This window comes from Acanthochromis polyacanthus, chromosome 2, assembly GCF_021347895.1.
Source record: "Acanthochromis polyacanthus isolate Apoly-LR-REF ecotype Palm Island chromosome 2, KAUST_Apoly_ChrSc, whole genome shotgun sequence".
NCBI lineage: Eukaryota > Metazoa > Chordata > Actinopteri > Pomacentridae > Acanthochromis > Acanthochromis polyacanthus.
In genome coordinates this window covers 35042789-35331146 of record NC_067114.1, presented here as the reverse complement: position 1 = coordinate 35331146, position 288358 = coordinate 35042789, and the positions used below count along the sequence as shown (strand labels likewise).

The following is a 288358-nucleotide window of genomic DNA, read 5'->3' as shown; positions in this document are numbered from 1 at the left end:
AGCATGCATTCTTTATTATACCCAAGGACAGAAGTCTGTCTGAACTCAGGGTCAGCCAGAAGGCCACTTAGAGAATCAAACCCAAGTAGAGAATTGACCTCATCTATTGAAATATTGTGTTAGGTATTCTGAACACCAGCATTATTTAATGGCTCAGAAGTATTTGTAACCTGATGTGGTGTTTTTTGCAGACAGCCAGGCAGAGCTACAAAATTTGAGGCGACATGCTCAGGAGCTGGTGGATGAAAATGATGCCCTGAAATTGACAGTTCACCGACTGAATGTGGAGCTGAGCCACTACCAAACCCGCTTTAGACCACTGTCCAAAGAGGAGGTATGAAAAGCTTCATGACGGTACATCATCTACTGAATGGGGAGCTTTTTAGCTGTTGTCTCACAATCTGTGTGGCTGAGGTTTTTACAGAATTTTATGTCTTTTATTGTTCAACAAACTCATCAAACTCAACCAAAGTCCCAACCTGTTCATGAATAAGGTCCCATTCAACTTGATCATAATCCCCATGAAAGACTTAAAGGCTCATGGCTTGGGAAAAGAACACTGTCTCCTTTATGTAACCAATTCACCTCAGAACAATACCTCCTGTTGAGAAACTGTGTTGGGAACCTTTTACTTACCGATCAGCTTCTCACTCTAGTCTAAGCTGCTAGAATTAATGTAAACAAGGTGTCAGTGTTCAACTGTGTTCTCCCCAGCTCTGCACATCAACAGCAGGAGTTAGACTTTGTTTTATTTTGTTGTAGTAATGGTCTTCCTTTAGTCTAATAAGCTCAGCTTTCAGTACATCACCTTATTTTCAAAGCTTCATATCTAAGCTTTCAAAATAGATGTCTAACTTTGATCTCTGGATCAAAGTTAGACATCTATCTACCCTGCTTTTTGAAATAAGGTTTCCTTTGTGTCCTTACTCTTGATTTTTTTGAGCTAAAGGCATTTTTTGTTTCTATCCGTGTCTTTCCATTCCAGTCTACCCATATTGTTGTACGTTTTACCCCACAGGAAAATGTCAGCCTTGGGTTTTAATCATGGCTACCTCATGCTGTGTCCTGCAGCAGGGGATCGCCTTCACTCATCACAAACAGTTTGCCTCCTCTGTAGCTGCTTGTCTCCGTCAGACCTCATTACTGACAGCCAAAGTGTGGCTCGAGAAAGAAAAAGATATGATAAAAAGATTTTCCAAATAATGCAGTAATTTAAAAAGGATGAGTCATAATTTATTCAGTTACTTAAAATGATCTGCTTCTTTTTTGTTATACGATGTAATTCCTCTGCTGTTCGAAAACCAATTTTCTTTGCTATGTAATACATTGGAATATCTGATGTAGTCATCTGTACTGCACATTTGTATACATTTATCTTGTCTAATCTGTGTAAAGTGTGAGATTTAAAGCTGTCATTCTAACAATGGCTATCGTAATTCATAATGGATTGATGACTAACTTTATTTTCTTTCTCCCTTTCATTGTATCCCATCCAGCACTCCAAAATCAGTGGCTTACCAAAGACAGGCTCTCCTCCTCCTTGGCTGGTCAGTATCTGTCTTTAATACATTTTGACAGCAGGCTGACATTTTGACTGGTTAATAGGTATATTTAGCTTATCAATATGTTTAATGTGACTAGCTAGTTTAATTGGTAAGTCATTTCATAAGTTTGACTGAATGTTAATCTAAGATAGTGCCTATTAATTTAAAGCCATTTGACATGGCTGACCTTTTGCATCTCTTACTCAGGACATGGAATGAACATGTGAAGTCACTAGTATTCAGTCTGCTGACACAAAAGTGATCTAATAGCTGGAAAGATGAGGCCTAGAACTAACTGAAAATATGCACAAGGAAGAATGATAGTCTCTCAGGCTGTCCACAATGACTGGAAACTGCTGAACAGATTTAAAAAAAAAAAAAAGCAGAGAACCTGGTATTACCAACCTGCTTGATTTGTGAGAGGATTTTCCTTTGTGGAATAAGCCCTGTATAGGAATAGATACATGCCATCCATCCACCCACACACACTGCTTAATCCTAATTAGGGTTAGCTGACTTAGGGTGAATGCAGGGGTTACTCTGGACTTGCCTGGAAAATCCAGACTGACTTTAGTTATGTATTAATATCAATACAAATAAAGGCAGTCTGGCATTGTGATGACAGGAGACGATTTCAAAAAGGAGGGGCTAACAAATACAGCTTGAACGAGAAAGAACCAATCAGCGTAACACGGATGTGACGCACAAACAAATCGACCTTGTAGTCCATGTAGTCCAAACAACAATGGCATGCAGCCGAGAAAGCGTCGCGGTGAATGATTACTGCCGTTTTTGTCACAAAAATCTGCGAATACATGGGGTACTCTCAAGTACAACACTTATTTTTGAAAAGGCTACGCAACAAAAGACTCCTTCCGAACGATTAGCGGTGTTAGGAATAACTTTAAATCTGAGCCAAACCAAGTCGGTGCGTATGTGTAAAAGTTGCTTAAATTTACTCACGTTTGGAACGGGATTTTCCTCTGTACAAACAATGGCAAGAAGGTGAAAGTAACGAGCCATCCACTGCCTCATCGTCGGGAACGTCAAGTGAAAAGAGGCAACGACTAACGCCATCCAAAACGCCAAGAGACCACAAAAAGATTCGCTTTGGCCCCCCTCCTCCTCCTCCTCCTCTGGCATCATCTTTATGGGTAATCCAGGCGCTGAAGATGACGCAGCATTAACTCCCGCCTCCCGTGCTATGATTGGTCGTACCAAACTGGACCGGGAGGGAAACGCGATTCAATTCGCACAATGCCAAACTGACTCTCCTGTATCTCCTAACACGGAGATAGGAGATTACATGGAGATTCAGTTTGGATTTTCCAAGCTAACTCTGGACAGGTCGCCAGTTTATCATGTGGCTACATATACAGACAGACACGCTCACATTCACACATATGGATAATTTAGAATCATCAATTAACCTCACATGCACAGGGAGAACATACAAACTCCATGCAGAAAGATCCCAGACCCAGGCCGGGATGCCTCTTCTAGCTGCAAGGCGGTGGTGCTAACCACTGAAGCCCTGCATTCCACCAATTATTGTAGCAAACTTTTACAAATTCTCTCCTTTTTCACAGCTTGACACAAAGTATTTATCTCCTCTGCTGCTGGCTTATGAAGACAGGATGAATGAGAAGGATGCACTCTTGCAAACCACTGAGGTAAAGTGTATGTGAGAGATTGTGTGCGTTTGTGTGAGCTTTGATCGCAACCGTTTCTCATCTCTTTTGTCATGAGAATGTTGGCTGACTTGTCAGAGATGAGAGCACTTTACCAACATTTCATGTGCTGTCTAGGTTATATGCAAGTCAGTGGACAAAAACTGCAATATACTTGGTGGTGAACAAGACGGAGCAGCAGTAGCAAAATCAAATTCATATGTTCTGTTTTTTAATGGTAAAGATTTTGCTGTTGAGGAATATCACAAATACTTTGCATTTTGTGGTAAAATGTAACCTTAAGTATGTTGAGGATGATGCATTTATGACTCTGACATGATCGTGTGTATTTCAGCCATTGTAAATAAATTAGACTACTGTTTTTGAGAAAAACAATGGCTGTTTGTTGTTGTATGTGTTATAAATCTGTTATTGTAGCTAGTGTACTGGAACACATAGTACACATAGGAATCATAAAAGCATTCAGTTCAACACACTGCATAATTAAGTTGCCAGCCATGAGGCCTCTCTCAGCCATTTCTTGTGCACTGAGGCAATCCAGTTTCACATTAATGGGAATTGTAATAGTTCCACTTGAGGAGGCAAAACCAGATTTAGTGAGAACAATACCAACAAGATAACAAGTGTGTCCAGTCATGTCTGCCTTGGGGCAACTTTAATCCTTGGCACAGGGTTTGTAAAGGAGCAGAAGAATTATTTTTGCTTTGCTGTCTCCAATTTGAAACGTCTCATGCTGTGTCCTTGAAATCAGAGGTTTGCTGTGTCTTTGTTTGGTACAGGAAGAGGTGAAGAAATTGCGTGTTCATGTAGAGGAAGTGATCAAAGAAAATGAGAGACTGCATGGTGAAATTGCCAAGGTTGGGGTGGTCAGCCAGAAGGACTGGTAAGACAGAAAGTACTGTCTGTGTGTGTCTGTGTTGGTGCAGCACTGTCAGCACTTGCTGGGCTGTCACTGCTCTTTCTCCTGATGTAGTGAAAATTAAATGCCTGTTTTATTCTCTTCTGCTTTACTACTGGCCTGACTCTGGCTCTGTTGCTAAAGCTTTTGTTGAATGAAAATACACAAAAGAAATGCAGTAAATAAAACCTTTATTATTGTGTTCTGTCCTCCTATGTTCCCCCAACAGCACTATTTTGTCTTTCATGATCGTTTAACTCGTCATGTTGCTGACAGTCATTGTAAGTGGCTCTGATTATACTGATCATGTGAAACACAAGAGCCTGAGACATTTTGTCCACTTCTGAAGCATTATTCTGATACAGTTGCATCAACTCAAGAACAATGTGATTTCTTGACTGGTAGTCGTGCATTGATGCTCAATACATTTGCATACATTTACATTTAATCCATTTTGCAAGTGCTCTTGCCAGGAATACATCACAGAATACTGAACAGTAACTTACTAGCCAGAATTCATGATTAAGACCGCAACACTAATTCAATTAAAGGCAGACATTTGGTAGAAATCCTAAGATTATAAAAACAAAGAGAGCCGCAGGTTGAAAACTCCAGGACAGATTTCAGATTAAACGCTACTGCTGTTTAAAGTAATAAGAGGTGTTCACACTACAGCAGTTTGTAACAAGGCAATCAGTTTAGAGGCTCTAACTCCAGCACATAAAAAATGTTGCAAGAAGCAATGTCGTTAATATAAGTTAGCAGCACACTTTATCTTTAAAGGCTGACCTGGAAGAGGGATTTAAAAGAGAGATCAAGATATAATCTTATCTAGTGTTTAGTTTAAACAGAACATGTAAATTTAATTTATGGCCTTTAAGTAAAAGTGATTCCCTTTTTAAAACCATATAACCTTTTCCTTACTAGTTAAAATTTCTAATAAAATCAGGAAAAATTGTGATTTTATCTTCATGTTTTACCTTTGCTGTATTCATATTGTAGGAAATAGCAGCTTTGCATTCTACTAACTACTAACTTCTCCCTCTCTTTCTCTTTTCAGTCAACAACTTCAACAACAAGCTATTCTGGTTTTGCAGGAGAACCAGGTTCTGATTGATCAGCTTGAAGCTCAGCATGTTAAGGCCAAGACCAATCACAGCAAACACCACACTGAAGGTATTGGATGTGGTGAAAGACTGAAAGCAAGTGGACGAGGGTGAAATTAAATAAATTCAATGGGAGAAAATCAAAAGCAAATCTTGTAAAAGTCCAGAGGAATTTTGAACTTTTAGCATAACTCTTGTTCACTGTGGCACTGCTTTGCTTCCTTGGTTCAGTTCTGCTTTTATTTAAACTGAGTATTATGCTGTATTTTCCTTGTTCTTTTTTTTATTCTGTCTGTAGTAACAAAGGTGTCTAAGCAGCTCATGCTCTTAGAGGTGGAGAAACAGCGTTTGCAGGAGGAACTGGAAGAAAGCAGCAGGGTGATGCATAAAAATGCAAAGGAGGTTCAAGTTCTGCAGGCCCGCCTGAAGGATGCTGTCACCTGGGACGAACACTGCAACATCGCTGGGAAACTCAGAAGGTACTGCAACTCTCCTATTTTCTCTTATTTTATTAATTATTGGTGCCTCTGAAAGATGAATTAATCAATTTTAAAATAGTTTTTCCCTTGAATATGAAAGAGATAACTATGCATTGAACACTTTATATTAGCCACACACATTTTCAGGTTCAGTATATTAGGAAGGGCAGTAAAGTTACCTTTGTTTACCATTGTTACAGTTCACGATTGATTTGTATCAGATAAATCAAGAGCAAGACAAGAAGAACAACAACAGCAGCCCCTGAACATTTGGGACTGGGACATACACCCCCTGTCAAAAGTTTTGAGACGGGTTCTAATTTATTTGAATGAGAAAGTGTCTCAAAACTTTTGACAGGGGGTGTATATATTTCCATGCTAGAGCAGAATCAAAGGTTGCAGGATGTAACAGAAAAGTCATGTTTTTGCAAATTATTAAAAATAAGTTGTATTGGCACCCAAATTAGCAGGATTGTTTAAAGATTCCCTATAGGTAAAAATTATGTTTTTTTTTTTTACCTCATTCCTGGCCTGTATTAGCCTAGCCGCGCTAGACAACCCACGGCAACGAATTTAATTCTCTGCCAGGGAGGGTCTAGTTACCCTCCATAAGGCTCGAGGCTGGATTCTCCTAAAACTGGCCGGACCAATCACCATGAAGTGTAGAGTCAGAAGGCGGGCGTAACGAAGTGACGACAGAGGCGTAACGATTCTGATAGAAACAACCATAGATATATACAAACACTAGATGTCTCAAGACGGAGTCAGCGGCGTCGTCACTTGGCGGCCATCTTAGGACAGGGGACTGCTCTGGCGCACTGTACAGTAGTCAACGGTAAGGTGGATGATTTCCTCACTTTAACACTCACAACTCGCTCAATTCTTGATTGATTTACAAACAGTTTAGTTTATTACAAACCTTATTAACGTGGCTATGATTCGGGCTCAATTCCGAAATCGCAGCTTTTCGTTTTGAAAAATGCGGCATAGTTGTGTGTCTTTTCTGCCTGACTACTCACATTGAAGATGGTGTTACTCACAATCTGATTTTCAATTATTAGGTTTTCCTGAGACCAGCGTTTTTTGAGAACCGAATCTTTAGGCGAAATTACATTCTTTGTGGTTGTGGTTGTATTTATTTGCTTGTTAAGAGACTTTGATTGAGACCTTAGACTTATTGTTTGTATACATCTATGCCTGGATTAGTTAGCCTGCAGCCGAAATGCATTGTGGGTAATGTAGGCACCAGGTTCATGAAAAGAAAAGACAACATCTCTGTTTGTTGTGCATTGATTTTGGTTGAGCTTTGTTTTTATCTGTGCATTAGAAAGCTGATAGTAATAAAGAAGTGCAATGCTAAATAATAAAATTACATTTACATCCATTTATGCTGAAAAAAGATGATATCTGTGTTCATTATTATATGAATTCAATGGTTTTAATTATTCTTATGTAAGCAGTAAAAGAAGTACATCTCCGACGTTTATAACAAACCAAGCTGTTCTAAAATCGGTTGAAAATTGAGCAATCTACAGTGATTTTAAAATCCATGCTCCATTGACTTTAATGTTATGAGTGATCGAGCAGCCCTGTCCCAAGATGGCCGCCATGTGGCGACGTCGCTCCCCATAGGCTGACAGCGCTCATGAGCCATCTGGTGTTTGTATATATCTATGGAAACAACCAGCGCACTAGCCTAGCCATGCTACACCCATGTTTCTGACGGCACAAGGGTCTAGGGAAGCTCGACAGGGAGGGAGGCGGGCTAAAAGGTTGTCTATCAAATCCCTCTGCAGCAATTGGGTAGGTATACAACCAATCAACGCAACGAATAGGCTGACGTAGTTCCGAGAGCACCGGCGGATTGTGGCTAAGTCCCATTAGCTTCCCAACCAGCGGAGCTGCGGAGCCAACTGGTATATTAAGGATTTGCCATATCCCGTCGGCATAAGTCCAAATACGTCTTTCTTCTCAATGAAACACTTAAGTGCCGTCCTTTGTTTATCTTTCAAGTTGAATTTTAGCTTCAAATCTTTAAGGGCTGTGGCCAAAGCCGAGTCGAAAGATAACTGTTTATTGTGCGCCGGTTGTTTGTCAGAATCGTCACGCCTCTGTCGTCACTTCGTTACGCCCGCCTTCTGACTCTACACTTCATGGTGATTGGTCCGGCCAGTTTTAGGAGAATCCAGCCTCGAGCCTTATGGAGGGTAACTAGACCCTCCCTGGCAGAGAATTAAATTCGTTGCCGTGGGTTGTCCAGCGCGGCTAGGCTACCAGTGCACAATAAACAGTTATCTTTCGACTTGGCTTTGGCCACAGCCCTTAAAGATTTGAAGCTAAAATTCAACTTGAAAGATAAACAAAGGACGGCACTTAAGTGTTTCATTGAGAAGAAAGACGTATTTGGACCTATGCCGACGGGATATGGCAAATCCTTAATATACCAGTTGGCTCCGCGGCTCCGCTGGTTGGGAAGCTAATGGGACTTAGCCACAATCCGCCGGTGCTCTCGGAACTACGTCAGCCTATTCGTTGCGTTGATTGGTTGTATACCTACCCAATTGCTGCAGAGGGATTTGATAGACAACCTTTTAGCCCGCCTCCCTCCCTGTCGAGCTTCCCTAGACCCTTGTGCCGTCAGAACATGGGTGTAGCATGGCTAGGCTAGGCCTGTATTACTTTACAATTACAATTTTATTGCTGAACCGCTCCAATATTACTACTTCTGTCTGTAGTGTAAAATTGTTTTACAGTGTTTGAGCAGAGTTTAAGGTGAGCCGGTTGGGTTCAAGCTGCTATGAGTGGAGAGGGATGGATGTGAGAAAAGTGGGGATTTTTTAGGTTTGCAGATTGTAGAAGAAGCACTGGTATAGCATTTTATTTGAGACATGTTTAAGGAGAAAGAGATTATTTAAATGGAAAAATACATCTACAGTGCTATGAAAAAATATTTGTCCTGATGTCTTCTATTGTTTCAATTTCTTACACTTAAATGTTCCAGATCAGAAACACCTGTATCGCCCTTGGGAAAGAAAAGCGACATTTCACAGTGTGGTAATGTATTTGTGGCAAATAAAGGCAAATTATTATTACATTTAAACTTGTTTGATGATCTGAAACATTTACGTGTGACAAATATGCAACAATTGAAGATTTCTGTAGGGGGCAACTACTTTTTCATGGCATTGTAACAAAGAGATTGGTTTTTATGGCTCAAATCCATGACTGGAGAGGAAGTTTAAGCTTAGATAATATCTTTAGGTTGTATGTTGGAATATTGTTGTGTGGTTTACCTCTTAGAGTCTACGATCAAACAGAAATGAAGGTAACACATATTCTATAAATCCCAAATTGTATACATCAAGTAGATAATTGGACATATTTTGTTGAAAAGTGTTCAACAAGTTCTAGCTGTTGTGTTCTGGTATTCTGTAAACTGTGTTCTTGACCCTCAGACAGTTGGAGCAGCAGGAGAGCAGGAATAAGAGGGAAATGGATGAATTGCTTCTTAAAGTGTCCAGTCTGCAGGAGGAGAATCGGAGTCTGGCTCTGGACAAAGCCAACCTGACTGCTGATAGAAAGACAAAGGAGGCTGAGCTGGAGCTCTGCAGACAGGCTAACAGGTAGTCTATAGTGTCTTTGTCTGCTGTCATGTTCACACATAAAATCTGTTGCCTCCCAACGGGACACAGATACTTGATGGATTTATTATTTCATTTTATTGGTTTTTTTTTTAAATCTTCAGTAATGTTTAGGATAAAATTTTCGTATTTGCAATATTGTACCAGATGAGTCTCACTTTCATTTGTTATATTTTTAGAATATTAAAAGGGTTTTGCTGAAGATTTTTTTTGTACAAAAGACAGAGTTTGTGTATATTTGGTATTGATGTATTCTATGAAGTAAAATCAATGAGAACTGTTTTTTTGTATTTGATTATAATAGAGTAATATAATAAATGCAAACGTAATTGCATTAGAATGTGGTTATGTAAAACTCCTATACAACAACTCACCAACTGTCCACCAAACAGGTGTTTTCACATATTTAGCTCTATTATGGCAGTGTTCATCTTTCCTCATATGTCCTGTCAGCTTTGTTGCACATTGAGATAATTGTTTAGTGACCCCACCCAGTTACCAGCACAACTCTGCCCAACTTGATTTTAGCCAACCAGGATAGTAAAACATAACGTTTGGTTTGACAGGGCCATTCATCCTTTTTCAATAAAGCATCATGCGGCGCTATGTCAAATTGCTGGCTGTTTTAGAAACTCACTTTATCTAGAGGGGCGATTTAAGTTAGTACCTTGTCATGACACCCTTGATTCGAAACTAGAGATAACCAGCCCTTTTCAGAGTTTACCCCTTCTTTGAAAATATGGTATGCCAACCCATAAAATACATTCAATTTTATTTTGATAGATATTTTGCTTGGTGGGCGACATTACAGTCTGGGCAGATATAAAGTGAAATTAGTTTTGAGTTCTTTTGTTCAGACATAAGGTGAAGAGATAGATGTTAATTACCTTTCTTGACAGTTTCGGCGAAAGCTCTCGCCTTCATCAGAAGCGTCTCACTGACAGCGTGTGACGTGTCAGCTGGCAGATTTTGACGGCTGGCATTTGTGGCACGCCCATTAGACAAAATCTGCCGGCTGACACGTCACACGCTGTCAGTGAGACGCTTCTGATGAAGGCGAGAGCTTTCGCCGAAACTGTCAAGAAAGGTGATTAACATCTATCTCTTCACCTTATGTCTGAACACAAGAACTCAACACTAATGTATTAACAAGAAGACATGATGAACGTTTTTGAGCTATAAAGTGACGTTGACTTTTGAACAGCATTAAACATCTTACAGTATTTCAGCCCACATTATTTTTCGTACAGTACTGATTAAATTTTGTCAGGGATAAAAGGTGTCTAAAATCTGCCCTGGTCCAGAATATCCCTCTGCTCCCCGTAGACTCGAGCTGAGATTGAAGTGGACTTTCTCAATTTGAAGTGTGAAGACTGTCAGAAGGTGTTTGATTAATCAACAGTGGTTTCACCCGCCTTGTGAAGATGTAACTCCTTGTCTCCCTTCTGTTCTTTGTTTTCCACCTCTCCATCTACCCCATTCTGTTCCCTTAACCCACTTTGTATTTCCTCACTGCTGTCTTCCCACCAATCAGGAAGGTTGAAAGACGGATGAGTGTACTGAAGCGACAAAAGGACGAGTGCGTGTTGAAGGAGGAAAAGACTCGGCATTACTTGGGAGCCGTCATTTCTGTGGCAGAGCACATTTCCCAGGAAAGAGACCAACTGTTGCACATGGTACTACTGATGCTGCTGATATTGTAGAATGATTTTGCTATAGTGTTTACATGCACAGACAAAACACAGATCAGACCTATTCTACAAATGCTAAGTATTCTTATCATAAACTTAGTTAGAAATTGGAGCTTTTTACTGAAGAAAAAGTGATCCATATTCACTAGTATAAACATTTTTAATTGGATATAAATTGAGCAAACATAACAAAAATATTGGTTTTTGTAACTATAGAGTTTGTGTATTTAGCTGTTAGACTGTTGCTAGGAATTCCAGCTTAGGCACGATAAGGGAGTATAGCAGGTGCAGTCGCTTATGCGTAGATGATTGAAGTGATTCCAAAATTCAGCAAATAATACTTTACGGTAATTTACTTGGTCATTTGCTAAGCTTATAACAATTGTGCAGGAAGGTAAAATTTAAAAGCAATCACAAAATGCCAATATTCAAAACACAAACTGACAGGCAGTATTCAGTGAAATGCTGCAACAAACCAGGTACCAACAGAACCGCTGTGTGGCTGAAGATGGTTCATTTATCAAGGCAGTAGAACCCGAGGGCAGATTCTCGGAACCTTTTGTGCCTTGTTTTTTTGCTTGGTTTGGCACATGTCAAGCAAGAACGAATGTGCAAGTGTGAATAATTAAGCATTCCACTGTATTTACTAACGTCCCTGCAATAGAGCTTCTCACAGCAGAGATTTCTTAAGTCATTGCATGAAAAGGACAGTTATAGTGCAACTGACAGTTCCAAGGTCCTGGTAGTATATTGTGTATGGTGGTTGACTGTTATGGTTTCCTGCAACATTGAATGGAACTGAATCATTGTTAACATAAGACATTTCACATGTTTTTCACCACATCTGAAGAGCAGGTGTCAATGAATAGTGCAGGTGTTGTAACAAAAGCTGCATAATAGAAAAGTTAATCATAGCATTGTGTGAAAATCTCAAGGATAGCGTACAAAAAGTGAAGTTAAGTAAAACTTAATAACACAAAATACAGACAATTGAAAGAAATGGTGACCAATAATTACAAATGCATAAAATATGTGAGTGTTTAGCACACAGATGATGGGTAGGTTTGTTTCCGCAGTCTAACGGAATTTAAACTTGATATTTTACAACACTGCAAAATGACTAAAGCTTAGCAGTTACACTGTTTTGGGTGGAGATTAATGCTTTACATCTGACTGCATTTCAGTGAGAGATCGGTATCTGTTGGGCCGACTGCTTTGCCTCTCTGATCTCTCTCTTTGATAAGACAGTATTTCACCCGTTTGTCTCGAATAAGCAGCTAGAAGAAAGATGTATCAATGAATAACATTATTTTTTATAACTCCTATAGCATTACTGTTCTCCAGTAATAGCCTAAAGATGGCGCTAAGTTATAATTTTTTGAATAATAAACATTTTATGCAGTTGTGAATTGCAGGTGGAGTACGTGTTTAGAATGACATCTAATTCATTTTCTTAGATGTCTTTGAGATTCCCAGTGCTGTGAAGCTGGTCATTAGTTGTGTAGGTGTGGAAAGGCTGGATTTTAAACATATACTGTGTGCCCACTCAGTGTATTTAATGCCTTTGAGAAAGCAGTGCACCAGAAATGTGCCATCAAGTATACTCCTAGATGTCAGTTACAAAATTACATTGATTTTTGTATAGGCTATTCACCAACGCTCTTTTCCACAGAACAATGCACAAGATAAGCAGGAACTATTTACAGCTACAAGAAAAGAAAACACACACACACATACACACCTAACAAAAACAAGGTGACTAACAGAATGAGGAAAATACCTTCATTTCATAGGAAGCAATCAGTTTTATGAACAAAGGTTTAGATGATAGCTAATAACTATTACTGTTTTTTTTATATTCAAGTCTCATTTGGTTACCAAAAATATTTTGTTATTATAGAACACAAAACAGCCTGAATCTACACTGCCCGGCCAAAAAAAGGTCACACACTCTAATATTTTGTTGGACTGCCTTTAGCTTTGAGCATGGCTCTCATTTGCTGTGGCATCATTTCGATGAACTTCTGCAATGTCACAGCATTTATTTCTGTCCAGAGATGCAGAAATTTTCTACCAAGATCTTATGTTGATGATGGGCGAGTCGGACCACTACACAAAGTCTTCTCCAGAACTTCCCAAAGATTCTCCGTGGAGCTGAGGTCTGGAGTCTATCCATGTGTGGAAATAATGTCTCATTCTCCCCGATTCACTCTTTCACAGTGTGAGCCCCATAAATCCTGGCATCATCATCTTGGAATATGTCCATGCCATCCAGAAAAAACTCCATTATTGGGAAGAGTTGGTCATTCAGTATATTCAGGTAGTCAGCTGACCTCATTCTTTGGGAACATAACATTGCTGAACCTGACCAACCCCAGATCATAACCCTAACCCCCACAGACATGGAGGCACTAGGCATGATGAGTGCATCACTTCATCCGCCTCTCTTCTTACCCTGATGTGCCCATCACTTTGGAACATCTGGACTCATCAGATGGTGGTTCACCACTATCCTTCCAGGTTTTAATAATGCGTTGAACTGTTCTTAACCTGATTTTAGTCATTCCAGAAATCTCCTTAGTTGTTTTCTTTGCTAGATGCAGATCAATAATTTGACCCTTCTGAGACGGGTAAACATCCTTTCCATAACCATAGACTATGTCTTCCACCATGGTTGTTCAAGAAATGAGAAGCTCCTGACTGCATCTGCTTGGGTTAAAAAAGTTGTTGCCTGCTGAAACATATTCATCACTGCACTAATTATCCAATGGAGAAGGTTCTTACGTATTTACTGAGTTCAATCCAGGAGGCGACTTTTTTTTGGCCAGACAGTGTAGCAGTGTATATGCTTCGTCCATTCCACTGAACATGACGACTGTAAATTGGCTACACTTTCAAGTCTTTCCTTTTTTTCCTTCATCCAACTCTCCCATAATCCCTCACATCTTTTACCAAGCATGTTTTCTGCTCTCCCTCTGTGTCTTAGATCAGTAACCCCCCGTCTTCCCTGTCTACCTCCCCAGGCTTCGGCTCTTCAGCAGGAAAAGCAGGGATTCGTCAACAGAGTTCTGAACGGCACAGTTCGATTCGGAAAGCTACAGGAAGACGTCAAAGTAAGTTCAAATATCAGTTTCACACTGCAATCAGCTCTTTCAAAAGGTCTGTTTTACTGCGGAAGAGTTTTGTGACTCAAGTACCATGCTTGGGTTTGGTCTTGCACAGATGATGTAAATAGAGCTATTAAAATTTGAGGAAGTTCCACATATTATGTTCCAAATTGGGCTGCACAGTGGCTTGGTGGTTAGCACTTTTGCCTTGCAGCTAGAAGATTCCCGGTTCACGTCTCTGCCTTCCTGGGATCTTTCTACATGGAGTTTGCATGTTCTCACTGCATGCATGGGTTTTCTCTGGGTTCTCCAGGTTCCAATTCAATTCCAATTTCAATTTTATTTATATAGCGTCAATTACAGTCAACTCGTCTCAAGACGCTTTACAGAACCCAAATGCCTGACCCCCAGAGCAAGCCCAAAGGCGACAGTGGCAAGGAAAAACACCCTTTTAACAGGGAAGAAACCTCGAGCAGAACCCGGCTCTATATAGGGGGGACCCATCTGCCTGCTGGCCGGGCGGGTTGAGAAGGACAGAAGAGGGCAAGGGGGAGGGATGGGAGAAGAGGGAGGGGTGGGAAAGCAAGGAAAACACAACACACATTTGGATACATGCATGACAGGATATGTGACACAGACAAAGTATAAGCTAACATTGAAAACTGACTCATAATTTACTCTTATGATGTACGGCTCTTTCCACAGGTTCTTTCCACAGTCCAAAAATTCAGTTCAGTTTAATTCAATTCAATTCAGTCTTTGTCGTTGTCAATGAACAACGAAATTTCGTTCAGAACATTTCACACACTGCATAGCAATGATATAAAAAAAAGTGCAAAAATGGTGCAAGACCCATCTCCCAGTCCCATAAACACCCATTGTATAAGATTAACACACATTAACACACTATTTGGTTATTCAGTGCAGGCACAAATGTAATAAGCAATAACAGTAACAGTGGAACATACAGACAGTTGTTTGAGTAATGTTTGATTAATGCGACAATGCAAAGTCCAGTTCACAGCTATTGTAATAGTGGGATATGATGACTGTCTCTGGATGGGGCAGAGAGAGGAAGGGGGTAATAGTTTAGCATGGTCACTGCCTGAGGATACAGGCTGTGGGCCAGTCTGGTGGTTCGGGCTCTTATGGACCTGTACCTTCAACCTGAAGGAAGCAGGTGGAACAGGTGATGCGCCGGGTGGTGTTGATCACGCATAATGTTGCGCACTCCCCTCAGACAGCGGGTGACGTAGATGGTACTGATCTCTGGGAGAGTAATCCCAATGATCTTTCCCGCTGTTTGGTACATGCTGAGGTTATTTGGAAACTCTAAATTGTCTGTAGGTGTGAATGTGAGTGTGATTGTTTGTCTCTATATGTAGCCCTGTGATAGACTGTCAAACTGTCCAGGGTGTCCCCTACCGTCATGCTAAGTCAGGTCTGACATGCGACACCAGTGAGGATGAAGCAGTGTATAGATAATGGATGGATGGATGGGTGTTCCAAACTTGTCTACCAGCTACTCTGCTGTATGACAGGCAGGTCAGTTGGAGCTTCACCCATGTTGCCAAACAAGCTTGAAAGCTACGCATTTGGCTCAACTGTCGCCTCAACTGATCAGACTGAAACTCTTCATGTTTTTTTGTTATTATTATTATTATTATTATTATCATTTTTGCTTAAAGTGATTACGTTTAGATTACTCAAATGTAGTTGCAATTGATCAGCTAATCTCGTTGATAAACCATCGACTATCAGCCTCCACCTCTCAGAAAGCACAAATTGATGAACACTTGTGTGTGTCAGATTGCAATTCTTCATTCTGAGTTCACTCTGACTCTGGTCAACAGATTTTTGAGTGTTCGTCCATTGCTGCTATTTTATTTATTTATTTATTTGACCTTTATTTTACCAGGTAAAAAATATTTTAGAACCAGTTCTCATTTGCAAGCATGAGCTGGACAAGAGGCGGCAGCAGGACCAAATGCACATGTAAACTTCAGACACACACGGTCATATAAACATATATGCTAGTTGTATTTGTGGTACTTATTACTTGCTGTTGTTATGCTCTATTACTCCCACTAATACCACTGGTGCTATATCAGTTACTAACAAGTGTCGCGATTTTGTCATTTAATACACATTTATACAGGCATGTTTTAAACATAGTGAAGCAGGCTGCATTTGTCAGACGGAATGTAGCAACTCAAACAACGCTGTACATTTCAGGCAGACAGTCAGGTAAGCTGTGAAGACAGTGCTAAGAACTGTAGCAAATGAGCACATAATTGAATTAAGCATTGCAGAGTAAAGAGGACGTTGTAATTGCTTAATTTCACAGTAAATGCAACACTTTATCTAGCTGCACCCTCATTAATTTTGCTACAACTTACCTTGGTTGGTAGCGTTTTTATTCAGTGCAGCTCTCAGATGACGCGGGAGAGAGCCCAACTGCAAATTTGTAAAGAGAAGGATGGGAAGAAATAGACGTACCAAGTTTTATATGAAAAAAGAAATTATAGAGCAGGATTTGATGCATTTGTTTATTCTGACATCTGGTGTATGTAATTGTACTTGGGTGCTTTACTGAAGTATAGATGATTGTAGTAGGTGCACAGATGTTCATAGCTAATTGTAGACTGCAAAACATAGCTTGTTTTTTGTGGTTTTCATTCTTTGGCAATAACTGCACTCATCACATCAGTTTTAATAGAAATAAGAGCCTATTCATTGAATCACCATGGGAACCTTTTCTGCATTTACCTACAGTGCCATTTTGGTTTGAATCTTACCACTGTGGTTGGCAGTTGTCCCACAATACCTGATACATATTTCCTTCTTTTTGTTTGTTTGTTTGGTACGCCACACACTAAAATGACACGGGCTTGGCAGTATTAGTGCTGTGCTCCAGAGCCAGTGGTCTGTTTTTTCCAGCTGTCAGCAGCCATTGTCACTCAAGCCATAGCAGAGAAAATATCTTAGTGGTTCTGACAATTTTTTTAGTGTCTCTATAGCAACAGTTCAGAAAGAGTGTGTGTGTGTGTGTGTGTGTGTGTGTGTGTGTGTGTACTTGTTTCTGCTATTCCGGTGGGGACTTTGACCTGACTATTTGCTATAAAGGTGGGGATTTGTCTTACGGTGGGGACCTAAAATGAGGTCCCCACGGGTGGCAACACCGTTTTCTTGGCCATGTTGTTGTTAATAAAAAATGTAAAAGTGCAAAAACGTTTGTTTAGGGTTAGGCATTGATTTGGTGTTGGTTAAGGTTAGGGTAAGGGTTAGGAGTTAGATATGAATGGGAGTCAATGGTAAGTCCCCACCGGTATAGAAAAACAAACGTGTGTGTGTGTGTGTGTGTGTGTGTGTGTGTGTGTGTGTGTGTTCTTGTACTTGCTACATTGTGAGAACCATTTTCTGCATTTAACTATCAAAGTGAGGACATTTTTACAAAGTGAGGACATTTTGGCCGGTCCTCACTTTGAAACAGCCATGTTTGAGGGTGAAGACTTGTTTTTAGAGAACAGGTATGAATTGAGGTTTGGTTAGGGTAAGGGTTAGGGTTAGGCGATCAGTTGTGATGGTTAAGGTTAGGGTAAGGCTCTAGGAAATGCATTACGCCTATGGATGTCCTCACTAAGATAGAAGTACAAACGTGTGTGTGTGTGTGTGTGTGTGTGTGTGTGTGTGTGTGTGTGTGTGTGTGTGTGTGTGTGTGTGTGTGTGTGTGTGTGTGTGTGTGTGTTCCATAGGCAGAGAGACCATTGTAAAAGGAGAGCTATACCTCATTAGTCATCTACCTAGTTCCTTGTTATCCTTCTAAAGTACCACTATACCTGGCGTCTTTCTAGGTGCTATCTTGGATGTTTTATACATATAATGCAAATTTTAAACCACTGACTGTCACAGACCTGCCACAATAAAATAAATTTGACCAGCATCGGTGCGGAGGGGCATTACATATCAAAACAGGGCTGCCCGTGGTATTTTTCAATTGTTATCATATTGCTAGTAATTTGTTTTTTACACGAGTTAGTTAAAGGAGTAATTGAGTGGCAGCTGTGACATGTACAGAGAACTCCTTTCTTTGCCCCCTACACACTGAGTTCACTATTAAACACTGCAGAAACCAGAAACAAAAAGCAAAAATACAGAAATTCAATTAAAATTAGCCAATCCCAGTTCAGATTGTTAAGGAAGGTCACAGTAGCCAGAGCTGGACCCTTTCCACATAGAATATTTTTTACACACACACTCCTGTCCAAAAGTGCTGGAACAGTGAGGCCAATTCCTTTATTTTTGCTATACGCTGAAAGCATTTGCTATCAAACAATAAATATGAGACAAGAGATCAACATTTCATCTCTTATTTCCAGGTATTTGCATCTAGATCTGATACACAATTTAGAATATAGCACCTTTTGCTTGAACCCACCTATTTTTCATGTGAGCAAAAGATTCAGATGTAAATACCTGGAAATAAAAGCTGAAATGTTGATCTCTTGTCTCATATTCATCGTTTGATGTAAAACCCAAATGTTTTCAGTCTACAGCAAAAATAAAGGACTCGGTGTCACTGTTCCAATACTTTTGGAGGGGAGTGTATATTGCTCTACTGTCTTATTATATCAGACCCAGCCCAGCCAAGAGCAATGAGATGCAATGATTACCAGAACGTGTGATTTCTGTTTTTGTTTGTTTTAGGTTACGCTGTACGCTAACAAGGTTGATACGCATTACAAGGTTGTGACTTTTCAGAAATGGAAAAAATAAAAAATAAAAAGATGTGCATGTGTAGCGGTGCAAAAAATATCAATGAGGAATGTTAACAGACTTCTCACTGGAAATGAATTTGATGTACTCCAGGATGATTCTGTGTACAGAATTGATCAAAATAAGGTTTTACTCGTTGCCATATGTAGCATCTTCCCACCATCTGAAACCTCGGCTGCATCCCGTTCTTGTTTCATGACATTTGGTAAAATCTCACTTTTTTTTAAAATGACAGAAGTCCACAATAGGATCATTCAACTTCGCTGAGCCTTGTCACAGAGGCCCTGGGAAACTGTAATTGTTACTCTTTTTTTCCTTACCTTTTCACATACTTGAAGTCCAGCATTTCACTGCAGCTCGTAGGGAGTGCTAAACCTGCTAAGACACTGATCCTCGAAGCACATTCATGTGAGCATGTTATTGATGAAGGGGGGACTGTTAATTCAAAGTTAATCCGTCTCTGGTTCTCACTTTGCATGTGAAATTAATTGCATTCTGAAATACACTATCAAAGTCCTGCAGTCTTTTTAGTTATTTTGGTGATCTTTTAAATGCTAATAAAGGCTACAAGTAGACCTGTGACCTGGTGATATTTAAACATGCAATCACTAAAACATTTAACATTTTCAGGGCTTTCCGGGAGATGCAGGGGTATGAATTTTAATTACATATAAATAATATACTCACAGTCAGCTTTCTCTTTACAGCACACACATGGTGGCAATATACATTACAGTCATCATTGTGACATTACTGAGCTGGACTCCTAACCTCATTGTATTTTGTGCTTACTAGTGAAGAGCTTATTCTTCTACTTGGCACGACATCTGTTGGGTTAATCGTGTTTGAAAGCTGGAAGCTATAATGTGAGCTGTACAAATTAGTAAGAATACTAATTAGTATCAAAGAAATGAAAATTGCTATGAAATCTACTGACAGTGCAGTGAGTGGATTACCCTGAGTAACCTGGACTGTGCTCTCTTATTCAAGTTAAGCAAATTTAGAACAAATTAATAATTTTTCTTCAGATGTAGGGGACAAGAGTTTTTTTTAATAGAACCTGCCACTCAGCTCAGAAAGATGAAAAGCAGGTCCTGTAGTTGACAGATGGTACAACCAGCAGGACAAAGGCTCCACTGACAAGCACAGTATCTAACAAATCTGGCCAACTCAGGCAGAAAATGAAATCTCTTTCTCTGGTCTGACCTGCTGCTGGAGCCTGTCGCCGCTCATGTCTTTGTTTCTTTTTTCTTTAACTTCTTATGATGTCTGTCTCCAGCTGGTTCTACTGTAGAAATCAGTCTCATTACTCTGTATGTTTGGCCATGATAGAACTATAAAAAAGGTGGAGGCGCTGATTGATCTTTGTCAGATTAGAAATCTGTCGTCCTAAGTTAACATCATTAACAGTAAAATAAAGGGTTCTTTTGCTGTGTTTCTCTTCAGCAGATTGCCATCTTGTTCACCTGACAGTAGTCTGGTGTAGCCAGTCCTTTGTCTCGTCACACTAGTGCTGGTTTGGAAAAAAATCTTGTTAAAAGTTGGGATAAGAGTGGACAGAAATCCTATTAATTGAATATTGAAAGGGTTAATTCTCGAAATGACACAGCTGTTATCTCTTTTGTGATTTTTTTTTTTGTAGGTTTGAGGTGTGACAACAACTCCGTGTCTCCCTGAGCTTGGTGAGACCAATTATGCAAGACAGTAATTTTGATTGTGTCACTTGTTGACATTTAATAATCCCAGCGAATCAGAAGGTGCAAAAATGAGCACATAAGCATTGCATAGAAAATTACTTTCCATTTATTTCATTGTCTAGTAACATCTGTAGTCAGTAGTGTAGTACTAAGCTGAGCACAACAGTCAGTGTATCATTGACAGAAAAACAGGAAAACAAAAGGAATTGGTACAGACACTTGTAAAGAAATGGAGAATGAAAGAAGCTGACAACAGAAACATAAGGCAACATAAGAAAAGAAAATATTGAGCCCAAACCGAAAAGAACTAATAGGACTTACATTGTACAGAAATGGTTAATCACATATTGATTTTTTTCAATAATGTTACATATTCAGCTTGATAAAAAAATATTATTACCTGGATTTTGTTGTTGAATAGATGGAAAAAAAATATTATTCCAGGTCCCTCAGTTATCAACATTGTGCAGAAAAGGCTCTAAACTGACTCCCATTAGTAAAACAGACAATGCTTGTAAGTACGAGAAAGGCGGTATTTGTCGAATTTGCGTATTTGGTCCAAACAAACTTATTAGTATGAACTGATAAAACCCACAAATTTTAATCCACCATGCTCATGAACTGCAAGTCATAGTCTAGACCTTTATTTTATGTACTGCTGGAAATGTCAGCTATTTCTGGGTAAAACTGCAGCAATTTCCAGTGTCTCAAAAGACTCATTTCTGGCACAACAAAATGGGCAGACAGCTGTATGGAAAACTACAATTTGGAACCGCGAATAGAGAGTTAAATCTTCAGTAGTCTTTCTCATAAATAGCAGTTTTCTGTGATATTACTGTGCAAAGCATTTTAAATTACATAAAAATGTAAGCAATTGTTAAAACACATAATAGTTTAAATATGTGGAATTTCGTTTCTGTGGAATTCGTCTACAGTCATAAGTCATAAGTATTCACCCCCTTTGATGTTTTACCCTTTTATTGCTTTCATAAATCCATCATGGTCAATAAAATTTAGCTTTTTTTTAACAAAAAAAAAATTGGAAAAACTCTTTAATGTCAAAGTGAAAACAGATTTCTATAAAGTAATGTTAATGAAAGAAAATTATATAAATGAAAATAATTGTTTGCATAATTATTCACCTCCTTCAAGTCAGTATTTAGTAGATGCACCTTTGGCTCCAATCACAGCAGTGAGTCTGTGTGGATAGGTCTCAATCAGTCTTGCACATCTGCCCACTGCAATTTTGCTTCATTCTTCTTTGCAAAACTGCTCAAGCTCTGTCAGGTTGCGCGGGTATTGGGCATGAACAGCTCTTTTCAAGTCCAGCCACAAATTCTCTATAGGATTGAGGTCTGGGCTTTGACTCGGCCGCTCCAGAACATTTACCTGGTTCTTTTTTAACCATTCCTGTGTAGCTTTCGCAGTATGTTTTGGATCATTGTCTTGCTGGAAAAGAAATCTTCTCCCAAGACGTAGTTCTCTTGCAGACTGAGAAAGATTGTCCCCCAGGATTTCAGTGTATTTTGCAGCATTCATTCTGCCCTCTATCTTTACAAGCCTTCCAGGTCCAGTTGCTGAGAAACATCCCCACAGCATGATGCTGCCACCGCCATGCTTCACAGTGGGGATGGTGTGTTTTTGGTGATGTGCAGTGTTTGGTTTCGGCCAAACATGACGTCCTGTCTGATGGCCAAAAAGCTCAATTTTGGTCTCATCAGACCAAAGAATCTTCTTCCACTTGACGGTCACTCAGTTTATGAGGGCGGCCTGATCTAGGCAGATTCACACAAGTGCCATATTCCTTCCATTTCTTGATAATTGATTTCACTAAACTCCGGGGGATGTTCAGTGCCTTGGAAATTTTTTTGTAACCATCCCCTGAATTGTACTTCTCAATAACCCTTTCCCTGAGTTGCTTAGAGTGTTCTTCTGTCTTCATGGTGTAATGGTAGCCAGGAATACTGATCAACCACTCTCTGGACCCTTCAGACACAGGTGTTTTACAACTCAATCACTTGAAACACACCCACACCACTCAGGTAATCTTCATTTCACTAATTGTGAGACTATTGGCAACAATTTGATGGACCTCTATTGAATTAGACCATTAAATTAAAAAGGGGGGTGAATAATTATGCAAACAATTATTTTTATTTATATAATTTTCTTTCATTAACATTACTTTATAGAAATCTGTTGTCACTTTGACATTAAAGAGGTTTTTCCAATAATTTTTTTGTTAAAAAAGCTAAATTTTATTGACCATGATTGATTTATGAAAGCAATAAAAGGGTAAAACATCAAAGGGGTGAATACTTATGATAGGCACTGTATATCTTTGAGCAGAATAAGCTTTTTATCTGTACCATACAATCAAACACAACAGAATTGCTGAAACTGAATGGAATGTGTGTTACTGAAAGACCAAAAAACCTGAGATATGATTCTGCTTTATGCCTCACTGGCCCGACATCTTTTCACCCCAACAGCCTAAATGGTTTGTATCTGTATTTGAGGCAGAAAAGGAGAAAGTGAAAAAAAGAGAAATGCGCATTCAATAAATGATTATAACATCCTCATCACACCTCTGCTTAAAGCTACTACTCTACCAGCTACAGTATTATGGTCAGTTTACATTTCTCAGTTGCTCTTCTGTATTTAAACGTGGCACAAATGTGCATCGAGTGAAAATGTGTTTTTTCCAAATGTATGGATTGTTTGGAATTTTACGTCTGAAAAATCTAGTCAAATAGACAGTTGTTTTCTGAAGTATCCATTACTCTGTTCAACAATACACATATGTTGTCAAGTCACTTCGCTTGCAGTTGAAGCAATATGGCCTGCCAGTCACACAAGCCTTGAGAGCAGTGTTTCAGCCATTAAGTGAAAATATGACAACAGACTAGTTACATCAACAGGCTTATCAACAGACTAATACTACTGAAGCCATAGATGTCAGTCTAAGAGGTGCCTTTGCTTTTAACTATTTGCCTAAATCACAGACAGTATTAGTTTCCCTCCCTTTTGGTTATTGGCAGCTGGTGGTTATCTAAACATGCACAAATGCAATTCTTCCTAGACACATTTGTATCCTGACACAGACTACTACAATACTTGGTGTGTTTCTTTACAATCTCAATTATCTAAATACCATTCCCTTTTGATTTGCAGTGTTTCATTTGTGGCACTCTTTTTGACCAGAAAGTACTCTACATACCATCCTCAAGCTCCAAATGATTAAATCCTACCTTTGACTTAAAAAAACGATCAATGATACTTGCTGGTTGACCGTGTTGATAAATGAGGGCCCAGGACTCTTCTCTGTGCTATTGTTATGTAAGTCAATGATTAAAAGTCTGTTTTCGAATGTTATGTTTGACTAGGTCATACACACAACACAGAACAAAGAAAGGTCACAGAAGTACGTACATCACAGAAATGTAGGTTTCAGCTCTCCTCCCATTGACACAGGTCATCGGTGGTTCTGTTCCTCTTGACCCAGCTGGTATCTGAGTTGCAACAGCGGGCCTAAGAAACGAACAGCACACCACAGAAGGTGGTCTTCTTATTTTTCCTCACTGGCCCTTTATTCATATAACGATAACTGACTGCTGGGCTTATTAAACCTTTGGGCATTTTATTACCCATTTCTGCAGCTGACTTCATCCCTGTCCCAGGACCACCAATCTTCAGCTACCATCCTGTCAGCCTCTTGAGGAGCAGTCACACATACCCTGACACAGGCACTGGCAGAATCCATAGACCAGGCACACTGTCAGGCTTGATGGCACTAAGCTAACACATACAATGCCCAGAGTCACTCTCTGAACCACCAACAAGTAGATTCCTAGAGGCAATGAGCCAAAGTATAAGAAACCCAGCAGCCAGACCAGAATGCGCGGGACATGATTACAGAACTTGGACAGGGCGTCTTGATCTGCCGGACCATTGGAGCCTATCGATACTGAATCCAGGCTTGGCTCAGCATAGACATCAGAGCTGCCATTTTGGCTCGGGGAGTGCTGTGAGTCCCTCTGCACCTCCATAATAGTGATGACCAGGCAGTTGGAGGAGTCATGAGATGAGCTGGACGAGGAGAAACTCTTTGGAGTCAGGACCACCTCTCTGTTCTGGTCGGAGCTCCAGGATTTATCCCGCATTGCCAAGCGGGACATGATGTTAACATCATCAGGCAGGGCTGAAACCTCAAACTCTGTAATCTCACTTTGGTGTCGGCAAAAGGGGCAGGAGATGCACCCTGCACTGTCTGCAATGTCCAGGATCTTAATGAGGCAGCGGGCGCAGACCCGGTGTAGGCAGTCCAGGATCTTAGGCTTCCGGTTGTGGACATTGTAGCGCTGGTAACAGATTTTACACTCTAATTCCTCTGGAGGAGGACAGTCCTTCTCTTCTAACTCAGTCTGAGGACAGCTCATCTTCAAGTCATGTTCTGGAGAGACAAATATACAGAGATTGGGGAAAAAAGAATTAGATATATAGTTAAGTTTCACATGTGACTTAACTCAGAGGTAAGAAAAATGAGGACGTTTCAGACTACAGTCTCTTGTGTATCTACAGTATTCCCAGCAGGAAAATGTCAGGGCTCTGTCTTCTTATCTGGCAGCTTTGCCTGTGTAACTGCTGGTCATGAATGATTTATGGTTTGGGAGTTGGATCAGGGTGTCATCCCAGTGCCCTTTGTGGCAAAGCAAGGACCAGTAATGCGATTGATCTTTAGAGTGCATCAGTCAGGTGAGCTGCTCCTTTAACATTTTTGTTGACTCAATGTTTTCGTATTGAATACTCTGTTGTTGCAGTTCTCAAATTAAATCCCCAGACCTTGAACTGAAGGTCTCACATTGTTGCTTTTACTTATTCTTTTATTTATTCAATTTTCGTTGAATTGTATAACACCCTTGTTTAGCTTGTTGATTGACCTGTTAGGACACAGAACAACAGAGCAATGTAATTTGTTGAATGACAAAATGATTGTTTGTTGACATTGATTTGTGGCTGCTGAATTATTCAAGAGGTCAAGTGCAGAAAAATGAAAATCATTATTGCAAAATTATTTAAAAAAAAAAACAGGTAGGTGACGGGTGACATCTGTTAAGTGACTCTAATTCATTCATGAATAAAAATGACTTAGTAGGGCACCCATGGGCAGCAGCTATATTGCAATCATTTATTTTTGTTTTACATTTTTAAGATTTTTGCAATTAATCAAAGGAAGTGTTATTTTTTTAAGAATATTACAAATTATATCTCAGCTACAATCTGAATATACAGTGAGTCGTTGTCAAATAAAGTGTGTGCTTTGCATCAACACCTTACTCACCCATCACATGTGAAGACAAGCATAAGTTACTATCTGGTGAAAAGACTGATATCAAGCAAAAAGTTAAGCCATCTCAGAAGTGCCAGAACCTGTAGTTCCTCAAATGTCCACTTGAGGCCGGCTCCAAAAGCTAGTCAGTCCTAACAAATTAAAATATAATAGTCAATTTTACAGAAGAAATAGACATGTGTTTTCAGTAATCCCAGTGTAGAAAACTAGGAGTTGTAGAGGTCACTGGAAACTCAAGACTGCATGATCTTCGCAAGTCGATTTAAAATTTTGTTTTGCCAAGACGGCAACCTGAGTTTTGGTTTGCCAGAATATATCGGGAGACAAAAATACTTGAATGCAACTGAACCAGTTGCGCTTTGAAAAATTTAATGTGCAACAATGCAACTGTAAAAGATATTATATGAAGCACAATGCATGTGTCGTTCTATAAACATTCAATTGTAAAATAATAACTACTACAGATCACTTGCCAGTACCATATTTTTTGCTACATGCATTTCAGAATACATTTTACCATAATTGGGGTCTCTGAGAACTAATCTCCAGAGGCCTGACCTGAAAGTAATTTTATTCTTTATTAATGCAAAACTAACACTCTTTGTCTTTTCTAGAATGTCCCGAAGGGTTGTGACATATGTGTGATCACACGAAAATGACTGAATATTTGTCAGCAGATGTGTAATTCTCAGAACACCGTTTTATATTCCATTTAACCATGGAACATATTGACCTGGGACCTGGATGAGAAGTATTCTCAGCAACTGTTGCAGTAGCATTAAGCTGGTTGTGCTGTGCCACAGATGTATCCCAATGTTAATCAACTTGGTGATAAAAGATTGTTCCTTCACACTATGCCACTGCACTTTATATTTAATTACCTTTTTTTAAAGGTCCCTTTTTGTGCCTCTGAATAAAAGTCTTGCAAGTCCCCAATATGTCCCTTTCAGTGTTCAGCTCAAAATACTGCAAAAATGGGTTAGCCCTCTTCTGAACAGATTGTTTCACCATCTGGAGGTGTAAATACAGTTGAGCTGCTGCTGTACACACTTCCTTTCTGAAGACTTTCTCTACACAGTTAACATCAAAACAGCGAGCACAGATGAAAATTAGTATGAGACCAAGACACCCTGTTCAGGTTTTTTTTTTTTTGAAAAGAACTGTATTTGCATCCTGGGAGAAATTCAATTCTATGCTTCTAAGTTGCTCTCTAAGTGATCATTTTACATGGAAATACCACTAAATTCTCAGCACAACTTTTAAATTTATGTGTATGGTGGTTTTGTCAGACGATAGCTTTAAAGTGAATCCTAGTTAATATGTAGTCTGTGCTTTAATTACTATTTCATACACAGTTTGTTCTCTAACATTGCTTTACTGGGAATTCAACTGCATTAAAATACAGTATATATGTTGTTGTGTAATATTTTTGGGTGTGGTATACTAAAAGTAAAAGATGATATAATTATGGCAAATGCTATTAACCTGAAGAATACAGTTATGACGTGTATGAACTACATAATAATGGAGGTTCTAGTAGTCACTGATGTTTTGATGAATTTGTGTGTGTGTGTCTGAAGAGGACACATACCGACACACACACACACAGCTGCAAAATCATAAAGTAAAACATCTATTTTGGTGTAAAGACAGATCACATGCTTTTTAGAAAATTATATATGGAGTAATCAAAACATAATGATGTAACCTTAAGGCAATATAACTTTTAAAAGAGGTGTATAAGAAACTTAAAAATACATAAAAGTATAGTATACATGAAATCTGTTACAAAATAATAGAGATAAAATATGCAGGGAGGCTGAGGCAATGTCTGAACATGTCTGGGTATCTTCTCTGTAAAACATGACCCTGTGACAACCTAATGTGCATGTCATCTGTAGGGTGTGACCGAGTGGGGAAATATGATAACCTGATGTCAAGATCTGACCAATAGATTTATAAAAGTATAATGGTGTCAAAACTGTCTCTCTAAAATATGCCCTTTAGGCGTGGAAAAATAACCAACTCTCACAACACAAAAGACGATGTACAGCTTAGTATCTCTGGTTTTTCTTGGGGTTACAAATCACTTCTAAGAACTGCTCCTGGGTTCAGTAAATCCTGCTGCCCTTAAATGCTGACTTCTCCTGGTGTTTTTGAAAATCTTTCAAGAGGAGACATTTGAACACGGTCATGACTCCGGCCCATGATTTGAGACTTAGTTTCCGTATCAGCGTGAGCATAGAGAGCAGGTAAGAAGCAAACTGATATACACAGCACTGAGTTTAGGTGGCATGGAAGCACATCAGGGAAGAATTAACACAGTAACCCACTCAGTCCTTACTGATTGGTTTCAAACCGCTTCTGAATGTCCTTTAGCTTTTCAGTGCCTATTGAGCTGTGACCTGTGGGCATGTGATCAAGCAGTAAAGTTAGTAACATTAGCTGTGTCATGCGCTAGCACTAAGGATTTTTCCATAAGCGTCTTTATATTTTCACTCCCTCTATCTTACAGGAGAAAATGAATTCTCTTGTCAAACAAGAATTGTGGAGACAGTTTTGTATGTCAATGAGTCACTACAGATTTTGGAACCTCTTATTATTTTTTATCATGTCGGTATATGTAGTTTAAAAAGCCCTCTTCTATATTCTCGGTCTAGTAAAACTGAATGAAATATTGCTTACACGAAAGTATGAAATGTGTATTATAATTTCATACAGGTAAGACATGTACTTTTGCACTTTTAAGTGAATAATTGCCAGTTGTTCTTGTCATGAATTATGTCAGTAGGCAGCTCTGGGTGTGCTCCAGAACCTTGTCTGTGAAAAAGCTCATGGCTTAGGTGGATTGCACTGTCAACTGTGCCAAGAGCAATTGACAGCATGGCGCTAATGACCAGATACTGTGTCTGTGGCTGAGTTACCAGATGCATTACCAGCAGCAGTGACTCAACTCCTGTTTATGACGGTATGTCTAAAACTACATGAATATGTTGCAATCGGTGCGCGTTAACCTCCTTGAACTCTTTGTGCTTCATGGGGTTCTGGGATTTGTGCCACAGCCTCTCCAGAATTCCCCCCTGGGGATTAATAAAGTCTGTCTAAGTCTAAGTCTAAGCCATGCACCTTGCATGTCATGTTGAGGTTAGACACCACGATGGCTATATTCTACCTGCAATAGCACAATGACATTTTTTCGCCTGGAAAACTGCTTGAGATTCTACTCTTGAGCAATCATCACCTCTGGTCTGTGAGGTTAGGGATTTGCCCTGGAGGAGCACTTCAGAGCAAGTGGTGGTAGCACCTGGAAATAGCCAATCAGGTCAGGGAGTGGTTCGGTGGCTTTTAACTGACCTTTTTACAGCCAAGGAGGAATATTGCCCCAGTATTCCATGTGTGCTAGCAATAGCCCTTAATGGATGCGGACATGTTTACTAACACAGTGTCTTCTTAGAGTGTGCTTTATATGTACATTTTCCAAAGCCAGGAACGTAATGTCTTCATAGGATAGGAACTCTATGCCTTGGGATGGCCTGAAACATAAAAGCAGCCTGACACTACCAACACAAAAATATGTGAATAGACTGAGTCTTTTAAATCTTGTAGATAATAATACCACTATATCATCTATGCATTCCTATCTTAGCTTTTTCTTCACAGTAGCAATTACTATAATATCTAACATGTTTGACTCATATGATGCATTGTAATACAGGCATTATTAGCTTAGCATTTCAGAGATACGTGAACATATAATCAAAGCTAGTTATTTGAGACAGTCAACCTTAGGTGCTTGCCCTGGTTCATCAGGTCTGACAGTGGTTTATTCTGGACAGAGTGTTGACATTATCAATTTGCCTCCATCCATGCCTGAAGTAATGCCTAAATTGGCTATAATGTTGTTTAAGGCTCCACCAAACTGGTTCTGGTCCCAACTCACAAGCTGAAATTTCCACATATTTGGTTTTGGTTTTGGATAAGTGAAGAGAGTTCAGGACCTGAGGTTTTCATCTCCAGTGTAGGTGACAACTACTCAGTGACATCCTCCCCATGCACTTTTAAAACATTTCAGGCTTGTTTGAACCTATTTCTACTGTAAGGATACATTTAACAGCCACGAGAAAGTGTTCACACTGACATCCTGCATCTTCTTCTTCTTTTCCTTTCGGCTTTTGCCTTCAGGAGTCGCCACAGCGAATCAATTGCTTTCATCTAACCCTGTCCTCTGCATCCTCCTCTCCCACACCAACCACCTTCATGTCCTCCCTAACTACATCCTTAAACCTCCTCTTTGGTCTTCCTCTAGGCCTCCTGCCTGGCAGTGGGAAACTCAGCATCCTTCTACCAATATACTCACTCTGTCTCCTCTGGACATGTCCGAACCATCTCAGTCTGGCCTCTCTGACTTTATCTCCAAAGGCTCTAACATGTGCTGTCCCTCTGATGTACTCATTCCTGATCCTATCCATCCTAGTCACTCCCAAAGAGAACCTCAGCATCTTCAGTTCTGCTACCTCCAGCTCTGCCTCCTGTCTTTTCCTCAGGGACACTGTCTCCAGACCAAACAACATGCCTGGTCTCACCACAGTTTTGTAAACCTTTCCTTTCATTTTAGCTGAAACTCTTCTATCACACATCACACGTGACACTTTTCTCCAGCCGTTCCAGCCTGCCTGTACACGCTTCTTCACCTCTTTTCCACACTCTCCATTGCTCTGGACTGTTGACCCTAAGTACTTAAAATCCTCCACCCTCTTGATCTCTTCTCCCTGTAACCTCACTCTTCCACTTGGGTTCCTCTCATTCACACACAGATACTCCGTCTTGCTGCGACTAACCTTCATTCTTCTCCTTTCCAGGGCAAACCTCCACGCCTCTAGATTCTCCTCCACCTGTTCCCTGCTCTCACTACAGATCACAATGTCATCTGCAAACATCATAGTCAATGGAGACTCCTGGCTAACCTCGTCTGTCATCCTGTCCATCACCATAGCAAACAAGAAGGGGCTCAGAGCTGATCCCTGATGTAGTCCCACCTCCACCTTGAACTCCTCTGTCACATCTACAGCACACCTCACCACTGTCTTACAGTCCTCATACACACGTGGACAAAATTGTTGGTACCCCTCAGTTAAAGAAGGAAAAACCCACAATTCTCACTGAAATCACTTGAAACTCACAAAAGTAACAATAAATAAAAATTTATTGAAAATTAAATAATCAAAATCAGCCATCACTTTTGAATTGTTGATTAACATAATTATTTAAAAAAACAAACTAATGAAATAGGGCTGGACAAAAATGATGGTACCCATAACTTAATATTTTGTTGCACAACCTTTTGAGGCAATCACTGCAATTAAACGATTTCTGTATTTGTCAATGAGCGTTCTGCAGCTGTCAACAGGTATTTTGGCCCACTCCTCATGAGCAAACAGCTCCAGTTGTCTCAGGTTTGATGGGTGTCTTCTCCAAATGGCATGTTTCAGCTCCTTCCACATATGTTCAATGGGATTCAGATCTGGGCTCATAGAAGGCCACTTTAGAATAGTCCAACGCTTTTCTCTCAGCCATTCTTGGGTGTTTTTGGCTGTGTGTTTTGGATCGTTGTCCTGTTGGAAGACCCATGACCTGCGACTGAGACCAAGCTTTCTGACACTTGGCAGCACATTTCTCTCCAGAATGCCTTGATAGTCTTCAGATTTCATCGTACCTTGCACACTTTCAAGACACCCTGTGCCAGATGCAGCAAAGCAGCCCCAAAACATTACTGAGCCTCCTCCATGTTTCACCGTAGGGACAGTGTTCTTTTCTTCGTATGCTTGGTTTTTGAGTCTATGAACATAGAGTTGATGTGCCTTACCAAAAAGCTCCAGTTTGGTCTCATCTGTCCAAAGGACATTCTCCCAGAAGCTTTGTGGCTTGTCAACATGCATTTTTGCAAATTCCAGTCTGGCTTTTTTATGAGTTTTTTTTCAGCAGTGGTGTCCTCCTTGGTCGTCTCCCATGAAGTCCACTTTGGCTCAAACAACGACGAATGGTGCGATCTGACACTGATGTACCTTGGCCTTGGAGTTCACCTTTAATTTCTTTGGAGGTTGCTCTGGGCTCTTTGGATACAATTCCAACGATCCGTCTCTTCAATTTGTCATCAATTTTCCTCTTGCGGCCACGTCCAGGGAGGTTGGCTACTGTCCCGTGGGTCTTGAACTTCTGAATAATATGAGCCACTGTTGTCACAGGAACTTCAAGCTGTTTAGAGATGGTCTTATAGCCTTTACCTTTAAGATGTTTGTCTATCATTTTTTTCGGATGTCCTGGGACAATTCTCTCCTTCGCTTTCTGTTGTCCATGTTCAGTGTGGTACACACCTTTTCACCAAACAGCAGGGTGACTACTTGTCTCCCTTTAAATAGGCAGACTGACTGATTATGAGTTTGGAAACACCTGTGATGTCAATTAAATGACACACCTGAGTTAATCATGTCACTCTGGTCAAATAGTTTTCAATCTTTTATAGAGGTACCATCATTTTTGTCCAGGCCTGTTTCATTAGTTTGTTTTTTTAAATAATTATGTTAATCAACAATTCAAAAGTAATGGCTGTTTTCGATTATTTAATTTTCAATAAATTTTTATTTATTGTTACTTTTGTGAGTTTCAAGTGATTTCAGTGAGAATTGTGGGTTTTTCCTTCATTAACTGAGGGGTACCAACAATTTTGTTCACGTGTGTACATGTCCTGCACCACTCTAACATACTTCTTTGCCACCCCAGACTTCCTCCTACAAGACCACAGTTCCTCTCTGGGCACCCTGTCATAAACTTTCTCCAGATCTACAAAGACACAATGCAGCTCCTTCTGACCTTCTCTGTACTTCTCTATCAACATCCTCAAAGCAAATATTGCATCTGTTGTACTCTTTATTGGCATGAAACCATACTGCTGCTCACAGATGTTCACCTCTGCCCTTAGCCTAGCTTCAACTACTCTTTCCCATAGCTTCATCGTGTGACTCATCAGCTTTATTCCTCTGTAGTTGCCACAACTCTGCACATCTCCCTTGTTCTTAAAGATGGGCACCAGCACACTTCTCCTCCATTCCTCGGGCATCTTCTCACTATCTAAGATCCTGTTGAACAACCCAGTCAGAAACTCTACTGCTACCTCTCCGAGACACTTCCATACCTCCACAGGTATATCATCAGGACCAAGTGCCTTTCCACTCTTCATCCTCTTCAATGCCCTCCTCACTTCATCCTTACTAATCTTTGCTACTTCCTGGTCCACAACAGTCACCTCTTCTACTCTTCGTTCTCTCTCATTTTCCTCATTCATCAACTCTTCAAAGTACTCTTTCCATCTTCCCATCACACTATTGGCATCTGTCAACACACTTCCATCCTTATCCTTATCACCCTAACCTGCTGCACGTCCTTCCCATCTCTGTCTCTCTGCCTTGCCAACCTGTACAGATCAGTCTCTCCCTCCTTACTGTCCAACCTAGCATACAAGTCATCATAAGCCCCTTGTTTGGCCTTTGCCACCTCTACTTTCACCTTACGCTGCATCTCCCTGTACTCCTGTCTACTCTCTTCAGTCCTCTCAGTGTCCCACTTCTTCTTAGCTAAGCTCTTTCTCTGGATCCACTCCTGTACCTCCTCATTCCACCACCAAGTCTCCTTATCTCCTTTCCTACCAGATGACACACCAAGTACTCTCCGACCTGTCTCCCTGATCACATTTGCTGTAGTTGTCCAGTCATCTGGAAGCACCTCCTGACCATCCAATGCCTGTCTCAACTCTTTCCTGAAAGTCATACAACACTCTTCCTTTTTCAGCTTCCACCATTTGGTCCTCTGCTCTGGCTTTGCCCTCTTCATCTTCTTCACCACCAGGGTCATCTTACACACCACCATCCTATGTTGTCTGGCTACACTCTCACCTGCCACTACTTTGCAGTCACTGATCTCCTTCAGATTACACCGTCTACACAAGATGTAGTCTACCTGTGTGCTCCTAACTCCACTGCTATAGGTCACACTATGTTCCTGCCTCTTCTGGAAGAAAGTATTCACTACAGCCATTTCCATCCTTTTTGCAAAATCAACCACCATCTGTCCTTCTGCGTTTCTCTCCTGGATACCAAACCTGCCCATGACCTCCTCATCATCTCTGTTTCCTGCACCAACATGTCCACTGAAGTCTGCACCAATGACAACTCTCTCACTTCTTAGGATGCTCTGCATCACTTCATCAAGGTCCAACCAGAATTTCTGCTTCTCCTCCACCTCACATCCTACCTGTGGAGCATACCCACTAACAACATTGAACATCACACCTTTGATTTCTAGCTTCATGCTCATCACTCGATCTGACACTCTTTTTACCTCCAGGACATTCCTAACAAACTCCTCCTTCAAGATAACTCCTACTCCATTTCTCTTCCTATCTACACCATGATAGAACAACTTGAACCCTGCTCCTAAACTTCTAGCTTTACTACCTTTCCACCTGGTCTCCTGGACACACAGTATATCCACCTTCCTTCTCTGCATCATGTCAACCAGCTCGCCACCTTTTCCTGTCATAGTTCCAACATTCAAAGTCCCTACTCTCAGTCCTAGACTCTTGGTGTTCCTCTTCTCTCTCTTCCTACGAACACACCTCCTCCCCTCCTTCTTCGACCAACAGTCATCCATTTTCCACCGGCACCCTGTAGGTCGACAGCACCGATGGTGGTCGTTGTTAACCTGGGCCTCGACCGATCCGGTATGGAAGTCATACATTTGATTCGCATGTTTGATTTGGCCAAAGTTTTACGGCGGATGCCCTTCCTGACACAACCCTCTGTATTTATCTGGGCTTGGGACTGGCACAATAAGACACTGGCTTGTGTCCCCTTGCGGCTACATTACACAGACATCCTGCATATACTGTATAATCAGTCCTTCTCCTATTATTGTCTTTCAAGATAATGGCAGACTTCACCATCTGTCACGCATTCTGTCATGTACTTGCTGAATGTGGAAAACCTTTACAAAAAATTACGAAAATCGTAGTTGCAGTTACCGCCTACCCCTTGTTACCTCTCGGTTTACCTCTAATCTTAGCCATTAACAAGTCCCCCTCCCATCATCAAAATGCTATATAAAGAAAAGCCAGTCATTCATTCATTCATGACCATGAAATATAGATTGAATAGGTGCATGTTGCATTGGCAATTGCCCAGTAGGCCTCTCTGTGACTTGCTGACTGTTTAATATTTCAAGCACCAGTCTATTGCGTTAAAAAGCCTTCTGAAACGTGGGAACGATGTCAGAAAAAAAGAAGCTCTTGCCACATCAATCCCAGCAGTAGAACCACCCAGTTTTTCCTTAAAGTCCTAGACAAATAAATGTAAAAAAAAAAAAGAGCACAGCACTTAGATTGTGCAATAAAAATTGAAGCTCCACGTTATGCAATATGCAGCATGAACTTGGGGTTACAGTCGTTGGAAAAGCTACCCTTTAGAGTTAACATTAAAAACAAACATTGAGCTTTTTTACAAAACAAAGTGTGTGTTACTGAGGTGTAACAAGGCATTTTGAGGAGCATGACAAAGACACTGACCCTGATCCTAATATAATCGAGCATTTGAGAGATGTTTTTAGTTCTTTATCTGCTGCCAGATTCTCCATTTCTCAGTCTTGCAAGTGTCTTCAGCTGATATAGCAACACATCTGCATTAGTACATACCCATATACCTAGGTGATGAGTTTTTTTTTCATGTCTGTCATGCTGTCCTTTGACCAGATAGAGAGAAAAAGCAGACTGCTGCTTACTCAGTATTCTTTCTGAAACATGTTGCAAATACAGGAAACATTACAAAATACACAAGTCTAGCAGGGTTAATAAACCAATATCTGCAGTGAACAAAGTGAACAAACAACAAAAACCTTACATTTGGTTTCGGTGTTTGCTTTTGTAGTGAAAATTTGCTTCTGTTTTGGCTATTTGCTGTCGGGTTTTATTTTAAGCTGCAGTACATGGCTGCAGCTCTCAGGGTCACCGTACATGTAAACATTCATTTAGAGTGGGTTCTGTCTGCTTTAAATTATGTGTTGAAGGAGCCCACAGACATTCCTCAATATCTAGTGGTACTGTAAAACATCCCAAATAGCTGTGAACTGTCTCCTAAGAAAAATCTAGGCTTTATGTCCTGGATACTATTGTTAATGTACAGCTGTTGAGGTACAACTGTGGACAGAGGGAGGATAGAAAGGTACAAAAGGATTTGCGTGGTTAATCCAGGTTACGTTGTCATTGTCATTTTTTGTTAAAGTTTTGTTTCTTTTTTTTTTAAAAGTGGACCTCCAATGTGTTTTTAGAGTTTTCCTTTTCCTTGCTTCTACTGTGCTACCTTGACTGTTGTGTCTGTTCTCTCTCCCTGTTTTATTTTCAAGTTACACCCCTTGTCTGTCTCCAGTATTTTTGCTTATTCCCTGATTGTGTCTTTCCTGCCTTTCTGATTGTCTTCCATGCTCACATTGGTTTCACTTACGTGCCAATCCCCAATTAGTTCTCTGTGTGTTTGCAGTGGTGTTTGTCCCTCCTTTAACTGTTTGTCTGGGATACCTGCCCAGGTTCCTTGCCTGTATTTGTCTTCAGTGTTTTTTCCTTGTACTTTCTTTAGTTTTTGGGTAACATACTTTCTTGAACATCTTTGACAGTGATTTAAATGCAGAATGTGCCAAAACAGCAATAAATAGGAGTGACTAGACCTAACTCCAGTTCAATGAGCAAGTCGGAAACAGAGCAATGGCAGTTTGCTGTGTTAGCCTGTTTGGTGGATATTACATGGAAGATGGTGATGGTCTTTGAGAGGAGAAGACCGCTGCTCAGTGAGGGCTTTGAGAGGGTAGCAAAATAGTGTTTGTTGTCCGGAGCACAAGAAACTTCTTGTGATCCAATCAACATTTGTCTTCTCTGAGATTAACCAATCAGCATCAAAAATTACACAGCGGTTTTTCAGGGCCATTTAGAAGTATCAAGCCTGGAGTAGCTACTTTTTTCTCCCATGAGAACAACCCTAAAGGAGTTTCTACAGGGCCAATCCTTGCAGTGGAAGCATACATAAAAGGTTTAGGCCACCCGACCATGGTCTGCAAGTTCCTGCAGTAAATAGATAAGGGGACAAAAGAGAAAATTATGTGATAACTTCTTATTTGCAATGATTATTAAATAATAGTGTAACTACATATCAAATCAGTGTCTCTTGTTTACTTGTCAGTATTTCGCAGAAGTAATGAAATGGAGAACTGCTTCCTAGTATGCTCTGGCTAACTGATTGATTGACTGGTGTACTTACTGATAGTTTAACTAACTAGCAGACATACCGACAGGTTGACTGACTGATTAATTGGTCTATAAGGTAAATATGTTGAATTTGAAAGGTCTACCATTGATTTGAAAATGGCAAATGAGGCATACCACAGGAGAGGTTGACATTTGTGAGTGACATTTGACATTTGTAGGCATCACAATCCTTGAATGAATGACATAGTTTTCCTGCTTTTCCAGATTACTTTAGGGATCCAAATACATTTTACAGCAGCATACACAGAGCCACTCTTAAAACAGAATTTTCAGGGCGATGGATAAAATGTTGAAACTGAGAAATTTGGTGAGCTTAGAGGTAAAATGATTAGGGAGACCACTCTTTTTGCAGACAGTGTGATTTCATGCGAAGATACAGAGATCCAGATTTAGTGAACATCTCAGGAGTGTTTGTTATTTAGGCACACAAGCAGCAAGCTGAGTTTATCTGAATTCCAAGTCAAATTTATTCAGTAATGTGCATTTTTGTCCTATATACATTTGATTTTGCTGTCACACATCATGATTTTCATACAGCAAGGCTGTACTAATAAAGCCGCAGTTTGACTCCAATTCAGTCTTGCATGACAGCAACAAAAAAAAGTTTTACATCACATAATAAATTACAAGTGCATCCCATATAATTAGAATACAGTAGAAAAGGTTCAATATTTTTTTATCAGATATTGCTGAAAGTGAAAAATACATATATTTTAGACTCAGCCCACACTGAAATATTTCAGGCCTTTATTTGTTTTAACTTTGACGCTAACAGCTTACAATTCATTTAAATATATTTTTCACTTGATGCAATGTCTAATGAAAATTATTTAACCTTTTTCGCCATATTCTAATTACATGAGATGCAGTTGTCAATTCAAGTTTTATGCAATAATTAGCAAAAAAAAACTTCAAAGAATTAACTTTTTTTTTCCTTCTAATTCCGTACATAAGCCTTACTGGTGATTGTGAGACTTTACAAAAAAATGACAAAAAAAATGTCCATGCTGCTGGGCCTCCAGTCATTAAGTATACTCATAGTAGAAGAGGCATGCAAAATTGTGTTTAATTTTGTGCAGTATACAATGTAAAACCTACTGAACAGGTATGCCTGACCCGCAGCCCAGACAGCTGTAGAATTCAGTTAACCTAACAGAAAGGCTTTATGCCACTCTAAATACGGTTGTGAGTGATAGGTACTAGATGTTGAAAGTTGCACCTTACATGTCATTATATTATTAGTAGTGCACAGTGAATGAACAGGCAAATCATCACTGAAGTTTAGAGAAATATCAACTGACTACACATTAAATGTTAGCTTTTGTGCAGACAAAAAATCTGCAGCCTTCAAGTGCAGGCAACTAAATATGGATTTATCAGTGTTATCATTGACATGTACACCGATCAAACACAACATTACAGCCACCTGCCTAGTATTGGGTTGGTCCCTTTATGCTGCTAAAACTCCTCTCACCCAGTAGAACATGGCCACAGGACCTCTGGGGATGTCCTGTGGCACCGGGATGGTGGCAGTGAATTCTGTGGGTCTTGTGGGTTGCAGGGTGGGAACTACCTAGATCAGGCTTGTCCTGGCACATCCCACAGATGCTCAGTAAGATTTAAATCTGGGGACTGTGGAACCTGGGTGAACAACTTAGTTCTATCATACCATGTCAAACGTCCACCTGAATGTCAGGTCAAGGTCTCCCAGCAGAACATTGCATTATAACAAGATGATCAATGTTATTCATTTCATCAGGCTGTCAGCTATGATAATGTTGTGGCTGATCAGTGTATATCTCATCTGGGCAAATGCTTTTAAGTCCAGTGTAGTATTACTGCATGGCTGACTGTAAAATCAGATGCTATTTTCACACATAGTTTAATAAAATACGTCTTACCAGAGAAAATAACAGTTTGAAATCAGTTTTTCTTTTTTTTTCTTTTTTTTGAAAAACTGTTGTGCTCGTCTGGACTTTAATTTGTTAAACCTGGATAAGACAAACAATTATTTGTGAAACTTGAAGTAAACAACAACCATTTTTCTGCCTTCTCAGTATCCTCATAGCGTTCAAAACAGCTTCACATCAGACGGTAATAGATTTGAGTACAGTTTGCATTCAGTGAAGCACAATTACAAGTTTATAAATTGAAATTTGCACTCTTGCAACTGCAGTGTAAACTCGACAATGACATTAATGACTCTCCCATCCCTAGCATAGTCTTTAACTATCTTTTGATATTTCTCTTTCATGTTTCTTGAAAACCACTCAACCAAAGTAGTTGACAGTCACTGCACTTTCCTGGGTTCACAAAAATGCAGCTGCCAAGTATGAAGCCCGTCAGATGAATGATGTCAAGAAAAGAAGGAACAAACACATACAGGCTCTTTCATTTACTTGTAATGATGAGTAAAGAAGGAGCCATGTGACGGTGTCGTGGTGTTTGTTTCGGGTGGTTTGGTCACTAAAACACCGGATTTTAACACACAGAACCAGTTTGTTTTCCATGTCCTCAATGTTGTTTTCATGACCATGACCACTCCATGACCTTAGCTACATGGTTATCGTTGTAACCATGACACTGCTCTCCTAACCCTTTTCATTTTAATCCAAACCATAGTGTTTGCCTACGCTTAACTAAATATCCTTACAATGATTTTCCCCACAACCTAAACAAATAAGCATAACCAAAGTGTTGTCACATCCCAAGACCAACTTATTAGACGTCAGAAGACGCATTTTTCTAATGGACGGTCAAATTTGCATATGCTGTTGTTTTGGAGGTTTTGTTGATCACAACCACGTGCCTTTGCTCACCTCTGCCTTTGCATCCCCATCAGCTCTATTCATGCTGTTTATGAGATGATCCTGAGCTTTCACACAAGGTCAGACCAGTGGGCAGTTTTACCACAGAGACCATCAGCAATGTGTCACGTAAAATTAATATTCTATAAACGTGTACCAGTAACAAGTCCATATTTTTAAAAGCGAAAGGTGCCGTGATCAGCAGATTTCGTTATGCAATGGAAAAGACTTTAAGCCAAGTCCAATCTGCCTTATACAAAAATCTGTGCAATACTAAGCTCCAGACACTATTGGATCTGCACTTTTACAGCCAGACTTACATCTGTCGATGCTCTGCACAGACCCTGGCAAGATGACTTTGATCACAAGCTGTGTTATCGAATGTAATATGGAGAAACGGTAGATCTATGCTGTCTTTGAAATAGCACAATTGACTTTTGCTTTTACATGATTTTGGTACTGCTTGGTGTGTTTGTCTTTACAGTTTGAGTTTCTCCAATTTCCCTGTTAAGGTTATTTCATTTGGTTAATGTGCCAAAGGTTTCCACTATATTGCAGAACTGCATGATTTAACTGTGGTAAACTAAAACATAAACTTAAATAGATCGAGTGCATTGGAGTCTACACAATTTTACTGACAGATTTATAGCACATATAACGTGCCACACAAAAATAAAAACAAAAACACTGAAGTACCTAGCTATTCCTAAACTTATCACTGGCCACATGTACTGTGTGTGTGCGTGTGTCACACACACAGTCCCCTCCTTCAGTGTGGATTGTTGATGATAGCTTTGACCTTTGCTGTCAGAATATCTGCTTGGTGATGTTTTTCTAAATTATGTCAATGTAACAGTTTGATACATAGAAGCATCATTTACGTTGCTTATGTGCACTCATTTGAACTTTGCCTTTGCTGATGATGTTTGCCAGCACTTTACAGGTAGAGTAGATTCTACTCTATTTGAAGGTGTGCTTTTAAATATGAATAAATCTGTATTAATAATTGTACCACATTATAAGCAAACAAGAGACCATCCTGCAATGGGATCACTCCAGCTATCAAATGACTACTCAGTAGTAATTAATATTGCTCATGCAATAATTCCTACATAATTACATGATTGATCAGTATCCACTAATGACAACTACAAAGCCCCTTAAACCACTCCTAAAGGTGCTACACAGTGCCACTTCCACATCGTTATAATATGATAGAAAACATGGAAAGTGCTCTAAATGATGTGAAACACTCAAACGACACAACTGGAATTGTTGCCATTTATCAAGAAGTTGACAAAATTGTATTGAGCAATTAGATCTATTAATGATAGTTTGACGAAGGTTCAAGTGTGTATTAAAACAATAGTTAAGTGCTCATATGAAACAGTACAGTAACTACACTACAGAACCTTTTAAATGTCATGTTTCTCAGCTAAATAGTCATGTGGTATTTTTTTATTAGTGCAAAGATGTACTCAGTCTTGTTTCATAGAACAGTGGGTAGCTGTGCTTCATCAGCTGGGTTTCTACATTGTTTTAAACACGTTGCTAAATAATCAATGGTGTCCTCTCTACTCCATATTTTTGCACATTGACTTTTGAGCTGCTGTCATTTTTCCTGATTTTCAGACAATTTTCCTTATTATTCATCTCTGACAGAGACAGCTTTGGAGATCCAAAAAATATTCTGTTAGAGTCACATTTGTCAAACTGTGTATTATTATTGGCAGTGAATGATGTATGTCCAGATATGTGGCTCAGTTCTCGAAGCTCCCAGCCTCCAGTGCAAGTAGTAAGGAAAGTCTAAGGCATGGAGAAAAGACAGACCAAGGTGGAATCTGCTGGAACAATAATAGAGGTCCTATAATCTTCAAATAAGCTTGTGCTAATAGGATGTGTCAGTAGCAACTGAAGAAAGACAAGGTAATTGGCTGTAATGCATAATATGAAATTTATTGAATAAAAGGGTAGTTTTAAGTAAGGGTTGCCATCAGTCAAATGATGTAAGGAAGCTGCATAAGGGTGCATTTAAACATATAATCTGAGCAGTTAGCTGATCCCTTTTGTCAGGCATTGTCAAATAAAGGTGGGTTTATTCTTCTCTTAGGGTGCTCTAGAGTCAGGCAGAAGAATGGATTTAAGTCCTCGATTAAATATAATGTTGATCAAAATATTTTTGCCTGCAGTATTTATATTTATATTTAAATCACTTTATGTCCTCTGATGTCATTTAGAGCAGCTGTCACTGTGATTGGCTTTGTTGCTGTAGATTGCAATATGTAGCTTACAGTCCTCCATTTATTTCATATTAATATACAATTTTTATAATGGAAAAAATATAATTGTGCGTGTCCAAGTCAATACCTCCATCATAGCTGGAGACCCTACTCTGTGATGGCATTGTTGAAACATAAATCCATTTTAAGAAGTCAGCACAGAGTTTGTCATTCTTATGCTTTATCTGATCATGCCGTGATTGCAGAAGTCCAGCAGAACCACCAGTAGGCCTTGGAATGTCATGGGATGGTTGATTTGCGCTATTAATTCATGACAACGAGGCCTTGGGTTTGAATGTTTTTGAACTTTTGTCATGGGTCACCTGCTCTCACCTGTCTTTATGCCGGTTTATTGAGGGGACCAGTTTCTCTCCATATCAGAGTACTGAGCTGGAACCACTTTCACTGTGGTTGTTTACTGATGGTGCTTTCATGCTTTCCACACTAAACATTGTCATGCTAGTAGTCATAGTCATGCTGCCACTGCACATCGATGTCAAATTCCTGCAACCAATGCCTGTCAGCTTAAAGCTTGATGTATAGCCCTGCATTGAATCTCCGCAGATTCTACTCAAGTGGCCAACACTGTTGTGAGCATTTATCGTTATGTGCTGGTGTGTCTGTGCCATTCTGCAATTACATCACCAAGATACTAGTTAACTCTAGGTTTTCTACGCCACACTGTTGAGTTTCTTTGTTTACTTCAATCAATGGTGACTGACAGGGAGCACATCTTGTTGGAGTTCAAGCAGATAAATGTTACTTTTACTGAAATCTTTGCAGCGCAGAGAGAAATTACATATGTTGCACCACTGCTCTGCTGGTTATCCAGTTTCAGCAGATCACAGCCATCACCCTTGATCTAGGCATTGTATTTTAATGGATCTCACTGTCATCAGATGTAGCTGGTAAAGGCATATTCACAGCATGGAACACAGCTGTGTATGCTTGGTTTTGAAGTGTTTATAACCAAATGAAGGAACTGTGTAAGTCCCGTTTTCTGATCTTATCTGCTGAACGCAGTTAAACAACTGCCATAAAAACCTGATTAGCCTTACTCTATCTTTGAGCAAGGCAACAGGAATCCAATTTGCTCTTAGGCTACAAACTGTTTTATGTTGTGACAGTAAAAATTACAGACACAGCAGTATGCGTTATCCTTCCGTGTAATGCTGCAATAGTGCAACAGGACAACGCCTTGCTACTTTTTTCTCCCATTGTAGTGTTTGTAGCTGAGTTCAAATGTAATAAACGGGCCCTATTTAAATACGTTCAGAGGAGTCACCAGCTGCAGTCAATTGTAATCCTTCATGAGAAGTTAAGAGGCCATGCCACTAAGAAAATTTGATTAACACAGCTGTCTACATCACCAAATACTGATAATTCAAGTTGATGCATGTATAATTTTGATCCAGCAAATTTGGTCATACTTCTAGGAGACCTATAATAAATACATGAATGAACCAAAATGCATGATTGTTTTTCGTGACAAAGAGGAGAAAATATAGTCATCGGAATCAGTAGGAACTCAAGACTGCCATGATGTACATTGTCTTTAAAGTGTGTGTGTGTAAACTTGTGTTCACACTTGTATCTATCCAGCTAAAGACTTGGAAATCATGAGTACACCGTGAATTTTCCACCTGCCATAGAGTCTGGTCCATTCCAGCTATTTGCATTGCTTTGCCATCCAAGAAGATGTTTTACAATAGGACTAAAGTGAAACCCCTACACATGTGCCGGTTAACTTGCTCGTCACCAAAGTTAATTGTGACATTGACTGTGACTTGAGCAGATGTTTGTGACACACCTGAGCAGGAGAGCTTGGTTAATCAATGGCCTGTGGGACATGTTGTCTTCCCAGCTCTCTACCAAAGGAGGTGAGTGTGATGCTGAGTGTTTTCTGTGTGGTTAACCACTTGAAACAAGCAAATACAACTACAGATGCTGTCTATTAGCCTTTGACAGTTTTAAAATTGCAACCACAGTCATACATTATCTAGCAGTGGAAGTTACCTTTTAGGAGAATATGCAGTAACTTACTTGCTATTTCAGTCACAACATCTGGCTTCACTGTATACCCACAACAGGCTGCACTGTATACTTTTCCCTCAATATACTCCCATCACTTTGTCTCCTGTTAGATGTCTTGGAGTAGACAGAATATGGTCTCATCTAGTTGAATTCTGCTTTCCCTATAGAACTGCTTTGTTACCTCTCCTGGGTTTTTCTTTGCTAATAACACAAGACGGCCCATGTGAGTAGAAAAGGTTAATTTGTTTATGCATTTAATGATGCTCTATAGCTGCGAGAATGCAGTTATTGCTGCTGGGAATTCAAACAGCATTTGATTTTGTGAATTAATGGATTGGATAAAAGGGCGTGATGTTGTTAGTGAGGTTGTAAGGTGTTAATTAAAATAACGGCAGGTTGGCAGATGAAAGAAGAAGAGGGTGTATACACAGCAGCTTTTCAACTCCAGCTACAGATTTACTACATGTTTAGACTGTTTGTAGCTGTTGCTGGCAGCAGCACAAGTCATATTTCAGCATAAGGGAGGACATATGGCAGTGCTGATACATGGTTGGCATTGAGCAGGTGGTAAGACTCAAAGGATAAACTTCAGCTGGCTTTGCATATGGACGGACAAAAGAACCAGGGGACTGGCAATTCTAGAAAATTAATGGTGCAGACCTTATAAGCAAGTTCAATTAAACCTGTGTGTGCTGCCTGTCTCTGCAACACATAGATTCAGTGAACCATGAATCTAAAACCGCTTGCCTGACATTGTGTGGGACCTACTTGTGACTCCAAACAGCCCTGACCCACGGACACAGGACCTCTGGGGGTGTACAGGCGTGTTGGACACTAGGATATTGGCAGTGGATTCTTGGAATTTACAGAAACAGTGTTTAGACTGATAGCAAATCGAATTCTGTTCCTTTCGTTTGCACAATGTGCTTCAGGATCACTGTGCTGTTCCTCTGACTCCTCTGCAACCATCTCCCGTGGGAGACATCTGTCTGCCCATTGGTCATGCTGATCAGCAGCTTCCAGCTATACTGACAGGGATGCAGTCTTGACTCAACACGGATGTAGTCTTGACTAGAAATGTTTTCAGCACATTGTCTTTATGGTATTAGTTTGATTATAATGGGACAGTCAGAAATAGAACACACACCAGGCTACAATATCATCTGATCTAATTCATGTTTATCTTAAGGTTGTTTGTAATTCAGTGTAGAGTGAAGTCATTGTGCTGATCATGTCCTTCTTCACAGTGCTGGAGCATCTCCTTTATTATGTTTTCCATAAATACATTGTTTTGAGATCTTTGGGAAAGGTATCATTTGTTTTTTTTTTTTAATGTCAAGGCAATTGACATAGAAAAGACTCAGCCCCTCTTCTACCACAAAAATGTTCATACTACCTAAAATGAACTGCACTAAGAGAAATGTATGTGAAAAAGCAATGAAGCATTAAAAAGGTAATGTCAAACAAATATCTTAGCACAACTACAGTCCTCCACAGAAACTGTTTCAATTTTAATATTTTTTTTATTGTGTGGAGAAGGTCAGCAGCCTCTAGGCTACAGCTAGGAGAGGGAATATATTGGCTTTGTGTTGCTGAGCTCAGTTTGTTGTGAGGGCTAAATGTCACTGCTTCAGCTGGGCTGAGACCGGTGCCCTCCTCCCTCCCTGGGGGATCGGAGACATTTTGATTCTGTGATTATAGTTCTACAACATACAACACCAATTCCATTCATTACAGATCACATCTGGGAATTAGCGTGTGGGCTGGGCAGAGAGAAAGGTCATACTTAAGGCTAAGACTCTTAGCTGACCGAGTACACAGTATATGAGAAGACTAGATTCAGATAAGTTTCAGATGAATATTTAGATTCTGCTTGTCAGCAGGGCCTTAGAATCTTCCTGCTGAGATAAGATCAGTGCCCTGCTGTTCCTTCCTTAGCGCTCAAACTTTTGTTGAGTGCATCATGAATGGCTCTATGATGTGCAACACATTTTCTCTGGTATACTACTCAGTGCCTTTGACTTTTCTTCTAGTGAGTGTGCACTGTGTATGGTGTCTGGACTCCACAGTAGTAAGTAGGTACTTAATTTTCTTTAACAAACCAAAGCAAATGCATGAATACATTAAAAACTAGAAAAGCACTCGGAGAGCGCATACCTCCGCCATACCGTTTGTCTGTTCGTCTGTGTGTGTGTGTGTGTGTCTGTTTGTCTGTTAACGCCTGGCGGCTATTTCTCAATTGTCCTTCGACCTTCAAAAAATTCCTGGATCCAGACGGTGATTCGGATCACCTCCAAAATCTAATCGATTCTTACTCGTGCTCTTCCGGACATCCTGTAAAATTTGGTGAAAATCCGTCCATGACTTTTTGAGTTATGCTGTTAACAGACAGACAGACAGACAGACACACAGACGGACAGACAAACAAACTCCGGTGATTACATAACCTCCTGGCGGAGGTAAAAACTCCGGTGATTACATAACCTCCTGGCGGAGGCAATAAATACACCATTTCAAGGACAGTTTTGGACCACCCTATAATGTGCTAAAAATGAAAAAAAAAAAAAAAAAAAGAATTAAATTAAATAAACTTGACTGCACCATCAAGTTACATTTGCCAGTATGTTAGATATTTTTTGATAACCTTACATTCATCCTCCAATAATTTAGTAAACTTCTAAAAACTCATCTGAGTGTCAAAGTTGTACAATCCTACTTTCTGCCTTAGATGTAACTTTTACCACTTGCTTCAAGTTCAAACACACCAACTCACCTGCAGCTCTGCTCAAACACCGTGAAACTACTCTGAACTACACAATGGCAAGTTGTAGTAGTAGAGTAATCCATGGCTGTTTGAACCAGAAACTGATTCTAAGGAAGAATGATACACAAAGTCCAACCCTGCAAGCTGACATGATTGGTTCTTTAGGTTTGTTAAGATTGAAATCCTAGAAGTCTAAATGCATGATTTTCAGACATCATCCACACACTGCAGTTTCAACATGGAAATGTTGATCTATGGCGTTGACTGCGTCCTTCACTCATAATGTGCCTTTCAGCACATAAAAACACCATATGGACATGCAAACAAGGTTAAAAAAACAAATTCATCAGAGGTCATCCTAAAGACCATTATCATTGCATTTAGGAAGGTTTGTTGATTGATCAGTATTGAGTTTGGCGTAATTGAGTTCTATATGACTTTCTGAAACATGCAGAAATAAGAGTCAGAGCTGTCTTGTAAGGACAGCACAGATTTTTAGGAGTTGCTTTTCATTTTCCATGACTAGCAAGTCAAAATATCCTGTCATTGTTGCAAGTCTTTAAGTACGTCAAACAGGTGCAGGGTGGTGACTGATGACATGTGCTGCCACCTAATAACTACATGTTATTCTGCAGGGAACAGTTACATCTGCAGGGTAAAGTGGGCATGGATACAGTCGTATTACTGCTAAAGCCTGTGTAAAACCCTTGTGCTGAACATAGTGATGCTACATGTGTGTACTAACACTGATTTACTTTGTTTTAGCTATATTCATTGTGATCCCTAGCTGTGCATCCAATTGCAGTGTTACACTGTTATTTTCTCTTTCTTTTGCTTACTCACACATACACATACTACAATCACACACACATGCCTATGCTCAGAATTATGCACCCTCTTTGTTTGTGAGGTACCAGGTCAGGTACTTAATCAGTCAGACACATTATTTGCAATGCTATGACTGACTGCTTAACTCACAGTTTGCATATCATCTGTCACGCTGAAACACTCTGTTTCTCAATTTGTGTTCTCTTGCACACACAGTCTTTCTTGAGACAGACCAGCATGTCTTGCATATCTTCCATTTAGTAAGCCTCACGGCTATATTGGTAGAGTGAAAAACACAGACTGTGAAATGTTTACAAGTGTAGAACTGTTGATGCACTAAATATATTCATTGCCTCAAACTACTACTGCTTGCTTTCTAAAGGAAAGAAAAAAGGGCTAAAAAATTTGAACATGCAAGTGTCAGTAAAACAAGAGATGCTGTCAGGAAAATGCTAATATTGAACAGAATCAAAATGTGTCATGTATGACATCAAGAGTGGTACCATGCAATGAACAGCAATCACTGTTACAGAATAAATAGCATCATACAGAACTAATAATGAACGGGAAAAGAGTCTATGTTCTATCTGTGTCCTATAACATGTTTGGCTGGTTAACCAATAAAAGCAGCAACTCAGTGTTACTCACGATTTAAATGGTGAGATTAGTATGCAATAATAATGGCATAAAATGATATGCTAAGGGTAAGGGTGAGAGCCTGTACAAACATTACCAGTCCAAAGTTTGGAAACACCTTGTCATTGAATAGTTTTGCTTTTTTTTCATGACTATTTACATTGTAGATCCTCACCGAAGGCATCAAAACTATGAATAAACACATATGGAATTATTAAGTACAGTAAACAAAAAGTGTGAATTAAGTCAAAACATGTTTTAAATTCTTCAAAATAGCAACCCTTTGCTTTGATTACTGCATTCTCTTGATGAGCTTCATGAAGTAGTAATCTGAAATGGTTTCCAACAGTCTTAAAGGAGTTCCCAGAGATGCTGAGCACTTGTTGGCCCTTTTGCCCTCACTCTGCGGTCCATTTCATCCCAGACCACTTGGATTGGGTTTAGGTCAGGTGACTGTGGAGAACAGGTCATCTGACGCAGCACTCCCATCACTCTCCTTTTTGGTCAAATAGCCCTTACACAGATTGGAGGTGTGTTTGGGCTCATTGTCCTGTTGAGAAATAAATGATGATCCAACTAAATACAAACTGGATGGGATGGCATGTTGCTGTAGGGTGCTGTGGTAGCCATGCTGGTTCAATGTGCCTTCAGTTTTGAATAAATCCCCAACAGTGTCACCAGCAAAGCACCCCCACACCATCATACCTCCTCCTCCATGCTTCAGGGTGGGAACTATGCATGTAGAGACCATCCATTCACCTTTTCTGCGTCGCGCAAAGACACGGTGGGTGGAACCAAAGATCTCAAATTTGGACTCATCAGACCAGAGCACAGATTTCCACTGGTCTGATGTTTATTCCTTGTGTTTTTTGGCCCATACAAATCTATTCTGCTTGTTGCTTTTCCTTAGTAGTAGTGTGTTTGCAGCTATTTGATCATAAAGGCCTGATTGACGCAGTCTGCTCTGAATAGTTGATGTAGTGATATGTCTGTTACTAGAACTCTGTGTGGCATTTATCTGGGCTCTAATCTGAGGTGCTGTTAACTTACAATTTCTGAGGCTGGTGACTCAGATGAACTTATCCTCAGCAGCAGAGGTGACTCTCTTCCTTTCCTGGGGCAGTTCTCATATGAGCCAGTTTCGTTGTAGCGCTTGATAGTTTTTGCGACTGCATTTGGGAATACACAGTTTTTTGCCATTTTCCAGACTGACTGACCTTCAGTTCTTAAAGTAGTGATGGACTGTCATTTCTCTTTACTTAGCTGATTGGTTCTTGTCATAATATGGATTCCAACAGGAATGTGAACTGTGTACCAACCTGACTTCTGCACAACACAACGTGATGATCCCCAACTCCATTAAAAAGGCAAGAAAATCCACAAATTAACCTTGATGGTTTTCACTTCACAGGTGTGCCTTACCTGTGAAGTGAAAACCATTTCAGGTGACTACCTCATTAAACTCATCAAGGGAATGCCAAGTGTGCAGAAAGCAGTAGTAAAAGCAAAGGGTGGCTATTTAGAGGAATCTAAAATATAAAACATGTTTTGACTTATTTCACACTTTTTGTTTATTACATAATTCTGTATGTGTTTACTCATAGTTTTGATGCCTTCAATGAGAAGAATAGTAAAGGAAAAACATTAATTGAGAAGGTGTGTCCAAACTTTTGACCGGTCCTGTATATTTTACTCATATTGTCCTCTAACGATGTCAATATGGAGTTCAAAACAAATGGAGCTGATATCGGGGTTTGAACAACATTATTTAATAGTTGGTATTTTCAGTTTTACTATGTGTCTATTGATGATGTGCACATTAACATCATGTGGTTGTGTGATGGTTCTGTTCATATTTATGGCCTGTAATTATAACAAAGAGAGTGAAAATATATGTAAATTAATGTGTGTGTGTGTGTTGAATGGTAGAAAGTTGCATAATGAATCAGTCTTGCCAAAGCACCGAAAGGGCGTTTTATATCAATACAAATTGTGTTCATAAATGATAAATAAGTGTGAGAAGTTTTTTATAATTTCTGAAAATAATCATTGATTATTGTGATAATGTATGTGATGGGTTGTGGAAGATGGTTTTATTTTTTATCTTAAATGTTTGCACGATTACAGTAAAAATAGGATTCATTTGTTGTAAAAGAGGTGCTATCCCATCTTTGCAACAACTTCTAGCTATGTGGCAGATATAGCAACATGGAAATAGAATAACCATGCAACAGTTATACTGCATCCACGTTGCACAGATTGAAAATGTGCCAGGCATGTCCTCTGTCAGTTTCCAGTCATCAGTAAACTGATCCTGGCTGTCCTTATTACCCTTGCATCCGGCCACCCAGGTTATATGTAGTTACTAACAGCATAATAGCTTTTTGTTTTCTCTCTTGATGTAGCTTTAACTTCCTTTAATTTACTTGTTTGTTCTGTCACACCGGAGCAGTATATAGGAACACATACGTTTCACTATTATTTGTATTTATGTTATAGCTAATTCCTGATTTTTTTTCTTTCTATTTAATGAAATCCTTTTGATTGTATTTCATTTTTGGTTTCTTCAATGGCAATGCATGACCTCCTAAAAATACAAATAAGAACTGAAAAACATTGTTAACTCCCTTATGCATGAAGACATTTTTTTTTATTCAGATCAAACATTATTTCTCATGCTCTGAGCTCTCAAGTCTTTGCTTGTAGGGTGTAATAAATGCATCTTTTAGACCTGACAAAACTCAATGTCAAACACAGGCATATGTTAAGATCAGATAACTACTGACTGAATCATAGAAAGTGTGAGATATTATTCCTTTAAAGTCACTGAGGATGTGATGAAATTCTTCCTGTCATACCAAAGCTGCTTCATGCCTGTTTTTTCTATAAGATTACATTTATTTCAGAAACATGATGCTGCAGTAATTCAACATCACTCCTTTATTACAATGACCAGTTGTCCCACGTGGACCGAATTCATGTGTTTTTGTTGGGAGAATGTGAAATGAAGGACTATTTGATTGTGGTTGGTTGTCCTAGGAAAAAGCAATGGGCAATTGATGATGTTTCTGCAGTCAAAGGTTTTATATAGAGCAGCCTTATCTTAAACAGTGTGTTGCTTTCAGTTTAGAATAGCCAAGAATAGATGGATATAATGTCTGGAATCGGATAATTACAGCTCAGCAGTCCTCAGATCTTCTATTATAATTCCTGGATCTTATGAAAGGAGTAGAGCTTAGAACTACAGCCTGATGGGTAGATAAGTCAGTAACAAATTCTGTAATGAAGTACCAGGCCCTTTGCCTAACTGCTCCTAAGTAAAATGTCACATAACCAAATCTCAGCAAGCCATCCATTCAGGTATATGTTGTGTAAAGAGAAAGCGTCAAAGCAACATGTTTTTTTTACCCTTTAGCAAGCAGACAGGGTGATAAACTCCTGTGAACACACACAAATAAACAGAACACACAAATAAACAGACTGATAGGAGCACACGCACTATCTGTCCTCATTCAGACCTTGTTTTTCTCATCACTAACTGCAGAGCCCAGAGCAGCAACACAAACAATATCTACCCTCTGTGTGTCTTTTTCTGCATCTGTATTTTTCTCAGCCTCTCTTGCTCTCTCTCAATGTTTTCATTCCTTGATTATTTCTTTACTTTTCTGGCCCTCTTTTTGCTTTTTTCTCATGAGCTATTCTGCATTAGCAGAGGTAAACTAGTCCCTTTTTACCACTTGTATGAGTGCGTATGCTGCACCACCAGCAGATCTGTAAACAGTGACTGAAATATGAGTGTACGAGGAAACTGTTATTTTTTGGATGCCCTCACCAACAGAAAGTACAAACAAAATGCAGTAGAAGTACAGATGCACTCAGACCAGCCTATCCACTGATGATCTGCAGGTTAGTGTGTGTGTTTGTGTGTGTGTATGTGTGTGTGTGTTGCTGGTTCTCACCTTGCCCCAGTGTGTGTGACTCCCCCTCCTCCACTCCACTTGTCTCTGCTGCGCTGTCCTTCATGTATATCCACCTCTTTCATAGCAACGCTCCACATCTCATTCCTGTGCGTGTGTGTGTGTGTGTGTGTGTGTGTGTGCAGGTGTATCGGAGGCAGGCGTCAACCAGACTGGCAGCGTTGGAGGAGGCAGCCGAGGGGAGGACAGCTTCTTACCAGAGGGAGATCCTTCACCTGCAGAGGCTGCTGAGAGAAAGACAGGAGACTGAGGAGAAACTGCTGCAGTCCAAACGGTAGGAGGGGTGCAAGGGGAGAGAGAGAGAGAGAGAGAGAGGGAGGCAGAGGGAGGAGAGAGAGGAGGAGAAACGGTAGGAGGCAGGCTTGCAAGAAAAGGAAGGAGGATAAAGAGAGAATGTGTGAATGAGAGGAGGAGGAGAAAGACAGAGGACATGATGTGTGTACTTAAAAAACAGAGGGAACCAGGGACAGCAAGAGGCAGCAGTGTGTGTGTGCAGGTGTGCATGGAGGCAGAACATCAACAAAACGATTACTGACTAGAAATAGAAAGAGATGTCTAGACGAACACATCAGTTTTAAGCTAGAGCTTCAAAAAATACATCAGGCTGCAGATCTTATTATAGTCCAGTTTTACCTTGTCGTTTCATTATGTATTGTATAATGACAATAAAACTGATTCTGATATATCAGTAATCAAATGTTAGTGTATAAATAATAAGAAATTGCAATGCAAAAAATGTGAAAGATTCTCTTTGAGGTCTTTTAGGAGTGTTGAAGTTACATAATTTGTACAAAAGAGCATATCTACAGTTATTTTTCTGCTTAAAAATCTCAATACATACTTCATTTGGTCCTTAATGACATTTACAACTGCCCTAAGTTATATTTATATGTTTAGCATTCATATTTTTGTATGTAAAAAGCGTTGCTGAGGCCCGCTGGTGATTATCAGCTGCAGTTCTTCAGCTCTACAAAGAGTTTTAACATCTTTTAACTTACTGTTTTGGTTTTATAGCCTGAAATGTTACTGTTTTGTTTGGAGATGAACGGATATAGATGATTTTGAAACTGTAAGCAGTCATTAATAGCTGATCTACTTGTTGTTGCTATCAATATGATAACAAAACAATATTTATCTTAAACATTTGTCCTCTTTACATAAGGAGGAAAAAGCCCTCTTAATGTTATGCTTTATAAATTGCATGTGTCTCCAACACTGGTCGACTTTATTACATTACACAGATGAATAACATAACACTGTCGTCATCAACCCAAGAGGCTGTAACCTAAATCCATTTATCATCTTTGGCCCTGTGGAGTCGTGCTGTCCACTGTGTGTGCGCCTTCCTCACCTTTGTGTAAAAAGGTGGCATCAGAGACAACAGAGTAGAAAAGAGAGGTGACAAATCACCACTCACAACCTAGTTTTGGGCCACGTACCCACTCCACAGTATTCTCCATGCAATGTAATTACTGTTAAGTTTTCAGTATGTGAACAATAACAGTAGTTCAATGTTTACACTTGTCTTCCAATAATCACTGGATAATGATATATTGTTCAACATTTAATCCAGCAGCCAGTGGAAAGACTATAATAACTCTACCACATGCCACTTACCCTGCACCAAATGGCAGACATACACAGGCAGCCGCCGACTATAGAGAAGCATTTACAGCCAAAAAGATCACATTTAGATGTTGAAGTAAAAGGGTCAATTCAGTTCATCAGGTTGAGACAAACACAACTCTCAGTAAAAGCTAGTGTTGCTTCTGCTGATGTTGGGAGCTGTTTTCCTAACATATTTCCTTTGTCGACTGCTCTATCTATATACCAGCTTTATAAGGCTGTGTTACAGCCAACCAAGCAAAAATAACAACACAAATGATCAAAAAACATTACAGGTTTAGATATCATGTTTCCTAAAAGCAATCTCAACTCCTTTCCTATCTGCACAATTTCTATATTTGTCCAGGGCAATTTCCGCATTTATCGCTGAGTTCAGGAAATAGATGCTAACATCTTCATAAACCAACGGACACAGCAGATCGCAGAGGTCCATTTTATGATCCTTTCTTCATATAAATCTGGTGAACCTCAGCCATTTCTGCCTCCCAGCCTTCCCATGCTCACAGTGCATTCTCATTCACAGACTCTGGGTTGCTGGGGGTGGAACAACATCCTTTTCAACAGGTTCCCACACAGCATTGAAAAATCTGGTATTGATGTTAGCACTATGCAGGTCTAAATACACTACCATTCAAAAGTTGGGAGTCACTTAGAAATGTCCTTATTATTGAAAGAAAAACTGTTTCTTCAATGAAGATAGCATTAAATAATTCAGAAATAGGCTAGCTATTGTTAGCTAGATGTTAGATGTTAGCTAATTGTGTTGAAAGGCCAACTGATGATTAGAAAACCCTTGTGCAATTATGTTAGCACATGAATAAAAGTGTGTTTTCATGGAAAGTATGAAATTGTCTGGGTGACCCCAAACTTTTGAACAGTAGTGTAGGTATTTAAAAAACAGACTATTGTCCCTACTCTGTTTTCTAAAGCATAAAATGACAAAACTGGATTAATAAAGTGAGAATACAAACAGAGTACTTTTATGGCATTTTTAGCAGGCAAGCAACCAGTTCAGCCAAAAAGTTTACCATTGTGCAAGACAGCATGGAGCAGAGCAAGCAAGGTGAAAAGGACCAAACACACATCTCTATGCAAAACAGCTCTGCTGTAAATTTCTTACAACTGTACCAAATATTTGCTCAAATTAATTTTATTTTTAGAAAATCTTTAAGTTGCATACATACTCAGCATGACAAATGTCCAAATGTTATATGCCTGTCTTAACATTTACGAGTTATAATGCAGTTACTGCAAAAATAAACAGGATAAACAGGCATCTCTTCTGTATCAAGAAACCTTTATAGCTGCATTCGTCATCCTTTTCATGGACACAGTGGATAAACATTTTTTCAATTATTTACCTTTGTTTCAGCTACATTTTTGTTCTAAATCACAAAAGAGACTAAAAAATATGGAAGGACAGTTATTTATTTATTTAGTATGTTACAGGGAAAAGAAACATCTTTTGAGCAGCATGTTAGCATTGCAGCTTTAATAAACTGCTCTATGTTTTTATGAGTAGTTTTTGCGGTGTCATACGATATATTTTTTAATGCGGGAGGCAGTTGTCATGTGCTAGGTCTGCAACACTGTTTGGGTAGGTAGTAAATGTCAAAGTTAGATCCACATGAATACAGGACCCAAGGCTCCCAGAAAAACATTGTATTGCAACAAGATGATCAACATTATACACCTCACTTTTTACAGGTTTTAATGTTGGGGCTTATTTGTTAGTACTCAGATGTCGGATATCATCTGAAAAACCTGCCAAGAAGTCTGGAAATTTGAGTCTGGGACAGTCTGGAATTCAGGGTAAATGTGATATTGCCAGACAAATATAAACACATACTGCGTGTACTGTATGCAGTGAATTTTTCTTGCTCATACACACATATATTCTTTCTAAATAATATATGATGTCCATATGTCAAGGTGCTACAGTGTGACAGTCTTAAAACTTCAAGCCTAGGTCTTTATTGCTCCTAAAACAATCTTCCACTTCCCCTTTATTCCCCGGTTAGTCTGTTTTTAGCTCCGTCTCTGGGCCTGCTGCCTGCTGCTATCAAATGAAAGCAAGCTAATCAGATTGTTAGGAGATCCTGTCCTGCTCTGCCCTGAGGGCATCTTAATGACAAATCACACACATTACCACACAAATCAGTAACCTGCTGGCTTAACCACAGTACAAACCGCTGTTACGCTGGCTTTGTGAAACTGCATTGTCTGCTGGATTAGCTTCACCAGGACTGACTTGCAAATGTTGTCAGAAAGTGGAGCCTGTTTTACCTGGCACAATAAAATGGAAATCAGTGTAATAGCTGCTATACATCTTGTGGTTTTAGTAAACCAGGTGTGTCTTGTTTTCACCTAGGGAATTAACCGTTGAATTAAGTAGCAATCGACAAGGGACTTTACACCTCAAACAGAAGAAAAATCTATCTCAGCCTCATTCTCTTTTCTCTCTGATCCACTGCTTTGTAGTCCACCCATGCTACAGCAGTAGAGATGCTGATAGGCTGTGATTGCCGCCTGCCTGCTGAGTTCTGCATAACCTCCAGGAAAGCAGCACCGCCTGAGACTTCCTGGAGCTCAGGAGGGGATTGAGCCTTCAGATCACTTTCTCCCCTTTAAATACAGTCCTCTCCTCACACTCAGCCAATATAAACTTAGAAATATTCATATTTTATAAAGGTAATCTACATTTTTGGTGTGTCGTCCTTCAAAAACATTTTCTACATTCATTAGAATTCTTGCAAAAGCCTTCTGGCTGAGAACCTGACTACATAATCTTTAATCAATGTGTTTAGAATTAGTTTAAAATAACTATTGTTATTATTGTTGATGTTGAATGGAATTTAGTGGAGGATAATTGTAATGGCAGATATAGAACTGTTAAAGACTGGGTTCACAGTTAAAGTTAGTTTTATGAGTTTTGTATGTAATGTTATGAAATGTCTGTCGATTCCATTTAGAATTATGAAAAGAGGGTTACGCATGTAACCACGGTTTTATGAACCCTGGATGACTGCCAGAGGCAGTTCTTCTCACTGGATGTCTCCATCTTGCACAAGCGCAGGTCGAGTATTAATATCAACAAAGTCACGTGTGACCCCGAATGACCGTGGCAGGTATAACTACTGGTGTCATCTGGGCACTCATTCCCACAGAGTCTTCTCGCAACTTGGGGATTCCGAGTGACTGAGAACTCTGACAGTCATCCAGGGTTCATAAAACCGTGGTTACATGCATAACCCTCGTTTTATTTCACTCTTCCTGAGGCAGTTCTTCTCACTGGATGACTTATACCAACAGTGTCGCGAGGAATCCTGGGTACCCACCTCCCTAAGATGAGGCAGAGGAACCCGGCTGAAGGACCACCCCAAGTGGATGGGGGGTGGCCACATTGAGTCTGTAGAACTTTGTGAATGTGGTTGGCACTGCCCATGAGGCCGCTGCACATATATCCTCCACAGGTACCCCTCTACACAGCGCCCATGAGGTGGACACGCTTCTAGTGGAATGACACTTCACCCCAGATGGTAAGGTCTCGCCTGCCAACTCGTATGCGCATGCAATGGCCTCGACGATCCAGTTGGATAGGCGCTGTTTGGAGAGAGCACTACCTTTCTTATCACCACTATGACACACAAAGAGATGTTCTGATCTCCGTATGTGGGTAGTGGTGTCTAGATATGCCCTTAAGGCCTGCACTGGACAAAGCAGTTCCCGCCATTCGTCCCCCTCTTCCGGCTGGGGGTCAAACTTAGCCAGCCCAATGGGTCTATTGAGGTGTGAATGCGCCAGCACCTTCGGCAGGAATGCCGTATTTCGCCACAGAGTTACACTTGAGCCGTCTGAGTTCCACCTCAGGCAGGAGTTGCTCACTGACAATGCATGTAGCTCCCCTACCTGCTTTGCCGTTGTCATAGCAAGGAGAAAAGCCGTCTTCACGGACAGCCATTTAAGCTCTGCCTGGTCGAGCGGCTCAAAGGGAGGCTCGCATAGGGCATCCAACACTATGGGCAGATCCCAGGCTGAAGTCCTCTGTGGCTTCGGTGGTCGCAGCCTCCAAGCTCCCCTCAAGAAGAGGGACACGAGCCTGTGACTCCCTATAGTGTGGCCATCCACTGCCACATGCCTGTAAGAAATAGCTGCAGTATACACCCACAGGGTTGAGGGAGAGCGACCCTTGTCTAATAGGGACTGAAGAAACTCCAGAACCGCTGGGACAGAGCAGCTAACTGGGTCGAGATCACGACCCCGACACCAGTTCGAGAACAACTTCCACCTGTTTGCATACTGCAGTTGTGTTGACAGGGCTCTGGCCTGCAGGATTGTTGCCCTGACAGGCTCTATGCAGCAGCTCAACATTGGGTCCGGCCCCTTAGCGGCCACACCCACAGTTGAAGGCGGCTGGGGCAGGGATGCCAGATCCGGCCTTCCAGTTGGGACAGGAGATCCATCCTGTTGGGGAGGCGCCCGGGTGTCCCACGACAGAGTCTGCGCAGCATCGGAAACCAGGTCCTGGCTGGCCAGAACGGGGCCACTAGGAGGAGTTGGTGCCCCTGATGGAGCACCCTCAGTAGCGTTGGCCATATCAAGGGAAAGGGCGGAAAGGCATAGAGAAGTCCTCCCAGCCACTCGTGAGCCAGAGCGTCCTGTCCCAAAGGACTGCTTTCCTCTCTCAGTGAGAACCAGAGGGAGCATTGGGCTTTCTCGCGGGAGGCAAAGAAGTCCACCTCCGCCTCTCCAAATATACTCCATATGATCTGCACCACCTCTGGATGAAGCCGCCATTCTCCCAGGAGGGGCCTCCGGCAGGAGAGGAAATCTGCGACCTGGTTCTGCTCCCCCAGTAGATACATGGCTTGGAGGCTGGCCAGGCGGGGGGCTGCCCATCGCAGCAGATCCTGTGACACCTGCAGCATACGAGCTGACCTGGTACCCCCCTGGTGGTTTATGTGAAGCACTGCAGAGATGTTGTCCGACCGTATCAGCACATGCTTCCCTCTGAGGTACGGCATGAGAGCCCTGAGCACTAGGTGCACGGCTCGCAGCTCCAGCACGTTGACATGCTCCTGGCTCTCCCGAGCTGACCACTGTCCCTGAGCTATCCTGCCCTGCCAGACAGCCCCCCAACCTGAAAGGCAGGCATCAGTAGTTACCGTCTCCCAACGAAATGGGATGGCACCCAGGGATACGCCCTTTACCAGATAGGCCCTGCTTCTCCACAGCGACAAGGCCTTCAGGCAGCCCTGTGACACCCTGAGCTTCCTGCTCCTGTGTCGCCTGGCATCCAGGTGGAAGCTGTCCAGCCACCTCTGCAGGGGGTCTACCAACAGTAGGCCCAGAGGCACGACAGCAGATGCAGCCATCAGTTTGCCCAGACGGCGAAGGTAGTCTGTAAGGAGGAGGACCAAGATGTCGTCCACTCGTCGCTGTGACGGGCGGGCCTTCATAATGACAGAATCCAGAGCCAGCCTGAAGAAGGTCGTACTCTGGGAAGGAGACAGAGAGCTCTTCTCCCTGTTCACCTTGAGTCCCAACTGTGCTACGTGCGAGAGGAGGGCGGCTGTGTCCTGGACCGCCCGAGAACAGGATGGTGCACAGATCAGCCAGTTGTCCAGATATGCCATAATCTTCATGCCCTGGGACTGCAGGGGTGAAAGGGCCGCAACGATGCAGCGCGTGAACACGCATGGGGACAAAGAGAGCCCGAATTGAAGTACTGTGAACTGGAAGTGGTGGCCCCTGAATGTGGAACGCAGAAATCGCCTGTGGTAAGGTGCGACCGGAATGTGGAGATAAGCATCCGTCAAGTCCACCGAAGTGAACCACTCCCCCTTGGCCACAGCACGAAGAACGTCCTTCATGCTCAACATGTGGAATGCCATTGTCTTTAAAAACCGGTTCAGTCCCCTGAGATCTAGGACGAGGCGAAATCCACCACTTTTCTTGCCTACCAGAAAGTAAGTTGAGTAGAACCCCCTGGGCTGGGAGAGGGGGTCGACCGGCTCAATGGCACCCTTGGACAGGAGGGTGGATAACTCCTCGACCAAGGCGTGTGTCTTTGCTGGGTCCGTGATGACAGTCATCCTGACCCAGCTGGAGGTTGGGGGCCGGCGTCGGAATTGAAGCCTGTAACCCTGAGCCAGTGTGGACAACACCCAGGGGTCTGAAGTACAGGCTGCCCGGCAGCGGCGGTGCTGCTGGGAGAAAAGACCGACCGCCGGCCCTGAGGCCTCAGTTCCTGCGCCCCAGCCTCCTGAGGCCTTGGGGGGGGCGCCGTGAGGGTTCTGAGGCATGACGATCTCGGGGTAAATCAGTGGGGCCATGCCGAAAGCGGGCTCGTCCCCCAGTGGGGCGTTGAGGCCCCCTAGAATGGGACGTTTGAGGCAGTGGTTGGGAGCGCTCCCGGGAAACACCCGCTGAACCCCTGGTCCTGCTGGAAGGTGGCAAGTCTCTGCTAAGCCCTGAGCCCTGATCAGCTTGTACCGTCTGCTCCAGAAGCCAGACTGCTGCCGAGCCAAACAGCTCCCGAGGTTCCACTAGGACTGCACGGAGGGTCCTCCGGCACGTCTCCGACAGGGGTGATTGGGCCAGCCACACTTGGCGGCGGGTCTGGACTAAAGTGGACATAAGGCGCCCTAGTTCCCGGGACATAAGGGCAAAAGCCTGCAGTGAGGCGTCGCTCAGGCTGGTAGTGGATGCGTCCGCAGACGTCTGTTGCAGGGAAGCCGACAGGGCCAGCATGAGGTGGGAGAGGGAATTACCAATACGGCCCATACATGCTGCTGTGTCATATGCCCTGCACAGCAGGTCATCAGTGACCCTGCACTGCTGTCGAGGGCACCTGGCCTCAGGTCTTAGAGCCTTGTCTGGGGGGACTATAAGAGAGGCAATAGCAGGTTCGACGGATGGCATGCAGCTCAGACCAAACTTAGCCACATCCTGCATGGCCGCCAAAGGGTGCCCATCAGACGTCAGCCGTGAGAGAGCCTTTGAGTCCCTCCAGCAGGCCTGCAGCTCCCTCAGGTACTCCCCGGAAGGAGGAACCAAAAAGCTAGGTGGCGCTGAGACACGTCTGAAGAAGGCACTTGCAGGAGGCTGGTCAGGCTGCCGCGAGTCCAGGTGCAAGCGAGCCAGGGCCATACGGATTATCGACCCCATTGAGTCATCATCGGACCCCCTCACCGATCCACGGGCTGACGAGCGGGAACCTGACTCGTGGGAGGGCCCCTCCCCATCTTCATCATCGATGAAAAGCGCAGCCGAAGCCGCCACAGAAATAATGTCCTCTTCTGGGGCCAGCTCCGGCATTGGGGGAGTCCTGATGCCTCCACCCTCCGTAACGGTAGGGCGTAGAGACAGGAGGAGTGACTTCATCTGGGCCAACTCGCTAGACAGCTGATCCACTTTAGTAGACAGCGTGTCCGTCCTAGGCTTCTTCCTACGTGGGGGGGGGCCCAGAGCCTCCGACGCCTTCTGCCTAGATTGGCCTGGCTGAGAAGGAGATGGCACCCCTGACTGAGGGGGGCCTGTCCCTGCCACTAAGCGTTCCACCTCCGACATCCTAGCAGCCCTTAATGCGCGCGGCATGAAGCTACAGTTCATACATGGGTCCTCTGATAAACCTTCCCTCAGATGTTCGATACCCAGACACGAGGGGCAGAGATCGTGGCCATCCTCAGGGTAAAGGGGGGGGCCATACAGGTAGCACAGAAATGTGAGCTTAGCATGGCGCAGCTACAGAAAGCCACAAGCCGGGACACCAACCGCGAGCACCAGCAAGAGCCCTATGTCAGTTGTGTAATACTTATGCGCTTCAGTGAGAGGCAGCGAGAGCATGGCCATCACCGGCACTACAGTAGAGGGAGCCGACAGCGAGCGTGCATGCTCCTGTCGGAGCACTAACAGCTCGGGGAGAGCACAATGTTCCGGCGCAATACACACGAGCTTCAGTGAGAGGGCAGCGAGAACACGGCCGTCACTGGTATCTGTACAGCAACACTTAGCCCTAGCGAGGGCGCTACGCTAGCTATTTAATACCCACAAACATCAGTGAGAGGGCAGCGAGAGCACGGCCATCACTGGTATCAGCACAACGACAGTCAACCCTAGTGAAAGCACTATATCAACCGCGTAACACTCATAGCATCAGTGAGAGGGCAGCGAGAGCTCGGCCATCACTGGCATCAGCACAGCGACAGTCAACCCTAGCGAAAGCACTATGTCAACCGCGTAACACTCATAGCATCAGTGAGAGGGCAGCAAGAACACAGCCGTCACTGGTCTTGGTTAGGGGCAGCGAGCTCACTCTTGGCGACACACCAAGAGTTAGCTCCTGATTGAGGCCGCTACACGAAGTGAACGCGCTCTTGGTAGCGCCTAGCCCCCGCCGCTAAGTAGAAGCTGTACTTACGTGATGTCGTACAAAGAGCAGCCAGAGCGCTACCTTTGCTGACCTCTTAGACAGTCAATGCTGAGCGCACACGCTCTTATCGGTCGTCCACGACGGGCGAACGTCGCTCCTTCCTGAAACAGGAAACTTGTCGCAGCCTCTGGAGGACGAACAGCTCGCGACTCCGACTTGTAGTCTCGAGGCTACCGGCGACAAGCCCTTCATCAAATGCTATTATTAGCTCTTGCTAACAGCAGGTGACCTGCGTAAGCGAGAAGATTCAAGGGAATGAGTGCCCGGATGACACCGGTAGTTATACCTGCCACGGTCATCCGGGGTCACACGTGACTTTGTTGATATTAATACTCGACCTGCACTTGCGCGAGATGGAGACATCCAGTGAGTCAGGAAGGGTGAAATAAAATGGTAAATTTGGGGTAAATGGGGGGTTTATTTACAAGCTGTTTTAGTTAAGTGAAATATGGATTCAGTTAAAATACAAAAATCTAAATTCAGCATTGTTCCCATCAAGCCTGCTGCAGCACTCGGTTGCTGCAGTCTTTCTCTCTCTTGTTTTCACACACAGGAAAAAGAGCTGTGTAAATTGCTGACATTATTTTATGTAAATGTGTACACACTTGGAAGCTCTTGCATAATTAATGCTGAAGCCCAAGAAGGCATATAAAGATGTTTTAGTAGAACTTAATTATCCCTTGGTTTCCCATCAGGTTCAGGAGTAATTCTGTGTCTGCTTTATCTAGCAGAGCAGAAAGGAGCAAAGAGGATCATGGCTGATTTTGAGCTACTTGTTTCTTGGTACTCAGATGCTGCATTCCTTGTGAGGATCATGTAGCAATCAAGAATTTTAAAACTTAGATGTCCTTGAAAGGAATGCTTCCAAGAAATGTTCTTTTGAATTTTACCAGAAAGAGGCCTGAAATTGATAATGACTGATTTTGATTAAAGTGGTAATCTTTGTAAATGGGCTATGACATGTTTTTGTTTTTACCCTTTATTTCCAACAAAGGCTTATTTTGGCTTAAAGCACATAGTAGGTTACACACAAATCCATAATCCGAACATTGTCATTCATTCACCTTCAGCTCATCTTATGTTGCTGGCATTGTGTTCCCTGTAGCTGTCTGACTGCCTGGCCTGTATTCTGAACCCCACTGCTCAGAACAAGTCAGGATGATGTCAGTGTCTGAACTGACAGAGGAACAGAGGAAGGATGGCGAGTAGGGAGCTGTCTGCTGCAGAGCCATAGACCAGAGCCTTAGATCACTGAGGCTAATTGTAATGGAAGGAAGTGTATCAGGATAGTGGAGCTACTGCTGAGCTTCTATACAAGAGGTCACACTGCATCTGTGTGGCTTACTGGCCACCACTGCTTTCCAACTAAAACACACACACACACACACACACACACACACACACACACACACACACACACACACACACACACACACACACGTGTGTGTTTATCTTGCTATCATTGTGGGGACATACCATTGACTCCCATTCATATCTAACCCCTAACCCTTACCCTAACCCTTACCTTAACCAAACCCTTACCCTAACCAAAACAATGGCTAACCCTAAAGAAACGTTTTTGCACTTTTACTTTTTTCAGTAACAACATCATGGCCAAGAAAACACTGTTTAAACTTGTGGGGACCGAAATGAGGTCCCCACAAGTGACATAGTTTTCGGTTTTCCTACAGTTGTGGGGACATTTGGTCCCCACAATATATCAAAAACATGGGCTCACACACACACACACACTTCTATTGAATGTTGCATCTCTTGTCGCAGCAAGATTACTTTCTGTTGTAGCTTCAGTGGAAGCAATTGTGAAAGTGGTTGCCATGGGTAACTGTTTGAACAGGAAGTTATTAGCAAACAGTTTGTAAGGGTCTTTACTCAAGAAAGAAAAGGGACTCAATGTTTTTTGTCTAAGTCAGTCTCTTGAAGTAACATCATTAGTTAAGAATGAGATCGTGCTTCTCTTTTTTTCACAGGCAAATTAATGTTCTTGAGATAAATCTGAGGTCCCAAAGCGTCTTTAAGGAAACAAGTCATAAGTCAAAAGAAACACATAGGATTTTTTTGTCTTCAAAATCATCCCTTTTGCCATTTTAAGAATTTATTAAAAATATATTCATGTGAGCTGTGCTTAAGGTTTAGTGAATAGGATCGAGCCCACATTGGTTCTTCTCTGCTCCATAACTTTAAGTGTAATCAGTGGTGGAAAAAGTATTCTGATGGTTTACTTAAGTAAAACAACCAATACAGTAATATAAAAATATTTCATTACAAATAACAATCTATGTGAGGAAATCATACTCGAGTGAAAGCACAGCATTAGCAGCTAAATTAAATAACAATATCGAAGTAAAAGTTATAATTTGGTCTCTTTGACTGACATGTTATTATACAGTACATTATTCAAATATTTTACACCAAAGCATGAGTGTGTCAGCGGCATATTTCTGTTGTAGCTAATGCTGGTGGAACTAGTTTGAACTGCTTTATATCCAGTTTTATATACAAATCTGAGGTCTTGTAAGATGGATCTTGGGAGAGGAAAGATCTCATCCAGGGTAACCGATAATCGACTTCTCCCAAGGAACAGCACATTCTTGAAACCTGGAATGTCTGCTGTTGAGCTCCTGAACTCTCCTGATGACATCAAGGACAGATTAATGATTTATTAAATCAGCCAGCTAATATCTATTTCGGCATTGTTGATGACATTGACCAACTTCCGGTCTAATTAAACCAAAGGAGTTAAACTAAGCTCTTAGTAACAAAAGATTAGGAAAGAGCCAGGGCTCTGAAGTATTAGTGCATTCTGTTCAATATCGTCTGGACCACTGAGATTATTCCACTGGAGTAGATTGACATGATTACCGCCATACTGTTAAAAAGGGTGATAGAAACCAGTGCGGAAACTATTGAGGGATCATGCTGGTGAGTGTTTTTGGCCGAGCCGAACGTGATCCTGCAAAGGCTAAAATTGCTAGCCAAATGGCTATATCCTGAATTACACTTTGGATATCGCAATGGCAGAGGCCCTGTTGATATCTTAAGCCTGTACATAGCCTTTGTAGCCCTCATAAAAGCAATGGATATGGTCAACTGTGAATTGCTTTTTAACATACATGGGAAATTAGACCGCTTGCCAAAGGTCATTAGAATTATAAAGAAGCTCTATATTAATGTTCACACTCGACTTATTGTTGATTGGTGAACTGACACCGGCTTTTGAATATAACAGTGGTGCAAAGCAGGGCTGCAAACTGGGACCTACACTCTCTGGAATTCATGCAGCAGTTCTACTTCAGCTTGCCTTAGCTAGCAAAAAATAAATCAAGGGACTTCTATATCATTAGGATTCATCCTCTGGGAAACTTGACTATCTGTGTAACTTCAAGCAAGCAGTGGACTGATTGATTGATCACAAATCACAACTGCAAAGCTAATGATGTCCTCAGATGTACTGGTGCCTCACTAACACACTGAATTAAATTGGTGCCATTGTCAGTTAGCATGACATAGTAAGCCTTTTGGCATGACTTTTTGTCTTGTTTTGTTTTTCACTGTTTTAATACAGACAAGCAACTTTCAAAAAGTAAATTCCTGGCTATGCTATTTGTGCACTGTGCGGTGGTTTAAAGCGTAGATGTTGATTCTAGAAAAATTTAGACATTATCCATTGACTCATTTTCCCAACCAACTTCTCCTTTTCTTGCTTTGAGACAGAAGGTGGACATGTTGTTATCCTCTTCAAACCAGACAGTTGTGCACAGATAAGTCTGCAACTTTCTTGTAAGACATTTGTCTGTACCTTGTTATGCATCATAAATACACAGCGTTTGCTATGCTGAGTTTCTCTTCACTGTAATAAGCGGCCAAGTGGGTCCAGACAGGACAGCTGGTTGCTTCAGTTGCGAACATGTGAACGAACATGCTGACAACATATGGCAGAAGAACTTTAATATAATGCATCAGCCATTATAATAGTAACAGCACAAACAGATAATTATGTGCTTCTCTCTGTTACCATTATTTCTAAAATCATGCTTTACAAGCTTTGTAAATCTGACCATTATTTCAATCAACATCATACACCCCCTGTCAAAAGTTTTAGGACACTTTCTCATTCAAATAAAGTAGAACCTGTCCTACAACTTTTGACAGGGGATGTATCTACCAAATTTGGTACACATATGCAGCACATCAGGCTGAACAAAAAAGTCAGTGACAGCCACATTCCAAGCCCAACAGGAAGTGAGCTATTTTGCGTTGAATGTCAGATATTGCCCATTTTTCATTTTTTTTCGAGAGCGGAGTCCTCCAAGGGGGAAACTCCAATTCACCTCAAATTCGGCCAGTACATACAGGAGGCCTTAATGATCCAAAGTTATTAAAATCTTTTTCCAAAGTCAAAGGGCGTGTCCGTGGCGGCCTCTGGAATTTTGATCCTTCGCCATGAAATTTCAAATGCTGTGTAAATGGCCTGAACATGCTCCAATCTGCCTGAAACTTTACATGTATGATCAGAGTCCTGCCCTGATCACATCCATATGATGAAATACACCCCCTGTCAAACATTGTAGGACAGGTTCTCCTTTATTTGAATGAGACAGTGTCCTAAAACTTTTGACAGGGGGTGTATATTTAATGTGTTTGGCCATTAACAGGTTAATATACGTAATCTTTACCTCCTGTTGTGACCAGCTGAATGTTAAACACTTGCTGATCTGACTGCTGGCATTGACCTTTATGCTTATACACACTAAATTGCTTTAATTTATTCCTAGCTCTTTTACAGCAGCCCTCCATTAAATCCTACCTTTATATACCGGTACATTCTAGGGTTTCCTTTTGGTTATTATTGTTTTTGTATTTTCATGTGATGTTAATTTCACATTTTGAAACCAGCAGTTTGCAGTACTTGGGAGATATTTTTAATATTTAGTTAGCTGAATTTACAACAGTGAGCATATCATTTTGGCTGACCTTTCTATTATTTGGGAATGCAGCATTTTCAAATCATAAACTCCTTTAAACTCACTGCAGCTCTAATCTCCTCCATATTAATCACGCCCAAAGTCGTCAGTTGTGTGGAGTAGCACTGTGAAATTCAACCAAGTCAAACCACAGCCTGGCTTCTGTTCTAACACATGCTGCTGTCTATTTCTACTACGGTTCAATCACAAAACACAATGCATCAAGCACTACTTTAGAAATAATCGGGAGAGGAGATGATGCATGCAGTTCTATTCCCAGCAGGCTGGAGTGGGATAAGGACATAGCTGTTTTGCACGATGTAGATAGAAATTTAAAATGTATGCTGCTGCAGCCAGTGTGTCCCTACGGATGACACCATTGTCTCCTGTATCTGGAAGGTTATGGCAGCCCAAGAGTGGCTTAAAGGAAAATGAGTCATCCGTCAGTGATGGCTGAAGATGTCTAAGGATTTTTACATAACAAACAGTATATTTTAAAGTCGACAGATACGTCTTCACGTTATCACTTACTGTTCCCACAGTGATGAGGTTTATGATCGCAACTATACTACACATCATCTGTTATTCAAACTAAACCTCTCTTCTCTTCTTTCTGATACATGCACAGCATTAACTCAGAGCTTTTTTTTTACATTTCTATTTTTCAGTTTGTCAAAAATATGTGTAAAGAATGATTAAGTGACTGACTAAAGGATTTCTGTCTGCTCTGCACTCTCCTATTCCCCTCAACCCTCCAGGGAAGTAGAGGAGGAGCTGGAGGTGGTGTGGCAGGCAGCAACGAGAGAGAACCAGCAGATGAGGGAGACTCTTGTGGATTCAAAACTGACCGGGGACCTCCGTGGCAGCGTTTCTCCTGGCTGGCTTGTTGAGGCTTCAGATGAGCACACCAAATCTACCCAGCATCAGCATAAACATGGACTGGATTTCTACTGCTGAAAGAATTGAAGCCATAATCTACAGGAGTTCCTGTCCACTCATACCCCAAAACAGATTAATAAAATCATTGTAAACCTTAACCATTCTTGGAATCAAACTCAACCCTTTGAACTGTATTAATATCCATCAGATAGCTGAAATGTCTCTGGTGGGAGCCAGACAGACAGACAGACAGATAGATACTTTAAGTAAAGCGTAATAAACTGACAAAAAAAATGGATAAAGCAAAGTCAGAATTACCCATCACTTGTTCAGTTTTGCAGTGTGGCCAAAGATATTAAATAGGCTTACATTATTTGAACAGTGGTGCTTTAATTATATGTGTGTTTTTAAATTAGTGCCAGGATGCCAAGTACAATATCTACAACTATACAGAGAAGTTTGGATAACGTGTCCTGAAGACAATGCTGCCATCTGCTTGATTTACGTGGTAATGACATTGTTGTAGCAACATCACAGGTACAGAACAAGAGGATATGAAAAACCTTTATGTGTGTGTGTGTGCGTGTGTAACTGTGCATGTCTGTGTCTGTCCATGCGTGTGTAAAGGGTCTTTGTTTAAAGTCATGTCACCGATGCATTTAATGAATCACATCGACTGTATGTTTAAACTGATCAAAATAATACAATCAAAATGATCTGTTGCTGGTCGGTTGATGGTACTTCAAGGAATTTCCTGTTTTAAAAATAAGAAAGGTTAAATAAGTGTTTTATGCAATTTATTGTTACACACATATTTATGCGCGCTTGGCATTTTTTTTCATATTAGTGTTACCTTGCATAACTCTTAAATTTCTTTTGGACAAAGCTGATCTAGTTGATAATTGTTCTTGATTTGCACTTTGATCTGATTCACACACAGTGATGCAGTGACTATTGGGCTACTGTGCGCATAATAAAGCACATTTTTTATGATTATAAACTTCATTTATTTTCTTTGCGGTGATACAATTTACATAATTGATTGATATAAAATGTATAAGAGCTTTTTAATTGTGCAGATGCAGAATAATTACACACTGACCGTCAACAGCAACATGTCATGACAGGTTTTTCAGCTTCTTTGATTTTACACAGTCCTACTGGGTTAGACTGAAACTACCAGGCAGAGTACTGTGTTTACTGTGTTCACCACAAATCCCTGCTGACGAACAGAGCAACCGACGGTGCTCTGGCTCAGACGTGTGATAGCTGTTAAAAGATGAGGGACACTCCTTGTACCTGTTGTGACGATAGAATGAGTAGCTTGACAACAGATCAGAGCAGCTGTCTCTTTACACCAGTGGTTTAGATGACCAGCAAATCAATCAGTGAAATTACAGCACTGAGCATGACTGCCACAATGTCGTCAGAAGACACACGATGATCCTCCCTGTGTATCCTATAAATAGTCCAGTAACTTTTACCATTAGTCCAATAATGTTGTACTTTATAAATGTGAGATCCAGCCTGATAATGTATTTTCTTTTCTTGCCAAATCCATGCCACGAATTACATAATTGGAGGCTGTTTTGAGAGCAATAGAAGGTTCTACCCCATGATGATTATGAATCTGGGAGCACGGATTAAGAGTATAGATTTAAACAGAGCTCTTTTTTTATTTATCTCACCTCACCCTTGTGGTACGCCATAGGAATGAATAAACTTCACACAGTCATGGAAAAAAATATTAGACCACCCTTTTTCAATTTCTTGTTCATTTTAATGCCTGGTATAACTAAAGGTATATTACCCAAAGAATCCAATGAACACTACAAAAAATGCAGCTGAGTACATAATGCTTCATGTCCTATTTCACTTGCTTAAGCTGAATTGTATAAAAGAGGCCATTTCATGTCATAAGCTGCACTGCATATGCAAAGGCCGAGAGTGATTTCCTGCTTAAATTCAAGCCATAGCACAACTCAGAAGTTGTCAGCTCTCACATAATGCCTAAAACAAAATAATTATGTGAAGCCATAAAGGCAGTGCTAGAAACTGGCATGAATGAGAGACAGGTAGTGAAAAAATGGAACATCTCCAAGACAGCTGTTCATTACACCAAGAAAAAACAAGCTGAACATGGTACTACCAAATTGCTTGCTGGTTGCGGCAGGAAACATCTTTCTACGAGATGACCGTGCACTCATCAGGAATCGTCATCAGACCTCCAGGGACCTCAAGAATGAGTGGGCACTGTCCAGAAATGTGACTTCTTGGGCAAGGACAGCTGGAAATCGACTTCTGAAGTCACACAGGGCACGAAAGAAGTCCTTCATCCATGAAAGGTAGAGGAAAGCCTTTGCTGGGGATCACAAGGATTGGACTGTTGATGACTGGGATGAAGTTCTCTTCACTGATGAATCCAGTCTTCAGCTGATGCCCACTCCAGCCAACTTACTGGTTAGGAGGAAGCCTGGGGAAGCTACAAACCAGACTGTCTTACCCCTGCAGCAAAACATGGGTTAGTGACGATTTGGAGTTGTTTCAGTTTGGGTGGAACAGGGCAAATGCAATTGTGTGAAGGGTGAATGAACCAGGTCACGTACAGGGTTACTCTTGAACACAGTCTTCTTCCATCAGCTGGAAAACTCTTTCCTGCCTCCACTGACTGGATTTTCCAACAAGACAATGCACCTTGCCACACGGCAAGGTCAGTGAAAACCTGGATGGAGAACCAGAACATTGGAACCATACCTCAAGTCCAAAAACAAAGCAAATTTCTCTGAATTTGTGTAACAGGAATGGGCTGCTGTGACAGCAGAACAATGTCAGAAGCTGGTGGAGAGCATGCCAAGACACATGACTGCTGTCATCAAAAACAATGGTTATACAATCAAGTACGAACTCCTGTTTGTATCATGTGACTAAAACAAACAGAAAAGAAAAGATGGAATGCGTAAAATCACTGTTTTTGGCAGTACAATCCCACAGCTATTGATGTAAGAACTTAAGTGATTTTGGTTATTATCAAGAAAACCATGGAGAATGGCAAGATACCACCTCTTAATTTAAACTGTTTTGAGCTAATTTTGTTGCTATCATTATATTTGTCCAAACAAATGTACCTTTAGTTGCACCAGGCATTAAAATGAACAAGACACTGAAGAAAACAAGGGCGGTCTAATATTTTTTTCCATGATTGTAGATACCCATAACTAGCTACCTCACTGACAAATAGATCTGCAAGCAGCACTGAAGGGGCAAAGCAGTTCAGCAGGGCACAGTCACCATGGCAACTTGATCGGATCATGTTTAAATTTAATGTTAACTGACCACAGATTTGATTGGAAGTGATATACAAGATCACGTCCTGCTGCGGACAACATGATGCACATTGATCTGAGGATCTGTGGGCTCAAATAACTGCAAGTGAGCAGATTCTTATGCTGGCACAGTGAATGATGGTTTCTGACCTCAGTAAGTAGAGGTGTGATGTATGCAAAAGAATCAGTCATTTGAACTGCTCTTTAAAGTGAATGATGAGAACCGGTTCACAGTTGCAAGCTGTTCATATGTGCAAATTGCCCACGCTTTCTTCACGTCATCTGTGTTCCCCATGAGTCAGAGCTGTCCACGCTGCCTTCACACGAATGGCTAACGACATCTCCAAGTTTCAATTGTCCGCAGCAGCTCCATTCACGGGAACGCAGCTATACATGCAACTAAGTTAGAAGAGGAGGAAAAATCTATTTTTAATTTGATATGAAAGAAAATAAAATATAGATAAACTGACCACGATTCAATGCTGAAACAAAACAAAAGGGAGAACTTTCAAAAGTGAGTGAATACTTTAATAGCTATTGGAAATATTTGCGAGATTGTCTTTCTCACACTGTGAGCCTCAATTCTCTCATTCATACACTACCGTTCAAATGTTTGGGGTCACTTAGAAATGTCCTCATTTGTGAAAGAAAAGCTTTTTTTCCAATGAAGATAACATTAAATTCATCAGAAATACAGTCTAGACCAGGCATGGGCAAACTACGGCCCGTTGGGCTTTTTCAATCCGGCCGCGAAATAATTTTGTCAATATTAGAATTGACGAAATTACAGTAAAGACCACATACTATTGCATTCATTCGGCCTTCCCCTGCAGTACGTTTCTGATGACCCCACTAGATAGCGCGCTCCAGACACAAGTGACCTTTGTTGGTTTATTTTCTCTTCTTCTACTTTGCAACTGCATTGAGCCGTGCCGTAATAATGAGTGGATCAAAGAAAAGAAAAGTCCACAGTGTGAAGAAACCCCTATGCCATTTTTCCTGTGTGTTATATAAAATATACCACATACATCAAGAAAAGTGCCATCAAAGCTAGTTTACTCAATCCTTAAACTTCCCATACAAGCACACACACTAAATATTGTACACAACATTATATGGCAATAAACAACCCAAATTTAATAAAACTGAGTCCCTAAAAACAGTGGGTGATCATTTTTATCTGTTAAAAAAATCTGTCACAACAAAACAAATTCAAAACAATGGACAGTTTTTCTGGAACTATTTTTGAAACCGTTTTGGATCCTTACCCCAGACCAAAACCTTCTTATATCTGATAAGAGCCTAACTTGCGTACAGCCTCTGCAACTGTGGCTGTTGCACAACACACAATACCAAGGGGTATTTTTGTTTGGTATTTGGGCTGTTGTCATTCCAAGGCAAAGGGTGTGAAACCATCTTGTACACATTCCACATTGAATCTAGGTGGGATAAATGTGATAAACATATAGAAAATTGTTAACATTTGGAAACCTAGAATGCAAAGTATACAATATTTCATTTTTTTGGTGTTATTCCACGATTCTGACTATTGATTGTTTTGAAAATGTTAAAGTAGCCTCACCCAAACAGCATCAACTGCAGTTTTGGGCAGGTCCTCACTTCCACAGAAAGAGCAGAAATCATCCTTTGAAACTGGAAAAAAGATGTAAATAGGTAAGTAATGAATACATTTTTATTTATTGTAGCAGATGATGAATATATGAATGTAATATTAAGAACAATACCTGATCCTTCGAGAATTTCCTCTGCCATGTCGCTTCTAAGACTTTGAAGAGACTGTGTTGATGAGTTATTGAATTTCATTACTAAAAAAATAATAATAAAAAGCATAAAAATTCCTTAAAATTCTTATTTTTAATTTAGCAACAAAGAGTTGTAGTATGACCAGCAGTAGCCCATTGATGGCTCCAGTGATTTTGGTGGCTCTACAGTGTATAAGAGTGAAGTTATTGAATATTTGTGTCGTGTCTCTTTTCACTGTTGCACCGCCAGCTGCGCATAGACACCAATGTTATTTCTGCAGCCTCAAAGTCAGCGACTTTTGATCAAACTGGCCTTGTAGCACGTTATCAAGCTTACAACGATTTGAAAGAGGCATCGTTTATGTTTTGACAACGTATATCTCATGAGTTATTGATGCCAGAAGTCTGAATCTGTGAATATCTTTCCAACTTTACCCAACTAGGTCTCCTGTGTTCAGAGAGCAAAAACAAATTTGAAAAAATTAGTTTATCAGCAGGACAGTTACTGGCTGTGTTGAACTAATCAACAAAGACTTAGCCAACTCACTGAACAAAAAAGCGGCGTCCTTCAAGCTATATGGGGGTGTGTGTGGCATGGCTCAGTGGGTAGAGTGGCTGTCTTGTAACTGGAAGGTTCCCGGTTTGATCCTCGGCCCGTCGAGCTCATGTCAAGGTGTCCCTGAGCAAGGCACCTAACCCCTAATTGCTCCTGATGGGTCGTGGTTAGTGCCTTGCATGGCAGCTTCTGCCATCAGTGTATGAATGTGTGTGAATAGGTGAATGTGACGTATCATGTAAAGCGCTATATAAATACAACCATTTACAATTTATTTATTAGCACTGGACGAAAGTAATGACATAAAAGACACTGCTCAGCTTTTCATTTTTATTAGAGGGATTAACGAACATTTTGAGACAACGGAGGAATTTTTAACCTTGGAATCCATGAAGGGGAAAACATGTGGAGAGGACTATAGGACAGGGTGTCTGGGGTCATCCAGAGGATGAGGCTGCCATGGTGTTAACTCGCCAATGTCACCACGGATGGATCGTCAAACTCGACAGGAAAAAACATCGGGCTGTTGAAAAGAATCCAGGACAAGGTGAAGTAGGAAAACTCTGAGCTGGATGTGATTTTCCTACACTGCTTAATCCACCAGGAAGCGCTCTGTAAACCAGTTTTTTGCATCTTGATCATGTCGTGAAGCCAGTCATGAAACTCGTTAACTTTATGCGAGCCAGAGGGCTTCAGCATCGTCAGTTTATTAACTTTCTTGAAGAAACTGATGCTGATCACCAGGACTTGCTTTACCACTCTCATCTCCGCTGGTTAAGTTTGGGGAAAGTATGTCAGCGAGTGTGGGAGCTCAAAGGCGAGATTAGCTCATTTTTGGAGTTAATCAGGAAAACCGATGATCTTCCTGAGCTGCGCAATCCGTGTATGGTTCACTCATTCGTTTTTTCCGTTTCCAAATAAAATGAGAAAAAACAAATAATCGGTTTGTTTTTTTGTTTTTTCGTTTAAAAATGAAATTCGAGAAACTAAAAGCACAGAAAGAAAAAAATGCTTTTTTACAAATTTTAAGGTTTAAACAAACAAAAAAAAAGCCTTTTCCCATTTGGAAGCTATCGGCAGAACCGGAAGTCAAGGGTGAGAACTCGTGGAGAATTGACTTCACTTGTCTGTCTCAAACTCTGCACCACGTACTGTGAAAACAAGACATCCATCCATCCATTCTCTATACACCGCTTTCTCCTCACTAGGGTCGCAAAGGGGTGCTGGAGTCTATCCCAGCTGACTCGGGCAAAGGCAGGGGACACCCTGGACAGGTCGCCAGTCTGTCGCAGGGCTACATATACAGACAAACAATCACACTCACATTCACACCTACGGACAATTTAGAGTGATCAATTAACCTCAGCATATTTTTGGACTGTGGGAGGAAGCCGGAGTGCCTGGAGAAAACCCATGCATGCACAGGGAGAACATGCAAACTCCAGAATGAATGGTCAATGCAAAGTAACTCATGAATGTATCTGCATGTAAATAAGCTGCTGATCCACGGCGTTTTACGCAGCGCCAGCCTGCAGTCTTTTCCCTACACTGCTGTGCGTCAGGATGAATGAATCATTTGTTGACCCAGGCCACCCTGCCACTAAATTTGTTATGATCATGTCCAATGTGCAAATAATTTGTACATTGATTGAATGTACATTTTTTCGGTTCACATAGACAAATTCATTTTCACTCGGAGCCCTTACAGCAACATGAATGCAGTCAGTTACACCGATTACATTTTGGAAACCGGACATTGCTGCAAATTGCCGTTTAATGTTGGGCTGTTCACCCACAGTGTAAGGAAGCCTGATGTATGGACTGGTCATGTTCATAATGTCATCCGAAACAGTTGGCATTATTGCACTGAGGGATGGTTGTGATATCCCAGACTTAAAGGACATCATTTAACTGTATAGCAGACCTAGATAGGATTTAGACAACAAACGTAACCTCATATATTCTTCATATAAAACACATACCTGTCGGCCAATTCCTGCTGGAAGGAGCCGGTCGCCAGAAACCCCAGAGTGGTCAGCTCCTGTGTCTGTACCGGGATGGCATGGTTTGGGCGGGTGGGTCGGTCTAAGACAGGGCCCAGTTCAACACATAGATCCAAGAGCACTGCTCTAGGGACTCTAAATCGGCTCATTAGCCAGTCATCATCATGGGCCAGGAAATCTCCGTGATCCCTGAAATCTCCCTCCATTCTTATCTACCATTTATGTGATCTTCCAGCAATGCCAGCGCATCCATTGTGCCACATTACACACGGCTGTCACCCGCTATTTATCCGCTTGATCAGTGATTGGACTGATTGTCACATGCCTTTTCCAAATTGGTAATCAATCAGTGTCATCCACAGCTCTGTATCATTTGAAGATGGAAGTTTGATATATGAACATAGTTCTGCAAATAAAGTCGTAGGCCGAATGGCGCACTATAGGAACATCTACAACAATGAGGGTTTATGATTATCCGGCTCTACAAGTCTAATATGTGATGACAGTAAAGGTTTGAGATCAATCAGCCTTCAGTTCACCACTTCACTTTCCAGCACTGCCGTTCCCTCTGTGTGTAAGCAAACATCAAGGTTGGCGCATAGTCTCACGCCAAGTTTGTTTTTATAAATCACAAACTTTGCATAGAAAGTGGCGTAACTTTCTAGCCCTGTTTTGTGCGTACGCAGGCTTTATAAATGAGGCCCCAGGACCTTAAAAAAGGCCAGCAAGGGACAAAATGAAACTAGGACAAAAAGCAGTTTTTGTCAGACATGTAACACACGTAATGTCACGAACTAGACCGGAATGAACCCATGCAGCAGGCAACAGACAGGCAGGATGAGATAATGAGAATTTATTTAAATAAATAATAAAACAAAGAGGCACGCCATAAGGGAGGCATACGGAAGAGGAAGGGAAGAGGAAAAAACAAAACTGAAATTAACTAAGGGTGACGGTGCGGGACCGTGATGTAGAGATTAACTCAACTAAACGGGGAAAAGCAACTCACAACTGTCCAGGGGGTTCGGGAGACTGGGCGAAAGCAGAGCAGAGGATCCAGTGTCGGAGATAGGGTGTGAACGGCGGGGCAGACAGACTGGGAGTAGATATCGGAGGTGATTGAGCAGAGGAGGAGTGATGAACAGGCACAGTATCCGTGCAACCAGAGAGTGGAGCGCTCACGGCAGATTGAAGCAGGTGGTGAGCAGGGTGTCGAGAGTCTCTGGCCGGAACATGATGCAGCAGGAGTTTGACAGGAATGTGGCAGGTATGCGACCGGCATGTGGTAGGTAAGAGGCAATGACACAGCAGAGTAGTGAGGGATGCGCCAGGCTTTCTGCTGAGCTGATTGATTGTTCATTGCTCTCAGCTGTCTCTCTCCTCAGCTGCTCCTAATCAGCTGAATCAGCACTGGCACAGGAGAAGTGTTACACGTAAAGCACGATGACATGGGGAATTTAACCCCTTGTTTTTTCAGTTGAGTGACAATATAAGGGTACAGGAAGAAAAAGATCTGCAGAAACAAAGAAAAAAACAGTTTGTAGCAAGAACTAAAGGTCACAGGACTTTGTGTTTATTTTTGCTTCAAATTCCAGATTTCTGGCAACAGTATTGCTAATGCAGGTTTATAAAGTAATGACTCAACTGACATGTTAAAAAAAAGAGGGGAGGCAGGTAGACATTGGTGTAGTGGTGAAAAGTTAACTTTCTAACTTTACAAAGTTTAAACAATGCCAACGAAATCTCACCAAGTAGTGATGGGTAACATCCATGTTCACTGATGTATGTCCATCAAAGTGCAGTCAACATTTTTTATGTAAATAGGGTTGGCAAGCATAACTGACACAATGCATCTGTTTCACCAGTATGGAACATATCCTACTTAGACCTTAACAGCCCCATCCACGTTCCATTATAAGACAATGCCAGTCCGAATATGTCGCACACAGCCACAAGAGGGTGCAAAATGGCAAACAGCACCAGACACGATGTTGCAGATGGATCTGTTCAAAACTGGGGCCGCACAGTGGTCGGTGGTTAGCACTTTCGCCTTGCAGCAAGAAGATCCCTGGTTTGTGTTCCGGCCTGGGATCTTTCTGTGTGGAGTTTGAATGTTCTCCCTGTGCATGTGTGGGTTTTCTCTGAGTTTTCTGACTTCCTCCCACAATCCAAAAACATGCTGAGGTTAATTAGTGACTCTAAATTGTCCGTAGGTGTGAATGTGAGTGTGATTGTGTGTCTCTATATGTAGCCCTGCGATAAACTGGTGACCTGTCCAGGGTGTCCCTTGCCTTCACCCTAGACTCCAGCCTCCCTTGGCAAATATAGTCTAAATGAATAATTACATATGACATGTAACATAAAAGCAATAGATTCATCATCGTAGTGAGCGATCAGTAGGGTTGGTGTGAAACAGTAACTCCATCCCTTTTAAGAAGCAGGTGACAAACAAGACACAGACTCTTTTCTTTAATCTTTAGGACTTGTAGCACACTGTACATACATTGTACAGCTTTGCTCCCTTCATGCTGTCAGTTGACTAAACTTGTGATTGTACTCGACTTACAGCATATGACCCGACTGACTGACAAATACTCCAAGAATCTCATATTTGCTTTGCATCCAACTTTGGCCAGATTGTGGAGTTTCTGTCCACAAAATTCACACCCAGACCCTGTAGTCCATATACTGGGTTCAGCTGCAGAAATCCCACGCTGGTCATTTACAGGGTTTCCATCAGAGAAAGCAGTGTGGTGTAATTGTGACTCCAAAATCGTAACTGTTCTGCTTTGAAAATACTTGTTGAGGCAACAGTATGGAGAAGTGTCCTGACCAGACAGAGGTTTGTTAGCTGCAAATTGTAAAGCTGCATTTCTGTGTCAGATTAATTTCAAAACTTCATAAAGATTTTACAGTGCAGTGACTAGTATACACTGACATCTTTCAAACTCGGTGCTCCCTGAGTGTAATGATGGCAGGTTTTATGTCAGGATATCAAGTGATGTCATTTGAGTAATGTTCTCAGACCTGACAACATTCCTACAGCTGTTTGTGTATCAGGCTACTCCCACATAAAACACTCCAAACTCCTTAGTCATGGCTAGAATCCACAGAAACAAGTGGAGGCAGAGCAGTGTGACACACACCCGTTATCTCATAGCCTCCTGACATGACGTCACTGTTTAAAATAGAGGCTTTAAGTGTTTCCTTTAATAAGACATGCCAGAAAACATTAAATAACACGAAACTGATGCTGGGTCAGTCGGGTCACCTCTTGGCACTATGCGCCTCAGCATCCGCTGACCCTGCTCTGTCAGTTTACGTGGTCTACTACTTAGTGGCTGAGTTGCTGTCGTTCCCACACACTTCCACTTTCGTATACTACAGCAGACAGTTGACTGTGGAATATTTAGGAGTGAGGAAATGTCACGACTGGATTTGTTGCACAGGTGGCATGCTGGAATTCACTGAGCTAATGAGAGCGACCCATTTCTTCACAAATGTTTGTAAAAGCAGTCTGCATGCTTGATTTTATACACCTGTGGCCATTGAAGTGATTGGAACACCTGATTCTGATTATTTGGATGGGTGAGTGAATACTTTTGGCAATATAGTGTACCTTTAGTGGTACCAGGCATTAAAATGAACAAGAAATTGAAGAAAACAAGGGTGGTCTAATAATTTTTTCCATGACTGTAGTTAGCATATAGGGACCAAAAATGAAGAGGTGAATGGGTAATATAAGACGACATTACAGCCTGCCAAACATTTTCAGTTTGAGAACTGTAACCAACAGATCTAGTTTCCTTAAATGGATGTAACTGAGGAAACATGACAGGCAGGAGCCACCAAATAACTGGAGCTAACAGGATGGTTATGCAAAAGGAAACATAAACTATCTTTCTGTGTGGATAGTCTACCCTGTGGTGAATGCACGCATATAACCTTGGCCAGAACGGCGTTTTGGGTTGTTGAGACACCATCTTTCTTCTAGAGTCCATGTGAAAGCAGCAATGTTCCTTTTGAAGTTCTTTTACCTCTAATGTCTCAGGGATGGTTGATTTTTTTCACCAGGTTTGAGACAAGCATGCTGAGAGGAACAGCTCCCCTTTTCAGCCTGTTCCCCACTGAGACCAGGTTCAGAGGGCTCCAGGAAACACTACTGACCAACAGGTGGCACCCTCCTACAGTGAGTCCTGTGGATCTAGGTGGTGCATCCTTCCACTCTTCCAGCTGCAGTAGTAGTCAGCAGTACACTGTATGGACCTTCCTACTGTGCGTCTGACCAGCTCTTTCTTCTAAACACTTTGGTAAGGACGTGGTCACCTGGCTGTAGGTCACGCTCAGGTTCTGCAACATCGCACAAATATGGTGGTAATACTTTGTCTTTGACTTCTTTGTTCATTAAGGTTATTCTCATGTAATCTGCATGTGTGTTCTCTGCTTACATTGCAGGTGTGTGACTGAGATTTGGGATTTCATCAGGTCTGCCATACAGTATTTCAAATGGTGACATCCCTTCCTTATTAGGTGTTATGTGAATGCTTTGTAGTACTAAAGGTAGTCAGTAAATCCAGTTTTTTCCTGTTTCAGCCTTTGCTTGTCTAAGTTTGCTTTTCATTGTTTGATTTGTTCTTTCTACAAATTCTGCTGATTGTGGATGATAGGCACAGTGACATTTTACCTACACTACCATTCAAAAGTTTGGGTTCACTTAGAAATGTCCTTATTTTTCAAAGAAAACCATTTTTTTACATTAAATTAATCAGAAATATAATCTAGACATTGTTCATGTGGTAAATGACTATTCCAGATGATTTTTAATGGAATATCTCCATAGGGGTACAGAGGAACATTTCCAGCAACCATCACTCCTGTGTTGTAATGCTACATTGTGTTAGCTAATCATGTTGAAAGGTTAATTGATGATTAGAAAACCCTTGTGCAATCTCAATGAGATTACCTGTATAAATGAAGGTTAAATAAAATTTTTAAAAATAGATGTAGTTTATTTTTTTGACACTTTGCAGCCTACTCTGGCAAGGTAGTTTAACTAAGCGTGTCAGCGTTATTTAACAAATCATCAACATAGGTCAACATCTGACTGTATTTATCAGCTGGTTCAAACATTTCAATACTCTTTTATTTCTTGAGAAAATATTGTTGGGGACTCACAGTGGCCTTGAGCTAAACTACTGTAAGTGTATTTCTTTCCTTTTTGGGTGAATGCAAACCAGAAATGTGATTGTGGGTCCACTAGATTGAGCAAAAATACATTTGCTAGATCTATGACGGTGTACCATGTAGCAGTAGATTTTATGTTGTTCAGTGGAGTATAGGGATCAGGCACATGTGGGACTCATGGAACAACAGTTCTGTTTACAGTTTGCAAATCATTTACTAGTCTTCATCCCAAGGATGTTTCTATTGGCAAGATGAGTGCATTACAAGGTGAAGCTGGCCATTCAGCCAAGACTCCTTTTTCTATTAATCTCTTCACCTCTTCAGATATATCCTCTTCTGCTTCAGGTTTTAAAGGATATTGTCTTACAAATGGTCTATAAGTGCTGTTAGGTGTAATGACAACAGATTCAGATTCCTTTTTATTGTCATTACATGATACAATGAAACGGAAGCACTAGTAAAACAGATCTCATAAAATAAAGCAATAAATAAATAAAGCAACAAAAAATAAATACCACACTTCATATTCACTGCCCGTTCGTTCAAAATCTTTTTGTAATTTTCCAACCTTGGAAGGTAGAATCTTTTGCCATCACAATATAAACATTTCTGCCGTGCAGAATCTGCTGCATTTTCCCCCTTAGTCACCAGCACTGCTTTGTCTTGCTGCTGCAGTTCTATTGTTTTAGCAGGATTGATATGTGGAACAAAATGGCTTCTGAATATTTTTTTTAATCATTTGTCACCACTGACTTCTGCTTCAACATTTCCCTGTTTGACCTAATGGTGTTGTTAACAGATATATTTTGAGTCTCTGTAGAGTATACTTTCATAGCATCTATCTGACCCTGGAGTCATTTTGGATTATGTGGAAATGTGTATCTTAAACTCTGGCTACACTGCATTTCCTGGTTTTGTCTTTTGTTCTGTTTCTTCTTTTAGTGCTGCAAGAATTGAACCTGGACCTGTTTAACTGGATCAATGCTGTTCCAGTAGTAAGGCTGAGTTGTATCAATTAGCACAAGAGTATTGTTTTGTTTCTCTTTTTTTTTTTTTTGTCTGCAAGTCCGCTCAAAAATGACACCAACCACCCATGGTGTCATTGCTTAAGCTTCATGTGCAATTTTTTTTTCTTCTTTGTGACTGTGACCATCACCTGCCCTCATGGCAAATTAACCTATCATGTTTATTTCAAGCTGTTTCCTGCATTATGCCATTGAGGGCTGTGCACACCCAAGTGAAACATAAAACAAACACAGGACAGACAGAAAGGTGAGGCATAGACAGTGTTCTAAGAGAAAAGGTGCATTTTATTTGTTTGTACTCTTTAACTCACACCTTAAAACCAGTTACAAATCTAAAACCCTTCACAAACACCAAATACGACAAAATCCCAACTGGATCAATCATGAAGATGTCAGGAGACCACAAGGAGGATAGATAAAGCAGAGTGAGATCCACAGACACTAACCCAGCAACCTCCACTGACTCAGCGAGGAGGGTTAGGAACAAACTCTATTGAGTTTTGGTAGGTGCCGGTGTGGTGAGTCTGGCATGCATGAAAACCTCCACCAAAAGGAGAGAGCTGTCTCCTCCAGCCCAAGGAGGTCCACACAGCCCCCCCGCAGGAGCCACCAAGCGGAGACCCAGCCCGGAGCGACCCCCGCCGACACAGCCAGAGCCCCAAGGCCCGCGCAGCAGAACGGGCCATAGCAGACCCCCACGACGCTCCACCGGCCCACAGCCCCACTTTCCCCACGGTCAGTCATGCTGATTCCTGGTTTCTGTCTCAGTGATAAGAATCTCCTTGTCCACCACCAGGCCCCTCCGTGCCTCCCAAAACAAGAGCCAGGACAGTCCACCGGACCGGGAGGCAACGGCCTCGAAGGGGAAGCGGGGGCCGGGGCGTGGCGGGGCAGAGGGGGGTGGCCCCTGCGTGGGGCCTGAACCCCCAAGTACCCCTGACTGCAGCCTGCAGATCGGGGCGTGCCTCAACGTGGGCGGAGTTAAACGTTGAGCTCCGCTTACCTTGAACTAAACGTGGGCGGAGTTAACTCCGCCCGCATAGCGCAGTTGAACCGTTGAAGAAGAAGAAGAAGAATGTATTAGAGAAGAAGAAGAAGTTTCCAAAATGGAGGTAAGCACGTTTATCTTTTGTTTAAACGTTGCTGTTTTGCTATTTTGTGACAGACAAGGAAGGAAGTGATATTATTTTATCTCCAGTTGCATTATCTCCTTGCATTAGTTTCAGACTTACGTCAGACTTATTTATTTTGTCACGTGCTAAGTAGCAAGCCCATTAGAAAAGTGACGTTTAACAAAACATTTAAACGATGCCATTCCTTTTAGAATTAGACTGATTCAAAATATTCAGAATAATCTACTGGAATTGGAGGAGAAGCTAGAGGCGTGGAGGTTTGCCCTGGAAAGGAGAGGAATGAAGGTTAGCCGCAGCAAGACGGAGTATCTGTGTGTGAATGAGAGGGACCCAAGTGGAAGAGTGAGGTTACAGGGAGAAGAGATCAAGAAGGTGGAGGATTTTCAGTACTTAGGGTCAAACAGTCCAGAGCAATGGAGAGTGTGGAAAAGAGGTGAAGAAGCGTGTACAGGCAGGCTGGAACGGCTGGAGAAAAGTGTCAGGTGTGATGTGTGATAGAAGAGTTTCAGCTAAAATGAAAGGTTTACAAAACTATTAATTCAAATGGATTGGATAGTATAGTTCAATTATCTATCTCTGTTACAGAGAATAGAGCACGTGTTTGCTGCAAACAGCCACGTCATTGCCACATGGTTTCCACCATCATCCACAAACCCCATGGATCACCTGCCGGTAATTTGTTAAGTTTTGCTTTTGTAGTGGAGTTTGAGCATTTCATATTCAGTTATTGATATCTTTTTACAGGACAATGCAGCCAGTCTCCAGTGGGTTCTGCTTCCTATTTGTACCTGGACACTGGATACTCTGTAAATACATTTATATTGTCCTCTATTATGACCTTACACAACAAAGTTGCTCATTGCTGATTTAAATTTTTTGGTATATTAAATGCATGGCAGCTTTGTTCGTATTTCTGTAACATTCCATAACTTTATGTGTTTGGTTGTATTTGAACACATTTAACAGATACTGAGGCCACAGGCTAGAGAGATTTTCTTTCTAGATCCCCTCTGTGGCAGCGGCTGGAGAGATGAGAGTAGAGTCCATCTAGTCAGGTTTTTAGGACACCTTCCAAGATCCTTCCTGGACAGTGGTAGTTCTGTTTTAAACCACTTGTCCTTTGTTTGTTTAATAAATGCTTCTGTTTTTATTTGAATGCATTAAGATGTTCCAAACAAACAAAAACAAACAACAAAAGTGAGTGTTTGTGAGGGATAGAAGTAATTGTTACATTATTCTTATTTATTTTTACATTATTCTACGCAGATGGAAACAGAACCATATGTTTTGTTTGTTCAAGCCCATTACAAAAACGTTTGATTTGAAGTTCCAGCCTCTTCCAACTTTGTTCCAAGTGTTGCTTTAAAATGGTTTATTGTACTTTTATTTACTCTTTGACCAGGCACATTGCTCACATCTCCTGGCCCTTGGAGGCAGCTTGGTGTGAATGATGTTCAGGTGAGACATTACTACATTGCATTTGCTAACATTTGCTATTTCCTTGCCATTCTTTTATTAAAACACTGCAAAGATGCTCCACCAACTGTGGCGTATTTGTTTTGATGGTAAGAACTACTCAGTATGTTATATCGATGACATCTATAAAATGTTTTATCTGCATTTAAAACACACTCTTTGTATTGAAAAACTGTATCCTGACAGAATGTGCATGATATTATATTAACCAGTATCTCTGTACATTGTAATGGGGGCCTGTTGTGATTTCAGTGAGGTTTTGTGCAAATTGTGACACGTTATGCTTGACTGTAGCGATGAAGGTATTATTTTTGGAAACATATTTTAATCTTCTGCATTTCCTTCTTCACAGGAAAACATGCTGCAGATTAGAAGATGGTGGTGTCTTGTTCTCCTGCAGAACTTCCCCATGCTGTAAGCGCCCTCAGTATCACACTTTTAAACCAGATTCTTTTAAATCACGTTTTACTGTATTCACTGTCATCTGACCTGCATGAATGTTTTCATTGTGAATGTTTGTTGTCATTAAGTCACCATGATCTGAAGAAGAGAGATTGCAGCAAAGAAAAAGGCAACGAGAGCAGAAAAATTACAGGTGAGGGGTCATGTGATAAATTGGTATATAGTGAAACTATTGCTCGAAGACTGATCCCCGCCACTTATTTCAGGATGTGGCTGAAGTCCCCCTGAAAATGTTTAGGCTTTCAGAATCTGCCCCTGAAGCATCAGGTACTGTTCCAGCCAGCATTGTCTCACACATATCCATTGAGGTTGTTGAGGTTCCATGTCACAGAGCAGTCATTATTTCTCTGTGTACTTAAAATCAACCACTTAAATCTTGCATTTTCATTGTGCCTGTATACACCACAATCTGTTTCCTTTCTAGATGAGGCTGAGAACAGGACTGGGAACAGGAAACGGGGTATATTGCCTGAGATGGGTAGTCTCATTTCAGTGTTTTCTGCAATCTCCGAGCCTTTACTTAAATAACTGTTTTCTTTATTTTTGTTTAGGAGAATCCTTTGGTCAGGGATGCAATGGCAGCAGCCCGGTGGTGTGGGACCAGAACTTTCAAGGGAAAAATTTCCCTTCCCCAAGTTGTTACCATGGCCAAGGAGCAACGCGTGAGGGCAGGGAACTCCTGTGTGTCTGTGATGGCCAGGAAGAAGAGGAGACCGCTGATCTCAGAGAACCGTTCCTGTTTCTTTTTAGTCTGCAGGAAGACTATGAGACATTCTGTCAAGAAATCATTGACAGGAGAAACATGAAGGTGTTTTGTGCTTTTGACAGAAAAGAATAAAGTTGTGTTCAACGGTGCTGAAGCTTAATTCATTACATCTGACCCCTACAAATGTACATGGTTCGTGAGTTGTACAGACTCTGATATATTATGTCTGGCATAATCATATACAGAAAGTCTCTATACAGAGATCAGAGATTATGTTTTTGTTTCAGTTATGTAGAATGAAGGCCAAGCTAAGAGCCCTCTTTGATTTGAGGAAACATATGTAGCATTGACTGTCAGTTCAGTCTTATATCCTTGAGTGGATTAGTGACACTTTAAGAAAGTCATTAGTGCAAAGTTTAGGAAATCTGTGTTATCAGCCAGGAATAACCATGCATGGTCAGGTATCAATGGCAGAGACATTGCTGCTGTCTCTGATCTCCTTTAATGTAGCTGATATAATTCAGTGTACAAAAAAAATCCAAATGTGTCTATGTATGCTGTATATCACAAATTTCACTTCACTGTTTCAGTCCAGCTAGCCCTAGTTAGACAGGGTTTGAGTTAGGTGAAAGTTGAACCCAAGTAAAAAGTTGTGTCGGCTATAGTATTACAACTCCTGGCAAAAATGATGGAATCACCAGTCTGGGAGGACGCTCGTTCAGTTGTTTTAATTTGTAGTAAAAAAGCAGATCACAAACATGACAAAAAACTAAAGTCATTTTATTTTGCAACTTTCTGGCTGTAAGAAACACTAAAAGATATCAAGAGGAAAAGTTGTAGTAGTCAGTAACAATTACTTTTTTAGACCAAGCACAGGGATAAAATTATGGAATCAATTCTGAGGAAAAAATGATGGAATCACCCCATAAATTCTCATTCCCAAAACGAGCTCCCATATCAGATTACATCTGCTCATTAGTCTGCAGATTAAAAGGAGTGATCACACCTTGGAGAGATGTTGCACCAAGTGGATTGACATTAATCATGACTCCAACATGAGAGATGTCAGCTGAAACAAAGGGGAGGATTATCGGACTTTTCAAAGAGGGTCAATCACCACGAATTGTTGGAGATATCCCAGATTGGTTCTGCAAATGATCATCAAACTGACGTGGGACGAGAAAAATTGCAGCAGCAGCAGCATCAAAACCAAGTTTATTTGGCCCAGCAGCAACAACCAAATCCACAGTCTGCATGAGCAACAAGCTGGTTTGGTTGGAAATCAGCAAACTGGTGTGCTGCAGCAACTTCCAATCACTCTTGGTCTAAAAAAGTGATTGTTACTGACTACCACAATTTTTCCTCTTGATATCTTTTAGTGTTTCTTACAGCCAGAAAGTTGCAAATTAAAATGACTTTAGTTTTTTGTCATGTTTGTTATCTGCTTTTTTTCTAAAAAAAAATTAAACAACTGAACGAAAGTCCTCCCAGACTGGTGATTCCATAATTTTTGCCAGGGGTTGTATATGTTGTATTTGTGGGATTTGATACTACAAGAAAAATGTTTTCCCAAAGAACTACTTTTTGGCTCTAGACCTGATCCTGATATAAATAGTAATGCTGATATAAAATTAATCATGACAGTAAATCACATAAGATGCTCGGTTTCTAGGCCAGCATTTAGAAGCTGTATTGACGTTTGTGAATGTGCTATTTAGTCTCCGCCACCAGATGGTGACAATAAATGAGTCAAGCTCAATGTGGGCGGAGCTAAACGTTTAACTCCGCCCACGTTTAGCTCAAGGTGGGCGGAGCTCAACGTTTAACTCCGCCCACGTTGAGCCACGCCCCGATCTGCGGGCTGCAGTCAGGGGCTTCTCCCTGAACCAGCTCCAACGGCCCGGAAACGTCCACGTGGGCAGGCTTAACCCTGTCGATGGAAGCAGTCTCATGCCTACCACCAATGTCCACGACCAGGCTCTTATCTCCGTGCAGCAGGACCCTAAACGGGCCGTCATAGGGGAGGCGCAGATGTCCCTGGTGGGCATCATGGCGAATAAACACAAAACCTGCCGAGCGAAGGCCGGGAGGCACCCGGGAGACAGGGGCGCTGTGCTGCAACGTGGGGACAGGGGCAAAGGCACCTGTGGCCTCCAGCAGGGAGGACCGCTGTCTGGCTGCAGACCAAGGGGCCGTGGCTTCCGGAATGAAGTCCCCCGGGACACGCAGCACCTGGCCATAGACGAGCTCCGCCGACGAGGCTTGCAGGTCCTCCTTGGGGGCGGTCCTGAGGCTGAGCATGACCCAGGGAAGCCTGTCCACCCAGTTGCCGTCTGTCAAACTGGCACGCAGGGCAGTCTTCATTGAGCGATGGAACCGCTGGCACAGCCCGTTAGCCTGGGGATGATAGGCAGTAGTGCGGTGCAGTAGTGCGGTAGTATAAACACATTTGTCCAACAAACAGCAAATAACGTAAACAGCACAACTCACCTTTGAAGGCTTATAACTAGTCACAGATGAAAATATTCCACAAAAAAACGGCCATAATCCAACCTTGGACATCCAGACAAAACAAGCCAGTAAAATATTTTGTCCAACACATGTCTTGAAATCAGTAAACAATCCACAAATAGCTAGTTTTCGTGAATGTGCACCTCGCGCTGCGCGTCCCATATTTGGGATAGGCTCCAGTAGAGTTCCTGTGTCCTCTAAATTGCAAAAAAATAAAAATAAAAAATCATTATTATTGATAAGCAATCATCCTTTTTTACTTTTGAATGATGACTCGAAAGCTTAGAATGTAAAAATCCAAATAAAACACATATCGCTAAGCGAGTACACACACAGTCACGGGTGCATTAGTGTGTGGCACAGTGAATGGAAACAAAATGGTGTCAAATCCCCAGTTGTCTACTCTGGTAATATAGGGACTCTAGTTAGCATTCATGCGCAGCACGCTAACGTTAGCCGAGTAACATCTGCGGAACGACCGTCAGGCTACATGCAGGTTTCATTGTAAAATGATGCTAGCTGCCTGTTAATTTTATTGTTAGACTGAAGTCATTTTTTATTTCCCCTAGAATTTGTTGAATTGTTAAAGCTTTCCCATCAGTGCTGGCGGCGACGGCACACCACCTCTGTTCAGTAGTAAGTCTCAGCAGAAGCAAAAGGACAGAAATCATTATGTTCTTTCTCACAGTCATTATGAAACACAACACTTTTCTTTGGTCCTCTTTTTGTTTGTTTTTTGGCAATGACTCTGTCGGCATGTTTTATGTGTGCCGTTATGTCCACTAGTGTGGCATTTTCCCATCCAACATAATGTTTTTGTTGTTAAATTGTTATGTGCACCTTCAAATACAGAGAAGACAGTTGGTTAAAATGAACATTTTAGATTTATAATTCTGAATAAAGAAGATGCTTACATGGCCTCACATGGTTTTGCCCATAAGAATGTGTGTAGGAAGATTAAATACCAATTCAAATCATAGCATTCTATGACAAGGGGAGCTGAGGAGCAGTGAGGCCTGACGAGCCTTCTTCAGGAAGGCCATCGAGAAGGTGGGTTCTTGGACATTTGGACATCAGGATCAGGGAGGCAACATGGTGGTTCAGTGTTGGTTGGCTGTTCAGCCAGTGAGGGGTTAACGGACTGGACCCCCAGAGCCAGGTCCAGCAGGAGGGATGAATCTAGAATGGCCCACATGGTTTTCTAAGTTAAGTTTGAGATCAAATTTCTGCCATGTCTGGTTGCTGTAAAAGCCAGGGCCTAGAGTAGACTGTAATCATAAAATCCTTTTTGCTTTTATTTATTAATTTAAATAACATTCAAATGCATATGGAAGATATATTATTTTTAAAACAAACTCAAAAGAATTATTACTGTGTCAAAGAACCCGGCAGATTAAAGTGACGGTTGGCGTTGGTCTGTCTGTCTCTCTCTTCGTAACATTCCTGACAAACGGAGTAATGGATTTGGATGACATTTTCAGGGAAGGTCAGAAATGACACCAAGTGATTAGATTTGATCAGTGATGTGGCTTAGAGTCTGGATCCACAGATTTGTTAAAGATTATTGTATCATTGTGGGATAGTGGCATGGCGTCACTCTACGACTACAAGTGAACATCAACTGCCTGCTGATGATCACATGACTGAGATCCTACTGCAAAAACATTATACAACGACTAAGCAGCCTTGGCAGAATACTACACTCTCTGAGTGCTTTTCTTGTTTCAATTCTGTTACTTCAAAATGATCACAAACTCAGTTGCGTGTTTATTACGTTAAATCTATTTTGGCATTTTCCAGAAAGTCAGACTGCAATTATAAGAGGCAGAGAGAAATATTGGCCTGACAGCCAACAACAACAAACGCATAAAGAAAGATTAAGGATATTGTAAAGTCTGATAACTGCCTCATACTGTCTCATCATGATTCTTCACTTTACTTAATGATTACTGTAAGTCATGCAAAAATGAAACCCCCTCATACACAGATGCCGAGGGCATTGCTGTAATAATAGATAGCTGTTTTCCAACAAACGGTCCTGTTCTCTACCTTTAGATACTATAATAAAACAGTGACCAGTAAGTAAAGCTGCTTCGTCTGACCTCATCATCATCATGTTCTGTCATGAGACTGTGAGATGATGGGTGTATGTGTAAGTGTGTGTGTGCTCATTTTTCCCATTCATGCACAACAAGAGTCTCCTGTTACAAATCATAGTCTTCACAGTCATATAGTCATACAGTTTTGTGAGGTGTGTCAGAATATTTGCATCCTTCCATCTACAAAAAAGTTCTGATCATATTCAGAAGCTGCTCAAAAGCCTATTTTTAAATGTAACTGTACAGTTTGGTTTAAATAACACCCCAGTATTTTGTCATTTAGTCCCATCCCCAAGTGATTTTAGGTGGCTTGGCATTTTTCCATGTTACCGGCCACAGGAGGAGCGAAGGGACGTTTACCTCTGAACAGGTCAACCTTTGATCTTAATGAAAGTGGCTTGTACAAGGCAGAGTCAAATCCTCCCGCAGTGTCTTCCTGGCCCTCTGCACTGAGGTATTGTTCTGTTTCATTGCTCTTCTTTACAGAAAAACTTTCTCTCAGGTTACTTTATAAGAGATTGGATCAGTTTTGGTTGTTTGTTTTGTTTTTGAATTGTAAATCGATTGACATAGCTGTAGTTGTGTCACTTTGTTTAGGGGTTGTTTGCTTAATAAGATCAGTTGAATTTGAAAATATGTTTGTTAGGTCTCATTGAGTGAAACTGCACCTAAGAATACCAGCCTAATAACTCCATGTTACCTCTTTTAAGGCTACAGACACATTTTATTTTTTATAGAATGAAAAAAGTTGTTTAGTGCTGAAATCACAAACATTTTATATCTACATGTTCAATGTTTAAGGTGATCACGTGTACATCTTTAAACTACAGTACCTTGAAAGACAAAATGTACAAATTTTGATTTAAAAACTGCTGTTTCACAAACAGTCAAAGGCTCACATTTAACTGTGGGCTAAGTCCTGATGACCTCTTACTTGTGTCTACATGAGCTGTTGATCCTCTTGTGATCATTGTCAGAGGTGGGATGAATTCAGAAACCACTTTTTGGTTGAGTTATCTTTGGTTTTGTGTCTGTTCAATACTGGTCTGTGTTGGAGACTTTACCATCACCGGGCAGCTCCTTCAGTGACCGGCTGCTTCACCTACGATGTGTGATGGAATGATAGCACAGGTTCTTTGACCAGCACTGCTCCCATTAGACTGAAAAAACAAACAAAACCGTCATACATCTCTCTGGTACAATATCAATACATTCTGTAAATCATGAATATTTTACTCTTTAAAACCTGGTGTAATATGTATGTTATTACATACAAAACAATACATGCTGTTAACTTACTTCTCTACCTATGGGCAATTTTTTGCAACAATCTGTGAATTAATAATACTCTGTCAGTATTTCTGTTCATCAAGAAAATCTGTGCAATACCACTTATATGTTCAATATTTATTGTTATAGTAGTTATTTTTTAGATTTTTTTAGTACTTATAAACACTACCATTCAAAATTTTGGGGTCACCCAGACAATTTCATGTTTTCCATGAAAACTCACACTTTTATTCATGTGCTAACATAATTGCACAAGGGTTTTCTAATTATCAGTTATCCTTGTCAACATGATTAGTTCATCATGTTGAAAAGGATAACTGATAAAGAGCACTGGGGTGGACAGTATGAAGCTCCCAAACAACACAGCTTCAAATATTCTGTGGCCATGGCTGGTTAGAACATTAGTCATCTTGATGGTAGAGAAAGAGAATCAGATGTGCAGGTTATCTTCACTAATAGAGGAGAAGGCGTATTCCCCAAGAAACACAGCAATTTTTAAAAAGAAAAAATATACTTTGAAATGCTGTTTTTTACCCTCCAGGTCTCTGAACATAAACTACCATTCAAAAATTTGGGGTTTCCCAGTCAGTTTCATATCTTCCATGAAAACTCACACTTTTATTCATGTGCTAACATAATTGCACAAGGGTTTTCTAATCATCAACTAGCCTTTCAGCACCATTAGCTAACACAATGTAGCATTAGAACACAGGAGTGATGGTTGCTGGAAATGTTCCTCTGTACCCCTATGGAGATATTCCACTAAAAATCAGCCGTTTCCAGCTAGGATAGTCATTTACCACATTAACAATGTCTAGACTGTATTTCTGATTAATGTAATGTTATTTTCATTGAAATTTGATTTTCTTTCAAAAATGAGGAGATTTCTAAGTGATCCCAAATTTTTGAATGGTAGTGTATGTTTTGCTTTATTCTTTATTTATTTACAGCATTCCATAAATGTTTGCACTATCGTTGCTGCTGTGACATTGAAAATTCCCCCACTGTGGGCTAATAAAAGGTTATCTTATCCTATCTTGTGTTATTGCATCGTATCTTACCGATCTTAAGTGAGAATATCCCAAAGCCTCTGTGACATTAGAATCCAGTGTAACAGGTACTGTAACTGTATTGAAATCTGAACTTTACAAGCTCTTTATAGTCTTAGTTACTGTGACAAAGGTTATGCCATCTTCATGACTGTACATTTAATTTGTCTGTGGGAACTTTGACACAGTGTGAAAGGAAGCCAGAGGCAGATATATGGAGGACACCTGTAATTCATTGAGTGTTTTTGTGATGTTTGAACAACTTAGAGGTTTCACTGGTTCTTGCAGTTGGTTGCTTTATGGATTTATGCAGCTGTTTAAATGATGTCACATGTTACATAGCGCAGAGTAACACATGTTTACAGCCTCCAGTTTGGTGTTGTTAAAAGTATCTACTAAATCAGATGTTTCTCCTTGAAACTTCATGTTGGCTGACATTATAGTGACTTTGTATACTTGCTACCCTCCATACAGGACAAAATGAGGACCGAATATTCTTTGGAGCAGAACGGTTCTCGTAAAGTCACCTTTGTAAGTAAAGAACAAACAGCTTCCACCAGAACACTCCTGCTTTTGCTGCCCGACATCTTTTCCTCTTCTATTGTTTCATTGGCATCCTGTGCTTTCGTTGCGGATGTGTTTGATCTACTTTTGGAGACTCTTGCTGAAATATTGACAAAAAAAGCACACTCTCTGTTTCTTACTATTCAACTCTGCCTTTCACTCTGTGTCTCATTCTTCAGGCTGAAAGTAGTGTCCGCTGGAGAACTGGATCTGCGGTCTCCGGTCTAGAACCCTATGATGTGGGCAACAGTGAAACAGTTTCCCCTTCCGCATTTAAAAAATACCATCAGAGCCTGCAGAACCTCAAACCCTTCCGCTGGTCCTCACCACAGTCAGTTCATTGATGGCATACTTTGTTTTTTAAGAGGCATTTGTTGCAACGTCTTTCCAGGTAAATTCTAGATCCTTGGATATTTAATGCTTTCTCTTATTCTTTTTGACTAGGTCCCACCCTTTGGACAATGCAGGTTTCTTTTCCTTTACAACCTTTGCCTGGATGACCCCCATGATGTGGGCAATGTTCAGGAACAAACTGGACATGTCATCTCTCAACTTGTCTCCTCTGGATGCAGCCGACACCAGTGGAGAAAGGTCTGCTGATTCACATTTCTCTACTGTCACTGGATGTAATCGCAGCATGCTTTATTAGGTTAGATCAGATTAGATTCAACTTTATTGTCAGTCTACATGTACACTACTGGTCAAAGGTTTTGAGATTCAAATAAATGAGAACTTGTCTCAAAACTTTTGACTAGTAGTGTACAAGTACAGGTAACAAAATGCAATTTGGCATCTAAATAGAGGTGCAATAAGCAGCAAGTGCAAGATTTACAAAATGTTATAGCGATATACAGGTGAATGAGACTTCATATGTGATAACCACGAAGTACGAATGGTTTGTTACAGACATAATTCACCAATTATTGTGTTGCAATGCCCATATTTACAGACTGAATATACAATCGAAGGTGCAATGAACATACTGTGCCAACAGACAAAGAATAGGGATAAATATGAATGGATATAGACATAATATACAGATTACTGGGATGCTATAGATATACTGTACAGGTGCAATTAATATACTATAGTATCAGATGGATATAGGGATATATATGAATGACAATGGCATCATATCAATGCTATAGACATAATGAATATAATATAAGGATAATTATGAATAAAATAGACATAATATCCAGATTATGGGCAAATTATACAGATTAAGAACATCAATAAAATTAGAGTAAACTGTCAAAAATCAAATGTCATGAATCATGTTGATTGTGGGGAAATGATTCACATATTGTGTGTGTGTGTGTTTTTCAGGCTTCAGAGAATTTGGGATGAAGAAGTGGCAAAGAAAGGCCCAGACAAAGCCTCCTTGGTTCGTGCGGTCCTTCGTTTTCAAAGAACCAGGCTGATATTCTCTGTCCTTGTGGGCATCCTCACCATGGTGGCAGTATTTGTGGGCCCGGTGAGTCTTCTGTGTTTTGTTACATAGTCTACACCTACAAAGTTCATGTGCATTAGTAGTAGTCAGAGAAAATAATGTCTCACCAACTTATCTGAACATGACAAACTGTCTAGTTCAACACTGAATATTTTATTCAAGCAACACCAAATTAAAAAGACCAGAAACCACAGGTTTAAAGCTAGAGTGGAAAATAAACACCAGAATTGAAATACATAGCTGCTCAACGTCAGCAGCTGATTTGTGGCTTCCCCACACTCCCCGGTGAAAATGTAAACCTCTGCACCACCACCTCCAGCTTTCACTGTGAACTTTGTTGCTATTTATACGGTAAGTAAGTTACATTTTCTAAAGCCTGAATATCTACACTGTAAAACGTAACAAAGAAATGATAACATTTGTAGTTAACTTAATGCAAACTAATGACAGCACATTTCTTGCTAATTGACATTTAAATACCAACATTTTATTTCCAGACTACTTCTGTATTTAAAAAGTTGTCCAAGCTTGCACCATTTTGACCTAAAATGAAGAGCGGACTGAATGAACAACTTAGAGTTCAAAAAGCTCATTTAATTAAGTTTATTTGAACCAAAACTTGCATGTAAGCACAGTTTCCAGAATGCATTGTTTGATAGCTAAGACTCCACAGACTGCTCATTTTTGTAGTTCACAAACCAAACAGCTGTGTGTCTTTAATTTAGATGATGTTGTTTTTCTTTCTGATTATCAAGCCATGAATTCATTGGTGACACTTGTAAGCTTATATGCCAGATAGAATGACTTCAATAATCAACCTCATTAAGCAACCTAAGCACTGCTAAGTCGCAATTTTAGTCGTAGCAGTTTATGTGAGACTATTGTCAGAACGCTGTCATTTGCGTCAGAAAGCACAAATTGCTGCAAGTTTTCATTATATAATCATTCAAAACATCATATCTGTTATATTTTTTGACATGGACATTAACATTCTGAACCTGTGGACTTTTAACAATACTTAAAATGTCACTTATGCAGTGACCCTCATTGCACCAACAATATTGTCAGAGGCTATTTCAATACTGTGTAAGTCCAGTTTGATGATTCATGCTGTCAAGTGTTGCTAAGCCTCTTTGTCTCTCTCTTGTCAGGCTGTTCTGGTCTATGAGATCCTAAACTATATTGAAGACCCAGGGATGTCCACAAGTTACCCATGGTGTTGGTTTGGCCATAGCTCTGTTCACCACAGGTTCTTCAAAGCTTTCCTAATATCTTTGCTGGTGGGCATTGAACCTGCGCACAGCAGTGAGACTGAAAGGAGCCTTCCTCTTCAATGGGCTTCCAGAAAGTCATTTCTCTGCGGGTGCACAGCGGCATTTCAATGGGAGAGGTAAAAGAATGGCTTACACATGAGCGATAAGTTAGTACTTAGCGTTTCTGCAGTTGCCTAAAAACATTTTACGAAACAATCTTCATATTTCATCATTTGTAATACACTACTGTTCAAAAGCTTAGGGTCACTTAGGGTCATTTTTTCAATTATGATAACATTAAATGAATCAGAAATACATCTTGACATTGTTCATGTGGTAAATGAAGATTTAAGGTGGAAACAGTTGGTTTTAATGGAATATCTCCATAGGGGTACAGAGGACCATTTTCAGCAACCATCACTCCTGTGTTCTAATGCTACATTGTGTTAGCTAATCGTGTTGAAAGGCTAATTGATGATGAGAAACCCTTGTGCAATTATGTTAGCACCATGAAAAAAAGTGTGAGTTTTCATAGGAAAACATGAAACTGACTGAGCGACCCCAAATTTTTGAATGGTAGTGTATGTTCAGAAATCTGGAGGGTAAAAAACAGCAGCACAACGCATATTTTTTCTCTTTAAAAATTGATGTGTTCTTGGGGAATACGTCCTCTATTAGTGAAGGTAATCTGCTTTGACAGCACAATCTGATTCTCTTTCTCTACCATCCAGATGATTAATGTTCTAACCAGTGATGGCCACAGATTATTTGAAGCTGTGCTGTTTGGGAGCTTCGTACTGTCCACCCCCAGTGCTCTTTATTGTGTGCATCGTCTACGCCTGCTACATTCTGGGCTACACTGCACTGACTGGAGTCTGCACCTACATCATTTTGTCCCTGTACAGGTATGTAGGTGTAGTTCATAAATAGACATATTTATGAGAGCAGTGTTTCAGAATTCAACTGCAAGTATGACCTTAAATTAGACGTGTTTGCTCTTTTGTTACATGATTTATAACCATTAAAGTCTCCTATAAATGATGCTTATGCAAAGCTTTTTTTCTGTTTCAGTTTTTCTTGGCTAAGCTCATTAACAAGTTCAGATGGAAAGCCATACAGATCACAGATAGTCGTGTTTCACACCAATGAACGAGCTTCTCAACAGCATTAAGCTTATCAAGATGTATGCCTGGGAAGATTCTTTTGAGAAGAAGGTTACAGGTAAGTTAGACGGCGCGATACATTTTTCATATTTCTATTATATCAGATGTCCAAGGGTGTCATTTATACATTCTCCTTCGTGTGATCACATGCCCATCATCACACTGACAGAGGAGCTGCAGTGTTTAGATGAGCCTGAATCATGCCACGTCCTCCTTCACACCCTCCATAGGCTCAGTCTCCCTATAAACATCTAAACAGGCATCAAAGTCACAGTCTATGCTCAGAGGGTGTCCAGCTGTGTTATGTGGCATTTCAGTGTGATTTTCCACTGTGAAAAATTCTTATTTGTCAATATCATTTCAAGTTGCAGAAATCTGAAACATTCAGTCACAGATTTCCAATTTTGTCCTGGCCTTTTCCTCACTCACCATTCATTAATATCCACAACAGATTTGCTTTGACCTTTTACAGCCAACTGTAGGCTGGCAGACAGAACTGGTTCTCACCCACATGTACATGTGATCAACTGAATTATCAAATGAAAATTAGATTTTCCATTGATCGTGACTTATAAATAGAAATTACATGTATGCATGCGTACATTACTTTTGTTCGTCAACTTTTGGAATGAACTCTCCTGATCTTACACAGTGTATGAACCCCTAGATTTTCATTTTGTTAAGAAAAATAGTATAATGTTCAAATCTGGGGTTCTTTTCTTTAAATTAACCTTCTCTTTTACAGTTTTCTGCAAAATATTCATCAATAGTATGTAATAAACTATCAAATGCATTGATTGGCTTCAGCTTACACCTCAATGGTACCATTTTATTCCATGTTTTATTTGTTGTTGCTAACCCCTACTCTGATCACAGTGACAGGGTTGCTAATCCATGCTAATGTTAGCTTTTCTCAGAGTAAAGCTAGATATTTAGCTGGCTGTTATTGCTGACCAAGAGGACAACTTACTTAAATAAAAAAGGACAGAGAATTTGTCTTATCCTAAAAAATATGCATAAGATGGTGGCATGAGGTAGAGTGAGACATTTAATCAAGGCTGACAATGTTACAAAAATATGAAAAATAGAAGAGAGGACATAGCTTTGCTCTACCCATTCTTTTGGAAAAACAATTTGATGATGTTAATTCCAACGTATCATGTGATTCACTGTTTTCTTCTTCTTCTACCAGCTAAGAAGGTGATGCTAACATGTTGTGAGACACAAATGTTAAATGCATGACAATTACTATTTAAAATATTATGATGACTTTTTAAAAAAATAATTCTCACATTTACAGGAGACATCATTGAAAAAAATATGATTAATAAATAGAGTTAAATTTCTTTTTAACAGTTTTTTTTTAGATTCAATTTGGTCATCGGGGGTGTGGGATGAGACAAAAATGTCATTTTAGGGGGAACTCCAGACTTGTTTGATATTTAAAAAAAACAAAACATTTACAAGCATTCTTTTCTCCTAGTTTTTTTAAATTTTTTGATTGGTCTCAGGACAAGCACAATTCCACAACAACTATATGTCTTAGTATTTTGTACATGGATTAATTGAAATTTGATGGGTGGAACTTGAATGTCCTCCAATTCTGGAATGACCCATAAGTATGACATAAGCACTTTCTATTCCTGCAGACTTGAGGAACGAATTGAAAAGAAGCACATACGGACTGTCAGTTACATCCAGAATATTAAATACCAGTATTACCAGCATGCATCCCCACCCTCGCCACTGTTCTCACCTTCCTGGTACACACTTTGGTTGGGCTTACCGCTCACACATCTGACGTAAGTACCACAGCAGTACAACTACCTTGTTCCAACCATGCATGCCCATGCCCTATGTCCTGATCTATAGTGATCTGTAATGATCAGGAACGTAGTGAGAAGTCTGTATTTAGTCTCAAGAGAACAAGGAGCTCTGTCTCTTTACAGCATGTACACACGTGGACAAAAATTGTTGGTACCCCTCAGTTAAAGAAGGAAAAAACCACAATTCTCACTGAATCACTTGAAACTCACAAAAGTAACAATAAATAAGAATTTATTGAAAATTAATAATCAAAAACAGCCATTACTTTGAATTGTTGATTAACATAATTATTTAAAAAACAAACTAAATGAAACAGGCCTGGACAAAAATGATGGTACCTCTATAAAAGATTGAAAACTATTTGACCAGAGTGACATGATTAACTCAGGTGTGTCATTTAATTGACATCACAGTGTTTCCAAACTCATAATCAGTCAGTCTGCCTATTTAAAGGGAGACAAGTAGTCACCCTGCTGTTTGGTGAAAAGGTGTGTACCACACTGAACATGGACAACAGAAAGCGAAGGAGAGAATTGTCCCAGGACATCCGAAAAAAATGATAGACAAACATCTTAAAGGTAAAGGCTATAAGACCATCTCTAAACAGCTTGAAGTTCCTGTGACAACAGTGGCTCATATTATTCAGAAGTTCAAGACCCACGGGACAGTAGCCAACCTCCCTGGACGTGGCCGCAAGAGGAAAATTGATGACAAATTGAAGAGACGGATCGTTGGAATTGTATCCAAAGAGCCCAGAGCAACCTCCAAAGAAATTAAAGGTGAACTCCAAGGCCAAGGTACATCAGTGTCAGATCGCACCATTCGTCGTTGTTTGAGCCAAAGTGGACTTCATGGGAGACGACCAAGGAGGACACCACTGCTGAAAAAACTCATAAAAAAGCCAGACTGGAATTTGCAAAAATGCATGTTGACAAGCCACAAAGCTTCTGGGAGAATGTCCTTTGGACAGATGAGACCAAACTGGAGCTTTTTGGTAAGGCACATCAACTCTATGTTCATAGACTCAAAAACCAAGCATACGAAGAAAAGAACACTGTCCCTACGGTGAAACATGGAGGAGGCTCAGTAATGTTTTGGGGCTGCTTTGCTGCATCTGGCACAGGTGTCTTGAAAGTGTGCAAGGTACGATGAAATCTGAAGACTATCAAGGCATTCTGGAGAGAAATGTGCTGCCTAGTGTCAGAAGCTTGGTCTCAGTCGCAGGTCATGGGTCTTCCAACAGGACAACGATCCAAAACACCACAGCCAAAAACACCCAAGAATGGCTGAGAGAAAGCGTTGGACTATTCTAAAGTGGCCTTCTATGAGCCCAGATCTGAATCCCATTGAACATATGTGGAAGGAGCTGAACATGCCATTTGGAGAAGACACCCATCAAACCTGAGACAACTGGAGCTGTTTGCTCATGAGGAGTGGGCCAAAATACCTGTTGACAGCTGCAGAACGCTCATTGACAAATACAGAAATCGTTAATTGCAGTGATTGCCTCAAAAGGTTGTGCAACAAAATATTAAGTTATGGGTACCATCATTTTTGTCCAGCCCTATTCATTAGTTTGTTTTTTTAAATAATTATGTTAATCAACAATTCAAAAGTGATGGCTGATTTTGATTATTTAATTTTCAATAAATTTTATTTATTGTTACTTTTGTGAGTTTCAAGTGATTTCAGTGAGAATTGTGGGTTTTCCTTCTTTAACTGAGGGGTACCAACAACTTTGTCCACGTGTGTATGAGTCTGCCACATGAAATAGGAGCATGCGACTTTGTTTCAGTTTTACCCCATGTTTTTTTCTTTGTGCTCACACTAAAGAGCATTATTCTCTGTTACTACCAGGCCTTTACCACTATTGCCATCTTCAACTCCATGAGATTCTGCCTTGGTCTTATGCCTATGTGTGTTAAAGCCCTGGCTGAGGCTGCTGTGTCGATAGCACGATTAAAGGTAAACTGTTCTTTTGTTTTTACTCTACTGGTAATGCTAGTGGTAGTATTCACTACTCAGTTTAACATACATGAAGTTTCTTTTGTTATTATGTCATTTAGCAATACAAACTCCAAGATTGTGTTATCTCTAATGAAAGGTAAAAAGCTCATTATGCACCAGTGCTTGGTGTGTTATGTTGGTGGGGACATACATTACCGTTCAAAAGTTTGGGGTCACCCAGACAATTTCATGTTTTCCATGAAAACTCACACTTTTGTTCATGTGCTAACATAACTGCACAAGGGTTTTCCAATAATCAATTAGCCTTTCAATATGATCAGCTAACACAATGTAGCATTAGAACACAGGAGTGATGGAAATGTTCCTCTGTACCCCTATGGAGATATTCCATTAAAAATCAGTCCTTTCCAGCTAGAATAGCCAATTACCACATTAACAGTGTCTATACTGTATTTCTGATTCATTTAATGTCATCTTGATTGAAAAAAAATGTTTTTCTTTCAAAAATGAGAACATTTCTAAGTGACCCCAAATTTTTGAATGGTAGTGTGTGTGTCAATGTAACATCCTCATGACATGTTTCCCAGCAGAACATTGCTTTACAACAAGACAGTCAGTGCCATTTAAACCTCCTGTCAGTGGTTTAATATGTTTCTGATCAGTGTATATTTATCACTAGCAGTGATCTGACTTGCAACAGAAATCTCAATTTTCAAAATCATGAAATATCATGTGTGGTGGTTGCCAGAAATTATTACTGATCCAGAATCCAGAGCTATACCTGATGCAAAGAGAAAAGACAGCGGCTCTGGCAATAGAGATGAAAAATGCTACGCTTCCTGGACCCAAACCAGGCCAGCCAGCCAGACACGCCATCAAGCTCAGCCAACGGAGTCACAGAACAGAAAGCGGATGGGAAATCTGATAACAGAGAGACTGGAATCTTTGCCTACCCTGAGAAACATCTCCTTTACACTGCCTAAGGTGAGCTTTACCTCTGAAGAGGATGAATCAGGTTACCTTGAGTCTTTTAAAAGTCAACCAGTAAAGTCTGTGTTGTTTCCTAAAGGGCAACCCTGCTTGGCATTTGCGGGAATGTGGGGAGCGGAAAGACATCACTGATTTCTAGCATTTTGGAGCAGGTTGGTTTTTCCTTTGTGTTTTTTTGCTGTTATCTTCTTTTATCTCTACAAATCCCTGACATTTTTTATTGGCCCTTACTTTTCCAACTGTTTATTCTCTGCCATTGTTTAACACAAATGACCTCTCCTTGTCTTTATTCATGTTTTCCCCTCAGTCTAACTATTTAACTTTATTTAACTGTTGTGTACGTACGGTTTTTGTCATGACTGCCTTCTTGTTTGTTCATTTTAGATGCACCTTCTTCAGGGCTCAGTCACAGCTGATGGGACATTTGCTTACGTTTCCCAACAAGCCTGGATTTTCCATGGAACTGTGCAAGAAAATATCCTGATGGGACAACCTCTTGACCAGGCCAAGTAACTAATCACTTAGCTCACTTAAATGATGATCACGAATTATAGCTTAATAACTGCAATGAAATGTGACAGTTGAACATGGAATGGATGAGGCATATTGTTAACTAAGAAGAAACAATATGCAACATTATTGTTAGAGTTCAGCTCAGACAAAACAGACAAGAAACAGGAGGCAATTAAGTAAAACAGCAACAAAAAAAGAGAATACTGGAAGGCAATATTTTGAAGATCCATCTTGAAATGGACTCAACGCCAATGTAAGAAGTCCAGTACCAGAGTTATGTTATCACACCTTCTACCTTGGGTAAAAGTCTTACCTAACAAAACAGTATAACTGAAGAAGACACTGGACTATAGCTACAACAAATAGACAATACATAACTAAATGACAGAATGCAGCTGGCACAGAAAACTAGTTAGATAATCATTGTAACTGCTGAACCTAATTCCAATCCTTTACGTATATATGGAGCTCTAGATTGGACTTCACTATTGATTAATCCCTCTGAGGCTTGGCCTTTGCAGCCTGACAGATGTTTGCACTCAGCACCCAGTCAGGATGTGGTATCCACACACTGCAGCCATGCTATGAAATCTCAGAGCATTGTCTTATATGTGTGTGGAGATAATTACATCTGCCACAAAGATTCAATGGTTGCTAAAGCTCAGAATTTATATTCATATTTTGAACGTAAAGGAAGACCCAGTGTTGTGGGAAGTATTGTTGGTTTTTCAAAATTAGTCTCCTAATCCTTCTATCATCCACCCATCCATTATCTATATAATGCTTAATCCTCATTGGGGGTTCAACCCCCACAGGGGTTGAAATCACAGACTGTATATAAAGTATATACAGTCTATGGTTGAAATCTATCCCGGTTGACTTAAGGTGAAGGTAGGGGCACCCTGGACAGGTCACCAGTACAATGGAGACAAACAATCAAATTCACATTCACACCTACAGAACAATTTAGAGTAACCAATTAACCTCAACATGTTTTTGGACTGTGGAGGAACCAAAGAACCTGGTGAAAACCCACGTATGCACAGGGAGAGCACGCAAACTCCATGCAGAAAGATTCTGGGAAGGCCGGCACATAAACCTGGCTCTTCTGTGTAGATACAAGGCGATAGTGCTAACCACTATGTCACTGTGCAGAGGGTCAAATTTCTGTTTCTCAACATTGAGGGAGATGCCATTCCTCTGACATCCACTCGTAAGACAAGTACTTGAGGCATCAGGAATTGTGTGGCAGATATTACCTTCTGATTATGTAGTGAGTGAAGAAAACTGTCAGGGTGCTGAGGCAGATCTTTGGAGATACTAACTGCGAGCTTGTTAGAGGGCACAAACAAGTACTTAATAAAACCCAAAGTCATGTAAGGTAAAAAAAGAACACATGGAAAAAGTGATTTCAAAACACAAAAAAACAACCAAAAAATTCAAAAACAAGAAAAGCATGCAGAGAGCTCACTTATCGTAGTTTAAGTGACACCATGCCGCTATCTCGCAATGATACAGAAATCTTTAGCAAATCGGTGGATGCTGACTATGGGCTGCATCAGTGCCAAAATCGAATGAGGTGCTCCTTGTGCCATTTCCGACCTTCCCTGAAAATTTCATTCAAATCTGTTAGTCCATTTTTTTGTTATGTTACAGACAGACGAATAACAGACGGAAGGACAAACGTACGCCGATCCGTCACATAACTGTGCCGCATTCCTGGCGGAGTAATAACCAAGCTAAAAGAATAACTGAATGGCCAAAACCCCAACCACTATAGTTAATATGTTAGAAGTGTTCCTAGTAACCACATTGACACTGATTCTAAAAACAGCCTCAGGCCTTAAGGGGATTTTTTTGTGTTGTTGTTGTTGAGATTTTGACATGAAAAATGTTCACTTTCCTGTTATCTCTGTGGATTTACATCTGGCAAGGTATTCAAACAAGAGCAGAGGGTCATCTCCTTTTATGAGACGATTCTTGCTGACAGAGCTGGTTGGAAGAGTAAATGTACTCCTATATAACCTTTCTAAAACCACGAGAACTTTAGATCTGAGCAAAACAGTCTAAGCATTGTTTATGTACATCTTTTAATAAGGAGTCAGTTCATATGAATAGTTCTTTAGAAATAATTCCCCACAGGTATGATCGAGTTGTGGATATCTGCCAGCCTCAGAGCTGACCTGAAGTCCTGCCTTATGGTGATCAAACAGAGGTAGGTGCTCTCTCTTAATTGGCAGTTTCACATCTCTTTCTAACAGTTTCTTTAGTGCATTTGATGACAAACCCTTGATGTGATGTAAAACACCACATAGAGAGGTGACATTAAACACTGATGGTCTGGATAACCTTCATTTCCATAAAAGAAGGCCACACAGACTTGTCCCAACTCTTTATAATTTTACAGGACCACATGTGTTTTTAAGCCAAGTCAGAAGATACATGAATAAGGCTGAGTCACATCTCTTGTGCATCTGTGATCTAGTTAGAAAGAGCAGCACAACTGTTTACAATATCCTCAGTTGAAATTTCTGTGATTGCAGCGAGAGTTTTTATTCTGTTCTTGACCAGGTGTCAGAGTTCCAGCTTACCGTCACAATAGCGACTCCCCAAGTTGAGCATTGGCCTATACAAATTAAGCTCATGATTTGGCATTGTCACACTTTGGGCATGATTTCCTCACATTTACCCTGTCTAATGGCATTGGCATTCTTGCAATCTTTCTCAGCTGATTGATGCCAGTGCAGACACTAAGAAATAGATAGTTTCTTTAAAGCAGCAGGAAAATGGGACCTCAGGGTTGGATAAGTTACTGGAAACCTATGACTGAGCCTTAGTCTGGTTGCTTAAAGCCTGAGATGAAGGCTGAGTCTTGGGCAGGTAGTCAGGAGTCTGGGGCTCAGGAGGAGCCATGTGGAGACCCATGGAGAGGGGAGTCAAGGATAGCTGTCAGGAGGGACAGACCACGAAGGAGGTGAAACACAAAACAAAAACAAATCAAAATATTCAAAACAACAACAATAGGAGTAGGACGAAGCATACGCTTTTTACTCCTACCTCTTCTCCATCTCCACCATCAGTCACTCAGTGCCCTGCTCCCATACGTATTTATTTACACATTTACAAACAAAATAGAAATAAATAATATCAATAAACAAATATTCAGTAATCAGTGATACTGCCGTGTCAAAGTTCCTCCTCCTCCTTGAACCTTGTGAAAGCCATATTGTTGGCATGTTCTTTTTCAAACTGGCTCATGCTTGGACATTGCTTGAGCTCAACTCCAATCCTTATAGCGTCACTCCACATATTGAAATACTAAAGGACGTTAGTGTTGTGCAAAATCTACCATGTTTTTATTTTGAATCACCCCTCCAATTATAACCCCCATCTCTGCTAAAAAAAAAAAAAGTTCTGCATATTTACGGGAAGTTGGTCATTTCTTGCTTTGTACATTGTTTGTGCAGCTCAGTGAATTTTAGTATTTTTGATTAAAGAGTGAATTTGTGTAATCTGTATAACCACTCTTGGATGACATAAATCATTTATTCCAAGCTACCAAGTTGCATTAAGCTGCATATCAGGTCTTGTCTTCTGATTTTGGAAACTTCTTGTTCTTGAAGTCCCACTCCTTCTCTGTATTTTGTTGGAGCTGTGACCACTGTGCCATCTTCACTATCAGTGGCTGCCTGCGTATGTCCTCTCTGTTTGCAAATCCAGGCCCTGTCTGTATTTATTCTGTTGCAAAAGTAGAAAAGTGGATTTTGTGAGATAGCAGACCTTGTGGCTAGTGGTCTTTTGTTGTTTTGTTGGCAGATTGGAGAGCGAGGCCTGAATCTGTCGGGGGGACAGAAGCAGAGGATCAGTCTGGCCAGAGCCGTCTACTCCAATAAGGACATCTTCCTCCTTGATGATCCGCTCTCTGCTGTTGATGCTCATGTGGGGAAACACATTTTTGAGGAATGCATTAAGAAGGAGCTCCAAGGAAAATCCGTCATCCTGGTAACACACCAGCTCCAGGTAAGAAAACAGATGAAGAGTCTTTCTGTAGCTGACACTGAACTTAACAATATTTAACTTTCTTTAGAAAGCATCAACAGTTCATAGACGCTCACGTTATCTTACGGTAATTATGACTCTTAAGGCAGCTTTGCATTGCACACATGTATTGAAAAAGGTGAAACATTTTATCTGCTCTTTCTAAAGACAACAAAATCTGACCACCAGCACCTTTATTTCTTCATTTGTTTAATATGTATAAAACCAAAGTGCAGCAGTAACATGCCATGGTTTTACATGCCAGGTTATTTCTTTACTCAAACCAGGCACTTCCTGAAGTGTTGTAATCACTTTGAGGAGAATAGAGAATCACAGTAAAACAAAATCCAATTGGTATGTTTGCTCAAATATCAAAAAACTTTTTTAAATATGACATTTTAAAACAATCCTGTCAAAATTATCAGCAATTCCAGAGCATTCTGCGTTTGTACAGTTACATAGAAATGCTTAAAAAATACATTTCTTCATATTTGCAGTATACTAAGTGAATGTAAATGACTCATCAGGTAGTGTTCTATTGCTTCCTCTTAGTGTTATCTTTTTCATGGGTTGTGAATAATATTACGAGTCAGATAAGAGCATCTGTAAAATGCCACAAATGTCTATGTCGACATGACTGGTATTTATATTGCATTGTAAAACCCTGGCTGCAGTTCTGAGCTGTTTTGTTGACATGATTGCCCTCATGTGCCCCCAGTATTTGGAGTTCTGTGATGGTATCTTGGTTCTGGAGGATGGTGAGATCCTGGAGGCCGGAAATCACGAGGACCTGATGACAGCCAAAGGACGCTACGCTCAGCTCATCAGTAACTACCAGTTAGAGCAGTCCAATGTAAGAGTTTCAGCAGAAGCTTTATTGTGGCGACATTACGCTGTCAGTGTGCCTTACGTAAAGTAGCTGTAAAACCTTCTCAGCAGTTCTTAAATGGTTTAACAGCTCAAGAACAATAAACACAATGACTAGGGAAAACGCAGTCTATAGGTGTGGCTGGGCTTGCTTTTGTGAAACTGTCTTCTTGATTCTCTTCATTACCAGACTCATAAAGAGGAGGAGGCAGTGTCACCCCAGGTTGCTGACCAGCTACAGGATGATGAGCTCAGACAGCGTGCAGACAGTGGAATTGCGAACCCCGGTATGGAAAGTAGGGAGAAAAACCAACGTAGAGAACATACAAAGAATGAAACTAAGGCTGTAGTCATGATTTGGGAGGAGGGGAGAAGTGATGAGCTCCTTCATAACTGTTAAAGTTGGAGCTTTAAATGCTGATATACATCACCCTTCAAAAGTTTGGAGTCACCCAGATAATTTCTTGTTTTCCATGAAAACTCACACTTTTTTTCATGTGCTCACATAATTGCACAAGGGTTTTCTAATCATCAATGAGCCTTTCAACACCAATAGCTAACACAATGTAGCATTAGAACACAGGAGTGATGGTTGCTGGAAATGTTCCTCTATGGAGATATTCCATTATAAATCAGCCGTTTCCAGCTAGAATAGTCATTTACCACATGACCAATGTCTAGACTACATTTCTGATTCATTTAATGTTATCTTGATTGAAAAAATCCGCTATTCTTTCAAAAATGAGGACATCTCTAAGTGGCCCCAATATTTTATTTTGTGAGTAAAACCTGTGACACTGTCCACAGGGTTCTGATCATCCCATCAACACAATATTAGTGTCTAAATACATTTAATTTCAAGTACAGTACATAGCAAAAACTGAAACAATCTTCATTCTGTTCTTTATTTGTTTATTTTTTCTCTACAAAAAATAAAAGAATACCACTCAAGTACAGCATCAACAATTGCATCGGTAGTGCCGCTTAAATGGTAACAATACCCATCCCTATTCATGATAGACATCAACACAACCACGCACCAATAAATCTGTTTATAGTAGCATTATGTAACTAGTAGAAATACAACCCTACAAGCAGTATAGTACAATGAATCAGAGAATACAAATGCAGTGAATACAGTAGGATTGGTGCAACATGTTGTGGACTTGACACACCTCTCTGTGGAGCAAAGTTTTCTGGCAACAGAGTGAGCTCATTAAAGAGCAATTACAGAATGAGGAGGTAAAAGATTGTGAAATCAGGAGACAGCTTTGTAAGGCAATAACAGACAAGTTAACAACAAGTTACACTCTGTCCAGAAAAAAGAAAAATTGCCACTTGGATTAAACTAAGCAGAGAGGTAAGAGCCAACCATTGGATAATTACTACAGTGATGAATTGTTTCAGCAGGTAACAACTTATTTAACCCTTGCTGATGCAGTGAGGAGCTTCTAATTTCCTAACAACCATGTTGGAAGACATATTCTGTTGTCATAGAAAGGATGTTAATCTGTCTCAGAAGGGCCAAATTATTGACCTGCATCAAACAAAGAAAACAACTACGGAAATTTCTGAAACTATTAAAATCAGGATAAGAACCGTTCAACACATTATTAAAACCTGAAGGGTAGTGGTGAACCAATCTCATTGAGAAAGAAATATGGTCGGAACAAACTCTTGGATGATCGTAAGAAATCAACAGTAGTACTCAAGCTATGTTTGATAGTGAAAGTAAGAGCATTTCCACACGCACAATGTGAAGGGAACTCAAAGGATTGGGACTAAACAGCTGTGTAGCTCTAAGAAAACCACTGATCATTGGAGTAAATCAGAAAAAAAAGGCTTCAGTTTGCTGGGTAACATAAAGATTGGACTCTGGAGCAATGGAAGAAGTTATTGTGGTCTGATGAGTCCAGATTGACCCTGTTCCAGAGTGATGGGCACATCAGGGTAAGAAGAGAGGCAGATGAAGCAATGCACTCATCATGGCTAGTGCCTGCCAGCCTGTGGGGGTTAGGGTTATGATCTGGGGTTGGTCAGGTTCAGCAATGTTATGTTCCCAAAGAATGAGGTCAGCTGACTACCTGAATATAATGACTGACCAGGTCTTTCCATCAATGGAGTTTTTCTTTCCTGGTGGTATGAGCATGTTCCAAGATGACGATGATGCGAGGATTCATTGGGCTCACAATGTGAATGAGTGGTTCAGGGAGCCTGAGACTTGATTTTCACACATGGATTGGCCCCCACAGAGTCCAATCTCAGCCCCATTGAGAATCTTTGGGATGTGCTGGAGAAGACTTTGCAAAGCAATCCATTTCGCCCATCATCAATACAAGATCTTGGTTAAAAATGAATGCAACTCTGAACAGGAAATAAATGCTGTGACATCACAGAAGCTTATTGAAACGATGCCACGGCGAATGTGTGTCGGGAGGTCCAATGAAATATTAGAGTGTGTGACTTCTTTTGGGGGCGGGCAGTGTAGTTTACTTTTGAGAATGTGTCAAAAGAAACCAGAACTCCTTTTTGTCCATTCTGAGCTGACATAAATATTCCATCATGATGGAAACACCCTACTTGATATTCTTTATGACACATCACTCAGGAATTATTTTCTCCCAACATTCAGCCACATTTCTCTATGTTTAAAGGAGGAGTGTATGAGATAGTTATGTCAGATTCTGTGTGGTAAATAGAACTGTATACTGACTGACATCTGTGCTTCCTTCCAGTATTTGACATGTCAGATGAAAAGGATGATGAAGCGAAAGCTGACCAAACATGTAAGTCTTCAAAGCTCATTAAAGCCAGGGTAGGCAATGTAATTTTTGAATCACGGGGAAAAAAAATTACAATGGCCTCTCAGCATTTTGTAGATCAAGTGGTGTAAGAGTAAGAGCGAACCTGTGACAGGAGATTGTAGCCAATCGAAGTCTTTTTTTTTTTTTTTTAAAGAGAATAGGTGTGATAGTATAAATAGCAACAAAGCCCAGTGTGAAAGTAGGATGTGGTGATGCAGTGAGTTAAAAAGAGGATGTTCACTTAGCGTGTGCATATTCCTATGCTCATCTGGTGGGAGAGGATGTACCAGAATTCTGCTTCAAATCTGTTGTTCCTGCAGAGTTAGTCCCGAGTTTAAATACATGTATTCTCTGCATGGAGGTCATGACACTGAAAGACAACATGTGCACAACTTCAGTGGTCAGTATATTTAAACAGAATAGTAGAATAGCATCATAGTTCTTGTATAAATATATATAATTTTCTGACTCCTTGTTTTTGTGCCTTTGTGAATGTAGCATTTGTCTTGACAATTCAGTCTTCAGGGAAGCATGTCCCTTCAGATTGTTGTTGTGTAGGAATGCAATCCAATTAGTCAGGATATGGACTGGTGTAAATATGTACTTTTTCCTCTTTAACAGCTGTCAAAGCTAGCGATCAGCTGGTCAGTCAGGAGCTGTCCACAGATGGGGCTGTCTCCTGGAGGATCTACCAGCAGTACTGCAAGGCAGCGGGAGGTCTGATTCAACACACACACACACACACACACACACACACACACACACACACACACACACACACACACACACACACACACACACACACACACACACACACTGTGTTTTCCTATCCTTGTGGATAGGAAAACTACCATTGACTCCAATTCATATCTAACCCCTAACCCTTACCCTAACCTTAACCCAGACCAAAACAATGCCTAACCCTAAAGAAACATTTTTGCACTTTGACTTTTTTCAGTAACAACAACATGGCCAAGAAAACACTGTTTGGTAAATGGTTGTATTTATATAGCACTTTTATCCAAAGCGCTTTACATGATACGTCACATTCACCCATTCACACACTGATGGCAGAAGCTGCCATGCAAGGCGCTAACCACAACCCACCAGGAGCAATTAGGGGTTCAGTGTCTTGCTCAGGGACATCTCAACATGAGCTCAACGGGCCGAGGATCGAACCGGCAACCTTCCATTTACAAGACGGCCACTCTACCCATCGAGCCATGCTGCCCTGTTTAAACTTGTGGGGACCGAAATGAGGTCCCCACAGGTGACATTGTTTTCGGTTTTCCTTCAGTTGTGGGGACATTTGGTCCCCACAAGTATAGCCAGCATCTGAGCACGCACACACACACACACACACACACACACACACACACACACACACACACACACACAGTTTACATGTACCACCTGGTTGGTTAAATATGGTCTCATTGTGTTGCTGCAGGCTACATTGTTACGTTCCTCACCATCATGAACATCGTCCTGATGATTGGATCCACAGCCTTCAGCAGCTGGTGGCTCAGCCACTGGCTGGGACAGGGCAATGGGGTGAGAATCATCTCTCTTGCTCTGATTTGCCACAGCTGGATACAGTTCAGAATGATATACATTCCAATGTGATATGGACAGCCAGAGAGTAGAGAAAAGTCAGCATCTTCCAGCACTGACAATTTGATTTCACTGAATATTTTCTTTACCTTGCGTTTCTTCAGATCAACTAAATAACTATTTAGCTCTTTAATTTGACTATTTGTGACTATTTCTCTGCAGCATGGGGGGAGTCATCCCACCAACTGTGGTCAACTATGTTTGCTACATTGATTAAGCTATGTTGAGATGTGTGAAGTGGAAATTAAATAAACATAAAAAGTCAGTTGGATTGTCAGCGTCTTCCAGCGCTGACAATCCAACAGTTTCTCCAGGGGTTAATCTGGCAGGCAGAGTCACTGCAGACTTTTTATGTTTATTTAATTCCCACTTCACACATCTCAACATAACTTAATCAATGTAGCAAACATAGTTGACCACAGGTGGGATGACTGTGGGATTACTCCCCCCATGGTGCTGAGAAATAGTCACAAATTGTCAAATTAAAGAACTAAATAATTATTTGGTAGATTTGATGCAACGTGAGATAAAGAGAATATTCATGGCTGAGTGGACAGAGGCTGTTTTGTAATGCAAAGTCAAGTTACATCAAATTTATGTCGAGCAAATGAAGGTGCAATAACCAAGAGGGATAAGAATTGTGAAATCAGTTTGTAAAACAAACTAAAATTGTACAAAACACTAAAATAAAGTGAAAAAGGATTGTAACTTGGAAGATCAGCTGCTGCTGTGAGGGTTTGATGTCCCTTATCTCACCAGCCTCGATTGTGCAACACACCTTCTCTTCATGGTACCAATTTAAAAATTGAACTCATTAGACTGTTTTCCATCCACCCATTGGGAAATGCTGCTATGTGTTTTCTCTCCCCAAGCTTTTGGCCTTGTTTCCCTCCCTGAAAAGTAGTACAAAGATGCTACCTTTCAGACCATCATTTTTTTTTACTTTAACAAGCCACTGATGAGTCGATCATATCCATTTCAGTGTCCCGTTGCTTTAATGGAAGGAGGCAGTTAACATGATCAGTGCCACAAATTGGCATGGATTTGATTATTGACCTACAAACAGTGCAGAATGTTTCATCTTCATTTTCTAAGTCATAACCAGAATTTTTAAATGTTTCTAAATCTGTGTCGTGTATGCTGACAATATTCGCAGTAAGATAGAACACATTATTCAGTTATTTTCCATTTCTCTCCGACCCTGATCACTACTAACATCGTATGTTTTTTTCTGTTTTGCTGCAGTCATCCAGCAACACAACTTCAAATCAGGGTGACATCTCACAAAACCCTGACCTACACTTCTACCAAATGATTTATGGCGTGATGATGATTGTCACGGTGGTGCTTGCAGTCATCAAATGCTTCTTTTACACTAATGTCACCTTGAATGCTGCCTGCAAATTCCATGATACAATGTTCAAGAAGGTACAGTTGGATGTCTGAGCCCAATCAAATTATATACAACACAGATTTCAATTTCTAACATAGTGCCTATTCATCAAGTCAGCATGATCTTTTTTTAAAAATGCATGATAATGAGTGCTAATGCTGTTTTCCTCCCTCAGATTATTGCCAGTCCAATGAGTTTCTTTGACACAACGCCAACAGGCCGCATCCTGAACCGTTTCTCTAAAGACCAGGAAGAGCTGGACACTGTGCTTCCCCTCCACATGGACCCTTTCTTGCAGTTTTGTCTGCTTGTCACATTCACCATTGTCATCATCGCGTCAGTCTTCCCTGCCATGCTAGTAGCTGTGGTTGTTATTGGACTTTTGTTTTCCCTCATTCTCTTGTGAGTTTATACCAGTTAAGTCTGAACATAATCAAATTCTTTGCTATGGGGACTGCAGGACATTTGTGCAATTTGAAAGATTTTGTAGCTATTTTATGTCTTAAAAGCAGGCTTGTGATGAATATCTGTTGTGATTTATCTGCAGTGTATTCCAGAAGAGCATACGTCAGATGAAGAAAATGGAGAACATCAGTCGCTCTCCCTGCATTTCTCTCACCACCTCTACTTTGCAGGGCCTCAGCACCATCCATGCCTACAACATAAGAGACAGCAACATAAAAATGTAAGATAGCAGAGTTCCTTAAAGGCTCTGTTCTGTAGACCCAAACAAACAGTTGAACTGACCCGCATTGTACTCACAACCAGAAAGGCTGTGTATTTGAGAGCCACACAAAGACACAAGCAGAGAAAGAGTGTCAGAACTACTTTTTTATTTCTTACCTGCAGCATGGAACGTCTGTTCATAAATGCAAAGACGGTCAACAGTTTCAAGTTAGGACCTCACATGCAACACTATGCACTAACACTAACACCCTTATTAATGCAGCCAGATTAACACTGTTACTTCACTTTATCTCTATATAGCAGACAGCTATATAGAGCCACAATTTTTGCAGTGAACATCTAACAAATTGTACCTTTAACAGAAAAAAAAAACACTTATTTACTGTCTCTGCTTTATGCTTATCCAGTGCCGAGCACCAGGTGATGTCTTAGTGACAATGTCTCTGATACTTATCTGCATTGTAAACACTGTTTTATTGAGCCCTGAGGTAAGCAGCTGTCCACAAACCATGGCTCATCCTTTGCTTTTTGTTTGTTTGTTTTTGCAGGTTCAAGTCTCTCAATGACTTGAACTCCAACCACTACATGCTGTTTCAATCTGGCACTCGCTGGCTGTCTTTCTGGCTGGACTTCATGGCTGCTACCATGACCTTGATGGTGGCTCTGTTTGTAGTGCTCAGCAGTAATGAATTTATCAGTCCATCTTTGAAAGGCTTGGCCATGTCCTATACGATTCAGGTAAATCTGGAAAGCAAATTGATGCATGTTTTGTTTGCTTTTCAAAGATCTGCTGCAGCTGGTGTATTAACAGATTTTTTTGTGTGTGTTCTATGTCTAGCTGACAGGCATGCTTCAGTATGTGGTGAGACAGGCAACGGAAGTGGAGGCAAGGTTCAACTCCGTAGAGCGACTTCAGGAATACATCACGGTCAGACCTCTCTCCTTCCACCAAATCGTCTGTCTTGGCGTTCTTATAAACAAGGCCAAAATTTTTCACTTTGCATTTAATTATCCTCTGAGATCTCTTCTATTCCTTCCTTTGAAGTTCTTGTTTGCTGTGTTTGCAGGATTGCAAATCTGAGGCCCCAAGACACATAAAGGATGCTCAGATCCCAGAGGACTGGCCCAAGAGTGGAGTCATCACCTTCCAGGACTATAAGATGAGGTACAGGGAGAATACACCCATTGTACTGAACGGGCTGGATTTCTTCATCCGAGCTGGAGAGAAGCTGGGCATTGTGGGAAGGACAGGCTCTGGTAAGGCACTGAAATCTTTTTTTTGTTGTCAATATGTTTGCTATTCCATCAGATACAGTATGCTGTATTTGGGAAGTTTGAAGAGTATCAAGTTTATTAAGTATAAGATAATTGAGTGGCTGAAGCAAACTGTTTCTAATTGTCAGATTGTAGAGGAGAATTGCCCCACAGCCCTGATGTCAAACATCAGGCTATGTAACTCTGACACACTGTGGCAGCAGTTGGAGTTTATTATTCAGTGACTGTACTCTGTACTTTGTGTATTTAGGGAAATCCTCTTTAGGCGTGGCTCTATTCAGATTAGTGGAGCCAGCAGGAGGAACTATCCTGATAGATGGAGTGGACATTATGGCCATTGGCCTGCAGGATCTACGCAGCAAATTGTCCATCATCCCCCAGGACCCTGTGCTGTTTATTGGTACCGTCAGGTAACCTGAGCTAGCCCCTAAATCCACTGATGTTTCAGTGAGTTAGTCACTAGGTAACCAGCTGTGCTTGCTTACAGGTACAACCTAGACCCTTTTAATAACTACACTGATGAGGACATCTGGGCAGCACTGGAGAAGACCTACATGAAGGACACAGTATGTTACCACTACAATATAAAGCACAGTACATTATCAGCATATTCTTTTGTTTCACCTGCTTCTCTTCATTGAAAAGTTTTGCAAATTTTTGCACTCATTTGACCTCAACCATGCAAGTGCAATGCACAGAACCATAATGGCATCTCTTTGTGATGCATTTCTGAAGAACAATCTCATCTAAAACCAGCCATTAAAGTAACAGAAATAGTTCTAGCAGTAACAGTTAGTCAAACGAACCTCACAGGAGAAATTCTTCTTTAAATAGAACTTAGTAAAGAATTAGTTTTGTTGTTTATCATTAACTTATTTGAGTACATAAGTTTGTACTCTAGTACCAGTCAAAAGTTTGAACACACCTTCTCAATAGTTTTAATTTATTTGAACTTTTTTAAAATTGTGAATGAACACATATGGAATTATGTAGTCAACAAGAAAGTGTTAAACAAAGCAGAATATGTTTTATGTTTTAGACTCTTGAAAGTAGCCCTTTTTGTTTTGATTACTGCTTTTCACACTCTCGGCATTCTCTCAGTCAACTTCATGAGGTAGTCATCTGAAATGGTTTTGAATAGCAGGTGTGCCTTGTCCAGAGACAATTTGTGGAATTACTTGATTTCTTCATGTGTTTGGGACCATCAGGTTTGTTGCACACAGGAATTGTTGTTACACAGTGGCTAGCCCTTTTTGAAGACTGTTGCAATCCATAGCATGGCAAGAACCATTCCACTCAGTAAAGAGAAATGACAGTCCATCATTATTTTATGACATGCAGGTCATTCCATCTAGAAAATTGCAAAAACTTTGAATGTATCCCCAAGTGCAGTTGCAAAAACCATCAAATGCTTCGACAAAACTGGCTCACAAGAGGACTGCCCCAGGAAAGTAAGACCAAGTGTCGCCTCTGCTGTTGAGGATAAGTTCATCCGAGTCACCAACCTCAAAAATCACAAGTTAACAGCAACTCAGATTACAGCCCAGATAAATACCAGACAGAGCTCTGGTAGCAGACACATCTCTACATCAACTGTTCAGAGGAGACTGTTGGAATCAGGCCTTCATGGTTAAATAGCTGCAAAGAAACCACTGCTGAGGATGAATAACAAGAAGAGATTTGTTTGGGCCAAGAAACACAAGGAATGCACATCAGACCAGTGGAAATCTGTGCTTTGGTCTGATGAGTCCAAATTTCAGCTCTTTGGTTCCACCCACCATGTCTTTGTGCGACACAGAAAAGTTGAACGGATGGTCTCTACATGCATGGTTCCCTCCATGAAGCATGGAGGAGGAGGTGTGATGGACTGCTTTGCTGGTGACACTGTTGGGGATCTGTTTAAAACTGAAGGTACACTGAACCAGCATGGCTACCACAGCATCCTGCAGCAACATGCCATCCCATCCAGTTTGTGCGTTTCGTTGGACCATCAATTATTTTTCAACAGGACAATGACCCAAACACACCTCCAGTCTGTGTAAGGGCTATTTGACCAAGAAATAGAGTGATGGAGTGCTACGTCATTTCACCTGGACTCCATAGTCACCTGACCTAAACCCAATCCAAATGATTTGGGATGAGACGGACCTCAGAGTGAAGGCAAAAAAAACCAAGAAGTGCTCAGCATCTTTGGGAACTCCTTCAAAACTGTTGGAAAACCATTTTCAGGCGACTACCTCATGAAACTCATCAAGAGAATGCAAAGAGTGTGCAAAGCACTCATCAACGCAAAAGGAGACTACTTTGAAGAATCTACAATATAAAACATATTCTAATTTGTTTAACATTTTTTGTTTACTATATAATTCCATCTTTATTTTTTCATAGTTTTGATGTCTTAAATATCAATATACAATGTAGAGATTAATTAAAAATAAATAATAATCATTGAATGAGAAAGAGTGTCCTTCTTTTGATGGTATTGTATAATATAATATTGATGAAAATTAAACTCCAGTTGAGGTTACGTAATACAATTGTCTTAATAACTTCATTTATCACCTTGATCTCACTAGAAGTTGTCATAACTAAAAAGCATTGATACAAACTTTTGTCTTAATTCTTTTTCAAAGTTTATGATTTGTCCTTTTCATCCCTTTTTATTGAACTATGTTTGGAAGTTTGATTGCTGTTGATTTCATTTCATTTCTTCAGATCTCCAGACTGGAGAGGAAGCTACAAGCAGAGGTGTTGGAGAATGGGGAGAACTTCTCTGTAGGCGAAAGACAACTGATGTGTATGGCGAGAGCACTACTCCGTAACTCCAAGGTATGTGCACTCATATGCATGGGTGCAGGTTTCATTTAAATATAATTGGGTGGGACCTACGCTTAATTTTCTACATTGGGATAAAAATTTTATGCACCACTTTGTGCCGCTCTTGTGCCAATTTAAGGCGGAATTGTCTTTATTCAAGGCACCAGAAGACAAAATGTATTTAGAATAATAAAATATACTGAACAATGCTCTCAGGCATTCTGTGTTACTTTCAAATATTCATTCCATTGTAGATCAATAATTATCCCTGTTGAATTTTGGAATGTCACCTTTTTAAATGTGACAATGACATCATAGATAAACTAAGCCATCTGAATTATTTATTAACCCCTGGATTTTTGAAAGCTTAACCTTCTAAGACCTTGCGTCAAGATTTGTGGACATCTTTTTTTTTTTTAATGAGTGCATTGTTCATAATAATAATATAATCTATCCATCCAATCATCTTACCATCCATCCATACATCCGTTATCTATACACCACTTTATCCTCATTAGGGGCTGAAGTCTATCCCAGCTGACTTTGGGTGAAGGCAAAGGACACCCTAGACAGGTCACCAGTCTATCACAGGGCTACAAGAGACAAACAATAACACTCGCATTTAGACCTACAGACAGTTTAGAGTTATCAATTAACCTCAGAATGTTTTTGGACTGTGGGAGGAATGAGATGCTAAATATTGTCCATTTTTTTTATTTATTGGTCAGTCTTGATCCCAAATAACTAGAAGAAATCTAAAACGCAAGCCCAGCCAAAGCTTGAGTCTGAGGAAGCTCCATGTGTTTCAGGATGTTTCTAATCATTTTCAAAATTTTCTACCCATTCAAAATATGTTACACATATCTGTGTTTTGGGATGATTTTTATGGATCTTGTACATCTCAAATATGTTACTGCAGCAAACAGAAAGCAAGAATACAACACATTTATTTATGATTTAAACAGCTATCATATCTATTAGGGAATGCGACTTTATCAAAGTCTTAAAAAAACCGAAAAATTGTCCAAAATTAAAATCTGAAATGTTTGGCTGGTGTGTTTAAACATACACACAGTTGAAATCACAGTTTACTTGGTTCTGAGACTTTCTATTTGAAGACTTGTGTTAAAGTGAGTTTTCAAAATAAAAGTTTTACGACTAAAATACAGTTAATTTGCTGGGTCCCTTCTGCTACGTGCTGCTTAATGTGCACTAATCAAATTAATACTGGGGATTCCTGGTCAGTATTTTCATCAACACCATGGTTATGTTCAATCAGTGGGATTGCTTGTTCTTCATTTTATGTATTTAATGACATGTTTTTCAATCTAACTGTCCTCCTCCCACACCAGTCCTTTCTTCTACACTAATCCTCTCTCCTGTTGCCTGACAGATCATTCTTTTGGATGAGGCCACAGCCTCCATCGATGCAGAGACTGATGCTCTGATCCAAAACACTATCAAAGACGCCTTCAGTGATTGCACCATGCTCACCATCGCACATCGCATCAACACTGTGGTGCAAGCAGACCGTATTTTGGTCATGGAAAAAGGAGAGGTAACACACTAATATAATTATACAAATAAAGTAAATATGTGTGATTGTAAACCTAAACTTACTTTGTGTTCTCGTGTCCAACAGGCATTAGAGTTAGACAGTCCAGATGTGCTGAAGCAAAGACCAGACTCCATGTTCTCCTCACTCCTTGCTGCTGCTAATACTGTAAATACATGAACCACAGGAGATCTGTGATACCCAGGAGCTGCTACACAATGATTACCATAACATATTGATCGTTATGCATTTACACAGCCACACCTAATCAGTATTGTAATGCTGCAACCTGGATTGATAACATTTCAGTTTTTCACCTTTCAAGATGTGTAAATAGTGATGTATTTATCTCTTCTCGCTGCTGACAAAATGCTCAGACATTATTCTTTAACAGATTTTTGCCCTAGTGGATATGATTTGCTATGAATATTTAAAACATATTATTTATTTTCTATGTCATTGTTTGCTGTAAATTCTTCCTTTATCTCTCCACTTTCCATCCTCACATGTTCTGCTCTCAATCCAAGCCACGGAGCTACGCAAAGTACACAATAAGTTATACATACAAGCTTTACACATAAAGATCCAAAAGAATGAGCCACTTTTAAAAAGCATGTTAAGAGATTCATGTTCAGTCCCGTCTCTTGTTGCATAAAAATCTCCTGTGGGAATAAAGTGGAAAATAACTTTTTGAGTTGCTTCATCTTTTAGTTTATTGCTCAGTTTAAACAGTTTTTGCCAATTGTAACTGATTAGAAGTAAGCATGAAGATCAGCCGAGTTAGAGGATGGATTTTAAATTAATCTTTGACATTTCCTAAAAAAAAAAAGACTGTCACAAAATGGCCCAGAGTAAGAGAAAAAACTACAGGAGTCGCATATAAATTAAGTGTTAACAAAGAAAACTACACTGTGTACACAATTGCTAGGCAAGTGAGTATTCAAAGTTATTGTTCTAATTTTCCAGGTCCAAACCATAAAAACCTGCTGTTTATATAATAAGGGAAGGTGTGTCCTAAAGCAGTTAACACACATACACACACACAAAAGGTCATCAGGTTCACGACAAATTATTTTTAAAAAACACATGGAGAATAAGTGCCGTTTCAGTGTCTTGAAAAAAGCTAAACATGAACCCATGATCTTCCACTGTAATCACATTTCAGGAGAGCAACCAGAAGTACAATGTCATGAAGGGTGTTAGATATAGAGGGCTGAATAACAACTGAGGCAAGAAATACCTAGATTGTTGATGGACAGACAAAAGAGAATGACTCTTGATGGAGCAGATAGATGCTGGCACCACTTCAAGTCAGGTGCCAGCAAGGAGGAGGAGTGCTACTGATTTGGATTAGTTGGAGCTTTTCAGGTTTAAGTTTGACTGAAAATCAACTCCCAAACTACTTCTTCTTGTTTCTGAAAGACACTTTTTTCATCAGCGGTACAGGAAGAAGTCCACAGCATACCAGAAGGTCATTATTCAATTCAATTCAGTTTTATTTATATAGCGCCAATTACAGGTCAAATTGTCTCAAGACGCTTTGTAGAACCCATATGCCTGAACCCCCAGAACAAGCCCTAAGGCAACAGTGGCAAGAAAAAATTTCCTTTTAATGGGAAGAAACCTTGAGCAGAACCCAGATCATATGGGGAGACCCATCCGCCACTGGCTGGATAATCCTTATGCAGGATAATGCTCCATGACATTCATCAAGTACTACACTGTTTGACTAAAGACCAAAGTCCTCTAAGATGCCTGAATAAAGACCCGTCTCCCTCCCTCATATGACATAGATCATATTGAGAACCTGCAGGTCTTCAAAAGTGAGATTTGAACAACAGGAAGGGTGTACTTGTTGCTTCAACAAAAGCTGAAACAGACCAAGACACTGCTGGATTTCATAAATGAGAGGCCAAATGCTGTGGTTGAAGACAAGAGTGACTATAATGGTCACAGATTGAAAGTGCTCTTAAAATGGCAGTTTGTGTCACTAATTTCGTACACTTTCTATAAAAATTGAAAATAAATTAGTGAATTGGGACGATTCCTTTTCATAATTAAAAACAAATGAAAGAAGTATGAATGAATTGTTTTAATGCAGGCCAAACTGTATCATGCAGGTGGGAAAAGGTCAAAAAATAGAATTCCAGTAAGAATTCTATCGAAAAACTGATGTTTCATTGAAAAGCAAAAGTCAGATACGGAATACAGAAGCTGTAGTCAGAGATTTTCTTACACAGAAGATCAGTTACTTGGTTAAGCTACACAGGGGATGTTAAATATGACTATCAGTGACACTAGCGCACAGTCGTTGCACTTTGGTGAAGTTGAATAAGTGACGTCTGAATCAGTTGAATGTCTGTCTGAAATAGTCCTGCTACATACATAGATGAAAATAATTACATTTTAATCTAAATTAAATTCATTTAACGTTAGCAGTGTGACATTTAACAGGAACCAGAGTAGAACCGTACACATTTTCATTTAAACTGTAACACTGTGGCAAAGAGGATCATTTTAAAGAATCACCTATGAAGATGAGCTAGTAAATGGTTTGCATTTATGTAGCACTTCTCCCTTAGCGGTACTCAAGGTGCTTTCCAAGGTTTTCCATTCACACATCAACACACCAGTGGCATCACAGCTGCCATGCAGGGTGCTTTGTCTGGCATCAGAAACAAGTAGGGGTTCAGTGTCTTGGTCAAGGACACGTAATACCTGGAGGAGCCAGGGATTGAATTGGCAGCCTTGTGGTTATTGGACAGCCCACTCTCCCACCTGAGCCACAGTCACCCAGTAAACTGGAAGCAGCATAAGACAGAACTGATTTGATTCTGTGCTTTTGTGAATTCAAACTTTCCAAGCCGACATGTTTTGTTCTACATATGATTTAATTCCAAAGCTATAGTATGCTGTAAATATAGTAATAATCTGATAATATGAAATTATTTGGTAGAATAAATAATTTACCTTGATCAGGAGAGTAATTTTGACGTTTTATTTTTTCTGGTACACATTTACAGTTTATGTGTGTGATCCATGTCAATCAGAGGCATTTTTCAACTCTCAGAACACACCGTATCTGAGTCAATCTAAAGTGGAAATAATATAAATCCCCATTTATGCAGGAGAGAACTTCACTTTGTTCTTTTTGCTACAGCATAGTCACTGTTTCAGTTGTCATCTGGCTAGAGGACACATGGTGGCACCACAGGCTTTCTTATTCTTTCCCACACAAAGCGAGTAGAATATGTCATCCAGCAAAAGTTTCGATTTTAATGTGACTAATTATTCCTGAATGTAGACGTATGATTGCTAATAATCTCTTTAAGGTCATATTTAATTTTATCCAGTGGAAGTGTTGCCTGCATCTGCAAACAGAAAAAAAAAACTTTTCCTTTGATTTGACAGTGTATGTACAGTATACTGGTCAAAAGTTGTAGAACACCCCAATTTTTCCAGTTTTTTATTGAAATTCAAGTAATTCAACTCCAATGAATAGCTTGACATGGTACAAAATTAAGTGGTGAACTGCCAGAGGTTTACAAAAAGGTAAGGTTACCCAAGCATGAAAAATAATGTACATTTCTGAATCATAAAAAAGGCCTTTTTCAGGAAACAAGCAATAGGTTAACAACTTAAAACTGTCCTATAGCAATGGAGGTTGATCAAGCCTTGAAAGTTGGTGCTACCAAATCCTACAGGTGTCCCAACTTTTCTTTAGTACTTACAATCTCATCTGTCTGCATAAAAGCAGTGTTGGAACACACTGTGGCACCATATCCTTGAAAGCTAACCTAGCAATAGCCAGATTAATAATTGTGTAGTACTTGATAGTACTCCACAATATCAATCTGGGACCGCTCCATGTAAATCCGTTCGGAGGAAAGAGGCACGGATTGGACAATGCAACAGTATGTCCCGCCTCTGACAGGTTTGTTTTTAGCCAATCGCGGGATCTTCACAACGAGCGGAGCCAATTGGTAGATTAAACTCTTACCAAAACCCGTAGGTAAAAAAGCACAAACATCTTTACCATCCAAAAATGCGCAAAGAGCCTCTTGTTGTTCTTCCTTCAAAGAAGCGATACGAGATTCGGCTAAAACTGACTTAATAGCAGCATCTACACGATCGTTGTCCTCCGTTGTATGGAATTGTTTTGATCTACTGGCGCTTGGTGTCGTCTTCACACCCGGATATCCCGCCCCACACACGAATACTGCTGCGTGATTGGCCCGTGCCAACTTGGCTCTGTCCGAACAGTGAAAGCGGGAGCGGAGCAAGATGCTTTCTTGAGAGATTTGTGAACTCACAAATATCGCGAGAAATCAACTTGCTGGCAAGGTTACTTGAGAGCATCATCTGAACAGTATTGTACTGGACAAAGTAGTGTGTTGATATAAAAATGGTGAGGAAAAGGCAATTAACAATAAAAGAGAACCAGACCATCACAACACTAAAAATGTAGGTCTTTCCGACAGAGAAATTGTGAAGAAAGTCAAGGTGTCAGTGAGTCCAGTTTTCTTCACCATCTAAAGGCACTCAGAAACTGGTGGAAACTCTGACAGGAAGAGGTCTGGAAGACCCAAAGCCACAACAGAATCAGAAGACAAGTTTCTGATAGTCAATACCTTGCATGATAGGTGGCTCACAGGACAACAGCTTCAAGCACAGCTTAATAGTAGTCGTAGTAAGAAGTCTCAGTTTCAACTGTGAAGGGACGACTTGGAATTGCAGGTTTGACAGCTTAAGTTGCAGCATTAAAACATCAGATTAAGAAAAAGTGGCTGGCCTGGGCCATGAAACAAAACCAATGGACTACTGAAGACTGGAAGAATGTATTATGGACTGATGAGTCAAAATTTAAAATCTTTGGTTCATCATGCAGGATTGTTGTACACCATCAGGTCGACAAAAGGATGGCTCCTCAGTGCGTGACATCAACTATCAAACATGGAGGAGGAAGCGTGATGGTCTGGAGCTGTTTTGCTGGATCCATGGTTAGTGACTTGTACAGAGTGTGAAAGACCCTGAACCAAAAAAGCTACCACAGCATTCTGCAGCGCCATGCAGTACCCTCTGGTATGTTCCTAGTTGGTCAGGGGTTCATGATACAGCAAGATAATGACCCAAACCATAAGTTCAAGCTATGCCAGAGCTACGTTAGACAAAAAGAACAAGATGGAAAGCTTGAAAACATGGAATGGTCAGCTCAGTTTCCAGACTTGAACTCCATGGAGCTGGTTTGGGATGAACTGGACAGAAGAGTGAAAGGAGAGCAACCTACAAGTGCCACACACTTATGGGAACCTCTGCAACAGAGTTGGGAAGAATTTTCTGATGAATATTTGATTCCCATTGTGGAAAGAATGCCACGAGTGTGTTTAGCTGTTATATCTGTCAAAGGTAGCTACTTTGATGAATCAAAAGTTTCTTTTAAAATAGGGACATTTCTAAGTGACTCCAAACTTTTGAACGGTAGTGTACATCACAGCAGCAGAGTCCTGAATTTCATAGTTATGAACTTGCCTTTACCACCTCTGAAAGCACCAATTTAGCATTGACATGAGAGGAAGATTACTATTAGTTAATCGATGCAGGGTAAAAAGAAGGTTAGATTGCAAATCACTAAAGAGGCTCAGGAAGAGAAAACTTGAAGATATAATGGTGGCATTTTCATTAGAGCTGAACTTGACCTCTGATCTCTGTAACAACAGATAAGAGAGAGAACAGCTTTCAATACACGATCATCTTTTTAGAACTCTGTCTATTCTTCTGCTTGTCAGATCCATCCATCCATCCATCATCCATCCATTATCTATATACCACTTAATCCTCATTCGGGCCGTGGGGAGGATGGAGTCAATCCCAGCTGACTAAGGGTGAAGGCAGGGGACAATCTGGACACCTACGGACAATTCAGAATTACTAATTAACATCAGCATGTTTTTGGACTGTGGATTACACAGAGAAAACCCACACATTCACAAGGGGAACATGCAAACCCCATGCAGGAAGATCCTGGGAAGGCCAGGATGCAAACCGGAGATCTTCTAGCTGCACAGCGAAAATACTAAACACCAATCCACTGTGCAGCCAATTGTCAGATCCTTGATTTTATTTAGATTTTCCCTCTGTTTTGTTTAACACGTGAGTTCTCCAGGCATAACCAGTGGAACAGACTTCAGTGATGTGTTTCTAGCTTCAGTGCTGTTGAAGGAGGAGTGGAGCTCCAAGCACATCTCTTCAGCTGCTTCAGAAATTTGAAAATGTCTCCTCCTTCAGGCGAAAGCTAAATCAAATTTCAATGGATCATTTATTACACTGGGCCTATAATCCGTGTATGTTTCGCTCATTCCTTTTTCCGTTTCAAAATAAAATCTAAAAAACCAACAGACCACGTTGTTTTTTTTGTTTTTTTTCAGTTTTTAAAACCTAAATGTAGAAACGTATTATTTAACTAATGGAAAAACGACTGTGTTGGATTTTTGCTCTAGCTTTTTTAACCCGAAATACAAAATAAGGCTGTTGTTTTAGTTTGTTGCAACACCGGAAGTCGCTGAGGAAGAACTGTTAAAGGCATTTTGGAGGATGTTTTTTTTTTTTTTAAATTAGTCTGATTCACATAAAATGAATATACTGACCTTTAGTGGACTTGTATGTATGGTCTCTAAAAGAATAAAAAATAAAAAAAATAACTGTGGACATAGAAGGACCTGAAAAACATCAGCCAATCAAAGCGCTCGGACCGAGGCGTTTGGTTTGCTCCCTTTCCTGTCAATCAAAAATCTTCCGGCTCAGGCCTAGTTACGTGGATTACGTACGCCTTGGACTTACGTGTTTTCTGTATGTGTTGCTTTGGTATAGCTTCGTAGTTAGCTGGCGACTTGTTTTGCTCATCTTTTTTTACATAATGGCAGATAAAGATCCAGGGGGACCCAGCCGTAAAAGACAACTTCACGAGTGCTAAGCAAGTTTCTGGAGGGGGGCGTTTCTTCGTAAACGTTAAGAGGGGGGAGGTTGGGGGGGGGGGGGGGTGACGGAGAGGTTGTATGTGCGCATGCGCATGCTACGTTCAAAGTCGTAGGAAATTAAATCTCCTCTAATGCCTTTAAGAGCTGGTCTGGATCGTGAACATAACTAGAGTGGCTTTAATGTAGCGCTTTTCCAATTGTATTCTCTTTGAGAGTGACAAACCCCACGCAGAAATCATGGAGCTCACATTGCTCTATATTAAAGAGATTATTATATTATAATATATTATATTATATTATATTATATTGTTATTATCGGGAGTTTCTGCATGGAGAACAATTTAAGACGCAGTCATGTGTCAGCTGCTGATTTTGAGAGAACTGTCATTTGTTCCATATTAACGACATTTGTTAATTTCAGTGCCGTACTTTATTGACTGTAGAATCTTCTGTTTCATTTTTGTGTGTTTTGCAGACAGGTCCGACGTATGAATGAAAGTTTTTGTCATCAATTGGTGCTGCTGTTCCAGTTTAACTGGTGATCAGGTTAACTGGTGATAGTTTCAGTCTCCAGATGTTTCGTAGCAGATTTGACCAGAAAAGAATTGGCTGTGTGTGAAATTGAGATAGGCACTAGATAAAGAAGAGCTCGGCATCACTGCTAAATAAAGTCAATATCCGTGTAAATGTCACCTACAGACATTACAAGGAAATGTACTGGCGAAATAAAAAACACGTATTTTTATGAACGGTGAGAGGAAACGATGGAATCCAGAAATAAAATTAGAGACATTTCTTTTTACCGTCTATAGGTGATGTTTACATGGATATAGACTTTATTAAGTAGGCTACTGATGCCAACGTTTTTCGGGGAAGTTTTCTTTGTCTAGTGTGTTTATTTGACGCACAACCAGGTCTGGTCGGGATAAACCTGCAATGAAACATCTGGAGACGGAAACTATCACTATTTAGTCTACTCGCTCTAAATAAGACAAACATGTCTTGTTTTCACAGTACGTGGTGCTGAGTTTGACAGAGAAGTGAAGTCAAGTCGCCACGAATTCTTACTCTGCCCGTAGCTTCCAAATGGGGAAAATACTTTTTTTAAACCTTAAAACTTGCAAAAACGAAGCGTTTTTTCTTTCTCTGCTTTTTGTTTTTCGAATTTCATTTTAAAACGAAAAAACAAAAAAACAAACCGATTATTTGTTTTTTCTCATTTTATTTTCACGGACCACCGGGTCACGGACCTTGTTTTCTTGACAAAAAGGAGTTACCCCTGCTAGACTTCTAAAAAATAAATGAATATAACAACGAGCTGGTCTTTTGAACGGATCTTTGAAAGGAACGATTCCTTAAGATCTGGCTCCCTTCAAAGAGCCAGAAATCCCATCTCGACTTTTTGCCCCTCAGCAAGTCATCCAGGTAATAACTTTTTTTCTGAACCAAATGGGTTACTTACACAGTAACGTTTAAAAAATATCCCATTTACACTGACTGACAATGAAATACGCAGCGCGCGCGCGTGTGTGTGTACGTGTGTGTGTATAAGTGTGTGTGGCTGCTGTGTGGGATGATGTGGGAGGAGCTAGAAGCCTCTGCTGCGAGAGAGTTTGTCAGTTTCCTAAATATAGCGAACGAGGCGCTCTGTGTCTGAGTTTTTCTGCCGGAGACACTTTGATAAAAAGCCCGTATTTAGAGCGGCAGCAGCAGCAGCAGCAGCAGGGCAGTGGGGTAAGTGGAGCAAACACATCTGTCTTTCTCTGTGAAGTGTGTTTTGCGGGCTGTGAAAGGAGGGAGACTGTACTCTTCACCAGTGTTGCGCTGTTCAACCTAATCAGCTTCAGATAGTGACAGTAAATTCTCTGTACAGCTAAACTCACGTATACATTTAGTCGACTGTTGTTGTAATTTTGTGGTAAAGTGTGGCTGAATACGAACACAGGACGTGTACTGTACATGTTGTGATGAGTGCCGCGATGATGGAGAGCTTCAGTCCATAAAACTTTGATCAGCCAACTGTACAGAGCCTCAGCAGTGTGGCCTCTGAGACCGATACTTTATTGCACGCTCTGTCCTCTCGAAACATGCTGCCTCAAGATAACAACTGCAAGACTTCTTCGACAGTTTTCTTTTTTACTGACAGGACAGCAGTGGGGGGAAAGGCTTGCAGTAAATGGCCATGAGCTTGACTCGAACCCATGACCGCTGTGTCGGGGACTGTAGCCCGTTTGTGGGTCGCCGGCCAGTTGAGCTACCCGGGCACTCTCTTTGCTATTGTTAGTATCAGAGGCTGAAATCATGAAGTACTGAACAATACAGCAGTTATTGTCCTGTATACTTACAATAACAGCATTAACTACATTAAGTTAACATAAATTTATTGTACCCCCAAGCACAGAGTGCAGCAGGTAGTTTATATGAATTTAAATAGTTTTAGGCCAAAATGACAGAATGTCCAGAGACAGAGCTAAAGAGGAGCTGGGGGGGGGGGCGCAGCACACAGGCCATAGTGAAGTCTGTCAGAGCTACAAGTCTTCTATTCAGCCCTGTCTGTACAATATAGTGGTCCCCCAGATAGCAAACTATGGGTGAATCAATGTTGAATCTATGTTGAGACCTAACGTAGAAATTATACAGAAAGCGCAAGGTTGATAAAATGTTGAGTCAACGTTTGCTTTTCAACCATAAACCACACTTTACCCAGATAACAAAAGATGTTAAATCAGTGTTGAATTAGGGTTAAGAAGGTTGAATTGTGGTTACGGTTGAAGACTGATGGTTGGATCAATGTTGATTCAACAACATTTTGTCAACATTGAAGTTTGTGTTTAAAAGATACCATTGAATCTACGTTGTATTTTGGTTTAATTAAAATGTTTGACAGGTCAATGTTTAATTAATGTTGAATCTATGTTTGCAAACATGTAATCTATGTAAGCAAACGTTGACTCAACATTTTATCAACCTTGCACTTTCTGTATAATTTCTACGTTAGGTCTCAACATAGATTCAACATTGATTCACCCATAGTTTGCTATCTGGGCCTGCTGTACCTCACCATCATCTTGCTATAGAGAGTAAAAATGCTTTGACTTGTTTCTATTTCTTTAAAACAGTCACAGATGCTATGGGCGGGGCTAGGGAATGGAAAATAGTGACGGTTAAGTTGTTTTGGTGGAACTTTTGCACACGGGGAGATGAGCACTATCATTAAAATAGATAATTCACTGAAAATACACGAGCAGGGCTGCTGTACTGCATGATCCAAATCCTCAGCATAAGTGGTCGAAGTTGTTCGTGTGGTTGGTTATTTGTATCCTATGGTGAAGGGAAATTAAAAATGCTAACAGGTAAGTTGTGGCGGAACTTTTTTGCAGATCCATCTCTTGCTGCTCTGATACAGACCGCCCATTCAACTGCATACTACTACAACCAAGTAGTTCTGACCAACCAGAAGATATTATCACTGATTGTGTAGCAAATCCAAGATTTTGTGTTATTGTCACTGAACAGTGTATGGACTATATCTGCTTTTTATTTGTCCATGACAAATGTATACAGGATTTCTCAAAGTGTGTAAGGTTTAGGTTTAGCTAGCTGCTTGTTAAGTTGAGGCTCTTATACATACTTAGAGACTGTAGGGATGAAACCTACTTTAATGAGTTTTGGAAATGAACTGCTGAAAAATTACAACTGACCCAGAACCTGCAGCCAAAAGAAAAAAACAGAAGACTGGATGGACACAGAGCGATGTCTTAACTAGGTGTATGACACGTTGACATTACTGTCTGACACACACATACTCTAATGACTTTTAGCAACAGTGAAAACGCCATAATTGAAGCAGCCATTTCAGATTTTTACATCATTGAGGGTTACATAAAAATCTTACTATACTGTATATGACTTCTAAAATACTTCTAGAATCAGAATCAGAATCTGTTTCATTGCCAACTGGATGTTTTGATGCATAACAGTAAACACTGACTACTATAGAAGGATAAAAGATTTAAAAGCAAATATATTTAATGAACAGTGTCACAAGTCAAACAAGAAAAGCACTCAGAGAGTGCAGTACTCTGCCAAGGCTGCTCAGTCGTTGTAGCATTTCTGACAAATGACATTTTTCAAAATTGTGAGTTGATTTGTAGTAGGATCACAATCATGTGATCGTCAGCAGGCAGTCGACATGGTATTCACTTGTTGTCATATTTACAGTGATGTCGTTCTGCTGTCTCGCAATGACACAGAAGTCTTTAACAAATCTGTGGATCCAAATTTAAAGCTGCATCACTGCCAAAATTGAATCACTTGGTCCTTGTGTCATTTCTGGCCTTCCCTGGAAATTTCATCCAAATTCGTTATTCCTTTTTTAGTAATGTTGCTAACAGACAGACAGTCAAACCAACACCGATCATCACATAACACCTTACTGTATCAAAAAGTGCTATATATTTTTACTGCAGTGCTGCAACTATCCGTCCATCCATCTTCTATACACCACTTAATCCTCATTGGGGTCGCGGGGAGGCTGGGGTCTGTCCCAGCTGACTTAGGGTGAAGGCAGGGGACACCCTGGACAGGTGGCCAGTCTGTTGCAGGGCTCCATATACAAACAATCACACTCACACCTACGGACAATTTAGAAGGATCAGTTAACCTCATCATATTTTTGGACTATGGGAGGAAACCCACGCATGCACAGGAGAACATGCAAACATGCAGAAAGATCCTGGGAAGGCCTGGATGCAAACCAGGGATCATCTTGCTGCAAGCTAAAGTGCTAACCACTGCGCCACTGTGTGTGCTGCAACTAGTACATATTTTCATAATCAGGTAATCTGTAGATTATTTCCGCCTTTAATCAGTTAACCAATGAAACAACAGAAAATAGTGGCATCCTGATGTCAATGGTGATGTTCTCAAATTTCTTTCTTTTTCCTAACTAACAGTTCAATGCTCCCCAATAATAAATTCACAGTCAGGTCCAGGAAAATCAGCAACTTCTCTCTTGATCCAGTGAATGTTTTAGTCCTTTCCTAAAATAATTTCAGCTTTTATTTTTAAAATAGTTAGAAATCAGTTAACCACCTACCTGATTAACTGACTAATAACTGCAGTTCTATTTCTTCTCTTCTTTGCACAAAATCTCCTTTTCCATGGACAGTGCTTGTTTGCTGACTCAGACAGCAGACAACAGTATGAGGCAGACTGTGATTTGTCTGATGATCAGTTAGGGTGACCAGTTGTGATTGCAAAGATGCATTTGGACATGTGCGTTTTGAGACAACTTTGAAGAAATTGTGAGTCTACAGTATGCATTAAGGTTTCTCCACCTATGGCACACATTTTAAGTTCTAACCTAAATGTGCATAGTTTGTGTTTAGTATAGTATTTGGTGAAGGTACATGAATGCATGAGAAAAAAGGAATAGTGAACTACAGAAATAAATATCCAGACTGCAGTAAAGTCACAATAATTAAGCTCTGCAATGCAGAAGGCAGACTGTCACAGAAGACAAATTATAGCATTACCCAAAGACAAGAAACAACAAAGTCTTCTTGTTAAGCAATAGTGTTACTTCTTGTTTCATACTTGTGGTAAAAATCAATATTAAACGTTTATGCGACACTTTAAAACAGATTAAAAATTGAGAAAACTAAAACCAGTAACTGTCTGAGTAACATCTGTTACACAGAAATGTGTAATTAATGTGAAACTCTTTATGCAGAGAAAATATGTGTTAGGAAAATATTACCATGAGAGTCTAAAAATTACTCACTATTTACTGAGAAGAGTGTTTATTCATTGTTGAAATGTTCTTTAAAAAACGCTCTTAAATTGTGTCATGTAGAAAACAGAGCAACTAATTCATCACCATTAGTAGAAATCACCCAAGAGCACAAACAAATAGTTTCACAGCTGTAAACATGTAGGAATTTTAAAATGTAACTCTTTTGATGTGACTGTCACACAAACAATTGTGTGTTTGGGATGGTGGGACGCAAAAGAAAAAACTTTTTCAACTATGAACCCTCTGTGGATTACATATTCATAAAGTAAAGAGTGCTATTTTAGTTTATGATGTTGATCTGTGCATGTTCTCCCTCTGCATGCCTGGATTTTCTCCTGGTCCTCTGGCTTCCTCACATAGCCCAAAAACATGCTGAGGTTAATTGACAATTCTAAATTGTCCATTTGTGAGTGTACTTATTAACAGTCCCTCCAGGAATTCGCGATGTTGTGATGGCGCGAATTCACGCGAAATCAACCAATCTCCACGAATTTTGCGCGGCCTTGCAATTTTGTCCAATCACCACAACTTTCCCGCAATTTTGGCCCGACTCCCATGAGTTCCACCAATCATAGCAGCGCAAACATAATGCACGTACGTCATCGAATTCACTTCCTTGTTTATGGTTTGAAGATGCAGACATGTGCGATACTAATGTCTCTCATTTACCAACAAAATTACTGCTGAAGACCGTGATAAACAATTAATTCACTGATGCTCTTCACCAAAGCAGAGCTAAAATGTTTTACATCCGTGCAATATTGTGGTGGAATACAAAAAAAGAAAAAAAAATCATCGATTGATACACACTTTTTTTAAAAAAGAAAACATGAAACACATTAGAACGGCTGAAATGAGCGGACAACAGACCACATAAATCACCATGATGGAAACTGTTGCATCCAGATCCGTTAGAGCACTGAAAGAATGAGGTAAATTAGATTACTTATTCCACCAAAGAGCACGGCGGAGTTATGTGACGATCAGCGTGTGTGAATCCTTCCTCTGTTACCAACATCACTCAAAAATGGACTCAGGGATATGAATGAAATTTTAGAGTCGGTTAGAAATGGCACAAGGACCAAATGATTAGACTTCAGCACTGATACGACCTAAAGTTTGGATCCACGGATTTGTTAAGGATTCATAGCGGCATGGCGTCTGATAGCAGCACGGTAACCATGGCAACAAGTACCTCAGCGGCCCGCTGACGATCACATCATTGTGATCCTACAACAAATCTACCACTGTGGACGTATCGGAAATGACACAAGGAACAACTGATTAAATTATGGGGTTGTTTCTGAGTCCCATCAATTCCCGTCTATGCCCGCTACATAGTTAGGTCATGCGATTCAGTATGTACACATGCAGGACACACACCTGTGTTTCGCGCAAGGTCAGGTAATGAAGAGTCTCGGTGGAGTACTGAGCTCTCTCAGTGCTGTTCTTGTTAAATGACGTGGTAAGCCGGGAGCGTGTGTGTGTGAACACGTGTGTGCCAGGAAGTGAAATTAACTTTTTAAGCCACTGACATATGTCCAAATATGATTCATTCAATAGTAAATTATCATTTTGTGCCGCAAATTTACCAACCACTTCATGTTAAACCAGTATCTGGCTGCTGCTAATTTCCCACCGTGGTGTGCCAGCTTTTGTGGAAATAGGTTGGAACATTCAATAATTAATTTCGGAATAGATATTGTCTATTACAGTGTTGAAACATGTTCTACAAGCTGGAAAAAAAATGCAGCTTTTTTGCAATTGTCACTGTCTCCTGCAATTTCATCACAACAAATAAGCTTAAAACATCGCAACTTTTATCGCAATTTTTTAGAAAAGCGAATTTCTAGCGAATTCAGGCATTTTCGGCTGCAACAATTACGAAAAACTTATTTACTGTGATAGACTAATGACCTGTCCAGGGTGTCCCCTGCCTTCACCTTAAGTCTGCTGGGATAGACTCCAGCCCTCCACAACCCTAATGAGGTTTAAAGGGTTGGATGTTGGTCTATGGAGAAAATGCTTTTTGGGTTCCAGAATATTTTATCCATTACCATTCTGCAAATGGCCACTGGGACTAACAAGCTGAGTGGTAGGTTTGTATGTAGCTCCTACTACACCGATGGTTGTTATAATTGTTATCATCAGTCAGTGGGCTGACTGGCGAAAATTTAGATTATATTTCAGTGTTTTTTCACATCTATAAATTAATAACGATACATTGTTCAACTGTTTGAAGCTATGTCAGTGTGACATTCAGACCAGAAGTGGTTCTTGTCAGTACAGATAATTTGACAGAAAACAATGCCAGCAAGAAAAGAGAGAATGACAAAACTCAATGTGCATTTATTTTATTTTGATGGTCTGTGGTTGCTTTGTCAGTGTCTTTGAATCAATAAAGCAGCCAGCTCCTCAAAGCAGCTCTTAGAGATGAGTGATAACTGAAAAACCTTGACTAACTCATAGGTGCCAGAAGTTTCAATCTACTGTGCCTCCAGCCAGTCATATTTTCAACATTTCTGCAGTGTAGGTCAAGAAAATGCATTACTTTACCCAGACTCCCACAGAGCATTTCGATTTGTCAGGAATATGTATCAGGCACCATGAAGACACCCGTCTTTGATGCCTTGTTTTGGAAAGTGTTTGGTTAGCTTCTCAAAGCTTGAGAAATGTCCTATAGCCTCTGTCACATAAAAAATTTAAAAAATCACAGGACATTAAACTGTCCAGTAGAGGTCAATTGATATAGTAGTTGTTGGTCAATTCTGAGTTGCTCATAATCTAGATCAATAACCAATATTTGAAATGGATAAATATTTGCAGGAAAATTGAAAAAGTTTTAAAATTACTCAAACTCCAACAGAAATGTAAGTTGAAATTTTCTTTATGTATGTCTATTTAAAGACAAATGTTCAGTATTTGTCCTTCAGTGCTCGTAGGCTGTTTCTTGTGATGTGTAACCCATCAAATAGCGCTGTGAGCAGAACATTGTACGAGATCAGAGTGACTACAGACAGCTGGCTGCATCATAGCCAATGTGGCACAATTTAATTTCTAAAAGAAACCCTAAATTTAATTAAAATGAGACATTTAAATTAGAAATTTTTAAAATGGTTTTTAAAAGTAGGATAACAATCCACAAAAAATGTTGACTAGCTGGTGCAATAATTGTCCAGGCCTTCATCTCCTCCTGTCAGTACTGTTTGCTAAGGCCTCGGTTATCCAAGTTTTGAAAGTTCCTTCAGGACATTAATGTACTGAATTAATGTTTTTTTTTGATAAGTTACATGGTAACAGAACCAGCAGCAGCAGTGCGCAGTGCATTAGCATTTTATAACTAAACTGAAATTACAACACTCTTGCCTTTGATGAAGATGAAAAGGGGAAAACCTGAGATATGATGTAATTTCCTGTAGAAAAGACCTCGTGCTAATAAAGGTATTATGTGGGTTTCAAAGTGGGTCTCATCCACAAAGTATCCTTCCACAAACGCCAACATGTTAAATGTCCGATTGGCAGGTGAAGTGAAAAGTTGATGGTTAATAGACAGAAAATATTGCCTTTGTAGTTCAGGCATTCAACCTCTTCCCTGCTGCCTTGTCCCTATCTTTGTTTTCATATTTCATTAGCAGGACTAGCAACGTGTACCATCAGCTTCAATTATCCTCCCTGTCAGCGGACCGACAGTGCCTGTCTGCTGGCCTTAGTGATTACAGGCTTCAGGGGACAGGTAATCAGGTCATGGTTACACTGTCTCCCTGTCAGACTGCTGAGACCACAGGGAGCATATGCGATGAAAGAACTCTCCCATCTTCAGTCAGTTATCTCTGACCAAGTTTAGATATCCTGGATACTGTCCAGTTGGGAGCAGATATGTAGAATTTTCATTTTGTTGATATAAAATATAGCATGCTGTCTGTCTGTCTGTCTGTCTGTCTGTCTATCTATCTATCTATCTATCTATCTATCTATCTATCTATCTATCTATCTATCTATCTATCTATCTTTACCTGGATATGGAATTTTCTGCCATTCTTCAATGCAGGTCCTCCTAAGCTCTGTGAGGTTAGATGGGGCAGATGGAAAGCCCTTTTCAGGACTCTCTAAAGGTGATTGGGTTCAAGTCAGGGCTCTGGCTTAGGGATATTCACAGAGTTCACCATAAGCCACTCCAGCATTGTTGTCGTGTCAGTTTCTTTAAGCATATCTCTGTACTATGCTCTGTTCAGCTTTCCTTCGACCCAACACCAATTTTTAAATAGTACACAGTCGGATTAGTGGCTGCACAAGCGTGAAATCAGTTATTGCTAGAGAGTATAAAATGCAGATGGAATCTCAAAAAACTGAGAAAATGTCACTTTTTTTAAATGAACGTGTGGACATTGCGGAACTACAGCCTGTTGCCATGAACATGACACTTGTCCACCACTCATCAACCCTGTCAGTTATGTTCCCTTGTGTGACTGCATGGAGTACTTGTGTTCCCCAGTGGTATTTCCTTTCCCTCCTACTTTCTCCAATGACAGAATATTTTGAGTCTTGTGGTAAACAGAAATAGCAACACTTCTGAGGGACAGGCTTCTCTTTTTGCACCACATACTGAAGAAATAGAGGCTGCACTGTAAGTGTGTGTGCACGTTTTTATTGAGAAGCTATTTTGAGTTCTCCGCCACTGACTGACTGAGTTTTTTCTAGTCAATTACATTGCCTGCTTTGGTGGACCAAGCCAATGTAGTCTGCTCCAGCGTGGACTAATACATTTCTTATCCACTATGATTAGTTGTGATGATGACTGGCTAAACCTAAACCATGCTGCATCGCACAGAGCAGAGTGATGAGGTTTAGCTGGCTCTTCTTGCTGTGAGCTTGTTTTCTGTCTGTGCTTATGCTAACATCCAGGCTAATGTGACTGGCACGGCACAGAGTTATTACTGTGACATCTACTGCAACCAAACCTTTCTATTTTGCTTTTACGTAGACAGTTCCCCTCTCTGTAATGTGATTATGCAGACAGCATATCTGTTTTGGAAAAATCATGCTCATTGATAGTTTTATTACATCCAACAAAATCCTTTCATTTATTACAGATGGATTTCACAAAAACAATTGTGTGCATGTGTCTATGAGAGTTACGAGCCATTCTAAAGAGAAAAGCAGTTTGTTCTCAATCGGAAAAGTGCTCTTAAGGTTTCATCTCCAGAACAAAAGAACTGGAAAATCACTTTAGCCTAAATTAAATATAACAACCCACTTTTACAACTTAACTTGATCGTTACCATCAAGATTAGAAAAAACTGAGACTCTTTTCACCTTTCCTCTCTTTCAGAATCTCGTATCTAAGCAGAAGAATAACTGTCTGTACCATCTCTACTGTATCTGCACTGAAAGTTTGAGGTTGAAGAAGAGGTTTTTCACCTTTCAGCATTCATACCAAACCATTCAAGGTAATATCTGATACCATCATATCAAATCACTGAATATCTTTTGTTCATGCTCACAGAGATTTGAGAAATGCAAATGTCTGGTCAAGGGAAAAACAAAATGTGTTTTATTTGTAACCTTGTATGGAAGAAATACAGAAAACATTGTTTATTAAGCAATACCCTCTATTCTACCCTACTCTACTTTACTTTTCTCTTGCTGTGATTTCTGGAAGAACTCCTAATCTTTCTTGAGAATTCTTCCTGCGGGGTCACCCCAGTGATCAGGCCTGAGCCAGTCCTTCCAAACCAGCCAAACCTCTGGCTGCCTGCCGTCTGACCGCTGGGCCACACACCCACACGTTTGATGCTAAAAATGCCGCAGATGGGCTCAAAAATTACACTCAATAAATACAGAAATCAAATAAAACAATTTCCAAATATTAGCCTTGCAATCTACTTTCCTGCCGTCATATAAATCTGCCTTTGTTGGTCACAGTAAATAGGTTTCCCTCGACTCTGCCAATTTAAACAGTAATGTTGGGTCGATGGCAGCGTGGCTTGGCTTAATTAAACTTAGTGTTGATTTGCAAGGACACGGTCCAGACCAGTGAGTGGTTTGGGCCTGCTCAGAGTCCTGACTCTGTTCTGAATGGTGCCAACACTTCATTAATGCTGGCTGTACATGAAGACACTCTCACTCCATGCTGAGTTAAGGACTAGGTTATATCAGCAACCTCCACACACTCTTTTCAAGAGTTTGTTTTAGTTGGGAGTGCCTCCGACGTTTAGGGTTTTTCCACTAGCCTGGGTTGGCCTGCTTTAGCAGTTCTATTCTACGACATGCTGCATTAAACTATGAGGAGGAGCATTTCCACTTTAATCACTAGCACGGCTGCCCATGCCGGACTCCTTTCCGATCCTCAGTGAATAAAAACTGTGCTGGAGACAAGTTCTGAATGACGTGCCAAAAAATGAATGGGCCACAATTTTGGTAAGAATTCTAATTTTAACATTTCTTTTCCACTCTAAAAAAAATTTGCTTCATCTTTACCTCACAAGCATGTTCTCATTAGGGATGGGAATTTCGACTAATTTCCGAACCGACTAGTTGCTAATTTTATTGACGACTAGTCGGTTTGGAAAACTTGCAATTTAACCCTTTAAGCGCCAAAGTCGCAATATTGCGACAAGCAACATTGCTGAACATAACAAGCCATAGCTTCAAATATACTGCCTCATGTGCCTCATGTACTGTACACCAGGAGATGGCGAACATCTGGAACTTCAATCTGAGCATCAGTTGTGGGCGTGTTTTCATTCAAAGTTTTGGAGTTTACAGAGTTTGAAAACCAAGGAGACGAGACTCGCCGTCGGAGCGTATCAGAGCGCAAGACGGAACATTTTAGAGTGAGAAAACTCACCGTACCGAGAGGTCTGGTCAACGCTGACAAAGTACTTTGTCAAGTAATGGCTTACTCATATTCTGAAGAGGAATATTCACCCTCTGATGAAGATGTTCAGTCGTCCACTGAGACAGAAAGTGCCGCTGCGTCTGTGCGTAACGGCAGCGGGTCGGTGTGCCATGACAGTCCACGAGCAGCACATAGTGGAGCCGATGCTTTGCTTCGGGGTGGCAGGAAGGGACGTGGTGGGTGTAGCTGGAGTGGTCAAAACACCGCTAATGATGAGGGGGATAGCGGGGGTTGAAAAAAAAACGCGGAAATAGCAGCAGACGCGGGAGAAAATGCACTGATAATAACGATGGAGGCTGCAGTGGCGTTCACGGCCCCGTCGTAATTGACGATGATGATGGCTGGGTTTGCTTGACAGATGAGGAAGAGTTTCACAAGTGGATCAGACATTTTGATAAGCCTGTTGGGTATCGTTGAGAGAGCGATCAAAGGAACCATAACTGATTTAATTAGCCATTCGCAGTTTCACTGTACCGGCCGTGTGTACTTAGACTTGCATGGCTTAATCTTTGAGACAAGCATATGCTACTGGCAGGATCAACCAGGTAGTCCAGACGGGACGAGCGTGCGGCGCACGCCTGAGCGTAGAGCTGCATGGCGGCTGCATGGTGGTGTGTGTGTGAGCAGACAGGCGGTGTAGGTTTGGAGGCGCGAAGAACAAGGTGCATGATGTTTAATGCAGCGTTTAACCGACTAGTAAAATACTAAACGTTTAATAAATGAGCAGGCGGTTAAACGATTAAACGACTAGTCGCGCACATCCCTAGTTCTCATACATCTTGAGAACATAGGGCCTCATTCATGAAGCGTTCTTAAGAACAAATCTGTTCTTAGAGCCTTCTTAAGAAGATTTTTGGCATTCACCAACGTGTTCTTAACTGACCTGTTCTTAAAAGTAAGAACAAATTCTAAGAACACTCAGGAGGACTCTTACACACAAAAAATCTGTACTTTTAGAATTTTGTTACAGTCAAAACTGATCCAAAAATTTGAATTTCTTTCTTAGAATGATTCAAATATTACCACAAATTATTTAATTTAAAACTGGATTTATTCAAGTGAATTTTAGTGATCAATGGTTTTATAGTTCAGTGCCAGTTAAACTCAAAATCGGATTTTAGATCTGAAGCTGCACTTGGTCACATTAACGTGTTTGGAGGTCTGTGGGAGGTACAAGCGCAATGACCACTACGATGTGCACGCGTGATGACCGCCGCCACGTGCACGCGCAATAACTATTGTAACGTAAGCGTAATATCCACCACGCTGACCGCCGCCACGTGCACACGCCCCGGTGTGCACGCGCGCGCTGACTGGGGAGACAAGGCGGACATGGCCTGGGCAGTTTTACCTGTCACTGCAGCCGAGGCAGAGGGTGTTTTATTACGACAGACACCCTTTCTGAGTATAAAAGTTTAGCTGTCTCAGGTCAGACTTTATTGGCTGTTTGAAGCTCTGTCATCTGCAGAAATGACCATCACTCTGGTGGGCAGAGTTTCACCTGCACTCCAGTGCTCACAACACTCTCTTGCTGCTGCCTTAAAAGGAAGTTTAGAGGGTGTACCTTTTACATTTACAAGTCAATACAATGTAAATGTCATGTTAATGAGAGGGGAGGGTGTTCGTAGAGACTGTTCTTGAATCCGGCGCATCTCCCTCCTAAGAACAGATTTGGCTTGTCAAGAACGCTTCGTGAATCCAACGTACTTTTCTCTTGGGAGTTCTTAAAGCCGTTCTTTCGAACGCTTTTCTACGAACGCGTTCATGAATGAGGCCCAATGTTTGTAGGTCATCTGTGTAGCTCCACAATACTACATTTACACTCATTGGCCACTTTATAAGGTACACCTGCTCAATTGCTTGTTAACAGAAATAGCTAATCAGCCAATCGCATGGTCACAACTCAATGCATTTAGGCATGCAGACGTAGTCAAGACAACTTGCAGAAGTTCAAACTAAAAATCAGAATGGGGATGAAAGGGGATTTAAGTGACTTTGAGCGTGGCATGGTTGTTGGTGCCAGACAGGCTGGTCTGAGTATTTCAGAAACTGCTGATTTACTGAGATTTTCACTCATAGCCATCTCTAGGGTTTACAGAGAATGCTCAGAAAAGAGAAAATATCCAGTGAGCAGCAGTTGTGTGGATGAAAATGCCTTGTTGATGTGAGAGGTCGGAGGAGAATGGACAGACTGGTTGGAGATGCTAGAAAAGCAGCAATAACTCAAATAACCACTTGCGACAACCACGGAATGCAGAACACCATCTCTAAACGCACAACACGTCCAACCCTGAAGAAGATGGGCTACAGCAGCAGAAGACCACATCAGGGGCCACAACTAAGAACATGAAACTGATGCTACAGTTGTCATAGGCTCACAAAAATTGGACAATAGAAGATTGGAAAAATTTTGCCTTGTCTGATGAGTCTCCATTTCAGCTGCGATATTCAGATGGTAGAGTCAGAACTTGGCATAAACAACATGAAACCGCGCATCCACCCTACCTTATATCAACGGTTGAGGCTGCTGGTGGTGGTGTAACACTGTGGGGGATATTTTCTTGGCACACTTTGGGCCCCTTAGTACCAACTGAGCATCGTATTCACTCCACAGTCTACTTGAGTACTGTTGTTAACCATGGACACCCTTTTATGACCACAATGTACTCGTCTTCTGATGGCTCCTTCCAGCAGGACAATGCACCATGTCACGAAGCTCAGATCATCTCAGATCAGACCACCAGATCTCAATCCAAAAGAGCATCTTTGGGATGTGGTAGAACGGGAGATTCACATCATAGATGTGCAGCCGACAAATCTGCAGCAACAACGTGATGCTATCATGTCAATATGGATCAAAATCTCTGAAGAATGTTTTCAATGCCTTGTTGTAATTATGCCACAAAGAATTAAAGCAATTATGAATTCAAAAGGGGTCCAACCTTTGACCAGCAAGATGTACCTAATGAAGTGGTCATTGAATGTATAGTGATATGTTATGACACATTTGACTTTCTTCAAATTAAAGTTAAACTTGACCGTACTACAATTTCAATCATACAATAACATTTCCATTATTTGTACAGTCTTACTGGACTCGAGGGAAATATCTTTCAAAGTTGAAGTGGTTTTCTTATGTGGATATTTGTGGCTTGGAATTCAATATCTTTCCTCTCTTCCTATTTACACAATCAATTTACCACTTACGGATCAATTTTATCCATGCCAGAGTTGTGTAAATTTAATGATAACATAAATTGAATCTTTTCTACTATTGCAGCCTCATACTAAAAACTTTCCATTGTTAAACTGGATGGATGTTTTTACGATGAAGAAGCAAATGTGATGTGTTCATTCTGCATTTAGTGTAGTGGTTCAGGTAATTTGCTTCGTCTTTTCTATGAGTTGCAGTGATAAGCACCTTTTAGACTAGTCCCAGCTCAACACAGTAAATCACCTCACAGCGGAAATAGTCTGTGAGAAAACTAATCAATTTCAAAATAATTTTGAAATGTACTGTTTGTGACCCAGTTTACTTCAGCAGTTTTTCCAAGATCAGGGCACAGGACTGTTTGAACCGCTAAAAGACAGTAAGATAGTTGTAGCATTATGATGTTGCTGACACCTTGACATACCTTTGGTATAATGACACTGCATGTTTCCAAATGTTTTGTTCGTTTTTTTTTGCATGATGCATGATTTTTGCATGATGTATGATATTGGTTGCCATTCATTCATTTCATTTGGGATTCAGATTATTTCTGTAATGAATTTAAATTACTAGGAATTCACAATGTTGACAGCAATTAGAAGAAAACAATTTGTTGATTTGTTGACTACTAATTACATACAGTTTTTTTTTGTTTTGTTTTTTTTGCTATTCACAAGCACCCAGTGTGATAGCATGCATGAATTTACATGGATTCCAGCAATTCTACACCGTAATTCCAGGTGACCTAGAGACTGATTAGGAAATCTTAGCAGTTATATTTTGTCCCATGCCACCAATTCAGTGATAGAAAAATTAATATGAGCCAATATACAGTTATTTACAAATTCTAAAAGCACACGAAGAGTACATCAGGATGAAATTAACTTTGCATTATAATAAAGTTGTGTTAGGATTCAGAATAATGTCAATCCACTCCAGCTGAATGGAACAATATCCTAGCTTACACAATGAATAAGTTTGGAATAATAAAATTAATAAACTATTCCTGCAGCACCACACTGTCCATCTGTATGCTCAGTATGTTCTGAGGGCTCATTTCCTTGCCCAACTATCATCTTAATCCTCATGCACTCCCTTTTAAGTATGTGTTCAAAACACTCCCTTCCTACCCTTGTATTGATCCGGAAGCATAGTCTTTAGTGGCCAAAGCCAAATTTTTAAGCTCATGCTGTTTATTTGTCTTCATACGCCCTCCACACAACAGTTAAAATATTGACATGAAAAACTTCAGTGGCGCACTTTCTTCATGGATGTCCATTTTATGTTACTTCTTATGTGGAATGCATGTGGAAGGGTTTGTATAGTGCCTTCAGCTGAACTCTACTTGTCCTGTACATACACCAACTTAAAAAGAGTCCGCTGTTTACCCAGTGATCTCAAAGACTGAGATGGTAATGCTACAATATGGCTGTACCTACGTGCATGTGTGCATGCATGCATGCGAGTGTGTGTGTGTGTGTGTGTGTGTGTGTGTGTGTGTGTGTGTGTGTGTGTGTGTGTGTGTGTGTGTGTTTAAGTCCTGTTAGGGGTGGTGGGTAGGAGCTTGCCTGAGGACCCTCAGGATGGAGGCCTTAGATCTACTTACCATTTCACAACATAAAAGGAAGTTATTACTGTGCTGAGAGCGTAGAATTTCAATGAGCGCAGAAACAAACAAAAAAGTTAAAGAATTCATTATAATATAATTTAGTAGATCAAAAGATTGGGCTGAGGCTGCAGATGCTTCTGTGACTGTGATATGTGGCTCTTAAAAATCTGTGAGCATGTGAGCGTACTGTATGACTGGTGTTACATTGATATATCTTTTGATGTTATACTGTACATCTATGAACTGTGGCATTACTGACACAAGACATGAGGATCGTGTGTGGAAGAGAGCTAAGAGACATTGCAGGAGGAGGAAAAATGTAGAGCACAGCTAAATGAATCTGTTTCATGCTGAAACAATAAACAAGAGTGCCTTCACAGAAGTGATACAGTTGTGAAATGAGAGAGGCCATTGCTTCAAGAAATGTTTTTCCCCACTTTGTGTTTCTATTTTAAATTCATCTTTAACTGATAACACATGACTTTCCCTGATACTCTAGATTTATAGTTGTACCATCAATTTTCTAGTTTACAGGATTTAACGTCTAAAAACTCACACGTGTTTAAGTTTGTTTCCATGAAAATAATCCCGTCTTTTTTCAAAAGGGCTTTGTTTCTTCAAGAATGTACAGATCTACATAATCCGTCTCTCTGTCCACTCACTCCTGATTATTCACTGCAGCTCAAGCTCACCTACGATTCTGCTCAAACACATTAAAGCCACCCTGTGCAACACAATGGCAAGTTTTAATATTGGAGTCATTCAGTCATATGTGTTTGGAAAAGAGTGATTTAGAAGAAGAACAAGAATACAGCTTATGCTTATTTCACTCATGAAGCGTCTTCGGGCATATAAACAACACCATATGAGCGTGTTAACATGTTAAAAAAGAGCTGAATTTCTTCAATATTCTGTCAGTTTGGCACGTCAGACGGTGCTAAATACAGTACTGCTATACTCATTAGTCTCTGCTGTTGAAATGGGGAAGATTAGGACTGATTATCTATTAAATTTCAAATCAAAATTACAGTATGATTAATTGCAATTAGTTGTGTCAATGGTTTTACATAACCTTGCAGTCCTCCTTCTATGACGCTTTTGCTGGTCTCCCATGTTGTTTGGCCACATCGTGTTTTTAATCTGTTGCATAGTGAATATTGAAATAAAGCTTAACTTTAAAAAATATCAAAATATCAAATCGCAATATCTGTCAGAAAAAATGTGCTCACATATTTTCCATAAACTGTTCAGCCCTAGTGAAGATGCTGGTTAGAGGTACAAATCCAAGCTGCTGTTTATTCAAAACAGTGGTGGAAATTACTTTACTTATTTGTATCACTGCCTTCAGGTCAATACAAAGGTTTCATGTCACTGACTATGTATGTAGTTTGTTCACTTTTTCCTCAAAGCAAAACGGTTGTGTCACTTCGTATATAGAATACAGCAGCAAATGAAAACATTACTATGTATATGGTCCACTGTTCAGCACTGATTAAGACACTCAAACTGGACTGCAGTAAGAAAAGCACTCAGAGAGCACAGTACTCCCCCAAGGTTGCTCAGTTGTTGTATAATTTCCAACTGATAATTCCCGATAAGTCTGCAGTGGTAGATTTGTTGTAGGATCGCAATCATGTGATCGTCAGCAAGCAGCTGACGTAGTGTTCATTTGTAGTCATAGTTACAGTGATGTCATGCTGCTATCGTGCAATGATATGGAAATCTTTAACAAATTTGTGGATCCAGACAATAAGCCGCATCACTGCCAAAATATGATGAGGTGGTCCTTGTGTCATTTCTGACCTTCCTTGAAAATTTCATCCAAATCTATTTTCCTGTTTTTGAGTAATGTTGCGCACAGACAGACAAACAGATTACGGTAACAGACGAATGTACGCCGATCGTCACAAAACTCTGCTGCGTTCCTTGGCGGAGTAAATATGCTTTTCATTCTAAGCATTCGTGAACTTGTTAAGTATCGAGATGTTCATCATGAAGGGTTGAAAGACAAGCACTAAACTGGTCATTCCATAATTGGAGGACATTTGGGCTTCAAATTACTTGAAAAATAAGCGTGGCTGGCTTGGCTTACACATCAATGGTACCATTTTTATGACATTTTTTATTTGTTGTTTGCTAATCCATTCATTCTCTATACACCGCTTTATCCTCACTAGCGTCGTGGGGGGTGCTGGAGTCTATCCCAGCTGACTCGGGAGAAGGCAGGGGACACCCTGGACAGGTCGCTAGTCTGTCTCATGGCTACATATACAGACAAACAATCACACACACATTCATACCTACGGACAATTAGAGTAACCAATTAACCTCAGCATATTTTTGGACTGTGGGAGGAAGCCAGAGTGCCTGGACAAAACCCAGGCATGCACAGGGAGAACATGCAAACTCCATGCAGAGAGATCCCAGGCCCGGGATTTGAACCAGGGATCTTCCTGCTGCAAGGCGAAAGTGCTAACCACTACACCACTGTGCAGCCCCCTGATGAGAAATGTAAAGGAAAAATAAAAATAATCTATTCTACCATGATAAAAAGGTTATGCTAACAGGGTTGCATGCATGTTGTGGGACACACGTTCCATACATGATAATTATTATTTAAAATATTATGTAGATTAAGAAAGTGCTCCCACAATTACAAGAGACATCAATGAAAAAAATAATACCAAAAAAGGAGATTTAAATTTAATTGTAACTGGGGGTTTTTTAGATTCAATTTGGTCATCAGTGGGGTGGGACAAGAGAAAAATGTCATTTTAGAGGGTACTCCAGACTTATTTGATATTTAAAAAAAATATATTTTCAAACATTCTTTGCTCCTTTTTTAAGATTTGGTCTCAGGACAAGTAAATTTACTCAACAACTGCATGTTTTAGTATTTTGTACATGGTTTATTTGAAATGTGATGGATGTCCTCTCATTCTGGAATGACTCACATGGTCTTAAAAGCTGGTAATCCAGTCACAGTAGTGTTGCTACTATATATGTGAGTGTGTTCAGGGATCTTTGATGTGGAATTGTTTAGGAACAGCAGGATTCTTTGAACATTACTGACCCAGCATAACTGAAGCTTTTTTTTCTTGTTAAAAATGCTATAGTGTATATACTGCATGAATACATATTTAACCCCAGGCCAGGACTACCTCACCACAATATCAGTTACTGTATATATCAGTATTAGACGACATGACAATGACAGACAGCAAAAGGTGCATGTTGTGTCAGGATAGACAGTTAAGCTGGTGACCAATTAGTCTTTTTTATTAAAGGAACGGAGAGTATGGAAGTATAGCTATGTTTTACAAGGCAGCTTGTGTTTCAATCTGTGTTGCAGGCATGACATCAGTGTCTCTGTGTTGAGACAGGAAAATCTTTGCCCATTGCCACTGCCATAAAAGCAACACAATAATGAAATGACATCACAGTGGGCCAGTAATTAAATGAACAGACTGCTGTCTTTGAGTTTTTACTAGGCTAGGAGGTTGTGAGTAACATTGCGGCACACAGGAGAACAGGGTGTCAGTGAATGCAGTCCTAAAGCTATGTGCTTATTAAGTGTGAAATTCACAAATTTATTATCATGTTTCTTTATTATACATTTTTGTTGTTGTTTCTTTTTGTCATATTTTGATTTTAATATGTTCTCACTCTGGCATAGCCTTCTGTGCACTCTCTTCTACTCTCCATTGGCGAACATACTTAACAGAGTAACACAGAGTCTTCGTTTGCTAGCTGACTTGGAGAAGCTGGTTGGATGGCAGCTGACAGTTTAAGCCATCTAATCTGCCCTGCCTTCAGCAAGGCATTAAATGGCTGGGCTGCTGGTGGAGAGAGATGAGTTTAATTATTACATTTCAGGCAAAAAAAAAAAAAACTCATTAGTGTAGTGACCTGCAAAACAGCAGAGGCCAGCAGAGATACTCAAGCTGCCTGATACCAGAGGCTAGCACGTCTGACTGTGGGTAATGAATTAATCACAGTGCGTGCTCCTGCCATGCCTGGCAGCAGACAACAGCAATCACTTGGTTTCCTTGCTCCTGACTTGCTATGAAAGACATGTTCCTGTCTCACTAAGCCACAGGAAAGGGAGCAGTGGAACATTTTAAGATTGACTTCTGAATGTGAAGCTTCGTCATTGGGTAGATTTACAAGAAGACTCATTTACAGCCGTTGTCGGTGGCAGTTGTGACATTTGTATGCTTACTCAGAGGGTGTGCATTGTGCCATAGCATCATTGCATATGAAAATGCAAATATCATCGCTGCCTTTTTTTTTAAGTAGCTGCATCTCCATTATGTTTTAACATAAATTGTCACTCGCTTTCCGTACATCAAAGCAAACTCTTTCACAACTGGGCATGTGGGGAGGGTTGTAATATAAACAGGGAAGTGTTAAACACTTCAGCCAGTAAACAAGTTTGATCTCACTCCTCTTCCCTCAGGGAGAAAATCTACCACACAGCCTGCCTGTTTACCACGTATAAGTTTCCCCAAGAACCTTTATAAAAACTCCATTTAACATTCATCAAACTTCAAAGAATGTCCAGGATTGCTAGAGGGGGGGAGAGAAGAATCTTCTATCAGTCCGCCTCATTATGCCTCAAGCAAAAGAACCTCTCTTTCCCCACTGATGGATACAATGCAAATGAGCTGCTAGAAGGAAGAAGGACGACGCAAAGCAAAAAGGAAAGTAGAGGAGAGCAAGAAGATGAGCAAAGCTGCAGGGAAGGTACAGCTATGAATAAGGAATGTAATCTCTGTCATCACTTCTTAACACTTCAGCAAACAATAATGAAACAGAAACTCTTTCATCTTCCAGCAAATGGCCATGAATCTCACTGTGGTTGTTTCTGCACTGGCAGCCAAGATCAGCTCTATAATCTACTCGAACAAAGTGACGTCCACTTTTGCACATATCAGAGACGGTGATTTCTTTCTTCTGTTGGTCACAGCAGATTGGGAGGTTAGCTAGTGGTGCATACTGGGCAGCAACAGCTTGAAGCCTCATTGATTTGCTGTTAAAGTGACTGGAGCAGAAGTCACGGTGGGGTCAACACAATTAGAGATGGACCCGTGGTCTTTAATGAGGAGGAGGGATGAAAGGGTTGCCAATTACTGTGTGCTGCTTTGTACTGCTAACAACCTGGTGCTGTTAAGACCCAGCATGATTAACCTTCAGCAGCTCTATCTTTGTTTATTCTTTACATGAGGAAACATTGAAGGGGGGGCTGTTAATTAGTGCTCATGATGTTGGAATGACTTTTTAGAATTTGCTCTACACTATTAGTTTTGACCCTCTTTTATTGGGGTTAATAGGACAGGGTCAGAGCAGCCCTATTATGATGCACTGGCTGGGCAGTGAAAACTGACATGCATGATACTCTACATTTTCATATCTGGACGCAAAAAACGTGCTTTACATGTAGACACTTAAGCTATACACAGTCAATGCAGCACATGATGCAGTTCTGGACTACACCTGGGGTAGCTGTGGCAGGAAGCTATGAGAGAAAGGCCACCCAATTTTGTTTTGGTTAAGTTCTGCTCTAAACAGTCAAGCTAATGACAAGTGAAAAAAAGTTTCTGGGGAAAACCTGATCTAACTGGTAGAGACGGCATACATCCCATTTTGGAAAATGTTGCTTTGATTTCTCAGAATATGGACAAATTTATTAGAAAACCAAACCCTTGACAGTCCAGAGGTGAGACCAGGAAGCAGAGTTGCAGTTTTCCAGACTTCTCTGGTGCTTCCCTGTGGCTGTCACCTTCTAATTATCCTATTTTGACCACGTCTGACCCCAGGCCACCCAGATTTTAACAGTAGTCTAACATGAACAATAGAAAGGCTGCTCATAACTGCCTTATCCAACTTAATAGGACTTCATCAGATCCAAAAAACAGGACAATTAAATGTGGATTATTAAATATTAGATCTCGTCGTCGAAATCTCTTTTAGTTAAGGATCTGATAGTAGATCATCATATTGATTTAATGTGTCTGACTAACCTGGCTCCAGCATGAAGAATAAGTCAGTCTAAATGTATGAATCAATGGGCAAGGTCTTACTCTAACCTAGGGTGACCAGATCTCAATAAACCAATTGTGGGACAAAGAGCATATTTATGTGGGACAATGTGGGACACCTTACCAAAGCTGAAAGGGGGGCTCTTATATATAAGGAAATGGTTTGAATAGAATCAGTGAGTTTGTCTCAGTTTCTTCCTCTTCAACTGCATCTTGTTCTTGCATGGTTATCTATTCCACTTTTGCCTAGTAACTCAATGTGCAGTTACCTGTTAGACTTAAGGACAGATAGGGATTCTGACAATATTTCACAGTTGGTCAGATACTGAATTGGTGACCCTAATCTTTGCTGCCCACTACGAAACTCTGGTGTTTGCGTATACACTCCCTGTCAAAAGTTTTGAGACACTTTCTCATTCAAATAAATTAGAAACTCAAAACTTTTGACAGGGGGTGTAGGTCTTCTGTGGGGTTGAGGATATTTGTGAAGCATCTGTATTCTAGCTTCTTTGGAGTAACATCCATATTTTAAGCATTTTCTTTTTCTGTCATGACTTCAATTTTGATTCACTTAAAAAAAGTCACAATACCATTAATCAGAAAAGGACTGAATTGGCCCGGCCAATAGTGCTGAAACCTACTTCAGTCTTCACTATACTCCTATTGTACGGGAAACAGACGTGAATGTCCACTGCAACTTGACTACCGGTAGTTGGCAGAGACATATGACCACAAGGCTGTAATTCTACTGATTCATGAAGTGCAGCAGAAAGATGATTTATTCTGCGGTTCGTCTGTTGTCTGTTGGAAGCCTACTCTACTTTTGTGCTCAGTTTAAGTTAGTTTACAGATACAGATATGGTGGATCAAGTGTGATTTCAGCCGCTGCCCCTTCCAAACAGACAGATCATAGAAGAGAAAGTAATCTTGTTGACAGAACTAACCAGAATCTTGCAATGTGCTTTATCTAAGCTGTGTTGAATCCTGCTGTCCTCATACTGTGGCAATAATTACTCTTTTTGTTACTTGTATTGACAGATGCATTTGAGATTATGAGACAAACATTGTTTGGTTGCGAATAGTTATTCAACAATCATTTCGAATGAGTTGGTTGTTATTAGTTATTTCAGGAAAAAAAAATTGAATATTTAACTATCATTTATTCCTTCAAGATTTTTGTGAACACTGTAATTCATTATATGTGTTTCAAAGTCTTACTCAAGTCGTCATCTCTTTAAGCATTACCACTACAGTCATAGGGCATGGTCTTTGACTGTCACCATTTGAGAGAAGAAGAGAGTTCCTTGCTCAAGCACCTTGCTCAAATGCACTACAATAGGTGTATTTAAGAGATTCGCTGTTGAAAGAGCAGTTTTTAACATTTTGGAGATTACGCTCATTCATTTCCTCACTATGAGTTAGTAAAGAAGATTTGTAGTGAAGTGTCAGTCAGCTGCTGGCTATTTTAGTTAAGTTGAAAGAGTGAAAAATGGTGGTAGGGGCTAACCTGGGTCTATCCGAAGCACCAAAATTCAACGACCACCACCTCTAAAGCCCATTAATTAACCTATCATAACTTCTTTTATATGTGAAGCTTGAAAACAACCATGTTTTGACAGTGATGACAAGATGGATTTTGTTACATTTGGACAGATTTGGTAACCCCCAGTATTTCTTGCTTTATGCTAAGCTGTGCCTCCAGCTGTTGCAAACTTGCATAAGAATAGTAAGAAAGGGATTTAGCATTTTTATTTTTTTTTAATTATTATTTTTTTAAAAGTTATTTTCTCTGCCTTTATAATAGAGGACAGTGGAGGGAGAGACAGAAAAGTAGGAGAAGGACATGTAGCAAATGGCTGTGGCTCAGACTCAAACCCATGGCTGCTGCATCAGGAACTATTGACCCTGTTTATGGGTCGCCCGCTCAACCAATTGAGCTACCAAGGCGTCCAGTAATTTGCATTTTTCACAAAATTTTGAACTGTTAAGGTCTACCATAAGCAGGGCTCCTGTTTTTGTGATCAAAGTGTGAAAAAATATGAGTGTGAACACTTAATTCAAGAAATATTTCCTTATTTAACTTCAAACAGGCAAACAACAAACACTGAACAAACAGTAATAAATTTGCAGCCACTTTTTTGTAAAAAAAAAAAAAAAAGAAATGCTGTCAACTGTCATATCTCAGAGTCGAGGTACAGGTTCAGCAAATGGACAGTTGTATTTAGCAAACAGAGAAGAAAACTTTTTTTCTGCTTATCAAGTGATCATGCACAATATTGAATATACTTTATGCGTAAAAATATTTTAGATGAAAACCCATTGACTGTGTGAGATTCTGCTTTTGTAATGGTATAACAGATAGAAAATCCTGTGCAATCCAACCTTGGAAAAGTGTGTTTCACACCCTCACAAAGCATGGTCACGCTTTCAAAGATCCACAGGAATTGGATTTCATGGGTGAGATAACAAGGAGGGTCTTTAGCTGTGAGGTTCGCTCCAGGGCTTAGCAGTTCTTGCATCCAGAGGGTTGGGGGGGGTATTTTAAAGTTAAAGAGGGGCATTGAGAAGGTCAGAGCAAGTGTAAATTAGAAAACAACAGAGATGCTTCATTGATGTTCAATCAGTTTTCAGGCGCAGCGTTAATGTGTATAATTTTACTTCCAAGGGGTACATATCCATGTTAATGTATAACCTGACAGATCTCAAGAGGATAAACTGCACAACCCGAGCATTTTAGTCAGCCATTACTGTATGAAGCATAGCTCAAATTCCTGTACAATGTCTTTAATTTGGCCACTCATTTTATTACATTAGGTGTAACTTTCCTTGTGGATGTAACATTACAGTATGTAGCTCAGCTTTGTAGATCTCATTGTGAGTGCTGGTTGCTACAGCCTGTTGGCTCGCTGCTCTGGTTTGTATTGATTTTTATGTCAGCCGGATAGAGTTTCTGCCACACTAATGTATTACATCTGCATTGGTCAGTGCAACGCGTGTGGGAAGCACATGTACAAGAAACAGATTGTTTAGTTGCACTACAGAGTTGGCAGCAGAGATAAGGGTATATTGTCACAAATATTTAGTAAATTTCAGTTTTATTGGTATTCCATGTTTTACATTCCATTTGCCATCAAAGTTATAATCAAACAGTCAAAGGACAACATGTGGACACTACTGACTCTGACTATGTGAACAATGAAACTTAAACAGAATTACAGTGATCATCTAGGGCAGTCCTGTCAGCAAAATGTGTCCTTGTATGTATTTTCATTTCTCCCAATATCCTTCATTCACAACACAATGCAAGCCTTTTTAGTCATTGTAGTAGGACTGTTTTTCATTTGTACTAACTACTGCCTACTAGGAATACTCCACAAAACCTACTATTTTGGTGATGCGCTGACACTGTCCTCTATAGCCATCACAGTTTGGCTCTTATTAAAGTCATTCAGAGCCTCAAGAACTGAACATTTCTCTTGCTGCTTAATATACCAACCACTTGACAGCTGCAATTGAAATGAGACAGTGAATTTTCAGTACAATTCTGTTTTATTTATTTTGTACCAATTCACAAAATATGTCATTTCATAGTACTTAATATAGTAAGATGAAGACCTTACAGATTTTGAGCAGAGAAGAGAGAATCCAACAACCGATAATGGGAAGGAACCAAAGAAAAAAGCCCTGTGTTTTATTCACGTTACCTGTCAGTGGTTTTAATGTTGTGATTGATAAATGTTAATGTTCCTAGACTCAAAAAAGTTTTCCCAGGATCACAATCCATGCAGCAATTTAATTTTATTCTGAATTTTCTTTAAAAAAAAAAACCTGACTTTTAAAAGGATGGTTTTACAGAACAAATATAATACAGCACAATCAACATAAGAGATGAGCTTCAAAGCAGTTCAAAAAATATGTACATGACTAAACACTTGAGCCACAAGCCATTATACCAGCACGTATCACCCTAAGCTGTTTGACCCTGTGTAAACGTAATTTTCCCCATAGAGCCAATGGAATTATTATTGGTAAGAAGGTACGTGGTGTGGGCTGCACAGTGTGTAGTGATTTGCAATTTTGCCTTGCTGTAAGAAGATCCCTGGTTCAAATCCCGGGATAGGCCTGGGATCTTTCTGCATGGAGTTTGCATGTTCTCCCTGTGCATGCGTGGGTTTTGTCCGGGCACTCCGGCTTCTTCCCACAGTCCAAAAATATGTTGAAGTTAATTGGTTACTCTAAATTGCCCGTAGGTGTGAATGTGAGCGTGATTGTTTGTCTGTATATGTAGCCCTGTGACAGACTGCCGACCTGTCCAGGGTGTCCCCTGCCTTCGCCCGAGTCAGCTGAGATAGGCTCCAGTACCCTGCAACCCTAATGAGGATAAAGCGGTGTGTAGACATTGGATGGATGGATGGTATGTGGTGGGAGATATTTTGTAATTTTAATTTTTTTTTTAAATTAAAGTTATGACTGGACAAACCTTTTCCAACAGTGTGAAACTATGCTTTATGTCCTACAAAAGGAACCAGAAAAGCACAGCACTCCACCAAGGCTGTTCATTCCCCCATATGGAATTGTCAGAATAAATGTACACACAAACAAAATGTCCTTGCACTGAGCACAGGTGTGTGTTATGCATGTGTACTTTATGTACAGGTACCGAATCGCGTGACCTAAATACGTTGCGGGCGACAAGAATTGATGGGACTCGGAAAAATCTCCACAATTCAATCAATTGTTCCTTGGATGAATTCTGACAGATAAGTCCCGATATGTCAGCAGTGGTCGATTTGTAGCAGGATCGCAATCATGTGATCATCAGCAGGCAGCTGACATAGTGTTCACTTGTAGTCATAGTTACATTGACTATCTCGATATGACTATCTCGCAACAATACAGAAGTATTTAGCAAATCCACGGATCCAGACTATGAGCCGCATCACTGCCAGAATCTAATCACTTGGTCCTTGTGTCATTTCTGACTTTCCCTGAAAATTTCATCCAAATTCGTTTGTTCATTTTTGAGTAATGTTGCTAACAGACAGGCAGACAAACAGATGGACAAGCGTATGCCGATCATCACATAACTCCGCCTTCTTCCTTGGCAGACTAAAGATAGACACATGGGTAGGAAACATTTCTATTGTAGTATCTCACTAAATACACCTAGTCAAATATATACCCATATATACCACTACCGAAGACTTAAGACTGTATTATTAATCTAGAAGACTAGATTTCACATCTAAGATTGTATGCATTCGTATGCATTTTCTATATAAAAACAGACTTTTAAAAGCATTGTTTTACAGAATAGATATAGCATATAATAAAAAAAGCCTAAATAAAAAAACCTAAATAAACATTTTAACTAGTCAGTACATAAGATGTACTAGCCTATGTTTAGTGCTGCTGTTGGTGCTAGTGATAGTGTTAATTATGTCAGTCCCATATCAGCTGTCCAGTCCTGGCAGCAGTTTTCAGTCAGTGTGTGTGATCATCGTGATTCAGTGTTCATTACTCAGATTTGATCAATTCCTCTAAGTACATTGTTTTTTAGCAGGTGACCACATTATTATTGGCTCACTAAATTAAATATTTCAAGCTTAAAAAATAGTTTCCTCCTTTCAGGAGTGTTCTGACTAGACCAGGAAATAGAACATAAAGTGATACATTGCAATTAAACTCTCAAGTCTCTCAAGAACACAGACTGAAAGAAATAATTACAAAAATGTTTACAGAGGATAGTATGGTGGAATGGATTTTTGTTCCTCATTTTAAAATATTTGTATCTTCCCATCAAAAAATCCAGATTGTAAAACAGATAAATCCTTGTGACCTTTAAATCCTAAATTTGCAAGGAGTCTTTGTCTGTTGCAGTGTGTATTCTGAACTGACTTGGCAGGGTCAGCAGGAATCTGAACTGGTAGTGAACTGGAAGCGTTGGAATGACAACATGCAACTTATATTGTGATTACATGTAACTTAGCTTTAAATTGTCAAAGGTATATGCCAAAGGACAAATGTAAAATGCATTCTGTCAAGCAATCACTAAAAAACCAACCAGCCTAAAAAAGCCATTGGGGGAATAGCAGCTAGACTTCAGATTCAATTTAAATTAAAATAGAATTTTTAATTTCAATTTGTTAATTATTCATTCATCTGCTGTATGTGGCACTCAACCGTGCTTTCTTTTATAATTTGTAGATATACTTTCTTTTTTAAAATTAGGCTTCATTTATATCAGCAAAGTCACAATTGAAATTTATTCACTGAAGGAATTTTTTTTTCATATCTCTCAACTCTGTAAACTGGTTTTGCAGTGGGGGCTTTTGGTGGCTCAGCTCTGGGCTCCACATGCTGCAATAATCCAGGGAGGGTTAGGATAAAGCCTGGCTTCGTCTCACTCTCTGCCTCCTCCCAGATCAGAAGAGATTAGGAAAGAGCTAAGGAGCTCTGGGGGAAGGCAGGGCTCAGAAACACTGAGACTGAAGAGAGGAGGGACACAGCAAGGCAGGTGGACTCCTGCAGGAGGAGAAAGCGGGAAAGTCAGTGGTGAGTTCACAGGAGACGGCAGGGCTGAATTTACTGGTACAGATGAAAGAGAGTTTGGAGCCTGCTGTACAGTTCAAGGTGTGTTGACTATCTAGTTTTTGTTTGTTGATGTTTCTTCTTTGTGTGTTTCATGTAAATCCACTAGTCATAGATTCTAAAAATCTATGACGTTGAAAGGATTTTCAAAGTGGCTCTTAGGAACAAACGGAAATTACAAGTTGTTGTAGCAGAGTTGTTTGTGGGTGAGATGTTGGTGATGAGAGATCACATCCTGCTGGTGGGTCGATTGGTGCGCTTTGTGTGCTCTTGATGGAGCTTCTTGGTATCCGGTGAAAACTAGCAGCTGGTTTGCTCCTTTGTACTGTGCTAGTGGAGTTAGCAATGCCAAAGGAATTTACAGTACAAAAGTGAGGAGAAAAGCCTGAACAGTTCCAAATCAACTGGTGCACATTATAATGTGTTGCCATGTACTCTTTGGCACATGCCAATAGCTATATAAATGTCACTAACTATAAGCTGTATTCATGACGCCTTTATCACTATTCATTCTGTTCAAGTGCAAAACTGAATGTCCTGATGTTACCTTCAGTCTTGTACATGACCTGCATTTGGTTGTCTGAATTCAGGAAATCTATGACCTTCTGCTTTGGGATGCTTTTGTTAACTTCAACTGCGTGATTTGTGCAAGTATTTGACTTTAGGGGCGGCTGTGGCTCAGGTGGTAGAGCGGGTCGTTCAATGATCGAAGGCTCAGCGGTTCGATTCCTGTTCTCGCCTAGTCATGTGCTGTTGTATCCTTGGGCAAGACACTTAACCTACTTTGTCTCCAGTGCTCTCACGCTGATGTATGAATGCGTGTGAATATTGGTGGTGGTTGGAGGGGCTGTAGGTGCAGATTGGCAGCCATGCTTCTGTCAGTCTGCCCCAGGGCAGCTGTGGCTATAAATGTAGCTTACCACCACCAGAGTGAGAATGTGTGAGTGAATGAATAATGGATTCATTGTAAAGCGCTTTGGGTGTCTTGAAAAGTGCTATATAAATGTAACCATTATTATAATTTACCTTGCTGAATAAAACAGCTTGTCAGTATTCATACTGTGATATCTGATTTACAGTAGGTTTATGCTAGCTGTTCCTCTGTCTTTGTTTCAGCAAACCATGCCCAGCTGATGCCGGATGCCAGAAACAGTAACTGACATTGGAACTATGTGTTAAGGACTGTCTCTTGAATTCTTAACTACCTGGAGCCCACTGATATTCTTCTTCGGCTGTTAGTGGAAGTTGTTCTGGCAATGGGGAGGAAGAAGATTCAGATCACCCGGATTGTAGATGAGAGGAACCGACAGGTCAGTGTCTCCTCCTTCTCCTGTCTCCTTACATTTAATCTTACAATCAATTATGTGTTGTTCACTTTCTGCATAGAAATCTCTAAGTAAGGACCTTCTATGCTCATAGACTGCTGCACTGTCCCTGAGCCCTGATGCTACTCTGAAAAGAAAAGAGTGTGCTTTTGTCTTGGAAATCACTATCTTGTTGCAGTTTTGGAATTATTTTGTTTTTTGTTCAGTTTTCACGATATCTGATGTGTTGGTGTGTGGGTTTGTTGTGTTTATTTTATAAATACACTACCATTCAGAAGTTTGGGGTCGCTTAGAAATGTCCTTATTTTTGAAGGAAAAGCATTTTTTTCTATGAAGATAACTTTAAATGAATCAGAAATAAAGTCTAGACATTGGTAATGTGGTAAATGACTATTCTAGCTGGAAATGGCTGATTTTTAATGGAATATCTACTTAGGGGTACAGAGGAACATTCCAGCAACCATCACTCCTGTGTTAGCTAATGGTGTCGAAAGGCTAATTGATGATTAGAAAACCCTTGTTTTAGCACATGAATAGAAGTGTGCGTTTTCATGAAAACATTGAAATTGTCTGGGTGACCCCAAAGTATTAAATGGCAGTGTGTGTGTGTCTATAGGAGCCACGAGCACAAACTCACATTTTAACTAAAGAATTCCTTATCAGAGGTTATGGATGTGAAAGTGCTGACAGGTTCATAAACAGGAGTGCCTAAAGGAACCTTTAGCAAATCTCTTTTGCTTTCAGTTCAGTCTAAAGAGCTTCTAAAGGTTTCTCTAAGTCATTTCGCTTTTGAGAGTTCAGTGGTCACAGCTGGTGGCAAAGGCAGTAATTTGGGGTTAGCTGGGTCTGGACAGCACCCTGTCATTAGCAGGGTGGGTCAGTGTTAGGGACACACAGTGGCCTTCTCTCCTCACCGTCTCCTTACGCAGCCACACTGCTACCCACTGGAATCCCTCGCTGTCTGTCTCCTCTATATATATCACCCCCAACAGCACAACAAATACCAGCCTGTCTGGAAGGAAGGCGCAGGCTCTGGAAATAGGGATGTGGCTGGAAAATAAATATCTGGGATGATGTTTATATTTGATGTTTGGTTGTCTTGGCCAAAGCATTTTTAGATAGACACTACTTTAGTTGTCTGGTGTGCACTATCACAGCAGCCTGCCGTATATTTAGTTTCTTGTACTCTATTTTGGGTAGCTGACTTGTGCACTTGTTTTATCTGTCAAGCACATCAAGCTTTAGTAGCAGTTTTTCTTCTTTTTTATTTTGTCACACACAGATTGTATAGTACCAATATTACTGTAGTGAGAGATACAGTAGCAACACAGCAACCTTTAGCAGCTGCATATTCTAAAAGAGGAACAGTGTAGTTCTTTGTCATGTCTTCTCACAGAAATGTGTTTGCAAATCATACTTGACAAATGTTGGATAAATCTTCAATCTAATTTAAGACATAACAGTAAAAACAAAACAAAAACAAACAAATATTAACTGCCCTAGAATCATAATCTGAAGTGTGGTGTCCATTTTACCACTGTCATTAATTGTAGTTATTGTATTACGTTTTCAATATTTTTTCTGTCATTGTCTTTAGTGTTTCTGGAATTAGTACCAATGTTCAGCTTGGTTGAACATGAACTTGGCTTGTTGGTTATGTTTGCTTCCCAACTGGAACATTTGGGGAGTTTGGCTAAGGCCACTTTGCTCCTCAGACATTCTGAAAACAAATTAAATTGTACTGGAGACAAATGACATTATATCACTCCCTGTGGGACATAATGTTAATGTTAAAATATATAAAGCAAAGGGTACAGGACATATATACAGTCCTGTACAAAAAAATTTATACACTTGTAAAGACCACACTTATCACAGCATTTTTGAGTTCCCAGTGTCTCCTAGAATTCTTCATATTCTATGATGAAATCATTGAAACTCTTGTGCCTTTGTCAGAAAAGATTTATTACTGGTCTTCTGGAAGTATGACAGAATCTGTTGATTTAAAATTATACACACAATAATGTTAATATTTAGTTAAATATCCCTTGGCCATTTTTTACCTCAATTTGGCACTGTTAGTAGCCATCCACAAGCTTCTGGTTACTCTGCCAAGGAACGTCGGAGTTATGTGACAAATGGCGAACATTTGTCTGTGAATCTGTGAATCTGACTCTCTGTCTGTCTGAAACATTACTCAAAAACGGACCAATAGATTTGGATGAAATTTTCAGGGAAGGTCAGAAATGATGCAAAGACCAACTGATTAGATTTTGGCATTGATGCGGCTTATAATCTGGATCCACGGCTTTAAGGATTTCTCACTGGGAGAAATAGCTGCCGGCACGGCGTCGCTGTAACCATGACGTGAACACTGTGTCAGTTACCTGCTGAGGATCACATGACTACAAAATGACCATGATTTATCAGTTGGAAATTATACAAGAAACAAATGATTAAACAGTGGGGTGCTTCTGTTTCATCAATTCCTGCCTCCTGCTACATATTTAGGTCACCCAATGTAGTGAACCCCAGCCAGACAATGGTGAAGCTCCTGATGCTTCCACAAAGCTTTTATGTTCAGCTGTCAGCCTTATTTTGAACACAAATTCACCTTTCTGTCCTTCTGACCGTTTTCTTTCATCTTTATGTAAATTTTCAGACTTTTTGATAGCGTCTTCGTCATGTCAAGAAACCTCTTCTTAGATAAACACTTCCTGTGTCGCTGGTATGGTTACAAAATAAAAGCCCGTAACATTAAAAATACGTCTTTAAAATAAAAGCATGGAGGAAACAGTTATTTTATCACTAGCAAAACAAAGGCTTGTCAAAAGTGATAAGCTGGTCAACAGACCTTTATAAGAGTAATTTACATGCCATTCGGTATAAAATCATAATGTGCACATGCATAACACATGCCTGTGCTACACGCAAGGTAATTTCTTACCGAAGATTTCATCCATCGGAAATGAGCAACTGAGCAGCCTTGACAGAGTACTGCGCTCTCGGAGTGCTTTTTTAGTTGTGTGTTTGACCACTTAGTTTGACAGAACTGGTACAGTTAAACTAAATGTTTTGGCATCTGACATAGTGGTTTCTTCAGTGTAGTCCTTGGGTTCTTGATGGGGTTTGGGTAGACCAGTCTAAAACCTTCATTCTAGCCTGATTTAGCTGTTTCTTTACCACTTCTAATGTGTGCTTGGGGTCATTGTTTTGTCAGAACACCCAACTGCGTCCAAGATCAATGTTCTGGCTGATGGTTTTAGGACAATTCCTTCTTAATTATTCCATTTATTTTGTGTGAATCACCCATTCCACTTGCACCAAAACAGCCCTAGAGCATAATACTACCCCCACCGTGCTTGACAGTAGGTATGGTGTTTTTGATGTCAAAGGCGTCATTTTCTTTCCTCCAAACATATTTTCTGGTCACTGTGGCTAGCTGCGGCATAGCTCAAGTTTTATTTCATTTGACACATAGAACCTTCCTCCAGAAGGCCTTTTCTTTGGCCATGTGATCAGCACCACATCAGTTCAGCCTTAAGGTGCTGCTTCTGAAGGTAGAGTTTGATTTTTGCACAGCCTCTCAGCCCATAGTTATGTAAAGCATGACTAACTGTAGACACTGACACATGTATTCAAGCAGCTTCTTATTTATTGCAGATATGCTTTTTGGGGATTCTCGGTTGATGCTTGTGCATCCTGACCAATTTTCTCTCAGCAGCAAATAATAATTTGCATTTCCTTCCTGATCGTTGCAGTGACACAACTGTGCCATGCACTATGTACTTAAAAAATTTGATGATTTTGTTATCTTTAAAATAACTCAGAATGACTTTCCTGACATTTTCTAAGCCAATGGTTTGGTTCTTCAGATCTGAGTCTATCAGATCTTAGTGTATCAAATGGGTCCAATTTAAATTTGCTTAGAGGAGTCAGTAGCTGTAGTCAATCGTAATCACTGAAAAGAAGTTAGGAGGTCATTCTACTCAGAACTGTTGCTTGACACAACTTTCTAAATCAATATATACATTGCATATACACTTGTATTTTAATGATTAAATAATATAAAATTAAGAATTCTAGGAGTCATTGGAAACTCAAGACTGTTGTAATATACATGGTATTTGCAAGTGCATGTAAACTTTTGTTCAGTGTCTAAATGATTTGTTAACAGCTCATGTCTTTCTGGATCTCTGTACTATAAAAAAGAAAAAGCCACAATGCTGTCATGAATATATAATAAAACTCTGTGCAGTTGATGGCTTGTAGTCAGAGAGTAAAAGCCTTCAAGTGAGTTTAAAAAGAGAAGGCAGCTGTAAGTCTCTAGGTTCCAGACATTTTATCTAACATAAAAACACGACAGAGTTTTTATGTGAGATAAACCAAAACTTAGCTTTTAATGAAATAAAAAAACTACCTTGTTTTAAAATTACAATCGTTAACATTTCAATAAGATTTTAGAAACCTCAAATCCTGTTTAGTACAGCACACAGAACTCTCTTAGAAATATGACTGAAGAGCAACTGCTTTATCAGTGTTTACAGAGGAGCCAAACAAATGCATGCTGTTGTAATAGCCTTCACCTAACATTTGAGAAGGGGTTCTGGGACCTCAGTGTTTTTATGTGTCCTTCACTATGGAACCACCTGTGTTTCAACGGAATGCTTTTATTGTGAAGCAGCAGCAGCAGTAGGTTTGCTTTAGCAGAAACTAGAGAGAACATGCTGTCGTGGACCCTGCTACCATAAATGAATATTGTATAATGACTGACTGCAAAATACACTGACTGACTAGTACAGACATTTCAGCAATGACACAGTCACTGTGATTATTCAAGATATTGTTAGTATTTTCTTTAGCCAAAAATACTTGAGAGTTATCTCATCCCACAGAAGCTGTTAGTTGTATAAGTAATCTAAAAATGAGTCAAAATAGTCACTGGACAACAAGGCTATGACAGTTTTTAGACTCTCATTTTTGTTAAACTAGAACTAAGCATAATTTCATGTTTGGTCATGATGGATATTTGAATGAGGGGATGTTCCAGTGACCAGTGAATAACCAGTAAAGTAGTGAAGTGCAATAGAACGTAAAGAGTAGCACTATGCCAGGGTATATAGAGGGTTTTAATTTTTCTTAATTTCAAATGCATGCAAGAGCAAGAAGAGCAAGAAAGTATGGGATATGAGTGGGTGTTTTATACTTAACAGATTAATGGAATGCAACCACGGTTCCCTGAAATGCCCGTAAACCCTCACCCAATCAAGTTTATAGGATAATTCAAAATTCCCCACACTGAACTGTTGCATTTGGCAGAACACCAACTCAAAACTGAAAAAAGAAAAACTAAGCCTTTTGAACAGTTTATATGTCTGCTTAGATTGCAAATTACTGTGGCCCATGTCCGTGCTCAGAATTTGTAGAACTAGACTGTTTGAATAATTGAGACTCTTACCATTGTCACTCACTGCTGATGTGATGCTTTGAGCAATGACCTGAACTTTACTGCTCCAGTAAAACTGTTCAGCTGCCAGCAGTAGAAGACTGAGTTACGAAGCTGTCTATATAAGCAAAATGCAAGAGCCCCATAAAATACATTTGATGCTTTGAACATTTTAAACTGCAAGAGTCTAAGAAAGATCCTAGATGTGAGATATGAGTCAGAATCCCAGAAGCTATGATTGGAGGAAGACATACACAGATAAGAAGAGGTGATTCACTGCAAGGAGTGAACTACATATCAAAAAAGTCATGAGAGTGTATGATCCATGTGTGACTTGTGGGTTGTGTGTGGGTTTATTGAGAGCTGTAAAGGGTCCACTCTAAGCAATACATTTTAGCATTACGGTTTGAAGGAACATGGACCGGTCAAGGATGACTGTTATCATTTTTGGTATCACAGTATAACATCACAGTATATGCCTGGGGTGTTTTTGAGCTGTATTTCTCCAGGAAAGGTTCATGCACAGCCACTCCTGTACTGATTACTGTTCGGACTTATCACCTTGACAGTTATCATTAGGAGAGGAGAAAATGTTACTCAGTAGCTTTCCTAACCCACATTTCCTATCCACTCAAACAGTAATATTCCAGCAAATTCCCATGCTATCGGCACCCTCTTTTGGGAATTCAAATCTGACACAGAGAGACCATCATCACCCCTTACTGTCTCCTTCCTGTGAGAAACATATTTTAATCTTTCCTTTTCTTTCAAGACTATGGGCCTTTGTTAGTGACTGACTATGTGTCAGCGACTCATTCTACCACAGTGTTCCCCCGTTATCTTTTTTTTGGATACTTCCTGTAGATCACGTCCTCCTGTACGAATGCATTCTTGAAATCTGCTATTGAGATTCCTCATTGACCGCTGCAACATCTCAGCTGGGATACTGTGAATTTCATCCTGAATTCTCTGTTTTAACTCATCCAGAGTTCTTGGTTGAGTCGTGTACAGTTTCCTCTTTAGATAGCCCCAGGTAGATTTCAAGAATGCATTTGTACAGGAGGACGCCATCTACAGGAAGAAATTTTAAAAAAATGAAAATTCCATCGTTTCAATTACGTACTATGAATAAAATATTTTTCTTCCATCACTCTTGGTTTTATTGGATTGTTAAAATGTTCCCGTTTTTTTTTTGTGTCACCCTGTATTACAGGCTGCAAAAGAATGCACTCTGGTGTGTCTTGTTGATATTAGATTGACGACTTAGATTGCATCGACTTAAAGGAGAATATTTTTTTTTAAAAATCTAGTCATGAATGATAAAAAACATCTTAATTTTACTGTAATCAGGTCTTATCAAGTTCATTCTGTTTCCAGCGGTATGATTTGTACCACTGATACACAGACATGAGTTTTCGACGGTCTAATCAGTGAACGCAGATGAACTTTAAATATATTAAATGTACACATAATAATGTGAAACACCTGATGGTTGGTTCAGAGTTTAGCTCTGAGCAAATACTGACATACACAGTATGATGTGCGTAGGTTCTAACTCATTACAGCCAGTCTCTTGTGGAAAAATCATTTAATGTTTGGTTCTGTTTGGTTCTGTTTTCCAGGTGACTTTCATGAAGAGGAAGTTCGGTCTGATGAAGAAGGCCTATGAGTTGAGTGTTCTGTGTGACTGTGAAATTGCCCTCATAATTTTCAATGGCTCCAACAAGCTGTTTCAGTATGCTAGCACCGACATGGACAAAGTCCTGCTGAAATACACGGAGTACAACGAACCCCATGAGAGCAGAACCAACTCTGACATTGTAGAGGTACGTAGTCAAATTTTTTTCGTAATCTCTATTAACTCATGTCAGTTCTTCTGTTGTCTTTTGAGACCTTTGACCTGACTGGTACCAAGTATACGGCTAATATGTGAGAAATGTTAGTAGAGAAAAACAGTTGACACCTGTTATGCTGCTGCACTCAGTTGTTGTGACTGCATCATGCAAATATACATCACATGCAACTGCTCATTTTGCATGAACACTCGTGGTAGCACAGATATGCTATTTTAGCGCTTTTGTAATTTGATAGTGCAGACACATGCATTCATGCCAAGGGGATAGCTTTTTTTGCATGGACAGACGCTTTTAGCATCCATTTAGAGGATTAGAGAAGGAAATGATTGCAGTTGTGTTTTAGAGAGATTAATTCCTAGAAAGCATAACACCAGAGGTTACGGTAGAACTCTTTCAGCTGTTGCAGCTTTTAATGTTGTCTTGTTTTTTTTTTCACTGTGGAAATCAAACTTACATCTTAAAATACAGTAAATGTGTCTATGTCACTCAATGGAACACAAATGTTTAACTGAATGGACTACACACAATGCAAAACACGTCCCAAAGCAACGGAAGGACAACAGGCATGTTGTGATACATAACAATACACAGTCTGGACATTGAGTGGCAGCTGATAATAAATCATTTATTTGTTCTTCTTTTAAACACTGAGTGACTGAAATATTTGTTAAAATCTGAATGGATCAATTTAAGTTAAGTGTCTTGCCCAAGGACACAACAGCACATGACTAGGTGAGAGCGGGAATCGAACCGCCAACCCTTTGATCATTGGACGACCCGCTCTACCACCTGAGCCACAGCCACTCCCAAATTCAGTGTTTCCCCTGGGTTGAAATGGCTGTGAGGTGGTGGGGTCACTTTCAGCTGAAAGTTGTTGGACAACAGGACCGTCTCCACCGTCTCCACCGCAACCGCGCCCCCCCCCCCCCCCCGCGCGGACGGTCTCGTCGGTCCGGCGGGTTTTGCACTGCACTTTTTTTTTTTTTTTTGCCGCGGACCAGTGAGGCGGCAATGTTGGCAGTATTTTAATGAGGCGATGGCCTGTACCGACGAGGCGGGCCGCCTCGCTGGTTATATGGGAGGGGAAACACTGAAATTAAACTTGAAGAAAGCAGAAACATATTGTTGCTCAATGTACATTTGTTTTGAAGGCTGTCTTAAGTAACTGCCAACTGTCCAACTATATATTTGTTCACTTTGGTGATTCAATAGTTAGTGGGGCAGTGGTTATATCAAAGTAAACATCTAGTAAAAGCTGACTTTCCATTAAATTATTTGGTATGGCTCAGTTTATTGTAGTGTATTGTCTTTGTTCCTTAGGCTTACTGTGGCGTTTTTTTATTCTTTACAGCAACACACACACACACACACAGGGCAAACTCCATGTTCTGCATTTGCATGAATGTAAGGATTAATTTCACTGTGTGTTTATTATAGAAGTTGGACTTTATAGTTGTGCTGTACTGGACTGCATTATGATAAAAGTTGTTTTCTAATGCTTTTCACTCCTTTACAAACCATAAAGGGGAAGAAAGTAAATGTTTTAAGTTTAAAACTTAGTCAGTTTTTCTTTTCAATGTCGAAATTTTCGACAATTTTTAGTTTTGTAGTTGATTTAAACATAACAAATAGAAACATGAAAAATATTAAGTAACTAGCTAAACAGGTTGGTCTTCCAAATCTGTGAGACTACAATAACAACTAACACACACCAGTCTTGGCAGGCCTTCTGGAGACATGTTTTCAGTGATAAGATCCAGCCGTCTACCCTTTCTGTGGGGTCCTACATCATTGTGGTGATGCTGACAGTGTTGTGTCATGGTCCCTGAGCAGCACTGTCCTGTTTTCACAGCACGTACTCACTGCCACTGCCATTAAAAATGAATGGTCATCGTGACTCACGTTCTAGCTGTTTATGTAAGCTTCTAATGTGTGTTTGCTTTTCTGAGAGCCTGAATTTACGACTTCTACTCTCTCTCCCGAATACACACAGAACCAAACATTCAGCTGTAAAGGAAGCTAAAATTCCCAAACTAACTGTTTATTTTCAAAGTGCCTCTTTCCCCTTCCTGAAAAAGAGTGGAGCTCCAGTGCTCATATTTTTCAGGAGAATCCAGCCATGTTTTTTTCCATCTGTCTTCTGTCCTTAATTGGTGTCCATAGTCCTAGCAGTATTGCAAACTTTTATCCTTCACAAGTAAATTTCACATTCTTTCTTAAGGGCAACTTTTGTCACAGGGCTAAAAAAGGAAAATAAAGCCTGAAGCCAGTATAATGATAGGGATAAACAGGAACATGCCTGGAAATCTGTAAAGCCTGACCAAACACTATAACTGAATGCTGAATTCATCCATTTAGATATAGCAATCACAGTGGTAGAGATTATTCATATGCATCATTATTATTGGCCATAATGATTCTAAAGGTTATATTCATGTGTACTCTCCTGCTGTTAACCACAAGCAGACACCTGTGTAAGCACGACAAGCCATTAGTCAGGCTTGATTTGCCTGCTTTAGGCCTTTATTTGTTTATTCCCACAAATGTCACGCAGACAGGCAATCTGTTTAAATCAAATCCTGAAAACTGAGAAGTTGCTCCTTTACATATCGGTCAGTCCATTTGCAACATTCAAGAATGAAATTTGATTATGTGAAGAGTGCAAACCCACTGGCGACAACAGATGCCCTGTGTTGGGAGGGATCAGTGCAAACCTTTGGATTCAATGTCATTGTTTAATGGAAAATTTTGCTGATAACTCTCTCTTAAACATGCTAATAACTCACGAGTTTCTTTGTCGCAGACTGAATGTCTGCTGCTTTCAGCATACTGTGTCTCTTTATTGTGTTTGGTAATTTAAACAACTTTTTTTAAGTTAAATTTTGTTCTGAGGACCTAGCAACCACAATGATGCTGCAGTTGCTGCTCTGTTGTCATTTTCAGAGAATTGCTAATTCATTTTCACACATATTTGTGGAACCTTATGCATGGCATCAACTGGGATGTTGTCTTAGAGCTAGTTATGTTCGGTGATGCCCTCAAGTTTTAGCAAAAGCCAGTACTGTTATTTAAGACAAAACAATGTTGCAAAAATGTACAAAAACATCAAATCTCTTTTGTTGGCACTAACTTCTTTTGGGTTACACAGTGGCTTGGTGGTTTGCACTTTTGCCTAGAAGATCCCAAGTTTGTGTCCTGGGCCTGGATTCTTTCTGCATGGAGTTTGCATGTTCTCCCTGTGCATGCGTGGGTTTTCTCCAGTTTCTCCCACAGTACTAAAACATGCTGAGTTTAATTGGTAACTCTAAATTGTCCGTAGGTGTGAACATGAGTGTGCTTGTTTGTCTCTATATGTAGCCCTGTGATAGACTCGTGACCTGTCCAGGGTGTCCCATGCCTTCACCCTAAGTCAGTTGTAATAGACTCCAGCATCCTCCCTCCCTCCCTCCATGTTACCCTAGTGAGTATCAACCGATGTATGGATAATGGATGGATTAGCATCTTTCCTACAGTGTCCTGGCACCTAAAATAAAAGGCAGGTAGTATATAGGCTAGGTGTAATACATATGTGAAAAAAACATTAACCTAGAAAAGCAGGGTAATGTAACCTTCAAGTATTTGAAACAAACAATGCTGCATTAAAGCTCACTCATCCAGTTTCCTTGTTAGGACTTTGAAGTGACCTTGTCTTATTGTCTGTGCTGCTAAAAAGCTTCAGATTTAGCTGTGTATGTTGGTCTGCGTTATGCCTGTCTCTCTTGCTTAACATCTTGTTCATGCTGATGTTGTGAAAGAAACATATGGAAATTTTAGTTATCAGGTACTGGTCAAAGAAACCCACAGAGACTGCTGCACACAGCATCCTACCACACACGCAGCTTTATATGTTGACAGGCTGGTTTGACAGCAGCACCCGATTCACATTCTGAGCCACTGCTATGTTAGCCTAAATTAGCTAATGCTAGCCTCTGTGAACATTGAAGAGCATTAGTATAATGGATGCAGTTGTCACAAACAGTAACATTTCTGATATGAACATTCTGAATACATGCTGTTATTATAAATTAACAAATTCTCTCAGCTTGAATTCTTTGTACAAATCTGTATATTCATCTTTGAGGAGCTAGCAGTGACACTGTTTGCATTCTGACCTTTGGCTGCCTATAATTAGGCCCTGATCATCGAAACAAACACAAAATATTTATACATGGTCTTGTGAGGTGTTGTTTTCTGTACAGTTTCAGTAGACTTGTTGCTCCACCTGCACCTCACAACATTATCACTCTGCAGAAATCACTTCATCTTCCTACTGAGGACATACACAGGGTCATTTTGCTACCATTAAAAATGAGCACCACCACATTATCAGAATTTTTCTGTTGAAGTGAAGTATCTGAAGTAGCCTATTTCTATTCTATTCTGACCTATCTCTCGGCAAGAAAGTGAATGCCAAACTCACAGTTGTCCCTCAACATTCAGCACTTGTGAGTCCCTGATGTACTTTGTAGCTTGCTTTCCATTTAAAATACAAAGTTATTACAGTTCAACTAGCATTGGCAGTCTCTCTCATAGGTCCAGTTGTGGAGATGGCACATGACCAGTGCTAGAACTCACATCAATTAGTCCTGTAACCACAGCACTACACACAATACATCATGATTGTAACGATGACACTGACCAGCATATAGTCACAGAGTTAATGAGTGACAGTTAGTATTGGTTAACAGTGTTAAAACTGAAGCAATGTCATGACCCGTTTTTAGTACTTATGACATACAAGTTTGCAAGTTACTAATACTGATGTTATAAATCAGAACCTAGTCTTTTGAAATACACTACAGATTTATTCCCATATTGGGGTAATCAAATAGTAATGTCAACTTGAAATTGTGGTGGAAACTCTGAGACCTTTTTTTTAAATGATGAGCTGCCAGCTAAAACAGCTACAAAGTCCTCACTGGTCAGCTAATCTCTTTGACAGATTACTTTTGTCATCATAATTAAGACAGGTTTGTGTCTAGCAGAGTGGAGTTTCAACAACAACACAGCAGCGGTCCAAGATATGCAGTGTTGTCGTGTCAGCATGCAGAGCCCAGAAATCAATGAAAACCATAACAGAAGGAGAAAACTAACTACAGTACAATGGAACTTGACACTGTGGCAAACAGCAAAGCAGCTGAATTGGTTTAGTTTTGTATGATCGGATGCTTCATACGAAGCATGTGTAGAAAGTGTGTGTGCTCCCCTCGTTGAAAGTGTGAGAGTTTTGGCAGAGATGTGTTGGATCACATCTCAAGCGGTCGTGTGCCTGGCCTATTCTTGGCCTATAGGGCAATCACTCGACTTCAAAAGACTCATTCCAGGGAAAGAGGGGGCCTTGTTTTATCTTTGATGCAGCCCCAACAGCAACATGGCAGCTTAGCAGTGCAGCTCATGCCTCATGATGGCCGTGATCCAGATGCCTTTGGAGAGCCGCTAAAGCCAACTTTGACATTTGAGATGATAAGGAGACACACACTCTCAGATCCTCTACAGACACTTTAAGATAGCCCTCTGTGCCGAGACATGGTGTAGTGGTTTAAACCAGCATCTGTAGAGACACTTACATCCCTGTGGGTGTTGGCCAAAATCCCACTGGACCTTTCTATCCTGTCTCTACTCTGTCTCTGCCTTCATATGGTCCACTGTCAAATAGTGTCCACAACTCAGAAACTATTTGAGCTACAGGCCTACAATTTTGCATAGAAAGTACTTTTGTGACTATCTAATGGCATGCAAATTTAGGACTAATTTGAAAATGGTGCAGCAACACCCCCAAGGAATATCTGGTCATTTCACCTGAAATGACCCAGCTGTTCTCTCAAAAAAAATGTTTTCCTTTTGTTGTAAAGTCAAGCAGAGTTCACACCTTAATCGGAGAAATATTGTATACTAATAAACTCCTGATGCTGAGTAACTGAAAACGTCCCCTCTCCCACAGTTTGACTTGCATCTCCTCATGTCAGTAACAGTGATTGCAGAGTGATTATTCTCTGAATATCATTGCTGGAATGTTGCATTTCTGGAGTTGTGTATATATTTTGACCAAGTACTTGGCAGGCCAAAAGTATGTACCGGTATACCAACTACAGGTTTGCAGGTTGAAGTCTGTTTGTCAGACAGTTGTGTGATCATTTGATTCAAATTAGCAGCCAAGCCGAGGCTCTGTGCCTGAGTTTATTTTCTCATGACAGACATTAGATTGTAGCCATGAAAGCAGAGGTTAATACTTTAACAGCGTTGTAGGGCTTCTTGTATACACAGACACATTCCAGTGTCATTTTGTGTTGATGTCACAGTGTAGGTTATGTATCACAACACTTCCCCACCAGCAATCTTCTTGTCATAAAACAGATGTGCGATACTGCCCAGGACCTTAGCTCTTATTTATCCATTGCAAGAAATAACCAGTAAATGTTACAGTCTAATTTGCATATCGAAATAACAGACTCTTCTGTGTGAATGAACTTGTCACTGGCATTTGTTGTTGGCAGACAGAATGCACAGTAGGATTCTTCTAGAAGGCTGTACAGTGACTTGGTGGTTAGCACTTTCGCCTTGCAGCTAGAAGATCCGCAGTTTGAGCCCCGGCCTTCCTGCGATCTTTCTGCATGGAGTTTGCATGTTCACTCTATGTCAGCTGGGATAGACTCCAGCCTCCCACAATAATGAGGATGAAGCGATGTATAGATAATGAATGAATGGATGAATTTTTCCAGACAGTCACTGATGATGGAACTAAACTTGTTACAAGAGATCTGCAAATGTGGGTGCTTTTGGTGCTGTCTTTTTTTCTTTACTGTGTGTGTCAGTGTGTTTGTGGCAGCCATGTTATGTACAATTGACAGAATTTGAAATCACTAATGGATAATGTGTTTGCCACCTGTCATTTTGACTAATAGCAAGTAATTGCTTGTGTAATTCACATAATGTATCATAATTAGATGAAGTGGAATAATTATCAAAGGGTTCAACAAACACGCAGGGTGACGGAATTAGGTACAGCTTGAATTAAACAGTGCAAACACAAAAAAAGCGTGTGCCCTTTGTAATGTTAAACTGAACAGCTTAGAGTTTACTAGAGTGTGGAATAATCATTCAGCTGAGCAGGAACTGAGCATGCGACATCTTAAGTGGTCAACAGTTGTGACAGCAGTGTTTCCAGCCTGTGGTGAAAATAGACTTGTGAGCGTGTGTGTAAAGCTTCGAGTAACTACAAATGTCTGGGAATGCAGAGGACATGTGGTGGACAGACAGTCAGCTGGCTCGCCTGTTGGTCTGTCAGTCTGTCCTTTTCACGCTATGACGTGCAATGTAATAAGGAGCAGGGATGTGATGATGAATACTAGAGAAATTACATCATCATCCAGGCTTGCATGATGTTGGTATGATTTGATTTTTTTTACAATGACTCCTCTACCACAGTCCAGGTGCTCTAAATTAACATCCATCAATTCATCCGTCCGTATTCTAAACCAATTATCTAAACCTAATCTTTCTAAAGTAACTGACAATCCCAATTCCATGCTTGGCATCATTGTATTTACAGTGGGAATAATATATTTTCTTCAGATATAATCCAGGACACATGTTGAATCTACATGTTTGAAATGTGCCGTCATACAGTTTTTCATGACCACTCAGTCTAATGTAGAGTTTCAGTGGTTTTAAGCTCATTATTTTATTGCTAAGGACTGAAGCTTTACTATTTTGCAAACTTTTGTATCACTTTCACCCATCTCATTTCACCTCATTCCACAGCAGATAGTATCTACTGAACTTCACGAATTTCTCTAAACTTGTGAACTTTTTGTCTTCCTTTGAACTTATCATTGGTTGTTACAAAGCAAATTATATCTTTGAGAAACATAACCTCAGACTGCAAATGATTAAAAACTAAACATGTAATATGCCTTGTGTTGTTTAAGCAGGGTCTCTTCGTATCAAATGATCGGCATGTCAAAGTTCTGATGAGATGTGAGACCTTTGTCATAATCCCAGTGTTTTGCAACTAGAAGATAATAAGAAGATAATAAACCATTAGCAGGATATTTATGTACAACTGTTATAATAGGAAGTGACTATAGGAAGATTTTATCATAAAAACAGTTTTTTCTTGTTTATTAATATCAAACATTTCAGTTCCACATCCTCTTTTGACATACATTTTTATTATAATAGCAATAATGTTCTAATAGTATTGATGTAATGTTTTTATTCAGTTTTGGATGGATGATATTTACATTGACTCTTAGCCTTCAAACTAAGCTCAACCAAAATGCAATTCTAAACTGCGATTTTTTTTCTGTCCTTAAAGCTGTGTTTCTTTACCATTACTGCTTTATCTGCAGTGCTGGAGATCTTAGCTGTATAGCCAACTGTAATGTGATCCTATACAGACTGAGGAGTTTCCACTAATGAATCAAATTTGACAGCTTACTATCGATGGTGCTCAGGGATACATTAACAGCCAACTCTTAGCCTTCTGTTTCCCTGTCTATCCACCCTGCACCTTAATAAACGCCCAACCAAACCCAAAGTTGTTCCAGGCACGCTGTAAAAATATGGGCTTACTCTAGTTCATTGTGTTTAAAAGACTGGTGTGAATACAGATGAGGAAATCTCAGTGTCTCTGGATGGAGGCTGCCCTTAACGTTTGGTCTACACTCTGCTTCAGAGCTCATAAAGTCAAACAAATTGAACAGGAACTCAAGGGACTATGCAGGCAAATGATGTCTGGTTAACGCATGAACTCAGTTATGATGCTACTATACATGTAAAATGATGTAGCATTTATCATTTGTACATTGTACTTCTGTGAGGAGACAATAATTGTTGTGTTTCATAATAATGCAGAATGTCACATCAGTGACCTCTAGAAAATGGTCATGGATGTAAGATAACTTGACAATGTAACCTTAACCTAATTGAAACATACACTACTGTTCAAAAGTTTGGGGTCATGTAGAAATGTCCTTATTTTTGAAAGAAAATCAGTTTTTTTCAATGAAAGTAACATTAAACTAATCAGACTATTCCAGCTGGAAACGACTGATTTTTAATAGAATATCTCCATAGGGGTACAGAGGAACATTTCCAGCAACCATCACTCCTGTGTTCTAATGCTACATTGTGTTAGCTAATGGTGTTGAAAGGATAATGAATGATTATAAAGTCCTTGTACAATTATGTTTGCAAATGAATAAAAATGTGAGTTTTCATGGTAAACATGAAATTGCTTGGGTGACCCCAAACTATTGAACAGTCGTGTATATTAATTGTTTGCCACATGTTCTGCAGATTAAATCATTTTTTCTACAGTAGTACAGTTAACTAAGATTAAGATTCATTTCTCATGTATATGCAGGCTGAGTATGCTTATGTCTTTAACCAACCATGTATTGGTGGTGAAAGGGTGATGGTAAAATTGAGGAGTTCATTTGCAAAAACAGATAACTCCGTTTTGATAAATTTTCAGAAAACTGTTTTTTTTATTGTTTACTTGAGATAATATCAATCAAACTGAAGTTGAGTGGATTTGACTCAGTAGAAAAATACATGATGAAATAGAGAAAAAATAAATTATTAGTGTTATTATTACTATTATCTCCAAGTAAACAATAAAAAAATGAGTTTTCTGAAAACAGAGTTACCTGTTTTTGCAAATGAACTCTTCAGTTGTTTTTTGCAGGTGTTTGACCTGATGATGCTAGACTCAGTGCCTTTACTTTACATGGACTGATGGTAACTTCTGCCAGTCAGTCGGTCCAGTAGTTTGGTTCACATGAAAATATCTCAGCAATGAACTGGCTTCGGTGATCCCATGGTTGTTATGTAGCACCACAGAAGGTCAATCTTTTCCTGTACCCAGTGAAATGTCTCTATTTCTGTTTAGTGGATTAGTTTGTGCACCACCATTTGCTTAAAATTGGTTGTTTTGAGTTAAATGTCTCCACAGACAACTCATTGCTGAGATATTTTCATGTGAACCGAAGCACTGGACCGACGGACTGGCAGATATTACCATTCCTAGAATGATGATGCCAGACCCATTGCCATGTAAGGTTTTTCCTGGTTCAGAATGGGTATTTAGGGAAGTAAAGGCAATGAGTCCAACACCATCCCATCACATACTTGCATACCAAACAATTTTTCCATTACTCTTTTCTCCACCAATACATGGTCGGTTAAGTAGTGGACCAGCTGGCTGACAGTTATTACCATTCGTAGAATCATACCAAAATTGTGGTCTAAAATTAATCAGTTTAACTAACGGTCTGTACAGTGAGCCGTCCTCAGAGCTGTAAAGTCAGAAGTCCATGGAAATGTTGCTCCAAAAGTAAAGCAAAACAACGGGAGGAACTTAACACCAAAAGCTGTTTATACTTCTGCTGCAAAGTGACTACCACACTTTACTGAAGGGTCAAATGTGTGTCCCTATTCTCACTATGCTAAGGAGCAAATAACAACCCACCTGGATTTCATTTATAGGCCTGTAGAAATGTAAATATGGCCTCTGAGTGCATCGATATTGTGAGCCTTTTGAGACTCAAATCTGGTTCCTGGTAGGGACCTGGTCTGCGAATTAGCTGTTAGCTATTGACCAATGCACATAGCATCGGTTATCATAACATTGCTTCTTGTTCTGTTCCTATTAAATAAACTTTAAATAATAATGTCAGAGGTTGGTTGTGCTTCTTGCTCATCAACCACATAGAAGACAGGGCAGCCACATCCATACACATGGGGTTTCGCCATCCATCAGCTTGAAATATGACTATTTTTCATGTTCAAACTATATATATAGCTTTGTATTCACCATATAAAGTATTATAGGGTCTCAATATATGAATATGGTAAAATTATAGAATAGCTAACCTTAGTTAGTTAACCTTAATATTTAAACTTAACTGGAAAATTTGTAATAGTAATATTCTTCTTCTTTGAGAAAACACTTTGACCCACTGGTATTTTAAATGTTTTATGTACAAATCAGTGACTTCACCTGATGTGACAATTCATTCATTATTCTAAGTCTTTTGCACTGTTTTACTGAAAAATGTTTTTTTCATTATTATTATTATATTTATTTTATTTTATTAAGTTTTATCATGGGCTGCACAGTGTTCTGTGGTTAGCACTTTACTGCCTTGCGGCTAGAAGATCCCTGGTTTGCATCCCGTCCTTCCTGGGATCTTTCTGCATAGTTTGCATGTTCTCTCTGTGCATGTGTGGGTTTTCTCCGGGTTCTCCAACTTCCTCCCACATTCCAAGACATGCTGAGGTTAATTGGTAGCTGTAAATTGTCCATAGGTATGAATGTGAGTGTGACTGTATATCTGTGTAGCCCTGTGACAGACTGGTGGCCTGTCCAGGTGTCTCCTGCCTTCACCCTAAGTCAGCTGGGATAGACTGCGCACTCCCACAGCTAATGGATGGATGGATGTTTTATTGTTATTTTAACCAAGTTGTTTACCGTGATTTGTTAAATGCTTTGTAAGAAAACTAAATACACTATTTCTGGTCCAACTCTGCTCTCTGGAAAAGCATGTCTTTAATATGAATATGAACCACAGGCCACTGTAGGCTTTAGCTAAAGAACTTCATTTTTTCTCCTTGTGTGCATTTCACCTACAGGCCCTGAACAAAAAGGAGCACAGAGGCTGTGACAGCCCTGATGCCGAAGCTTCCTACGTTCTCACCCCAAATACTGAGGAGAAATACAAAAAGATTAATGAGGAGTTCGACAACATGATGAAGTGTCATAAAATTGTAAGTTGCATTATGATTTATTGCTGCTTTTCATCAACTCTGTTCCACTTCAGACTGATGCAGTAGTACATCATGTATGTACATCCAGTTATAGGCCTGAGCAGCTCTGCGAATACAGATCACAGCCTTGTTTAATTTATTTCTTTTTAGTTTCTTTGGGGATTGCAACCCACTGGCTTTTCCCACCCACATTTTCTCTGTAGGAGCATGAGCCAAAAACCTTCCATTCATACCTTTGTTTCCCCAGGGGCTTTGATACTCTCTTGGTTAGGATTGATTTTTTCTTCTTTATGTTCCTGCAGTATTGCACTAAATAGGGGTAAAATACCACAGGCAATTCAGCTGGTGATTTATATGTCTGACCCCTGTCATGAGTCTCCCTTTTAAACTCAAAACAACCCTTTGAAAAAAACATAGGCATGAAGACAGAGACAGTATAATAGATGAAAAACAACCACTGATTACCATTTTTACATATTCTGTACTGATATTGATCAAGCACATGGTAAAGTCCTTTTTGTTTGTCGCTTGTTCTGTAGTCCACAGGCCAACCCCAGCAGCACTTCATGCATGTAGCACCAGGCTGCATGACCTACAGTCCTGGTGCCGGAGGAGGAGGAGGAGCGACGTCCCAGGCTTTAGCTGCAGCCACAGCAGCTCTGGCTGACAGCGGGATCCTCTCCTCGTCACACACACACCTCCACAGAAACATAAACTCTTCGCAAAGACCTCCCAGCACTGGAAACACAGGTGTGTGTGTGTGTGTGTGTGTGTGTGTGTGTGTGTGTGTGTGTGTGTGTGTGTGTGTGTGTGTGTGTGTGTGTGTGTGTGTGTGTGTTTATGTAATTTTCAAGGGGAAGCAATTAATAAGAACCAGTCAGTGCCTCTTGCCTGACACACCCAGAATCAGCTGGGGATTTTTTATAGAAAAGCTTTAGTGTATTCAATGAAGCCATGCCCTTCATTAGTACAAGAGACAAACACATGAAATTATGGTATGACCAAATTTTAATGTGAATATCATTTGCTATACCATAGTTTCAATAGCGTAGCTGCACCAGTAAATTAATACATAAGCATTGATTGCTACCCTGGATGTGTTTTTTAATGTGGTTTTTTTGTGTAATTCCCCAAAGACAAAACAAAATGGTGTTTTGAGTACACTTTCAAGGTTCAAGGTTCATAGGTGACTGGTCAAAACAAGTATACATATGTCTATATAACTATATATATATATATATATATATATATATATATATATATATATATATACACACACTGTATTCTGTGGTCATGGACATGATGTTCATCTGTTTCAGGGGGTCAAATTACTGGCCTACATCAAACAAAAAAAAACAACTAATGAGATTTCTGAAACTACTAAAATCAGGTTAAGAACCGTTCAACGCATCATTAAAACCTGAAGGATGGTGGTGAACCACCATCTTCGAGGACCAAATGTGGTGGGTCATGTGGTCTGATGAGTCCAGATTTACTCTGTTCCAAAATGATGGGCGCATCAGGGTAAGAAGAGAGGCAGATGAAGTAATGTCCTCATCATAGCTAGTCCCTACAAGTTTTTGAGGGTTAGGGTTATGATCAGGTGCACTGAAAGTAAAGGGGCCGAATAATATTGCACACTCCACTTTTCAGTTTTTTATTTGTTAAAAAAGTATAAAATATCCAATAAATTTCATTCCACTTCACGATTGTGTCCCAATTGTTGTTGATTCTTGACAAAAAATTAAAATTTTATATCTTTATGTTTGAAGCCTGAAATGTGGCGAAAGGTTGAAAAGTTCAAGGGGGCCGAATACTTTCACAAGGCACTGTAAGATGTTGGTGAAAAATTGATATATCTGGACAGAAATAAATGCTGTGGCACTCCAGAAGCTTATACAAAAGATACCACAGCGAATGAGTGTCATACTCAAAGCTAAAGGCAGTCCACAACAAAAAATTAGAATGTATGACTTTTTTTGTTTAGCCAGGCCATGTATAATAAGCAGTGCGTGTGTGTGTGTTTATCCTTAGGTGAACTGCAGGGTAGTCCTGATATGGCTCTGCAAAATGGATCTGGACCAGCTGGTAAGTGTCCTTCAGGAGTTTTACAAGCCTGTCTACACACTCTACTATTAAAGCAGTGTTTGCAACCTTTTGTTCCTTAAAACAAAGCAATGGCTCCTTGTAATTCCTTGGGAGCAGCTGCCTTGTGACCAGTTTAAACAAATGATGATGGCCTCTTCTTTATTTTAGTTTTAGAGGCCTTAAGAGGCAAAAAAAAAAAAAAGTACATTTGCTAAAATTAAAATGTGAAGAATAGAAGAAAGTCTATTCTATTCTCTATAAAGAGAAAAATTTACATGTTTATTTTCTGCCTCTTGTCCTGTTGATTAGCTCATGACCCCTCCAATTTGTTTTGCATTATGGCCCCAATTCCTGGGTTACACTGATCTAGAAAGCGTGCTTTGTAAATTTGTCATGCTTTCGTCTAACACTTGGCTAACTACTATGCCACAGGGCTTTCTGTGAGAGCTTTGTAAAGGTGTTGGATGCTTGAATCATGATGAATGTCTTGCTGGTGGTGAGTATCACTGTGGAGGCCAGTTCTGTGTCTCGATGCACCACAGCTGACTTAAACCATTTCTGCTGAATAATGTCAGCAGTCTTAAAAGCTTTCAACAAACTATCCTTACAGAGTGTCCTCCCTGTTTTCTTTATGCACTTTCTCCCAGAAACACTGCCATGATGTAATGTCAAGAGAGAGAAAAGATCAAATATTTATGATTATCTCTTGTATAATGTGTACCTGTACTTTCTCCATTCTGTATTCTGAGCTTGATCGTGGACAGGTTGATTTAATGAATCTAATACTTACCACTATAACACACTTCTCTTTTTCTAGAAAATTCTAGATCTATAAATATTTCTACATTTGCCTTATTTCCACAGTGGATTTGACTAAAAAGAAAATGTCCCTTGTAAAATTGTCTTGGTGAAGTACATTGAGGAGGTCGCACATAGAGCACGACTCATTCTGTCAGCTCTTAAACAAAAGTTGGAATTTCCTTACTGTCAGATGTCCTCAGATTTCCACGTCTCTGTATTCAGTGAACGGCTTCGTGAGTTCAGCCGGAGGAGGCAGCTTGGGAAAGATCATACCACCAAAATCTCCTCCTCCTCTTCCGCCTCATGGGAACAGCCTGGTCCCTCCCAGCCGCAAGACAGACCTCCGAGTGGTCATCCCCCAGTCCAAAGGAATGATGCAAACACTGGTAAGTGCATGCTTGGCTTTTATATTTAGGACCTCAACAGAAGTCCTGATGAAGTGATGCTAAACCGTTGTTATAAAAAAATAAACTTGAATTTCTCTGAGGATTAATAAAGAATCTATCTGTCTGTCAGTCAGTCAGTCCGTCCGTTCATGTAAGGATAGAAATAGTGTAAACCCCTGGCAAGAGCATCTTTAACTCAAGAACAACTTTGTAAAAACATGGAATTCCAGTGACTCAATTTTATTAAAAAAAACTGAATAATGCATAATGTTTTCCAAGCCTGAGGGATGCTGGACTCAGACATGACCCGGGTACATAAATGGTGCAGACAACCACAGAGTCAGAACCTTTTCAGAACAACTGGTTTGACACCATTTGGAACAGATCGTTTGTGGTTTTGCAGATGGAATCATTGTTCCTTTAAAGAAAATAGGATATTGGCAAAAAATTGTGTTCCTAATTTTGAAAAGAAATTACTTTATAGTCTGAGTTGTCAGTGCCATAACCAGGAAGTCTCCTTATGGTTCCTCTCAGTGAACTCAGTCATCATTCGGTGGTCCTGTTTTCATAATAAACTTACAGAGTTTGGTTTAAATTCTAGGTGCATCTTTGAGGCACATTTGAATGGATACATATTCTTCATCATAAAAATCTCTGTAATTATGCATGTGAATTAATACACTGTTGAGTCTAAATCACGGCTGATATCACAGAAAAGAACCTCTATTTCATAACTTCTGTAAGAGCATTTCAGAAATAATTTAGATTGACTGCGAAACCAAAACAGCAAAGGCTGATGTGGCCGCTGATAATCACAACTGTCTTATGTATTATATTTTGACAATTTTCAACATCTCTGTAGCCTGTCCTATTATGACTACAACAACTGGTTTAGTGTAGTTGTGCTGCATGTTCATACAGATACCTCCACTGATTTATTTAAAATGATGCCTTTAAGCTTTGTAAGACAACAGGCTGCTCATACAGCTTGGTGACATTTCTAGTATGCAGCCAACTCACATATTTTGTGATTCCACATTCTCTAGATGCCATATCTGAGGAGCTCAAAAGCAACAATAATGTCTAATTGTTTTCTAGTCACATCTCAAATTGCGGCTCAAATTACAAGAAGATCTGCTCCTCAGAAGCATTAAATCTCACCGACTTCATTGTTTGGTGAACTGAGGCTGAAGACTGTAGAAGGACTGTGCTTCTCTTTCTTCACATTCTACATGCAGCAGCTGTGCTGGCTCACTGAAGTTATTGATTTGCCCTTAACTCTCCTACTGTTGCCCTCCCCTCCCACAGTATGCTCAAAGACGATGTAACGATTAGGAAACAATGGAAACTTAGACTTTGTACTTTTTTCTTTTTTTATGGTGAACAGGCGGCTCCATGACTGCTGGCTGTGGCTTCCAGGGTTTTTTATACTGTGCAGTGACGCACTAGTGAGAGGACAGGAGAGAAGGTTCTGTTTTGTGTTGCTATGAACATAGAAACATTACTGTCTGATCTTTTGGTGAAAAAAATCAGATATACATAGAGAGAGAGAGAGAGAGAGAGAGAGAGACATATATAACATGTGAGGAGAGGACATTGTGACAAGCTGAGTGTAGTCATTAATATCAATGAAACACTGTATGACTAAAGTTCAGTGTTAACTGAATCAACACACTTTCATTCCACATGTGTCAATCAACACTGCCTCTGTTAATCATCATAATCATTCTGTTCTTTCTGGAGTGATTACTAGTGATTACTGAGTGACAATGAGAATGTGTTATATGGGTAGACAGTAATGTGAGGCTGTTACTTGGAACAAAACGGAACCATTCTCTTTCTAATGTCTCCTCTTTGTCTGCACAAAGAGGAGACAAGATCGTAGCTGCTCAGATGTCAGCATGTATGAGTTTCTAGTTTTCATTCACTGCAGTGAAAGATGTTGTGTTGTGGTCAGATAACAACTTCTTGGTCTGATCATTTTGAAACTGCCTTTTGCTTCCTCTTTCACACATCCATCTTGAGGTCATCTAGGGTCTGGTAAATGGCGTCCATCTTATCGCATCCCTCCTTCAGAACAGAGCAGTATGGAACACTACAGCATGAACCTGCATGGTCTTCTGCATGTTGAGCCTGATCTCAGAGGTTCTCAGGTTGGCCACCAACTCCTCTCCTGCATTGGGTTTTAGTGGGGACAGTTTCTCTCCAGGTTTGTGCTCTGAAACAATTGTGAGGGTGCAGGCTCTGCCAGATACCTCCAGGTTTAGGGTTAGTGTCCAGTGGACTATCTATGGATTATCTATACACCGCTTAATCCTCATTAGGGTCACGGGGGGGCTGGAGTCTATCCCAGCTGACTTAGGGTGAAGGCAGGGAACAGCCTGAACAGGTTGCCAGTCTATCACAGGTCTACACACATATACAGACAAACAATCACACTCACATTCACAACTATGGACAATTTAGAATTACCAGTTAACCTCAGCATGTTTTTGGAACCCAGTGGAACCTGTGGAACCCAGAATAAACCAGGGAGAACAGACAAACTCAATGCAGAAAGATCCCGGGAAGGCCGGGAAGTGAACCGAGGATCTACTAGCTGCAAGGCGAAAGTGCTAACCACCAAGCCACTGTACAGCCACTCTTTCATACTTATGCCTACATTAACTTTAAGTGAATGCAGTACTTTCTGTTTAATGTTTGTGGTTTACACAAACAGCCAAGAACATCTTCAAATTCAGGAATGTACTACGCACACAGACCTGAGCAGGTCTACTTTTCTTCACAGCGTGTCTGTCAGTGACCTCATTATCATGTTAGCTTTTACTTGAATACTGTGCTGCATTATTTGTTGCTGTTTGTGGCAGGGATACCACAGAAAACAGCAGGGAAACAGTGCAGTTCTCCAGGAACTCACACTGGGTGAGCTTTGAGGACATGTTCATTTCAGACATATAACAGTTTTTTAACCCACAGTTTTTCTGTGTGTCATTCAGCAGTGAATGAATGACCTCATTCAGAGTGATGTCATTGCTGACATTATCAGGCTGAAACACCAGAGTGCTGTGTGACAGGACTTAAAGAGCGACTGGTTTTGGTCTTTCCCAGCCAGATATTTAATGTGCTGAACCAGCTTTGCTTCTACCGTAATTTATGACACTGACTGATTAGAATCAATTGCTGATATTCAGATTGTTTTGTGTAGTTGCAGTAGGCTTGATTGCAAATACTGATGGGATTGTTACCAGTTTAAATGTGTCATACATGTCTGAACACACAATTAAATCAAATAATTTAGAAGACAGTATTGCTTTTGAAAGATACAAAGTAGTTTCTGTTTAGCAAAGGAAAACTGACTCATAAACTAGAGAATCTGTATTTAGAAATACTGAGTGAATGCTCAGTTGTTGTCTTAAAATTAATTTACAAAGGTTGTTAACATTAACTACAGTTACTTGTTGGTAGGTGCAATTCTTATAGACTTCTTTTTTCTGAGAAAAATGTCAAACCCTAGTAAGTTCCTGTTTGGTCTGTGGAAATTTGAGGTGTTGGGATAAATAAGTAATTAAAGGATGATTAAATGTCACAGGCTGGTTTTGAAAAAAAAAAAGTGTAAGCAATTGAGGTTTGGCTTTTTCTGGAAAGGGAAGTTTTGGACTTGCCATCGAGAGTCCATGGAGAAAATGAGTGAATAGTGACATCATGTGGTTGAAACAGAGCATGACAGGACCAGTTATACTGATCACTGGAACAACGAGATGAGCCCTCAGTAGAGGGCAGAACCACGCCCTCTGCTGGCGAAAACCCTGTCCTCCCTATACAACTGATGCAATATGTATCAATTTAGATCATCGTACGTATCTCCCTCCCTACTTGATCTGCTGACCTGTAACTCCACAACTGAGCAGGGGACCTTAGACTGATCTTCAGTGCCAAGTTTGATTATCCTGACTTCAGCGGTTGCAGAGATATCGGACCGGACATAGCCACATACATACATACATACGTACATACATACATACATACATACTTACCCAGCCAGATACCGCACCGAATGCAATAACCCCGCCGACGTACCCATCGGGCGTGGTTAATTATACCAGGGCAGAGAAACTGCTTGTAGACTTTGTGACAATGTATGTTTCTTTTCTTTTTTCAATTTTCAGAGTAACCAGCGACTGGGCAGCAGTCAGTCCAGTCAGCCTCTATCCACACCGGTGGTCTCCATCACCACACCCAGTCTGCCCCACCAGAGTCTGGTCTACTCCGGCATCGGTTCATCCTACAGCAATGGTACCAAAATCCTGTTACTGGTTCCTTCAGGTTTCTAAGAATGAGACTTTGAGAAAGGGAGGAATCACATATGTGGACTGATTATGAAAGATTTGCTAATTTATTGTTATTTTTTTTTATTTAACCTTTATTTAACCAGGAGAATTCCCATTGAGATTATCAGCCTTTTTTTCAAGGGAGTCCTGGCCAAGATAGGCAGCAGCGAATATAAAACCCAGTTATAAAATTACACAGTTAAAACATAATTAAAATGTGACCACAAAAACACAACAAAAAATGTAAATAAATTTACAAGCAAGTTATAAAAAAACAAGTGCATGTTGTGGAAACGGCTTAAAGCTGCTGTCCGGAGTTTCCGTTTGTTTTCAATTTATGTATCATTTTTTAACAAAGCTTAAATGTGTTAGTCTAGTTCGATACTATAATATAAAGTTAGTATAACGCGATATGAAAATTTATTCCTGAGCTCCGCCTTCCTCTCATAGACCCCCATGTTATTCCAAAAAGCACCGGTTGCTGCCGACCAATCAAGTTCGAGCTTCAGCTTTGTCATGCTGTCAATCAACGGTTACGCGCACAGCAAGCAAGCCCATGCAGAGGTGGGCGAGCTACGCACTACGCAACCGCGCGCACATTTGTTTTGCTTGTGGAGGAGAGAGCATCAGGGCTCAGCAACTTCCAGAAAAGTTACCAATCCCACCGCTTGTCAGGCCAAGAGACTGCAGGACGTTTTTTGGCTCTTGGTGCTCGCCTCGCTCCCCGACCACGGCCTCCATAGCCCGCCTGACGGCTTCGTTTAGATGCCCGACCTCTGGAGGAAGATGTTGGGGCGTCTGGGACATACTCTTCGTCAGAAGAGTCATGCAATTCTGAACTCTAGATAGAAATAAATAAACAATGTAACACATATACACGCGTAAATGCACTAAGTTTGATAAACAACGTCATCGAGAGGGATACACGAGTGTAATCACATATTGAAACTTTACTCGTTCGTCCTAGCAGATTCATGTTATTTTGGTATTAGGACAAGTTAGACTCAATACAGAATTCTAACGTAATTCCTTTATTATTTACTAAATGTACTAAATGTAGAAGAGGGGAAAACAGCAAAACAGGCGAGATGCTGCAGCACTCCGGGCACTTCTCTCATGTACTGCGCGCGTGCACAAATAAAGGGGCGAAATCAGAGGGAGGGAGGGTGGGACCACCAGTATTTTGGGAGACGCTGCGATTCAAACTCCGGACAGCAGCTTTAAGGAACTCACAGTTTAGATTTAAAAGCGCTCAGTGAGATTAACTCGGTTAGTTTCCTGTCTTTCTGCAACATATTCCGGGTAATTCAGTATAGTAGAAGAGTACCTATACATTTATGTGTGAACATTAAAAACATTAGCAGGTTTGGCACTATTTTGGTCAGGGCCTAGCCTAGCCACGCTACACCCATGTTTCTGAAGGCACAAGGGTCTAGGCACGCTCGACAGGGAGGGAGGCGGGCTAAAAGGTTGTCTTTCAAATCACTCTGCAGCAATTGGGTAGGTATACAACCAATCAGCGCAACGAATAGGCTCCTAGAGCGCCGGAAATCAGAGGATGTGGTAGTTCGGTGAAGCCTTATTTATACAGTCAATGGGTGAAGCTCAAGTATATTACAGACATGTTAACAGAAAGATTATTCAGAGTCGGTGCTAATGGAGCTCAACGACTGTTGTTGTTTTTGTTGTCGACCCTGGCAGAGAATTAAATTTGTTGCCGTGTGTTGTCTAGCGCGGCTAGGCTAGTTGTTTCCGGTTGTTTCTGTCAGAATCGTCGCGCCTCTGTCGTCACTTAGTTACGCCCGCCTTCTGACTCTACACTTCATGGTAATTCGTCCGGCCAGTTTTAGGAGAATCCAGCCTCGAGCCTTATGGAGGGTAACTAAACCGACCCTGGCAGAGAATTAAATTCGTTGCCGTGGGTTGTCTAGCGCGGCTAGGCTAGTCAGGGCCACCATTGTACCAAATTGCCTAATGTAAAGAAAGGAGCTAACAACACACACTAAGACTCTTCCAAACCAATTCCTCTCTACATGTCAACATTGAGTTTTTAAATATCTTTAAATATCTATCTCTCCCCTAACAAATTCTTTTCCAAAAGCTTTATTTTCAGTGAATTCAAACTGTGTTTGCATGTGGATGAAAGGACAAAACACAGAAAGGCTATACCCAGTTTGGTGTCACCCAGGCAGTTTCATGTTTTCCATGAAGTCACGCTTTAATTCATGTGCTAACATAATTGCACAAGGGTTTTCTAATCATCAGTTAGCCTTGCAACATGATTAGCTAACACAATGTAGCATTAGAACAGAGGAATGATGGCTAACGGAAATGGATCTGTGTACCCCTATGTAGATATTCCATTAAAAAACAGCCTTTTTCAGCTAGAATAGCCATTTTCCACATCTGCAATGTTTAGACTGTATTTATGATTAATTAAATGCTATCTCCACTGAAAAAACTGGTTTTCTTTCAAAAATAAGAACATTTCTACCCAACCCGAAACTTTTAACAATAGTGTATGTTTATAAAAATATCTGTGCACATGTGGCTACGGTTTGAATGCTCTCTTTCCCCATATTTCCTGTCTCTCCCTATTGTTTCTACCTCATAAAGGCTAAATGCCAATAAATAAATAAATTCTAAAAGGAGAAGAAGAACAAGTCAAGTAGTGATAAATACTTTTTCAAGCACAGCATCTACAGTATACAACAACACAGAGAAATAGCCCTGCACAACATCACAAAAATGTTAAATGTTGTATCATTTTACAGTAATTCAAGTTGACATGCAGGGTATCTGACATCTGCAACAAAAGTTAGCACACATGTAATTTGAAAATTAGGTCAACTGAAACAACAAAGTGGTACAAGTTTTGATCTGAGTTGTGTTTAATCCAACATGGGTCATGATGGTAACCAATTCCATCGACAACCAAGAAACCAGGCTGGAGATGTCGTGAACATGTGAGCATCTATAGGAAATGAACAAGTTATGAAACACATCTGCAGCAGAGGTGAGGAGGTACAGGAAGAAGGTAAGTTGTGGTGACTGAGTTCAAAGATGTTAAGAAGAGAGAACTCTTTCTCACAACATGTTGCAAATCTGCAACATTAAACTTTACCAAGGAAAATGAAAGAAGCCAGATGAATATTGGCAGCACATTCTCTGGTCAGATGAAACAAAAATGAATTGGTCTGGATCAGATGGTGCCCAGTACGTTTGGTGTGTTCCTGACCAGGACTACCACAGTGACTGTGCAGTGGTGACCGCGAAACATGGAGGTGGAGGAAAGATGACATTTGTAGATGCGCGATGAATGCAAGTTTGTACCTACAAAACCTGAACTAAAAAATGACTCCTGGTGTTGAGAAGCTTGGCAGGATAAGAATTATTTGGAATGAAAATTATTCTAGACACTCTGCAACACCAACACAGTTTTTTAAAAGGGGAAAGAAATAAGTGTGAAATATTCCCTGACTTGAAACAGAACATCTTTGAGGTATTTTAAAGTGGAAGAAATTGAAAAGTATCATCTGTCAAAGCTGAAAAAGAATCCCACTAAATAATGAAGTCAGCCTACAGCAGAAATTACATGTGTATTCACTTTTGTTGTGCTCAAGTTGTACTTTGGGGCCCATATTTTCAATGTAATCTATCTAATCTGCTTGTTTTTAATTATACATGCGATGGAATACCCTACAATGAAACTTTAAAGTTCTTTCTCACTAACTTTCAGAAAACTGCTGAAAGTGAATTAGTGCCACATGGCTCAACAGCTTTACTCATGGAATGGCATGCAAAGTTTCACACAAGATTTTTAGACCCCTACTGAGGTTATATTGAGAAAGACTCATATTGATTCAGTGCATCAGTCTAATACTTTTTGAGCTCCATCATGCAACATGTCGTCCTTGTCTTTGTCAGATTACTCCTTGAACAGTGCAGAGCTGTCGGGCTTCAGCTCTACAACAGGCCCCTCTCTGGGCTCCATGGCACCATGGGAGCAACACCAGCTGAGCTCCATGGGGTAAGTACCTGGTACAAATAACTCTTCTTTCATAACTAATAATTTATAGGATCACTGTTTACCCTGGTTTGTTTGTGGACATTATTTACATTCATTAAAAATCTCCCAACTCATGTAGTGTGCAGCAAAGGTGAAGTAATATGTGCAGAAGAGGAAGACAGCCAGAGGGACTTAAAAGAGTGGTTAAATACTTATCTAATAAACTGGATATGATTGCAACTTTACACAAGTTCATTGCAGGAGGAAGTTTTCAGATCTTTTACTTAGTTGAAATAGGATATTGAAATATTTGCTGTATACTGAAAGTATTTGCGTTGGGCCCATCAAACGATGAATATGAGACGAGAGATCAACATTTCAGCATTTACTTCCAGGTATTTACATCTAGATCTGATACACAACTTAAAAGATAGCGTTATTTGTAATGGAACACCACATTTTTAGGTGAGCAAAAGTATTGGAGCAGATAGACTAAAAATAAATTAAAGTGAATAAGATTTAATATTTAGTTGCAAATCCTTTGCTTGCAATAACTGCATCAAGCCTGTGACCCACTGACATCACCAAAGGCTTTCACCGCAGCCTATTTCAGTTGTTGTTTGCTTTGAGGTGTTACTCCCTTCAGTCTCCTCTTTAGCATGTAATGCAGCTCTAGGGTTGAAGTCTGGGGAATGACTTGGCCAGTCTAAAACCTTCCACTCCTTTGCTGTTTTTTCAGTGTGTTTTGGGTCATTATGTTGCTGCATAATGAAGGATCTTCCAATCAGTTTGGTTGTATCTTTCTTTAAATTGGCAGACAAAATGTTTCTGTAGACTTCTGAGTTCATTTTTCTGCCGCCATCATGTGTTCCATCAAGACTGATGATTATTGAACCCATTCCAGAAGAAGCCATGCAAGCCCGAGCCATGACATTACCTCCACTGTGTTTCACAGATGAGCTCGTATGTTTGGGATCATGACCAGATCCTTTCTTTATCCAAACTTTAGTCTTTTCATCCCTTTGGTAAAGGTTCATCTTTGTCTCATCAGTCCATAAAACTTGATAGTCATACCAGCAGGTGGCACCTCCAGCTCACAGTCACAGCCTTAAACTAGCCTCTTCTTCTGTCTGCAGGTCAGGAAGCTCCAGTCTCTCCATCAACACCAACCACAACATCAATATCAAAGCCGAGCCGATCTCCCCACCCCGAGACCACCTTAACCAGCCCGCATACATCACCCATCCTCATGTCCCCCCTCGTCCTCACTCCTCTGCCTCCTCATCCACTCGAGTAGAGATGGGGAGGTCCCCTGCAGACAGCGTCAGCTCCTCCTGCAGCTCCCATGACGGCGGCAGCGACCGGGAGGAGCACCAATGGTCGGACTTCCAACCACTTCCTGCGAGTCAGTCTGAGGGCAGGGAGAGTCCGACGGTCAAACGAATGCGAATGGACAGCTGGGTGACATAGAGCCTGGAGTCACATGATGAGACGTCATCAGGGCATATGCAGGAAGGACACTGTTGCAGACTAAATGTGGATGTTATTGACGTGCTCTGTTAACTTTTCTTTAAATTGTCTTAGTTCTTAATTTGGTTTTTGAGAGGGATTAAGCAAGATTAGTTTGATCGTTGCAGATCTGACAAACATGTCAAACTGTCTGAAAATCTTGTGGTACTTTAGAAAATCCCACTTTTTAGGCACAATGAAAGCATAACAGACCAATAAATGTGGGTCCAATTGCAGTACAATCTGTCATTTTCATATCCCGTGGGCTACTGGACACAGAAGAATGAAGAAGCATTACTGTGAGCTCATGATATGGGCAGTAAAACAGAGAAGTGCTACTAGACGTCTCCCACTGGGTGTCAGGCAATTCATTCTGAACTTCTCAGGGTTTGAAACATTAAATGAGTCAAACATGAAAGCAATACTCCCTCCACATGGTCATCTCTGTTACTCTTTCTTAAAACACTTATTTATATAAGCCAAAGCAGTATACTGTTTTTATGTTGTTCAGTGTGTTTTTATATTGTGCACAGAATAATACAATATTTCATTGAGATTTCAAACTGAAAGCCATGGACTCTGTACTACCGAAATATATCTATATTGTTTTGTATATAGTATCTTTAATATATATCACTTTTGGTGTAACTATATAGTATTGACAGTCTGTTTTATCTGCTTTGGAGAATTATGAAAGCTCCACCATGTTTTACAAGAGTATATTTTTGTGGATGATTGCCATATTTGCAGAGCACTATCCTGTGTTTTCTCATCAAATGTCTGCTGGATAAATCTGTTTTGTGAAGTACACCAGGCTGCCCTCTCATAGACAATGGGGTTTTTATTATTCTTTTTACAAATTAGGTGTTTTGTACACTACACCAAGACAAAGCTGCTGAAAAGAAATAGAAATAAAGCTGTCTGAGATATGTGCCTAATAGCATCAGCAGGGCAAAATCCAGCCAAACGGATGACATAAGGTGAATACATGATGAAGAAATACACACATGAGACAAGATATGCTTTAATAACGGGGGGAAATATTGTCTTCATTACAGGAAACTGCACAAATTAAAATTAAATGAGTGCAAATGCTGTTGGCAGCAGGGTCCTGAATTCCCTGCTGACCTGACCTTTAGTGCATTTCATTTACTAGCCCATCACTGCTGCTCCGATCAAAATAAAGGCAAAATTCATGAAAACGTGTCATGGGGACACATGATCATGATTGTGTGCATAGATGTCTGGCAACATTATTTACAGTATACAATAGAAGTAAGTATCCCTGTGCAATAGCACCTGAAGGTCAAATCTTCCGAAACTCTGTCACCTCTTAATAATTACATCACTTCTAAGTTGAGCATATCCTTTAAAAGATATTTCATAATAAAACATAGAGATCCCATATAAGAAGTTCAGTTTAGTAAACGTCAGTCAAGTTTGATTGCAGAGATGTAAATCTTTTCGGTACTTATATATCAACATTCATTACGTCCCAACCACTCAGGTCAGCTGGGTGTAACAGAACCATCAACAGAAGCACTCAGAGAGCACAGGACTCTGCCAAGGCTGCTCAGTCGTATCATTTCTGATTGATGAAATATTTATTTAAAAATTACCTGGTGCTGAGCACAGATGTGTGTTAAGCATGTGTATGTTATGTACGGATACTGAATTGCATGACCTACATATGTAGCAGGCAGGAAGTGATGGGACTCGAAAACACCCCCACAATTTAATCAATTGGTCCTTTTATGATTTCCAATGGATAAATCCTGATAAGTCTTCAGCAATGGACTTGTAGTAGGATCACAATCGTGATCGTCAGCAGGCAACTGACGTAGTGTTCACTTGTTGTCATAGTTACAGCGCTGCTCTGCCGCTGTCTTGTATTGATAGAGAAATCTTTAACAAATCTGTGAATCCAGACGATAAGCCGTGTCACTGCCAACATCTAATCACTTGGTCCTTGTGTCATTTCTGACCTTCCCTGAAAATCTTCAAATTGAGTAATGTTTCTAAGAGACAAACAGACACACATGGAGTAGCCAGATGTAGTTGGTTAGGTGGTGACAGAGTTAACACAGAAGTGATCAAGCACAGGAAGATGGGGCTGGTAGATGTTGCTAAATCAAAGAGCCAAATAAAACCAAACAAAGGCGAGAGTAGCTAAACACAAAACCCAACAAAACTCATGAGCCAAACCTTAATACAGTAGCAACACCCACCACAAACAACAGAAATTAATACAAATAAGTGTCAAGTACCCATAATTAACTAAATAAAACATGCCACAACACACACATTTCCTAACAAGGCATAACACGTGTCCTGTAGCCACCCCTCAGTGGCTACAGCACACACAGGACATGAGTAGCTTCTCACCAAATTAGTCAGCTGCTAACAGAAGCTACAGTCTTCACCAAGACTGGTAGCTCCTCCCTGAAGTAGCAGCCGCTAATAGACATTCTAATTTCCGAGTAACCACCCCTCAGTGGCTACGGAACACAAAGACTCAAGAGGCACCAGAGCAGCTCCCCTGACTGAGAGTTTGGTTGAGGATTTATACTCCAGGTGTGGTGATAGCTGTGGCCAGTTGGCTGAAGGTGGAGGGAACTGGGTGATGGCTCAATCAGAAAGGTCGGAGGGCGGTGAGAACGAGGGCTTGAGTGCAGGTCTTCAACTCCAGACTCATTAGCTGAGATGACTGGTAGTTGTGGTTCTGGAGAGACTCTCAAACCAGCCACAGCTGGGCCTACACAGATAACCTACCTGTACAAAGGCCCAAAAGATCCACCAAAAAAGAAGGACGGAACACAATCACCAGTGGCCGTAACAATCCCTGTTTGCATTTGGTGACAGACTCAGCTTCCTCTTTGTTGAGGACGTCATGTGTCTGCCATATTTCTTGCTTTTTGTTCTTCACACTACGTTGTCACAGAAACTCAGATTTACACTGATTACTAAATTGCTAAATATGTACTTTTTTCAAAGTTACGTTGTTAAAGTATTGCACAGTCCATGGTGTAAGCTTAGGATTACAATCACTGCCCTTCTCAGTGGTGCTATATCTCGCTCTACACCTCCTGATTACTGCTGCAACAAGTCCTCCAATTCATACGACCACACAGGTTGTATGTAACGTGCACCGGAATACGACCCATGAGAGCATATTGACGTTAGCGCCCCATTATGGGATTTAATTCGCGAAATGGCTTTTTCCTCACTTTCCCAACACGGGTTTAGGGTTATGGTTAGGGTTAGGGATAGGGATAGTGTTCGATAAAAGTTTGTTCATGGTGACGTTTCACCTGCGACACCGGAGTGTCGATATTTACTCAACCACTAGAGGTCGCTTAACGTCAAAACGTAACACTCGGCCGTAATACAGGCAAGTAGGCGTGTACAGATGACCGATGTGGTTGTTTTTTGTTTGAGGACAGTGTATTCACTTTTGCTGCCATGAGTTTCTACCTTTGACTATATTTTCACTAAAGTATTTCCAAAGTATTTGGTTTTGATAGTTCATGAGAGGGAATATTCTACTGTTTAACTTATGCTGTCTATTTTTAGGATACACTCTGTTTGAATAGGTGATCATTTTAATGAAGCTGGTCAACTAAATGCACAAACAGAATTGAATTAGATCAGTAATTCATTCTCTAATGATTAGGTACATACATCAACTGGTTTTGTCTTTATGGGATTGATGCACTGAACATAAAGGCTTAAGGTTGTACATATCAATTGATAACTCTCAACATATCACAAATGAAGATGGTTGGAGTAAATATTGCTTTAATTGCAATCCGTAAATTTATGGCCCTACTTCACAGAGGTTTTAATGCAGGGTTTAGGATTTATTAAGCAGCTGTGTGAATGAGCAGCAGAGGTTTAAAGCAGAGAAACTGAAACATGTGGTTGAGTACAAGTTAGCATGTGTGGTGGAGTGCAAACGCTGCAGAAGAGTAACCACAGTGACTGCATGGATGAAAAACATATCAAACCATGAGTGTAAATCTGAAGAAGGAGGCAAAGACAGCTGAGGATAAGTTTTGAAACACATTTCTGGTGCAGCTTTTTACAGTAAAAGGAACCATCTTTTGATTTCATAAACAAAGACAACATGTTAGTATGTAATGTCAGAATACTGTAAACGTTATTCTGATTTTCACGATGACTTTTAGAGTGTAAAAGGTGTCTGGAATCAAGATGTGTCTGATGGTTTAGGTGCCTACAGGCAGATAATGCAGTGATGGAGTGCAAATTACAACTGTGGAAGAAGCTGTGGTGGTTATGCGACAGTGAAACAAGAAATAAAAATTAACCCATAAGAACCCAGACCCATTTTTCCTTAAAGGAAAATTATGTGGGATATACCACAGACCAAGTGGACCACATAGACTGGGGCACTCAAAGTGCTTGTTACACTGGTGTCACTGTGGGTTATTATGGGTTAAAATGCATACAAAAATGATACTGTTGAGAGGCCGTTAGACTGTGTGAATACAGAAAAGACTACTGATAATAATATCTGCTGTTTCAGATTGCTGAAGATCATTTACACTAGCCCGCTGCAAACAGGAACTAAGTAGTTCACTGAATGAACTGAGCAGGCCAGCTATCAGTAAAAAACAGACCTGGCTTACACCACAGGTGTTATATGGCAGAGAAGTGAAACCTATCAGGAGATAAGATATGAATGAAGAGGAGGAAACTGAAAATTTGGAGAAGAAAGCTGTTTGATATGAAACTTGCAACATGTAACATAACCACCGACGCTGACTATCTTTGTAAATGATGATTTATTTGGGTCAAACAGCATCAACATGTAGAACTACTCATCATTTAAAGATAAAAATGTTACATAAAAATGATTTTTGAAGGAGCTGTATTGTTTGATACCATCTTAAGTTGAAAGCTAGACTCTTCTCCTCTGTGATTCCCCGTTGGTGGAACAAGTTACCAAACTCTGTTCGTTCTGTAGAAGTCCCTCTCAGTCTTTAAGAAAAGACAAAAAAACAGCTCTTTATTGGACACTTTGCACTTGACAGACTGGGGGGAAAAAATCTTATGTCCGCACTGCCTGCCGACACCACAGTCCTATTATCACACTTGAACTTGTCTTATGGCTGTTATCCAGGTTGTTTTCTCCTGACTAGATCCTTGCTTGTGTTGTGTCTACTCTCAGATGTACACAGCTGTGGATAAAAGCGTCAGCTAAATGAAATTGTAGTTATAAATTTGGGATTCTGGTCAGTGATATAAGCATAATTCTTAATAGTAATATATTTAATGTTAGGATTATTTTGTTAATGGACTATGTCAGTTGTTTTTAGTTCAACTAAGCTCTTAAGTGTTCTGTCTGTATTCAACATATAATAATGCAGCTTAGTCAGTACAACAACACACAGTAACTGATCACAGTAATCAGAGGAGGAGTGTGTATGCCAGGAAAGAGCAGGGCATCAGAATTTTACTAATTCAGATGGAGAGAGGCCAAGTCCTCAGTTACTCAGTATATTGAGATGGAGAATTTGGATTAAAAGTAAGAAGGTTAATGGGAATTATGAGTGCAAACAGCTGTTTGAGAAAAGGATTAGATTTATGTGAGCTACACAAGACTTCTTTAGAAATTAGTTCAGCAAATTAAAAGAAGTATTTGTAGAGATGGGCATACAGTCAGTAGGGATACATAACTTGAGACTGAGCCTTACTTCAATATATCTAGGTCCAAAAATGATTATGCTTTTGTTGTTTGAAGAGAACTGAGGCAAAAAAAAAAAAAAAAAAAAAAAAAAACGCATCAAGTTGTGGGGGGCAAGCATTCTTTTTCACCAAAATGTGTGTATTGATTTTTTTAGGCCACTGACAAGAACAGAAAGGAGTTAAATGACACAAAACGCAACACAGAGGGTTAATTTACTAAGAGGTTTGGTAAATAAAGCTCTTTGCTGGCACGCCGGTGATGTAATAATTCAGCTTAGTCAGGTTAGCAGAGTAAGAAGCTACCGGAAAATTACCTTTATATTTTTCAAAATAAAATTATTTTACGTCTTCAATACAGCAAACATTGTATAAACATCGGATTGCTACTGTGTCATTACCTCTGTCAAGGAGGTTATGTGACACCCGGCGTTTGTGTGTCCGTCTGTCTGTCTGTTAGCAAGATAACTCAAAAACGCCTGGGCAGATTCACATGAAATTTTGAGGGGATGTAGACTATGGTAAGAAGAGCTGATTTAATTTTGGTGGCAATCCGGAAAGGATTCTGGATTCTGGATCACTTTGAATTTTTCAGTATGTTTTAGTATATGGTCCAAAATATGACAAAAACATCATAGGTTAGTATGTCATCCAACAAATTAGAGCAAGGTGTCCAGATAGCTCAACTGGTTAAGAAGGTGATTCATAAATAGAACTGTGTCAGAGACGCAGGTTTGTTTCCAGCTCATGATTCTTTACTGCACGGGTTTCCTGTTTTTCTCTCTATCCTTGGTGGAGGTCTGCACTCTCTGAGTGCTTTTCCAGTTAAAACAGGAATGTTTGCTGACTGAAAGGCTGTGGCTGCTGAAAAGGCTGGATATCTTTAAAACATGTCCACCCTACAGATTATTTAATTTTATAGGCTTTTGTCTGACAGGCATTGTTCCAAAAACTGATAGTAAATCAAAAACTGTAAATGCCTTTATGTCTCTGTCCCATCAGTTCCCACCACCTGCTACATATCACAGGACACACAATGAGCACATGCATAGCACATGCTTGTGCTCAGTGGAAGGTCATTTTGTTTATAGGTAGATATATATTAAATGGCCACATTCTATGTTGCCGTGATTTCTGATCATAAATAACTAAATAAATGAGGCATTTCTAAGGAAATAAAAAGATGCTGGATTGCTGACAATGCCATTTGGGGGAATGAACAACTTTGACGGAGCACTGCTCTCTCTTTCTGAGTGCTTTTCTTGTTAGCAAATGTGATGCGTGATTACACTGTGAACTACGAATATTTCTTTAGCCACACTTATTTGGTTACAAGAAAGATTTAAGTTGAACAGTGCCGGGCCGGAGATGCTTTTATTTTGAACGCCTTTTCAGCGGCCTCATTGCGTGGCGCTTGACTCTCTGTGTGCAGCAGATGATGAGGAGGAAGTCTGTCGGAGCCGCAAAGTACGCTCGATGTTCAGACCTGTTGATCTCCGGTTTTCCAACCACAGTGTTCAGCAGCCATGAGGTGAAGGAGAAACACTCGTCAGAGATTCCTAGCAGCGGAAAAAGGTCAGTTACTTTGTTATTCCCTTTTCTAAGTGAGGAGCAGAAAGTTGTGCTTGTGGGGGCCTTCGAGGTGGGGCTGGCCAGGTGAGGTGTCCTCCTGCTGGGAACACTCACCTGGTGGACAGGTGAAGAAGCACCAGGTGAAGTTCTCCTCTTCGTGTGTTTCTTAGCACTTTTTCGTTCAAATATTTGACACGTCAGTGTTTTTCCCCTTCTTATCCCCCCGTTTCGCAGACGTACAGACCTTGCGTAACCCTTTTTCTTTTGTTTTGTTTTTATTATCAAGTTTTAATGTGAGCAGTGACATCAGACAGAGCTAGTTCCAGTGACAGGGCTGTCTAATCATGGTCACCTCCAGTAAGGAGCATGTTCTGCCAACATGTCCTTAACTATTGTTGGTCTGTGTGAGCTGAATGCTGAGTTAAAGAGCAGTGAAGGCACACAGTTGATGAGGAAACGCTGGTATTGTGAGCTAAAACATTTTGACCAACATGCATGAATTTGCTTAAAGCTCTCTTGGGTGAAATGACAACTGACCGGTATAGAATGTTTTACAGACCCACATATACTTAGGGTCATGTTTGTTGACACACAAAACTTACAACCATGAAGCTGACAGCCATAAATGTGAAAGCTCCTGAAACTGCTTTTTCGTTAGTATTGTGTGTTGCTATTTTAAGTCGTTTGTGTAGGTTTTCTGCAGTTAAGTGAGAGTCTTGCCTCATATCGAAGTGCATGAACCACAAACTGTGAAATAGTTTCAGGAAATAGCTTCATGTCTTGTTTTGACAAGACAGAGCAGTAATGCAGTGACTCAACACAACCCACCCGCTGGGAAAAAAACTAGATAAAAGCCTTTAAAAAGCCTTGATGTCTGTGACCTGCAACGGTGCTGTTATTACTTTTTTTTTATAAAACACGTGTTGGAATGAGAACAATGTGTACTGTAGGCCTTTTTGAAATAACACCACTCTATCCTGTCAGTTTTGTGGTATCTGCTGTCAGAAGAGGAATTCTTACAAAGACCATTTAAATTCTCTGTTTCTGGGAGGAGGAAATCATTGCTTGTTCATCATCCAGATCTCTGAAATTTAGAGGATCCAGTCCGCAAAAGTGCTTTGACATATAACAACGGATTAACCCAGCAGATTTTTAAAACACTGTCATCCGTTATGTGCTCTATCAGGATTTTTCTAAAATCAGTCTTTGTTTTTTTCAAATAGTGGTGACCTCATTTAGGAATGAAATTAGAAACACAGTACATATTGTGCAGGGTTTCTTTATTGTCACTAGTACATATGTCAGCCTGCTCCAGCTCTTCTAATAACAGTGACTGGAATGTCATCAGTACATAATAGTAGTTTGTTTTTCCATGAACTCTGCCCCCTTCATTCCTTTAAATTGCTTAGATCTGTGAAGCCCCTGCCTCTCTCTCCATGCACTCCTGCCCAATCGCTACACTTCAGGCACACCAGTTCTCCTACCACTCTGCACTGTAAAACGAACCAAGTGAACATACTGTAGCTGTTGACATGTATGTACTAAAGACGGTCCACTCACTTTCAAAAGCACTGCTTTCATACTCAGCATTTACTTCTGTAGCTACCATAAATGTTGAGGTACAGCCTGACTGAACCTTTTATTACAGCGTGACTCTGTTTAGAGACTGCTTTTTAAAAAAAAAAAAAGAAGACAGACTGAGACTGAAATATGATTATAGTGCTGTGATCCATCTTTTAATTTGACTGTAATATTTGAGTTTTGTTCTCCCTGTGTGGGTTCTCTGGTTACCTCCCACAATCCAAAGACATGCTGAGGTTAATTGGTAACTCTAAATTGTGTATATTCTATATTCATTGCACGTAAAATGAAATATTTCATGGCAGAAATGCAGTATCTCAGATTTTTAGAATGTTGTCTAGGATGACTCAGAAGAGGGATTTACATTCTCCAATTTCTGAAAAGTATGTCATTTATACACACAGTTGTTTGAGGTTCCTCTACGTCGAATTACTGCATCAGTGCAGTGTGACACAGAGACAGTCTGTGACTCTACTGAGGTGTTATTGAAGCCCAGGTTGCTTCATCTGTGTTTTTGGGTCTGGTCTTTTTGTTCTTCCTCCTTACAGTATCCTATAGAGGGTTCAGGTCGGGTGAGTTTGCTGGTTAATCAATCACAGTAATATCATCATCAGCAGACCATTTGGTATTAGTTTTGACTCTGTGCGCAGTGCAAAGTCCTGCAGGAAATCAACATCTTCATAAAGCTTTTTAGTGTATTGAAGCGTGAAGTGCTCTACAATCTCCTGGTAGATGCTGTGTTGACTTTGGACTTAATAAAACGCAGTGAACCGACACCAGCAGATGACATAACACCACAACCCAAACACCTTGGTTCCTCTCCACTGTGCCTCTAGAATTTTGGACCTTGATTTCTAAATTAAATGCAAAAAAAGGTAAGATGCTTCTGACGTTGTCTCTGGTCCAGGAGGGTTTTGATATTGGAAATGTGACAGTTGTAGCTTCTTTCCTGAAGACATCTGTGCTTGGTGATTCTTGATGCACACAGCCTTAGTCCTTGTGAAACTCTCCATTTTTTATTTTTAATCAGCTTTTCTTCACAAGTCCTCTCAAGGCTGCGGTCATACCTGTTGCTTGTGCACCTTTTCCCAACACACTTTTACTTTCTAGTCAGCTTTCCATCAGTGTGCTTTGATCCAGCACTCACAGCCAGCTTTTTCAGTGATGACCCTCTGAGACTGCTTGTAGAAGAGCTGTCAGTGATTGTCTTTATGACAACGTTAAAGTCAACAATCTTCCCAAAGACTGTGGTTCATACACTGAACTAGAATGAGAGATGCATGGTATTTATACTGTTGGAACAGTGATACTTTGAAGTACAGAATTTCAGATTTTCCTGAGCTTATGAGCCATGATCATGAAAATGAAAACAAAAAAGGTGTAGATAAATGTTTTTGTAGTTATCATATCATATAAAACATTGCATCAGTATGTAGATCATTTACACTGCCTGTCTACATTGCAGTGGTCAGCAATAGAAGTTTTCAGTAGTCTTCTAAATCTTTTAATGTAAAGTAATTATGTGTGTATAAGTTTAATTTTTATATAATACATGTACTGTATGTCCCAGTGTCTGTTCTTTTGGTCCTGTGTTCAACCTTATAATTTTGGTGATGAACAAAAGCTGCTTTTTTCGGATTTATTTTCCATCCATCATCATTCATTTAAGGCTGACAGTCAGGTTTGTTCAATGCTATGACCTTTGACCTCTCCACCATTGGTTGCTCGTTTGTCATGGTCTAAGAGACTAATCTTGTTTTGCAGGCAGTCTCATTGGCTGTTTACGTCAGAGAGTCAGATAAGTGACCGATACTGAGGTTAGAGAGATGGGACAAGGTTGTCTCCAGGATGGATGGTTGGCCTCAGCATCTCCTTGAACTTTGCTGGATTTGCACTACAGCCTCACGTGTACCCTGACTGGGCTGGCAGGAGAGATGTACTGTAAATGGATGGACTGTGTAAAGAGTCCTATACTTTTAAGTCAACATCTAGTTTCCCAAACTAAAAAAGAGTAACTGAGACCGGTCTGATCTGCTGTGTCCAGGTTAGTCTGACTGATCAGATGCAGACTGTGAGTGTCAGGATCCTATTGGCTGCTCATTTTAGGAAGTTATATCCTTTTACGTTATCTGCGACTTCCTCAAAATGCCCCTTACTATGGGGAACGACGGCCTCCAAGCACCACCCTACCATGCTGAAAATTTCAAATTTTGTCGAGGATTTGGATCATGCATTGAGGCAGCCCTAATACTTTTTTCAGTGGATTATCTGTTTTAAGGGCTGTGCAAATGTTCCACTAAAACAATTCTACCCACTATTGTGCTACTTTGAGAGAACACTGAAGCCACGTTAGTTGCTTAGCTCTGCCCAAGTCAACTGTGATTGGTTTAAAGAAATACAAACGAGCCAGAGCTTTTTCTCCTTTCTCCAGTAGAATTGTAGTGAGGTGCGTCCAGACCATTATGTTGTTCAGAATGGACCGGTTAAGCAAGACCACATCCAGGTTAACTTGCTTGTCTGGCAGTTCAAATGGCTATCATGATCCACTGAGTTTGTGACCAGCTGGTTCTTTATGTCTGTGCCGTGGTAACAGCACAGCCTTGTTTATGAACAGTGGACTGTTACTCATGGTTTAGGAACTATGCCCACTGCATGCAGTCAGTAACTCTAACCCATTTCTTAGTCAAATCACATGACACTGTGCACATGGTTTTTGTGATTACTTTGTGCTCCCATGATGCTCTGTGCAAATCCCACTAGCTCAAGTAATGGCTCAATACAGGGCTGTTAAAGTTATTGGGACTATTCAGAGTTAATTATTGATGTATATGGTCCTTGTTCAAAGACTTTGTAGAGTAAAGTGGAAAAGTGTGCTGGGAATAACCGTCGGGCAGAACTCACTGTCCAGCAAACCTACACCAAATGATTTTGCTAAAACAACAGTATAACAACACCTTCATCATACAACTAGTTTGAATATCCATGGGGTTAGTGTGTGCTGAGATTTCACTCCCCCAATTTTGAATTTAATTTCCCCATGTGAGAGAAGTAAAGTATCTGTCTTCCTTTCGATCTCTGTTGGTTGTTTGTAATGCTATTTAATCCCACAGTGTACTGCAAGCTTCTCCTTTGTCGTGAAACAATGAAATGTTCTGATGTAAAAGAGATGCAGGCTGTTAGCCCCATTGGCTGTTCTGCCCATTATCTGGTTGTTCTGCTGTGACCAGTACAGCAGCAATGATTTGAATGACTTCCAGGTTTCCTGTTTTCAGATTAAGGCATCGCACTGGTGCTTCCTTCAGGGTACGTTCTCTGTCTTAAAACATTACATTTTGCTTTAGAAATGATGAGAAATCATTAGATTATTTTAAATCCTGATATTGGAAGCCAAATTAAATGTAAAGTAGAGCCTGTTTTAATCCAACACAGAAAAATCCAGATGATAGCTGTGTATCGGAGCCAAATCTGGCATTATTGGATCACGTGACCCACTTGGCAGCAGTTTAGGGCAGGTCCTGGTAAACTAGCAGTGTAAAACGTGTGCTTAACTAAACTTAGTTGCTTAAACTTACCAACGAACTCAGGTTCAGCTGAACTGCAGCTAAGCTGCTCATCTGACTCACCAGTGCAAATTTGTCTTGTGTAGTATGGGTGTAGGAATGCCTGAGGCTTATCGTCATGCCCTGGAAAAGAGGAATTAGGCTTGTTTGAAATCAACTGAGCCTCGCCTGGAAAGCAGAGCATAGAGGACAGAGATGAAAAGCTCAAGTCAGACAGTTTCCAGCAGCCTTCAATTACAAAAGCCACATAAACATTTATATCCTGTAAGATCTGATTCTGGTTTATTAAATGCTGTCCCAGATCTGTTTGTACACACTCTGCAGTAGTTTAAATTACGCTAGTGTAGCCAATGAAAATGCTATACAGATGACCTTGATTTTACATGAAGTCCCATGTGAATCAGCATCAGATTATTTTCTGCTTAAATTAGTTTTCCAGTGTTCCAGAAATAAACTGAAAACTTAAATAGTCAAATACAATAGAAAGTCATAACAAGACAAAAGCTTTCACTATTGATATGTCACATACTTAGACTGTCAGGGCAGAACCATCTGCACAGATGTTATGTTAAGAATCCTGACATACCACTTAGCACAAATTTTGGTGTTGCTAAATACTTTAAATTTTTATTAGTCCAATGTCAGAACCCATATGTTCAGGCATATGGGTTCTGTAATGCATCCTGAGACAATTTGAATTGTAATTGGTGCTATATAAATAACATTTAATTGAACTGAATCAGTGTTTTAAGTTGTATGCAGTGTATGTGTAGCCTGATCAGCCTCTTTAACATAAATATCACCATCAACCACATATATACCTGGTATTCTGTTCACAAAATAAGCCTTTAAAATCAAATTTCCCCCAGCTCTACTACCATTAAGTAAATGGTGTTTTAGTTAACTATTTTTAATAAACTATTTTTTAAGAACACCACACAAATCCTTGTTCAGGCATCACTTTGGCCTTTGAATGGCCTCATCATGGGAGCACAAAGTAATCACATTTTTATGCTTTACATAAAAGGAAACGGTGACACTGATTTAAAAACAAGCATTTAGCACATATATATATACTATCGGTCAAACGTTTTAGTACACCCTAATTTTCCAGTTATTCATTAAAAATTATGCTTGTTAATGTCTCATTGTATTCTGAAATGAAAGCATAGAAAAAATAAACAAATGGAAGTTTACTAAAATCACTTTAGAAACCAAAATGTATTCTAAACTTTTGACTCAAAGTAGCCACCTTTGGCAGATATAACAGCTGAACACACTCGTAGCATTCTTTCCACAATGGAAATCAGATATTCTTAAGAAAGTTCTTCCTAACGCTGTTGCAGAACTTCCCATAAATGTGTGGCACTTTTGGGTTGCTCTGCTTTCACCCTTCTGTCCAGTTCATCCCAAACGAGCTCCATGGGGTTTAAGTCTGGAGACTTTCCTGGCCACTTCATGTTTTTAAGTTTACCATCTTGGTCTTTTTTCTTAAGGTGGTTCTGGCAGCTTGGACTTATGCTTTGGGTCATTATCTTGCCGCAGGATGAACCACTGAGACTTGTTACTACGATCACTATTAAGCTGTGCTCGAAGCTGTGAGCCGCCAATCACCAAGCTGGTGAGACTCAGAAACTTGTCTTCTAAATTTGTTGTGGTTTTGGGTCTTCCAAACCTGTTCCTGTCAGACTTTCCCCCAGTTTCTGAGTGCCTTTTGATGGTGAAGAAAGCTATACTCACTGACACCTTGATTTTCTTGGCCATTTCTATAGCAACACACTGCTTTCTGCATTACAATACTGTTCAAATAATGCTGTCAAGGGTATGGTGCCATGGTGTGTTCCAATGCTACTTTCATGCAGACAGAGGGGGTTGTAAGTAATCAAGAAAAGTTGGGACACTTATACGATTTGGTAGCACCTTTCAAGGCTTGATCAACCTTCTACACTTCAGATGAATTGCTTCTTATAACCTGTGAGTCATTACTTTATCCATAGTCAGGGTACTGTCAGGCCTCTAGTGGCCATCATATTTTTCTTCTTCAGTGATCTGCCATCTCTCCTCCTACTCTGGACTTTACTGGCTGATGACATGGCAGGTCTTTGGCTATTATTAGTACTGTACAATACAAAGACAGTGTTTGCTTTGCAAAATCAGGTTTATCAGAAACACTGGGCAGGTGCTGCTAATGTTTTGTCTTGCAGCACTCACAGCAGCATTAATTACAGCCAAATATGCTTTGCCTGCTTTGTCTTTCAGCTCTGTGTTCATACCATTTCAACGCAGCATCTTTGCACTAAGCAACCTATTGATGAATGACAGGTGGTTTATGATTGTATTTACAGCTGGAATTCTTTTGATCCACCTCCTTTATTGACATACATCTTCAAACCAGTTTTTCTCCCTGTCAGACAAAACTATTGGGAGAGTCTAATGTTTGGTAGGAATACTTTTCATGTGACCAATGAAGCAGTAGTAACATTTTAAACTAAAAGCACACAACATAGAGTGCACATGCTTTGTACTGCCTAAAAGTAGTGATTTTACCAACGATTTGTGTGTAGTTCATGTTCTGTGCTGACATAATGACCAGGAAGTGTCCTTTTTTCCTCCTGAAATTCAATGTGAATGTCTTCTTTGTGTTGGAACAAACTGTGATTCTGTACAGGCCAGAGTGTCCACATAGGAAGTTTCATTAACTAAATTTTATTTGCCTCAAGTTCACATGAATCTTGCAAACTGTACCAGCCTTTGCATCACAAATGATGGAAATCATATTGAGGATGTTATTTGTTAGTAATCCTATTGAAAAAAAAAATGTTAAAATTTCATTTCTTGAAAATATGTATTTTTGCATATGTGTCCAGACTTTAGGGACATGCTGTCTTAGAGGTCATTTATCAGCTTGAGTTTCCCATCACACTTCCAAATCTTCATAAAAGATGATCACACCGTGGAAGCTCCAAAAGAATGTAGTAGGTGTACCTTTTTTTAAATTTTTTTATTACCTTTTAGTTGACCTTTTATGAGTTACTGTTCACAAAGGTAAAGTGTCACCTTGAACCATGCTTAGTTGTATACCAGTCATTTCCAGTGGGAGTTGGGGAGGAAAAAAAATGCACTTTTAATGTCCCTTTTTTTTAAGTTTCCTGGTATTTTCATAAATAGAATGCTTGGTATTACAATTGTAATTCATAAGAACTCTGTGAAAGATGTAATCTTCAAAGAGCCTGTGTTGGTGCTACATGCCAAGTATTGCACGACCAGTTACTAAAAAAACAAATGAGTGATAAAACAGCAGCATTTATGGTAGTGAAATGATATTGCCAAATATCTGATCAAAGTATTGTGTAGTAATATCACACTGCAAATATAGAAGCACACTGCAAACACGGAAACAAGCTGCAAATGTAAACGCAAATGCAGTCTACAGAAGAAATGTTTTCATGTAGGCATTAAACAGTGATGGACATTACTGGGACACGCTTGTTTGGTGCTGTGGTTACCCATGCAGTTTGTGAATTCAACTATCTACCACTGTTACATTAGATTTAGCATGCATTTTTTTTCTGTTTGTTTTATTTGTTTGAATACTCTAACGGCATGACTCGTATTTTATTGCAGCTATAAACTGTTTTGCTGCAGGTCAACTGAGGTTTTTCAGTCTATTATAGCTCAGTGATAAATTTTGACACATACTGTACCTCACCATCAGTCATTGCGTTTTTAGCAGTGAGTCTTTCTCTGAACGCAGAGCTTCTGTATTTCTGGAGCATCAGAAACTGTTCTTTTGATCCTAGAATTTTCTTCCATATGTGAACCTGTTTGACAAGAGCTTTAATGCCACAGACATTTTTTAAAAATCATTTAAAGCTACTCGCTCTACCTATAAGTTGCAGTGTGTTGGCACTATACCCTTAAACAAAACAAAGCCTTTGTTAATGTTTTTCAGTATGACATGTGGTTTTCTATGTGTGAGTTATCTGATTTTTTTCTTGATTTGAGTCAATTGCAATATTACAGTCATTGATTTCATTGAGTCGCGGAGAGGCTCAAGAATGGTGAAGATCTTTCAGGTCTTCACCATTCTTGAGCCTCTCTGCGACTCTGTGGACGGTCATCCGGCTGATGTTCAGCTGTTTGACTCTGTCAGACTTGTTGTGGCCAGCACGAAGGAGAGCAGATATCTCAACTCTTTTGACTTCCATCTTGATAAAACTTCACCGGAGAACAAATTTGTATTAATGACACCTGCATATAAGGTAGAACTTTCAGTTTGTTTAATGGAATTTTTCACTCCGACATGTAAACGTCTCTAAAGATCATGAAACCAAGTGTAACAGAACTTTTGCAAAGCCCGGTATAGCGCCAATTGCAGGTCAAATTGTCTCTAAATGCTTTACAGAAGCCATATGCCTATACGGTAGGCATATAGGCATGCTGTGGCTTTTAAGCAACAGTTAATGGTTCACAAGGTACAAAGTGCACCAAAAATAGTACGATTTTATGTGAAATTGTCTGTACCTCAACTGGTTAGGGCAGATAGTTGCCCTTCTTGACCCTGGTTCTACTCGTTCTAAGTGAATTTTTCTTCCCACTTTTGCCTAATGCTTGACTAGATCCCTCTATAATCGCAAGAATAAAATTCTCCGGTCTTCTCCTTACTACGTGAAGTTTCCTGAGATGACTTATGTTGTGAATTTGCACCATATAAATAAAATTTTGTTGTAGTGAATTGAATTTAGTGAGGCATCAGACACTAAAGAATGACTTGGTAATTGATGATGTCTCCAGCAGAATGAGCTAATTAGCAGTGTTGGGCAGTAACGTCACTACAAATAGCGTCGTTAGTAGTTTAAATACATTTTTCTGTAACGACGTGATAGCGTCGTTGTTTACAAAATCAAAAAAACATTTCAACAGCTTAGCTAATCTTTTGGTCATGTAGCGCGGTAGCGAACGCAAAAAGCTACATTAAAAATGATGAATGTTGAACTGCTTGAAGCGGAGCTTTCTGCTCTGCTGCAGTCTCATCTCACACTTTTAAGGATCAGACAGTGACATCCTCTCCAAACGCCGACATGTCTGTGTCAACCAATAGAAGCGGAGGAACTGTTGATGTCGTCATTTTGGGGCGGCATAGCTCAGTGGGTAGAGTGGCTGTCTTGTAACTGGAAGGTTGCTGGTTCTATCCTCGAGGTGTCCCTGAGCAAGACACCTAACCCCTAATTGCTCCTTGTGGGTCATGGTTAGCGCCTTGCATGGCAGCTTCCGCCATCAGTGTGTGAATGGGTAAATGTGACATATCATGTAAAGCGCTTTGGATAAAAGCGCTATAAAAATACAACCATTTACCATTTATTTAACAATCCCTTCCTGCGATTCTCTGGATCCACACACACACAGACGCTCGATTCAGTTCGCTGAAGCAACCGAAGGAGTCAGTCATCGTGGCCCTACCTAAATAGTTATGAGTTTTTGTGAAAAAATGGAGAAAAGTTGTTTTCAGATGCCTACTGTGCCAGCCCAAGGCGAAGTTTCTGTCAACTTCAAAGATGTCAAATACAAATCTAAGAACCCATATACAGGTGACTACCGAATATGCACAACCAGCAGCAATTAGCTAACCAGCACATGTCAACCGCAGTATAAGATGCACACACAAACAAGCTACTTTTCAACATCTAAAATTCGCGTGGCAGTAAATTAATTAAATTAAGCGTAAGGTTGTGGTGGCAGTGTGTGAATATGTATAAATTGGGGGATTAAATAAACTGATACATATAGGAGGGAAGAGGTATGGGAGAAAACGAGGTAACAGTAAAACCAAAATCTGTCTTCTTCAGTATTACTGTTGTTGTTGTATTACTGTAATGAGCAAATGGCTGAAAAAAATAACAGAAAGGGTAACAAAAGTGATGGCATAAATGATTGAATATCTTAATCTTACACTCAAGACCAAAACTGAGTTAAGCAGTAGTGGATACAGCGCTTTGGGAAAGCATTGAATGATTTTACATAGATATTAGACTTAAGAAATAAAACTTGATTTAATACCCAACGTGAATACCCAAATTATGTATAAAATTGTCTTACTATAATATGATATCAAATGTAACCTATTATACCCTCCGATGTAAGTGGTGTGTTAATATAAGCTACTGCAACTTAATTATCAGATACATTATGTCTGCAATACAAACTAAAAAGAAAATCAAAACAATGATTTCTAATGTAAAAAGGTTGATTCATTTTAAATATAGCTCCACATATTCCTCAGTGTATCAACTTACTAAGTTTGGAGCACTGAGAACAAAAATGATGGTTTAATAATGAACAAGTCAGCATTTCCTTGTCTCCGTTTGACTGACTTCATTAGTCCCTGAAATTTTTTGGTAAGAAAAAAAAGTAACTTGAATGTATTAAGCTACTTTGGCCATATTGCTGTAGCTTAGCTTGCTACATTTCTGTGGGTCATAGCTTCAGTGTAGTAAAGCTTGATTTAACACGGAGTAGCTGGTAGCTTAGCTCATTATAGTTTCCAAGTAGCTTGCCCAACACTGCTAATTAGTACCTTCCGGAAGACACATTGTGGTTTAGTTACAACATTCTTTCTTGCTTTATTTTCACTCTCCCAACAACAATAAGAGATCTGCTGTAAATATGAAATGGAGCTGGAGCCTATCCCAGCTGATTGGGGCGAAGGCAGGGGACACCCTGGACAGGTTGCCAGTCTGTCGTAGGGCTACATATACAAACAATCACACTCGCTTTCACACCTATGGGCAATTTAGAATTTTCAGTTAACCTCAGCATATTTATGGGAGGAAGCCGGAGTACCCGGATAAAACCCACACATGCACAGGGAGAACATGCAAACTCCGTGCAGAAAGATCCTGGGAAAGCCGGGACGTGAACCAGGGATCTTCTCGCTGCAATGTTATTGCACCTCCCAGATTTTCCTTAAACTGGGCAGGCTAGATTATCACACATATCACATTATTTAAGTAAGGTGATATCTCATGGAAAAGCACAATGGTTGCAGACGTTTCTGTATGGCACTCCACTGAAAATCATTAACAGTGGATGTACTTACACTGAGCAGTCACCAGATTTCACATATAGAGGTCACAGAATTAGTTATTTCCAAATGGCTTTGGTATGTAACGCTATTAAGACATTATTTCAAGAGACTTAAAAATAGATGTTTTTGATTTCTACAAAAATGCAAGCATGTTTTCATTGTATATGGGATGGCTACTCAAAACCAAGATTTTTCTTTCATCTTATCATACAGATTCATGTTGTTGTTATGTGTACAGCAATAGAGGACTGTGGTGCAAAAACTTCAATTTTGAATGTTTTAAAATATGCGATTCATGAACTGCAGCTTGGTCAATCCTGGCATGGAATACATGACAGTGATTAATTCCTCTCTCTGTGTTTTTCTAAACAGCTGTCAGTGATGTCCAGATCTTAGACACAGACTGGACCTCCCTCCCATCATGGACTCCAAGAAGCCGGGCGTGCTGCGGCATCTCCGGCAGAAGATGCTGCCACACCTCCGGCGAGGCAAGACAAGTTCAAGCAAGCAGGCCTTCCAGCCTGATCACACAAGGGACTATCGAATGAGCTCCTCTGTTCCCGACATGAGGAACATAAGGGAGATGAGGGACACGAGACAGGAGTACGCTCGTGTTCCCTCCACCACGCAGCTGCAGCAGTGTCACACTTCCAGCTTCAGCAACCCCACCACACCGCTTGTCAAGCCGGCTAAACACCTGGTAAGAGGTGGGAGTGGCCTGAACATGGGAGTAGCTGGTGAAGAAAATGGGAGGAGTGAACACAGACTGAAAGTGCCTGCAGACTGCACAGACTGGGCTTCCTCCCAGGAGTCTTTCAGCAGTCTCTGTGGAGAGGAGAAGAGCTCTGTAGATCCGTACAACAGACCTGTTCAAGGCATGGAGGCCGAAGAGCTGGCCCTGCCAGAGATGATGACAATCTACAGCGCAGACAACCCTTCTGTGGAGGTTCCACAGGACAGCTCACAGGTAGACAAACTGCATTTAAAATAATAATAAAAAGGATAATCTGTGAGAAACACGTCCTTGAATCATAGTCACAGGTCTTTCTGTAATGTAAAAAAAAGAAGACTAAAACTTTCTAGACAGTAGCATTCAGAGAGACATTTTGGTTTCCAAGTATTAGCTCAGTGTTTCCGTTAATACCTTTGCACAATCAGGAAGTGACACTACAATATGTTTGTATTTGTTTCCCCCTAACATCCTTGTAAAAACAAAATGCGCTTCGAAAATAGTGGCTGCTTTAGTGTACATTGGTGGAGTTGAGGTGTCAGGTGTATTTGTACAGGATGAACAAAGTTTAACTTTGAGGAGCTGGATGTGCCTGTGTAAGTCTATCCTGAATCAATAGTTTACTGCAGCACTGTGCAAACTCTGCCTGTGTTTTTATACTGCCTTCATATCAGATTTAATACTCAGTCACTGTCAACAATGACAAGGATGTGGATTTGTGTATCATTGCGAAACTAGTAGGATCACATTTAGCATTTTGTACTCTTTTCTTTTTGACAAGAGAAAAGATCAATTAATAATAATAATAATAATGGATTAGATTTATATAGCGCTTTTCTAGGCATTCAAAACGCTTCACAATGGACCCATTATTCATTCACTCACACATTCTCACTCTGGTGGTGGTAAGCTACATTTGTAGCCACAGCTGCCCTTGGGCAGACTGACGGAAGTGTGGCTGCCAATCCGCGCCTACGGCCCCTCCGACCACCACCAACATTCACACACCAGTGTGAGAGCAGCACTGGAGGCAAGGCGGGTAAAGTGTCTTGCCCAAGGACACAACAGCACATGACTAGGTCAGGGTGGGAATCGAACTGCCGACCCTTCGATCATTGGACGACCCGCTCTACCACCTGAGCCACAGCCGCCAATTAGACAGTTTTTTAGAGGACATACTGTAAACATCCTGTATTTAAACATTTAGAGCAAATGTTTCATTTCCTCAAAGTGTATAATGACATACATCTCTTAATTTATCACTGAGTAAGCATTTTCTTTTCAGGCACGAGGTGTGTCATTAATTAGCAGGTTATATCAGGTGCAGAGAGCTTAGACAAGTGTTTGAGAACTAAAGATTTTCACATTGTCTTGACATATTTTAAGATTTATCTGTCTTTAATACATAATAAAAGCCTGAGGAAGTAGCAAGAGGGATTTGGATTTGATTCATTGTAATATTTCTCTATATCTTATGTTATTTGACATCTATTATCTCACATATTCAGCTGTTAGGTGCTTTTATGGCTAACCTTTATATTCAAACAGATCTCTAGGGTTGATAAAGGGCAACAGGTGAACATCTGTCAGAAAATATGTGGAATATTATAGTAAATGTTACGTTATTTTCTTTGAAAAATAGTTTCGCTGCAAAAAAGGAAATTGTGAAACACTGAAAGTTTCTTCAATTGTGGAAATCAAGTTGTTTTCTCTTTTTAACCTTGTCCATATGGTTAGGTTGGTGAAATACGTCGTGGACGACTTATTTCACCTTATACCTTACCTTACCTTATATATTTCACCTTAGCTGTGTCGTCCACTACATGGCTGAGGATTTCCACCTTAAAACAGCATTTCTGGAAGTTTCTTCCTGCACAAAAATCAGGAACCAATCCTGTGAACCTGAAGGTGGGACTTTGTGTCACATTAGTCTTCCTCAGAATCGGTTTGTGGTTTGAGCATCTATGGCTTAAATACTCCAAGAATACAACTCACCACTGTGTAGTGTGGGGTAGTTTTACAATGTCTGAGCTGCAGCCAGCAAGGAGTGGTGAGTGGAAAGAGCATAGAGAGGCAGGTACTTAAGAGATCTGCCCATTCTAGAGAATGCAGCAGTGTAGAGCTACATTTAAGCAGTTTTGAATAGGAAGGAATTTTTCATAGGAAAACCTCTAAATATGCCACATTGAAAGTTGCATTTGCTGTCTGAGAGTTGCCTAATCACATGTGGTGTCAACTATCTAGATGAACTGTCATTCCTGTTTCTCACTTTGTGTCAAAGTAGTTTTTAACTGTAAATGCTGAATCATGGGATTACTTTTATTATTCCTATCTTGTTTTAATGACTGTTGAAAGAGCCCTGTCTAGAACACTGTCTTCGATCTGCATTACAATGGAGACCACAACAAAACGACAGACATTGTATGTGAATACACTGTCAGAGATGTTACCAAGTACTTGTCTTTGAAGACATCAAAGATCTAATACTGGCACCAGCTGGGTGCAAAACAGAGAAACCACTCTCAAAATCTGACGTGGTTAATAGTTTTTTGGTAGTATATGTATTATTTTTATTTTTGGATGTCTTTTTATTCCCTCAAATTATAGGAGCTTCAGTAGAATACTACTGGACTGGACTTTTTCACCTCTCATCCAGGAGGCTTCTTCAGTTCTAACTAACTGATGGAGAGTGTGAGATGTTTATAGTCACTCCAGCTCACATGGACCACAGACATCCCAAGACTTACCTGTCTCCAGGTGTGAATGGTTTTGAAACCAGATTTCACAACAGGAATGACTGCAGTCATTGAGATGAAGCTGCCAGTTTACATAACAGAGGCTGTGAATCTGATATGTTAGGAGTAACTCTAGAGGTTAATGATGGTGAAACTTTCTAGAGACAGACCTCATCACAGTGTTATAGGTGCATGTAGTGTTGCAGACCCCTTCATCTATTCAGAGATGGTTGTTCTAATTTGACATAGATGCTTCCTTCACGTCTCTCTCGAACCATCTGTTTCTCCGTCCAAAATGTCTACAATACTGTCCTCAAAGGAGTGTCCCTTATCCTTCAAATGCAGGTGGATGCTGAGCCTTGTCCTGTTTTGACCTATTTGCTTTGTGAAGCTGTTTAGTCTCTCCTGTGTACAAATCTGTGAAGTCTTTGCTGCATTGGACTGCATATAAATTGTTGCTCTCCTTGTGCGTTGATGTTTTATCCTTGGAGTGAACTAGTTTTTGTCTCAGATTATTGCTGGGTCTGAAGTGCACTGGTATGTTGTGTTTGAAGAAAATCTTTTTGAAAGTATTTTTTGGATTCTCCAGCTATCTTTAGAATGATATTGTTCTTCCTGTTCTTCTTTGCTTCTCTGCTCACTATGGGGCTTTGTTTTCCTGATCGTTTCACTGATTTGATGAACGTCCAGTTAGGGTAGCCACAGTTCCTCAGTGCTTTCCAAATGTGAGTGCGTTCCTTATTTGGTCCCTCTGGATTGGAAGAAACATTCTTAGCCCGGTGCTGTAAGGTTCTGGTGACCCACAACTTATGTTCTAATGGCTGGTGGGAATCATACAGCAGATAATGGTCTGTGTGTGTATATTTTCTGTAAACTTCAGTGTTGAGACTTAAATCCTCCTCAACATGGACAGCACCGTTCATAGGGGAAACTAAACAACAGCTTCACGAGTGCATGGTCCAACACAGAATCCTAGGTTGGTAATGGGTCATTAGCCAGGTGAGCCAGAGGGACTATACATATCTAAAACTCTCCATCAGTCAGTTAGAAGCCTCTTGGATAGCAGGTGAAATGTCCTCAAAAACCTAAAAGAGAAGTCCACTTGCACTCTATTGAGGCACCTATGATTACCATGACATAGATGACTGAGAACCTACACAGATATATTATTTTTTAAAATATTTTTGCCTGGTTTCCTTGTGACTGGGGTTTTGATGAGAGGTGGGGTGACCACAGCGCAGAAGGACAAGCAAATGACGTGCTGGTCGCATTGGTAGTAAACAGGTATGTGTGTTGTTGAACTACATTAGCAAGTACTGGGTGTTGTCTGGTCACATTTTGACACACCTTTGTTATGGTAACAGTTGTTGCAGCAAATCTATGAAGGAACGTAAATGCATGAATTTTTTTTTTTTTTTTTTTTTTACAAAGACTAAGATTTCAATGATTCCATCATATAAAATTTAGAGTTATTTGGGTCACTGGAAACTCAAGACTGCGATGACATTCATGGTCTTTACAAATGTATGCCAGCTGCTGTTCACAACTGTACCTGATGAAATATTTCAGTATTTAACAGCTGAGGCTTTAGTTTAATACTTCAGCAGTTATTAGAAAGATTGCTTTGAAATTACTGCTGTCATCCATGGAGCCCAAAGGATTAATAATTGTTCAGGACAAATTATATTTTTTGTAGTACTTGAAATTACAACCAAATATCTTGAAAACTGTTCCCTACGACGACTTTGTATTTAGTGCTAATTAGCAAATGTTTGCATGCTAACACAGTAAACCAAGGTGGTAACCAAGGTGAAGATTGCCTCTGCAAAACATCATCATGTTAGCATGCTGGCATTAGCATATAGCACCACTGATTCAAAGAACAGCGTCCCAGAGCTGCTAGTCTTGCCACACTCAGTCTTGCTGGCCTTGTCAACATCTAGCTTTTAGACAAGTCAAAAAAAGTAGCTTGATTTTACTCTCCAGTAAAGGACAATACACATGAGACAATGTGCTGTACACAGAAAACCAAAGTTTTAAAACTGGGTTTGGGAGCAAGTTAAGCTAAAACCACATTAGAGAATTTAAAAACGGTAGTATTCATGCCTTGTCTTCATTCCAGCATACTGACATTATTTGGTCAAGCAACACATGTACTTTATTCTAGTTATATGACTAGACCATGTTCTACATTGGGGTTCTAAAAGATCTGTATATTGTGTATAAAGTAATAGATACTCTTAGAAAGCAGCTATGAAGAACTAACATATTGTTTTTTGTATTTTTTTCTCAAAATTAAAAGAAAATCTGTTCAATCTCTTGTGATTCTACAGTTAGGAAAACGCTTACAATTGTAGCTACTCTGTGCTGCAAAGAGAGAGAGAGCAGCAAAGCAAATTCCTTTTTTTCATTATAAAGTTCTCTGTTCAGTCCCCAGGACATAGGAATTTTTAATCAGAGGATTTGTGCTTGTGGTAGAAATACCAAAGAAAGATCAATTCCTGACCTTTAGCTGATCAGCAGACTGAGACTTTACTTTTTCATTATCTCGGACTTTGCTTTGCTTTTAAAATCCTCTTCATATGATATCACACGATAGGTTTTTGAAAAGTATTTATCTTTGTCTCTGCAGTATGATAATCATGATTTCAACGGTCACATGCTAGAGGACGAGGACAACCAAAATGTAAGTGCAAACTCCAGTTTAGGCGTTAGGTAATTTGAGAGATGATCCAGCATCACTGTATTAACATATTTTAATGCTAGTTGTAATGTATAGCTCAGAAACTGTGCTGTCATGCTGAAAAGATGAGTGTTGTTGGTTTTATCCTCCGCTACATCTCTGTGATCAGAAGGACTCTGCAGTAGACTGCTTCTGTCAAATGACTGCGATAGTGTTTTCTGTATCATGCAGACAGCAGCATCGTGCTTTTCTGACACAGACTCATGTCAAAGTTTAATTCCAGATTATTGTGCCCTGTTCAGGACATGATGGGATAGTGGGCTGTTTGCTTCAATGTGTGTCATCCTGGCTTTTGTGGCCGGTCAGGGTTGGGACACTAAGCCGGGTGATTCCAGACGATACGAGTTTTTTTTCACTGAAAGATGCATGGATTTTGTGAAGAGGCTTAGTAGTGATTAAATAATCCATTGCGTGGATGACAAGTATAGGCTGACAAAGAACACAACAGTATAAACCCTTCAGCTGAGTGTGTTCTTTAAAGAAGCATGCAGTAGAAGCAGTAGAAACATGGCCAAAGCGATATGAGTTAAAAGTCCAAAAATGATGAGTAGTAGAGTTCAGCATGTGTATAACCTGTAAGTAGAATGAAGTAGTGAAAGTAGAACAAAACTAAAAAGTCATCTTCAAATGTCTGAATGTTGTGGTTAAAACTCATAACCAGTTACAGTGCCTATCATAAGTATTCACCCCCTTTGATGTTTTACCTTTTTATTGCTTTCATAAATCAATCATGGTCAATAAAATTTAGCTTTTTTAACAAAAAAAATTATTGGAAAAAACTCTTTAATGTCAAAGTGAAAAGAGATTTCTATAAAGTAATGTTAATGAAAGAAAATTATATAAATGAAAATAATTGTTTGCATAATTATTCACCCCCTTCAAGTCAGTATTTAGTAGATGCACCTTTGGCTGCAATCACAGCAGTGAGTCTGTGTGGATAGGTCTCAATCAGTCTTGCACATCTGCCCACTGCAATTTTGCTCCATTCTTCTTTGCAAAACTGCTCAAGCTCTGTCAGGTTGCGCGGGTATCGGGCATGAACAGCCCTTTTCAAGTCCAGCCACAAATTCTCTATAGGATTGAGGTCTGGGCTTTGACTCGGCCACTCCAGAACATTTACCTGGTTCTTTTTTAACCATTCCTGTGTAGCTTTCGCAGTATGTTTTGGATCATTGTCTTGCTGGAAAATAAATCTTCTCCCAAGACGTAGTTCTCTTGCAGACTGAAAAAGATTGTCCCCCAGGATTTCAGTGTATTTTGCAGCATTCATTCTGCCCTCTATCTTTACAAGCCTTCCAGGTCCAGTTGCTGAGAAACATCCCCACAGCATGATGCTGCCACCACCATGCTTCACAGTGGGGATGGTGTGTTTTTGGTGATGTGCAGTGTTTGGTTTCCGCCAAACATGACGTCTTGTCTGATGGCCAAAAAGCTCAATTTTGGTCTCATCAGACCAAAGAATCTTCTTCCACTTGACCATGGAGTCTTCCACGTGCTTTTTGGCAAACTCTAGTCGAGATCTAATATGACTTTTCTTCAACAGTGGCTTTCTCATTGCCACTCTCCCATAAAGCTTTGACCAGTGAAGAACCCAGGCAGCAGTTGCTACATGCACAGTCTCTCCCATCTCAGCAGCTGAAGCTTGTAACTCCTTCAGAGTAGTTGTAGGGGTCTTGGTGGCTTCTCTCACTAGTCTCCTACTTGCACGGTCACTCAGTTTACGAGGGCGGCCTGATCTAGGCAGATTCACACAAGTGCCATATTCCTTCCATTTCTTGATAATTGATTTCACTGAACTCCGGGGGATGTTCAGTCCCTTGGAAATTTTTTTGTAACCATCCCCTGAATTGTACTTCTCAATAACCCTTTCCCTGAGTTGCTTAGAGTGTTCTTCTGTCTTCATGGTGTAATGGTAGCCAGGAATACTGATCAACCACTCTCTGGACCCTTCAGACACAGGTGTTTTACAACTCAATCATTTGAAACACACCCACACCACTCAGGTGATCTTCATTTCACTAATTGTGAGACTATTGGCAACAATTTGATGGACCTCTATTGAATTAGACCATTAAATTAAAATTGAATAATTATGCAAACAATTATTTTTATTTATATAATTTTCTTTCATTAACATTACTTTGTAGAAATCTGTTTTCACTTTGACATTAAAGAGTTTTTTCCAATAATTTTTTTTGTTAAAGCTAAATTTTATTGACCATGATTGATTTATGATAGCAATAAAAAGGTAAAACATCAAAGGGGGTGAATACTTATGATAGGCACTGTATGTTTCTAGGGCATTGTGTCACAGCAGTAATAATGTTAATACCACAATATAACAATATTATGATTAGAAAGCAGAAACAGTCCCTCTGTTCTTAAACCCCTGATGCAAGAATTTTGTGACACTGCACTTACACTTTAATACTGAAATGTAATGAGACAAAGGCAAATATAGCAAAATGATGTGATAAGACATCGAGTGTCTGGACCAGGGGAAGGTAACTAAGTGCATTTACTCAAGTATTTTACTTAAGTACAACTCTGAGGTACTTGTACTTTCCATTTTGTGGTACTTCCACTCAGCTACATCTCTGACGAAAATCTTGTGTTTTCTAGTCTGCTACATTTTTCTGACAGCTTTCGTTACTAGGTTTTTGTAAGATGAAGACTTTACACAGTAGATAATATAAAAAGCTTTTAAAATGCAACAGAAACTATTGTGTCAGTAGCTTTACAAATTCATGGAGTCCTCCTTGAGTGACCGTCATCTTTTTGATGGTATTTCATACGGTAATCCTCCATTACATTTTTTTTTTTTTATCTTTGGAACACTGAGTATTAAACTGAAGCTCAAAAATTATATTGCAACTCAAATCAAAACCACAATATCTGTTAAAACAATCCCCATTAGACCTTTTCCCCAAACTGCTTAGCTCTAATATAAAGTAGTTTAAACTAGTTCTAACTGCAGTAGCTACAACGGTAACATACTGTCTGCACTCTGACATTTCACTATTAACTGCCTGATACTGGCAGGTATACAGTATTAATACATCAGTCAGAGGGATCAAACCAGGACTTTTGTTTCAAAATTTTAATTACATTTTGCTGGTAATATTTATTATTTGCTGGCAATTGAACTGAAGTATTATTGCATTGTTGAATTGGTTCTTTTACTTAAGTAAAGATTCTGAATGCTTCTTCCACCACCTGTCAAGATACATTCAGGATGTTTTCTATATATCCTGATCAGATGGTAATGTTTTTTTATGATGGATGTTTATAATCAGATACAGCTGTTGACTTTCAGAGAAAGTTTAGATGTATCAGTCGACCTGCTGCTCCTACTACTGGTAATACATTGATGTGCGTCTCCAGAGTGAGATGGGCAACGAGACGGTGAATGTGTCGGAGAACGTCAGAGATCCTCCCAGGTCCTTCCTGCTCACCATCAACCTGAAAGAAGGACACAACCTGGTCATCAGAGACCGCTGTGGTAAGAACCTCATCTCAGGTCTGCTACTGCTAAAGCTCAGATAATGTGAGGTTATGGCGCAGTAATATTTCCAGTATATCAGCTTCCCCACCTGTCTGTATACAATGAGGTGGCACACGGACATTAGGAGGATCATTTTACGTACCTGGGTAATAGGATCTATACATGCAGCTGCATTTGAGTCCAGTAGCACTACAGACAAAGTATATTGTGTATGCAGACATCAAGAGTATAAAAAAAAAAACCCAGCTCATTCTGAAGGAAATTGTGTAAACAATACTGAATCAACAGGACAAAATGTGAGGTAAAGGACAACTTAATGGTCAGAATAAGAAACCTTGTTAAATGCAGGGACAAATAAAAATTAAACATGTTAGGAAAGATAGCAGAAAATGAGAAGTGTGCTGGTAAATTTCTGTTTCTTTCATAAATCTCGTTACTATCCCTTCAGCACTCTGAAGATCACGGTTTGATGACAACTTCAGTATTTTACTTCCCTGCAAGTTGGTTAGCTTTTTCCATCTGTATAATTCTTGCACCTGAAAGTTTTAAGAGCTCTAAAACCAGGAATACATTTACCCAATGCTTCATTCATGCCATTGTTTTTACATCATAATTCTACTAAGAATCTTTTTTTTTTCCCCCAGCACGTGTAAGTTTATGTGTAATGTGCTCTTCTTTCTTTTCACCTTGGTCTTTCTCTCACTCTTATGTTGTAGTTTAGGGCTTAGACGTGGTTTAACGGTTTGTCACCTACATTATCATGACCTACTCTTTGTGTATGTTGGTGCTGATGAGTAAGTGCAACTATCGTTCTTAATTTATTCCACCGGTTGTCTTCTCATGGTACAATGTGTCTGAGTTCTTAAATCCGTTCCACCTTTAGAATTGAATTTGCCCTAAAAAGGGTGCTCCGATGTTACAGATTTACTAGAAACTGCCATCACTGTTTTCTCACATTTAGTGTTTTTGTTTGCACCAACCTCAGTTTGTGTGTTTAGCCTTGACTCTTTAATGACGGTCGTGAATGTCTGTTCGATTACACACTGTGTTATTGACTCCAGGGACACCAAACACAGCTGAGTGTCAGGTTAGCCGTGAAGCTAACCTGACACTCAGTGGCTGACACGGCTAGTCCTGAATTCCATGCAGCATATTAGAACCTGTCGGAGCCACACCCAGCTTTCAATACAGTAGGCCTTTCACTCCTGGCATGTGTTTGGGTTGCATTTTCCTCTTGTGTTTGCACAATCGCACTTTGTGTAAAGGTGATCCAGAAAATGAAGGGAGGGATCTAGCCACAGTAGGATTTGGTTTCTCCACATCATTGTTTGTATTGTAAGGTCCTTCTAACAGCAGTGCAAATTAATCTTTGAGTTTTTGAGTTTGATAAAGTTATGCACGCAGCATTCAAAGCATGTGCTGATTAGTTGTTTCTTTACGGTTTGTTGTGTAATAGGTTTGTAATGTTGGGCTCATATTGTTTTAGCACAACAAGAAATTAGGGATCTTCATGTAGTGATGCAGCATGACCAAATAATTCATGATCTGTCCACAAACTGTTTGGTAGACTGCTGCCCTCACCTGGTTGATTGACAGAATAGCTATAAGTCATAGAACTGACTTCCTTGGCTTTGAAAATAAAATTATTTAACTGAGCCACAACAAAAATGAAATGTAATGAGTTGTTTATAATAAATTAAGGAAGTGTGTAATCTTGCAGTCACCTTTACATGTTTCCCTGTTTATATGTGGTACAGTGTTAATAGTAAACCTATAAATCCACACGCAAAAGAGTTTCATTTGCTGTTAGTTTTACTGTGGAAGCTGAAATCTGATTGGTTGTTGATTCAGGAAGTTGTGGTCCTATCGGTTAGGGAGGAAAACAAAACCACATCCTCCTTACAGCTACATCAGAGATGACATTGTGAAAGGGTCAGGCCTCCCTTTTACGTGAAACTGGTAGATTTCACTCGAAGTGAAGTAACGTGGGTTGATGACTGTTTAAAAAATCTGCTAGAAGTTAGAGGGAGTTTCATTTGTCATCAGTCATGATGACAAGTCAACCTTGCTCTTCAGCGGTGGGATATAGAGTGGAGAAGTTGTGACTAAACCAACACAGGATGAATTACTTCTGTTGCTTAAAGGTCTGGTTAATGAGTTCAGTTATTTTCAGGCTGAGGTATCAGCTACAGCATGGCCTGTTCCCCAGCTGCTAAAGGGCCATTCCAGACTTGGAGGACATTTTACGTACCACTCATGAAATTTCTACTAATTCTAATACAAAATACTAAAGCATACAGTTGTGTAAATTTACTTGTACTGAGACCAAATCTTACAAACAAGGAGAAAAGAATGTTTGAAAAATGTTTTTAAAAATATCAAAAAAAAGTCTGAAGTTCCTCCTAAAATGACATTTTTCTCATCCTGCCCCCTGATGACAAAATTTGCATCTCAAGTAAAATGGTTAAAACGAAATTTAAATGTCATTTTTTGTAATTATAGAAACATTTTTCATCAACATATTTTAAATAATTATTATTATGCATGGAGCATGTGTCCCACAAGATGCACAAGGCCCTGTTACCATAATCTTTTTAGCTGGTAGAAGAAGAAGAAGAAAACAGTGAATCACATGATACACTGGAATTAACATCATCAAACGGTTTTCCAAAAGAATGGGTAGAGCAAAACTACGTCCTCTCTTCTATTTTTCTTTTTTTCATAATGTTATAGACCTTTATTGAATCTTTCAATCTGCCTCATGCAACACTGTTATTATTATTATTATTATGAGTTTATTTAAGAAGGGACCATGTACAATATTAAACATAAATGTTTCCATTCGATGCATTGTACCAGAGATAGCTTTAAGCTAATTTTCATCTGCATATTATCAGGATGAAACAAATTCTTTTTACTGTTTTCTTTAATTTTTTCCATCACTAAGTTTGTCGTCTTGGTCAGTAGTAACAGCTAGCTAAATGTCTAACTTGTACTCCTGAGAAAAAGCTAAGATTAGTTTGGATTAGCAACCCTGTTACAGTGATTAGAGTAGGGTTAGCAAACAACAAATAAAACTAGTCCCATTTATGTGTAAGCTGAGCCAATCAGACCTTTGATAGTTTATTACCTATTATTGACAAATATGGAGCAGAAAATTGTAAAGGAGAAAGTTTATTTTTCAAAAATTTTGAAGTCTAAATGTACTCCAATTCTGGAATGACCCATAAAACATCTCCATCAGAAACTGTGTCCTGGTGATGTAATTTTACAAGCTGCCAAAACCTCCTACCAGTTTGAGCAGCTTAGATAATGAAAATAATGTTTGCATTTTTGTCTTTTTATTTCAGGTACCAGTGACCCATACATAAAATTCAAACTGGATGGAAAAACGTTCTACAAAAGCAAAGTGGTTTATAAAAACCTCAACCCTATATGGAATGAGTCCTTCTCTTTACCTGTGAAGGATCTGAATCAGAGACTTTACATCAAGGTAACTTCTCTGTCTCAGGTTGAAGCTTCTTCTTAAGGCTTTATATGTTTCTCTTGTTAGATATATACAGCGTCGTCCATAATTATTGGCACCCCTGGTTAAGATGGGTTCTTTAGCTTCTAATAAATTCAGTTTTTTTCTAAATAATATGGGACCACAATGAAAAAAAGAGGAAAATCCAACCTTTTATTCAAGTGCATTTATTCAGTGGGGGAAAAAATCACACATTAAGAAATAATTATTTTACATCAAATCATGTGTGCCACAATTATTAGCACCCCTGATGTTAATACTTTGTACAACCCCCTTTTGCGAACAAAACATCACCTAATCTTCTCCTATAATACATTTTTCTACAATTTTCAGTGTGAGAGTATGCTTCTGCAATTAAAATTTGAACTTATTTTAAGGCTTTCAACACATCTTAACCAGGGGTGCCAATAATGTGTGTGTGTGTGTGTGTGTGTGTGTGTGTGTGTGTGTGTGTGTGTGTGTGTGTGTGTGTGTGTGAATACACACACACATATATATCCATTTTATTTTTTGCAATACACAGTGCTGTGGAGGAATTAACATGATTGCACCTCAGGCAGAGCAGCCCAGGAGACATTTATAGGGGAAATCTAATTTGTACCTGTATAGGAATAGTCGATATGTAGATTGAGGCTTTAGTCAAAAGTTTAAATGTCACTGAGTGTTTCTTACTGCCTCTGTGTCATAGTAGTATTAAATCCATGATCAGTGTGTGTCAACCTTTCACAGCACTCCAAAACAGTTGTGTGAGTTTCCATGGACCGTGCAGTAATACATCCAGCTACTAAATAATATATTTACTGTCTGTGTGATGCTCTTTGTGTTAACAGTCTCTTGGTGTTTCACATGATTCAGGTATATGATCGTGATCTGACCACTGATGACTTCATGGGCTCTGCCAGTGTCCTCCTGACTAATCTGGAGTTTGACAAGTGAGTCTGGTGAGAAACTGTGAGTGTAGTATGTGGTGAAAGCAGTTGAAGTGAGCAGTGGTAATACGTACAACTGACTGATAGTGGGTTTTCGTATTTGAAAGTGACATAAGGTTAAGGCTTTTTCATCAGCATTGGACATCCACCTGGCTAGCTAGCGAAAAGACACTCTCTGGTGAATGTGTTATGGAGATGCTTCTTCCAATTTACCTCATACACATCTGTGGTGCTTCTAGCTATTTGGCTGACGTACAAGCTACAGTGCCGTGAAAAAGCATTTGGAAGTTCAAATTTTTCTTCTTTTTTGATATATATATATATATATATATATATATATATTTCGCCCACTTAAATGTTTAAGACCATCAAACACATTTAAATATTAGACAAAGATAATCAAAGTAAACACAAAATGTTGTTTTTTAAATGATGATTTAATGTTTTAATTTCACTGACCACACATGACCACAAGCATGACTACCTCCAGATCTGTTCAATCAAGAAATCACTTAAATCAAGAAATCACTTAATTAGAACCTGTCTGACAAAATGAAGTCTGCCAAAAGATCTCAAAAAGCTGCAACAAAAAGCTGCGATCCAAAGACATTCAACAACATATGGGAAATAAAATAATTGACATCTATCAGTCTGGAAAGACCAACTAGTTATTAGGTTTAGGGGGCAAATATTTTTTCACACAAGGCCAGGTAGCTTTAAATAGTTATTTTCCCTAATAAATAAAATCATCATTTCAAAACTGCATGTTGTGCTTACTGGGGTTGTCTTTGTCTGGTATTTACATTTGTTTGATGGTCTTAAACATTAAAGTGGAGAAAATATGCCAAAAAATAAAAATTTGAGAGAAATACTTTTTCACTGCACTGTAAGCTGTGGTGGTGCATTGGTCTAGCAAGCACTTGGCTTATAAAGGTTGAAATTAAATTTTAAAATGTGCTTAATAATTACTTGCCTCAACAGCATAGTGGCAGTTTCACTGTGGAGCTGCTTCCACTGTAGAATTTAATTTTAGTATGTCCTGAATTACCAGTGGCATTTTTTTAAAAATTGATTTGTACTTTACAGTGAGCGTGTGCTGTGTAGTATGTGCTCATAGTGCATAATGCATGTGTTTGGGGTTGTAGTGTGCATGATTTTCCACATTTCTGCACCTCTCTTTAAGCCACAACTACTAGAAATGTATATATATCTTACAATAAAGTGTTCCAACTCCCATCTTTTCTTCTTCTTTACCAGCCCATTTGTACACAGCCTAAATCCACACAAACGTTTAAGGCCATGCGCCGAGTTAACATTGTACTGTAAAACACACTTGACAGAGCTGCATTGTACACTACTGTTCAAAAGTTTGGGGTCACTAGAAAAGCAGTTTTTTTAAATGAAGATGACATTAAATGAATCAGAAATACAGTCTAGACATTGGTAATGTGGTAAATGACTATTCTAGCTGGAAATGGCTGATTTTTAATGGAATATCTTCGTAGGGATACAGAGGAACATTTCCAGCAACCATCACTCCTGTGTTCTAATGCTACATTGTGTTAGCTAATGGTGTTGAAAGGCTAACTAATGATTAAAAAACCCTGAGTAATTATGTTAGCACATGCATAATAGTATGAGTTTTCATAGAAAACATGAAATTGCCTGGATGACCCCAAACTTTTGAATGGTAGTATGCATACAAGTGTTGGTTAAATTTTACAATTGATATGGACATCTTTGCATTCATAACTGACACACCACAGCTTTACAAATAAAACCACCCCGTTGCAATGTGTCAATTAAACATGGTAAACTTAACATTTATGGCATCACCTGATTGTATCGTATTGTATTAGACTGTAAAAGTTTGTAGCACTAAAACCCTCTACAGTCTGCACTAAAAAATGCAATAATTTTCAAAAAATAAAATTTCCACTTAACTTGATTTAAAGTTTAATAAAATACAATCGTGATCATTTGTAACAACACTTTTACCTTTAATATAAAACCTTTCAGGTGCAAAATTGATTAGATTTCTAAGAAATATTAGATTTTCAAACAGTTATTACATTATTTTTAGTTTCCACACGTGTACTTGACAATAATCTAGCAACTATGTGTATGTTTTAAACATTATTGTGCCTCCTTCCATTACATACATTAACCACAAAACTCTGCAGCAATTCAGTTGCTAAATATCCATTTGAAGAATACTGCTGGCGAATGTTGTGCTGCTCGGTGATGACACAGGGTTGTTTTTAGTCTGAATTATAATATTTCATGCAGAATGGGCTGATAAAGTGAGACTGTCTGAATAAACTGGTCTCCATATACTGCATCCTTCATGGCACATGACCCATCTCTCATCTACATCCGTTTTACTTTAACTGAAGTTGACTTTGTTTCAGGGTCAATGAGCTGTCTTTGCCCTTGGATGACCCAAACAGCCTCGAGGAGGACATGGGCTTCGTGCTGGTGGACATGAGTCTGTCACTCAGAGATGGAGAGAGTAAAAGAAGCAATGTATGGCAAGCTCCCACGTTTATTCACTGCATGTGTTGTGGCAACAGGGATACGTTTTCTGCCCTGGATTTATTCCATATTTATGTTTGTGATGTTTCATTGTCTGGCCTACTAACCACAGTGTCATTTTGTTTTGCACCTAACATGCATGCTCCTGCCGGCAGAAGTGGCACCAAAAACGAAAACTAAGTACTAGGGTAAGGCATGATGAGTGGAACACACTGGACAGACAACAAGGGACATTTATTTTGGTCAGCACTGTACAGATATGTCAAATGTAAAAGAGAGGCTTCCTTACACCAAGGAAAAAAACTGCAATTAAAGGTTTTAGTCTCTTCCATCATGCTCAGGCTTGGCCTTCTCATACAAGTCAGACTAGACAAATCGATAGCACAAAATTCAGCAACAGACTTGTCTGTATTTCCTTAATTTTAGCAGTTACCTGTACTGAGCTTGATCAAATCATTTTTGCCTTTTGTCAAAAGAGGGCAGCAAACCACCACATTTTCAAAACAGACCACATCTCAGGAAAATTGACAAAAAGTTTGTTGGCGTTTTACTAGATTTATCTGTCTGGTATAAAGAACAATCAGTTGTCTGCGAAACATTCTAAATTACCACTTTCAGTACAAAAATGAACTTCTGTGTTTAGAGTCAACAGTAAAAGCTGAGGTATTTTGTATGAGGACTGAAAGTACAGCAGAGTCATGAAATCAGGAAAACGGACTGTAATATCAGCTGCAACCACATCTGCACTTTGCTACCATTTACTGTCATAAGCTGTGTGTCACACTAGACCAAGTAAGTCTATTTTTAAAAATGAAGCACTGTATTTGTAACATGTTTTTAAGATTTATATTGGCAGTAAGAACCAATAGGCTCTGGAGAGAAATCAACAGGGTACAAGGCTGAAGGTGCTTTTGGTATTTTCAGAGGATCTGGAGAGAGTTGTAAAAACATAGAATATTTCCAGGTGTCTATTAAATTGATCTGACCATTTTGTTCCTATTAATGAGGTGTTTTCACCCAGAGCAGCTTCTGAATGCATGTTTTTTTTTTGCTTAGCATGCTTTTTTTCTGCACACTGTCCTCTGTGGTGCATAAATCTCAAAGGACGGTTGACTCTTTCTGCATGTTTGTTTAAGCTTCAGCCACATTGTTATGTGTTTTTGGAAGTTGTTTGCGTTACTGAACAGGAGTAGCTAATAAAGCGAGCGCTGAGTGCATGCTGTCCTGCTGCTTCAGATACTTACTGTACTCTGCCAAGTGCATGCAGTGCGGCATGTTAATTGAAACGTGATTTTTATTTTATTTTTTTGCATATGCAGAACGGAATCAGACATTCTCGCAGTTGTCAGCTTGATCTGTGTTAATTGAATCTGGGCTAAATTTATCTCAATGCAGCATTGTGTCTTCATGTAAGCTCAGCTAATTATCTTAGAATAAGGCTCCCTATTGTGCGTGGCAGAGAGAGATGCTTTTCTACACTGTAGTTACTACAAGCTTTTCCTAATCTCTTAGTGAAATGAAGGTTTAGTGTTCCATTTTCATTCGAGAGGAGATAATGTTTCACTTAGCTGTCTTCTAAATGTGCTTGTTGTAACGTTTAAAGCACAGCTTTGGTGCATGTAACTATCTTTTTGAAAACTTTATAGTGTAGGTGACAGAAGTAAGGTCCCTTTTCTGTGCAGTATGCTTGTGTGTCTTTTCTTTATCCGGTCTGTTGATGCATGTATGCATTAGTAGAAACGGAATTTAATTTAATTCACAAAAGCATCAGTTTAATCTGTCTGTTTGTCTCCTTCCCCCACTTCCTTCACCTTTTTCCAATTTTGTGGCTTTTGCAGACAGGAGGGCCTCAAAGTGTTCGACTGGCAGAATCCCTGAGGAAGAGTCAGCTGTGGACTTCTGTTGTGTCAGTGACTCTGGTTGAGGGTCAGGAGCTGCCGCTGGACACACAGGGAGGTCAGTTCTTCGTTCGCTTCGGACTGGGAGAGCAACGATACAAAAGCAAGGTACCCAGTAAAGGACTGATGGTTTTCATCTTTTCCAATCTTTTGCTCCTCTCCATTTGTTCCTTGTTATTTCTGAACCCTCTCCTAAGCACTTACATCCATCTTCTGTCCTATTACCTTGAAATTCTGTGCTATTTTCTTTATTAACTTTTATAAATGTGAAGTTCGCTATCATAGTCCATGATAGTTCTTTGTCAAATTTGCTGAGTTTTTGCTTATGTTGTGCTTGCTGTTTGTTTTGTTTATGCGCTGAAAAACATCTACTGATTGTACACGACCCTATCTCTGTAAATGGATAAAAGCATGGTTATGAGCAGGGTGGGGGAAAGGTATTGAAATGAGAGATTGGGGGGAAAAGTTACAACAGAGAGGGACAGTAATTCTGAGTTAAATATCAATAATCTTTCTCCAAAATCACAGACTCCACCTTTAATTATGACATGCCAAGCAATTTTCACAACAAGTTAGTTTAACCTGTTATGTAGTCAGTGCTCTTTTTTGTGTCTATTTTCCAAGCTTTCGTTGGTAAAAAACCTTCATCCAGAGAGAAAAAAAACCTGTTGATTTAAAAAAAAAAAAAAAAAATTCAACCATTTGCTACTTTAAGGAGCACGTCACCATTTACACAGAAAGATCTTTCTGAAAGTCACAAAGAAGTACTACTGAGCATATGAGAACAGTGGTACAATGTCCTTTGTGACTCTGAAGATGATTTGTCAAGTGTGAGAAAACAGCACTTGATGATGTTCACAGGGTGATCTTAGAAACACTTCATGGAAACCCTGTATTACAAACTGAATGCAGTTTGAAACATTAAAGGGTTTTCAGACAAGGTGGACGTATTGACACAAGTCATCAAGCTGCATTATGGGAGCTACAACTCAGAAAATCTTTTCCTTTTCCTTTCTTTTTTCAAATTCCCCCAACATTATAGAAGTACAAAACTAATTTGTTAGAGTACCCCTTTAAAACTTAACTACAGTAGATGTTGAGCCTCACTAGTTCTTCCTTAACAGATACAACAGGGATAGATTTTTTTTAATAGATTGTTAAGAAACAATTTAACTGATGAAAAACTAGGTGAAATCATTGCAATTATTTGTTCCAAATATAATTTATGTTGCTTTTATAGAAATATATTTGCAGAAACGGTTATATATCTAAACATAGTAAGAATACACTGGTCTGTAAAGTCATGATGTAGTTTTTGCTTCAGATTAGTGACATTTTTATGATATTTCATTTATTTTACTTTTTGTTGATTACTCTGTTGCACAGAGATTTTAGGCACTTTTTTGGTCTCAGATAGGTTTTTATGTTAACAGGAAATATCATATAGATTTCTAAACAAACCTTTTGAATATAGTGACTTAATCCAGTGAGATGTTTGTACGTTGTTGAAAAGGACCTCTTTTTAGATGAGAAATTGTGCGCATAAATCCCAGTGCATGATTAACCAATTATTCTAAACAGGTGTTAATGAATAACAGCATAATATGTGAGTTGAACTGATCAGCATTATCTATTCCAGCTGTATGGGGATGATAAAACTGGTTGAGAGCAAGATAAGCTAAAAACCTGAAGTTGCCACAGAAATGGCAGTTTTATCTATAAACTTTACAGCATAGCAATTTTTTGCATAGCAACAAGACGCAAAGTTGTCCTTTTCATCATTGTGAGGGTGAATGTTGCATTTCTGTCAATGACGTTGGGCGTTAAGGAAAGCTTCCTCAGTGCTGAGAGGCACAGTCACAAAACCATCCAGGAGGAGTGTGATTGGCTCTGAATTTATTCATAAAGAACTGTCTTTCGCTAGAAAAAGAACAAAGAAACAGAGGGCGTGTCCCCCAAAGAGCCTAGATGTCAACATCCTGCAGCTCGTCTGTGATGATATGAAGAAATGATAGCAACTAAGACAAATTTTGTTTTTTTTCTGTTTGTTGCACTTTGAATATATGCGGCTGTATTGTCGAATCCAACTTCACTTTGCACCAGTGGTCCAGTGTCACCTACATGCAATAGTACAATGATCTCTTCAGCAGTACAAATGTTGTGGAACAGCCTTATAATCTACAGATCATGTAAAAAGCCCATCCTACAAATAGATATGGAATAAGCACCAAGAAGATAAGGAGGAGATAAAGTAGATTTGTAGTGTGTAACATGAAATGCCCAATCTGTGACTGCTGCTCATCCTGGCAGCTGGATGATGTCTGGCGCTGATGTTCACTTTCATGCACTGCTGGCCATGTGGCAGTTGTCATTGAAGAGTTTTACTATTGTGCATCATCATCCATTACACATCAAAGCAGCATTGCTCCTTTTCTTTTTCTTTTCTCATATGTAGGTTCAAAATGATGGTGGTAATTACCTGTTGTGCCTTTATGTGTGTGAGTTTCTGATGCTACTAAACAACAAAAAATATTCACACACTAGTCTGTTGGAAAATCAAATTCACACACATAGTTAGAAGAGAGGACATGACAAGGGGTTCATTTTTAAGTATGAGCTATGAAGGTTCACCTGATTGCAAAACTGTTAGTGAAGTCAGTGATTTCAGACACTTTTAGAGTATTTAAAAAAAAAATGCAAATAATATAATTACGGCATAATATGGAAAGTGTCGTTCTGGACATTACCTGAATTTAGATGGTTGCTGACTCATGATGCTTACTCATGATCATAAATGTATATTTTGATGTTTCATGCCCTGTCTGATTCAGAATCAGTGCAAAGTTTCCAACCCTCAGTGGAAAGAGAGGTTCACTTTTAACCAGTTTGTGGACGGTCCACAAATCCTGGAGGTGGAGCTTTGGTCAAAGGAAGGACGAAGGAATGAGGACTGCTTGGGAATGTGAGTCTGTTCATGTCCTTGAATCTGCCTGTTTGTTTGTGTTACAAAACCTGATTACATGTACATTTATTTACTATTATAACCTTGCAAAGGCCTATTGTTCACCTCTTTAGAAGCTAATGTTGTTAGACAACTAAGAAGAGATTAGCAGTGTTACCACATCAGTTTTCCATACTCATAAATTTAGAGTAAAGGTCAACAACTACCTACCAAGTGGTATGTTTATCCAGTCAGGTTAAGAGTTCACATAGTGAAAAAGAGAAGTGTCATATAGCCTTCTTGTTGAGCCTATGTTAAAGGTGTGACATATTGTGGAACAATATCCATTGTGCACATACGTGTGTGTTACTTTAAGTGTGCATAAATGTACGTGTCTGTGTGTATGCAGGTGTGAAGTAGACCTGTCCAGGGTTCCCTTCGATCAGAGGCAGCTGTTCACACACACACTGGACCAGGGGAGAGGACGCTTGGTCTTCCTACTCACACTGAACACATGCAGCGGCGTCTCCATCTCCGACCTCTGCTCTGCACCACTTGATGAACCAAATGAACGACAGATCCAGCAGGACAACTATGTCAGTATCTGTGTTGTATTGTTGCATCACTTCATCTCTTACATATCCGGCTATACACTCACATAACACTATTAATGAATAATAAGAATACTGTGTCAGGCCTCTCTTTGCTCTTAAGCCTAAGTTCTTGGTGTCATTGATTCCACGAGATGTTAGGGCCCTTTCTTACAAGGTTCCCCACTAAGTTGACATGATTTAGTTGCATCATTTTAACCGATTTTCCAGCTGCACATTCATGCTGTCAATCTCCTGTTCTTCTTCATCCCAGAGGTGTTGTGCTATTCAGAACAGGTGACTGGGGAGGCCACTGAAATCCACTGAACCTATAGTCGTGTTCATGAAATCAGTTTTAGATAACCTTTACTTTAACCTTTACTTTAGGTGATGGTAAACTGTGGTCTAAAAGGGATATACATAGTCAGCAACAACACAGGCAAACTGTGGCATGATTGCTGGTATTAAGGGACCTGAAGTGTCCAAGTACCTATTCCCCACACCTGTGCACCACCGGCAGCCTGCACTGTTGACGCAAGGCAGGTTCAGTCCATCAATTAACATTTCTGATGCCAAATTCTACAGAAATGAAGATTCATTAGACCAGACTCTGTGTTGGTAAGCCTGTACCCACAGCTGCCTCAGATTTCTGTTCTGGGCTGACAGGAGGGAACCGGACATTGTCTCCTGTTGTTGTAGCCCATCCGCCTCAAGGTTGGATGTGTTATGCATTTTGAAATGCTTCCTGCTCACCACAGGTGTAAAGACTGATTATCTGAGCTACAATAGCATTTCAGCTCCAACCAGTCTGGCGTTCCATCTGCAGAACGGCTGCTCATTAGATGTTCTTTGTTGTTTTGCATCATTCTGAGGAAGCCCTAGAGACTGCTGTGAATGAAAATCCCAAGAGATTGACAATTTCAGAAATATTACACCGAGATGTCTGCCACCAACAGTCAACCAGAACAGAGTCAATGTTACTAAGACCACATTCGCCCGCATTCAGATTTTTGATGAGAACATTAACTGAAGCTTGTGGCCTTCATCTACAAGACTTTATGCATTGCACTGCTGCCATATGATTGGCTGATTGGATAATTGCATGAATAAGCAATGAGTAATGAGTGTGTGTCCGTATACACTTCTGTTATTTAATTATGTCAAACACATGATGCACAATCAAATCCTATTTATTTACTAATGCAGTATATTTACAAAAAGGCAACACCAAAACACCCATGTGTGTTTTTCACCGCCATTTCAACCTTTAGCCCTCACTGTGTGAAAGACTAGAGGACCTTAGCATAAGCTTTTAAACCTGGCATAGTTTCTTAAGCACTTTTTTTTTTTATCACCATCAGTTAAATGTTAATTTTTTTAAAGACTGAGTGTCGGTGTCTAGAAAGCAAACATCGTATTTAACCCTAAGATTTTCCTAACCTGATAAATGTATGTAAAATTCATCAGTATTTATAAAGTAAAATATCAGTTTGAAGAAACTATGCTGGAAAATCATTCCAAAAACATCTGCAGTACTTTGTTGCGTTGGTGTAACAGAAATTTTGGGTATAGTGAGTTCAGATTCAGAATATTAATGTTTGGAAGTGTAATCGGATACAACTGGGTGTCTAGCAATAAAAAGATACCGTAGTAGAAATAAAGATTCTCTGAGGAAGTTTGCGCATTGAAAAGACCACCCCATTACAGCCTGACTTAAATATTAGTATCAGAAGCTTTTAGGTTAAGTACTGTGCTCATTTGTAGAGCCAGAAAAATAGGAAAATACTTCTAGTACCTTGATGCTGCCTTGTGGTGAGCGTTTATGTGGATTTACTGTCTGCTATGTGGTAATGCATTTACATGCATGGGCTGTTCTGAAAATGTCTCTTGATAGTGTACTTAATTCCTTGTGAAAATACTGATATGTGAGAATAAGCCAGCTGTTCAAGAATAAATTCTATAAAGCAAAATGAAGTGGGTGGTCTCAGGTGCAAGATGCTTTGTGTTTGAGATTATTGCGAGAAAGACATTATTGGAACAAAGAACAAGAATTTGTCTTAATGTAGTTAAATAAGTCTGGGTGTGGATTCCAGATCCTTGTTAAGGATTTTGTAAATTTGTTGATGGTATATGTTTGATGAAGATTTAGAGTATGGTGTAGGCTCTGCTTAAATCTGTACACTCCTCGTAGTTTTCTGATTTCACATGGTTCAATACCTACGTTTTCTTGTCTGCTTACTGTCTCCTTAGAATGTTAAAAGAACCCTGAATAACCTCCGAGATGTTGGTTTCCTTCAAGTCAAAGTTATCAAAGCTGCAGATCTAATAGCTGCTGATTTAAATGGTACTTCACACATTTTAATTTTTTGTGTTGTTTAAATAGAAGTGATCACACAAACCCAGTGTTAAAGTGTTGTCTGTTTTGTTTTGCAGGCAAAAGTGACCCTTTCTGCGTGTTGGAAGTAGGGAATGACAGACTACAGACCCACACAGTCTATAAGAGCCTCTATCCAGAGTGGAATAAAGTCTTCACTTTGTCAGTTTGAGTTTCTCTTTTTAACAGATTTTTATCACTAATACTGGACCACATTATCTTCCTGTTGCACTACAGATAAAGGAATTGGGACTTAATACTATTGTTTGAGCTGCTTTGTAAGTATCTTGCCCCTTTGTCTGTCTCTGCAGTCCTGTCAAAGACATTCATGATGTTCTGGTGGTGACTATCTTTGATGAGGATGGAGACAAGGCGCCAGACTTCCTGGGAAAAGTTGCCATTCCCCTGCTTTCTGTACGCACTACCTCACTTAGAGTCTGTCATTCAGAGAATACACAGATCTATTTACACTCTCTGTCTAAATTAAAGTGAAGAGGGCAATAACACTCTGGCAACTTGAAAACTTGCTAAGATGTAATCCAGCATGACTGATGGCCAGGTTCATGGCTCAGTTCAGCACCTGATGCCCTTTCTGTCCCACAGATCCGCAGGGGACAACAGATCGCCTTCCCGCTGAAGAAAGTAGACTTAGGTGGGCTGTCGAAGGGGAGCATCACTCTGGAGCTGGAGGTTATTTTTAACCCTGTAAGTAAAAGTTCACCCTGCAATGAGGACATGAGGACATGATGGCTTTGAAAGGCAGGCCTGATTCTGTCTGCTTCCCATTGCTTTATGACTTTTTTTCTTTTTTTTATCAGGTCAGAGCAAGTATAAGAACCTTCCAGCCAAGGGAGAGAATGTTCATGGAGGATAATCCCAAATTTTCCAAAAAGGTTTGACACAGCTTTTATACATTTACTGTATAATCCATGGTAGAGAAATCATAATTTTGCATGGAAAAATAAAAACTGGTATTGTAATACACATTGTACATTAGATTTTAATCTTACTTCTTCAGTTGACTTAATTTTCCTGTGTAACATAGGCTTGGGTAACTAGTGGAACTCGCTGAAACTCAAATCAAATAAAACATTTTGCCAAGAAGTATATTTGTTGACTGAAGATGAATCACTGTTTTGATAATTGTTGTCACTTTTTTTAAGCAAAAATGTTGCACATTCAGCTGTATTTCAGACTTTTTAGTTGTAAAAACTTACTGCTTAATGTGTAATTTTTCATATTGTATTGGGCAAATCATGGGCAATACAGTTAATCACATAACCGAGAAAATGTTTTGCAGATTAATCAAATGAATAACTGAAAATATGTAAGCAGGCAGGTGTTAATGACAGTATTTCTGTGTGCTGCTTTAATAGTGAAAACTTCAAACGTCTTTTTTTACTTAGGTCTATAATGCATAAGCACTCCAAAAGCAAACCTTTCTTTGAATGAATTACTTGAATTGAGCCTTAATTGAGCCCAACTGTGAGTGAATTCTTGTTCACTCTTCTGCTACATTAGTTTGATATACAGTGTGCAAGACAGGGTGCGAGACGGGGTGCCTGACTGTCTGTGCTTTCAACAAAGCCTCATTGTTGTCAGACAATACATTGCTCACTAACGCCAAAATTGGCTTCCCCATTGAGGCTTGTAACGTGCACGTTTTCTGTCTGTTTTAATATTGAAAGTCTTGTTGCACAAAATCAGGTCAGATTACTGACATTTTTTGCCCCCTGACCACAGTGGCTCATGCCAAAACACGCCAGCCCCTCTCACTGTGTCGCTGGCTGACTGGATTCTTGTCTCTTGTTTGGTATGAATGGAACTTGTTACAGGATAAACCCGTGCACATTGAAAACATTATTAACTGTAGCTATATTTTGAACACAACTGCTGTAATATTATTTTCTATTGCATGCTTTTTATGTGTTTTTTTTTTTTAGGCTCTGTCCAGGAACGTGCAACGTGTTCACACACTGTACAGGGCGATCACGTCCACTCTGCAGTACATCAAAAGCTGCTTCCAGTGGGAGAGTATTCAGAGGAGCCTGCTAGCCTTCTTGGTGAAGTACTTTAACTGCTTATCAACACACTATCTGCATTTCCCTCTGCTTTCCCTCCAAGGCTGCGGAAGACAACCGCAGTCTGGCCAACCCCTACTTGAACTCTCCCAGAGAGAATCTTAATCAATGCAGCGTTGGGCTCAGCAGAAACGCAGGCTTGGCTCCGGCTCTATGTTGGAGTGGACATTTTCAGTGTTGCGTTTCTCCTGGATGCAAAGTTAAGCCTCAGCTGGAGAGAGCAGAGTCCCAGTGGAGTCGAGATAGTCTATTTTTGTTCTACTTCCCTGACAACTCATTAACCTCCGTCCAGTCAGTGCTCGGTTTGATTTAGACCTCATTATGCAGACAGAAGTTCAATTAAAAGGCTCTTCAGAGATAAGGCCGATTCTCTGTCCTGTCATTGTTGAATACAAGTGTTAAGCAAGAGTGAAGACAGAAACACAGGAGTAGCCTTTCAGCCCTTGTCTTTAAACTGCAAAGTGAAGTGGGTGCTGATCTTTTGTCATTATTCTCTCACAGATCTGGCTCGATAAAAATGGCATATAGCAAGTTGTTCATTAACTATGCAGGCAATCAAGGTCATTGAAAGTTCTTTTTGTTTTTTCATCTTCTGTCCTGTAGATGGCACTAAAGATTTGCTTAGCCTTTAAGGGCTTTCTTACAAGAATAATGAAGGGATACTGTACACCCGCCAGTTGTACAGTTTGTTCAATTTGCTGTGAAAAATGGAAGCTGTTAACTGAACAGAAGCCGCTCTCCATGTTTTAGCTTTGAGTCATACATTCAGTTTTGTAATTTAGGATTACGCTGATATAAACTGCATCATCCAGGATGGGCTCAGGGGTCAGGGTACTTGGAATGGAAATATTTAAATCATGGTGGTATGCAATCGCTCACAATGCTACTCTACTTTTTGGGTCCAAAAGAATCTTTGTAAAGTAACTTAAGAATACCCCTCCAGCCCCCATACATGTTGGTTATTACAGATATGACTGTTGTTTTACCTGACAGCACAAAGACTCACACCGAAACAGAAATCATAGAAGCAAGAATAAATGCGCCACATACACACACGTCCTCCCACTGCATCTCAGTGTTTGAAAGACAGTGCCATCTGTACTCATGTTTTCACACTAATGCTCACTGCCTTTTCAAGCCTCAGTGAGAAGAAATAAATGGCTGCTTAATGCCACCGCATAAGCGTACTGAGTCGAAGCTTCACTCTCCATGACAGGATACAGTGTTGAGCTACCTGCACCATCTGTCCGTTGTCAGACAAAGAGCTTTAGCCAGTGCAATATGCTTTAAGAATGCTTTCTTATGCACTGGGTGTCTTAGTGAGAGGTCTCACTCCTGGCACTGTTAGTCTTGTCCTAACCACTAACTACAGTAGATCACATACTGTTGCCCCTCTTTGCTTTCTTTCCAAGAAAGCATTTGCTGTTTTTTTTTTCATATGATTTGCCATTTTCTTTATTTTGAAATCCGGCTTTATCACTTTGAATCAGACAGAAAAAGATGCAGCCTGTTTCCTAGTGCACTTCCACAGTTTTCCACTCTCGTAGCTCTCTCCACCCATACACAGGATCAGGATTCACCCAAAATATAAAGATTGTCTCAGAAGTGAAAAACTAATACAGTTTGAAGAAAATGCAGTGTAACATTACTCCCACATGGAAATCACTGTCACCAGTGTGCCTCCACCTCTCACTCACATCAATATATGCAGCAAGTTTTCCCGTCACCCCGGATCTTGCGACATCTTCCAGTGTCTCAGAATAATTTGCCGTGTCATAATATACTGTCTGGCTCTGATCCCTGAATGATTCTGGAAAAAGAGATAACACTACTTAAAATATACAGTTTTGCACAGATTGTGACGTTGGCAATGTAATCTGTCAATCTTCTTCCAGAATTGATGGATTTCCACAGCATGTACCAGTTTCCCCTCAGTACATCTTCATTTCTGGCCCGCTGCTTGATGTTTTAAACCACATAAGCTACTGGGCTTCTAGAATTAACAATGTAGAACTTTAAAATGCGTGTGTGCTGAAATGTTTAAAGATGAAATAATGTTTTCTTCTCATGCTACTGAGAAACTGGAAGTAGTGGTGTGCTGTAAGCATGCTGATCGAACGTGTTTGTAATAGCGTTTCAGATTCAGTAGGGAGCTCACCAAGCATTTGAAGTGGGGTCTGCAATTCAGGAGAAAGACTTCTCATATTTAGATAGTTAGCACATTTAGATGTCCTTCCCTCCACCTCTCCTTCTTTCCCAACCCCTCTCCCCTCTTTTTCTTCTTCTCCTTTGCAAGAGCACCACCATGCACATACATAAATGTGCACATAAAACGCTTAAATAGTACTGTCTGAATTGGTCTGAGCTACTTTGTGTCCTATTTATGGAGCCAAGGCAGTAGATTTATTTTCAGCGCACGCAGAGAAACGGCAGCTTTTTAGCAAGTCTGACAAACATGTGCAATCGGATTAGAATTGTTGACTTTACCTTTATTTACTATGTTATACAATACTGTGCATTTCACAACCGTTTAAAACCCGAATATAGTTTAAAAAAATCAACAAAATAAAAAGTAAATGAGCAAATTCAGGCCACTTGTGCAGAGGTGATGGGGTTTTCAATATCCTTTCATTTTTGTAAGTTTTTAGGGAAATGTTTACACATTGAACAAATATATAAAACAACTAATTGCTCGTTTTCAGGGTTGGTTGCTTCTGTGGCCCCAAAACAGTTTATATAAAACTAATAATTACAAAATAATTGTATTTTTTATTAAGAGTAATTTATTAATAAATGATTTAGATAAAATTGGATTCAAAAGATTTGAATTGCCTGTCCATCCCAATGTTCAGCCATGTTCATTTGCAATGATAGTCTGTCTCTGGGACGATTCAGATTCAGTCTCCAAATCACTCTCTTTATTAGTGCTGGCATCACATTCTGCTTACTGCATAGAAGACCTGTGTTTACTGGAGGTATTTTCAAAAAGAAAATTAGGTACTTTCTAGGCTGAGTGTTTTCAATGTAAATTAACCCTAACTAAGGCTGATTTAGGGAAAGTTTTGGGTGTTTTCAGACAGCTAGTATGATTAGATTTACTATCTAAATGTTTAAATTAAAATCAAGATTTAAAGTATATGATGGAGAATCGCCACATGGGACACCATCAGTAGCGTCACTGTCAATCAAGAAAGACAGCGCGAATATGTAAAACATTGACATGACGATTTCTTATAAATTTTTGCCTTCATTGGATGGAAAGAAGGTGAGAAATGTACCCAGTGTCTGAGGATGGAAATGAACCCACACCAATGTGGTAAAGATTCAGCCTTGGGACACAGTGAGCGTGCTCTACCAGATGAGCTATCAGGTGCCCACTATTGTGTGTGAGTATTTGCGGAATAACTCACATTCTTCCTTTTTACAACTGAAAATATGAATTCATAACGAACAAAGAGCACTATTTCTGGATAGACACAGGGATTTTGCTGCTCCATCCTGACTGGGTCTGGAATGACCGCACGCCTGTGGTAGCTAATGTTAGTTTATCAATAGTGTAAAATTTGGGGTAAATGTTATGGTCGAGTGACTTTATGACTTTTCTCCAATTGTGCTACTGTTATACTTCCTTATTACAGTTATCATCCCGTAATTGTTACTTTTGACCATACTAGGTGTGCTGTTCACTCACGTTCTCACTTTAAAACAATGAATGGTGTGAATAAAGTGATTTCCGTGCCAGACACACCCTCCCCCTGAACATGAATCCTGCTGCTTTCTGCAAATGTGCTACCTTCCAGTTCAGTAGCTCTCCCAGCATTAGGTAGCCTTTCTTTCTTTCTTTCTTTTGTTCTTTCTTTCTTTTTTTTTAAATTTTCTGTGATCTGGATTATATTCCCAGAGCCCCTTTTTGCTGTCGAAGACTGTGTAATGCCTCTCAAGCTGAAATGGGCTGTAATTATCACAGTCTTTACGGGCTGAGTATACATTTCCACCAAAGCGTGACTTTGCTTCCCTCCACCCCCACCCCCCAATCCCAGCTCTCCCAGTCATTAAAGTCCAGCAAGGAATTGGTTTCATCTCCTCTCCCAGGCCCTGTTTAACACAGACAAGAGCGTGCTTGGCTTTTTGCACATTAAAGCTGGCGGGGGTGGGAGGGGGTGCGGGGGTGGGAGGGGGTGGGGGGTGGGGGGGTCTGATCTGCCATCTTTTATGTCAGTTGGTGCCTCAGAGGAGAGTGATGTCTTTACCAGATGTTCACTTCTATTTTTATTAGCATATAAAAACCTATAAACCCTTCCCACTGCCTTTTGGCTCACTGCCGTTTTGGCCGCCGTTGCCTCTCTGACAGGATTATTTTCTAGTTCCATTTAGCCGTTTAATTGAGACATCACAGGCCATATTTCTTGATCCTAATATCCTTTTTACCTGAGCCACGCACAGGTGGAATGTTCATCCTAAGTGCCATTACTGACTTTCATGACATACTGGCTCACAGCCTCCCTGCAGCTGCAGTGAATTGATCTGCTTTAATGTCCACAAGATGAGAGAGATAGAGCTACTACTGTACTTATGTGATTAATGAACGTACAGGCAGGGGGTGGAGGAAGACTCAGTCCAGCTGAGTGGAGTGGTCAGCATGGTTAGAATATGTAGAATAACTCTACAAAGCATGCAGGGCTTTGATAGCAGTAGGGTTGCCTTCTTGTGCTTGTGTAATCCAATCAACCTTTAGCTAACAGGGATTCAGGAGCGATTGAAAATGTCTTTAAATGTCACTTGATGAAGGGCAGTTTGTTTGTCCTGCCACCCTCCTTCTGCTTGACCTTACTAATATTTGGCCTCTGCACCCTCTGTCTGCAGATATTTGTGGTAACCGTGTGGTACTGGGAATTTTACATGCTGCCCTTCTTCCTGGTTCTGCTCATCTCATGGAACTACCTCCAGATCCGCTCTGGGCATGTCAGTCAGGATGTGGTGAGTCCAGAGCAGCTTCATCAGCCTGAATGACCGGCTGGTTCCGGTTCGTATGTGTGTGTGTGTGTGCGTGTGTGTGTGTGTGTGTGTGTGTGTGTGTGTGTGTGTGTGTGTGTGTGTGTGGTAAAAAAGCCACCTAAATCACGTTTTGTTCCCAAAATTAAAAGCTGGTATGTTTCCATAGCAACCAGTTGCACATGGCAACATGATGCATAATAATAAAAATAAGCCAAGCCGGCATAAGCATAGAAAACTCACTGAATAGACTAATGTAACAGGCCATAATAGCCTCAGCTAATTTACAGTGCTTGTCCTTTACTAACACATCTTTTTTTTCTCATTCCGCTTCTATTTCTTTCCCGAGTCCCGCCGCTGCTTCAGTGTAATTGGTCTGTTCTTGTTGTGACTGGTCAGCACTGTACTCCAGGGAAAAAAGTCACAATTCACAGTGCGGTTTTCCCCCCAGTTTAATCACTCTTAGTTTTACTAAAAATTGTGTTTTTTGCCCAATGTGGAATGGCACCTGTGTTAAATCAATGCAGCAGTAGTAGCTCAACACAGAATATAGTCTACAACAGAATATATGCACCAAGCACTGTTCAGACGACGATGCTAATTAGTGATGAAAATGTCATTATTACGTGAAATTATTTAGTTTAGATTAATAAACTCAGTAAATTGTGAAAAACAGCCAACATGACAAATTGTTTATGTTTTAGCACTCCATAAAGCAAATGTTAAACATACAGTGATATAATACAAGTTAAATATTTAATTGTTAAAATAACTGGAAGTGCACGACAAATCATTTTATATTTGCATATGCAACATATGTTGGATTTCAGGAGATATTTCTATTCATTTTTATTTTTGTATTTATATGTTCAGCTTTGGATTAGCTAAAACCCCAAAGACATGGTTTAACATCACTATAAGTATTCATTAAAAAGTATGCAACAGTTAAAGTCAGGAGAAGAGTCTTAAGTAAACTTAATAAGCTTTTGACTTGGAAGTCCCCCTCACTTCAAACCAAATGAAAAAAATATGAAATAAAACTCTCATGTGAAATGACGTAAACATTTGAAAAGAGAAATAGTTTGGCACAATCACATGCTCATTTTAATTAAAAAATGTGTTCAGTGCCTTTAATTTTGTTGATACTCTGCTCGTACCATGTCACAATGAAGTTTTAAATCTATAGTCACTTGCTTTTTTAAAAAGACCTATTAGTATTATTTTTTATAGCAGCAGCAGCAAAAAGAAGTCCTGAGCCCTAAAAGACTAAGAAGCAGGGATAGAGAGATCTTGACTGTAGCTGTTTTAAAAAATTTTGATATATTAGTGTGAGCTTGGGGAAAAAGCCAGCGTGGTCTGTCGGTCAGATGTACTGCAGTGCAACGTGTTTCGGGACGCTAATCTTAGGGTCACTGCTGAGCCACTGGAGTTAATACAAGGTTCCAGTGTCACACTGAGGCCAAGTTTATTACGTCTGATCTTGGAATCCCTAGAATCTCACCTCTCCATTGAATGTTTTTTCTTCCAGGACAGCATGGATTTGGCAGATGAGGAGGACGATGAGAAGGTACGTACCTGTGCCTGCTGTTTTTGTTCTTCACGGCTCACTTCTGTATGCTGATGAATAAAAAAGAATTTAGCTCTATTTTTCATGTTGACAAAGGCATCTCTCTCTGATCTGTGGGTCTGTGCTGCTAAGCTCTTTATTCAGTACACAATCTTCTGATGCATTTTGATTCCTGCCAGCCGCTAGTTGTATTTTTTGTAAACTTACCAAAAGACATTTGGGCTTAATGAAGACCTCACCAACCTGTTTCCACTTGTCAGGACACATTCATATGCTAATAGAGAGGCGGGGCTGCATTTGGAAAGTCCCTGAGCTTAACACGCCATATAATACCATCAATATGGAACTAATGACAGCACTTAGACATGCTCTTTCAGAGCTCATTTGGAAAGTTTATTTTGAAAGTATTAAAATGCTTTTAGGCAGTGAAATATTTCTTCAGAATGGCAGCAGTTTATTGTAGATGTCTTGCAGAGCCTAATGAGGAATGGGTTCACATACTGGTTCCAGTGGGAATGTGACCCTAGAATGGCTGAAGCGGTTTAGTGCCCTGCCTGATATTTGACTGAGGTGAAACTAGATTTCCCTTATATGTGGTTTTGGAGACCCAGCCACTGCATCTGGAATATCCTTTGTGAAAAGCCCCCCAAAAACCACTGCTGCCCCCCCACCCTCCACACAGACTGCAGCTCCTCTCTTTAGACCCATAACCCTCCTTTTAGTCTTCCATGTATTTTGATGTGGACAATGGCGGCTGTCTGAAGTCATCCTCCACTGCAGCGAGCTTCAGAGAGTCTCCTCTGTTTACTTTAAATCCTCCCTCCTGGGATCTGCACTAGCCTGGGAACTGTTCTTCATCTCTTCCATATGCAATGTCCAGTCCCATTCTGAAGACTTTCACTTCCAATTTTTTTAAATTTATTTTTTATTTGCATTTGCTGTTACATTCGCCTTTTGCAAGACGGTCTGAGTAGGACTGAATGAACCTTGGAGTGTTTCACTTGCTGGTATTGATCAAACCTGTGGCTCTTGGGAATGTTGCAGCCAAAGCTCAGCAGGTGCAGTTAGTTTATATTTGAGCTGACAAAATATCCCTGAATTTTTCTTTTTAAATACTTTAAAGTGGCCCAAATTCACTTAACCTGTGTAATAATAGAGAAAATAAAATCCTCTCTGTCTACTAGAGCTTCACGGTTTAAAAAAAAAAAAAAATTATCACTTTTAGAAGAGAGAGCAAAAAACACTGACAATATAATCGTATGTTTACTATTATTAGCAATATTTACACTTGGCACAATAAAATATGACCTTAACTAAAACTGTATCCTCATCTATTGAAATCAAACTCTGACTTGTTTGGTACTAAAGAGTAATTAATGAGCTGCCATGTCTGTTTGTAGCAGGTATCACAGCAACAATCATTTCAGCCTGCACAAACTTTATATTAGAACCTTGAACACAGTTCTTCCTTTTTACGAGCACATTCATTGAAATACTCATACAGCTCGTTTATATGAAACCTTTCATTAGCTTCTAACTCACCTCTCTAAATATGCTCTGCTGAAAATTCAATTTCCTCAGATTAAAACACAGAACGATATGAGCCAATCGTCAGAAATGAAAAGTCATGACACCTTTACGGTTTAGTCATCACCACTATGTTGACTTTGGCCATTTTCCAAGTGTCTTTCTCTAATGTTTGCTTGCTGTAGGAGTCGGAGAGGAGAGGGCTGATCGAGAAATTCCACGGGTCCAAGAAACCTCATCACCCTTCAAAACTTGCTGGATGAGATTGCGTTTTGGGAGAAGGATTAAAAAGTAAGCAGTAAGATCCATTGTAAATTACAGTTGGCTGCTATTGAATATTTACTCTCCATTCAAGTAGAGGGATTGCACATGTTGTGATCACAGTATGAAATGGGTGGTAATTATGTCATTCTTCTCGAATTGTAAAATGTCCCAAAAATTATTTTAAACTGTTCCTCCTGTAATCATCCAGTAGAAATGAAAGTCGTTTAATTTTAATATCCCGTAACACTGTCTTTTATGTGCTGTCAGTTATCAATAAATTAAATTTGAACAAAAAAAAAGCATTACTTGATGCGACTGATGTTCTGTTTGTAATTTATCAGACATTCAACTGGTCGGTGCCATTCCCTCGTCCGGCCTGGCTTTCTGATTCTTTGTCATCGCAGCCCGTCCTCACAATACTTCATCCTGTACGCTACATCGTTTTAATATGGGGTGAGTCTCACTCGTGTTCATCATGTCTGTTTGCCTCCATTTTAGCTCAGAAGCTGATCATCCCCCTAAATCCTGTCCTTTAGTCACTGTCATAGAAAAAACATTCCGTATTTTTAAATATTCATATTTTTCTATTATCTGTCAGATTTACATGGCCCCAGGAGTGTTTGCTCCCAGTGTTTCCTGGCTTCATCATTTAACATTTGCGGCCTGTAATGTTGGTGAAGTTTAAAATCAGGCGTATCCTATTATTAAAAGTCTTACTGGATAAAATAAATTGGCTGAATAAGTAGAATGTAAAATGTGGCGAGTCTTCCAGCCTAAGAGTGAAAGTAAAACAAGAAAAAGGCACGCACTGGGCTGCTCAGAGCAATATTTCTTGGACAGCATGAGTCTCCCCTGCAAGCACTTGTTTGTGTGGAAACAAAGAGCACAGCCACAAGAGACTAGTTGTTAATGATATGTTGGTGTGGAATTTCTGTTTTAGGTATCAATAAATTCACCAAGAAGTTACGGAAACCCATACAGCATTGACAACAATGAAGTGCTGATTTCCTGTCGAGGGTGCCTTCAGATGTGCAGAAGGTAAGCTCTGCTGGATCAGCCGGCCAGGAAGCCCAAAATCCCAGAGCCTGCTAGCTTTGCATCTTACTACAACAACTCCCAGGCATTCTTCATTCTTGTCTGTATAATTAGCTTCATCTGTATAATTATGCAGCCCTGTATAATTTTTTATTGTGTTTTGGTCGTGATACATCCCTGGTGGAGGTCTGCTGCTTAGCAGCTTTGCAACGCAGGCTGTTCCCAGGCTGAGACAGGAGACGCTGCTGCCGGGGGTCTCCTGTTCTTGAGGGTTTTTGAGGTGCAGTGATGGTTTACAATAAAAACATTCAGTCTGATTCAGTGGTTATCTTGTACAAGGAGCTGATAAAAATCTTCTCTTTTTTTTTTTTTTTACATAGTGCACTATTCACAATAATTCGTCTTTCTTATTCATACTGACCTCGCTTCTTCGTTTCCTCTGACTCTCCCTTTTGTCACTTGTTTTGCGTCTCCTCTCCTCACCCTCTCTGTCTCTCTAAGCTGTTTGACCCCATTTGTCTCCTCCCTTTGCTTCTTCGATGCCCTTGGGCCGCTGGGTTGAGTAACGGCGACTCTCCGCTCCACTGTTGTAGTGTATGAGTGATGACTGGCTATCCCAATCAATGGTGGTAGTGATGGTACTTCATTCCATCCTTCCTCATTAAAATGTTTGCATTGCATTTTCTGCATGTTTTGTAGTAAGAACCGATAGCTGTTTTACTCTGTTAGACTGTGGAGATATCCTTTATTCTCATGTTGCTCACTCTGCATTAAAAACAATCACTGAGCTTTTCATTTCATTCCAGCACATAAACATCATCACTGTGAAACAGCAGACTGCTCACAAGCAATAAGAAATGAGCTACATCATATAATCTTTCTTATGCACTTCTATTCTGCTGTAGTATATCAAAGTATTTGCCCCAAGGTCAAGTTGCAACCATTAATTCAATAATCACTTATTGTCAACTATTAAATTAATCATCAACTACCTTGATAATTGATTTTCAGTTGAGGCCATTTTGTCAAAAAGAAAGTCAAAATTCTCCTTAAATGTGAATATTTTCTTTTTCCTTTCCTTCTTTATGACAGTAAACTGAACATTTAAGGATGTCATTGACATATTTTTTGTACCATTTCTGACATTTTACAGACCAGACCACTGATCAATTATTAAAGAACATATTCAAACAGATTAGTCAGCAATGAAGATGAACATGAATTTCAGGAGTGTTGCCTCTCATTGCTTGTCCCTTTTTAAATACAACGAATTGCTAAGAATGTTAAGCTGTCTGTTTAAAGGTGTCTGTGTTTGTCTCTGGTGCTTTTGTTTTGTCCACCTATGTTAAAATGAGCAGAATAAAGGTATTGTATATTCTGATTTCTTTCAGGTTCAGTACAGTGAGCTGAGAGGCAGCAAAAAGAAGAAAGTCTCATAGAACATACCTTCAAAGAAAGACAGTGTGTTTACTGGACCTGCTGTTTGTGGGCTTCCTACCTAAAAACACTTTCCAGAGGATGGAGGACCTGCCGGAGCTCCGCACAGTCTTGCTTTGTGTCAGAATCGCGGCATTCAGCAAGCATGAATCTTAATACACCTGCTCATGTCGACCAGCACCTGTACATCTTTCAACCAAAGAAGTCCTTACTGAGGGATCTACAGTGATTACTTTAGCACATATAGAACTGTCTGTCTGTGTCTGGAGCATTTTGTAACATTAATCCAAAGATTGTAAGTGTATAAATCAATGTACAGTTAACTCTTTAAAATGATCAATCAGAAGCTGCTTTGTTTTATATTCTTGACCACAGGTTGTGTCCTTCTGAAACCAACCGAAATCTAGTTTTGTATAATGCTGAATGTATGCTTGGTATGTATCATGCATGTGTATATTTTTACATGACATATATGAAAACTTTAACTTGAAAATGGATTTTTCTCTATTTTAAAAAATATATAATTGCTAATATTGCTATAGCTGAAAGATGATGTAATTGTTTCTTAAAACAGTATGCGTTGTTATAAGGCATTTTTAAGTGCAAGATCTTCGCAATTTTAAATACTAATGGTCATTTCAGGTAGCAATTTTCTAAATTGAGTCCTGTTCATATATAGTAATATATCAAAAGTTAACAGATGATATGCCTCATAATTACTTTTAGATATTCACCTTTAACATGGATAAAGAACAATGCACATACAATGATGACTATTTTAATGTTGACAATACGGACTTTGTACATGTAAAGATGAGTGCCTGCATGCAGTTTTTAGATTGCTTTCATTCATCCTGCGTAGAGGATACACTGTATTTTACTCTTCTACTGTAAGATGGGACCTCCCCTACAGTCTTCATTTTATTTATTGTCTACAATCACTGATGAAGATTTAGTGTCCTTCATTTCTAACAGCAATAAATGTGCTCTTTAACCCTGCGTAGCATTTTTTTGTCTGCCTTACTGTCTCATCTCCGTCTCTTTGAATCCTCCTGCACACAGTATTCATCCTCTCCCTGCTCCCATGCTGCAGGATTGTGGGCGTCTTAGCAGCACTGTTTCTGAGCCCCTCTCTTCATTAGGCTTTCATGAAGTGAAGCGAGGCTGTGCGAGACCTCACCGGCACCCGGGCTCCCCGCTGTGCTGATGGCCCTTGGGCGTCGCCACTAGCAGGAGGACCTCAGCGACCTCCTCTCAGCTGCTGTGACGAGATGCCTGCAGCCAGCATCCTATCAAGCACAGCAGCCAGACAAACCTCTGGTACCGGGCTGCACACTGCTCAGGAGGAGGATTTTTAAAAACCAGCCACGAGCAACAACAGCCGCACTAATTTAGGGATTGGAAAACTGGAATGGTTAAGATGTTGCTGTTCAGAGTAATACCCTGGGATTTGTGGCTTTTTAAGTCAGAGTGTGTGTGGGCAGTAGCTTTTTAAATGCGAAATGAGTAAAAGAAGAAAACTGCACTGATGAAATACAATCAAGTGTTGTACAAATGTATTTGATGACCTGATTGCATACTTAGATATTAGAATTATGAGTGTAATTGATGTGTTTAACACCAAACAGTTTGATAAATTCTTTAAGTAACATTCCCTGTAGAGAAATAACTACTCAGTGCAGTAGATATATAATATCCAACAATATATGCAGTAATTTGATTATTTGTCCAATTGTCTGAAGAACAATGCGTGATGAATGTGGCAGACAATGACCTGTATATCTCTTCATCTAGTTATAATGTTGACTTAGGTATTCAATATTAATAACCTGCTGTCAAGGACACCGAAAGGACATCTCAATTTGACACTTATAGGCTCAGCATGAATATGTATAGGCAGCGAGACACTTCAAAATTACCAAGTAAAATCATGGTTCACATGTGGGGACTAATGTGATGTGGCACATGCATTATGATGAGCCACAAAAACAGTGGCCGATGGGTCTCAAAAGACTTGTTATAACTCAATATAGGACTAGAGAACATTCAGCTGTGTCTGAGTGTGTGTGCACAGAGGGGCGCTGCTCGAGAAGCTCTGTAGAGCCGGTGAATGTCCATTATAATGCTTTAATTAACTTAATAATAACTACATTCAGCGTGGACTGTGTGTGGAGAGGGGCTGGTGGGATCTGATGGGCTACACAGGGTTTAAATGGTTTCTAACATTCAAACATTGAAAGCAAGAAAATTGCAGAACAGCCGGAAGGTTTTCTTAAGGTTTTTGGGGCAAATGATTTCCGAAGTTGGACAAAGCACCTCTTCAACAAGTTTTAAGAAATTTTTAGACAGGTCAGGAAATACACAGTGCAGGTATGGTTGATGTGACCTGGTGTGTTTCCCATTAATACTGGGGACATAGACTGTATATGAGAGATGGATGTAGCCTCCAGGGCTGAAATGTGAGGTCAGGTGGAAGAGCTTTAAACCTACTTTCTTTCTCACAGTCAGCAGTGAGAAACTCCTCTGGTTGCAAAATGAAGCTCGATTCTATTAACATCTATGAGAAAATGAATCTACTTCTCACTTGATCTGTTGCCTCAGTAAACATTTTCCTAACAGGTTTATGGTCTCATTCGCTAGTTTCAAGTCATCTTCAATACAGGATGATGTTCATTGTGTAAATGAGGGTCCCATTTACAAGAAAATAGATAATAACGTAATAACAGCCAGTAACGTAACAACTTGCCAATAATGTAATATGTTATTACGTTCTTGGATGGTTATTACTGTAATGGCCTACTATTAAAAAATCCTTTCAGAAATCCGCTAAAAATATAATAACTGCAGCCAATCATGTAATTATACATACCGGTAAATCAAACTGCATTTCTTGGAAATAAAGATTTTTCGCAGTTTTTGTGCAGTTTGCACATCAAAAATAGTGGATGGCATAGTCATCATATTCATTCATCAAGGATACGTCCCATGAAGCTCTTGCTCTCCTTAATCGTGGCTGCAAGAGTCAATTACAAGAATATTGTTTTCTTTGTGCTTACATATGTAAATTCATAATTCCATGGCAGTGTCTCTGTTGGATGCTGCATCCAACAGAGACACTGAGTCAATTGAATGTACCGCATTTCATTAAAACTTTTTTCAAACATTTCTCAAGGAAAAATCGATTCAGTCCTCATTTAAAACTGTATTTAAATAACTGGACTGGCTCTATGATGGCACTTACTCCAACAAACTGAAGAGTATTATGTACATATTGAACTAAGCAGAAAACATCAACATAAAAATGACATTACTTCTTCCAGTAAATGTCCTTAACTTTGTTGTGCCCAAAAGCTAGATTCCTGAGAAGAAGGCTTTCATCCATTGGCTGTCCTCGTCAAATAACTGTTTCATGTGTAAACTTAGACCACTGTTGGTCCAGCAGCCTTGTAGAGCTTCATAATACTAATGAAAGAGCCATCTTCTTTGTCCACTTCTAGGCTCTCTGCAAGTGCTTCTCTTATATATAAGAGAAGAAATTACATTTTAACTATCAGTTAATTTAAGTTACAATTACATTTTCAAAAGATTTTTTTAATGGTAGGCCACTGACATAATAACCAACTAATAAAGTAACATCTTATTAAAATGTTTGACTTTCTCAGCTCAACAACTTTATGATATCATCGAGAAGTTATTACGTTGTTGGCATTGTTATATTAAATTAGCCAAAATTGTAACTTTGTTGACAGGTTTTACTGTATTGGCTGTTATGGATTGCTACACTGGTCACCACTATATAGGTGTGTGGATACCCTCAAATACTCAATTGGAGCCAAAGCTCACTTCTTATGTCAAATGTTAAACTTGAGGCTTCAAAACAGTGGACTACAAACCAAGTGATTACATGTGTCTTTTATATTAAGTCCATAGTTGTAGCTTTGGGTCACTTTTTCCCTGAATCTCAGGGACACAGAGATGAAGAGTGCAATCACATATTATCTGTCTTCACTGGCTAGAAGCAGCATGCTTCTAATTTAATGCAGATGTTATTATTCAAATGCCAAGCGTTCGGTGTACACAACTTCCCATGTGACAATTGCTCAACCTGATTGAAAATAAAAAAGATAAAAACACTTCAAAAGTTTAGGGATTTTGTCAGAGAATAAATTATTTAAAAAGTATTTCCTCACAGATTTCAGTTCTAACATATGTGCACAGCTTTACAACTACATGTTGGATTCAGTGCAACAGCACCATTGGTGACTCTACTGTTTTCCAGTTCTGTTGTTACAGAGCAAACTGTGGGTGTCATTACACTGCCATTTTTGATATTACAGATTTTTCCTATAGATTTCTCTTCAGGATTCTTCATAGTGCCGAGTCTCTTCATTTTAACATCCCTGATTATCTGAGTACAGTCTGAAGCCACTCAACCCTGTCTCACTAAATTACATTGAATTTTCTAGTTTCCCAGGGTGACAAGTCCTCCCAGCCACATCGGTTGGCTGAAAAGGAGCAGCAGTCAGAAACACACTAGTGATATGTAACAAGCAACAACATAATTAAGCATAATTTTTTGTTCCTCAAAACATAATTGAACACACAGCTTAGTTGGATAGATATTTTTGAGAGATGGGGGTGAAAGCACTGGTAGCTGCTTAGCTTAGCATATAGGCAGAGACGGCTAGCTTAACTGTACCCATAGTTCACAAAGTCAAGGTTTAAAATTCTTGGACTTCTTGTTACCACTGAAGTACTCGGCCCAGTCAAGAAATAGACCTTTAAATAATGAATGGTAAGTTTCAGGATTGAGTTATTTAAGTTGCTACGTTCAGGCAAAGCTAGCCCAGCTGTTTACACTTGTTTCCAGTGCTGATGCTAAACCAGGCTAATGTCTCCTCATGATTAGACACTAAAGTACTCATTGAGAAGACAGCAAATGTTTCCTAAAATGGCTAACTCTTCCTTTAAAAGATGGCTCTGTAGAGTTCTCATTTTGTAAACTAAGCCCTTGTGCTGTCTACAGTTTTGCAGATGCGGCTAATGTTTCAGTTATTCTGTCATTTATCATAGTAAGTCCTGTTGAAAATGTTTGATTTATCAGAGTTCTTTTATCTGCACTCGGCAGTCACCGGTTGTGTGCAGTAATGAGCTTGATTTTGACCATGTGGACACCTCACGTCCCCCCACCTCCCCCTATAGTTTGAACAGTCCTTCAGGGAGTGTGGGTGCAGATAAATCACAAGCGCAGCCTGTTCTAGCGGTGCTGCTGCCCAGAGGCTGCAGGGCGACAGTGTTGTCCCGGAGCAGGCCAGCATCAAAGCCCTGCATCCAGAAGAGCCCCAGGCTATGAACAGCACTGATTGACAGTGGAGATGCAAAAGATTTCATGAGACCAACATAGTGATGTTAGACTGGCCTTTTGTCTGTGTTTGCTTTTGATTTTTTGCAGGAGACATCAGCTGAATATTCGAGATTTTCATCCCTGAAATGTTACCACAGAATGTCAGGTCTAAAAGATACACAGTACGTACTGACTCACATAGTAAAGGTCTGTATAAAACAGCAGACCTCATACTGCCCTCCCGAAACAACCGGAACGATTAGAGGTAGTTTTGTTCTTCACTGTCGTATTTAAATCTGAAGTGTTTATTTTTGTCTGTTGCTTTTGCTCTTGGCAACAGGCAAGATTCATTGATCTTCAGGATGTGCGCAATGTACCTATTCTTTTGTGTCATTATTTAAAGCAATTGTATTAAAACTAGGGCTGGCCCGAATAGTGGTTTCTGGTCTCCGGATATTCGGGCCCCACGGGGAGGTGGGGGGGTGAAGGATGTCGCAGAGACGGCCCGAATATTCGGATCCATTCATCTGGTCTCCTGGACTAGAGGAGACCCGCCTGAGTATTCGGATCACATTCGTCTGGTCTCCCGGACGCAAATTTTGCACACTGCCTTTGTTTTGTCTTCAGTTAAACTGAAGAATTCCCAAAAATTGGAGGTCTTCGGCATCTTGTCTTGTGTTTATGCAACGAAGTGAAGTGTGACGTCAGAGTCGGCAGCCACCCGGCCATTCAGGTAGTGGTAACAAACACTAATGGATGAGCCGAGATGAGCCGTACACGGCCAGATGAGCCAAAGTGGGCCAAAGGCGAAGGGAAGAGACGAACTCCGAATATTCTTATTTTCGTCTGGGGGGAGGAGGGGGTGATCACAGAGACATATGTGTATATGTCATAGACATATGTGTATATGCTTATGTGATCACACGACGGGATGAGCCGATGTGGGCCAAAGGCGGAGGGAAGGCAGTAACGCCGAATATTTGTTCCGACCGGGGGAGGGGGGCGAATATTCGGATACCAAAATTAATATCCGGATACTGCCACAGCGAACAAATATTCGGATATTCGGGATGTTCGGGTCCAGCCCTAATGAAAACAAGTCTGTGTGAGAAGAATTACACTTATATTAGAATGATTATACTTATGTTGATTTGAGGTTATCATTGAGTGACTATGAAGAAATGAGGACTACCATCAGCATTCTAAGCTAAGAACAAAGCTGACTTGTTCCTATAGTGAGCTGACTCGCTCTTATGATAAGATCATGCAAGTAACACATGTTCTGTCTTTGTACTGCTCTGATATCTTATGACTGACGTATGATGACTCCTCTGTATCGTATGATTGTGTGAGAAGGAAATAAAAGGACAAGGAGAGAGGCAGGCTCTCCAGAGCTTGTGAGTCTGTAGCGATGCATACTGCAGAGCTGTAGTCTCTATCTCTCTCCTTGTGCGCAAGTAAAAGACCGGAGCTCGTGAGTGCTGTCCTTTCTTCCTGAGCTGTTTGTGTATTCTTCAGGTTTGAACCTAACAGTCTGCATTAGAAAATTTTATTTATCCATAAACATAAACTTGTGAAAAAATTGTTGGCAGTGATATCAGGATTTATATTGTTTCATTTGAAATATTAAGGATAGCAAAAATATATATATTTTATGGTTACTGTTGACAAACCCAACAGAAACAGCAGAACATTGTGTTTTGCATGTCCCTAGTTTGTAACTCTGCTGTAAATGCATTTATTTCTGTTATTTTTTAACAAATTGCTTTCAAACTGTAAATTACAATAAATTTGATTTGATTTGGGACATTTCTAGCTGTAGACACACAGCTTTCTCTCTTGTAGTCCTGATGTTTCCTACCCAAGAATAACTACCATTTATCATGTTCCAAATGTTCCAAATGTGTTCAGTTGATTATAATAGATTGGAAATTATTTCATTATTTCTGATGTAAAGATGTATCCAGTGTTTGAGTATGTTTTGTGTCACTGAACTGTCAGTTTTTAGGTTATCATTTTTATTCGTCCATTATTTTTTAGCAGTTTATTTTATTATTACTCTGCCAAGGAGCACGGCATAGTTATGTGACGATCAGTGTTGGTTGTCTGTTCGCAACATTTCTCAAAAATACAATATTGTATTTAGACGAAATTTTCAGGGAAGATCAGAAATGACACAATGAACACCTCATTAGGATATGGCAGCGATGCGGCTTATAGTCTGAATCTACGGATTTGTTAAACATTCCTGTATTGATGCGAGATAGCGGCATGGCACAATTGTAACTATGACAACACGTGAACACTATGTCAGCTGCCTGCTGACGATCACATCATTGGGATCCTACTACAAATCAACTGCTCTGACCACTTGTTTTCTCTAAGTGTCAACGGGCATAGATTTTGTTCGAACACTGGGGGGCATGTAAAATGGGAGGTCTGGGAGTCCGCCAGGAAATTTTGAGCATCACTTCCTTCATTTCCTGAACATTCTGGTGAATTTCATGTACCGATCTGTGGCTCGATTTATCGAGGAAATGTCTTTATTTATATAAAGGAAAATAAAACATTCAGTCACCAGGGAACCATTCAAAGTGCAACAAACTAAAATACAAATGGTGTCCTATTCTGACTGAGAGGAAAAGTTCAAAATCTCATTTCTATTGTTCTCGTGACTAAAAGGTTTGATTTAGCTGACTCTGCACCAGATGTTTTTGAGGAGTTTAACCGGTGACAGTTCTCAATCATGGAGTTAATTCACACCCTAATCATGAGGGATTTCACAGGACAATCAGACGATTGTACAGACACTCCTTTGACCAGTGAGCAGTAAAAGTGACATGATGTCGCAAACAACGAGGAAGAAAAGAAGTGGCTGTTGGCTGCTGGGTACTGCTATGTCAGTTGGGGCCAGAGACGGGCATTTGAATGTCCAGAACTCCACCATTTGTTGTAAAATAAACTATTTTAGACAACATAGTGTGACGGACAGTTTGCCACATGATGCTCTGGATTGAGGTGTCTGATCACATGATCCCGTCTTTCATAATCTCCGCCAACTTTGTGAAACAACAGTCTACAAACCAGTATCAGCACCCTCATTTACTCTTTGCACAGACATGTGACTCTTGACTGACAGATTCATTTCCAGTATAGTCATTGATTGTTTCATGACATTGTTTCTGTTGTAGAGCTGCTGTATGTTTGAACAACAAATACTTATTCCCTATAAGTTTAAAATAATGGATAGAATTTAATACAGTATCACATGCTGCATATATTTATATTGTTGTTTAGTATATAAAATGGAATCTATTGCAGTAAGGCATTCGTTTATTGTCGCTTGCTTTCTAATATTTATTCTTGTGTAGATGTACTTTTCTCATTTAACATGATCCCTGTTGAATCGACACTTATATATACTGGATTTACTCTTCTTTCTTCTTGTGTGTCTTTTTTGGGGGGCTGTAACCTTTTCAAATGTGCATGCTGGCCCTTTTCCCTCTCAATGACAAGTGTAGTAATTTTAATTCATTTATAAATGCCAGGGTTTTGATAGCTCGTATATGCCGCAGCACATTGTGTACAAGGAGAACATATCACACATATCAGAGTTTGATGTACTAAAGAAAAGGGATCCGAATTACACAACTGTTTAAAATTCTCTCATTTGTTTGCGGTTTTCATACATTCATATTTCCAAAGCTTGCTACTCAGGTAGTTGCTGTTACAGTATATGTAGATACAGCATGCTGTTTTAATCAGAGTTTCTGTTTGGTCATATCAGTTGAGCTACTCCTGATTCAGTTCAGTATTATTTAAATAGCACCAAAATGTAGCATATGTCAATGTAACACACGGAAATAAGGTCAGGACTTGACAGTATTATAGAGGGAAACCCATCAATTCTCTCTTCAGCAATCACTTGGCAAAACCTCCCTTTAAACAGGAAGAAACCTCCAACAGAACCAGACTCAGGGTGGGCACCCATCTACCTTGATGCGGTGGCAGGCCCGGGGTGGCTAATCAATAGAACCGGGACAATTCCCGATGCGCTGGTCTGATGTTTGGGCCGCGAGGGCCAGTGTTTAGTCATGGCACTGGGTTGATCATTCTACTGCTACTGCTGTTCCTGGGCCGCCTCCACTGGCAGCTCTTTTTTGGGGGTTTTTTTTGCAGACGCACCGTGACATAACACATCCGTGCACACCATAGACTGTACATATTTCTTTATATACAGTCTATGGTGCACATGGTCAGAGGTGTTTGAAAGATGGGAAACAGGAAGAGCAAAGGTGGTGTGGAGAAGGCAAGAATTAAAAAGAGGAAAGCTCTGGAAACAGATGTAGCTGAATGTGCAGAAATTGGAAACTTTTCACTAAAGCTCGCGGTTTGAAACGACAAATGAGGACGAGGAAACGAATACGGACTGTTCAAGTTAATTATCAAATCAATTAACTGTGTGTCATTGTGGCGTAAGACACAATTTTATATAATTTAAATAATAGTATGATGCGACCACATAACTGGGAAACATCGTCCCGTAGCCCCTCAGAGTCAGAAGAAAGATCCAGCACCAAGCAGCCACAAGTCCAGAGTGGGAGGTAGGATTGTTCAGAGTGAATATTATTAGAATGAATATAATGAAGAGTCTGGTGTAGACCTGCTCTATATGAGAAGTGCCCTGAGATTCGAGATGATTCAGCACGGCTTTGTAAAAAGTGGAGACTTGTGCTGAGAACTTTGACCATTTTAAAAATGTGATTTAGTGTCAGAGGCAGAGCCAGTAGTCATGAGGGGATTACTGCTGTCAGTATGGAAGGAACAGGTGAGCTGTTGGAACAGAGCGAACAAGCAAGCATTAGTTCCAATACTTTGTATGCCCAAACGATAGTAGTGACCCATTTTACTTTTTATCATTAAAAGATAGTAAATACACAAAGCCCACAAGTGAAAGGGAATAGGATGAGATAAAAACATTTACTTTCATTACTGATGTTGTCGAGTTTTAATAAAGTTCATGCAACTTTTATAAAATTATGAAAGTGAATAAATTGCATTTCTGTGATCTGTGTTTGATTTCTGTCTTTTCTCCTGTCATCCAGATGTTCAGAGGGAGCTGATGCTACATCTGGTACAGGTGATGGAAGGTCTTGAATTTCTCTGACTGGCCTCGACTGAAGATGGTCCTCTCACTGGATTTAAGGTTCAGATGCTCAGGAACAAACTCCACCAATGAGCCAACAGGGAAGATTTTAGGTTTATTAAATGTTGCTATGAAGCATGAAGACTAAACTCTCCACAAGGATCCAAAATAATTTGGACTTCTACATGAGAGCTTTAGTTATTCTTCATCTACTTCCTGAAAAGTTTGGTCAATAAAAAAGACAGAAACTATTATTTTCAACTGAACTAAAGACAGACTTTGTGATTTTTCTGCTCAAATGTTGTGTTGTGGTAAACTTACTCTTTCAAATAAATAGCCGCCTAACCCCTTGGAAACCAGCATTTGTCCTGTTTTTGCTCCTCGGCATCCCTTGACAGCCGGGTCGTAATGTTTTTTGAGCAACACGCCATACTATGATGTTTTTACAATGAGGGTTCTACTATGGAACCAGTTTGACATCTTCAGGCGTTCTTTGTGTGAAAACTCAGAGATTTCAGGTATCAGAAGGTGGTTTTCTACTTTCTTTAACTTTCTGCTTCAACTTTAAACTAAATTTACTTCACTAAGCCAGCCCTCTGGACTTCCAGTAAGCTGTGTTCCTTTTGGCTGTCCAGGTGGCTGCTTGGTGTTATCAGGAACACCTGAGCAGCTCAGTGTCTTCCTGCTTTATGTCTGCAGTCAAACATTTCCTCTGCTTCTCTTCACTGAACCGGGTTTGGCTCCGTTGCTTTAGTTTGTTCTTTAGGCGTTGGCTTGCAGATTCCAGCAGTAAAATTGTGTTTAAGGTGTTTCTTGGTGTGTTTTAGGGCTTTGTACTGAATAGTTGTCTTGGTAAATGTGGTTCTTTAGCCACAGTTAGCACATAGTGCTAACATATGCAGTGATTAGTGGATTTGATGCAGCTGAGTTGTGTCTTTATCTTGGCTGTAGTGAGTCTTTAGAGGTTTTTGGTCAGACACATTCTGTATTCTTGTTTGTGAACCAGCGTTGGTTGTCCAGAAGGTAAGCGTTTCTGTCCTGATTCTCTGTTTAAAGAGGTTTTCTGGTAGGCTGAAGGAGACTTTAGCGTTTGGGTTGTGCTCGTTTGGTTTTTCTACGGTTTCATGTGGACAACTATCTTAAGGCCCCTCCATGTGGTTTAGTGAGGTTTTCTGTAACAGTTCTACAAAGCAGTCTGCAGCAGAAGAGACTTGGAGAGTTTTTAGGAAATTCTGGAGACCAGACTTTAGAGCAGCAGAAACATTTGTCAGCAGTTTGAGCAGGAGAAGGAGAGCTTCAGAGTAGAAATGAGAAGGAAACCTTCTTGACCCGTGTGGTGAAGTCCTGTACCAAGAGTTTGAGCAGGTTGTGAAGATTCTGTAGTTCTTTCGTCTGAAAGCACAAGAAGAGCCGACTCATTAAAGGAGGAAATGGGAGATGTTGTTGTTAACCACGCCCGACAGGTACGTCGGCGGGGTTATTGCATTCAGTGCGGTATCTGGCTGGGTAAGTATGTACGTACATACATACTCCACAGCATAATACTACCACCACCGTGCTTGGCGGTAGGCATGGTGTTCGTGGGGTCAAAGGCCTCACCTTTTCTCCTCCAAACATACTGATCGGCATTGTGGCCAAACAGCCCGATTTTTGTTTCGTCTGACCACAGAACTTTCCTCCAGAAGGTCTTATCTTCGTCCATGTGATCAGCAGCAAACTTCAGTTGAGCCTTCCTTCTTGTACGGCAGCCTCTCAGTCCATGGCAATGCAAAACACGCTTGACCATGGACACTAACGCCTATGTTCCAGCAGCTTCTAATTCTTGGCAGATCTGCTTTTTGGTGGTTCTCAGTTGACTCTTAACCCTCCTGACCAATTTTCTCTCAGCAGCAGGTGATAGCTTGCATTTTCTTCCTGATCGTGGCAGTGACAAAACAGTGCCATGCACTTTATACTTACAAACAATTGTCTGCACTGTTGCTCTTGGGACCTGCAGCTGAGTTGAAATGGTTCCAAGTGACTTTCCTGACTTGTTCAAGTCAATGATTTGCTTTTTTAGATCCGTGCTGAGCGCCTTTGACTTTCCCGTTGTAGCGTTTGTGGGCATTTGTATCCACTGAGCCCTATTTAAATGGCCTCAGAGAAGTAACCAGCTGTAGTCACTCATAATCACTCACAAGAAGTTAAGAGGCAATCCTATGAAGCTCATTTCATTGACACAACTTTCTAAGTCACCAAAATTGCTAATTCATGTTGCTGTATGTATATTTTTGACCCAACAGATTTGGTCGCTTTTTCTGTTAACCCATAATAAAGTCATAAAAGAACCAAACTTCATGAATGTTTTTTGTGACAAAGAAGTATCTGTTCCAATCACTCTATCAGAGAAAAATCAGAGTTGTAGAAATAACTGGAAACTCAAGAGAGCCATGACATTATGTTCTGTACAAGTGTATGTAAACTTTTGACTTCGACTGTAGTTGAAGGCATCGATCAAACTAATGTTACCTTCTGATCTCCACCAACTTCACTCTTCAGTGAAGAGAATCAAAGTTTGTTCAGGATTTCTACAGAACCCACAGGTGAAGGTCTGAGAAGAACTCAGATGGATGGTCTAAATGTGAAATCAAGACTCATGGTCACAAATTTTAAGGCTTCTGTCAACCAGAAAGTTCAAACTAACAGAGAAGCCCTCCCCCCCGTTGGACGTTACGGGGCGGAACGAATATTCGGATATTCGTCTTTAATAGGGCCCGAATATTCGGAGGCCAGAAACCACTATTCGGGCCAGCGCTAGTCCTCAGACTGTCTGAAGGTTCAAACTAACAGGGAACTACTCAGGAAATTAGAAGATATCAGTCCTTGGACTGTCTGAAAGTTAAATCTAACATAGATCTACTGTGGGACTTAGAAAATTTCAACCCTCAGACTGTGTGAAAGCTCAGGTCCTGAGGACTCGGGAGGTCTGGAGGCTTTAGAAAGTCTTGGAACTGAGGGTTCAACCCTCCAGCACAAAGGCTGAAGTCCAACCTCCTGAGAAAAACAGTCAAGTCGAGACTCGAGTTAAAAAAAAAACCTCGAAAACGACAAAAAATAGATGATAAATGCGCAAAAAAAAGAAGACTTAGACTATGTTTATATATTAACAGGGGCGGATTGAACGTTACTTCATTCAGTCGTTTGACCGAAGGGCCGGTCCACATCTGGGCCGGTGCGCTGCTCTTCATTAAATAGTTTTGTTTACCAAGCACCCGGTGCTCGTATAGCTCATCTGGTTATGCAGGTGACCCATTTGCAAAGACTGGTCTCAGACGTAGCGGCCCGGGTTTGATTCCTGCCTGTGGCCCTTTTATGCATGTCTTCCCCCTACTCTTCTCCCCATTTTCTGTCACTCTTCACTGCAACTATCACAGTAAAAAGGCAAAAAAAAGTAAATTATTTTGTTTATTTATCCATATGCGGCCGAATGGGATGAGCGTCCAACCATTAATCAGCGCTGTACAGACACGCAGGCCCACATGCGTCACACCACAATCACGCTCAGTGTAGGGAAAAGACTGCAGGCCGGCACTGCGTAAAATGCCGTGGATGCAGCAGCTTATTTACATAAAGATACATTCATGAGTTACTTTGCATTGACCATTCATGGTAAAATGTGGGTGTGTTGTGGGCGGAATGTGAGGTGGATCCACCTACGCAATCTTCCAGCTGGTGTGTGATTATAAAGGGGAAAATGCGTGCAGCTGTGCTGACGCACAGTTTTATAAATCAGGGGCGAAGGACATACGCCCATTTCGGATTTTCGGCGTACGCAAACTTTTAGTATGGATCCTACGCAATGTTTTATAAATGAGGCCCCAGGTCTTTAACCAGCATCCCTAAAATCCATGGAGTCGGCTCCAGAGAAATGAAGGGAGGTCAACTTTTATCAACCTCCATCCAGATGTTCAACTTGATATGTTTGAGATTTTTCGCACCACAAACCTTTAGTATCACACTTTATTATCATTTATTAGGACTTTAATGGAATCCACCGGCAGATTTAGTTTTTGTTCACAAACTTTATTCTTGTCGTCGTGGGACTGCAGTATTTAAAACTGTTCCTTCTATTTGACCTCATGTTTATTAGTTTTAGTGGAGAAAGTTATTTTAATTGTCGATTAGTCTCTTAAAAACCAAAAAATAAATTGAACTAGTCAAGAGGTTTAAATTTCTTCCTTTGTCATACTTTAAATATGACAAAAAATACAAAAAAGAGACAATTTGACCTCTAATTGGTATTATATAAATAAAACTGAATTAAAACTGTGTGTATCTTGTAATGTTGGAGGAATTCAACCATATATGTTGGAAAACATACATGGCTGATGGACATTTCTTTGTCCATTAATCTGTTGATTGTTTTCTCCAGTAATTCATTTCTTGTTTTGGTTTATAAAATGTCAAACCCAAATATATTCAGTTTACTGTCATAAAAATCAAAAAGATTTACATTCATGATGCAGGGATCAGGCAGTTTTTCACTTTTTATCTTAGTTTAGTCAGAAAGATAGTTATATTGTGTGAATTGTTTCAGCTTGTGAGCCGTAAAAGGTTTTAATCTTTGGGGCCGAGTGTCAGAAAACATTTAGAAACCAACATCAACAAAACACTCAACAAAGATTTGAACATCATTAAAGGGAAAGCCAACTGTGACAACGCTGTTGTCCGCGGGTCCACTCAATACACACACACACCGTCAGTTTGTCGGGGAAACACAGTTTATTACTCAACCACTCAGTCTCTCAGTCCACAGCAGCTCGGTAAGCAGCCTCCGCTGTAGCTCAGTTCCTCCACAGCAGCTCGGTAAGCAGTCTCCACTGTCTCTCAGTTTACTCCACAGCAGCTCGGCAAGCAGCCTCCACTGTCTCTCAGTACTCCTCTCGTCTGACCTCCTCTCTTCTCTGTCCACCCGTCTTTTATGCTCTGCTCCAGACTGCTGCTGCGGAGGTAATCAGGTCAGCCTAACTGATACCACCTGTGTTAATTAACCTGACGCTGCTTCCACGCACTCCTCCACACCTCTCTCCCCTGCAGCTGAGCTCTCAGCCATCTGCGCCCCCGGCCTATGAATCACTGTGAATTTAAAAGGCTGTAGAGCCAGATACCACCATGTGAGTCGGGCATTGGTATCCTTCATGCGATGGAGCCATTGGAGAGGGGCGTGGTCCGAACAGAGGGTGAATGGGCGTCCCAGGAGGTAGTAGCGCAGGGCCCCGACCGCCCACCTGATTGCCAGGCACTCCATCTCCACTGTGCTGTAGCGAGCCTCCCTCTCAGACAACTTACGGCTGATGTAAACTACAGGGCGGTCGACGCCCCGCACCTGCTGGGACAAAACGGCCCCCAGCCCTCTGTTCGACGCATCAGTCTGCAGGTTAAAAGGGAGAGAGAAGTTAGGTGTGTAAAGGAGCGGCTCCCCACAGAGGGCCTGTTTTATCATCTCAAACGCCCGCTGGCACTGCTCCGTCCACTGGACCGGATCTGAGGCACTCTTCCGAGTTAGGTCGGTCAAGGGGCTGGCCAGGTCCGAGAATTTAGGGATGAACCGCTGATAGTAGCCCGCCAGCCCCAAGAACCGCCGTACCTCTTTTTTGGACTTGGGCCGTGGACAGGCTGCAATTGCTGCTGTCTTGTCCACCTGTGGGCGCACCTGCCCGCCGCCCAAGTGGTGACCCAGATACCGTACCTCCCTCCGTCCAACCGCGCACTTCTTCGGGTTGGCCGTCAGCCCCGCCTGTCTCAAGGACTCCAGCACCACAGCCACCTGCCGCACATGCTCCGCTCAGCTGTTACTATGGATGATAACATCATCCAGGTAGGCGGCCGCATATGCCGCGTGCGGCTGCAGCACCTTGTCCATGAGACGTTGAAATGTGGCTGGGGCTCCGAACAACCCAAACGGAAGTGTCATGAATTGGTACAAACCGTACGGAGTGGAGAAGGCCGTTTTCTCCCTGGACTCCGGTGACAGGGGAATCTGCCAGTAGCCCTTGGTCAAATCCAGTGTGGTGAAAAAACGCGCAGTGCCCAGCCGATCCAGGAGTTCGTCGACCCTGGGCATGGGATAGGCATCACACCGTGACACGTCATTCACCCTGCGGTAGTCCACACAGAACCGTATAGACCCATCCTTCTTGACGACAAGAACAATGGGGCTACACCAGGTGCTGTTGGACTCTTCTATCACTCCCATCTCTAGCATTGCTTTCAATTCCTTCTGAACTAGCTTTTTCTTATGTTCAGGCAGTCTGTAAGGTCGTGAAAAAACCCTCACGCCTCGGGGGTCTCGATGTGGTGCTGTATGAGGTCTGTACGCCCTGGCAGGGGAGAAAAAACGTCAGCAAACCACTCCTGCAACATGGCAATGTCGGCTTTTTGGGACTGCGAGAGGTGGTTTTCAACGGGGAGTGAGGTGGAACTGCCCGGCTTTGGAACCTCAGGCCCTAACTCGTCTCTCTCTTCAACCATAGTCACCAAAGAAGCCGACTCTGCCTCTCTCCATGCTTTTAGGAGGTTGAGGTGGTAAATCTGTGCTGCTTCTCCCCTGTCAGAGTGTGCCACCTCATAATCCACCTCCCCTACTCGTCGTGTGACCACGAAGGGTCCTTGCCACTTGGCGAGTAATTTCGAGCTCGAAGATGGGAGTAATACAAGTACTTTGTCTCCCGGTGAACATTGTCTAAGCTTTGCCCCTCTGTTGTACAGGCGTTGTTGTCGTTCCTGGGCCTTGAGCAAATTCTCATGTGAAAGCTGCCCCAGTGATTGGAGTTTTGCTCTAAGGTCCAGGACGTACTGAATTTCATTCTTATTTGGGCTTGGACCTTCCTCCCAGTTTTCTTTAACCAGGTCCAAAACCCCATGTGGCTTCCTGCCAAACAACAGTTCAAAGGGAGAAAATCCCGTGGAGGCCTGGGGCACCTCCCGCTCTGCAAACAACAGAGGGTCCAGCCATTTATCCCAATTGCTACTCTCCTCGTGAATGAACTTACGAATCATGTTCTTCAAGGTCTTATTCAGACGCTCCACCAGACCATCAGTCTGTGGGTGGTACACACTAGTCCGAATAGACTTGATGCCCAATAATTCGTAAAGTTCCCGAAGTGTTCGTGACATAAACGAGGTGCCCTGGTCAGTCAGAATCTCTTTGGGGATTCCAACTCGGGAGATGACCTGAAACAGTGCTTGAGCAATACTCTTTGCAGAGATGGTGCGCAATGGCACTGCTTCGGGATATCGTGTTGCGTAATCCACTAGGACTAACACAAACCGATATCCTCGTGCGCTCCGGTGAAATGGCCCGATGAGGTCCATGCCAATTCTTTCGAATGGAACCTCTATCAGCGGTAATGGGCGCAAAGGCGCTCGCGGGATGGCCGGTTGGTTAACCAACTGGCATTCGGGACAAGACGCACACCACCGGCGTACATCTTCCCGAATGCCAGGCCAATAGAATCGGGCCATAATCCGGTCGAGTGTTTTTTCATACCCCATGTGACCAGCCATTGGGTTGAAATGTGCCGCCTGGAAAACAGTTTCCCGGCGGCCCCTTGGCACCAACAATTGGGTGACTATACTCTGCGTCTGAGTGTCATGAGTCACTCTGTATAATCTGTCTCTGATCAATGAAAAGTGTGGATATGCAAGTGCTGTGCCCGGGTGCACCAACTGACCATCAATTTTTATCACTTGGTCGAAAGCTGAGCGCAGAGTATCATCTCGAGACTGTTCCAGAGGAAAATCTTCCATGGGGCGTAGGACAGGAGCCCGCGGAGCCTCCTGACGAGGTCCCTCGGGATCCCCCTCCCCGTCTGCAGTGTCGGACAACCTCGCGTCACCACTGAGCACAGCACACATATCACATGTCCCTACCTCTCGTGAACGCACTCCCCACACTTCCCCACTGCTCCATGGAACCCAGGCCAATCCGTGCCCAAAATAAGGGGGTGCGTAAGGCGGGAGCTAACCGCGGCCTTTATTATATGCTTTTTTACCCTTGAATCTAATTTCCACTGGCACAATAGGATATTTGTGAACGTCCCCATGCACACACCTTATCCTCACCCAGGATGCCTCCACCAACGCCCCGGGTCGAACCAGGTTTTGGTGAATCAGGGACTGTTCACAGCCCGAATCCACCATAGCCCGGTGTACACCCCCCTGGATCCTTACCGGAACGCTGTATGTCCCACCTGGACCGGGAGAGGGTGCTGGCGTGCCGGCAACCCGAACCACCTGGCCGACCTCCGTGCGGGGGCATTCTCGGCAAGTGTGGCCAGGCCGCCCCCACCTCCAGCACTCCTGTCCTGACGTTTGAGGAGCCCTCTGTGGGTTGGAAGCAGCGTCCGCAGCAGCTGGAGCCTGTTGGGGAGAGGGAACAAAAGGGAAGTTAATAAGTGCGGCCGGAACAGGAGCTGCCGCCATGCGAGGCGCCCCCGTCGGCTGGGCCGCAGGCTTCCTGCGCGGCGTGGGAGTCGGTCGAGTCGTCAGAGGTGCCTGTCCTTGGCCCCCTGAATGGACCGCCAGATGGTCCTCCGCCAGCGTCACAGCCATGCCCAGGTCCATCGGACGATGGTACCTCACCCAGTTGCCCGTCTCAGCTGGCAGCCCCTCCAGGAACTGCTCCACCACTACCGTTTCCAGCAGCCGGCTCTCCCCATTGGTCTCCCCCGGCTGCAACCACCTGGTCGCCGCATCCTTCAGCTGCTGCGCATATACAAATGGGCGGTCGTCCGTCCCAGCCGAGCGCCCCGGAATCGGCGACGGTGGTCCTCCAGCGAGAGGCTCATCCTGTCCAGAACCACCTTCCGTATGGCAGCGAAGCTCCCCCGGGATGCCGCTGGCAGGCTGAGCGCCGCAGTCTGGGCTTCCCCCGTCAGCAGGGGAAGCAGCCGCACCTCCCACTCCGCTGTCGGCCATCCACAAGCCGCCGCCGTCGTCTGGAACATGTCCAGGAAGGACTGTGGATCGTCCGCCGCCGACATCTTCTGTAGGGATACGCCGGGGATGGGGAAGGAGAAGGAGGAGGAGGACGAGGAGTCAGACATTCCTCCCGCCCGGGACAGCAGCTGCTCGAGGACACGGGTCTGCCTCTCCACCCGCTGGTGGAAAGCGTTAAAGTGAAGCCTATTCAGAGCCGCCTGCTCCGAACACATCGCCGCCAGGTCCTTCAGCGTCTGGGCCAATGCAGCCGTCGGCTGCACCGGCTCTGCCGGAGGCGTAGACATCGCAGTGTATTGAGTGCCGGTTGGGCGCCAATGTGACAACTCTGTTGTCCGCGGGTCCGCTCAATACACACACACACCGTCAGTTTGTCGGGGAAACAGTTTATTACTCAACCACTCAGTCTCTCAGTCCACAGCAGCTCAGTAAGCAGCCTCGACTGTCTCTCAGTTCCTCCATAGCAGCTCAGTAAGCAGCCTCCACTGCCTCTCAGTTCCTCCACAGCAGCTCGGTAAGAAGTCTCCACTGTCTCTCAGTTTACTCCACAGCAGCTCAGCAAGCAGCCTCCACTGTCTCTCAGTACTCCTCTCGTCCGACCTCCTCTCTTCTCTGTCCACCCGTCTTTTATGCTCTGCTCCAGACTGCTGCTGCGGAGGTAATCAGGTCAGCCTAACTGATACCACCTGTGTTAATTAACCTGACGCTGCTTCCACGCACTCCTCCACACCTCTCTCCCCTGCAGCTGAGCTCTCCGATGCCCGTCGCCACACCAACTTTTGCATGACAATGTCTAATTAAAGGACATTTATTTCCAACATAAATGTGGAATATTTATCCTCTGGAGCTTCTCTTCACATCGTCTTCCACCTGGACTGGTTTGGTCGGGATCATGTGCAACAAACATCTGAAAAACTGCACTTTAACATCAATGAATGACACTGAAGTTCAATCTCTACATAAATGAGACTGAATCTGGATGTGCTGCTCTGTCATTAACTCCTAAGTTTAGGGAAAGTTCAAGCAAAAGAGGACAGTTCAGATAAGACTTGAGAATGAGCTGATTTTGAACAAACATCTCAGACTTTCTGAGCTTCCGCTCCTCTAGCAAGATATTTGAACAAGCAACTCAAGAGATCCAGAAGTTGGAGAGAGTTAGCTGTAGCTGAGTCAAAAAACATGTGGGACGCTAACCTAGCAAACATTTCAGACTTTTCTCTGTGAATTCTGAGAAATAATTTCCTATTTAATGACAGAGCTACACATCTGAACTCAGTCTCATTAAAACAGACTCTAATTCAGTGTCATCCATCCATATTAAAGTGCAGTTACCAAAAATGCTTCTTGCATAAACTCCACCAATATCTGGAGTGCATAGCACAATTATACCTGACACTACAGTTGCATACAAAGTGCATTAAAAGTGGCAAAATAAACACTTGCCGAACTATCAGAGTCCTTTCAGTGTCTGCTGGTAGAATCAGCCGAAGGTAGAAAACTGGTAAAAACAAGCCAACAGGCAGAAAAACTGTCTGTGGAAAAGATTCTGCTGCTCCACCGATAAATAAACAGTTATTATTTCAGAATTAATCCAAACGCGGAGAACAGAGCCTGGGCTGCCTCCTCCATAGGACCTGTCAATTATTCCAGACCAGAATGTCAATAACGTAGCCCCGCCCCCTGGCTTCACAAAACTTTAACGCTCTATAAAAAATCAATATTGATTTATTTTAAGATCGGCCATCAGATCTCTCATTTTGACTTTGAAAACTAATGAAAAAAATTATATGCAGTCTATACACCATCCTCTGTTTGGCTCCTCACTTACTGATGCCACTTCCGGTCTCAGGAAATGAAAAAACGGACCTTTTTTTGTTTCTGTCTCTTACTGATTTTATTTTCTTGTTATTGTGAATATAAAATGAAAATCAAAGCATTTTTAAAATTTCATTAGCAAGTTATGATATACTGTGAATAACAAACTTGCAGACAACAGTGCAATAATTATTCTTTATTCATGAGGATTAGATATCTGTCAACACTAATTTGCTTGATATTTGATATTGCAAAAAATGATGTTGTAAAGAATAATGTTGGAGATTAGGCCTTTAACTGATGTTCTCAAATTTGTGAAATTTAAGTTGTGACGGAACTGTTTCCTTGCAGAGGAAGAATAGATGATAGTGTTATTAGAAAGTGCAACACCTTTTATTTGATTTTTTTATTTTTTACATTTTATAATTTTATCTCTTCTTTTATTTCATGTTTAAGGTTTGGATATCCTCGAACACTTATTTGAACAGAATATAGATTCTGATATTGTTGTAAAAAATAATGTTGGAGACGTGCACTCATGTTGGAATAAATCCTCACTGTGAAGCGACCCTTACTTGCACTGAAATGGAAATATTTTAGAAAAACACACTGAATTGCAAGACAAGGCCAGAATTACATGATTTTAATAGTAACAGGTTGTGATCTAAAGTGGGCCGGTTTGAGGCATGAAAGTCCAGGGCTGAAAATGAGTCCCACTCCGGCCCTGTGTGGTGGTGAGAGGAGAGGGGAGACGAAGAAGACGAGTGTTTAACAAACAGCAATGAACACTGAGCAGCTTGGTCTTTCTACATACCCCTTTCCAATTTTAGAGGTGCCCCTGCCTTAGTACCGTAGTACTGGCAACAAGATGGTATAGTTGCCTCAAAATGACTTACAGACTCCAGTATTTTTAGACATTCTGGTCTATTTTACAGATGCTGAAGTAACATTAGGCTTTGGATACACAGTCGTTAAGTTTTCAGCATCAATTCATTGTTGGTTATTTTTTACTTTAAATGAAAACCTGTGAAGATAGATTGGAGGTTTTGTTTTCATCCAAGTCTGATACTAAAAGGAATTTGCAGTTTTGTCAAAGTTTAAATGAGCTGATTTCATAGGTAACAATAAACAAGAATAGCACAACAAACAATCATCTTTACTGTAATTTTATTAATAATGCAAATTTAATTTCAGAGGTTTCACAGATTCATCAGTTGATTATAATATAAAGAGAGAAATTTACATGAGGCACTGAGTTAGTGTCTCCTAATAGATAAATAATAGGAAACCTTGTTGTTAACATCTGTAGAGCATGTTGAGCCTATTGATGTCCCAGGAGAGCAGGCCCTGCGTCTGACCGATCTGTACGTTGGCGTTGGGGATGGGGTGATGGTCTCCTTCATGTTCATACTGAAGGCCGTTTTTCCATAGTGCATGATGGAGGAGTAGTCATAGGGAGTGTTCAGGTTGTTGGTGGTCTGTTTGTAGAAGTTGTAGGCATTCTGTGGGTTGATGTACTGCCAGTTGATCCTGACATAAGAATCGTGGTCGCTCCTGGTCTGCTTGTGCAGGAAGCCCAAAGCGTGGTTGAGCTCGTGAATGATGATGCCATGGTAGAGGCAGCCCTGTTTGTTGAGGGACAACACCTGTTTGCCTCTGGCTCTGCCCAGAGCAGAGAAACATCCCTGTTTGTTCTCGATGCTGTTATGGTCGTACTCCCAGGGACGCTCCTTGAAGCGGATGCAGGTCCTGCTCTCAAACGCCTTCATGGCTGTTGTGATCATGTTCTTCTCATACTGGCTGAAGTGGTAGCTCACCACATAGGGGATTGTCACCACACCATTGGCTTTCTTCCACAAGCAGCTTTGGGAAAAGCTCTCATGGCATTTCTGGTTCTGGGAGCCAGCAGGTCTCCTTCCAGCAGGTTCTCATTGGAGCCATTATTGGTGCTCAGAATCCTGGTGGTCATGTCGATGGTGTCTTCTTCTTCTCCTACTTCGTCTTCTTGTGGGCTTCCTTTCTCCTAAGAGAGGCCAAGCAGCAGCAGAAGCAGGCTGACAGAGGAAGTCATCTTTAAGGTCGGTCTGGAGACTGGAGCTTCTGTCAAGAGCTGCTGTGGAGAAACTCTTTGAAGCTTGATGTGTGACTCAGTTCAGTGCAGGGCCTTTATACTCTGCAGGTGTGTCTGCAGGAGGATTATGGGTTGGGGTCCACACTACTAGGCCTAAATAAACCTTTGAAGGGAGGACTCCACAGGCAAACCTACTTTTTTAACACAGTATCTAATCCTGCAAAGGTTTTCTTTGTCCAGTCTGCCCCATTTGTGTAACTTGTTCCTCCTTAGCTACACAAACTTCAGCTTGTTTTATCTTTCTTTGAGTTTCAGCTACGTTTTTCACATTCTTTGCCAAAACATATATGTTGAAATAAAATTTATGTGACCCAAATACAGTTTTTTCACTCTCTGATGACCTGTGTAATTGAAATCCCCGGTGCGCCTTTTTGGACAAGCTGTTAAAGTTGTAGCAAAAGCTGCGTGTCCCTCTGTGAGGATGATAGACGGCCTATTGAAGCTCTTGCATATGTAGAAGATGGTAATAGGTTCCTGTGGGACATGTTGCTGTGGCTGTGCCCAAGACAGCTCTCTAGTCAAAAAAAAAAAAGAATACTAAATTGTATGAATAGTCCAAGTCATTGTACAAACCCATCATGGCTGCGCCTCCGTCAGGGACACAGTAACATTTGTTTACCGATTCATGCATGCTAATGTAATGCAGTCTCACTGAATTAGATTTCTATTAGCTTGATGCATCTGGGTTTAAACTTTCAAACCTGTAATTTTTCAAGTTTTCTTTGTTTTCTTTATCCCAAAATGCCAAAATACGGTTTCATTTCAGTACACATTTCTCCAGCCCTTGAAAATTTTTCAAACACTGAAACATGTTATTGGTATTTAACATTGAACCCAGGATGTAATATGTCCTCTTGTGTCATAAAAATATGGACTCTAATTTGTTCCATTTAATTATCACATATAAACTGACTATAAAGCCCTTGAATCCTGGACTCATATAAAGTATAAAGATGAATTGTGAAAAGAATGTGTGTTTTCTCTCAAACGCTCCCCCCTCTCAATCTCATCAGCCACCGTGATTAAGGTTTGGCATTGGGGATTGTGCTGTCTTTTTGGAGAGATATTTCAGCTGCATTTCTGACACTCTGAAAGGAGAGGAAGATAAAGGAGGCGTCGGGGAAAAAACTCCTTCCCGTTGTGTGAGTCCTAGAGAGGGCCTTGAACCCTGCCATTCACGCCTTTCTCTCCATCAGCTGAGTCTAATTGCCAGAGAGGACAGGAGACCCCAGGCCTGATCGTTCCTTATCCTCTTTAGCGCTTTCAGGCTAGTGAAAGGCGAGCTTCTGCTTTTGATCTTTTCTCTGATTCGCTTTTTCTTCTCTGTCATCCCTACCATCCTCTCCTCAGGAGTGACACCAACTCCTTTCACTGCCTGCCCCCATCTCCATCTGCCCAAAATAATGACCAAGGCACAGGCATTATTAAACAGAGGTGGAGAAGGGAGGTCAGCACTGGGAGAGGGAGAGGGAGGTCTGGAAGGGGACTCCAAACTCGTCTAAGGAGGGGTGCCCCTATTCCAAATCTACTCCGTAGCCTCTCTGTGTTCCCCTAGATTCCTCCCTTACAGTTTTCATGGCCTTAGCCTGCAGAAAGCCTATTCTTTAACAGACCACGGACATGAAGGCTCGTCCTTTCCCAGAGGCGCTGCTACAATAAGACCCTAGGCTGCTTGAGACAATGGGGCCTGTGTGATCTCTCAGCCAGACTCGGGATGAGACGATGCCGGGCTTGCCAGTCCCATGGGAGGGTAGACCTAGTGGTCATTGTTGACAGCTAATGGACAGCATCTTTGCACTGGCAGGCCCCCCTGCAGACTGTGTCATTTTAAGTTGCTTAATAACAACATTCAGCCTCGACCGGCAGAGGAATTCTGTCCAGAACAGCAGTTTGTTTGCAGATGAAAATCATTCCCCTCACAAATCTGAAAAGCTAACACTGGGGGGTGATTGAATGAATGCAGGCTGCGAGCAAAGACAGCATTCAGCAGGGTAAATTCAATATAATTTATGAAAAGAAACCACAATTAGAATCACTTCATTCAGGAGGAATAATAAAATTACAGGCATTTTTTTGTTCTTTTTTTTTCTATTTTCTTCTTAAATCAATCAGAGAGATACTGACAGCTGATGATTGTGCTGGACATGCTGACACACAAGGTGCACAACAATGCAAGGCGTCCGAAAGAAAAGACTACACATATCACTCCACAATTAGACTCTCTGCACATAAAGCTGTCGTTAATGCAGAGCTTGTGTTTGGCAGGAGACTGGAACAGCCGTTGTTTCTCTGATGACTGTTGTAGTTTGTAAGTACACGCAGTCCCTCTACATGCACACTATATCCAAGACATACATATATGTGTGCTTTATTTTGTTTTTTATTCATGACCACAAACTCTTTCACAGGGTATTTTAATGCTATTGAAGCTACTGTGAGGGACTCTGTTGTTGTGCCTGGTTTGCCTTTCAGACTGTGCATCAAGCTGAAAAGGACTCCTAACAAATCTGAAAGGCTAATATGTGACTGAAAAGCAAGCCATACTCAAAAAATCTCCATAAATGTTTCCAGCCCCTGTGTTAAATCACATATTACCCTTTGATTTTTCATGCATTCCTCTTCTGCTCTGAGCCGAGATTGTGGCATGTAAACAGTTTTAAATGATTCCTTGTAGCTATTTCACTTACTTTTACACAGATTATGTGAAAGTGGTCTATATTTTCAAATTATTATGTAAAAAATGTGCATATTCTCCAACTTTACAGTCACACTCAAGTCCACTTCATTGTTGATAAACGTGGATTGAAAATGGCCTGCAGCAGTGTGACATGTCATATCTTTTACTTAAGTAAAAGTAACAACACACAACAACATGTTATAAAAATACTTTGCCCCAAATAAATTAGAGAAATGTACATATAATGTAAAAACTGAAGCCCCTCAATGCAGAAAAAATTGTGCATTCATGCATGAATCTATAATTGTCAAATCGGTGCTGCAGTGAAGGAAAAAGTCCATGAGATGAACTGGAAGTCGAGCTAGGTAAACGTAAATACTTTCCACTGCTGCTTTAATGAACTACTTTGCAGTGAGCATCGTACATATTAAGGTTGTTAAATTGAAATTGAATTTTTACATTTTGCTGCATGCAAAAATAAAACGAATCAGAAGAAAATGCAGATTTTCCATTTGAATTTCTGTGAAATTCTCTTTTAAAAACATCATCACATTTCTGTTTTCTTGCACACCTTAGAGTAAAAAAAAATGGATCGATGGATGAATGGATGGGAGAGAATGAGCGTGCTATGATATTTAAATAAACCGTGGCTACACAGTAGATAATACCTTTGCCAGCCAAACCACTGGCATTACCTCCTGGAATTGTCTTTCTGAGATGGCTGAGAGAGTTAGACCAGCCTTATCTAAATTGCTTTTAAGGGCTGGAGGATGTAAAATGTTTATTTCACGTCTCGTTATGTGCAGTGTTTTTCTTTCTCTTTTTTTTTGTTGTTGTTTTTTTTGGCTTTTTTTTAAGCGTAGTGTTAGTGAGCAGCTCAGTCCACAGTGTGATGGATTCTGGAGTGCAGGGGGAGGAGGAGGAGGAGAGGGAAAGGGCAGAGTGTTAGGTCAGGCTGATAGAGATGTCAGCACTGCTTCAGTAATCTTGTGACGCCTAAGAGAGCGGCAAAAAAAAAAGAAAAGAAAAAAAAGCGGTGGGGAGGGAGAGGGAGCAGGACGACTGAAAGACCAGCAGCTTGGTGACAGCAGAAGCAGAGACCACCCCAACAACAGCAGCAGGGGATGCTGGGAGGGGGGAGGGAGGGGGGAGGGAGGGAGGGTGTGGAGTGGTTGAGAGGGTGTGAGGAGTAAAGCCGGGGGGTTGGATCTTCAGTTACACATTATGGCTGATAGTTATCCCTCCTCCTCCCAGCAGTGTGTTAGAAAGAGAGAGCAGCGAGCCAGTTATCAGCACAGTGAAGGATTTAAGCCTTGTCTACCTCATTTAACATCTTCAACAGGCTGGAGTTATTTATTGTTGTGTCAAATGCGGTGAAAAACATGAGTACACACACAGGTAGAAACAGTGGATCCTTGAAAATATTGAAAGCAGGTTTCTTGTACAGCTCTCAACTTTTAATCTGCTTCTATCTGTGGTTGTAATTTGAATGCCTTTTATTAGGTGTTGTGAACAGCTCTCACACACCAAGCCTCTATACACTTGCCCATGCTTTCTTAATATGCACATGAGCGGTCACTTTGTTCCTTATGTCGCGCGCACTCATAAATGTTAAATCTACCAGCAGAAACAATGCCATGTTGTTTATTAGGCTGTAAGTGGAGATTCTGGAGTCCAGCGCTCTGCTCAGTGGGTGACCCAGTAATGAAATGTGATTCAGGTGGTAGATGGATATCTGTTGTGAAATATCTCTCCCCACTCACTGGCTGCAGCCCAGACGTCGCCTTCTGCTCACTCCTGCTGTAAAGTGTGATTTGCGGTGTTTGGCCTTTTGTCTGGGACAATTATGTTCACCATTAACAAGCTTTCTTCTGTTATTGTTCATATCAATTAGAGGTGGATGGTAATTTGAGCTGATGGTGGAGATGGTGCGGAGAGATTTAGTGCTGTTGTGAGAGTATGGGAGGCAATTATTGCCGCTACTAAGTCCAGTTTTTGTTCTGATTTTTTGTGGCGGAATGTGAAGTGCGGAAACATTCCTCTATATTTTATTCCTCTCTAGGCTACACATGGGCCGACTGAACTGTACCAAAAATATCACCATCCAGTTGCAGACTGACCATGGAGAATTTTGACTGGCCTGCCATGAAGTGATTGTCCTGTCTCCTCGTTTATGCTACAGCTACTTTTATGTCATCAGTCATAATGTACAAATACTTATATTTTTCTGTCTGTTTTTGGTAATAGAAAAGGTCTGCCCTTGTGAAACTTTAATGTTTCTTGTAATTAAATAGTTGTGATGACAGAAAAGTTCACAATTCATAGTGTAATCACTGATTGCAAGACAAACTATTTAATAACTAGAGTGTAGTTAATGTTAATTGGTTTTATGTTTTCTAAATCTCTTTTGCAGTTATCCTTATCTGAATTGTTTTACCTGCTCTGTGCCCGAGATTACAACAAATCCAGTTCTTTTTTTTAACCAGCTGAAATGCCTTAAAGGAGTATTTCAACTCATACAAAGCGCTTTTCCTTCTGCCAAAAAGTGACTACAGCTCCTGCATTGTGACTGAAATGCTTCTAATGCACCAAATGACTTTGTTTCATTCACAAGCGTTGTATTTTAAACATTACAGCACAGAAGGTAATATATTTATTGAGTGTGGCAGCACAGCATCTTCATCATGAGGGTCATTTTGTTTATTCCCATTGATGACATTATATGGGTCATTCCAGAATTGAAGGACATTTGAGCATCAAAAAAATAGAAAAATAAACTTTCTCTTTTACAATTTTCTGCTACGTTATTCATCAGAAATAGGTAATAATCTATCAAAAGCTTGATTAGCTCAGCTTACACATCAGTGGTACTATTTTTCTTACATAGTTTATTTGTTGTTTGCTAACCCTACTCTAATCGCAGAAACAGGGTTGCTAATCCATGCTAATGTTAGCATTTTCTCAGGACTATAAGCTAGATATTTATTAGCTAGATGTTGCTGCTGACCAAAGTAAAGACAAAAAAAAAATTGTTTCTTCCTGTTAATATGCATAACAGGGTTGCATGAGGTAGAGTGAGACATTCAATCAAGGCTGACAATGTTATGAAAATATGAAAAATAGAAGAGAGGACATACTCTACCCATTCTTTTGTAAAACTGTTTGATGATGTTAGAGAAGCAAGACATTTTAGAGGGAAATCCAGACTTCAGACTTCAGAAAAGATTTTCAGACTTCTTTTGTCCTTGTTTTTTTGTTTTTTGTTTTGTTTTTTAGATGTGGTCTCAAGACAAGTGAATTCACACAACAACTGCATGTTTTAGTATTTGTACATGGATTATTTGAAATTTGATCAGTGGATAAAATGTCCTCCAATTCTTTAATGACATATTGTCTGTACAGGGTAAAGATACTCAGTAGATCATCTTAGCTGCTGTGACATCTGCAATAGCAGGTAACAGTTGTGCGATCTGAATGTACATTTGCTATATCCATCCATCCATCCATCCATTCTTTATACACCGCTTCATCCTCAGTAGGGTCACGGGGGTGCTGGAGCCTATCCCAGCTGACTCGGACGAAGGCAGGGGACACTCTGGACAGGTCGTCAGTCTGTCTCAGGACTACATTTGCTATATGACTATTTGAACTAGAGATTCTGAGGAAAGGTATCAGAGAACCGCATCATATTACACAACATTCAGGTTACAGCCTCCCATTTTCAGATAGCACAAACCATTGCTTATTCCAGCTAATATTATTAAGATTGACCATTGTAGATCATATTAGCTGTCACTAATTAACTTTTATTCTCTTTGAGCAACTTGGTTTGTAAGGGAAGAACCTGCACTCTGTAATATCGCTGTAAAATTATCAGTGAACCAATATTGAACAGAGCAATACATCACCTGTGCCGAGTCTTTTTCAGAGATTGGAATAAGAGTTCTTCATGGTTTTACTTGGACCTAAAGAACTGTGCTTGACTTTGTTCAAAATTAAACTGGGTGCAAATTCTACGAAGTCTCATCAGGGTCTCCTTTTCCATCTATCCAAGTGGATCTGAGTAGATTTCAGCATGCGAGTGTCGTCTCCTTTCATCTATAATAAAGTCTGATGCCATCCATACAAGCAGCGTCTATGAGGTTAAAGAGGGTTACAAGTTAGCAGTAAGTTAGCTAGCTAGTTGATATCTAAATATGATATGTCATGTTCTGGATGAGATATTTCTCAAAAGACAGAAAAGTACAAATTTTTGTTTGTTTGTTTGTTTTTACAATTTTAGATGCAAAACAAAGATGAAAAGCTAAATGTAGAAGTCAGATTTTGGAGGTATAGTGAAGGTGCACTACCAGTTAAAAATTTGGACATACTTTGTCATTCAATGCTTTTTATTTATTTGTATTATTTTCTACATTGTAGATGAATACCGAAGACTAACACTTTCTTTTTACAACATAATTCCATGTGTATTCTTTTATAGTTCTGATGTCTTCCATATTAATCTACAATGTATAAAATAATTAAATAAAACCACTGAATGAGAAGGTGTGACCAGACCTTTGACTGGTACAGTTGAATATGTTTTTGTTGGAGTCGGATCAAGAAAGAACCCTGCAGAATGTAGAAATGGGACTTCTAGTGAGTTTTTTTATATATAAAGTTGACTTTGAACCAAATAAACAAGTTACTTTAGTGTAATTAACTTTATATTCACACTCGGAACATTAAGCAAGAAATCCAGTTCAAACTGATCAGGTGTCTTTTTTTTGTACCAGCAGGTTTTCCATAGGCCAGTGTCACCTCCCAGTTAAACCTAAAAATATGTCACTTGAGTTGTTTATGTCTTTAAACTTCACAGCTTTCGAGCAGGTTATTTAGCATAAGAAGCCGAAAATTCAGCAGGCTACAGCCTAGAAATAAATAAATACTGAATTTAATCAGTGTTATTTATCTTCTACAGATACTTAACAATCTCCACTAAAAACATAGCAGACCATGTGTGCTTCCTTGGAGCTCAAAGAAGAAATCATTTGCTGCGACTCATAAAGCTTTATTGTCAGTAAAAAGTGAAGGTTATGCAGGCAACAATTTCATAAAACCCAGTGGCGCTGTTCTCTTCATTATAGAAACCTAGTTTACAGAGAACTTATTGACAAGATAAAGCTGAAACTTTGAAAAGTAGGATGTTGAAAGAACGTTAGCCCCTGTCAGAAGTTAAACCCTTGTCTTGGATCATGGTTCATCTTCAGACCAGGACCTGCAAGAACACAAACCACATGCCAAATCTGGGTCAGAAGGTTTGCTTATGGCGGCAGTGGAATGGCTGCTTCTCTTTGGCACGAATAACACCCCATACATGGGCAGCATTCCAGCTCTGAAACCTGCTTGTGCCCCCTCCAGCCTCTCTGCCTGAGCTGCATAGAGAGCTGCTGGATGCCCATCAGTGGAATGGCTCACATAATGACTTATTGATAGGAGAGGATGCTGGGTGCCCCTATTAGCATGACGCCAGCTGGTCGCGGTGCTGCTGCTTTCACCATCCAAAGCATTGCTAATGCAATTACCTGTAGATGGCCGGTACACAGAGGGGGCTCTGATGAGATTTTATGTCTCTTTTTTCTAAATGGTAACCAGACCATGGTCAGATTAGTCAAACCACAATTAATTTTTTATGTTTTCATCAGAGACATCATTTACTTAAAATCTAAGGCAAATCATATTGGCCAAAAAAATTAAACCCAGCTAAATAATGAAAAAAATGTTGTCATTTTTAGCTGACAAGAAGTGATATCGTCATTTCAGAATGGGTGGACATTTGGGCTTCAAAAGGTTTGAAAAATAAACTTTCTCTTTTACAATTTTCGGCTACATATTCATCAATGATAGGTAATAAACTATCAAAGCCTTGATTAGTTCTGCTAATACATCAATGTTTTATTTGTTGTTTGCTAACCCTACTCTAATAACAGTAACAGGGTTGCTAATCCATGCTAATGTTAGCTTTTTCTCAGCAGTAGAAGCTAGATATTTAGCTAGCTGTTACTGCTGACCAAGAGGACAAACTTACTGATGGAAAAAGGTAACGAAAACAGTAAAAGAATTTGTCTTATACTGATAATATGAGGTGGAATGAGACATTCAATCAAGGCTGACAATGTTATGAAAATATGAAAAATAGAAGGAAGGACATAGCTTTGCTCGACCCACTCTTTTGGAAAACTCTTTGATGATGTTAATTCCAGCGTTTCATGGGATTTACTGTTTTCTTCTTCTACCAGCTGAAAATGTTATGCTAACAGGGTTGTTGTGGGACACATGTTTTTGCAATAATAACATTTATTTAATCTATTATGTTGATTAAAAATTGTTCCTATAGCTACAAGAGACAACAATGAAAAATAATACCCAAAGAATTTTAAATATAATTTCAGCTGTTTTATTTGAGATTCACATTGGCCATCAGGGGGGTGTGACAAGAGAAAAATGGCATCTTAAAGGCGAATTCCAGAGTTGTTTGGTGTTTATAAAAAATATTTTTAAAAAATCTTTTCTTCTAGTTTTTTTTTCATTTGTTTTTTAGATTTGGTCTCTGGACAAGTGCATTTACACAACAACTGGATGCGTTAGCATTTGGTACATTGATTACTTGAAGCTGACCAAAATATATTCATGTCGACTTAAATATTGTAGAGTTACTTGTGTTGCCTCTAAGCTGTGTGCATGGGATTTTTGAGCCTAAACAACACTGACAAAAATAAAAATAATTCAATTCACCAATTCATGGTGCCCAAAATATGGGTCATTCCATATTTTTTCATATTTTCATGACATTGTTAGCCTTTACTGAATGTCTCACTCTACCTCATGCAACCCTGTTATGCATATAATCAGGACAAGACAAATTCTTTTTACTGGTTTCTTTACCTTTTTCCATCCATAAGTTAGCCCTCTTGTTCAGCAGTAACAGCTAGCTAAATATCTAGCTTCTACTCCAGAGAAAAAGCTAACATTAGCATGAATTAGCAACCCTGTTATTGTGATTAGAGTAGGGTTAGCAAACAACAAATAAAACTTGTAACAAAATGGTCCCATTGAAGCTGAGCCAGTCAAGCCTTAGATAGACAGTTTTGATGAATATGGAGCAGAAAACTGTAAAAGAGAAGGTATATTTTTCAAATAGGTTGAAGCCCAAATGTCCTCCACTTCTGGAATGACCCATTTAGACGTGGTTCACAAATACAGTTCTCCTTGCTGCTTTCTGTCTCATAATGCTAAAAAGAACAAAAGCTCAGTAAAACTCAGTGACAGAGAGTTCCCACATGTTACCCAGCTGCCATTTTTGTACTATCCACTGAGATGACAAACGTTTTTCACTGGGCCAAAGAAATAATCCTGGCATATGAAGGGAGCTTGGGAGAGGGGAGGGAGGGGACGTTCCCAGCATGTCCGCATATGACAGTCCTTTGCCCACGGCTGGTCGACGCAGCGACATTGTGCGCCTGTCATAGCTGCCCTTCAACAGCAGATGAAGCTGTCAGCAGGACGATGACTTTATTCTGACAGCCGCTCCACCCTCTCTCTTCAGAGCGTTGCAAATAAATATGTTGTGTTTCAAAGCTGCCAAGGCAGACGTTGGACAGTGGGTCAGGGGGCCAAACGCAGAGCAAAAGCATTCCCTTCCCCTCGTAACCTGTTCTCAATGAGCCTGGTCACCTCTCCAGGGCACCCATTCAGCGTGAGCCATCCAAAGGGCCCCAGGGCCCCAGATCTCACACACTGCCTGCCGGGGGAGTTCTGTGAGCCTCTCTCTCCAATTTCGCTCTCTTTTCTCTCCCTGTGCATCTCTGCTTTTGCAAAAGCGGAGTGCCAAAAATATCCTCCACAGAGACAAATCAAGAGTGTAGCAAACAGTTCAAACCATCTCTGACAGAGTGTGGTTCAATCTGATTTAGATGAAATGACTTCTCCTCACTCAGTCGCTGTGAGCAGAAATATTTATTCATGAAGTTTCTCTTGACGACGAAGTCAAAATGTCATTGTGAGGGCAGCATGCAGGTAATAGAGAACTGCTGGTTTGTGTTTTTCTGCCTGGATGGAGCTGACAGACCATCTGCAGTGAGATCCTCTCAGTTGTGGGCCTTTCTTCCTCCTCCTCTCACCCCATTTTTTTTTCTCTTGTGAAATACACAAAATCATGATCATCCTCTTGCTGGCTCACTTCATCTTGCCAATCTGTTTAGCTAAATTTACAATTATCCATACAAAGTGATTACAGTCATGATCTTGAAAATGGAAAAGTATTTGGTGCTTTATGATTTGATTCAAATGGCATACACCTCATAAAATGTATCAGGATTTTTTTTTGTCTCCAACAAAGTCTCTGGTTTGTTTCTTAGGTGTGACATTTCTGCCATTTCCTTTAGTCGTATATGATCGATAACTGGACATCTTTTGGGTTTGGCTTTTTTGTTTGAACAAAACAAACAATGCAAAGATGTTACAGAAATGATTTGGAATAAACGGTGATCAATTAATCCCCCCAAAACCCAAAAGATTAATTCATAATAAACACAGCTGTTAGTTTCAGCCATGCATCATAGCAAAAATAAATGTTAGCTGTTTTTTTTTTTTTTTTTGTTATTTTTGTTCTGACCTTATTTGGGTGAATAAAAGTTCCTCTTCTCATATTGTAGTTTGCATTTGACTGCAGCAGTTAAACCAGTATTATGTTGCAACCATATTATTAAAAACAGTTTAAGCATTAGCTGCATTATCTTTTGATATAAAATAACATTAACTTGATTGCTCATTGTGGTGAAGGTAATATTTATCAGAGCTTTTAAAAAAAATCACATTCCACTCTTTTGATGACTTTTGATTCAGCTTTTTTCTGAACATCTCATTCCAAACCATATTCCCTCATTGTACTGGAAAAGCTGTGAAACCTTCCATTTTTGCGTCTGTTGTTTCCTTTGAGGTACCGTCCTTCAAACATGGCAATCAAGAGATGCCTTTCTGAAACTGTATGGGAGGCCTTAAGGCAGAGATCTCTGAATAAAAAAATTCTACCTATTTAAGCAAAACCATTGTGAGACGTGTGTAACAATACCTTGCAATCACCGTATCTCCCATCACATGCTCTGCCACAGCTACAAACTCCACAGCAGCATCCACAGGGGTTCAGGTTAACTGAGTGAGCAATATTTCATTTTTAGTATAAATTTTGATACACCTTACAGATGTTAGAGAGCACAAATAATTCTGTCAGTGAAATAAAAAAACAAATCCTGGAGCCTACCAATTTAAGTGCACTACATTTCCCTTTCTCTGTCATTATATAACAGATTATAGCCTTCCATTACATAACATGTCTAAATGGAGAGAGTCTCTTTACGTACAACCAAATCCAAAACGGATGTCAGTTGTTGGGTAAAGATTCATTTTCTTCATTTGTTTGGCATTAAGGATGCAAATGAAGGATTTTTTTTGACAATTTTGTGAATATATTTGTGTTTCTTACACTCATAAATGAAACATTGCTTATCACTGAAAAACTTTGTAGAAATAAAGATTATAATCCTCACCTTCATGTCTTTTCCCCTCTTTAATATCAAAAGTGACCATCTACATATACTGCTGTTCAAAAGTTTGGGGTCACTCAGACAATTCCATGTTTTCCATGAAAACTCACACTTTTATTCATGTGCTAACATAATTGCACAAGGGCTTTCTAATCATCAGTTAGCCTTTCAACACCATTAGCTAACACAATGTAGCATTAGAACACAGGAGTGATGGTTGCTAGAAATGTTCCTCTGTACCTCTGTGTAGATATTCCATTAAAAATCAGCCGTTTCCAGCTTGGATAGTCATTTACCACATTAACAATGTCAAAACTGTATTTCTGATTAATTTAATGTGATCTTCATTGAGAAAACTGTGTTTCTTTCAAAAATAAGGACATTTCTAAGTGATCCCAAACTACTTGTGGTAACAATATGATGATAAAACTATTTTAAATATTGTTGTGTCCCCACTGATGGATAAAGAGTTAAAAAAAAATTAGATTAATTTTTTTTTTTTGTAGAATAAATGCTTGAAAACAGAGGACAAATTAGTAAAGAAAGGTTTTGTCTGCATTTACAGATTTTACTGATAAAGTCAAAGTCTGAGATAATCTCTACACCAGTGAGAGGTCTCCAAAAACAACTATATAATGAGAAAAAGTGCAGCTATGACAACTAAACCAAATGGAAGGCTACTCATAATGCTGAATTATAACCTTTGTGAAACATTTACACCACCATTCAAAAGTTTGGGGTCACTTAGAAATATCTACGAAATATCCTAATTTTTGAAAGAAAAGCAATTTTTCAGTGAAGATAACATTAAATGAATCAGAAATACAATCTAGACATTGTTAATGTGGTAAATGACTATTCTAGCTGGAAAACAGTTGATTTTTAATGGAATATCTCCATAGGGGTACAGAGGAACATTTCCTGCAACCATCATTCCTGTGTTCTAATGCTACATTGTGTTAGCTAATCTTGTTGAAAGGCTAACTGATGATTAGAAAACCCTTGCGCAATTATGTTACCACATGAATAAAAGTGTGAGCTTTCATGGAAAACATGGAATTGTCTGGGTGACCCCAAACTTTTGAACGGTGGAGATAATATCTGTAACCATACTGACAATTTTTGTTATGAAAAATGTACAGCAGAAGGACAGTTGGAAGTTCTCAGCAGCCCTGTGTCAGTATTTGACTCATCACTATTTTATCTTTCAGTTTACTGACATTGATAACTTGTTAAATTCCATAAAAATCAATGTTTGTTTTTTCTTCATTTTTTAATTTATTTTTTTATTTATTTTTTTGCTGCCAGAATGCAATGCTTTATTTTGCAACAAACTGTCTGTTGATTTAAAACAAGATCATCACAGAAAGACAACTAGAATCAGAACAACCCAAATTGGTGGAATTTCAGTCATCTATTTATCCGATGTCATCCTAATTCCCAAGATCAGCAAGATTACAAACAGCTAGTAGTCAGGAGATCAGGAGGTCGGTGGTCACAGCACACGGACAACATTCCTGTGACCCATGAAACATCTTAGATGATCAACAAGTGCTGAGAATGAAACCAAGCCCTTACTCTTTGTTAAGCTACGCTATAGGCCAAAACAAACACAGGGGAACAATGTACACTAGAATTACCTTCATTATTAATGTGCACAGCTCTCTTTGGCTCATGGTACTGCATATCATTGCCCAACAAATGTTCACATGCTTAGCGCTCTCCAGTCATTGAGATCTCTGCTTGATAGTTCAACATCACGCTCAGTGCTCCTCACAGATATCAGACATGTTATAACAACAACAAATTTTTTGTAAAGAAACCATTCAAATTGCAAGAGCACACACTTGGTAGCAAAAAACAGTGGAAGATGAAGATGATTTTGGACATATACACTAGTGTTCAAAAGTTTGCTATCACTTAGAAATGTACTTATTTTTAAAAGAAAAGCAGTTTGTTCAATGAAGATAATGTTAAGTTAATCAGAAATACAGTCTAGACATTGTTAATGTGGCAAATGACTATTTTAGCTGGAAACAACTGATTTTTAATGGAATGTTTACATAGAGATGCTCATTTCCAGCAACCATCACTCCTGTGTTCTAATGCTACACTGTGTTAGCTAATGGTGTTTAAAGGCTCACTGATGATTAGAAAACCCTTGTGCAATTACGTTAGCACATGAATAAAAGTGTGAGTTTTCATGGAAAACATGGAATTGTCTGGGTGACCCCAAACTTTTGAACAGTAGTGTACATGCGCATGTTTTACTGTCGCTCCAGTCATACTGAACACTGTGTGAAAGTACAGCCCTGAATAGCTGCAGTGCTTTTGACTTTGTCACCACAGGAATAGTACAAACTTTTGCAACCAGCTGGAACCTTGTCTGTGTTTCATTTTCTGAATAGAGAGCGTTCTAAAAGCTTCCTCGGTGCTGTTCTTAATTTCACCCTTCTAATGGGATGTGCATGAATAAAGGAGGCAGTATTTTGTCAAAATGGCAACTTGACACACTTCTGTTCTGTGACACCTGTTAACAGCCTACGGTCTGCTTGATATGCCAATTATATATTTTAGATGTGCCTGACTGAATTCAATGTTTGTGTGTGTTACGTAAGTGTTTTAATTTCCACTAAGACAGAACAAAATGGGCCAGATGTGTTTCATTATGGTTTTCTTAAGACTGTAATTGTGTAACAATTAATGCTGAAGGTGTACAGTTAATGTGAAAGCTATTTTCTCCATAACGGACAGGTAGATATTCACATTCATCTTCAGAAAGAGTCCACTGATACTCATCATATGTCTAAGTATTCTGAGGTTAAGTTTTGAAGTTCTTACAGGTTGTTGTAGAATACATGCCCCATATATGTAATGACGGTTGAGAAAGGATGCTCTACAATGAAACCAGGACTTTGTTTATGAGAGAAACTAATTTGAAGCCGAGGAAGCTGATCCCTGTGTGAGTAGCCAACCTCTTTTACATTATCATATTGTTTTTGCATTGCATGGTTATTATATAGAGGCAGTGGCTTCAGCTACAGATCCCTGGTTTATGTCCCGGCCTGGGGATGGGATCCTTCTGTATGCAATGTTTGCATGTTCTCCCTGTGCATGCATGGGTTTTCACTGGGTCCTCCGGTTTCCTCCCATAGTTCAAAAACATGCTGAGGTCATTTGGTAACTCTAAATTGTCCGTAGGCGTAAATGTGAGTGTGATTGTTTGTCTCTATATGTAGCCCTGTGATAGACTGGTGACCTGTCCTGGTGCTCTGCCTTCACACTAAATCATCTGGGATAGACGCCAGCCCCACCGTGACCCTAATGAGGATTAAGCGGTGTATAGATAATGAATGGATGGTTATCATAGACATATTGATTTAAGTGGCTTCAAGTGGACAATCTGAATACTTCCTGCACCATATTCCCTGCATTTCTCTTTAAAAGGCATCTGCAAGCTGCCATGCCTGAACTACGCTGACTGCTTCATGTGTACAACCTCAGTGAGAAACTGATATTCTATTTAGATATTAGACACCATCATATCCATAGTAAATCCACTGAAGCCTGCATTTGTCCCTGGTGTGATATGATTTTGCTATAATGACTGCTTTCTTCAACCCAGTATGATTTTTTTTTTTCCTTTTGGCCTCATTGCCTTTCCAGTGAGAAAGAAAAACTTTTTAAAAAGGAAGATTTGCATGTTAATAGATCTTAGCAACTGCAGAGGCCTTCTCAGCACTGTGCTTTTCAGTTTCCCATACACTGCTGCAACAGTACATACACAAACAAACAAAAAATAGTATTTCACATGGCCCCAAAAATCTATTGTCCCATCGGTCAGATTAATACCAGTTCCAGGAAGCTTGTTTGGATTGTGTTTATAAAAACAGATCACTGATAGCAGTGTATTAGTGAGGGATTAACATGACTTTCGCCCTGCTTTCTGCGCACAATAAAGCTTTAATCTAGGCTCTCTGACTGGGAGGCCGAGCTGGCGGTCCGGGCCAATGAGGTGCCACGGTGTCTGTGGCATATCCCCGCCCATGGGTGTCTCCTGTGGTGGTGCTGCTGGGGCCGGGCCTGGCAGCAGTCAGCAGTGACAGACGCGCCCCTGGGATTCCACCTGTCAGCCACAAACACACTAATCGACAGGCCTCGTATGAGCTGAACTCTCTGTCACCTTTCTGTCAAATCTTCATCATCTCATTCATCTGACAGATTCCCTCTGCCCACCCCCACCCTGCCCTTATCCATCCCAAACTCCACCCATCCTCCAGCCTGCGTAAAGCCCTTCATTCCTGCTGCGCCCACTACACATTCACTCTGTCATGGAAGAAAAAAAAGGAAAATTGGTTTATTGTTCCTTTAAGGAATAATCCAAAAACCTTCCATGCAGCTTCTTCTTAAAACAAACCCCACCCCTCCTCCACCTCCCTGCTTTTCAGCTTTAATGTGACAGAGGTGGGCTTTAATGTTCACTATTAATTGGGTAGGAGAGGGAGAGGCTGTTTGGGAGGAGGAGGAGGAGGAGGAGGAGGAGTAGGAGGAAGGGTCATGGTCAGGTTTCTCATGGAGGTTATTCTGCATCTGTCTCTTAGCAACGGCAGACCACTCATTGTACAGTCCTTGAGTTGATTGGTGTTTTCTTTTTTTTTTTCCTCCTTGGTCGCTGAAATGTTTTGCGAGGGGGGCTCCTCAGCAGACAGGCTTCCACCAACATTCACTGCTTTTAAGATGCAGTTTCCACGAGCGTCAGATGGGCTCGCTGAGGCGTGGCACTCGCCGAAGCTTAGCCGCCTTGTGTGGAAATTTGCATTCTTCAAGTGACAAAAAAATGACAGAGACTGAATTTTGTCCGCGAGCGTTTGAGACCACTGCTCCTTTAAAGATCATTGCTCCATGAGCATTAACAACCTTTTCAGTCGGAGGGGTTTGGAGATGACATCAAATAGCGTGACTGTAGTGCAGGAGTTTGGTGGCTTTAGCTCAACATCCCTGAACAACTCATTACTATCATATCGCCTTTCTCTTTAGCCAGTGGAAGGCCAGGCCAGGGTCAGAGGTCACTGGATCCAAGGATAACCTCTTCAGTCACACCATCAGCTTGAAGGCACAAGAGTAGGAGTCACAGTGATGTCAGTCTG

At 40.3% G+C, this 288358-nt stretch overlaps 7 protein-coding genes and 1 pseudogene across 10 annotated transcripts in view; 5 read left to right on the top strand and 3 right to left on the bottom strand.

The window, feature by feature from the left end:
• cep89 (centrosomal protein 89) overlaps nucleotides 1-69301 on the top strand; it is a 79599-nt gene extending 10298 nt beyond the window's left edge. Inside the window, exons 8-18 of the mRNA XM_051960472.1 lie at nucleotides 192-334; nucleotides 1497-1547; nucleotides 3134-3217; nucleotides 4015-4118; nucleotides 5194-5309; nucleotides 5538-5718; nucleotides 9174-9341; nucleotides 10894-11035; nucleotides 14074-14163; nucleotides 52790-52938; nucleotides 68465-69301. Coding sequence (XP_051816432.1) covers nucleotides 192-334; nucleotides 1497-1547; nucleotides 3134-3217; nucleotides 4015-4118; nucleotides 5194-5309; nucleotides 5538-5718; nucleotides 9174-9341; nucleotides 10894-11035; nucleotides 14074-14163; nucleotides 52790-52938; nucleotides 68465-68663 — 1427 coding nt within the window. The 3' untranslated portion in view covers nucleotides 68664-69301. The remainder of the gene's footprint in view (nucleotides 1-191; nucleotides 335-1496; nucleotides 1548-3133; nucleotides 3218-4014; nucleotides 4119-5193; nucleotides 5310-5537; nucleotides 5719-9173; nucleotides 9342-10893; nucleotides 11036-14073; nucleotides 14164-52789; nucleotides 52939-68464) is intronic.
• On the bottom strand, nucleotides 20719-52796 carry zgc:165481 (uncharacterized protein LOC100073327 homolog). The gene is made up of 2 exons (XM_051960542.1): nucleotides 52647-52796; nucleotides 20719-25083 (listed from the first exon to the last, which is right to left on the bottom strand). The coding sequence occupies exons 1-2, from the start codon at nucleotides 52708-52710 to the stop codon at nucleotides 24338-24340; spliced, it is 810 nt and encodes a 269-aa protein (XP_051816502.1). The 5' UTR covers nucleotides 52711-52796; the 3' UTR covers nucleotides 20719-24337.
• A 21884-nt stretch (nucleotides 69302-91185) lies between the features above and the next one.
• On the top strand, nucleotides 91186-98257 carry LOC127532956 (ATP-binding cassette sub-family C member 12-like; annotated as a pseudogene).
• Nucleotides 98258-102453: 4196 nt separating this feature from the next.
• LOC110964409 (ATP-binding cassette, sub-family C (CFTR/MRP), member 12) lies at nucleotides 102454-120637 on the top strand. The gene is made up of 20 exons (XM_051960486.1): nucleotides 102454-102535; nucleotides 102768-102892; nucleotides 105039-105111; nucleotides 106713-106916; nucleotides 107653-107787; nucleotides 107992-108088; nucleotides 110537-110587; nucleotides 111227-111322; nucleotides 112056-112159; nucleotides 113465-113647; nucleotides 113788-114014; nucleotides 114160-114297; nucleotides 114848-115037; nucleotides 115138-115227; nucleotides 115367-115556; nucleotides 115825-115984; nucleotides 116062-116140; nucleotides 118290-118403; nucleotides 119785-119949; nucleotides 120034-120637. Exons 5-20 carry the CDS (start codon nucleotides 107728-107730, stop codon nucleotides 120124-120126), a joined length of 2037 nt encoding a protein of 678 aa, XP_051816446.1. The 5' UTR covers nucleotides 102454-102535; nucleotides 102768-102892; nucleotides 105039-105111; nucleotides 106713-106916; nucleotides 107653-107727; the 3' UTR covers nucleotides 120127-120637.
• A 7876-nt stretch (nucleotides 120638-128513) lies between these two features.
• LOC110964939 (myocyte-specific enhancer factor 2A-like) lies at nucleotides 128514-191436 on the top strand. Of its 4 annotated transcripts, XM_051960500.1 has the most exons (11): nucleotides 128514-128654; nucleotides 138047-138164; nucleotides 158184-158377; nucleotides 165461-165664; nucleotides 177371-177505; nucleotides 178045-178255; nucleotides 179540-179593; nucleotides 180617-180780; nucleotides 184947-185073; nucleotides 189036-189138; nucleotides 190254-191436. In XM_051960500.1, exons 3-11 carry the CDS (start codon nucleotides 158324-158326, stop codon nucleotides 190585-190587), a joined length of 1386 nt encoding a protein of 461 aa, XP_051816460.1. In that variant the 5' UTR covers nucleotides 128514-128654; nucleotides 138047-138164; nucleotides 158184-158323; the 3' UTR covers nucleotides 190588-191436. The 4 variants fall into 4 exon arrangements, with proteins under 4 accessions (XP_051816460.1, XP_051816463.1, XP_051816465.1 ...); XM_051960503.1 differs by lacking the exon at nucleotides 138047-138164 and having other exon boundaries at nucleotides 128528-128654; XM_051960505.1 differs by lacking the exons at nucleotides 128514-128654; nucleotides 138047-138164 and adding an exon at nucleotides 156903-157031.
• A 6315-nt stretch (nucleotides 191437-197751) lies between these two features.
• LOC110964935 (multiple C2 and transmembrane domain-containing protein 2-like) lies at nucleotides 197752-245073 on the top strand. The gene is made up of 20 exons (XM_051960455.1): nucleotides 197752-197907; nucleotides 210502-211096; nucleotides 216227-216280; nucleotides 219722-219839; nucleotides 223193-223335; nucleotides 224224-224300; nucleotides 226709-226823; nucleotides 226988-227020; nucleotides 228671-228838; nucleotides 231562-231692; nucleotides 232081-232267; nucleotides 234512-234605; nucleotides 234695-234797; nucleotides 234947-235049; nucleotides 235239-235340; nucleotides 235454-235528; nucleotides 236579-236698; nucleotides 241580-241693; nucleotides 243237-243275; nucleotides 244988-245073. The coding sequence occupies exons 2-20, from the start codon at nucleotides 210551-210553 to the stop codon at nucleotides 245063-245065; spliced, it is 2400 nt and encodes a 799-aa protein (XP_051816415.1). The 5' UTR covers nucleotides 197752-197907; nucleotides 210502-210550; the 3' UTR covers nucleotides 245066-245073.
• Nucleotides 245074-261375: 16302 nt separating this feature from the next.
• On the bottom strand, nucleotides 261376-267814 carry LOC110964938 (zinc finger protein 444-like). The gene is made up of 2 exons (XM_051960531.1): nucleotides 266260-267814; nucleotides 261376-263438 (listed from the first exon to the last, which is right to left on the bottom strand). Exons 1-2 carry the CDS (start codon nucleotides 266984-266986, stop codon nucleotides 263434-263436), a joined length of 732 nt encoding a protein of 243 aa, XP_051816491.1. The 5' UTR covers nucleotides 266987-267814; the 3' UTR covers nucleotides 261376-263433.
• A 2264-nt stretch (nucleotides 267815-270078) lies between these two features.
• LOC110964940 (high choriolytic enzyme 1-like) lies at nucleotides 270079-270893 on the bottom strand. The gene is given in 3 exon segments (XM_051960550.1): nucleotides 270079-270210; nucleotides 270213-270698; nucleotides 270701-270893. Coding segments are annotated over 3 exon segments (771 nt in total). The 3' UTR covers nucleotides 270079-270118.
• Between the last annotated feature and the right edge of the window lie 17465 nt (nucleotides 270894-288358).

Bases quoted from the DNA above. Each gene is read 5' to 3' on its own strand.
- LOC110964409 (XM_051960486.1), top strand. From the start codon at position 107,728: ATGACAGCCAAAGGACGCTACGCTCAGCTCATCAGTAACTACCAGTTA. The intron at 111,323-112,055 runs GTCTGATTCAAC...GTGTTGCTGCAG, and splicing joins GTACTGCAAGGCAGCGGGAG to GCTACATTGTTACGTTCCTC. The intron at 116,141-118,289 runs GTATGTTACCAC...TCATTTCTTCAG, and splicing joins AGACCTACATGAAGGACACA to ATCTCCAGACTGGAGAGGAA.
- LOC110964938 (XM_051960531.1), bottom strand. From the start codon at position 266,986: ATGGCCGACAGCGGAGTGGGAGGTGCGGCTGCTTCCCCTGCTGACGGG.
- LOC110964939 (XM_051960500.1), top strand. From the start codon at position 158,324: ATGGGGAGGAAGAAGATTCAGATCACCCGGATTGTAGATGAGAGGAAC. The intron at 185,074-189,035 runs GTACCAAAATCC...TGTCTTTGTCAG, and splicing joins CGGTTCATCCTACAGCAATG to ATTACTCCTTGAACAGTGCA. The intron at 189,139-190,253 runs GTAAGTACCTGG...TTCTGTCTGCAG, and splicing joins CACCAGCTGAGCTCCATGGG to GTCAGGAAGCTCCAGTCTCT.
- zgc:165481 (XM_051960542.1), bottom strand. From the start codon at position 52,710: ATGAAGGACAGCGCAGCAGAGACAAGTGGAGTGGAGGAGGGGGAGTCA. The intron at 25,084-52,646 runs GTGAGAACCAGC...TTGTCTCTCCAG, and splicing joins GTCACACACACTGGGGCAAG to AACATGACTTGAAGATGAGC.
- LOC110964935 (XM_051960455.1), top strand. From the start codon at position 210,551: ATGGACTCCAAGAAGCCGGGCGTGCTGCGGCATCTCCGGCAGAAGATG. The intron at 226,824-226,987 runs GTATGGCAAGCT...TCCTGCCGGCAG, and splicing joins GAGAGAGTAAAAGAAGCAAT to AAGTGGCACCAAAAACGAAA. The intron at 234,606-234,694 runs GTACTTCACACA...TTTGTTTTGCAG, and splicing joins AATAGCTGCTGATTTAAATG to GCAAAAGTGACCCTTTCTGC.